The 217,597-nt window shown below is 31.6% G+C and overlaps 7 protein-coding genes across 15 annotated transcripts; 4 read left to right on the top strand and 3 right to left on the bottom strand.

Annotated features, from left to right (window-relative positions):
* Positions 1 to 22,571: 22,571 nt before the first annotated feature.
* On the bottom strand, positions 22,572 to 24,272 carry LOC134710405 (uncharacterized). Its single transcript, XM_063570760.1, has one exon. The coding sequence runs from the start codon at positions 24,270 to 24,272 to the stop codon at positions 22,572 to 22,574; it is 1,701 nt and encodes a 566-aa protein (XP_063426830.1).
* A 21,577-nt stretch (positions 24,273 to 45,849) lies between these two features.
* LOC134710175 (serine/threonine-protein kinase MRCK alpha-like) lies at positions 45,850 to 97,806 on the top strand. 5 transcript variants are annotated; one of them, XM_063570397.1, is made up of 45 exons: positions 45,850 to 46,418; positions 48,639 to 48,730; positions 55,165 to 55,248; positions 57,552 to 57,647; positions 58,387 to 58,629; positions 60,004 to 60,060; positions 60,394 to 60,537; positions 60,930 to 61,092; positions 61,427 to 61,509; positions 61,803 to 61,882; positions 62,488 to 62,627; positions 63,139 to 63,261; positions 63,665 to 63,780; positions 64,198 to 64,304; positions 64,794 to 64,929; positions 65,494 to 65,666; positions 66,142 to 66,436; positions 66,987 to 67,111; positions 67,705 to 67,807; positions 68,355 to 68,506; positions 68,757 to 68,860; positions 69,766 to 69,780; positions 73,803 to 73,867; positions 74,193 to 74,505; positions 74,969 to 75,040; positions 77,267 to 77,331; positions 77,680 to 77,816; positions 78,003 to 78,084; positions 78,475 to 78,618; positions 79,164 to 79,236; positions 79,949 to 80,011; positions 80,663 to 80,752; positions 81,342 to 81,665; positions 82,245 to 82,352; positions 82,694 to 82,774; positions 82,933 to 83,030; positions 83,307 to 83,394; positions 84,121 to 84,223; positions 85,188 to 85,292; positions 86,589 to 86,691; positions 87,147 to 87,267; positions 87,885 to 87,976; positions 88,934 to 89,021; positions 91,673 to 91,713; positions 93,497 to 97,806. In XM_063570397.1, exons 1-43 carry the CDS (start codon positions 46,232 to 46,234, stop codon positions 89,012 to 89,014), a joined length of 5,226 nt encoding a protein of 1,741 aa, XP_063426467.1. In that variant the 5' UTR covers positions 45,850 to 46,231; the 3' UTR covers positions 89,015 to 89,021; positions 91,673 to 91,713; positions 93,497 to 97,806. The 5 variants fall into 5 exon arrangements, with proteins under 5 accessions (XP_063426467.1, XP_063426468.1, XP_063426465.1 ...); XM_063570398.1 differs by lacking the exon at positions 91,673 to 91,713 and having other exon boundaries at positions 93,497 to 93,675; XM_063570395.1 differs by lacking the exons at positions 88,934 to 89,021; positions 91,673 to 91,713.
* A 5,463-nt stretch (positions 97,807 to 103,269) lies between these two features.
* LOC134710179 (embryonic polarity protein dorsal-like) lies at positions 103,270 to 122,512 on the top strand. 4 transcript variants are annotated; one of them, XM_063570406.1, is made up of 12 exons: positions 103,270 to 103,434; positions 107,689 to 107,835; positions 112,777 to 113,018; positions 113,962 to 114,107; positions 114,615 to 114,706; positions 115,506 to 115,646; positions 116,106 to 116,204; positions 117,365 to 117,459; positions 117,796 to 117,937; positions 119,345 to 119,413; positions 119,794 to 119,871; positions 120,433 to 122,512. In XM_063570406.1, exons 3-12 carry the CDS (start codon positions 112,800 to 112,802, stop codon positions 120,957 to 120,959), a joined length of 1,608 nt encoding a protein of 535 aa, XP_063426476.1. In that variant the 5' UTR covers positions 103,270 to 103,434; positions 107,689 to 107,835; positions 112,777 to 112,799; the 3' UTR covers positions 120,960 to 122,512. The 4 variants fall into 4 exon arrangements, with proteins under 4 accessions (XP_063426476.1, XP_063426474.1, XP_063426473.1 ...); XM_063570404.1 differs by lacking the exon at positions 103,270 to 103,434 and adding an exon at positions 105,166 to 105,305; XM_063570403.1 differs by lacking the exon at positions 103,270 to 103,434 and adding an exon at positions 105,249 to 105,342.
* A 5,265-nt stretch (positions 122,513 to 127,777) lies between these two features.
* On the bottom strand, positions 127,778 to 146,492 carry LOC134710181 (tRNA pseudouridine synthase Pus10-like). Of its 2 annotated transcripts, XM_063570408.1 has the most exons (20): positions 146,465 to 146,492; positions 145,934 to 146,065; positions 145,369 to 145,488; positions 144,690 to 144,776; positions 144,402 to 144,436; positions 143,701 to 143,812; positions 143,053 to 143,114; positions 137,371 to 137,422; positions 136,912 to 136,985; positions 136,253 to 136,338; positions 135,374 to 135,411; positions 135,210 to 135,297; positions 134,785 to 134,841; positions 134,132 to 134,208; positions 133,367 to 133,422; positions 132,770 to 132,887; positions 130,515 to 130,558; positions 129,489 to 129,587; positions 128,935 to 129,034; positions 127,817 to 127,895 (listed from the first exon to the last, which is right to left on the bottom strand). In XM_063570408.1, exons 1-20 carry the CDS (start codon positions 146,483 to 146,485, stop codon positions 127,836 to 127,838), a joined length of 1,518 nt encoding a protein of 505 aa, XP_063426478.1. In that variant the 5' UTR covers positions 146,486 to 146,492; the 3' UTR covers positions 127,817 to 127,835. The 2 variants fall into 2 exon arrangements, with proteins under 2 accessions (XP_063426477.1, XP_063426478.1); XM_063570407.1 differs by lacking the exon at positions 135,374 to 135,411 and having other exon boundaries at positions 127,778 to 127,895; positions 135,210 to 135,335.
* Positions 146,493 to 146,503: 11 nt separating this feature from the next.
* LOC134710189 (ral GTPase-activating protein subunit beta-like) lies at positions 146,504 to 192,618 on the top strand. The gene is made up of 30 exons (XM_063570415.1): positions 146,504 to 146,605; positions 153,318 to 153,542; positions 153,928 to 154,126; positions 154,391 to 154,555; positions 155,834 to 155,854; positions 157,933 to 158,172; positions 158,544 to 158,810; positions 162,404 to 162,544; positions 163,318 to 163,527; positions 165,267 to 165,496; positions 167,414 to 167,556; positions 168,056 to 168,156; positions 168,395 to 168,520; positions 170,113 to 170,217; positions 171,673 to 171,765; positions 173,988 to 174,355; positions 177,037 to 177,099; positions 179,443 to 179,553; positions 180,238 to 180,415; positions 180,864 to 180,955; positions 182,645 to 182,775; positions 183,328 to 183,507; positions 183,997 to 184,069; positions 184,707 to 184,880; positions 185,240 to 185,381; positions 185,938 to 186,078; positions 186,474 to 186,725; positions 187,519 to 187,675; positions 189,817 to 189,933; positions 190,570 to 192,618. The coding sequence occupies exons 2-30, from the start codon at positions 153,339 to 153,341 to the stop codon at positions 190,685 to 190,687; spliced, it is 4,542 nt and encodes a 1,513-aa protein (XP_063426485.1). The 5' UTR covers positions 146,504 to 146,605; positions 153,318 to 153,338; the 3' UTR covers positions 190,688 to 192,618.
* Positions 149,449 to 150,474, top strand: LOC134710186 (MKRN2 opposite strand protein-like). The gene has a single exon (XM_063570413.1). The coding sequence runs from the start codon at positions 149,520 to 149,522 to the stop codon at positions 150,141 to 150,143; it is 624 nt and encodes a 207-aa protein (XP_063426483.1). The 5' UTR covers positions 149,449 to 149,519; the 3' UTR covers positions 150,144 to 150,474.
* Positions 192,619 to 199,038: 6,420 nt separating the features above from the next.
* LOC134710404 (uncharacterized) lies at positions 199,039 to 206,801 on the bottom strand. The gene is made up of 4 exons (XM_063570759.1): positions 206,443 to 206,801; positions 203,934 to 204,163; positions 203,299 to 203,551; positions 199,039 to 202,277 (listed from the first exon to the last, which is right to left on the bottom strand). The coding sequence occupies exons 1-4, from the start codon at positions 206,657 to 206,659 to the stop codon at positions 199,039 to 199,041; spliced, it is 3,939 nt and encodes a 1,312-aa protein (XP_063426829.1). The 5' UTR covers positions 206,660 to 206,801.
* Between the last annotated feature and the right edge of the window lie 10,796 nt (positions 206,802 to 217,597).

Here is a 217,597-nt window from a genome sequence, read left to right as displayed (position 1 = left end):
TGAGCCAAGGCTCAGTGTTGAAGACCTTACATTGACCTATAATGTTTTTGTTTTTTTTAAATTGTTATTTGGATGGAGAGTTGTCTCATTGGCACTCACACCACATCTTCCTATATCTATTAAATCTAAACGTGTAGAAAACCTGTGTAGACAATTGGTCTTTAATTAAAAAAATTTGTAAGGGTTCCGCGGAACCCAGTGTCTCGCCTATTTTTGCTGTAAATCGCAGGCTCAACAACAATGAGGAAAAAAATCAATAAAAATTCCTCTTGTTACTATTTTATGATTGTAAGAAAATCTAAGTCCATTTAAAAGTAAATTACAGAAAAAACGGAGTAATCTTTTTACAAACTTTACTTCTGGATACAATCTTATGATCATAAACAAGCTTCTGTCAAAGTTTGGTACAAACCCAGGATAGTTTAAGAAAGATATCAAAATTTTAAAAACTTTAACCACAGAGTGAATGTAATGGTTCCCCGTAGAAAAACTAAGTCCATTTAAAAGTACAATATGGAAAAAATGGATTTATTTATTTACAAAATTTACTTCTGGATACTATCTTATGATCATAAACAAGCTTCTGTTTAAGTTTGGTACAAACCCAGGATAGTTTAAGAAAGTTATAAAAATTCTAAAAACTTTAACCACAGAGTGAATGTAATGTTTCCCCGCAGAAAAATTTAAGTCCATTTATAAGTAAAATACAGAAAAAATGGAATTTTATTTTTACAAAATTTACTTCTGGATATTATCTTATGATCATAAACAAGCTTCTGTCCAAGTTTGGTACAAACCCAGGATAGTTGGAGAAAGTTGTTAAAATTCTAAAAACTTTAACCACAGAGTGAATGTTTTGTTTCCCTGCAGAAAAAACTAAGTCCATTTATAGTAAAATACGGAAAAAATGGAATTTTATTTTTACAAAATTTACTTCTGGATACAATCTTATGATCATAAACAAGCTTCTGTCAAAGTTTGGTAGAAATCCAGTATAGTTTAAGAAAGTTATTAAAATTTAAAAAACTTTAACCACAGAGTGAATATTTGTTGACGCCGCCGACGGAATGTAGGATCGCTTAGTCTCGCTTTTTCGACTAAAGTCGAAGGCTCGACAAAAAGGGAATATTTCATCGCCATAAAATAAGAGCTAACACTATCTTTACACTTCATGGTCCAGTTATGGATATTTATAAAAACTTTCAAAAAAATTTCAATCCTGGTATCTATGATGAGTTTATTTATAGCAAAAATGTATAATACCTCTTATTGAAGAGTGAAAGTATAACTAAAATGCACTTAGTTCTACTTCATGCATTAACTACACAGAAGTCGACCGTTAGGGAATGATTATTAGGTCAACTTTTAGATCATAGAGATTGTTCAATTTCCCATTGTAAACTTTCAACTAAGTAGTTGGTTCAATTTCTCATTAAATAACTATAATTTCTCTAATGTAAATTTTTTTTTGAATTCCTCTTTGCAAACTTTCTAATGGGTTATGGTTCAGATTCACATTGCAAACTTTCTGATGGGTTATGGTTCAGATTCACATTACAAACTTTCTGATGGGTTATGGTTCAGATTCACATTGCAAACTTTGTAATGGGTTATGGTTCAGATTCACATTACAAACTTTGTAATGGGTTATGGTTCAGATTCACATTACAAACTTTCTGATAGGTTATGGTTCAGATTCACATTACAAACTTTCTGATGGGTTATGGTTCAGATTCACATTGCAAACTTTCTGATGGGTTATGGTTCAGATTCACATTACAAACTTTCTGATAGGTTATGGTTCAGATTCACATTGCAAACTTTCTGATAGGTTATGGTTCAGATTCACATTGCAAACTTTCTGATGGGTTATGGTTCAGATTCACATTGCAAACTTTGTAATGGGTTATGGTTCAGATTCACATTGCAAACTTTGTAATGGGTTATGGTTCAGATTCACATTGCAAACTTTCTGATGAGTTATGGTTCAGATTCACATTGCAAACTTTGTAATGGGTTATGGTTCAGATTCACATTGCAAACTTTCTGATGGGTTATGGTTCAGATTCACATTACAAACTTTCTGATGGGTTATGGTTCAGATTCACATTGCAAACTTTCTGATGGGTTATGGTTCAGATTCACATTACAAACTTTCTGATAGGTTATGGTTCAGATTCACATTGCAAACTTTCTGATGGGTTATGGTTCAGATTCACATTGCAAACTTTGTAATGGGTTATGGTTCAGATTCACATTGCAAACTTTCTGATGGGTTATGGTTCAGATTCACATTGCAAACTTTCTAATGGGTTATGGTTCAGATTCACATTGCAAACTTTCTGATGGGTTATGGTTCAGATTCACATTGCAAACTTTGTAATGGGTTATGGTTCAGATTCACATTGCAAACTTTCTGATGGGTTATGTTTCAGATTCACATTGCAAACTTTCTGATGGGTTATGGTTCAGATTCACATTGCAAACTTTCTGATGGGTTATGGTTCAGATTCACATTACAAACTTTCTGATGGGTTATGGTTCAGATTCACATTGCAAACTTTCTGATGGGTTATGGTTCAGATTCACATTACAAACTTTCTGATAGGTTATGGTTCAGATTCACATTGCAAACTTTCTGATGGGTTATGGTTCAGATTCACATTGCAAACTTTGTAATGGGTTATGGCTCAGATTCACATTGCAAACTTTCTGATGGGTTATGGTTCAGATTCACATTACAAACTTTCTGATGGGTTATGGTTCAGATTCACATTGCAAACTTTCTGATAGGTTATGGTTCAGATTCACATTGCAAACTTTCTGATGGGTTATGGTTCAGATTCACATTACAAACTTTCTGATGGGTTATGGTTCAGATTCACATTACAAACTTTCTGATGGGTTATGGTTCAGATTCACATTACAAACTTTCTGATGGGTTATGGTTCAGATTCACATTGCAAACTTTCTGATGGGTTATGGTTCAGATTCACATTACAAACTTTCTGATGGGTTATGGTTCAGATTCACATTGCAAACTTTCTGATAGGTTATGGTTCAGATTCACATTACAAACTTTCTGATGGGTTATGGTTCAGATTCACATTGCAAACTTTCTGATGGGTTATGGTTCAGATTCACATTGCAAACTTTCTGATGGGTTATGGTTCAGATTCACATTGCAAACTTTGTAATGGGTTATGGTTCAGATTCACATTGCAAACTTTGTAATGGGTTATGGTTCAGATTCACATTGCAAACTTTGTAATGGGTTATGGTTCAGATTCACATTACAAACTTTCTGATGGGTTATGGTTCAGATTCACATTGCAAACTTTGTAATGGGTTATGGTTCAGATTCACATTACAAACTTTCTGATGGGTTATGGTTCAGATTCACATTACAAACTTTCTGATGGGTTATGGTTCAGATTCACATTGCAAACTTTCTGATAGGTTATGGTTCAGATTCACATTACAAACTTTCTGATGGGTTATGGTTCAGATTCACATTGCAAACTTTCTGATGGGTTATGGTTCAGATTCACATTGCAAACTTTCTGATAGGTTATGGTTCAGATTCACATTGCAAACTTTCTGATGGGTTATGGTTCAGATTCACATTACAAACTTTCTGATGGGTTATGGTTCAGATTCACATTACAAACTTACTGATGGGTTATGGTTCAGATTCACATTGCAAACTTTCTGATAGGTTATGGTTCAGATTCACATTACAAACTTTCTGATGGGTTATGGTTCAGATTCACATTGCAAACTTTCTGATGGGTTATGGTTCAGATTCACATTGCAAACTTTCTGATGGGTTATGGTTCAGATTCACATTGCAAACTTTGTAATGGGTTATGGTTCAGATTCACATTGCAAACTTTGTAATGGGTTATGGTTCAGATTCACATTGCAAACTTTCTAATAGGTTATGGTTCAGATTCACATTGCAAACTTTCTGATGGGTTATGGTTCAGATTTACATTGCAAACTTTCTAATAGGTTATGGTTCAGATTCACATTGCAAACTTTCTGATGGGTTATGGTTCAGATTCACATTGCAAACTTTCTGATGGGTTATGGTTCAGATTCACATTGCAAACTTTCTGAAGGGTTATGGTTCAGATTCACATTGCAAACTTTGTAATGGGTTATGGTTCAGATTCACATTGCAAACTTTGTAATGGGTTATGGTTCAGATTCACATTACAAACTTTCTGATAGGTTATGGTTCAGATTCACATTACAAACTTTCTGATGGGTTATGGTTCAGATTCACATTGCAAACTTTCTGATAGGTTATGGTTCAGATTCACATTACAAACTTTCTGATGGGTTATGGTTCAGATTCACATTGCAAACTTTCTGATAGGTTATGGTTCAGATTCACATTACAAACTTTCTGATGGGTTATGGTTCAGATTCACATTGCAAACTTTCTGATGGGTTATGGTTCAGATTCACATTGCAAACTTTCTGATGGGTTATGGTTCAGATTCACATTGCAAACTTTCTGATGGGTTATGGTTCAGATTTACATTGCAAACTTTCTAATAGGTTATGGTTCAGATTCACATTGCAAACTTTCTGATGGGTTATGGTTCAGATTCACATTGCAAACTTTCTGATGGGTTATGGTTCAGATTCACATTGCAAACTTTCTGATGGGTTATGGTTCAGATTCACATTGCAAACTTTGTAATGGGTTATGGTTCAGATTCACATTGCAAACTTTCTGATGGGTTATGGTTCAGATTCACATTGCAAACTTTGTAATGGGTTATGGTTCAGATTCACATTGCAAACTTTCTGATGGGTTATGGTTCAGATTCACATTACAAACTTTCTGATGGGTTATGGTTCAGATTCACATTGCAAACTTTCTGATGGGTTATGGTTCAGATTCACATTACAAACTTTCTGATAGGTTATGGTTCAGATTCACATTGCAAACTTTCTGATGGGTTATGATTCAGATTCACATTGCAAACTTTGTAATGGGTTATGGTTCAGATTCACATTGCAAACTTTCTGATGGGTTATGGTTCAGATTCACATTGCAAACTTTCTAATGGGTTATGGTTCAGATTCACATTGCAAACTTTCTGATGGGTTATGGTTCAGATTCACATTGCAAATCGTAATGGGTTATGGTTCAGATTCACATTGCAAACTTTCTGATAGGTTATGGTTCAGATTCACATTGCAAACTTTCTGATGGGTTATGGTTCAGATTCACATTACAAACTTTCTGATGGGTTATGGTTCAGATTCACATTGCAAACTTTCTGATGGGTTATGGTTCAGATTCACATTACAAACTTTCTGATAGGTTATGGTTCAGATTCACATTGCAAACTTTCTGATGGGTTATGGTTCAGATTCACATTGCAAACTTTGTAATGGGTTATGGTTCAGATTCACATTGCAAACTTTCTGATGGGTTATGGTTCAGATTCACATTACAAACTTTCTGATGGGTTATGGTTCAGATTCACATTGCAAACTTTCTGATAGGTTATGGTTCAGATTCACATTGCAAACTTTCTGATGGGTTATGGTTCAGATTCACATTACAAACTTTCTGATGGGTTATGGTTCAGATTCACATTACAAACTTTCTGATGGGTTATGGTTCAGATTCACATTGCAAACTTTCTGATAGGTTATGGTTCAGATTCACATTGCAAACTTTCTGATGGGTTATGGTTCAGATTCACATTACAAACTTTCTGATGGGTTATGGTTCAGATTCACATTGCAAACTTTCTGATGGGTTATGGTTCAGATTCACATTGCAAACTTTCTGATGGGTTATGGTTCAGATTCACATTGCAAACCTTCTAATGGGTTATGGTTTAGATTCACATTGCAAACTTTCTGATGGGTTATGGTTCAGATTCACATTGCAAACTTTCTAATAGGTTATGGTTCAGATTCACATTGCAAACTTTCTGATGGGTTATGGTTCAGATTCACATTGCAAACTTTCTGATGGGTTATGGTTCAGATTCACATTGCAAACTTTCTGATGGGTTATGGTTCAGATTCACATTGCAAACTTTGTAATGGGTTATGGTTCAGATTCACATTGCAAACTTTGTAATGGGTTATGGTTCAGATTCACATTGCAAACTTTCTAATAGGTTATGGTTCAGATTCACATTGCAAACTTTCTGATGGGTTATGGTTCAGATTTACATTGCAAACTTTCTAATAGGTTATGGTTCAGATTCACATTGCAAACTTTCTGATGGGTTATGGTTCAGATTCACATTGCAAACTTTCTGATGGGTTATGGTTCAGATTCACATTGCAAACTTTCTGATGGGTTATGGTTCAGATTCACATTGCAAACTTTGTAATGGGTTATGGTTCAGATTCACATTGCAAACTTTCTGATAGGTTATGGTTCAGATTCACATTACAAACTTTCTGATAGGTTATGGTTCAGATTCACATTGCAAACTTTCTGATGGGTTATGGTTCAGATTCACATTGCAAACTTTGTAATGGGTTATGGTTCAGATTCACATTGCAAACTTTGTAATGGGTTATGGTTCAGATTCACATTACAAACTTTCTGATAGGTTATGGTTCAGATTCACATTACAAACTTTCTGATGGGTTATGGTTCAGATTCACATTGCAAACTTTCTGATAGGTTATGGTTCAGATTCACATTACAAACTTTCTGATGGGTTATGGTTCAGATTCACATTGCAAACTTTCTGATAGGTTATGGTTCAGATTCACATTACAAACTTTCTGATGGGTTATGGTTCAGATTCACATTGCAAACTTTCTGATGGGTTATGGTTCAGATTCACATTGCAAACTTTCTGATGGGTTATGGTTTAGATTCACATTGCAAACTTTCTAATGAGTTATTGTTCAGATTCACACTGCACACTTTCTAATGGGTTTTGAACAGCGGTATACTACTGTTGCCTTTACTAAATAATTTTATAATGGGTAATAGTTTAATCTCCCATAATGAGACATGGTTCGATTTTCCATTGTTAAATTTTGGAGGAGTTATGTTCAGTTCCCCAATGTAAACTTTTTAATGGTTTATAATATAGGTTAAGTATCCAAGTATCTTGTCTTAGGGAGGGATAAATCCTTCTTTGTAAAGGATCAAACTGATTCAAACAAAGAAATCTCTAAAACTGACATTATCAAGATGCTTTGATTTCTTGATTGAGAACATATTTGTTATGTTTGGAGGACGTGGTTTTCATTTGTTTGGATCTCTGATCAATGACCTCAATATCAAACAAATGGTAATTGTATTTTGGAATGATTGAAAGGTGTCCAACATTAAGGTTTCATGACCTTGAACTTTATTTTAGTGTCCAATGAACAATGATAAGTGTATATGGTTTGGTCTTTTTCACAGATACTATGAATAGTAGAGTCACTATATTTGATGTAACGTTAAGTGTACATGTCTGTCTGGAAGGTTTCATTTGACCTTGATAATTATTTCATGGTTTATGAGTCAATATTAAGCATTAGGTGGTCTGGAAAGAAGTAAAACTACAAATACTGAACTTCGAGGAAAATTCAAAACGGAAAGTTCCTAATCAAAAGCACCAACACACCAAACAACTGGATAACAACTGTCATATTCCTTACTTGTAACAGGCTTTTCCTTATATAAAAAATTTGTAAGGGTTCCGCGGAACCCAGTGTCTCGCCTATTTTTGCTGTAAATCGCAGCCTCAACAACAATGAGGAAAAAAATCAATAAAAATATTCCTCTTTTTACTATTTTATGATTGTAAGAAAATCTAAGTCCATTTAAAAGTGAATTACAGAAAAAACAAAATAATCTTTTTACAAACTTTACTTCTGGATACAATCTTATGATTATAAATAAGCTTCTGTTCAAGTTTGGTACAAACCCAGGATAGTTTAAGAAAGTTATTAAAATTCTAAAAACTTTAACCACAGAGTGAATGTAATGGTTCCCCGCAGAATCATAAACAAGCTTCTGTCCAAGTCTGGTTCAAACCCAGGATAGTTTAAGAAAGTTATTAAAATTCTAAAAACTTTAACCACAGAGTGAATGTAATGTTTCCCCGCAGAAAAAACTAAGTCTATTTATAGTAAAATACGGAAAAAATGGAATTTTATTTTTACAAAATTTACTTCTGGATACTATCTTATGATCATAAACAAGCTTCTGTCAAAGTTTGGTAGAAATCCAGTATAGTTTAAGAAAGTTATTAAAATTTCAAAAACTTTAACCACAGAGTGAATATTTGTTGACGACGCCGACGACGGAATGTAGGATCGCTTAGTCTCGCTTTTTCAACTAAAGTTGAAGGCTCGACAAAAATGGTGAATTGACCCAATTTTATAGTTTATTAAACCTCTGACTTGTATGTCAGTCGCCAAAAAATTCAATTATATTGACAACGATGCGTGAACAAAACATACAACCATAATAGCGAATCATGTCGATAATACAGCAGTCAACATTTTGCAAAAATCCTATTCACTAAAAAAAGTTGAAAACGAATGTTGAATGTTAAAAACGAATGTTTAATGATGAAAACGAATGTTGAATGTTAAAAACGAATGTTGAATGCTGAGACCGAATGTTGAATGTTAAAGACAAATGTTGAATTTTGAAAACAAATGTTGAATGCTGAATGTCGAAAATTGCATGGTAAAAACGATTGTTGAATGTTGAAAACGAATGTTAAATGTTGAAAATTGCATGCTAAAAACGATTGTTGAATGTTGAAAAATGCATGCTTAAAACGATTGTTGAATGTTAAAAACGAATGTTGAATGTTGAAAATCGAATGTTGATATAGTTATCAAAGGTACCAGGATTATAATTTAGTACGCCAGACGTGCGTTTCGTCTACATAAGACTCATCAGTGACGCTCATATGAAAATATTTATAAAGCTAAAAAAAAAAAATTGAAGAGTTTTGAGGATCCAAAATTCCAAAAAGTTGTGCCAAATACGGCTAAGGTAATCTATGCCTAAAATCCTTTAGTTTTCCACAAATTCAAAGTTTTGTAAACAGGAAATTTAATAATGTGACCACATTATTGCTATTCATGTCAACACTGTAGTGTTGACTACTGGGCTGAAATTTGACCCCAACCTTGAAGCAATTGCAACAGAAGATTTAAAAGCTTAATCTGTAGCATTATACCCCAAATATACACATAAAAAAGTCCCATAAAATGTAATTTGAGGAAGACTAAAATAATCACCATTTAAAATTCTTATGGATATTTGCATTGAAAAGGGAGATAACTTGCAAAAAAGGCAGAAATGTCAATAAAAATAGATACAAAATTATAACTTTACGGCTGCTATACATCAGAATGTATTGATTCTAGATTTTTTAGCGGTCTTTAAAGTATAACAAATAACCCTAAAGATATCTTTTATCAAGCTATAACTTAGATTTCGTAATGCATTAGTTGACCATTTATTGAATTTTTCAACATGTCAAGGTAAAGAATCTCAAATTTAATTGAATAGTAAAACATGCATTCTTCTTTTTGTGGTTTAAAATTTCCTTAGACAAGTAAGATGCTGAAAAAATATAACACGTATAATATACAGATCTAAACAATACTCAATTTTCACATTATTTTTTCAAAATGTCACAAAGCTTCAAATTTGAAACTTCTTTAATGAAAAATTCACAAAAAATTAAAAGTACCCATAACCCTTCGGTTTTGCACATTTTATGAGCAGAATATTATATAGTTTAGTCAAATATAAGCTTATAACCCCATCGAAGTATCATACTGTACAAAAATTCCAAGAAAATCAACAAACAAATGACCAAAAGAAGACGCATTGCTCATTGTTGAAGGCCGTACGATGACATATAACTGTAAATGTTTGTGTCATTTTGGTCTTTTGTGGATAGTTGTCTCATTGGCAATCATACCACATCTTTTTTATATATTAATTATGCAGTTATCTCCCCTTCCAATGTTAATTTTGTGTGTATATTAAGTGCACAATAGATCAGAAAAAAAAATCTGTTGCAATTAGTTTGAGGTTAAATCTTAGTTTGGCTGGACTACGAGGGGGAAACCGTGACGAAAGAATGTATTCAAACGTGCACTGCATTGTAAATAGTGTAGTATACCGCTGTTCAAAAGTCATATTAAAATTGATTAAAAATAAAACAAAACATGGGGAAACACTTCAACTGTATGAGGAAAACAACGAAACAACAGAAACACTGAAGTACAGCAAAATCAAACGGCAACATACATAGAAATAGACTTTTTGATAACAACTGTCATACTCCTGATTTGGTACAGGACATTTTAAGAGAACGTGGTGGATTGAACCTGGTTTTATATGGCAATGGAAAAGTTGTGTCATAAATAGATACATCATATTATCTCTCTTTAATTATCATAGGCTTACTCTGACTTAACCAAATGTTTAATGTGACTTCAGTCGTTTATTTAGAAATGTGATTAGGGATAAATCTTTTTCACACAAGAGTAGGTCGAGTTCATGTTTTTTCAGGTAATTTCTAAATGTGACAGTGAATATTAGAATATGGAAATGATGCATGATAGCTTACTATCTGAAACTCGAGGCTCCTTGGTGTCGCTCACCTCATGTTTCTATTTGCAGTTGATGCATGAAATAATGCAACTGTAACTGTTTTGCTAAAGTTTCAGAGATTTAAATCGAAAAATGCATTGCCCCACATGTTGGTTGACAGACAGGGTAATCAGACATTTTTTTTTAAACTAGATACTCTAATGTAATTGTGACCAAGTTGGGCAAATTTTTTTTCAGGTGTTTCATGACCAGACAAAAGATTACAAAAATACTATAAATGTAAAATTTTATTGAAAAGGGCAATTACTCCTTAAAGGAACAATTGAACATTTTAGTCATGTGACTTATTTTTGTAAATCTTACTTTGCTGAATATCATTGCTGTTTACAATTTATCTCTTTCTTTAAAAGTATTCAAGATAGTAACCAAAAAACTGCAAATTTTCCTTAAAATAACATATTTAGGGGCAGCAACCCAACAACAGGTTGTCTGATTTGTCTGAAAATTTCAGAGCAGATAGATTTTGACCTGATGAACATTTTAACCTTTTGTTAGTTTTGCTCTTTTGACAGTCTTTACGTTCAGAGCTATAAGTCGCACACTGCATTTGAACACCATATTCTATTTTTAGCTATAGCGGTCATCTTGGTTGATTGACCTGGTTATCGGATATAATTTTAGACTAGATACCCTTAAGATGATTTAGGCCAAGTGTGGTTTCACTTGACCCAGTCGTTTCAGATTTTTGTAAAAGTTAACGGACGACGACGGATGGACGACGGACGCCAAGGGATGAGAAAACCTCATTGGGCCCTTTTGGGTCAGGTTAGCCGTAAAGGTAATTGCTTTCTATTTTGCCTTTTGTTAAGGGACTTTTCATTTAGATTTTTCACTGAAACTAGTTGTTTTTTTATCATACTTTTTTAAGAGCTTTAGACTTGTCAAAATAAGAAGAATTTCTTTTTAAAATTTTTTTTTGTAAAAGAGGGACATTTTAACTCATATATTGAAAATAAAGTTATAATTACAAGCCTTAAAAGATAAACAGACCATTAATGAGGTGAAATAAGCATCCCGAAACCTACGAGAAAGCATCAGAAGAGAATTGATATTTTGTTTTCTTCATTTTTTCCAAAATACATTAATAAATGGACTTTTTGGTGGGATACTTTATTACACGAATAAAAGTTATTACAAACAAGCCACTGGGAACCATTTAATATGAAGTTTTTCATCACTATTGTCTTCTAAGTTCATTGATATCACTATTCTTTTTGTTACTAAGCACTCATTATGTTCATTGTTTAAATCATTTTTCAGATTTTATATACATAAACAGTCCCATCATAATCTAATACTAACATCATTCCCATTTCTCTATAAATGTCTATTGTCCACGGCTGTTTGATTCCATCAGTCTCAGTAAGTATTGTCTTGCAGGTCTTACCATCTAGTGAAACAACCACGATTCTGTGGTTTGCATGGGAAGCTACATAAATGAAGCCATTAATGTCTAATGTTAGTCCGTTTATATTATTTAAGTCATCATATTGTATCTCCCATGATAATTCTCCAGTACTTTTGTAGCAGCATACTTCTCTATAACTGGCACAATAGATATTGTCATTGAATGATGATATACAAGTTCCTCTAACCCCTTCTAAAATTGTATGAGACATATCATCCAGGTTCACTGTAGTACTTTTCATCTCACTGCTGATGACTAATATTTCACCATCACTTGCTACTCCATTACAGAAATGGGAAAGTTTAATTATTTTGATAACTTTACTCTTTTCCACGTCCACCACTACAGTTTGATGTTTTGATCCTAATGCGACAGCTACTGTATGATCATTAACAAGGCAAACATCTTGTGGATCTCCTATCAGTGTCACTACTTCTCTAATAAACATGCCCTCATTACTGTACACCAACATACGTTTTTCAGAGTCAAGAATTAAAAACCTCCTTTGGGGCAATATTTTACAATCTCTTACATATTTTGATCTGGTTATTGATATTTTTGATATATAAAAATGCTGGTTTGATTTGATCAATTCTAGGAACCTAACGGACGTTTTTTTTTCTCATAAAAATAAAAAAAAGGAACGAAAAACAAACATGTAACACATAAACAAACGAAAACTACTGAATTACATGCTCCTGAGCTAATGATCTTTAAAAAAGGAAGAGTAAAAAGAAAATAAACATTTTTTAATTACTATCTTACCATGAATATTATGATGGGCAGTGTTTTGTACAAGGAATGTATACAGGAAAGTACACTAACCTTTGGATATTTATTTAAGTTATCAACATGTATGTCATCTGAACATATCAATATTTTGATATTCAAGTATTTGCTCACCTGGCAAACAAATTTAGTTAGTATACCATTGACCAACCTTTAGCATACAAATTGTAAAATATCTCTAAAACTGTTCATATTCCAAACAAAAACATATCTAATATTATAGATTGATCAAGACCTGATTAAAACCTTGACCAAAAAATAGGATGGTCATGATAATTTTTTATTTGTAGTGGGTGGTTTGGGTCATGTCCTATTCAATTATTAGAAATCATAATAGTGAAAAAGCTTCAATTAGTAAGTACCACTTTTCAATGATTTTGTGGCTTATCTTTCCAAAACTGTAAGTGTCAAATGAATTAATTATAACAAATAGTGGCAAAATCAAGATATAATAATTGACAAATGCGATTTCTATTAGAAATGCATCGGGCATAATAGAAAACTAGTACGTTTGTTTCGCCCTTGGAACAATTGAATTATATAGAAGTTTTGTCCTGTGGAACTAAATTTTTATATAACATTTCAAAGTAATAACTCTTAAAATAGATGGTGAAAGTTACCAAAGGAATATGCAATCTTATAAACCAAAAGCTAACAGAAAATGCCATGGCGGAACGACAAAAAAAAACCCAGATCACTGAAATCTAGCTAGTAATGATCCTGTAAGCTGATTCTCGACTGACTTCTACACTTTGTTCATAGCCTTTGTTTGAGTGTAGCGATAATACAAGCGGATTCCAGTTTGTTCTTGTTTGTTTTATATAAATTTTGTTTTGCAGAAGTGTCTTATTAAATCTTTTATGAAACTTTTGTTCCTCCACAGAAAAATTGAAAAAATTAAAACCAAACAACTAGTTGAATAATATGTTTATTCCTAGAACTTTGTCTAGTATTTTTCTATTAATATAAACATGTCACAAGAATTCATCACAACTCTCTTCTGTTTGGCAAAGACCGTTTGCGCTTTTTTTTTTTTTTTACCTGTAACACTAGATGAATTTTGCGCTCCAAATACTATGGACATTTCGCTTTTAAATTTTGACACATTTGTAGCTTATTTAACCGGACCATTGCGCTTTACACCTTTACTCGTTAACCTGTACGTTTTATGAGTAACGTTACAGCTATTACATTAATGCTAGCAAGACAAATCTTTGTTTGGCTTGCTTGCTTTGCTTGTATCAGTGTTTGCTCAAGCATGGCAATTAAGATAGTCGGGCTTCAGCTTCTATACATCATACTTAAATTTTATTGGACGTTATGTTTGAAGTTAAGGACACTAAATTTTAAAACATAACAGGATGACAAATATAAAGCGCCATTGTAGAAAAAAAAAATTCTCGAAGATATGCATTTTCATCATCCAACTTAAAAGACTGTCGTCAAGTACTTTAAGTAAAACAAAATAGCTATTCGAACACACCTACTCTGAATTTGTGATTCATTACAAAGGTATTTCAAAGTTTGACCCATATATTTTATCTTTTAGTACTGTGATGTTTTTATGTTACAAAGTCAACCTGTAGCTTTTATATATAAAAATGATAGAATCTAAAGCAAGTTGATGTATCAAATGTTCTTGCTTTGTACGTTTTCAAAACAAAATATTCAATAACAATGGACATAATTAATAAAATTGATGAATTAAGTCATTTACCCCTTACTTAACTTATCCCTTTTATTCGAAAATCAAGTGCACCTTCTTATGTTAAGGTGTGTTTGAGATGAATATTTTGTCTTGAAAAAGTACAAAGCAAGAATATTTGATACATGATTTCGCTTCAGATTCTATCATTTTTATATAGCAAAGCTACAGGTTGACTTTATAACATAAAAAAATCACAGTACTAAAAGATGAAATATATGGGTCAAACTTTGAAATACCTATGTAATGAATCACAAAATCAGAGGAGGTGTGTTCGAATAGCTATTTTGTTTTACTTAAAGTACTTGACGACAGTTTTTTAAGTTGGATGATGAAAATGCATATCTTCGAAATGCATTTTTTTTGGATTCCATTTCTACGAATGCGCTTTATATTTGACATCCTGTAGTGTTTTAAAAAAATAGTGTCCTTTACTTCAAACATTACGTCCAATAAAATTTAAGTATTATGTATACAAGCTGAAGCCCCGCCTATCTAATTTACCATGCTTGAGCAAACATTGATACAAGCAAAGCAAGCAAGTCAAACAAAGATTTGTCTTGCTAGCATTAATGAAATAGCTGTAATAAATTCAAATTGTATATGTCGTTAGCTAGTTCATACTGCCCAATTCTTAAAGACGAGAGTATACTGTTATAAAGACAGGTACAGGAAGAATATGTATATGTTATGATGATTTTTATCATGAAATTACAGTCGGTTAAATTAAATAAAAATCGTTATATCGATGAGCATGAATCTCATTCGGGAATTGAGAAATAGATACTAAAATAAGCATTTGAAATGATGGCGAAATTACAGACAGGACAGATTACAATCTCTAACAAAACTGTTCATTCTTTGGGCATCAGAAATCATGAAAACCTGTGATAACTATGTGTGTCTTGAATTTCTTCATAATGTTTACTTTTAGGTATATCAAAATTATATAAATGTGATAATAAATTACTTTTAAAGACGAAAGTGCTATGGAATGACTATTTAACTTTTACCGATGAACAAAATATTGTAAATGTGCAAATGACCAATACAAAAAGAGCAAATGCAAATAGTTTGATAATAAAATGAAGCGCAAATGTCCTTTAATATAATCCACCAACACGGATGTCATGCGGTTTATCGAGAGAAATTGGCGTGAAAGAATGTCTAACGGCGGTCAAGTATTGAGAGACGATCGTGAAAGTTCTGGTAACGGATCGTGAAAGGCGTTTAATGTACATTCTAGTTCAGAATCTTTGAAAATATCGCTTAATTTTCAAAACGCGGAACAAATTCGAACAAAAAGAATTTGTCTGTCAAAATGGTTTAACTTCCTTAACATAACTGTGAAAGAAGATAAAGAAAATATGAAGTACTTTTTGAAAAAACACAAAAGGCGCAATGCGTGTCTATGAAATTAATTAAAAATAACACGCTTTCTGTACCTATAATGGGTCATATTTCAGAATATCATGATATATTTGAAATTTAATCTTTGGTGTATCTGATAGTACAGTCAAATTAAAGTATGTTCTTCCATTAAAAGCGTTAATTTGTTTATGAAAACCTTGAATTTGTTGAATTTCCATCAAACTTGATCGTGAAAGATCAGGCAACGTATTTTGTCGATCGTGAAATAAAATGCGTGACCAGACTTAATACTAGTAATCAGAAATCAGTTTTTCTATTACCATTTGATAAATCTGCATATTGTTGAAGCCTGTAACTATTTTGATAAGGATGAACATTAAAGCTATTATCTTTTTTTTCTATTCAACACTTTACCTCAAAAGTAAAAAAAAAAAAAACTAATAACGTGTCTAAATAAGTGTGAAAGATTCAGCTCTGTGCATCAGTCTAGTGCACTTCAGGCACACCGACACTAGTTAGCCAATAATATGCAAAGTATGCAACGTTTAAACCAAAATGTTTTTCTATCAAACAAAAAATCATAGCAAAAACAGCACATTTCATGTGTAGTTTTGGATTGAACGATAACCAACATTGTGTTCAACAGAACTTTTTAAGTTCTTTATAAACAACGCAGATAAGGATTGATTTAACTATATAGTACATATTATAGAATACCAAAGCGCAAATGCTGTAATGTCTTGTTTGCTTTACTTATGATAGTATATGTGTTGAACGTCTATAATATCAAGGGTTTTACTAGAAGTGTCAAATGCGCTTAAGATTATCAATGTTTCATAAAAAAAAAAGGTCATGGTCAGATGAATCATGCCATACAGATCTCTACAAATATCCCGTACATCAAATAAACGTGTTCCGATCCTTACAGTGCCTTAGAAACTGACAAATGTAAAAGTTATGCTTGGCCTATTAATTCGAAACATAAGGTCAAAAGTATATGAACCCTGACCGACAGCCAGACATAGACATCTTTCTATCATTTTATAAATCAAACACAATTGAAGTCATCGTGGTCATATAAGAAACATGCAGACAGACATGTACACCATACACGAAACACCTTGTCGCTATTGCATACATGTATATATTCAAAAGGCCAAACAACATAAAACAAGCATTGCCGAATGATGCATGATAATGAGTTCATTGTTAGTTGAAACCTTGCAAAAGTCGAAAATATACACTTAACAATCATAACTACAGACAGTTATCATAAAGCTTAACGAATCCTCGATACGGACTTGACCACTAAAATAAATCTTCATCCATGAAATGAGGCAAATTCAGAGTCAGGTGAATCCTGTTTGACGAACATTTAGTTTATAGGATCCAATATACAAAATATGGGTATCCTATAACTCATGATAATTGAGTACTTCACATGACGATAAAAAAACTTCATCCTACAATCCAACTATTTTACAAACAACATGTTCACGAACGCCCAAATAATAATTTTAATGAATTTGCGCGTCTTGCGTACTAAATTATAATTCTAGTACCTTTAACAACTATTTACGCCACTGGGTCGATGCCATTGCTGGTGGACGTTTCCTCCCAGCCCCGTATTCAACACTTTGGTGATGACATGAATACCAATAATGTGGTCATTTGATACAAATTTCTTGATTATAAAACTTTGAGTTTTTCGAAAAACTAAGGATTACCATAGTCGTATTTGGTACAACTTTTAGGAATTTTGGATCCTCCATGCTCTTCAACTTTTTACTTGTTTGTCTTCATAAATATTTTGATATGAGCCTCACTGATGAGTCTTGTGTAGATGAAACGTACGTCTGGCGTACTGAATTATAATCCTGGTACCTTTGATAACTATTTGTACTTGTACAAATAAAAATTTCCTGTTACCCCGCTTATTTCCCGAGAAAGCGATGATATGGATTGTTTTTATGCGCAGTAGTCCATTTTAGCTCCTCTTTGAGATCAAAACAAAAGTTTCAAGTTCCGGGTGTAACAACTTGCAGTATACACTAACATACATTGGTGGATAATATAAAATTTGCTTTTTGGCGACTGTACTACGTCCTACAGTGACACCGGAAGTTGACAATTTAGGAAAAAAAAGTCAGGATAAACTAAAAAAAAAAAAAAAGGACCGGATAGAGTGAAAATAAAAAGGCTGGACAGAGATTATAACTAAAAAAAAATGCAGGACAAAATTTTTCATCCTAGCCCCCCCCCCCCCCCCCCCCCCTAAAAATCAAATGGTAGCTCCCTTACAGGTAAGATTTATTTTGATAACTATATCATTTCAAAATATAAAATTGAGCCAATGTTGATGGTCTTTAGATAATAAATTAAAATATTGTTTGAAATAATGCTAGCCATAAAAAAATATCAAACGTTTGATTTATATTTCGCGCTTCATTCTAAAACACGCACTGTCAGCAACATGAACGTCTTCGTAGCATAAGATCTTTCACGATCCTTTTCACGATCTTCAAAAATGCGGTACGTGTTCTTTCAAGATCCAAAAAATCAATTTTGTGTGAATAGTTCTTTATTTACCAAGTTTCAGATTAAATTTATATAAAATAACTATGAGAACCGTTTAAATAATTAAAATACAATGCCCTTAGTTTGATAAACGTAGATTATTTAGTCGAATTTGTGAAAAAATCGTGTTTGTTTACATTTTTTATGTCATTGAAATGTCGAGAAGCAATCTGCCTTTTGTCGTTTTGTAATAACTGTGTACTTTTGAAACTGGATATTCTGACATACTGATCATAATGTTGAACCATTTTGACAGACAGTTTTATTTTGTCGCAATTGTGTCTGTGCAATTAATTAAATTAGAATATTTACTGATCTTTCATATGTCTTCTCGATTAAATGTCTTTCACGATCCGTTACCAGAACTTTCACGATCGTCTCGCAATACTTGACTGCCGTTAGATATTCTTTCACGCCCATTTCTCTCGATAAACCGAATGACACCCGTGACCAAAGTACAACACAAAAGACCCGAACTATTAACCACAGTTTCTTGCTAATAAATAGGAATCAATCACCAACGGATAACAAATAGACAGTGACTTGAGAGCAGTTTTTGATACAAAATAATGGGGTTTGACCAGTTCAACATGTACATACGAGCTCTCAAATATCTACACTCTATAGACACAGTTTTCTGTTGTTTGTTGAAGATCGAATGTTTTAATTTGCTAATGACAAAATCGATATTATTGCCGATGTAACTATATTCAGAGAACTAATTACAACATTGATACGATAGCCCTTTATTATAAGTTTGTTTGAAGTTTCGATGAGTTTAAACGGATCAAATAGTGATTTGCCCGCTTCAATAACAATGTTACCGTAAAATGTAGGATGTGAATATCATTTTCAATAAGTTTTTTACAGGTACATCCAAATTTAATTAACAAGTTCATATATCCTTTCTAAAACTTTATAAAAATATCGTCAGATCTTTTATTTACAATTATCAATATCATCACTGTTACACCTTGTCAAAATAACATTAAAAGAGGGACGAAATTTACCAGAGGGACAGTAAAACTCATAAATTTAAAATAAACTGACAACGCCTGGCTAAAAATGACAGAAGACAAACAGACAAACAATAGTACACATGACACAACATAGAAAACTAAAGAAAAACAACACGACCCCCTCCCCCCAATTCTAGGGCTGATATCTCAGGTGCTCCTGAAGGTGAGCAGATCATATGCCACATGTGGCACCCGTCGTGTTGCTCATGTTATAAAAAAATCTGGTAAATATTCTAATTCGGTAGGTTACATTCATAAAAGGGAATGGGATTGTAGTTACGACGTAAGGAACATATCCGATATCATCTGTGAAACGGTTGTTCCATAACGGTCAACCAACAATTTACGAAGGGATGATTTCAACTTCACCATTTGGAACTCTTGGTTTAAGAGCTTGCTTGAAAGAGATGCGAAAGATACTAGTGGGACTTTCAAAATCATAAGTCGAAAATAAATATACAACGGCAAGGCTAAGAAAGAAAAAGACAAACAGAAAACACAAGTGTAGTACACAAAGCACTGCATAGAAAACTAAAGACTTAACAACTCGATCCCCGCTAAAAACGGAGTTTGATCTCAGGTGCTCCGGAAGGATAAGCAGATTCTGCTCCACACATTTCCTATCTCATAAATAAAAGCTGTCTTGTATGATCAATTAACTCTATCATCACTTATCAAAATAACGTTTACATTTCAAATCTTATAAACAAAAGCTGTCCTGTATGATCTATCATTCATATCATCACTTATCATAGTAGATACTATCATTAGTCCTGATTCTCTGTCGATATTTATACCTACAGGACATTTGATTCCATCGGATTCTGATAGTATTGTTCTACTCGTTTTACCAACTGGTGATACTACCTCGATACTGTTGCTTCTATTACAAGCTATATAGATAAAGCCATTATTGTCTAGTGTAATTCCTTGTGGATGTTCAATTTGAGGGTGTTGATAACTCCAGAGATATTCGCCTTCACTTGTTTTGACGAAGACTTTGTCCTCTTTTTCATTGGTACTATACATATTTCCTTCAAATAATGCTATGCTAGCTGCTCCATTTCTTGGTAATTTAGTTTGAGACATATCATCCAGATTCACAATAGTGGCCATTTCGTCGGAGCAGATAACCAGAATTTTACCATCACTTGCTACTGCGTTACACGGATGACAAATTTTAATTGTTTTGATTATTCTATTTTCTTCTATATCTACCAGTATTGTTCGGCCTGCTAATCCTAATGTGACAGCCACTGTATCTTGTTTTACAAAGCACATATTCCATGGATTTCTTTCGAATGTCAATACTATTCTAGGGCTGATATCTCAGGTGCTCCTGAAGGTGAGCAGATCATATGCCACATGTGGCACCCGTCGTGTTGCTCATGTTATAAAAAAATCTGGTAAATATTCTAATTCGGTAGGTTACATTCATAAAAGGGAATGGGATTGTAGTTACGACGTAAGGAACATATCCGATATCATCTGTGAAACGGTTGTTCCATAACGGTCAACCAACAATTTACGAAGGGATGATTTCAACTTCACCATTTGGAACTCTTGGTTTAAGAGCTTGCTTGAAAGAGATGCGAAAGATACTAGTGGGACTTTCAAAATCATAAGTCGAAAATAAATATACAACGCCAAGGCTAAGAAAGAAAAAGACAAACAGAAAACACAAGTGTAGTACACAAAGCACTGCATAGAAAACTAAAGACTTAACAACTCGATCCCCGCTAAAAACGGAGTTTGATCTCAGGTGCTCCGGAAGGATAAGCAGATTCTGCTCCACACATTTCCTATCTCATAAATAAAAGCTGTCTTGTATGATCAATTAACTCTATCATCACTTATCAAAATAACGTTTACATTTCAAATCTTATAAACAAAAGCTGTCCTGTATGATCTATCATTCATATCATCACTTATCATAGTAGATACTATCATTAGTCCTGATTCTCTGTCGATATTTATACCTACAGGACATTTGATTCCATCGGATTCTGATAGTATTGTTCTACTCGTTTTACCAACTGGTGATACTACCTCGATACTGTTGCTTCTATTACAAGCTATATAGATAAAGCCATTATTGTCTAGTGTAATTCCTTGTGGATGTTCAATTTGAGGGTGTTGATAACTCCAGAGATATTCGCCTTCACTTGTTTTGACGAAGACTTTGTCCTCTTTTTCATTGGTACTATACATATTTCCTTCAAATAATGCTATGCTAGCTGCTCCATTTCTTGGTAATTTAGTTTGAGACATATCATCCAGATTCACAATAGTGGCCATTTCGTCGGAGCAGATAACCAGAATTTTACCATCACTTGCTACTGCGTTACACGGATGACAAATTTTAATTGTTTTGATTATTCTATTTTCTTCTATATCTACCAGTATTGTTCGGCCTGCTAATCCTAATGTGACAGCCACTGTATCTTGTTTTACAAAGCACATATTCCATGGATTTCTTTCGAATGTCAATACTATTCTAGGGCTGATATCTCAGGTGCTCCTGAAGGTGAGCAGATCATATGCCACATGTGGCACCCGTCGTGTTGCTCATGTTATAAAAAAATCTGGTAAATATTCTAATTCGGTAGGTTACATTCATAAAAGGGAATGGGATTGTAGTTACGACGTAAGGAACATATCCGATATCATCTGTGAAACGGTTGTTCCATAACGGTCAACCAACAATTTACGAAGGGATGATTTCAACTTCACCATTTGGAACTCTTGGTTTAAGAGCTTGCTTGAAAGAGATGCGAAAGATACTAGTGGGACTTTCAAAATCATAAGTCGAAAATAAATATACAACGCCAAGGCTAAGAAAGAAAAAGACAAACAGAAAACACAAGTGTAGTACACAAAGCACTGCATAGAAAACTAAAGACTTAACAACTCGATCCCCGCTAAAAACGGAGTTTGATCTCAGGTGCTCCGGAAGGATAAGCAGATTCTGCTCCACACATTTCCTATCTCATAAATAAAAGCTGTCTTGTATGATCAATTAACTCTATCATCACTTATCAAAATAACGTTTACATTTCAAATCTTATAAACAAAAGCTGTCCTGTATGATCTATCATTCATATCATCACTTATCATAGTAGATACTATCATTAGTCCTGATTCTCTGTCGATATTTATACCTACAGGACATTTGATTCCATCGGATTCTGATAGTATTGTTCTACTCGTTTTACCAACTGGTGATACTACCTCGATACTGTTGCTTCTATTACAAGCTATATAGATAAAGCCATTATTGTCTAGTGTAATTCCTTGTGGATGTTCAATTTGAGGGTGTTGATAACTCCAGAGATATTCGCCTTCACTTGTTTTGACGAAGACTTTGTCCTCTTTTTCATTGGTACTATACATATTTCCTTCAAATAATGCTATGCTAGCTGCTCCATTTCTTGGTAATTTAGTTTGAGACATATCATCCAGATTCACAATAGTGGCCATTTCGTCGGAGCAGATAACCAGAATTTTACCATCACTTGCTACTGCGTTACACGGATGACAAATTTTAATTGTTTTGATTATTCTATTTTCTTCTATATCTACCAGTATTGTTCGGCCTGCTAATCCTAATGTGACAGCCACTGTATCTTGTTTTACAAAGCACATATTCCATGGATTTCTTTCGAATGTCAATACTTTTCTCATAAAGATGCCTTCATTGTTGAACAACAATAGACGTTTTCCAGTAAAGTCAAGTATTCCACATTTGCCATCTGGTAATATTACACAGGCACATATCTGTGAAGAGATAATTTTCTCTGGAATTATCAGTGGTCTTATGAATAATGGCTTGGTTAATTCCATTCCAGGATAATGTGGTGCTAAATACTGAGCTTGGTCTCGTCTTCCAGCCTTCAATTGTAAAGTACATGGCCTAGCACTGATACAGATCTTTCCAAATATTTTAACATCTTCTAAAATTGATTTAATAGTAGATGAGATGTCAACCTCAATGTTTTGTTCATTTAGGTAACCTCTTGTCGGTAAGTCGTCTATGTATTGCCTTGCTTCAGAAACTGATTTTTCTATCTCTCTCAGACCAACATACAATTGTAGCTCATTTGCATACTTTTTCATTTTGAAAAATACGTCTTGTTGTTGATCTATCTGAAGGGCTTGTTGTTTAATTTGATGACGAAGAGTTTTCATTTTGGTTTTCATGTATAAGTGTTTAGATTCTAAATCAGCATACAGTTCTTTTTCTAGTCTGTTAAGGTATTCATCTATCGACTTTCTCATAGACAAAATCTCCTCAATTGCTTTTGTTTTCTCAAGATCGCATACACTTATCCGTTGTTTTAAGAATAGTTTAATCTTTTTTAAGTCTTCCTGTATATCATTTAAATCCAGTTCAGGAAGCTGAACTAAGGAAGATGATTTAAACTGTTTTAGGATGTCTGACAGTGTTTTCATGTCTTGACATTGCTGGTGTTTATCAGTAAAACACTGGACACAGCAGGCACACACATGGACAGAACAGTAAAGTTCTAATTTCTTCTTGTGCTCTCTACACTGAATACTTATCTTTTTTAAAAATTCGGGTAAATTGTGGTACTCATAAGTAGAAATTGTTTTATGCGTTTCAGATATTCCTGACTTCCTATGATGTTTTTCACAGTCCTTACAAAGGAAAACTTCACATTCCGTGCACCACGAGACTGCTTCATTGGAATTGATTTCATCGATACAAATTGTACAGTTATCTTTTTCGGATGACATTTGTGTGCTTCTGGAATATAACATGATAAATATATATATATGTATGCTCTCCCTGCTGAAGAAGCTCCAATAATGTGTTTGTTTGTGAATAACACATTTGCGTAAGGATTTTAGGTTATTACAATTCCCTTGAACTTTCTATTTAAACGACACTATCACTCACTGAAAAATCTTCTTTATTCAGTGCACTTTATACCAAAATTTCATAAGTATTTCTTATCACATGGTCTGTAAATTGCTCAAAAAGGCTCATTCATTATCATAAACGTCTCTTCAATTATATCAAAAAAATAATTATAAAAATGCCTGGCTTCAGATTTATTGTTAAAAAGCAAAGTCCCTATACTCAAATGGCAAAATCAAAAGCTCTAACACATTATACGAATGGATAACAACATTCATATACCTTACTTGATACAGGCATTTTCTGATACATTCTAGAGTCATGGAACGATGGGAATCAAAATATTTTTTTAAATAAAAGACCCAAGGGTATCACCAGCCCAGATGTCAGAAATCTGTGTTGATTTGAGTTATCATTGATATGTTCATACTTAATTAACTGTTTATAAAACTTCGAATTTTTTAAAGTACTAAGGCTTTTCTACCACAGGAATAGATTACTTTAGCAGTACTTGGCAACACATTTAGAAATTTTTGGTCCTCAATGCTCTTCAACTTTGTGTTTAATTTGGGCTTTTTAACATTTTCTTATTCGAACGTCACTGATGAGTCTTTTGTAGACGAAACGCGCGTCTGGTGTAAATATAAAATTTCAATCCTGGTATCTATAATGAGTGTTATTTGATTATGCCATGTGATTATGAACTTTCCGAATTGTTTTTCACTAAGTTTAGTATTTTTTCATTTTACTTTTTACCTCTATCCAGGGACGTATACATATAAGTCCTTGCTCTATCTGATTTTATTTTTGTGGATCTAATAAGCTAATCAAACGATTTACTTTTGTTTCACTTCTGTGGACATTCTTTGAATTCTAATAACTGAACACGCATAATACAATGTGTAATCCATATCTAGCTAAGGGAATATTAAAGGTCAACTCGCCATCCAAGTGCTAGATTATAAAAGTAAACCTTTATAGGTCAAGGTAAGACCTTCAACACGAAGCCTTGGTTCACATCGAACAACAAGTTATAAAGGGCCGCAAACATCACTATTGTAAAACCATTCAAACGGGAAAAACCATAGTCTAATTTATATAAAAACGAGAAACATTTTTAAACCACATAAACGGACGACAACTACTAAACATCAGATTCCTGACTTAGGACAGGTGCGGGATTAAACCTTTGAATGGTACCAAACCTTCTCTCTTTTTTGAAACAATTGTATAACACTACAACACTATAAAATATCCATTGGAAATCTTAGTTCAATCAAAAAACGTAGTTACTTAAATTAACACACAATGGACGATTTAATTTGAGCTGTGATACAACGCAAATATAGTTAATAAATACAGGGTGAATAATTAAGGTAAAAGATAAATTATTATGTATAAATAAACTCATCATAGATACCAGGACTAAATTTTGTATATACGCCAGACGCGCGTTTCGTCTACAAAAGACTCATCAGTGACGCTCGAATCCAAAAAAGTTAAAAAGGCCAAATAAAGTACGAAGTATTTATATGAGTTATATCGATCTTTATGCATATGAGTTAGATCGATCTTTATTCATATGAGGTATATCGATCATTATTCATATGAGGTATATCGATCATTATTCATATGAGGTAGATAGATCTTTATTCATATGAGTTATATCGATCTTTATTCATATGAGGTATATCGATCATTATTCATATGAGGTATATCGATCATTATTTATATGAGTTATATCGATCATTATTTATATGAGTTATATCGATCTTTATTCATATGAGGTATATCGATCATTATTCATATGAGTTATATCGATCTTTATTCATATGAGTTAGATCGATCTTTATTCATATGAGGTATATCGATCATTATTCATATGAGCTAGATAGTTCTTTATTCATATGAGGTAGATAGATCTTTATTCATATGAGTTATATCGATCATTATTCATATGAGTTATATCGATCTTTGTTCATATGAGTTATATCGATCTTTATTTATATGAGGTATATCGATCTTTATTCATATGAGGTATATCGATCATTATTCATATGAGTTATATCGATCTTTATTCATATGCGTTATATCGATCTTTATTCATATGAGGTATATCGATCTTTATTCATATGAGCTAGATAGTTCTTTATTCATATGAGGTAGATAGATCTTTATTCATATGAGTTATATCGATCTTTATTCATATGAGGTATATAGATCTTTATTCATAAAAGGTAGCTAGTTCTTTATTCATATGAGGTACAAAGATCTTTATTCATATGATGTAGATAGATCTATATTCATATGAGGTATATCGATCATTATTCATATGAGGTAGATAAATCTTAATTCATATGAGGTAGATAATTCTTTATTCATATGAGGTAGATAGTTCTTTATTCATATGAGCTAGATAGTTCTTTATTCATATGATGTAGATAGATCTATATTCATATGAGGTATATCGATCATTATTCATATGAGGTAGATAAATCTTAATTCATATGAGGTAGATAATTCTTTATTCATATGAGGTAGATAGTTCTTTATTCATATGAGGTAGATAGTTCTTTATTCATATGAGGTAGATATAACTTTATTCATATGAGGTATATAGATCTTTATTCATATGAGGTAGAAAGATTTTGATTCATATGAGGTAAACATCAGATTCCTGACTTAGGACAGGTGCGGGATTAAACCTTTGAATGATACCAAACCTTCTCTCTTTTTTGAAACAATTGTATAACACTACAACACTATAAAATATCCACTGGAAAGCTTAGTTCAATCAAAAAACGTAGTTACTTAAATTAACACACAATGGACGATTTAATTTGAGCTGTGATACAACGCAAATATAGTTTATAAATACAGGGTGAATAACTAAGGAATAGATAAATTATTATGTATAAACAAACTCATTATAGATACCAGGACTAAATTTTGTATATACGCCAGACACGCGTTTCGTCTACAAAAGACACATCAGTGACGCTCGAATCCAAAAAAGTTAAAAAGGCCAAATAAAGTACGAAGTATTCATATGAGTTATATCGATCTTTATTCATATGAGGTATATCGATCTTTATTCATATGAGGTACATAATTCTTTATTCATATGAGGTAAATAATTCTTTTTTATTCATATGAGGTACATAATTCTTTATTCATATGAGGTAAATAATTCTTTATTATTCATATGAGGTAAATAATTCTTTATTCATATGAGGTAAATAATTCTTTATTCATATGAGGTAAATCGATCATTATTCATATGAGGTAGATAGATCTTTATTCATATGAGGTATATAGATCTTTATTCATAAAAGTTGGCTAGTTCTATATTCATATGAGGTATATCGATCATTATTCATATGAGGTAGATAAATCTTTATTCATATGAGGTAGATAGTTCTTCATTCATATGAGGTAGATAGTTCTTTATTCATATGAGGTAGATATAACTTTATTCATATGAGGTATATAGATCTTTATTCATATGAGGTAGAAAGATTTTTATTCATATGAGGTAGATATTTTTTTATTCATATGAGGTAGATAATTTTTTATTCATATGAGGTAGAAAGATTTTTATTCATATGAGGTCGATAATTCTTTATTCATATGAGGTAGATAGTTCTTTATTCATATGAGATAGATAGATCTTTATTCATATGAGGTATATCGATCATTATTCATATGAGGTAGATAGATCTTTATTCATATGAGGTAGATAGATTTTTATTTATATGAGGTAGATAATTGTTTATTCATATGAGGTAGATAGATCTTTATTCATATGAGGAAGATAATTCTTTATTCATATGAGGTATATCGATCATTATACATATGAGGTAGTTAGATCTTTATTCTTATGAGGTAGAAAGATTTTTATTCATATGAGGTAGAAAGATTTTTATTCATATGAGGTAGATATTTTTTTATTCATATGAGGTAGATAATTTTTTATTCATATGAGGTAGAAAGATTTTTATTCATATGAGGTCGATAATTCTTTATTCATATGAGGTAGATAGTTCTTTATTCATATGAGATAGATAGATCTTTATTCATATGAGGTATATCGATCATTATTCATATGAGGTAGATAGATCTTTATTCATATGAGGTAGATAGATTTTTATTTATATGAGGTAGATAATTGTTTATTCATATGAGGTAGATAGATCTTTATTCATATGAGGAAGATAATTCTTTATTCATATGAGGTATATCGATCATTATACATATGAGGTAGTTAGATCTTTATTCTTATGAGGTAGACAGATTTTTATTCATATGAGGTAGATAATTCTTTATTCATATGAGGTGGATAGCTCTTTATTCATATGAGGTATATCGATCATTATTCATATGAGGTAGATAATTCTTTATTCATATGAGGTACAAAGATTTTTATTCATATGAGGCAGATAGATCATTATTCATATGAGGTAGAAAGATTTTTTATTCATATGAGGTAGGCAATTCTTTATTCATATGAGGTAGATAGATCTTTATTCATATGAGGTAGAAAGATCTTTATTCATATGAGGTAGGTAGACCTTTATGCATATTCGGTAGATTCCGTGTCTTTAAATTCATGTTCCGCTATATATATATAATTTCTTCACACTAAAAAATTGGAATTTTTGTGGCAATATTGGTCCATTTGAAATACAAGATACCATAGTGAAGTATGCCTAATATTCTTATTTTACATTTAAACATAGACAATGAGTTTGAAACAAAAATAATGTATGGTCCTCAATGCTCTTCAACTTCGTACTTTTTTTTGTTGCCTTTTTAACATTTTTTTATTCTCGATTATTATTGCTTTTCTTGCCTTTTTTTGATTTTTGCTTTTCAATTGTCTTTCCACTTTCATGATAGCATTGAAAGATTATTGTGTATCAATTAGAGGAAACCTTTTGAACCATCATAATTATGTTCATAATTATGAAAAAGCTGTTAACAAAACTTTGAAATTTTGAAATAGTAAGGCTTTTCTACCTCAGGAATAGATTACCTTAGCTATATTTGGCTAATCTGTTATGAATGTTTGGTCCTCAATGCTCTTCAACTTCGTATTTATTTTTTTTGCCTTTTTAACATTTTTCTATTCGAGAGTGACTTATGAGTCTTTTGTAGACGAAACGCACGTCTGGCGTCAATATAAAATTTTGATTTTTATGATGATTTTTTTTTACATTTTCATATATGCGTGAAGTTTGGCTAGCCATTAAAACATGTTTAACCCACCATTGTCTTCTTAAAATGTCATGTATTAAGGCAGGAAAATGGAAGTTTTTTTTTGTTTTGTTATTTCGTTTCTATGTATGGTGCATTGGCATTGTTTTCCTTGTACGTCAGTGTTTCTGTTCTTCTGTTGTTTTCCTCTTATAGTTTGTGCGTGCGTTCCCTATGTTTTAGTTTATTACCCGGGTTTTTATCTCAATTGATTTACTGTTGCCTTTTAATGTCTCTGTTTTCGGTTGTAACAACATAAAGTTATATCATTTAAATCGTTCTTATAGTAAACGATAAATAACAGGACTGGTGCCACATGTTGAGCTTGATCTGCTTCCCTTCCGGAGCACGTGATATCCCACTGTTTTATTGTGGAGTTTTGGTTGCTCGGTTTGTTTTTTTACCATGTGGTGTTTTGCATACTGTTTTTATACCTTTTTGCAGTTGGTTAATTGTTCCTTTTACTAGTAACTGCACTTTGTTACACGAAATGCAAAATAATTCGAAACATTACGTTTTGTTTACCTCCTGGCACATCTTGTTCTATTTAGACATGATACCAATGTTATGTTACCCCCTTGTTTTATTAATTTGGTATTAATTTACATTGTGTCATAGATTAAATCTATTCTTCAGTGTATGTTCACTTGTTTTTGTTAAAATGTCCTTAAAAAATAAATAAACTCATCATAGATACCTTAGCTATTTCAATTGATATTTTATAGTGTAAAATAAAATTGAGAATGGACATGGGGAATCTGTCAAAGAGACAACAACCCGACCATAGAGCAGAAAACAGCAGGATCACCAACAGGTCTTCTATGCAGCGCGAAATTCCCGCTTCCGGTGTCTTTCTATGTTGTTATGTATAACTTAGCAAAAATGAAACACAAGAATAAACATACTAAACAGTAAGAAAAATATTCATAAATACAAGTAAAAGAATATTTAAAAAGTTATTAACATAATGTACAAAGGGAATACCCATAATCTATACTTCAAAGCCATCGTGTATGATTTGTCAAGTTGATACGGAATATTTATCAACAAGGTTTTGGTACCTTCCGATGAATATTTTTAGAAAAAGGATGATACGTTCTTTAACCTACCCCTGTTTCATCAACTTGCTGGTGACGTTGTTGTTGTCCATGCTCTTTAAAACTTGCATTTAGACGGCAAGTGTGGTGCAAACGTTAGATTTTGAATCTGATGGCATATTAGTGAATTAGATATGTGAACGGGATTCGAAATTTATCAGTATGAAAGGGTTATATATCTACAGTACTGTTTCTTTGAATTTTGATTTTAATACAACTGTTTTATATGGTTGGTCTCGTTGAAAGTTCTAAGAAATCAAGAAGACACTTTAAATTTGACTGGGAAGTTCCTGCATTAACTTATGATTTTTCAAAATAAATAGATTGATGAATATCAAATAGCCCTGATTTGTTTGCTCGTAATTTACAGAACTATTACCAAAAACATGTTGCTATTATTGTGTATATAGTTATCAAAGGTATCAGGATCATACAGGATTATATGAGATACATGTACATAAGATAAATTCAATTTAAACAAATTAAGAACATAAAGAAGTACTGACATGTTTGGCCATGTTTTAGTCACTATATCAGTATGATTAATATAAGTTCAGTGTGTTGTTTCTAATTTTTGTTTTATTTAAGCAAATACCCTTTGGTATGAGTATTCTTGTAATTGATTTGTTAAGATGACCTACCGTGAAAACTTTATCGTTGAATTCAGTCAACAGAATGTATACATGGAAGTAAGAAAATACATGATGATTAAATATGTGTGTGAATTATGTACCTGTTGATCGATTGACTATTTAAATGTTGTAAAGGAGGTATTGTATTCTTTTTAAATATATCAAAATATAATCTTGAAACTCAGTCAAGCGGTGATTCAATAATTTAGTATCAATCTTTCCTACTTCATTCCTCCTTTTTTTTATGTATGTCTTTTTTGTTTTCTATGTAGATTCAAAATTGTTTTTTTAAACAAGAAAATTTACTTTAGCAACTCGATTTGCTCTCATTCTATAAAAAAAAAAGCTTTACCTTGTCACTTACTAATGATATAAGTCAAGTCAAGCTAAGATTCAACCTCAAACTTATTGCAACAGAAAATGTTAAAGTTCTAATCTATAGCATTATGCCCTTTATATACACAGAAAAAGTCCCATAACATCTAACTTGAGGAAAACTCTAAATCAGCATTTTTAATTTCCTATGGAAATTAACATTGGAAGGGGAGATAACTCTTGCAAAAATTAGTCTTTCTTGGTCAGTTTTTGGTTGTTTTTCTTGAAATTTATGTAAAGTATAATACTTTGATGGGGTTATAAGTTTGTATTTGACTAAATCATATAATCTTCTGCTCATGAAATGTACAAAACGGAAGTGTTAGAATTATTTTTTTCGTGCATTTTTTATTAAAGAAATTGCAAATTTGAAGCTTTGTGACCATTTAAAAAAAAATATGTGAAAACTTGGTATTGTTTATATCTGTATATTATATTTTTTCAGCAACTTACTTATCTACGGAAAATTTTAACCACAAATAGAAGAATACATGTGTAATTATTTGGATTCAATTTGAGATTCTTTACCTTGACATGTTGAAAAATTCAATAAATGGTCAACTAATGAATTATGAAATCTTGATAATAGCTTGATTAAAGATATGAAAACATCTTTAGAGTTATTTGTTATACTCTAAAGACCACTAAAATATCAAGAATCAATACATTCTGATGAAAAGAAGCGCTTAAGTTACAATTTTGTATCAACTTTTATTGATATTTCTGCCTTTTTTGCAAGAGTTTTCACCCTTTTCAATGCAAATCTCCATAGGAATTTTAAATGGTGATTTTTTTTAGTCTTCCTCAAGTTAGTTTTTATGAGACTTTTTTTCTGTGTATATTTGGGGTATAATGCTAAGAATAAAACTTAAAAATCTTCTGTTGCAATTACTTTCGGGTTAGGGTCAAATTTATGCTATATTGAGTGGACTACATAGTTGATATCAAAATATTATGTCTAAAACCTGAGTATTAGAACATATTTGTTGCTCTGTAGTTTTCTATGTATAGTATTGTGTTGACTTTGTCATACTTTTTGTTGTATTTCTGGATTTTTGTATCATGGGTTTCTTAATTTTTCGTCGACTTATGAGTTGAATATCCCTTCGATATCTCCGATTTCTTTTTTAAACGCTTAATCTCATTCGTTCCATCATTTTACATAAGCTGTAACCAGTACCAAAAGTTCCTAATTTCTTCACCTATAATATTGAGAGCTATACCCTTTAAAAGGCTGAGTACAATAGCTGTTTAAGTGAGTTGAAAGAACACAAAGGGTCAAACTTATAAGTTAAAAACGAATTGATACTGCCTTGACAAAAATTTTTTTTTTTTTTTTTTACAAAGTAACAGTTAATTATAAAGTCTAACAGAATCATGGGTCGTTTGAAGGTCGGTTTAAACTAATTTTCTATGATTCAAAATGGATTCAAAATTAAATTAACTAAGTATACAGTGAATAGGAATACGTCTAGATAGAGATAAATACAGATTGGAAACCTTTGTAGGCGAAAAAAAATGTCAAAAATAGGTCGAATACGGGTTTCCTAATGTTTCAAAATTTTGAATTATTCAGTGAGATGACATCATATGTAAAGAGAAACGAGATGCTAACAAATATTGCTATTTTATTTTCATTCTTTCTAAGAACTAACTGTATTTATTCTGCCTCGTACGAAGTCGGCAAAAATAGGAATACCTAAATTTCATTCATACTTAAATGCACATCCTTGAAAATCAACAAACAGATTAACATTAGTCCATACTTACTATTAATTTTTTAAGCTTGAACCTATTTTATTTGCATATTTCTAAAAGATAACTTTTGTGGACGTCACATGGCGATGTTTTTGTAGATATGAGGAGCACAGTTTGTTCTTATTGGAATTCCAATTGATCCTTGAAAAATAGGTCATCCGAATGGAAAATAAATATGTTTCAATCAAGAAATCGAGCATCTTGATAATGTCAGCTTCAGGCATATTTTTTCATTTGAATCATATTGGTGTTTAACATATTCAGGTTCTTTCTCTTAAACAAAATATTTCTCTTAAACAAGATATTTGCATCCAAGATGGACATTTTATTTTGTATAAAAGCAGGGCTAAATCTTTCAATGTATTGGAATGGGATGATAAAGATTACATATGTCACTTCGTATGACCCTCTTGTCCATTAAATAAAAGCAGTAGACATTACTGGTAGGAAGATTGACATGCGTGCATGGTTTAGTATCCCCACATCATATAGCACTTTTGCACTCTTCTATATATGGTCACTTTATTCGCCTAACAGACATTTTCGTTTAAATTGAAGTGATTACTTTTGCAATTCTGCCAACTTTTAATGAAGCAAATGCGTGAGATTTGGCAAAAATTGAAAAAAATCAAAGGGTAAAAACAATCGATTAAAGGAAAATGCTTTTATAAAGCATGAACATGCGTGAGACTTGGCAGCCCTGTGAAATATGAACAAAAATACACATTAATCGCATTGACGCAGAATAGAATGAGCATGCTCACATAGATCATAAAAGCAATATGTTATAAATTGGAATTTAATGTGACTGCAATACAAGTGAGAGCTTTAGCTAGCTATCAAACCAGGTTTAATCCACCATTTTCTACATAAGAATATGCCTGTACCAATTCAGGGATATGACATGTTTTATCCATTCGTTTGATGTATTTTAACTTTTGATGTTCCTTTTTAATTAGGGACTTTCTGTTTTGAATTTTAGTTAGAGTTCAGTATTTTTATGATTATACTTTTTCATTGCACCCAAAGCGCTTTTCTGGTATAATCTTCATCAAGAACGCTCAAATCCAAACATTTGAACGCCAGGATGTTTAAGAAACGAAACTGTTACAACTGAATAGTTTTATGGCCTATTCTATATTTATAAACAGATAATTAAGAAATGTTTGTTATGAGTAAGCTGATAGCAACAGATGGAAATTAATTGTCAATCTAGTAACTATCACTCTGACTCCGATTACCTTATGACAGAAAAGGGTATGACAATGATTAAGGACAACGACAAAATGGGAGTAAAATATACCAGAGGGACATTAAAACTCATAGATCAAAAATAAACTGACAACGTCAAAGCTAAAAAAGACAAAAGACAAACAGACAAATAATAGATCACACGACATAGCATAGAAAACTATGGACTAAGCAACACCAACCCCACCAAAAACTGGGGATGATCGCATGTGCTTCGGAATGGCAATTAAGCAGATCCACATGTGGCACCCGCCTTGTTACTCATGTTAATACAAACCCGTTTAATAGTCTAATTTGGTAGGTCACATTCGTGAAAAGGAAACGCGATTGTAGATAAGACATAAGGAACATATCCGATATCATATATGAAACGGGAATTCCATTATGGTTTACCAACTCGTCTGTAAAATTAACGACGGATTGATTTCAACTTCACCATTTGGAACTCTTGGTTAAATAGCTTCCTTATGAGCAGCAACCTTCTATCAAGAAAATCATGATAAGAAATAGTAGCCCAGGAATATTGTATCAATTTGGAGATATATACTTCGTGTGCACGGGCTACTGGGATGAAATGGAAAGTTCACAATCTGGAAGCTGAAACTATCTCTTTTGTTGTATAAAAGTTTTGTTTTCAACCGACCCTCACTGTTAATTTCTAGATGTAAGTCAAACTTAACTGTATCCGTTGTATTTTTTTAATCTCTAGTCCAATGGGACAGATGCATTCAACATAGCAACCAAATTTGGAATTATTAAGTGATAGAAAATCATCTATATAGTGGAAAGTAAAGTTCCTGTATGAAGTCAGCCTCATAAGATTAAAGAGAGACGCAGTTGGTTCCCATGAGAATACCGATATTTTTTTTTAAAATTATTGTCCAAACTTATAACAGATATGTTGTCAATCAAGAAATCAAGCATCTTGTTAATGTCAGTTTCAGAGATTTTTCGGTTAGAATTAGATTGATTTTTTTAATGAAGTATGATGTATCTCTCCCTAAGACAAGATACTTGTATCTATATTGGCCATTCGGTTTTATGAAAAACAGCAAACCCAACTTTTTCCATTTGTATTTTATTTTGGAAGGGGGAATACTTGTGTAAAGTGTAGAAAAGTCAAATGCTTTAATGCACCATATATTGCAAAATGAAATTCTTAGATTGTATGTACTCTAAATGATCTTTTTGATTTTTTCAAGTATCCTTATCTCAGTCCCACCACCTCTAGAATGGGCAATTTCAAAATAATTTGAAGCCTGTCTTTGGTTGCTTATAATATTGATGTTAATGATTTAGAAAGAGGTTTCGTTGAGCACTTGGAAGACCCAGCAAATACCATTGTCTTTAAGGACTCTCATGTAGTTTAGGCATCCAATACAGTGATGGAAGATCCAGTTCTTAATCTGTGGTTGAAATTCCAAAGGAATATAGAACAAACCTATGATTATTCAGGTTTTCCTCTTAAGTAAGTGTCGTGGGGTATATGTCAATCAACACTAATTTCAAACATCTCTATGTTTGTTATTATTTGGCATTCCAATGGTTTTAATTTGAGCCCCAAATGAGAACATAGAAATGAGTGTCTTGGTTACTTATTAGCAAGTGCCTAGTATCATAAGGGATATTTTATTGTGATACCCCTAACCATGCCAAATCTATCAAGATAAAGATATGAAAATCTTCTATTCCTATAAACCCATATACTGTAGATTCATCTATTTTCGTGGGTGCCTATTTGGAAGGATGAATGACAAATCACATGGTGATGGATATTTTATTTCATGGTTAACCTGTACCCACGAAATCCACGAAAATTGGTATTCAAAGAATAATAATAAATTTACAGTATAAGCTTTTTGGCACATGTTCCAAGTCAGGTGCATATGGCCTTTGTTAGTCTTGTATGTTTTTTTTTTATCTAGTTCATTTGTGTGTTTTGAAGTTTTAATAGTGTGACAACCATTTTCACACATTTTCAGCTGACTATGCAGTGTGGGCTGTGCTCATTGTTGAAGATTGTACGGTGACCTGTGTAATTTGGTCTCTTGTGGAGATTTGTCTCATTGGCAATTAAATAAACTCATCATAGATACCAGGACTAGATTTTGTATAAACGCCAGACGCGCATTTCGTCTACAAAAGACTCATCAGTGACGATCAAATCCAAAAAAGTTAAAAAGGCCAAAAAAAATATGAAGTTGAAGAGCATTGAGGACCAAAATTCCTAAGACTTTTGCCAAAACCAGCTCAGGTAATATATGCCTGAGGTAGAAAAGCCTTTGTATTTCAAAAATTCAAAACTTTGTTAACAGTTAATTTATAAATATAACCATATCAATGATAACTCATGTCAGCACAAAAAGTGCTGATTACTGGGCTGGTGATACCCTCTGGGAAATAAATCTCCACCAGCTGACGCATCGACCCAGTGGTTGTAAATAAACTCATCATAGATACCAGGACTAAATTTTGTATATACACAAGACACGGGTTTCGTCTACAAAAGACTCAACAGTGACGCTTGAATCCAAGAAACCACATCTTCTTTTGTATGTAGTACACATTTTTGTTTGGGGCCAGCTGAGGACCACCTTTGGGTGCAGGATTTTCTTTCTGCATTGAAGACTCATTGGTGGCTTTTGTATGTTGTCTGCTCTTTGCTCAGATTGTTGTCTCCTTGACATACACCCAATTTCCATTCTCAAATTTATTTCTATATAAACAAATAAAAATATTGTACTTTCATAAGCATATACTAAAATAAATTTATTATTCATAATTACAAAATTGACAAATCTAAAAGCACATATAATTTATTTCCTCATCAAACTTTCTTTCTTCCACGCTTCATGATCAGATTTCCTAATTTGACTATTTCCAATCATATCATCTACTTTATAGTAATCTGAAAAAAAGAAAAATGTTATAAATATTAATGAGCATCACTTTTTCATAACAAATTATTGACTTTATGACAGATTTTATACTTTTAATTGTGTGTCACCTACAGCTATATATATTTAATCATATTATTGTATTTTTCTTGCATATTATTTGAACCACATGCAGGAGCCCTTAATAGTAATCCTGGTTTAAATATATGAAGCATTAATTATAAATTAAAATAAAAACACTGAGTCTGATGTCTATTTTCTAAATGAGGTCTTACAGGAGCACAACATTTGAAGACATAACTTGAACATAGTCTTTAGTTTTCTATGTTGTGTCATGTATACTTTTATTCGTCTTTTGTATTTTTCATTTTTAGCCATTGCGTTGTCAGTGTAATTTCTATCTATGAGTTTGACTGTCCCTCTGGTATCTTTTGGCCCTCTTTTTAAAGTGGTCTATTGACCCAAAATTCTAACCTGTCTATGTGCTGGGTCTCGTTTCTTTGTGATTCCATTATTTAATTGTTGTTATCTGTATGACTTTCTTCCAAATACATTTACGAAATTTGAAAATCAGAAAACTACTATTGCCTTAATTGTCATTCTCCCTGTGTTACTTGTTTAAATTAGCTTTTAACTTAAGATATATGTACAAGTGAAGAAATGTTCGATATCCATATCAATAACTTATTACTTACATTCTAAAAATTTTGGATGTTTCTGACTATATTCATATCTAAGTCCTGTGAATTATAAATGAAAAACAATCTATTAATAGTATATATTACATGCATAGTATCATACAGTGATCCAAAAAGTATTAAATGGACACATCATATGATAGAGAAGAGAACATGGGATGTGTCAAAGAGAAAAACAAGCCAACCAAAGAGCTAAATAAATTGCTTCGCCGAGGTCAGCTGGATTCAACCACAGAGGTCCAACTCTGACAAGTTGTGGCAAATATATAGCAAATATATAGAGACACAACATTCACACCTAATACATATCTGAATATGGATTGTAATTAAATATATAACACATTAAAGGTTTCTGACACAGAATAACTGTAGTCAAAGAACTTAAAATTGGTCATAAATTTGTGCAATACATTATGCTGTTACGAATTGCCCCTCCCTCTTCCCCCCCAAAAAAAATCAATAAAAATACCCCACATTTTTACCTTTTGTGCAATACACTATGCTATTTAGATTAAACCCCCCAATAAAAAAAATATTTGAAAGAATTTTCTTTTTTATTTCTAAAATCTGAAATATGATAAAAAAAAAAAATAACCCCTCCCCCCCCCCCCCCCCCAATTTTTTTCACCTTTTTTTTTACAAACAGTGTAAGGATGATAATAAAACATGTACACAACATTGTTCTTTAAATGGATTTGGATTACCTCCCTTATACTGCTTTCAAATTGTCTTAATTTTCCTTTAACCAGAAATCCCTTGTTTTTCCCTTTCATTGCCCCTATTACTAAAGAATTGTAACTATAACCACCAAAACCGATCCCAACCTTCCTTTAGTGGTTATAAATCTTGTGTTAAAATTTTAAGGATTTCTATTTACTTATACTTTATATAAATAACACATAGCTGAGAGGGAAATAGAGCAGATTGGTACCCCGAGAAAACATTTTCAACCGCGGCGAAGCCAAGGTTGACAATGCCTTTTGAGGTGTTCCAATCTGCTCTATCACCCTCACAGCTGTATTATTTAATTTTATGCTGTTACGAATTGCCCCTCCCTCTTCCCCCCCAAAAAAAAATCAATAAAAATACCCCACATTTTTACCTTTTGTGCAATACACTATGCTATTTAGATTAAACCCCCCAATAAAAAAAATATTTGAAAGAATTTTCTTTTTTATTTCTAAAATCTGAAATATGATAAAAAAAAATAACCCCTCCCCCCCCCCAATTTTGTTCACCTTTTTTTTACAAACAGTGTAAGGATGATAATAAAACATGTACACAACATTGTTCTTTAAATGGATTTGGATTACCTCCCTTATACTGCTTTCAAATTGTCTTAATTTTCCTTTAACCAGAAATCCCTTGTTTTTCCCTTTCATTGCCCCTATTACTAAAGAATTGTAACTATAACCACCAAAACCGATCCCAACCTTCCTTTAGTGGTTATAAATCTTGTGTTAAAATTTTAAGGATTTCTATTTACTTATACTTTATATAAATAACACATAGCTGAGAGGGAAATAGAGCAGATTGGTACCCCGAGAAAACATTTTCAACCGCGGCGAAGCCAAGGTTGACAATGCCTTTTGAGGTGTTCCAATCTGCTCTATCACCCTTACAGCTGTGTTATTTAATTTATTATACTGAATGTCCTATTATTATTGGCTTTTACAGATTACTTTTATTTTAAAAGTATTTTCTATGACGTCACGTTCATAACAATGTTACGGGTATTAGAAAAAAACCAACAAAAGTCAAGCAAGATGTTTTATTTTTTTATTTTAACAGTCGATTATAAAATCTAAGCCAAAAGGTAGAACTTAAGCATTGTATTTAATTCCTTGATGTAAATTCAATTCATTGTTCTTTGAATTATCGATTTCTGATTGGTGTAGATGAGAGGGTAACATTAAAAAAAATGTGACCCTCTCAGCCATGTGATAGAGTAAAATGACACCCTCGTCTTAGCCAATCAAAATATGGCATTTTAATGTGAAGTATAATAAAAGTTATTATCACATTTTGTTAACTATATACCCAAGTGATGATAGTCGCCAAGTTTGGTTAAATTAGGGCCATTAGTTTCAGAAAAGAAGATTTTTGTAAAAGTTCACAGACGACAATAAAGATGACAGACAAATGGGGGCAAGTGATGAGAAAAGACAAGACAGGTGAGCTTAAAAAAGGAAGGTATATTCAGTACTGTAATGTACAATTGTATTTGTGATGATTCCTAGAACTGAAATGGTGAGCTGGATTTTTAATGTGCTAGTTCAAAGAGTCACATATTCAGGAAGATATTTCGAATAACCAACACATTCTCACTCAAAGTCTATCTTCTTTTGACCTCCCACACTTGAATTAAGTAGCTACCTCTCTAGTCTTTTAAAATAATAAAGTGCAGAAAGGTATAAAAATATTTTGTATATATGCTCTTAAAATAAGACTATCTGATCAAGGGCAACAACAAGTAATTCTATCATATCATTTATTTACCTTGAGAGTTATTAAGCCTTTTGAACCATATAAAGGATGTAGCCAATATTCCAACTTCCACAACCAGACCAATTTTCAGACCTGTACCAAAAATACTAAACTTGGTTTGTGGATATTTCCTCATGGTCCTTGTTTATCATATATTCAACCTGCAAAAATAAGAGATATTTATTAGATACTGTCAAATCAATTTTAAAGATACATTTTTCTATTTAGAATTGTCTGCAGTTGAACATTTTGTAAACAATGACTGAGGCGAGAATGTCCTTATTAACTATTGTTTTAAATTTACCTTTTATGATTCCCTCTAAAATAATTATTCAACTCAAGAAAGACAATACAATTGGGATGATATTAATTTTAAAGTGTGTCAAAAATTTTAAAATGGAACCAACATTTTTTTTTAAATATGTACATTTTCAAAACCTGTTATTCAACATGTTTTACAGCATCAAGTAGGGACAATAGTTATTACAAAACAGTAAAACTAGAAATTCAAAAAAAAATAAGAATGTTTCTATAATACACAGATGCCCAATTCACACTATCATTTTCTATGACTGTGAAATTGGGGTCAAATTTGGCTTAAAATAAGAAAGATAACTGTAAATACAGAAATTATTGTGTGCATTTATTATTGCGATTTTGTCATTTTAGGTTAAAATGCAACTTTTATTTTTGCGATATTGAGAAAAATCCTGTATAAATCATATACAAAATTTTAAATCGCTAGTTTAAATTATTGCAATTATAACCTTGTTGCATTTTCCCAATAATAAAAAACATCTAAAAAATTTCTGGAATTAACAGTGTATCATACAGAACATGTGTACTAATTTTTAAGTTGATTTGACTTAAGACTTCATCAAAAATTACCTTGACCAAAAACCTGAAACTCTCACTATCATTTTCTATGTTCAGTGGACTGTGAAATTGTGGTCTAAAATCTAATATAGCATTTAAATTAGAAATATCATATCATAGAACTACCTTGACCAAAAACTTTAACTTGAAATGGAACAAACTAATAGACGAACTGATAAACAGACAGACGGAAAGACAAAACCTTATGCTCCTTTACTATCTTAGAAAATAGTTAAGAACATCTCAAAGGAGAACACTAAAACTATTTAGAAATCCATTTTTTGTGTTTCTATTAATTAATAAAGGGCTGCGCTTAGGCGCATGATACGCCCGTTGCTCTTTTAACTTGTCTTTTATGCTTTAAATGAATTTATATGATCAACTAGAAATAGTGTGAGCCCTGTCAAATACCCCCCCCCCCCCAAATAATAAATAAAAATGTACAAAAACATTGGCACTATTAAGGCTATCTCAAATTTAACTAAGTTTGTTTTCTTAATTTTTCATCCATACATAAAATTTTGTGAAAGTGTTAGTTAATGTCCCAAAATTGGGAAAATCCCCCCTTTTATAAGCATAAAAATTCATAACACGGAAATGTAAAATCTGAAATTTATAAAAATTGAAAGGGAGCTTACATTAATAGATAAAAACAATTCACCAAAGTTTCATGGATATTGGTGAAGGCCTTTTTGAGTTATTGTCCGAAGTGTTTAAAATCACCCTTTTTTTATGAATAAAGCCTCATAAATCCAAAACTTAAAATCTGAAATTTATAAAAATTGAAAGGGAGCTTACATCAATAGATATAAACAATTCACCAAAGTTTCAAGGACATTGGTGAAAGCCTTATTGAGTAATTGTCCGAAGTGTTAAAAATCCCCCTTTTTTTATGAATAAAGCCCCATAAATCCAAAACTTAAAATCTGAAATTTATAAAAATTGAAAGGGAGCTTACATCAATAGATATAAACAATTCACCAAAGTTTCATGGACATTGGTGAAAGCCTTTTTGAGTTATTATCCGAAGTGTTGAAAATCCCCCCTTTTTTTTTATGAATAAAGCCCCATAAATCCAAAACTTAAAATCTGAAATTTAAAAAAAAGAAAGGGAGCTTACGTCAATAGATATAAACAATTCATCAAAGTTTCATGGACATTGGTGAAAGCCTTTTTGAGTTATTGTCCGAAGTGTTGAAAATATCCCCCTTTTTTATGAATAAAGCCCCATAAATCTAAAACTTAAAATCTGAAATTAAAAAAAAACGAAAAGGAGCTTACTTCAATAGATATAAACAATTCACTAAAGTTTCATGGAATTTGGTGAAGGTGTTTTTGAGTTATTGTCCGAAGTGTGGACGACGGACGGACAGACGGACGGACGGACGGTATACCATAATACGTCCCGTTTCAGGCGTATAAAAACTGTTAGAGTATAAATAAAAAAGAATTGTACTTTGAACAGGAAACATTTGTATGCTTTTTTTTCTGTAATTTGATATTATTTAGATTAATTTAATAAAATATCGAATCTTTTTTTCTCACATAATAACCATTTTTTTCTGAGTCTGTCAATTCAGTATTAAAAGGAACAATTTTTTTTTATATTAATATTGGTATTGAACTTGTCAGACATAATATTACATTATATCAATATAAATGGAGCATATCACATTTGAGTTATTTTCCAACATTTGTTTATAATGAATGGGAGATAACTCAATACATTTTGGTAAATGTGAATCAACAAAATGTATTGCAAAATGTTAATCATTCACACATTATCAAAGATGTTTCTTTTTCTTTAAATGGAGTATTGTACCATATATGATATATTATTTTAGACAAGATAATCGTAAATGAATTGAATATTTAAAAATATTTGGTTTATTATTATACATGTAAGCACTTAAATTCTTGATTTACCCACATCAGGAAAGCAAATTAGAAATATTTGAAAGCGGGGTTGGATACCACCCTTTTTTTCTTGATGATCAATGAATTTGAATGGACAACACATAGTTGGAACCCCCTTTTAACCTGGTTTGGGAACCCCCATTTAAAAAATTGCTGTAACCCCCCTGCTTAGACAATCTGCAGGATACACTTTTGAATCTACAGGCCTGAAGCTGAATTTACCAAAATTTAAGTTAGATCCTATTGGCCTTGTAGAGAGTTAAATATATATAGTTATCAAATGTACATTTACATACCAGTGCAAGACAGCATTTGTTTACAAGTCGAGGATGGTAAAACTGCATCAGGACTTGTGTTGTTGTTGTTTATTTTTACAAACAAATATTTACAGATATTTATCAGAGACGTATAAAACAACCATTAGATGTATCTTAAAATTTATTTCAATTTGACACAACTATAGCTTTCTAGTCTAATGTTTTGGAAATTGCAGTATGAGTTATTTCCCTTAGTGCTCATTTTGAAGGAGTGGATGGTTGATACTATTAGGCTATAATATTCTAGGTTTTTTTATAACAATTTTCATATGCATGAGGGTTGTAGTGATAAACAACGGTAAAAAATCTTGCTAAATGACTTTAGCACTTTTTTTTGCTGAATGATGATAAAAGTACAATTTCTTTTCCTGATAAAATAAATTGACTGATTTTGACAAAACCCATAATATTTTTTCCAAAAATAACGGTAGTGAGAATTAATTGAGAACTCTTACAAATCTTTATAACAACATTTTGACAAACCATGATAAACAAATTTGATGTTAATGCTAGCCCCAAAAAAATGTTTTCTGTTTGATGTAAGACATTCCTACCCACTTTGACACCTTATCGCTATTTGTCTGCCATTACAGGAAATCACAAAAGTTTCTGTTAATTTTGACTTCTTTATAGAAAATATCTGACGCCACAGTGAAAAATAGTGATTGTTGTATGATGTCAAAAGTTAAAGTGGGACAGATTTTATCGTCAGGTGGGACATATTTTCAAATAGTGAAAGTTTGTATACACAGTATCCCTAATCCCTGCTGACCAAAGAATCTGTCCCATTTGAGCTATTGACATAATACAACTATCACTTTTCAATTGTGGTGTCAAGATATTTTATATGATGACGTCAAAATTTTCAAGAACCTGTGCGATGTTCAGTAATGGCCGACAAATAGCGATTAGGTGTATAAGCATAGCAAGATTTCTTTTCAGTGATTTTACTTGTGGATGAAAAATGATATAATTGGGTATGCTTGCCCGTATGAAATTATAAGGCGTATTACGCCTGGAAATAAGGCGTAAACCAGGCGTAAGTGCGTTTCGTATAATACAAAAGTGACGAGCGCTAGCAAAATCACTGATATTACGTCTATTTTATTTATTGACCAGGCGTACTCATTAAAATATTACGCCTAATTTTACGCCTGGTTTATGCTTTAGTTACGCCTAATTTACGCCTGGTTGACGCCTGCACATGCATTTTGTAAACACTGCAATGCCACCAGGATAAAGTATGATTTTTATGCCTGGTTTCTGTGTCATATACAGGCGTCACAGTTCGTACAGGTGTCTGCAGTGTTTATTAATTACTTTTGCCGATTAATATATGTCTTGAATCAAAGTTTCAGAAACTGTGAAGTGGGGTCTAAGCGTGACGAGGGATTTTCATTTTTTTTTGTTAGCGTGAATAGTCAAATTATTGTGCCATGAAAATCTTGCGGAACACAGGAAATTACAGAAAAAATTTCACAAATGAGAATTGCTTATGTACATAGTGTAAGCGAGATATGGGAATCTGACGAAACAGTAAGCGGGATCAGGGATCAGAACCCACCAATGAGACCCATTTGGATGGCGTGATAGGAATAAAGACTTAATTCCAATAGAGAGAGCCCCTCCCCCTTTTTTCGTTTACTGGTTGTTTACTTGACTGTTCATGAGAAGAATTGAAATTTAGATATTTTTTGTATTGTTATTTCTTTTTTTATTTTTTTGTTTTCTCACATTATACTTTGTCAACATCAACGAGAGACCAGGGGTACTATGCAATCAACTTGACTTTGACTTTTCTCAACATGTGCAAGGCCCAAGGTGCGACAAATATAAACAAAATGACGTCACGAAACGCCTGCGTAGAACGGTTTCCCATAAGCCATTGATAACTTGTCGGCCATGTTGACATCTCCCGAAATGAAAACAGGAATGCCAAGGGTGTAAACAACAAATATGAACATTCAAGGGTTAAACAACAAGTGTCTATCATAATATTCACCCGTCTCCATTTATAATGTATATTGTTTCATATCTTATTTTTTCTGTACCATAAACGAGCCCAATAAAGTACGGAAGTCGACATTTTTTCAATAACATTGTCCATTTTACATCGGAGCAAGTGAAATATTCATTATATGAGCAACTTATGCATACAAGTATTTACTAATTATGAAATATATAACTTGTCCGGGTTGATTAATTAGTTAACTTTTGTAAATTCTTTGGATATGTCTACAAACCAAGAACGATAACTACAAGAATATTTTGCAAATGCTAAACATGTCTGCAGAGGACAGAGTGAAAAAGCTGACACATCTTTATGTGTCTGACCTCCAGAATAGCAAAGGACAAGCATTAAGCATTGAGACTCTTCTTGATGTTCTGGTAGTGCTATATGATGAGTGCTGCAATACAACTTTGCGGAGGGAGAAAAATATCTCGGAGTTTATCGAATTTGGTGAGTTTATGAGTCATATTACTGACAATGGGGTATAACTTATGGGTCGCTATAGTCGCCTTCGTAGCAGTTATCGTTAAAAAATCTAAACTATCAATCGTGTTCACTCGAGATTTAGTTTTTTTCATTCCATTCATAAATCGTGAAAAGAAAAACCACTACTGACCTACCTTTTAAGTGTTCGCACTGTAATAATCCTGACCTGACCTTATTGATAGTTTAGATTATTTTTACCAATAACCGCTACGAATTTCAGCTGACGGAGACTATAGTATAGACTCAGCATACACTGGTCGATTTTCTGAGATAAGTCTTTAAAATTCCAAATCAGTCTTTAGTCTTTAGTCTTTAATACTGCTGACAGAATCAGCTGTTGGATACATGTGACACTATATATAGCTATTTAATACATGACTTGTTTACACCTTCAGGAGCCTCTGGCCTTTGTAAGTCTTGTATTATTTTAACTTTTAGTTTCTTGTGTACAATTTGGAGTTTAGTATGGCATTCATTATCACTGAAATAGTACATATTTGTTTTGGGGCCAGCTGAAGGACGCCTCTGGGTGCGGGAATTTCTCCTTGCATTGAAGACCCTGTTGGTGACCTTCTGCTGTTGTCTGCTCTATGGTTGGGTTGTTGTCTCCTTGGCACATTCCCCATTTCCTTTCTCAATTTTATCTTTTCGCTTTTTGTCCGCCATTACTGGATATCACACAGGTTCCCGTAAAAATTCTGACGTTATGAAACAAAATATCTGACGCCACAATATAAAAGTGATTGTTGTATGCGTCAAAAGTTCAAGTGGCCGGGTCAGCTGGGTTAAGCAATAAGGTGTATTATAATACGTGAAAACATGAATGAGGACCAAGATGCATCTATAAGCATTATTGTTGTTCAGGAATCTGCGCCAATTGAACTATTGATGTCATACAACAATCACTTTTCCATTTTGTACTATATCCTGATATATGACAGCAAAATTTTACAGGAACTGTCCAGTACTTTTAGACAAATAGCGATAAGATGTTCAATGTATAAACGTATTTGCACTTTTGGTATTAAGCCGAATTTTTTCTCTGAATGACCTTACATGTAGATCTACTCCGAAGAACAGTCTGACGTCAAGCAACAATCACTTTTTATTTGTGAAGGAAACATTTTTAAATTGTGATCACTGATGTCAAGGTTTACAAGAACTTGTGTGATTTTACGTTATGGCAGATACCTTTGCATACAAGTGTAAATACGTCTATCATGGTCTATTGTTTTAGGCTTAAAAATATCAACTTGTGGCAATCTGATTTATTTCTGGTCTTTTTTCTGCTGTCTGAACTTTTGGTAATCTTAAATATAATCATTCATGTAAAAATGCATCTCTCAGACTTTTTTAGTCGGACCCAGTGCAGAACCCGGCTTGTTGTTTCTAAATATGAAAAAAAATATATTTAGCAGAGCTGAACTCTGTTATTGAATATATAAACCTATTTTGACCATTTCTTGCTTATACCCAATATTGTATGGTCTTGATCAACAATCCATACTTTTGTTGTACAGTCACTGATCCAATGTCATTAGCAACATGGGGGGGGGGGGGGGGGGGGGACTAGAAAATGGTATTCAATCTAATAACGTAAAACACAGGGGTTTGATTATCTTTCATGTTATTGGTACTTTCCCCCATTTGTAGGTGTTACTTTTAAATTTATTCCATGAATACTTTATATAAAAAAATCTATTTAAGGTGGAACTTATCCACACATGTAAAAATAGCATAGGAGGGTTAAAGCAGCAGGTATTTGTTACCTCCAAAAGACTGGAAACAGAAAACAATGACACTAATGTTATTTAATTACACATTACACAATAAAATGTTTGAATTGAACATGTAACATTCAACCCTAACTACAGTTTTAGGACTATACACAACCAAAAAATTCTTTAATTTTGGTCTGAAAGTATATAAATGTACATGTATACTTGTTCTATCAAATCTCCTCTTTCGTTTTTTGGCAAGTATCTGTTGTATGAAATTTCCATGCTGTGTGTCATCATATATATATGTACATGTCAGAACTTATGGAAACAACGATTATTTTTTTTAAATTGCCATTTGGCCGAAGCTGAAGTGCAAAGCACTTCTACATTGTACATTCATACTGTACATGTAGGGCTACGAATTCAATGTCATTTCATGTTTCTCTTTCAATTACCTTTTCAGCTAAACCAATTGTAAACAGAGTCAAGGAATTTCGACTCCATAGAGATGATTTTGAGACAGTGAGAATTATAGGAAGAGGATCTTTTGGAGAGGTAAGGTCATTTAAGTTATATATATATATATGAACAAAAAGATTAAGGTACCATTAACTAACGCCTTATTTGGCATATTTCATTTTACTAAAATTTAAACTTTGGATTTAGTGTATGTTTGTTTTAAAGTTAAGGTAACTCGGAAATTAAGTATTGTTGTTTTTGACCAATGCACAGAACAGCACCTTAGTATTGATAAAAATGCAGATTGTGGTCAATTTTCAGAAAGCTTTTGAGCCTACAATTAGTTATATTGCCTATTTTGATAAATATCTTTCTAAATTTCTTCTTACCCTTTCATCCCTAACAATGCATCAATGTCTTTTCAGTTAAAATCAGTTTCCCAGCGTTTCATGAGTGTATAATAAAGTTTTGTACAGTATGCTTCGTTTTATGTAATCGAACTATTTAACCCTTTCACCGATAGCTGACCTGACAGCAGCTACTCCGAGACGATGTCTTCCCTGACTACTATAACTCAAGTGGGAGATCTTAATAATAAATATCATTGAAATTCTCAAAATTCTACTTCTGACCCAAAATGTCAAAATTTGAAAAATTGAATGAGGCTCTACATATATATTCATTACACTGAATGATGTCCATTCCAAGTTTTAGTACATAAAACAGTAGTATATGTCAAAAAGTATACTAGTTTGGCTTCAATTCTTCCATAATCTTTCCCAAAAAAAATTCCCTCTTTTCAAGTTCTCATAAATTCTGTGAATTTTATCTGATTTTGACAATGGTTTTCAACAAATGTAAGTGCCATGTTTACACCTTCATCCCCGTATTCAACAAACTTATGTTTGCAATGTTTTGATTGGGAAATGTAAAAGTGTTATTCCAATCCTGGTAAAATGGGACTAATTGTTAGCTTAGACCTGTCATAAGCGGAACTCCTTGTAAACCGAGACTGGTTGGCAAAAGAGTTAAAAATAGGAAAGATAATGTCTTCCTATGTTTTTAGCAGCTTTGGTACAATAGTTGTTTTATTTCAATGTTTCACATTTGAAATGTCGTTGTTGTTCGAAGACATTTGGTTTTCACACAGTGACACTATAACTTTAGTATTAGTAAATAGAAATCTATGAAATTTAAACACAAGTAATATGACCGTAAAAGGAAGGTTTGGGATTGATTTGGGGAGTTTTGGTCCCAATAGGTCAGTTTAAAATTAGGGGCCAAAGAGGCCCAAATAAGCATTTTTCTTGGTTTTTGCACGATAACTTAAGTATAATGCAACAGAAATTTCTGTAAGTTTAACATAAGGTTAACAAATGGAAGGTTGGGGTTGATTTGGGAGTTTTGGTCCCAACAGTTAGGGAAGTAGAGGCCAAAAACAGGTCATAAATAAGCATTTTTCTTGGTTTTTGCACAATTACTTTAGTATAAGTAATATGAAATCTATGAAATTTGAACACAAGGTTTATGGCCGTAATAGGAAGGTTTGGGATTGATTTTGGGAGTTTTGGTCCCAACAGTTTAGGAATTAGGGGCCAAAAAGGCCCTCATAAGCATTTTTCTTGGTTTTCACACAATAACTTTAGTATAATTAAGTAAACAGAAATTCATGAAATTTTAACATAAGGATTATGACCACAAATGGAAGGTTGGGATTGATTTGGGAGTTTTGGTCCCAACAGTCTAGGAATTAGGGGCCAAAAACATATCCCAAATAAGCATTTTTCTTGGTTTTTTTACATTTACCTTATATAATTCATGTAATTAGTATAAGTAAATAGAAATCTATGAAATTGTAATACATTGTACAAGGTTTATGACCACAAAAGGGAGGTTGAGATTGATTTTGGGAGTTTTGGTCCCAACAGTTTATGAATTAGAGCCAAACGGGTCCAAAATTAAACTTTTGTTTGATTTCATCAAAAAATGAATTATTAGGGTTCTTTAATTTGATATGCCAAATCTAACTGTGCATTTACATTTTTATACGACCGCAAATTTTGAAAAAATTTTCGTCGTATATTGCTATCACGTTGGCGTCGTCGTCGTCGTCGTCGTCGTCGTCGTCGTCCGAATACTTTTAGTTTTCGCACTCTAACTTTAGTAAAAGTGAATAGAAATCTATGAAATTTTAACACAAGGTTTATGACCATAAAAGGAAGGCTGGTATTGATTTTGGGAGTTTTGGTCCCAACATTTTAGGAATTAGGGGCCAAAAAGGGCCCAAATAAGCATTTTCTTGGTTTTCGCACTATAACTTTAGTTTAAGTTAATAGAAATCTATGAAATTTTGACACAAGGTTTATGACCACAAAAGAAAGGTTGGGATTGATTTTGGGAGTTTTGGTTTCAACAGTTTAGGAATTAGGGGCCAAAAAAGGGCCCAAATAAGCATTATTCTTGGTTTTCGCACAATTACTTTAGTTAAAGTGAATAGAAATCAATGAAATTTAAACACAATGTTTATGACCACAAAAGGAAGGTTGGTATTGATTTTGGGAGTTTCGGTCCCAACAGTTTAGGAATTAGGGGCCAAAAAGGGACCCAAATAAGCATTTTTCTTGGTTTTCGCACCATAACGTTAGTATAAGTAAATAGAAATCTATGAAATTTAAACATAAGGTTTATGACTATAAAAGGAAGGTTGGTATTGATTTTGGGAGTTTTGGTCCCAACAGTTAAGGAAAAAGGGGCCCAAAGGGTCCAAAATTAAACTTTGTTTGATTTCATCAAAATTGAATAATTGGGGTTCTTTAATATGCTGAATCTAACTGTGTATGGAGATTCTTAATTTTTGGTCCCGTTTTCAAATTGGTCTACATTAAGGTCCAAAGGGTCCAAAATTAAACTTAGTTTGATTTTAACAAAAATTGAAACTTTGGGGTTCTTTGATATGCTGAATCTAAAAATGTACTTAGATTTTTGATTATTGGCCCAGTTTTCAAGTTGGCCCAAATCAAGGTCCAAAATTAAACATTGTTTGATTTCATCAAAAATTGAATAATTGGGGTTCTTTGATATGCCAAATCTAACTGTGTATGTAGATTCCTAATTTTTGGCCCAGTTTTAAAATTGGTCTAAATTAAAGTGCAAAGGGTCCAAAATTAAACTAAGTTTGATTTTAACAAAAATTAAATTCTTGGGCCTCTTTGATATGCTGAATCTAAACATGTACTTAGATTTTTGATTATGGGCCCAGTTTTCAAGTTGGTCCAAATCAGGATCTAAAATTATTATATTAAGTATTGTGCAATAGCAAGTCTTTTCAATTGCACAGTATTGTGCAATGGCAAGAAATATCTAATTTCACAATATTGTGAAATAGCAAATTTTTTTTTAATTAAGAGTTATCTTTCTTTGTCCAGTATAGTAAGCAAGAAATATCTGCAAGAATTTTTTTAATTGGAGTTATCTTTCTTTGTCCAGAATCAACTTAAATCTTTGTTATATACAATATACAATGTATATTCACTTTTTACTACCAACTGGTAAATTTAAATAATCTTTACCATTCAGTGATAACAAGCAGTTTTTTTACATCTTAATATTTTATGATGTATTTAAATGAGTAGTAATTGTTGCAAACTCCATTAGAATATTTTAATTGAAATTAGTTTTGGAATAAGGGAAAGGGGGATGTGAATAAAAAATTGGGTTCAATTTTTCTCATTTGAAATTTCATAAATAAAAAGAAAATTTCTTCAAACATTTTTTTGAGAGGATTAATATTCAACAGCATAGTGAATTGCTCTAAGAGAAAACAAAAATTTTAAGTTCATTTGAATACATTCATTCTGTGTCAGAAACCTATGCTGTGTCAACTATTTAATCACAATCCAAATTTAGAGTGGAATCCAGCTTGAATGTTGTGTCCATACTTGCCCCAACCGTTCAGGGTTCAACCTCTGCGGTCGTATAAAGCTACGCCCTGCGGAGCATCTGGTTAATGTTTGGTCCTGTTTTCAAATTGGTCTACATGAAGTTCCAAAGGGTCCAAAATTAAACTTAGTTTGATTTTAACAAAAATTGAATTCTTGGGGTTCTTTGATATATGCTGAATCTAAACATGTATTTAGATTATTGATTTTGGGCCCAGTTTTCAAGTTGGTCCAAATCGGGGTCCAAAATTAAACTTTGTTTGATTTCAACAAAAATTGAATATATGGGGTTAATAATATGCTGTTGCTGAATTGAACTATTATTTATATTTTTAATAGTTGGGCTATGAAATTGGCCTACATTGAGGTCTTGAGGGTCTAAAATTGAATTCTTGGGGTTCTATGATATGCTCAGCTGATTCTAAGCATGTATTTAAATTTTGGAAATTGGACCATATTAGGGAAATGTTTCATGAAAAAATTAAGTTTTTAAGTTTCAGTTCTTAGACCACATTCATTCTGTGTCAGAAACCTATGTTCTGTCAACTATTTAATCACATGCAAATTCAGAGCTGTATCAAGCTTAAATGATGTGTCCATACTGGCCCCAACCTGTTTAGGGGGCCACCTCTGCGGTCGTATAAAGCTGCGCCCTTTGGTGCATTTGGTCAATAGAATGCACTGTGTAGTGCACAACACTATCTATACAAAATATTTTGTATGATAAGTGTAAAACACCGCTCTAAACATTATAATTCAGAAAAACACAGACTTAATTAAAAATAAAAAAGTTAAAACTCAAAAAATTATGCCATAATTAAATATAATTCGCTTTCCAGCTCCGGGAAAAAGTATCAACACGTTGAATTATAAAATGTCATTATGACATGGAAAAACATGCATTTTCATTGAAATTGTTCACCGAGTGATGGTCCCATGCAATTTTGATAATGTTTTAGAGAAGCACAATCTGGTTCGTTAAGAAAGTTTTTTTTAGTAGATTGACAATTAATGTTGGCAATGTTCTTAACAGCAACAACATTAAATTAAATTGTGATAAGGTCATTTGAAGGGGAACAATGCGTTCGACTAAATTATATTTGGTGTGCAGTTGTATTATCAATGGCACAACTCATTTCTATATAGATAATTTGGCCTTGATTCCTGAGCCCTGGTCTTCAAGATTTTCGCATAATTCACAAATTTCTAATAAGGTCAATTTAAAATGAGGCACTAATGGCAAGTCAATGATGCATATATGTGGTATGCATTTGCATTATTTACCAGTTTATATGTTAAAGCTCAAAGGAATTAAAGTTTTAATTTTTTGCATGGTTGCCCACAGCTTAAATTTTAGTAGGCAATACATGGATTTAAAAGAAAAAGAAATTTCAGTAGCCTTAACCAAATTATAGTGGCATTTTGCGATTGGGCACCTGCTAATTTCAAACCCTGAGCTCAGATAATTTATTTGTCCCCACCCCCTCAATAATGGTTCACTGACTTTAAATGTTTGCATAGTTTACATTTGAAAAGTGTTGCCATTTTAATTTCAATATTTGTCTGCTGCTGGCTGAGGTATTTGTGATCACAAGGTCACCTAATTCTAGTTTTTATCTCAAAACTTCTTGTGTTATGATCAGTGCAAGTTATTCATGTAACAATGGTAACTATTTGTTATATCATACATTGACATAAAAGTGTTACCATTTATCAGGATAAGTTGCAGGAACCACTCAAAACATATGATTTATTGCTCAGTTATTCTTTCACTCAGTCAGTAGTGATATGATATCAGCTGTGATGATAATCCATTTCTTTTCTAAAGATTTCATCTTAATATATTGAGAGACAGAAACAAAGTGGAAAGGAATTAATATAAGTTGCAAAACTTGTTTCCCAATCCACTATAAATAAATATGTTTAAACTAATGAAAGTTGCATTTTGTAAATGTAGTGCATCTCATGTGATTTTCCTCTATGGACCTTTAACCGTAATACTTAAACCCCAAAAAATAATTTGCTGTAGTTTGAGGTCATTCAATATTTGTGTTTTTCATTCTTTATTGTCGCATCTATGATCATTGATCTTTTATTTATTCATGTTATTAAAGAACCAATTTACTTTGTGAAATAAAGTATAGATTGATAATCAATGAGTCCATGGATAATTAACAAACATATACATTGTATATGCATTTTTCCTGTCAGAGGTAGATTATGTTCCTTGCCCCCTCCTACATGTATATGCTGTATATGGAGCTGCATATATGATTATTTAATACAAAGACTGTTTACATGTCCTACTCCAAATGTTGCCTAGTTGGGGGCCCCCTATTTCAAAATCAAGGAACCACATTTGCTGTAGAATTTGTAATAAGATTTTTTTTTAAATCTGAAAAGCATATTGATGTATTGTATTCTCTGTTGACATTTCTTGTCTACACAAAAAAAATAATGTACAAACAGTTTTGCCTTATTTTGTTAGCACTGTTTGTATCAAAGTATCAGATGGGAGACGATGTTAATTAAAATCTCTTTAATACAATGTAGTACTTAAAGAATATAAAAAATAAAAATTCTTAATTACAGGTTGCAGTGGTGAAGTTGAAGAATACAGATAAAGTATTTGCCATGAAGATCTTAAATAAATGGGAGATGTTAAAAAGGGCAGAGGTAATATATAATCAGCTGTTAGATATATATCCAGGAATACATTTCAATTCTTATCTGACAATACAAATCTTCTGCTCTGTCTTAAGTATGGCAGATTAAATGCACAATCCTGCATTAATGGTGCAGAATTATCTGTTGTCTCAGATAAAATCTTCAGAAATAATACCACACCTGGTTTTTGGAAGGTCAAGGTTGGGTTTCTGGTTTCCTGCACTATTACCCATGTAGTAGTTTAAATAATTAAATGCAAACATTTGTTAAAATGATTTATTTTTATAGCAGATATAAATATGTTGAGTTAATGTGTGTTATATCATGATCATCAGTGAAGACAGATTATTGGGTCATGTTAGGTTAGAAATACAGAATGTTGTCATGCCAAACTAATATTTTATAGGTATAAATGTCATACAGACAAAAACAGCTGGATCATAATGCTGGTTTGTTTCATCTAAATATAACATGAAAGATGTTGAAATGTAAACAGAGGGCAAGTCTAGAAATAAAAAGAAATGGGCATTTGTTTGTTCGTTTTGCTGATCCTCATTTTTCACAAATTTTTTATTGACTCCTCTTATCAGGCTAAAAACAAAACAAATATGTGTGGATTTCTCTACATACCCCCTTTTAGTTATTCTTTATATTGCCTATCCTAAAGTTGTACATTGTCACTTTTGGTTGTAAGTTGTGACAATATTGCTAAATAGAATAGGGTTTCTAAATTTTTTCTGTGTATTATTCTTAGGAAGATATATTTTCCCTTTTTGGATTTTGATGAGTTCTTTGATAAAAAGAAATACATGTACAATGCTTTTGATAATAGTTTAATTGAAGTGCCTCCTAAATGGTACCCCTATTATGTAATTTCTGTAATAGATTTGAAATGAGTAAAATGCGATGTTGCAGTTGATACTTCATATAGTAACATGAGGCTTGACATGTGCTTCCTCCTATTCAAATGATATCATTTTAGACATAAAGAGAAGATTTTACTTCCTGTTTGTGGTATAAACAGTAACATGAGAGTACTCATTTCAAGTGATCAAACCTTTGAAGATATTTGATTTTATCTGTATCAAGTTGTGACCTACTTTGATTTGTCAACTGCAAAGTGTAGTGGTTTATGCTTTGTTAATTCTAATTGTGCTGTATGATGTGTCATTTTTTACAGTATATGCATGTGTAATGAATCAAAACTTTTACTAAGAATTTATTCTTACTTCATCATTCTGGTATTTTGTTAGATTTCTGTCTTTTAGTTATTTATGGCTTATGTAAGATTTTTAAAAAGTTGTGAATAAAAAAACAGTTACATATTTACAAATTAATCTGAACTATTTGAAACAAAATTAAGTTGGGAATGAATGGAATAAAAATTCAACTTAATGGGGAAAAAAACCTATCACTTTGAGCATGTTCAAAGCTAGGCAAAATAGATGATATTCAACATTTAAATGCCAATGATATTAGAAATATTTTTCCATTGGCCTTATTTGGTCCAACTTTAATTTGGTCTAGAAAACTCTGAAGTTTAATGGGTCAGACTAAATGATATTCCTTTTCGCCTTCTCTTTTGTAGTAGTACACTTGAGTTCTATAAACGTTAAAGATTAAGGTACTTAGATAGAGGTTTCTGATAATCATTTTTTCAGATTGAGGTCTCCTAGTTTCTAAGACATCTATGGTCTGTCAGACTGTTTAAAATACTATTATAAAGACTGCCTGTCTTTATAATAGTATTTTATACTGTGGATTCATTTATTTTCTTGGGTATCAATTTTCGTGGATTGAGGAAATCTTGCATATTCATTGATATTTGATTTCGTGGTTTTGTCAATCTATGCACACAAAGCCATAGAAAATTTGTAATTAGATGAAAATTTGAATTCGTGGTTCACTTGTACCCATTAAACCCACGAAAATTGGTATCCAACGAATTACCGTATAGCGGGTTATTTTCGCAGGGTGTAAATTTTCGCTTATTTTCGAGGATATAACAAAATCGCCAAAATAAATTCCGCCAATTTTAAAGTGTACATGCAAAGGTAATGGTAAAAATGTTGAATCCACCAAAATAATAACCGCCAAAATTTTTTGTATATACCTTATTCAATGATAATCGCGAAATTTTACACCCGCGAAAATAACCCGCTATACGGTATAATGAATCCACAGTAATCTGCAAAGTACTCTTTCAATTACTTTGCCAATGACACCGTCATTAGTGTCTAAGTACAAGATATTTGAATAATAAAACATTTGTATAAAGCATTTTTAAAAGAAATTGTATTTATATTTTTCAGACTGCTTGTTTTAAAGAAGAACGAGATGTTTTAGTGAAGGGAGATAGACGATGGATAACTAATCTTCATTATGCCTTTCAAGACGAAAACTTCTTGGTAAGTATAATAAACTCATCATAAATACTACAACTAGAGTGTAAATTATTCATGTTGTCAGTTGAACCCCTGCCTTGCTGGTTCTGTTAACAGGGATTTTAAGTAGAATTCTGTCCCAAAATACAGTCCTTGTGGGAGAGTACATGTAACATGTCTAAGGAAAGTTCTTTTATTGCTCTTCATGGTCAGCATTGTGAAAAGTAAAATTACAAAAATACTGTACTCCATGGAAAATTCAAAATGGAAAGTCTCATCAAATGGCAAAATCAAAAACTTAACATATCAAATGACTGAAAAACAACTGTCATATTCCTGACTTGGTACACATGAACAGGTTTCCTTATGTAAAAAATGGTGGCTTAAGTTCAAATTGCATCTAGTACATTTCAAAGTTAAAAGTTCAAAGTTTTTTATTTTCCAATTAAGGGCCCCTGACAGGACATAATGACAACAATAAACAATACATTCTGATTCTTAACACATAAACTTATAATGAAGATAAAATTAAAATTTCAATTCACATGAAGAAAATATATCATATAAAATGTCACAACAAACATTATGAATCTTCTTTATATGAATCACAACAAACATTATCAATCTTCTTTATATGAATCAATAATCACTAAAACTCATTGAAAATAGGGAATGTGAGTTATTCATTAACGCTAGATTATTGTTATGATCCTCGGACAGATACTGTCATGCAATGCCTAATAACAAAAATTATACTTTTCAGTATTTAGTGATGGATTATTATTGTGGTGGTGATTTGTTGACATTATTAACCAAGTTTGAAGAAGGTCTCCCTGAAGATTTAGCTAAGTTCTACATAGCAGAAATGGTTTTAGCAGTTAGTTCTCTCCATAAATTAGGATATGTACATAGAGACATCAAGCCAGACAATATATTGATAGATATGTCTGGTCACATAGTGCTAGCTGACTTTGGGTCTTGTCTAAAATTACAGGAGGATGGCACGGTAAGGAGGGAATCAAATTTATGTATTATGGTGGACTATAACACTACAGGGAGATAAATCTGTAAAAATCAGCTAAACATTTTAATCACTTTCTATTGTAATGGGAATATTCAGCATCACAATAATAAAAAAAAAATAGTGTTTGTCAAGTTATGCTTTTTATTCCTGATTTTTTTTTCTTTTAAGGTATGTGGTTCAATTTTTTTTTTGAAATTTTAAATATTTTGTCAAAGGGTCAAAGTTTTATGAAAATTAAACGAGCTAAATTAATTTGAATCCAGGTGTTTGGTATTACGTTAAATACTGTGGATTCATTATTATTTGTGAGATACCTGATTACTTTCATTAAGTAATGGGAAAAACCCAATTTTAAATACTTGACAAATTAATGCAAATAATTTTAGATACTTTCTAAGGATCATATATATGATGAAATTGCTAAAAGTTAATTGCCCTCAAAATAACATTTTTTTCTCCAATCATGAAAATTGATACCTGAGAAAATAAACAAATTTACTATATAACATACTGATGAAAAAAAGACATTAATGTGTAGTAAATGGTGCAGTTTATGTTAGAATAATTTTAATGTCTTTAAAATATGAAAGGAATAGATTAATGGTATTTAAAACATCACACTATTTGAAAAATGTTCAAAGTAGTGGTAAACTGAGCATTTAAAATTCGATCTTTTTAGAAATTCAGTTACTGTATCGCATTTTATGATCAGGGAAATAAATCTGATTTAAAGAATGTAAATATATTAATTTAATGGCACTTGGAATGCATCACTTTTATAAATAAATCCATTCAGATAAGTTTTCACATTGAAACTAAACAGCCAAATTAAACAAGGCTCATTTCTAAGATTATTTTTATTTCAATTCAAAAAATGAAACTGAACAAAATGAAATAAAAACAATTTCATCTCTTTTTGATTTAAACAAGGTATGTCTTGATATTATAGACTCCATGACCCTGAAATCTCTGATAGATTTTGGAAAACAGACATGGAGTGGATAAATGAGAGACAGCATTATCTAAGCTTTACCTAGAAATTTTAAAACAATAAAGAGACATCACTTTTATTGCTATCCTTCATCTTGACAGTTATCTAAATAGTTTTTCAGTGAAGATACATTCTTGGACAAGATTGCTACATCAAACATATTTTAACTTTTTCTGACAATCTCTATGAATGTTCTTGGAAATACACATATTCTTGTTATCAATAAACGGTATAAAAATTGAAAGAAAGGAGAGATTGGTAGAATAAGTTCATGCAACCAAATACAAACAAAGGGGGAAGGAACCCAGAAAGACATCTAAAACTTTTTTGCTCCATATAGTAATACATTGATTTCTGAATTTTAGGTGCGATCCTCCAGAGCAGTAGGTACACCTGATTACATTTCTCCTGAAATCCTTAGGGTAGGTACACAATAGTTAACTTAATTGGACTTAATAAATCAATGGTTCAACAATATTGAAAAAAAATATCTTCAAATTGCCAAGAAATCGAGAAGGAAAATAAAAAAATAAGCTATATGGATTATATTGAAGATGCTACTAGAAAAAATGATAATAGAAATGATGCAGTAAGGAGATATACCATTATTCATTTATGCAAAATATGATAAGATAATTAGTTCATGGGAAATATATTTAATTTTCTATAGCAACAAAAATTTCCTAAGTTTTGTTGGGTTATTGAAAATCTTCAAATTTGTCATATTTAAAAAACCATGAAATATTTGTTTTTAGGCAATGGAAGATGGCCATGGTCGTTATGGTCCTGAATGTGATTGGTGGTCATTAGGTGTTTGTATATTTGAAATGTTAATAGGAGAAACACCTTTCTATGCTGAATCTCTGGTAGAAACATACGGAAAAATAATGAATCATCAGGTAAGTCAGGTTATAAAACAGACAATACAAAACTGTAGTATAGAAATAAAGGAGCAAAGTCAAAAACTCAATATAAATTAACTCCATCTAGGATTAAAATTTTGTATGCTAGATGCGCTTTCTGTAAGGCTTAGGTTATCTAAAGTAAATTTCATGTTGTTAAGTCAAAGTTCAGTGGTGTTTAGTGGTCAATTCTGAAATAGAAATAGATTTTTGAATGATAACGACCACACTTCACTAATATGCTTTGCTTTATACATTCCAATCTAAATATTACACAATTGTATTTTTGCAGTAGAGTAGGTAGATATGAGTTTCACATCATAACTATATGCTTATACGCATTACTTGTATAAAAATTGAACTTTCAAAATATACTTTTTGTGTTTCAGTCCCGCTTTGAATTTCCATGCGATATAGATATCAGTGATGATGCCACGGATTTGATAAAGAAATTGATATGTAGTGCTGAGACAAGATTTGGTAGAACTGGGCTGGATGAATTCAAAAATCACCCTTGGTTTACTGGTATTGACTGGGAAAACATTAGAGAAAGTTAGTACATCCCTGTTGCATAGTATTTAATATTTGATAGTTTATACAAATTAGATTAAGTTTCCCCATTATCACAGCAAAATGGACACCACACTTTTTTATTGCAAGAGTTTAACTAGTAGATCATTGAACATATGAAGATATTTCTATACCCTTAACAGCAAGAAAAAAACAATGTAAAGCCTCAACAACCGAAAAGTTTCTATACTCAAACTTTGAACACTTTCATATTTTCTTAAAATTACCATTAAAATTTGTTGTAGGAACATTTTATCTAATAGTTTACATGTACCTATATTTTAAAAATTAATTTGTATTTTCTGTACATTTTCAGTGAATGCTCCATATGTCCCAGAAGTTAGCAGTCCAACAGACACATCCAACTTTGATGTTGATGACTCAGACTTTACACACACTGTGAGTTGTAAATTTCCATTAGTATAAGAATGCAAAATCTAATTTCATTTTATTGTTATGATCACATAAACTTTTCTTAATATCACTTTGGTTTAAAAAAATCAGTTTCTTGGTCACAGCCTGTTTCATTATTTTGTCATGTCGGTAGTGTCAGTAATTTCAATTGTTCAGTAAGTCTGCATTTCATCGCCACAACATTTTAAAATGAAAATTCAGGACAAATAGATAGGTCACCCATCGTAATTTATTTGTATAGAAAAAGATGTTAAAGTGATATGAATTTGATTTTACAGGATTCTATACCTCCCTCAACAAATGCTACCTTTACTGGTCATCATTTACCGTTTGTAGGATTTACTTTTACCTCTCATAGGTAAGTACTGCTATCTTATAATGAAGGTTATTGATTCAAGATTGCAATGTATTTATGAACTGTTTATAAAACATCTTAGAATAAATTTCTTTCATATCATTCTCTTTACAACTGAAAGGAACGAAAATATTTGCTCAGCATCTTGATAGTTGTGAATTGTATCATGTAAGCGTTTTAGAAATGTTAGATAGATATTAGAAGATGTGGTATGAGTGCCAATGAGACAACTCTCAATTATAGGACCCAAAAAATGACAAGTGTAGATACATTCAAACAGAAAGCCAACAGTCTAATCTATATAAAAAAAACAATGAACCACATCAACTAACAACAACGTCTCAACATCAGGTTCCTGACTTAGGACAGGTGCAAACAAATGCAGCAGGTTTAAAAGTTTTAATAGGTACCAACCTTCACCCTTATCTTTAACAGTAGTGTAACATCACAACATGGAAAGACATAAGTCTCTACTTTCTGTTTAACTTTTCAGATTGGTCAGATTCTAAAGATTTTTTTCTTTCAAGTATGCTTTTTCATTTAAGAGGGCTTCCTAAAAAATGTAATTATATAATATATGGCAAATGATCATCATATTTTCATTTCAGTCAAATTTCTGATCTTGGAAACCTTCAAGATGTTGGTGATATTGATCCATCTAAGCTTGAATCACTAGCTGTAGAGGCATTTGAAAGGAAAATCAAAAATCTAGACAGAGAAAACACAGAGCTGAAAAGGAAACTCCAAGGTATGTATTGTCTGATGGCTCTTAGTTGTCCATCTACTGTTCAAACCCAGCTCATGGCAAGTGTGTTTGAATGTGATCTTGAATTGCCAGTTTTTCTGTTCAATTATTACCTCCAGGCAATCTTACTTCCCATATCAATAACATTTGGCTGTCTGGAGTACTGAAAGTGGCATTAAATACCAGCAATCTTATTTTTTTTTGCCCATTGGAAAATGTGACAAAGACACACATTGATAAATTTAGGAAAAGCCAGACTTACACCTGAAAATTGCATGTGATTAAAAAAGGGAAATTTTCAGTTTTACTTCTAAATTGCCAAGTGGTTAAAAATTATAGAAATATTTTGATATTTCAAGATGGACATTTTTATGAATTTAAAGTTTTATTGAGATATAAACACAACAAATTTACCTCATGAATGACAATATTTTCACAAATACATTATAAACAACTCTTTACAACAACAAAACTTATATTAAAATATTGACTTGATCATGTATTAATATTGTAGAATCAACTGTAACAGTTCAAAGGTTATCATCAGAAGCCAGTGGTGCTGCAGCCTCGGGAGCCTCAGAGTCAGAATCTCGACATCTGAAGGAAGAAATTGCTGTCTTACATAAAGTGGTTGCAGGTAAAATACTGATTTTCATTTTATCTGGTTAAAAACGAATCTTTGTTCACACACATGTTGACACATTAAGACTGAAATGAGCATAAGAAATAGATACAGAGTGAAAGAAATCAAAAGCAATATACATGATAGTCATCTAAAATTGAAAGTGTTTAAATAATCCGTACAAGGGAAAATAATTTACATTTCAATTTTTTAGGACAGAAGCCATTGAAGAAAGCTTGAATATTGATTTAAAGGAAAAGACTTTCTTTTGTAATCATCTATTGTCTAATTACAAAATAAGAAGATGTGGTCTGATTAACAATGAGACAACTTTCCACCACAGACCATAAGTTTTGTGTGTGTGTTTGGTTTATTCTTTAGAAATATTTTGCATCCACAGATGATTTTCTTTTTACAGAGTCTCAAACAGAAATTAGTGCTATTGAACAAGAACTGAAGAGAGCTCAAGACAACAAACAGGAAATAGAGAGAAAAATAAAACTTATAGAGGAGGAGAAAAATGCATTAGAAAAAGTAATGATTAAAAACAAATCTTGCTGATAGTAAAATATGTAATTATGAAGTTGAAATAAATGTTTTTAATAGTTATTCATATTTTGAATTCATCTTCACAGTTTCCCGTAGAGGGGGAAAAGAGATTGATTGTTAAATAAAAGAAGGATTTTAGTGTGAATTAACTTGAGTAATTTGAATTTTTAAATCTAATAATATGGATTCTTTTTTGCTCAGAAGACTTGAAGTTAAATGGACCTGACTAGTTCATGCTTCACATTGCCATGATTATATATATTTAGTTAAAAAATATAAGATACAAAAAAGTAAGAAATTAATTTGTGTAATTATTCCTGTAAACTATAACTATATATGAAAATAATTGATACAGAAAGGTCAATGAACAATTTTGAAGTGTTATCACATTTTATCCTATAGGAATTACAAGACTTCAGAGACAAGTATAAACAACAGTCGAGAGAATTAAAGGAAGCTTTAGCAAAACAAAAAATTACAATAGAACAGTATACAGACACAAATGATTCGTAAGTATTATATTTTGTTCTAAATTAATAATTGACAACTGAGGGTTGTTCCATTAAAACATACGTGGTAACCAGGATAGCCAATTTTAAAATATGACACCAGTCTAATTGTAGACACAACAAGATGCATTAAATAATAATATCAACAACAGCACAAACAAAATTTCTAGTATAAATAATGGAAGGTTTATAGCATTCTGCATGTCCCCTTGCCAGTGTAAAGAGAATCATTAGGAAATGAATTCAAGGTGATTTAACTCTGATAAACGGCTCTGTTATAAATTAGTTTATTTTGGCATCACAACAATAATTTGCTCTGACATAAAAAAAAAAAAAAAAGTTTATAGTATATGTTTTATGTTTTATTTTTACTATGGGTTTCTCTTATTATGTGAATAGTAACATTCTTTTAGATTTACACTAATATTGAAAGATGCAATGACAAAATAAAAGTCGAAGGGCTTTTAAATATTCTTCTATTTTTTGCAGGCTGTTAAAGACCCAATCCAAAGTAAAAGAACTAACAAGAGAATTACGGAACAAAGAAGATGAGGTAGATGAGAGCAAGAGGAAACTGGATAGTATGAAGAATGAACGAAGAAGAATTGAGAAATCCATGTCTGAGGTAATACTAGTTTTGAATAAAAGATCAAAACTAAAATTAGTGTACATAATGATTCAATTGAATTGTTAGTTTTGTATGATATATCTTTCAGTACTTCAACATTGATTTATTAGTATTAAAGATACTTGCCTTGCACCATGTGCAACATGTAGTAGTTTATTATCTTCTCTGCCATATTTTAATGTAGTCATGTATAACATTTTTGACAGGTTCACCAAAACAGGTTTCCACCATGTAGGAACTAATACACATCTTGTAAGCTTACAACCATTGGGATGTGACGGTCTTTCATTTAAGACCATATATTGATCTCAGTATATACTACAATTAAGATGGATATTCTTATTTCCACCTGCCTATAGAGAACAGACAACTATCCACTCAAATTTTAGCTGTAGTTTGACAAAAAGAAGGTTGCACACATGTGTATTGGTTGTTATGTGTCCATAGTTTTGATAAATTGTGTTGTTGGCTTTCTGACTAGTTTTTATTTACATAATCTTTTATCATATTGTTGGTAGCGTTTAATGAAAAAAATTCTGAATATATCGTTCTATTTTACAGTTACAAAACCATTTAGAAGAGTTTAAATCAGAATCAAGTAAAGAAAAGAAGTTACGAGAGAGAGCTGAACAGTACACTCGAGAATTAGAACAAGAAATAGAGGGTATTAAAAGGAAAAACTTGGGGAGGGCATCTAATCCAGCAAATATAGAATTAACACAAGAAGTCTCAAGGTAAACTAGATTATAGATGTGATTATTGGTATTTCAGCTAACTAAAGCAGAGGTGTATATAGCAAATGTATTTCTGAAGTTAGTGTCTGTATTTCCTCCTGAACTTAGGGCAGGATTTCTATGAAAAAACTTTTAAACATAATGTTATTCTCATATAGCAATGTGCACCTATTAAATTTTAATAATTAAAAAATGATTGATATTGATATATCTGCAAATGGACAAGGTGTTGGTATTGTTTTGTGACATGCACTAATTGTTTTTCCACAGTTTCAGTTACTTGATAACTTGATACTTGACACAAAACAAATCATATTTAAATATTGTGGCTAATGCCGAATTTATACCATTAACCTACATTAAGTTATGGAATACCTTTTTAATATAAATTCCGAGTAAAAGGTTGCTATTAAAAAAAAATTGTTTACTTCAAACACATCGTCTCTATGTATAGTATGTGATCTTTGTATTTCAGATTAAAATCACAGTTAGAGAAGACAAAAGTAGAAAAGGAAGAGAAAGTTTCTAGAGTGACTAGCAAATATCAGTCAGAAATAAGTGATTTAAAATTCTCATTAAGTGAACATGAACATAAGGATAAAGAATTACGGAAAGAAATATTGACGTTAAAAGACAAATTAAAAAATAATGTGTCCGAGGATGAGGTCGCTAGTAGAATTCAAAGGTTAAAATTACAATTAGAACATTCAGAGAGACAGCATGCATTGATAGGAGAGGAAAATGAAAGATTAAAAGATGAAATCTCATCAGTAAGTATATATCACTATGGAAAACCCACTTTGTTGGTTATCTAAAGTCATGCTTGTCACAAATGCTTCAGAATGAGGGTTAGATGCCTGGCTAGTCAAACAAAATACTTAAATGTATGGTTGTTACTGCTTCAAATTGAATGTTTAATTCTGAGAAAGTCGAACAAAGGACTAAAACTTATGGTTCTTACCTCTTATCTTAGCTTGTAATCCAATATGTTTCCAAAGAGTATGAATATTTGCAGCAACCTATATTAGAACTAATTTTACACTCTGAAAGTGGCGAAAATTATTTGATATACCATTTAGAAGTAACAGCAAAAACTGGTAGATAAGGCATTGGGAAAATGTTTACGAAATGAAACACAAAAACTTTTCAACCAATCAAATGAGATATACAAAGGAGCAGAAATTTTGGGTTGGAGATGATGATGAAAAGTTGCATCTGTATGTATAGGTTAAAAGAAAATAAGAACTTGCAAAATAAGTAATTTCAGTAAGTATCAATTGTAATTGTAATTTGATATGAATGAATATGTGTTAATTGCAGCAAGAAAATGCTTTGAGAGCAATGAACAAGGAAAAGATGCAGTTAGAACAAGAAATGAGAGACATCTATGATAAACGAGAATCTGTAGCACAATGGGAAGCTCAAATCTCAGAGATCATCAAATGGTAATAATCATCTATACTGTAGCACACAAAAAACATTTGTAGTATTAGTCTTCTCCATAGCAGAATTTGACTTAATTTTCTTATTATTTTGATGTAAACATTAGTGAGTTTTAGACCAGTAGTAATAACTCTTCTATAAACAAAAATCATTGAACAGATTTGATATAGAGGAAGTATATGTTCATAGATATAAGAAGATGTGGTATGAGTGCCAATGAGAAAAATTTCCAGCCAAGTCATAATTTGTAAAACTAAACCATAATAGGTCAAAGTATGGTCTTCAGCACGGAGCCTTGGCTCACACCTGACAGCAAGCTATATAAGGCCCCAAGAAAAAGACTTGTGTAAAAAAATTAAACAGAGAAACCAACACTCTTATCTAAAAAAAAAAAACAAGAAACATTTATGAACCACATCAACAAATGACAACCATTGAACATCAGTTTCCAAATCATGTATATAATTAGATTAGTAATTAGAAAGTTTAACATAAAATCATGTATCAGAGAATTTGAATTTAGCAAGGTCTTTTTTTTTGAAGAAATTCTGTTGTCAAAATAAAATCAGAATTGACCTTATGACTTGTTTTGTAGGGTGAGTGATGAGAAGGATGCCAGAGGTTACCTCCAGGCCTTAGCTACTAAAATGACAGAGGAATTGGAGAACCTTAAAGTCATGGGAGTTTCTGATGATTCTGTAAGTTTACATTCTAATGCAACCCATTTTGGTTAAATAATGCCACTAATTTGGGTGAAAATGCAAAATATTTAGAAATATTTAACCGAACACATAAGCTGGGTTCATTTGAATAGACATAAACCTATAGTACAGATTTTTACTCAATAGAAGTAATTTTAACATATTTTTTCAGAATTTGCTTACGACACCAAATCATAGTTTCTTCTATGAATTTATTCTGTGTTTAATGGAATATTTGCATCCTCTTTAAACAAACACTTATGCCTACACACTGGTCTAATAAAATAATGAAGACTTTCACAAAGACATATAGCCTTCAAAAATGTAAAAAAGCAGATAAAGCTTGGACAATGATAAAATCAAAATAATAAAAGATGCTCTAGATCGGTTAACAATTAACACTGTCATGTACTACAACTCTGTAAAAAACTACAATCACAAGCGCTGTTAAAAACTTAAAAAAGTGAACATTTATTTTAATTAGAAGAATTTAAAACTTATAGAATTATTCATTGTATTTATGAGAAAGTTATATATTATACAGAATCGGCAGAGATGGAGAAACCGTAGATCTCAGAGACTTGACAAGATGGAGCTACTTACACTACAGTCTAGTCTACAAAGTGAAATCCAGGCAAAACAACAGATAGCAGACGAATTATCAAAGTTAAAATCATCTGTTGTTAGTTTTGAAAAGTAAGTAAAAAATATGGAGGTCTTTATTTCTTGATGTGACTTTAAGTGTCAGAAGAACAAAATTTTAAAATAATTTCCATGTTGATGTCAAATTTTCTAATTCATTTGATTAATAAAGTTTGAATAAATAGTATTTCATTGTGATACATGAAAATTATTTACACACTTTAATGTAATATATTTTAGTGTGGTGTGAACTAGTTTATCATGTTTATAGTGAGCAGATAAAACTGTAATTATTATTTTGTAGGAAAAACCATGAACAGGACACAATTATCGAAAAATTATCCAAAGAAGTAGAAGAACTTAGGAAAGAAAAGGAGACATTATTAGAGAAACAAGATATTGCAGATTGTAAGATATATTTAATAATCTCATTTATTAACTTTACCATGAGAGCTCATGAAGGCATGTCATAAAACAACAAACAAAAAACCTATTGCAATATTTCAAAAGGATTGCAATTATGCAGTTATACAGATCATTTTCACAAGTTTTGTTATGAATATCATATTTGCTTGTTTCACCAGGCTTTTCTCTCATGAATACATGCTGAACACTGAAGTGTACGATCTCTGTTTTCTTATATAAATTTAAATCGGAAGAATTAGTTAGAATTAAATGAAACAAAGATGATGCAGATATAAGTAGTCCACTAGCCTCGGCTTTTGACCTCTTACCTCAAATAGAAACATTCAAGAAGTTGCTTAATAGGCCATATTTTAGTTAAGGTCCTGTATTTAGAGCTTGTATATTTAAATCTTTAAGAGTAGAAATCAATACACCCAGCATTTACTAAATTTGAAAATGATTTTTCTAATTCTACGCTTTTTTATTATAGTTCCAGGAGATTTAAAAACTATTGATAATCAACATTTGTTTAACATATTCTAAGTAATTCAATGCCTTTGTATCTATTATAAAGTTGGATTTGTCTCCCCTTTTTGTCTGATGGTGATGCTACAACCAAAAACGCTACTTATCCCAAAGCAAGTTTTGTCAGAACACTAGAAAAGAAAATTATAATGTTTTGAAAGCTGTCAGAAAAATACTTCTTAATGAGGTATGAAATTTCTCTGCTCAGATATTTAATATTTGAAAATTTAAATTTCTCCAGTGTTTTTTTTATGTCAAGAATCTAAAAAAAATACATGTAAATTGAAGTTCCTATTATGCCCAGCCTGTAATAAAACTATGGTCAATCCTGTAATGATTCAGAAATTTATGAGGCAAATGTTTAGTCCTCTATTTGATTTCAGCAAGTGGAAATACAGGTAAGAAGGCTCTATATGCAGTTAAAATACACCTAAGCTGCTTAATATTTATAAACCCAATTTATCTTGCTTTTAACTTGACCATCCGGCTTAGCTTACGGCCGGTCCTGCAATGTATATCTGCATTCTAATAGATCTAAAACCTCATATGATACATATTTTTCATGGTTCAATGTAAACTCAATTAAATCTTTTTGGTCTATTCCATTAAAAATAGATGTGAGAGGAATCTTAAATCATGTTTGCTTGAAGTAGTTTATTTTGCATTCAACAAAGGGACGTAACCCATGTCCAAAACTGTCCTATATATCCTCTCACATCTGTTTTTATGGAATAGTCTGTAACAGTTTCTCTACAACTTGCTAGGTATAGTTAGCTAGGATATATCTGGCAGTTGTTACTATACATTGTATACATGGTATATATACATTAACATCAATTATATTGTAGCTAGACGTCTCTGTATTCTAAACAGCTATTTTGTCTCACTGTATAAGTTCAAACCTTTTGCTGAAATAATAAATAAATTGCAGCCATGAACATTCAAAATATTTCTCTACCGTTTAAGAAAAACCTTGAATCCCTCTTGCTAGGAGTCATATATTTTGAATAATATTAGCATATATTTATATATTATATATTATGTTGGCTATTTTCTTTGCAAAGGAGCAGGTTTAGTAATTGCTATTTTCATTCCTAAATATTAAGTTCATTTTTTTTAAGTTGATGCATATGTGTGTGAGAAAGTGAAACAGAAAGATTACTAAGATTCCCCATTGCATTCTAATGATAGATATTTTTTGTTTGGATTTCAATCACAGTTAGAGCTAGGAATAATTGGCAGGCAGGTTTTAACAAACTAAATTCTCAAGTCATGTATTTCTGGTCACAAAAAAACATATGTTGCATGTTTTGTTTGATTTTGGTAGAAAGTTGATGCATGTAAATTATGGTGTCATAAATTTTTTTTTTTTTTAATTTACTTAGAATAGAGGTATACCAATTGTAAAAATGGGAATTTAAGCTAGAAAATGGATAATGTTGATCTGAACAGGCTTAACGAAGGTTTTGTCTCTAGTCTTACAATGTGGAATTTGAACGCACAATAATTCACTAAATTTTTGTCTTAAATAAAATCCTCGACTTGGAATAAGGATGTTCAACTGTTTTGTTCCTCAGCAAATTTCTTTGTATATATTATTATTGAATAGCAATATAATATTTCCCACAGAAAGTAACCAAAAGTTAGTGTGCAATAAATTCCAATATTGCACTAGTGCAATAAATCTTCAAAATTCATGGCGTCATCAACAACAAAATATTAGTTTAAACCAATTTTTACTTTCAAATATTATATTGCTATACAATAAAAGGGACCTGGGTTATTGCATGAATATTGTGAAACATTGTCCCTCGTAGAACATATATTGCACTCGCAAGCTCGTGCAATACAAAATTCTATTTGGGACAATATTCCCCAATATTCAGGCAATATCCCTTTAATATAACAGCCTTGCATAAATGTATATGATTTCCAAGTTTATTTTTATTTCTGTATCCCATCACATTAACACTACCAGTCACAATAAAAATATTTCCTGCCTGTCATAGGACCAATAATACAATAATGCTTGTGTTGTCTGATTGAATGGCAATGACAACAAAATACAACTTTATTGATGAAGAAATTATGTTACTTATATTTCCTTATGTGTTATGCATCCCATCACCATGGTTACAAAATATGATTCTGCATAAAAAGTTATAATGTTGATCAGCAGGTATTGTTTTAATTGTTGCCTTTAAAAGTGGATTATATCATTGTTTTGTCATGTGACTGCTTATAGTTTTGTTGGTGAAGGTTGGTTCTTACTGGAAAAACATGGTGAAATAATACAGTCATTTGACAAAAGTGAGTTCCCTGTCAAAAAATGTCCTATCATTTCATCTAAAATCGAGATTTACTCAAAAAATTATTAAGAAGTCACTGTATGAGTGATTTTCATGATATAGATACCAAAAGGTGTAAAATTGTCTGTAGTTTTTTAGCTCACTGGGCCAAGTGAGATTTTCTCATCACTTGGCGTCCGTCGTCTGTCGTCCGGCGTCTGTCGTTAACTTTTACAAAAATCTTCTCCTCTGAAACTACTGGGCCAAATTAAATAAAACTTGGCCACAATCATCATTGATGTATCTAGTTTAAAGTTTGTGTTTTGTTACTCGGCCAGCCAACCAAGATGGCCTACATGGCTAAAAATAGAACATAGGGGTAAAATGCAGTTTTTGGCTTATAATTCAAAAACCAAAGCATTTAGAGCAAATCTTACCTGGGGTAAAATTGTTTATCTGGTCAAGATCTATCTGCCCTGAAATTTTTAGATGAATCAGACAACCCATTGTTAGGTTGCTGCCCCTAAATTGGTAATCTTAAGGAAATTTTGCTGTTTTGGGTTATTATCCTGAATATTTTTGTAGATAGAGATAAACTGTTAACAGCAATAATTTACAGCAATTTAAGACTAAAAAATAAGTCAAAATGACCAAAATGGTCAATTGGCCCCCTAAGAAGTTATTGTCCTTTATAATCAATTTTTAACAATTTTCATAAAATTTGTAAATTTTTACTAACATTTTCCACTGAAACTACACGGACAAGTTCATTATAGTTAGAGACAGATAATTGTAAGCAGCAAGAATGTTCATTAAAGTAAGATGTACAAACACATCACAATCACCTAATCACAATTTTGTCATGAACTGTCTGCTTCCTTTGTTTAATTCACATATATCAAGGTGAGCAACACAGGCTCTTTAGAGCCTCTAGGTTTTTTTATTTGGTTATTATATTATTCATGCTCATTTTTAAGTTTTTGACGAGATCAACACAAAAGAAAAATATTTCTCGAAAAATTTTGCATTTGTATTTAACAAATGGGATTATGAAAACGAAACTCAAAAAAATTATGACTAAATAAACAATAAAACTTCAGACATTTTTACATCTTTTGGTATCTATTTCATAAAAATCGCTCATAAGGTTACTTGGTAATATTTTTTTTTGAAATATTGATATTGAATAGTGAAATGGTAGGACATTTTTTGAGTGAGAACTCACTTTTGTCGCATGACTGTATATAAATAGACCATTTTCAATTTAATAAGTTTATATATAAAGTATAAATTCCTCAAGTAGTTTATTTTATATGCTAGCACGGGATAAATGAATGCAACATACTTGGCTTGTATCTTTTAAAGAATAATGTCGGAATTAATTTGATTGGTCCACTCTCGTTAATTCTTGAATGTCATTTGTATGCCTTACTTTTAAAGATTCTATGCTCTACCTGTCTACATGAGTTCTTAAAGACCAGAATGAAGAACTAACATATAACACTACTTTGATAATATTTTGATTTCTCGAAAAATTTTGAGAAAGCATAAGATAAAAAAAGTTTGGCCAAAAGTCAATGTATGCATATTAAATTTAATAGCTAACAACTAGAGCACTACATAGGGATTTCTTCTGCTATCTTGTGATGTTGTCAATGACTCATTTTGTTAATAAACTCATCATAGATACCAGGATTAAAATTTAATATATATGCCAGACCCACGTATTACCTACAAATGACTCATCAGTGACGATGGAATCAAAAAATATAAAAGGCCAAATTGAGTACAAAGTTGAAGAGCATTGAGGACCAAAAATTCCTAAAAGTTATGCCAAATACAGCTAAGTAATCTATTTCTGAGGTAAAAAAAGCCTTAGTATTTCAAAAATTCACACAACCACAACTCATTGAAAATGGATGTACAGAATTTTACCAGACCTACTCAGTTGTAAACATGAGCTTTTTGAAGCTGTAGAAAACAAATAGAATATAATAAGAATGTTTGAAACAAAGTTACATGAATCTTATGTTTCACCTGGTAGTAGACACCTCTATATGCAAAAGATATGAAAAGATGATAACAGACATTGTAAGATTATTGAATTATGATTTTTTTTTGCACTTTTTCAGGGGAAAGATCAAGAGAGCAGACATTGATGAGCTTCATCAAAGGACAGTTTTCTTTGTTAAATGATGTGAGTAATATATCCTTTATGTTTGACCATTATGTGTGAGAAGTTTCCTTATAACGCATAACTGTAATGCAAGAGCTGCAAGAATTATGTGGGGATTGCAGTTAACTTCACCTACTTTTTGGAGATGTCAATCCAAATTACAATGCTTGAGCAAACTTTAATACAAACGAATCAAGCAAGCAAACCAAACCTTTAACTTACTAGCATAAGAATAACAGCTGTAATGTATTATTATAAAGATAAAGTTATGATCTTGCAATCTATATTTTGTTGTTTAAGTTTAATTTTCAGTCAGTCATAACAAAAATGTTCTTTGCTATTTCAGTCAGACAATGAAAGTGCAGTTGAGGATGACAGTATGAGTGAAGATGGCCTGTCACATGGAGATTCCCGTACTAACTCACGGTCAGACCTCCATATGGGGGCACCACCAGATACCCCTGATGTTACACACCAATCTAGTCCAATAATGCAACCAGAACATGTGTATGATCAACCATGGGGCGCTTCTAAAACAGGCTCAATGCCACAACCTAAAACTCATAAATTTGTCATGAAAAACTTCTTCACACCATCCAAATGTAACCTGTGTACCTCATTAATGGTGGGAATACAGAGACAAGGAACCACATGTTCAGGTCAGTACGAACAGGTTAAAAAAACAAGGGCTGTATCTTGTAAATATGCATGGTACCAAGAAATGGGCTTCTGAAAATGAAGTACAGATCCATATACGCAATTGTGATATTTATCATACAGTTTTGAAAGTATAAACACTGAAAATATTTCATGCTTGGATGTCATGCATGTTTGAATTGAAAGGTTCTTGAAAAACCAAATGAAAAATAAGAAGAACTTGTCCACAGAAGCAATTGTAATATTATCATACAGTTTTAATGGTAAATTAGCCTGGATACCATGCATGTTTAATTTGAAAGGTCCTTGAAAACCAAATCATGTGTGTAGATCACTGAATGATTGACATTTCACTTGTTTAACGACCTTTCACTTGTTAATAAATTTGAATTTAACGAAGTCATGATGTTTGCTTTAATGTCACTTGATGATGTTTGTGTCACAGAATAACAATTTTTATTTCAGAGTGTGCTTACTGCTGTCATGTACATTGTATGGACAAAGCTCCATCAGTCTGTCCTGTACCTGCAGAACAAAGTAAGATTATTATATCACACTATTATTACGCCAAAATACAAGTTTGACGTAGCTAGATATTTAACCTTATTTCATGGATCATTGATCAGAAATTTTATACTTATGTCTGTTCTCAGTAACACATACTACAAATCAAGAGGTTCATATATCCTAATAACTTACTGTAAATCATAATTCACCTATATTTAGTACATGAGCAGAAGTTAAAATGGTTACATGACCATACTCATTCATAATTCATTAAGTTAAGGGATAGGCCTCAAACAATATTGGATTTAAAAATTACAATATCGAAATCCTTGTGTGGCTGTGATTTGCAAAAAACTTTAGAATTTGCTTCTTTACATTTGTAGCTAGTGATAGAGCTGTGTTGGCTTGGGTTTATGAAACACTCCATATATGATTAATTCAATTTTGAACAAATGCACACTTAAAAAAAGGTTTTTAAATGTTATTGAATTATATCTTTGTTTAGTTTGCCCAGTTTTTTCTATACAATGTTTTATCAGCTAATGTGATTCCATATACCTTCAAATACTATACAAAAAGATCAAATATTGCACTATACATTTACTAACAATATGCATATAGTTTATTGGAAAATCCTTTCGGGATATCATTTCATACACAACCATAAGATAACTCTTATTTCAGGATTCAAGTTCATAGGTATTTACATAGAACATAATGCTAGATGATATATATTATATAAGTCAATAGATATATGAAAAAATTGGGGAAAAAATGCAAGTTGTATTTATAAGTCCATGCTATTCAAGGAAAAAATATATACATGATATATGTGGCGAGGGATGGTGGAAGGCATTCTCTGTTAGGGTAAAGAGGGTCAGAGCAACTTTCCACACTAAAATATAATCAATTTCTCATTAATATTACATTATTATGCATGGTTAGTCTTTAAGAAATGGTTTTCAATGCCCTGTCCTTCTTAGATTTTTTTTTTATTATTCATTGTTTTCCTTGTCAATTTCCTAGATTTTAAACTTTTTTTGAAGTATATATATTTTTGTGAAATTCTGTCATAAACAAATATGTTTCTGTGAATATCTTTTGATTCAGTTTTTGTGGATTATGTGGTTAAAAAATATTATCAAATGGAAAAGACATATAAGATACATATGGGTACTTTGATTGAAATGTTTTAAATGTATATTTTGAATAATAATGACAGCCTAATTGTTCAAGAAATCACAAAAACTGATCCATTTAATCTAATTTCTACTAGTTCTGAATTTATATGCATATGGGTTGTTCCATTATAACATACACTAAACCCAAAGAAGGTAACTTGAATTTGTAACTACTTGGTAAAGGGGGGAGTGTTATATATTGTCCATGTTTAAAATGTATACAGTCCTTTATAATAAATTATATGGACCCTTTTTGGGGGGAACCATGTATGTTTTGATGGAACAGTCCTAAGGGGTTATATTAATATATTTAAGAAAGGCTATATTATATGTTGCATGCATTCTGATCCCCTAAATGAAACTATGAAATTACATGCATAGTTAAAAAGAATAATTGATAACAACTTTTTGATGTAATTTCATCTGATGCCATGATATAGTCTTTTAATGTTGAACTGGTTTTGAGCAAACCCAAATCAGTCAATTTTATTTCATCTCTGGCTGCAACTGATTCATTGAAGGGGTTTTATTGGGGGGGGGGGGGGGGGGGGGGGGGGTTCCAATTTTACTGCTCCGGTTACTGTTTTGTTAAATTCCCATATCCTGCTTACACTCTGACTGTTAACCAATTCTCACTTTTTTGTCATTTCTCACGTCCCACTAGACCTCATTTCCCGTTTTCACAACACAATAATTTGACTTTCACGTGTCACGCTTACAAAAAATCAACAATCCCGCCACACGCTTAGACCCCAATGAGACCCACATTGAAGATTTATGCATATTTTACAGCGTTTGATCAACAATTATATATCTTATTGTCAGGTTTCATAGCAGCAAACTAAATAATGGAAAAACTTCCTAACTTCTCTTATTTTTACCAGTTAATAAGTTTGTTACTGATTGTGATGGTTAAACTTACATTAAATGCTTGAGCTAAGAGTAATATAAACAAAGTAAGCAAGCCAACCAAACCTTAAACTACATGCATTAGGAAAATAGCTGTAATTGTTGTAGTATTCCACTACATATAACTACTATTGGTAATGGTGATTAACTGTATAATTAATTGTAGATAAAAGGCCAGTTGGTATAGATATTAACCGAGGTATAGGGACAGCATATGAAGGTTATGTTAGGGTGAGTTATTTAAGTAGAATAGATGTGTAATCATTCTTTTATTCTTAACAATTGTGTTTTTCTTGAAGTAACATCTCATAATACTATTACTGTGTAAATAATTCTGGCATTTTATGAATACAAAAATTAAAACAGGATATATTTACATATATATTTTTGCAATGTTTTTGTGATTTAAAAAAATATAAAAATATAAAGGGAACTTTAAATTTTGAAAATGTTATTTTATGCTGCATCTCATTAAATCACACCAATTTTTCCTTTATCTTAGTCCATCTTTCAATGATAAATACCTTCAAGAATTTCTATATTTATAGGTAAATATAATGTTAGTTTTCTGCTTTGTAGGTGCCAAGATTAGGAGGAATTAAAAAAGGATGGACCCGGCAGTTTGTAGTTGTCTGTGATTTTAAATTATTTTTATATGATACTCTGCCAGATAAGAACCAACCTACTAATGTTGTTCAACAAGTTTTAGATATGAGGTAAGGATATCAGCAAAATAAAGCATCAATTGAAAAGGTTAAATTGAAATTTCCAAAACTTTTCATGTAAATTTAATTTTTGTTTAAATTTAATTTGAATATCTGCTAGTAGAATTTAGAATAAAATAATTTGAATAAATGTAAGATATAAAATCCAAATTAAGATATATTTATTGTTTCTTTCAGAGATGAAGAATTTTCTGTTAGTGCTGTTTTACCCTCAGATGTGATACATGCTAATAAAAAGGATATCCCTTGCATTCTTAGGGTAAGCTTAGATACATGCCAATAAAAAGGATATCTCTTATATTCTTTGGGTAAGCTTGTATATTCATGACAATAAAAGCGATATCCCCTGTATTAATAGGGTGAGTTTAGATACATACCTTTAAAATGTCATCACATGTATGAATTTATCGCATTTTACTTTTGAATAAAGTTAACAACATTGAACAGGGGTACAAGTAGTGAATAATAGTCGAAAATGCAACTAGTTTTATTTGAACATTTTATGAAAGTTTTAATGTTAAAAGAAGAAAATATTTTGTTTTTTTCTTTATTACATAAATGTAATTACTGTCCATTAAGGACCAAAGATTGTAAAGGCAGACATTAACATGTCTTGAGTTTTGAGTCAGTTATAAATGACTATTTGTAGGTGACAACATCAGAAATGAATCCTCCTGGAAGTAAATACCAAGTATTAATGTTAGCTGAAAGTGAGCAGGAGAGACACCGATGGGTCGGAGCTCTGAATGAGTTACACAAGCTTCTACGCAAGAATAAGCTACCATACAAATCTGTAAGTTTTATTGTCATTTTGATCAGGTGGAGCTCTGAATGAGTTGCACTAGAATTATCTCCAAAATTAGTTCATTAATTATTAATGTTACAGAAAGGGATTAATTGATTGCAATCGTAAATGAGTTTCAAACAAATTTATAATTCTTATAATTTAGCTCTAAATTCCGTTTTTATAAAGAGTAAATCATTTGCAAATTATTGCCGTAATTCCATTTACAAAGTAATAAATATTTAATAAGTCTTTCAAAATGCAAATGTATACTTTATATAGATTAGACCATTGGTTTTCCCGTTTGAATGGTTTTACACTAGTAATTTTGGGGCCCTTTATAGCTTGTTGTTCGGTGTGAGCCAAGGCTCCGTGTTGAAGGCCGTACTTTAACCTATAATGGTTTAATTTTTAAATTGTTATTTGGATGGAGAGTTGTCTCATTGGCACTCACACCACATCTTCCTATATCTATTAACACAAAGATTTAAAATTTTTGAATAAATGAATTTAAGAAGATTACAACTGAGTTTGTTTTTCTTTTTTTCTTTCAGGCATTTCAGGCCCAGGAGGTGTATGACAACTCACTGTCGTTAGTCAAAAGTACAAATTCCTGTACAATTTTAGGTGAGTAACAACATGCAGATGTATTTGGGTTGAGTGCAAGCAAGTGTACAAAATGAAAACATTTCTAACATTTAATTTCATGATCCAAAGTGTTCTAGATTTACTTTCTTCAGTATCACTCAAACCTATGTACATGTATTTGAAAGCCAGGAATGTAAAAAAAAACATCATCTAAGGTCAACTTTGTGTCTGAAGGACAAACTACTAGGTAATACTTGATAGCTTCTATCTTAGATTATTGTAATATAGAAACTGTTTTCTAGAATTCATCTTTGTTTGTGGTTAATATGTAATGTAGTTATTAAAAAAAAACATGTTTATGGAATAATTTTCATCAGATTTCACAATGCCTTGAACTTTACCTATCATAAATTATAAATAGTATTAAAATGTAAATGGAACTATACAGTAGAAAATTCTGAATTTAGAAAGGTTGAAACAAGAAAACATTCAATTATATAAAAGATATTTATTCTTCCTGTCTGTATAAAGAGGAGAATTTGATATCACACTTCCATATGACCATGTTACTAAATATGGATTCTTCTTCAACTTCTTATTTCTAAACACGTATCTTTAATGAGCTTTGCCCACTTGGTAATTTAAGTGTTCAGTCGCAGGATAATGGTGAATCAGATGGAATTTTACAGGGAAATCAAAACTGTTTGTCACATTTGGTAAACTTTAATGTTGTTTTTTTTTTTTATTTCAGAACAAAACAAATTACTGATGGGTACAGATGAAGGTTTGTTTGTGGCACAGTTAAACAAAGATGGTAAGTTCAATACATCTGAATATAGTCCCAAGTGATGTGATTATTATTTAATTAAATAAAAACAGCATTCTGACAAAAGCTTTTGAGTATAGAAAAAAGGATGGTGTGATATGATTACCTATTAGACAACTTTCCACCAGAGACTATATGACCTGTATGTAAGCTGCATTCAGACATAGGCTGATGAATAAAAAATACATGGGAGATGGGGTATAAATACCATGGAGACAACTATCAAACAGAGTCCAAAAGAAATCGATGTAAGCAATGATAGGTCATAGTAGAGGATTCATAAATGAGAAAAATCCCTTAAATGTGAAACATTATTGTGTAGGATATTGTTATGATGCTAAATTTATAATTGAACATGAAATCTTTGATCAGGAAAATATTATAAATGCAGTATTTATATAGTATGAAAAAATGTAACGTATTAAAGTGTCACATCAAACGTACATGTAAACAAATGATATCTCAGTGAATAATTAACTTATTTCACATCCTAGAGGAAGAAATAGTTTTTTTATCATAGCTAATAGTATACTGAAAATTTAAGTGATATGATACACTATGTTATCTTTTAATTGGCGCCAGAGTGTTCATTTCAGTATTGTAAATAATTAGATTAATAATGAGTTGATGTTTTTGTAGTGTTGATCAGGATCGGGGATAAGAATGAGAAGAAACCTGTATATCAAGTAGAATTAGTCCATGATGAACAGCTAGTAGTATATACTAGTGGTAAGTTTAACAGACTTTTATATTGTTATTTGTCTAGTGGTTACCATAATTCTCTCAATGGACACGCACCTATGCTCAAATGCAAGCCCTTAGAGATTTGATGTTAATGTAAGATCTTTTTTAAACCACAATCACCACATTTCAGAGATAAAAAAACTTAGACATAAAGAAAAACAATGGACAGGTTACTCAACTAGGGACAGACTCATATCATGTAATGGGGGTTATACTACATCTATGAATACTCTATAGACAGTCTCCTTGATATTGTTATCTGTCAGAGTGAAAGAATAAAAGGAACATAAAGGATGTTGGTTGCTGAAATTCATATTTCATTTTACCAATTTTACCAGAAGTGTTTTTGAAATGCAAATTTAAAAACAACAAAAATAAAAAAATAAAAATTGGGAAAAAATGAACATACAAAAAGGGCTACAAAACATTGAAGATAAGTTTAAGGCATTGAATTTGTTATTATTAACTAACTCAAGTCACAGCTAGCTATTATAATTGTATCTTATATTTGTAATCCGATTTTGCTTTGTGTTGTTGAAATTATTGATTTGAATTTTTCATTTGATCTTTACAGGTAGACAACACCATGTAAAGATAATACATCAGTCGATACTAGACGGACACGAAGGTGATCCAGTTAAAATTCCAGACACCAAAGGCTGTAGTGTGTTCTGTGTAGGATTTATACGTCAGACTCAAAACTCTTGTCTCTGTGTTGCTATTAAAAGAACTATACAAGTGTACGACCTTATATTAACCAGACAACGCTATCGAAAGGTCAAAGACATTCAAGTTCCGGGACATGTGCAGTTTCTAGAAATAATCAATGATAGACTTTGTGTAGGATATCCATCTTGTTTTGCTATTTATAGTGTACAAGGGGATGCAGCACCAATGGGTAGGTTTATTCCTTCGTTTAAATATAGAGATTGAATAATCTATCACAACATTTATATGTACATTTAAGAGGTATCTGATGCTTGCTGCTATGTTTAGCAAAGAAAAAATAGATGATAGGGCAATATGACATAAAATTCAGAATTTATTTTATTCCTTGTATCAAGATGTAAAAGGATTGATAAAGTTTATGTTATGGTACTATTACATATTTCTTCAGCCTTTTGTATACAGGTTTGTCTGTCCATGTTGTTATGTCTGAGAAATATTTGTGAATTTGTTTGAAGTCTAAATCCTATTGTAATGTATTCAGCAGTAAGCTCTTTAAACACCCAGATTATTATTGGGAAACATATTACAAACATATTTAAATAAACATAAAATAGAAGAGGAGGTATGATTGGCAATAAGACAACTCTCCAAAAGAAACCAAATGACACAGAAATTAACAACTATAGGTCACACAGTTCCTTCTTGAAATGCAATTTGAAATCATTTGATTGATATGTGATCCTAATATTAGTAAGATTTTCACAATACCTTTAATTAATGGTAACATGGCTACATATTTCTATTATAGCTTTACTGAACACAGAGGACCCTAGTCTACAATTTCTTGTCCAGACACAATTAGATGCACTGCTGGCAGTACAGGTGTCTGAATCAGAATATTTTCTAGTGTTTAATGGTAATTATTTATATAGTGTAACAATCTTGTTCTTCAATTGAATGGGAAACAGGGAATGTTCAAATACATTTATTTGATTGAGATTACCTGACTGACTCTTTTTTTAATTGCTGACCCGGAACAAAGAATAAAAGATATAATTCTAGGCATGAAAAAAATCCAGTTGTTAACAAAATGGTGTTATTCCATAATCAAAATGTTTGCATGAAAAAAATTGAAAAAAAACCACATCTGATTTTATGTAATTTCAAACACTTTCAAGATTTTTTATGAATTTATTTGACATAATAAAGGTTTTTTTATATGTTGATATTAACACTAGTGTGTGTTGTGTATTTCAGTATTAGGTGTATATGTAGACAATAATGGTAAGAGAAGTAGGACTCAAGAAATGATGTGGCCAGCTCCACCCTTGGCATTTGGTAAGTTAACATTTCATCTTTCAAAATACAACAATATAATGAGAATGGAAATACATTAAGTGCAAATAAATAAATGACATATACTATCTCTTTTTGTTAAATGAAAAATGAAAACAATTTTCATGTTTAATAATTGAGACTTCCTTTTTTATTTTCAGCCTATTATGAACCATATCTCCTGTGCTATTCTGAGAATGCTGTTTTTGTATATAATATACAAACTACTGAATGGATACAGACTCTCAACTTAAAAAAAGTATGATTTTATTAATGTTGCTGCATAATTATATGAAATGATAGTGTGTGGTTTTTTTTTTAACTTGGATGTAATTTTATAAATTTTTAACCTGAAGGTGATTTTCGTGTGTAATGAAATTGGCTGTTTTTATCTTATTATTAAAGAAATCAGTTTTGCTGAAGCATCAAATGGAATACACATTGTAGCTTAAAATTCAATTATATGTGAGCGAAGGCTCAATTTTTTTATTTGTAAGTATACTCTCTATATCTGCATTATATTGTTTACTTTCAGACAAAACCTTTATGTAAAGATGGTTCTATGAATTTGTTCACAAACCTTGACTCACAACATATAGTCTACTTCAAAAATATTCACCTAGGTAAGATAATACAACATGCATTTAAGTATTTATCTTTATCAAATTATTTTCTTATGTGTTTAGGTTAAACAAAATTTTCAATTTGAACAAATAAGTTGGTGGTTCACTCCTCCAAAAAATACTGACTAATATGATCAATGACAAGGTCACTATGTTAAACACACAGACATTATTCTGCATTAATAATCCTATTGAAAGATAAGTTAAGATACTGAAGTTGAAAGTCTTGATGCAATATCTATTACTCCTTGCTTATGGGTTAGGGCTATTCCAGAAAAAAATGTATGGGGGGGGGGTTGGAAGGCAGTTTTTGTCAGCACCCGCCACCCACTCAATTGTAATTGAGAATTATAGTGCATAATTGTGTGAAAAGTTGCTCTGATACCCATCACCCATGTATTATTAATACAATGTGCCTTCCAACCCACCCATACATTTTTTTCTGGAATAGCCCTTAGAAATCTGGGGCCATCTCAAAAAGTCTTATTGTTGAATTTTACTAAAATTGAATTTGCAAAATGTCACTTATATATTTGAGTTATAGCTACATTGACATATTTTTTACTGTTCAAACAAACATTTCAGACCAATTTAACAGTGGGATTGAGTTCAAACATTGTCTCATTCTCCCTGTGTTGAAACATATAAATCTGAATGCTTCAAAGTGTATAAATGTAAATATAAAACCCTTACACAAGTAAGTTATGAATGTTTGTTAATTTGCAGAAGAAGACAAACTTAACCTGTCAGAAATTTTCAAGAGCAAGAGTGTAAATAGAAGCAAAAGACGATTCTCTTTCAAAACAAGAGATGATCAGAATGTTAAAGGGTAAGAATTCTTGTTAGCTCACACAATATGTTTGTTTGATCAATTTGTGATGGTGTTGTAGCATATGGGAAGGTAACATCATTTGACAAGTGTTTAGCGTCTGGCGTATAAAATTATAATCCTGGTACTATTTACTTATGGGTTGGATAATTTTATGTTGGAAGTTTGAAATGTTTGATTTTTTTTTACCAGAAAGAATTGGTGTATGACATTCTTCTTAGCAAGACTGGACCAATCAGTAGCAACTACAGAACAATCTACTCTAGACTATATTTTTATAAGCATGTAGCTGTTTATGTTTAGCTTTGAATGTTAATCATTATTTAACAACAGTTCAATGTTGTTCTATTTATAGCAGGTCATAACTCAAATAAGTAATAAATCAGCATCTATAAAATACAAAACAGATAATGATAAAGATATATTCTAATGAAATTAATATATGTAGCTATTAATTAGTAAATATGTTACGGCTTTTCCAGAAATATCTGTTTTGAAGGCTTCTTTGACGGTCTATAAGTTGTGTGTGTCCCACACCGAAACTAAGCTTGTACTGTCTGAAGGCATTCCTATAAGAATATTGCTTGGGTCAGATTTTATAATTGTTTGCAATATGAAATAAAATTATATGTAACCCCTCTAAGCTTATCTTTTTCACACTTATTTCTGGAACAGCCATGAACTGAACTGAACTTTGCATAGGAAAGAAACTATTTACTTTTATCTCATTCTTCTGCAGCCAACATACTTAATGAATTCCGTGATATCAAGATCTTCTTACCATCTTCGCATGATAATTTGATATACTTGCATGATAAACAAATAATTAGTGTGCCAAAGCTAGCATCGTATAAACATGTAATCTGTTATATGAGACTATCCTTCCGTTGTCCAGTTGTTAAATCAGTGTGGTCAGTTTGACTGGCAAAATGGAGTAATTGACAATTGGTAATATTTTGTCTAGGCAGGAACGACGTTCTCGTGAAATTTCTGGACCAATGTCGTTCAGTCATGTAGCACATATGGGACCAGATAGTTTTCACACCAGTACTCCAGTACTTCCAGTGCAGTAAGCTCTCTTTCTTATCATAGTGGGCCAGTCACATTGCTATGCTTCAGTGAACTCTGCATGTCCTGCATGAACGATTCCGTAGTGCCCATTACATTATAACCTGCTAACCACCACCTCTTGTACATGTATATCAGATAATTAGAGTATAGTAGTATAGATATATTTAGTATTATTTTTGTTTCTATGTATATATTGTGTGAAATTCTGTCTTTTTTGCTTATCACATATATTTAGCGTCAACAGATTTTTATGTGGGCATTTGTATACATAAAATATATAGGTTATGGATATAGCAATTTTGTGATAAAAGGAATTAATATTTCCTCATTTAAAAAAAGGTAATTTTCTTAGACCACAAAGTTTTGCAAGATTCATTTTTAGCAACAAAAAATTATCCTTTCATCGTATATTTTATAGCAATTGCATAATCGTTGAACAGCAATACTTCATAGTATACTATATATTGATGGATATACATGTATATTTACGTTTATATATACTTTATATCTATTTAAGTGGAGATGTGATTTCATCGTTTAGCCAAAGGTTGCCTTTAGAAAATTTGTACTTTGTTACACATTTAGATTTATGGTTTACTTATACCCACAAAGTCTACAAAAGTTGATGATGATCATGGTTGCTTAACATGTCCAGTGGCAAATATTTCATGCATGTACAGGACGATACACAGATATTGATATCCTACGAATAATTATGTATACTTAAATTAAATTAATGTAAAAAATTTATGTGTTTGCATTATTGTAAAGGGACTAATATTACATAAAGGACTAAATGCAGCTGGCCCTTTCACAAATTTATTAAAGGCAGGTTAAAGCATAGTCTTCACTAAGGAGCAAGCATTACAACAGTTAAAATGCCGTCTAATTCACAACACAGCTTTCAGTCTGCATGAATATATTCTATGCATGCTACATATATACAATCTGTTGTTAAATTACTTTTACTATATTTCTAAGGTTAGGAAATACTTGTAATTTTAAAATTTAGGTACACTGGAGTTTGGATAGTAACTTTTGTAGATTTGGAAAAAAACAGGCTGTAGAAAATTAGTTTGTCATTAGTTTTTCTTTTTTCATACATACCAGATTATTTTTAAGATGTTATAAAAAAAATTTTTTTAGATAAACAAAAATTCCAATATTTCTTCTCAGGAAATAATTCAAAATGGCTAAGTAAGCTATTAAATTTTTGTTGTTGAGCAGAATGGAGTATTGTCCTCAATAATGAAACAAAACATGATATGATACGAAATTAATTTTCTCTTTCTAGGGCAGACAGACGATCAAGAATTATTTCTGGACCAACAAATTTCAGTCATGTGGCTCATATGGGTCCTGATTTGGGACTTCAGGCATTGATAGAACTTCCCAAGGTATAGGAAAATGTAGCTTGATTTAAACCTCTCAGCATTGTATTTAAAAAATACACCAATGTACTTCACAAATTTCAAAATTGATGGTACATAGCTTAGCAGATGTACATTGGTAGATTAGACTCATAATTTGTATTTATCAACTGCACATGTACAAATATTTAACATTTTGTAGATCATAGGAAATATCAACCGGAGTAATTTGTGTAAATGTGAATATATAAAGCAAATCACCAATTTTAAATATCAATGACAGTATGGATTGGAAATACATCATAAAAAAAATTTCATTTAGAAGAATAACTTTTTTTTACAATTTTTGAAATTTAGTAAATGGTGTTGAATATGTTCCTCAATGGTTTGATAATAACCTTCTATAAATAATCCTTTATGACAAACAACAAGGTATTATTTAAGAATCAGAAGGATACTAATATGTATTTATTATTTTATAGAATCAACCTCAACCAGAGGCCTCAGGAGGGAATGATCCAATCCCACAGAGAGTAAGAAGTATGTTACATCCTAGCATGAAAACTGTTCAAGAAGCTCATACAAGGGGTGCACAACACAATGGTAAATAGGATGTATTGAATCATGTTTTTTATACAGGGTGTTCATTTATTGGGAAGGAAATACAACTTATCTTGAAAATCAGTTGATGTTGGTCAGGGTATTTATAAATTTTTGGAAGGTGAACCTGTTCCTTGAATATGCCAGAAATTTACTTCCTGTTTTTCAATACTGTAAATTCAGGCATTATTAGGTGCATTTATAATTTCAAATTGAAAGAATAAACATAAACATGAGATTAATTATTGTGATTTCAGAAACATGCATAAAGATGTGTGAATCGGATATCAGAATGCGAGTTCTTATTATTGTGAAACTGTTTATGTAAAATTTTCTTATAAAAATCTGGCGGTGAATTCTTTATAAACTGTATGTTGAATGAACAAATATATTATATCCCCCTTTTCGAATGAATTACTGAATAGAATGACTTCATATTTTGTCAGTAACAGGAAAGGGATGAATTGTGATCAGTAATTGTTTATAAGATCTTTCAGATACATATAATTAGGATAAGGTGTACTTTACGCAACATGTGTATTACATCACAGGTTTTAAATTGAATCAAATATTTTGATTTAAGTACAGAATGAAGCTTACGAATTCTATATTTATTTTAGGAAGTGCTCGTCCTATTTCAACTGCATCTGACAGTCCAGATCTAGGCCATGACCGAGCATCTTTAGGAGAGAGTACATCTTCAATGTTTGAGGTAAGACAATAAATACACTATATCAATGTCAGATATATTTATGACAATATAGCTAGTACATATAGGTCAAGTGGAGATAGGCATGTAGTATGTGGGTTCCCATCCTGTGTGCTGATACTCTTAGCTTTGTTTGATGCCAGTTACAGCTGTTATCATAATGCTAGCAAGTTAAAGGTTTGGTTTGGCTTGTTTGCTCTGTTTGTATTAATGTTTGCTCAAGCATTGTAATTAAAATTGACATCAACAAACAATGAAAAGGCACAGTAAAACTTGCATACTTTATATTTAAATTTGATTGGACATTATCAAATGATAAAATTTACCGCCCACTAATATTGTTTGTAGATGTCAATCTTGATTACATTGATTGAGCAAACTTTAATGCAAACAAATTAAGCAACCCAACCAAACCTTTAACTTGCTAGCATTAGGATAACAGCTGTAAGGTCTATGTGTCAATCAGATTATGATATCTTTGAAATTTGTCTGTAACTATATGTTTCAAAGCTTTCTAAATGCACTATTAAATTCTCATTATTCAAATGTCTAGTACTTGTATTGCACAATCTTATCATGTTATGTATACTTCTTCATTTATATATATGTATTCAAAATGTAAACAAATTTACATCGTCTGTTCTTGCACAGAAAGGTAAAAAAAGTTTCAAATTTTCCTGTAAATCACAAATTTTACACAAAAGTCTACAGTAAACGTCACAATTACACTATTTTCATATTTTACCCTCCTTTCAAACTTGACTACTTCACTGATTCCACACATTGAAATACCATAATTAGTAAATTTTTTGACAAAAGAAACATTTAAATGACCATATATTACACTCCAAAAATAGTCAAACTTTAAAAACAAAGCATTGCTTTGATCAAGATTGATACCTATGATACCTTGATTATTTTGTTATAGAATAAAACGTTTATATGACTTTTGATTTGCAGGTTCATGCTATGTCTTCACCAGACTCTATAGGTAGAGGTGTAAGCAATTACACATACCAAAGTTCAAAGTGGCCCGTATAATCAACAGGTCATCATTTTATCATCCTATTGCTTGCCTCCTCAATGTGCTTTTGTAGTTGACTTTTGTTTTATTTGTTGTCCTATCATTTCAATGGAAATCGTGCATTAATATGTCAACCTTTGTTTTTTAAGAAGAAAAGTGCATTAATATGTCAACCTTTGTTTTTTTAAGAAGAAAATATATTTTGTTTTAAAATTGCATGTGAATGTAAATTTTTGTGTACCCTATTTTGTAGAGTAGAAATTCGTTATATAGGCCATTCCAAAATTCATATGTCCATATAAAGGTATTCCTTATATTTAGTTAAATGTTTTCTAACGGAAATCAGGATATTGTGTATATTTTCTAGTGATTGGTCAAATCTTTTCAGATTATGTCAGCTGTTCTAGAAATGAAAAGGACCTTTATATTACAAGTTAAAATTAGAATCATGTAACAGAAATCTACTCTGGATTTATTTATTTTCATCGATACCGATTTTTGTCGATGGATGAAACTTGCAACATCATGGAAATTTTAAGCAAAAGTCTGTATTCAAATCTATAAAGAGATAGAGGTTTGTTGAACATATAAATACCAACAATATCCATGAAAAAATAACTTTTTTTAAAATAAAGTATATTATTTGAAAAGATTTGACCACAATGGAGGCAGATGTCTGGTTTTTGTGCTGTTTTATAATGATGATTTAGTAACCACAAGTTCCCTCAATATATTTTTCCTGAACGTCAATATACAGAGGCATATCAATCCCAGCATGCCTTATTTCTCCCTCACTATTTCAGCATGAACACAGCATGTTGTCATATACAAATTTCATTTTACTTAGTATATCTGTTTATCCTACTTTATATACATGATATATTTTATTTAACTCTATACTTTATTATTAAATTTATTTTAATTTGTTAGTACCAGGGTTTTTAAAATTATGGTGCTAGATAAATTTTAAATTAGAATTACCTAGGTTTGGTTTTTTGCCTAACTGGAAGGTACAAGGTTTTGTTGCCTAACTGAAATGTACAAGGTTTTTTTCTTAACTAGAAGGTACAAGGTTTGGTATTTTTGCCTAATATGGAGGTACAGATACATGATAGATATTACTTAGGTCTTGTGTGAATGTCTTTTTCAATTTGTGTCACACATTTAAACTCCTTGAAAACAGCTTGACAAAATTCAACCATACTTGAAAAATTTTCTACTATGAATGAAGTTGTGCACCTGCTGTTTTGGGGTTTCCCATACTTACACATGATCTCTGCTCATAATAGTTTGTTGATATGAATATTTAGAAACAGCTTTAACGAATTCAACCAAATTCGCATATATTTTTCTACAGAAGTCTAATATTCATCTGCTATTTTAATGTATGATCGAAACAATTTTATGGTTTCTCACATCAAAAGATGGACTTGACCATTTCATATTATTTCAAGACGGCAGACAGCATATTTTAAATTGGAATTAAATCATTATATTAATAGGATTTTAAAAAATATGGTTTAAACATCAATAAGACGATAAGCCAGTGTTAATGAACTTGACCTGAGTGGTTGAGGTCTAAGGATTTTAACCTATGTCCAAGCATGCACTATTTAAAAGCAAAAAATGTATTTGTAATAATCAGAATGATGTTTCTAGGTAAGGTGCTACTGTAAAGATCCCTTGCCTCTTAATACATTGAATACCAAATATCTTGTACAAAGAATAGTCCATATTCCAATAATCAGCATATTTTAACATAAAAATAGTATAAATAGTCTATCTTGAAAAACTAGATGTTTCTATTGCATATTAATGCACATAAACCATATATGATACCAGGCAAAAACTGTGATCAGCTACGTAGTATTAAAGGTCAAATTATGCAAATAATTAACATTTTAACCCAGTTTTAAAAGCTCTCTTAAAACCAACATGTTTCTTTGTTTGGCGAGGCAATTGGTGGTAGACCTAACTCTATTTTGTCAGCTTATATTAATATTTTGTCAAATATAGGTAAAGTGTGAAAATATCATCTTATCATAATACAAACTTAAAATTATCTGTTTAACCCTGGTTAGATTTGATAAAAGACCTTGCAGACAGAGTTCCAAGCTGTGTTGTGACTCGTTTACCATTCTAAACTAACTCCCACTTTTATTTGAAAATTGCAAAGCTTCCATGAGGGCTTTTGTGTTCTGCATACACATTTTAATTTTGTTTTCTAGGCTTAATCATTTTAATAATGAAAAAAATCTTCAATAAAGAAACTTGTGCTTTTTGCAGCTTTCTTACAAAGCAATTTCATTCACAAACTATATTTGTCTTGTAGGATTTTTAACAAGAATAAAACTAGAGCTAGGCCTTTAAATCTACAATTGATGAACATTGAATATAATATAAACATGATAAAGTTTAAAAGCTCTCTAAAGATTAATTTGCCAGAATTGAAATTTTGATTCAAAAACAACACCATGGAGGATCTCAAACTATTCATTTACTATTTGCATCTGCATTCAGTGCTTGAAAATGCATTTATTTTAACAAGTAGGCAAGTAAATTTTTGCACAATAATAATGAGGGGTTGTTTGTTTAAATTTATTTTGCACAATATGAAATGAGGGGATATTTGAACATGAATCAATTTGGTAACAATAACTTTTCTTCTTTGATAGTCGGAATCTGAAGCATGACAGATATAAACACAGTATCCTGAGTACGTATGCTTCTGTGCTGCTTACAACTCTCTGCCATTTCTTTCTTTACATTGGCAAAGCACATCTTTTGGGACTTTATTATTCATGGGGACACAAAATTAGGATGTAGTATATGTTGGTTTTAGGATTCATCAAATTTATGATAATGCAATATTTTTGTTCATGTTTGTATGTTTCAACCAAACTATTGTATACCTCAGTATATTTTACTATAAATTCATACATTTGACTTTTAAGGAATAATATTTGGCATAATAAACTAAAGAAGCCCACACTCAGTGAGAAGGGGCTTCAATGAATTCACCTTGTACCTCTGTCCGTTTTTTCTTCATGATCAGATTACTGTCAAACAAATATTTCTATCACACTTCTATCAAACGAAATGCACGTCTGGCGTACTAAATTATAATCCTGGTACCTTTGATAACTATTTCGTTTTACTGTACACAATGACTTCATATTTAGTAACCAGCTTGACAGTGATAAGTTGTAATCTGTGTCAGTGAAACTTCTTCCTGATACACATGATATAATGAGTTGGGAATATTTAGAAAAATGGCAGGTTTTGGTTGGTTTAATTCTGGCATTGAAATAAGCCCTATATCAGACTGTTTTGAAGCATTAATAGTGGAAAGAATAAGACAGTTACAAATTCTTCATTTTTCAACATAAAACAATAGATATTATTTTGTATAAAATGTGGACTTCTGAATTGTTAAAGAAAAAACTTTCTATCATTTTATTTTAAATGCTTTTTAACGTCAAATACAAATAAAATAGCTCATCTCCTATGCATGGCTTTTCTCTGGCAAAGGTTTAATCATAACTTCCTTCTTCTGCCAAGTGAAATTTAGATTTTCTGCATTAAACCATTCAGAAATATAAATTACTTTCATAATTGCTTGTATATTTGTATGTGATCCTATTTGGATTGTAATGTTAAGGGTTCAAAAAGGGGATTGATTCAATCTACTTGAGAATATGTAGAAGGGAATATTTTATGGATTTTTTCATATATTTTTGTAAACTTGTTTATAAAATCACTATCTTCTTACTAATTAAGCTGTTACTTGCTTCTTCGTTGAAACTTTTATAATCAGGATGTTAGGATTCAAAATGAATTCTACATAAATAATCTTTTGATTTTTTTTTTATAATATTCTGACCATGCTAGTTGAGTAGATAACTCCCTGCCTAAAAATATCCATACATGTGAATCATTAACCACAACCAATAAAAAATCAGTAGAATGATTATCGTCCATAATCTTCGAAGCAGCAGAAATTGACTGTGATCATTAAGTAAATTAGCGAAAAGGGAAAATGTTTACAATGGCAAGGACATTTAATTTAATATATACTATGCAGATTATCTTGTTGCTTTTTGTTAATCTGAACTCAATATCAAAATGTAAAGGAATATGTCAATGTCATGCTTGCAAAAGACGTAAAATTTTCTTACAACCACATTATAGATGAAGATCACAATTTCATAGATGATAATTTTGTGAAAAGCCTATATTTAATAAAAGTTTGTCTTGCAGGATAAACTAATTATGTCTTTTTGGTATTCATCTTTATTAAGACTGCCTCTAGAGTGTTTTCAGAATTTGTAAATTTTGAAATCAAAGCCCACATGAAAATTATTGGTAAAATAGTTTAGTTTATTTTAATGTTTCATTTTAGAAAGGAGAGGCTATGATTGAAAATATTATTTTTTTCTCAAATTATTTGCTTTTTTAAAACCTACAACTTAATGACAAAATTTGTTTATTTTTTGTAGGATTGCTATGAAATTGCCGGTACACGTCTTTCATTTACTTCCTCCAATAGCAGTGGTATTGGTACGCCACCTGGAGGCAGTACATCGGATGATCCAAGGACAGATAACGATGCTGAATTTGAATGTTCACGACTATGAAATCCAAACTGCCATATTGTGGTATTTGCTTTAAATGGCTGCTTCTTTCAAGTGGAGGTTATCTCCTGAAGCAATGCAATAACTGAATGTGTGTTTGATCAAATCAGTTTGTCGTGTGTTTTTTTTTTCTTTATTTTTTTCTCAGGAATTTATGTTCTCAATATTGAGATCCTTCTGTCACTGAGGAGGGTTTTCTTAGCAATCCGAACAAAAATAATTAAATGTCTTTAGAGATCTGGATGTGAAATTTGTGTTTGGTTTATTTGAAGTGATGACTGATTTCGTGTTAATGTATTAAATAAATATTATAAAATCAGGTGTAAAATGGCATGTCAGATTAGTTTAAAATCAGTATATGTACTAATTGTTTTAAAAAATCAAAAATCGTGCACTTTGTGTTACTGTTGTAACTTTCATCCTTAAATGATTAAATAAATTCTTAAGATTCTCATCGCAACACTCCAGCATTTATTTCTTTATATCTTTTCATTATAAAATTTTGCCAGTGGTTAGTGATATTTCGATTGCTCAAATTGAAAAAACCATTTAATATTTTCAAGATTACACATATGTGTGTTATTATATTTTTTGGTTTTACTAAAGAAAGGTGAATTGGATATGGTTAACAGTAAAGCTGATAAAAGTCCTTCCTTACCCCCATTGTAAATGGTGGTACTTGGTAATCAAAGTTCAAAGATATGCAAATATAACTCCAAAACAAATAAAATATTTAAAAAAAAAACCACCATATTGCTGCCACTTTTGGAAATAATCTAGGAAAGCTTTTCATGACTGTGTATGAATCCTGTTTTACTTTTTAACAAAACTACTTCTCTGTGAGTTTTTTTTTTTTTTTTCATTCTCTAGTCAACATTGTTAATATTTTCTATTGTATTTCTGAGGAAATGGTATAGAATGATAATTAGGTTAGAGTTTATTTGAAAACTAGTTCAAATTGACGTGTGAATTTGATTTTAATGCTTTCCTGTTTGTAAAAGTTCATCTCCTTTTATTTATATAAAATCATGTATTGACATACTGCGATTTGATAATTCAGTATTAAAGAATTCCTTTGGACAAGAAATACAAATTTGGCTTCCTTGTGATGAAGTGAACAACAATTGCCTTTTCAGAATTTAATGCATTCTGGGTAATATTATCAAAAGTCATATGATTGGCTAATAACATCCTAAACAATGTAAAGTCGACAATTGGCTTACAACATTCTAAACAATGTAAAAGTCAACCAATGATGCGACCTTATTTTTAATTGAGTGAAAACAATGAAATTACCCAGAATCCTTTAGTTTCTGCAATGGGAGATAAGTCTGATGTGTAGCCTTTGATACACTATATTATGTGTGTTTGTGTCTGTGTTGGAAGCGTTCTACAACCATTTACTTATAGTAACTGCCTTCACTTGTGATATTTTATTTTGTAAAATATAATATAATTTTATTAATTGTAGACATAAATATTGGCATTAGTGTATATATAAACGTATATAACAATTTGTGTATATATAATTTATTGTACATAGCTTGTCTCCTGTGTTAAGACTTTGATCTTGCCAAAGCTATCAAATGTTTTGCTATAATGCCAAAAAAGCTTTGTTTTTTTTTATAAAACCAATTATTTGTTAAGTATTTATTGCTGTCATTCGGCTCTACAATCAGTAGTTGTTTATATCACGGCTTATTGTTAATGTTATTGTTGTCGGCTTCACCATCATAAACATGATAAATCATATTACACGTGTGGAATTATTTATACGGTTGCCATGAAATTTATTTTTACTCTTGTCATCATGGTGTTCGTAAAAATTGGTGAAGTTTGTTTCTGTCTTGAGGAGTACAACACGAGAGAACTTTATTTACTAAGCTTTGCAACTAAATTTACGTTGTTTTTTTTTCACATCTAAATTTCACAGAATCAACAAAGGGCTGTTTCCCATATTAAAAGACTGAAATAGCACATGAAGAGAAGATTTCCATGTGCAACAATCAGATTTAGTCATAACACTTTTTAAGCATGCAAATTAAACAGATTTACTCTGTGTTATTTAGAAGCTTGCAATATGTTAATGATAATGATTAACACAAACGTTTCATTAATTTTAAAGAGTTATCTCCCTTTACATATTTTTCTTCAACTTTTAAATAGTAAAATAATTTCGTCTTTAAGAAATGAAGAATGATTATGATTCCGTATTGTATCTTTTGGACTATCCTTTTACTTTATAGTACTCCCTTTCAGAAGCACACTTTACAATTGTCATAAAATTTATATCTTGCAGAAATGATTATATGGAATAAATAAATGAAAATATAACCTAGGCCTTAAATAAAATGCTTATGTATTTGGTACACAGAATATATATGTACATGTATATTCTCTTCAAGTATACAATGTCTAACATACAAAGTATTAGAATTGAATTTATACAAGAAATAATCATTCTCTGCATTTATAACTTCATCTTTGATATAGGAGGCCAGTTACACACATGTACGAGTGCATTTATACATACAGTTTGTCCCAGAACTAGTGCAATGATCATGTAATTAGTGTATATATGTGTGTGAAAGATTGGCAAGAGTTTCATCACTACTTTCAACAATACAGACACATGTACCCTTACAGCCAACGTTTTTATTGTACATTTTATTTAGTATTTATAAATTTTTACTGATATTATAATTTTATGAAGTAATTTTTATTAAAGAATTTGAAGAATCATTTCCTCTATACTTTTCATTGTTCACCATGAGTGTCAAATTTTTTTTCTAGCATTTTAAAATCAAATTTCTTGCATAAAGATCTGAGATATCCTTAATTTTTTATCAAAAAAAAAAATAATAGTCAACAAGTGTGACCTACAAGTTCTCATCAGTGTTGTCACATCTATTAGGGGTTGACCTTGTAAGGGCTGTATAGCCAATCAAGGTCGTTAAAATCTTCCATATATACAGCTATTGGAATTATTAATTAACTGAAAGAGTATTTCAAATTATTTAGTATTTAAATGATATAATAGACAAACTATTCTACAATGATGTTATATCACAATTACAAGATAAAAAAAATAATCAAGAGATACTGTTTTCTTTTTGGTATTGGAAGCCACATAAAATGGTTAGAGAAGACTTCAATAGGTTTAAGATTATTTCATTACCTATGACCCTATGGATATTAAATTTTGACTCATAATACACCTGTATGGTTTTCTTTTTTCTATGGAAAACTCAAGTGAAAAAAAAAGTAGATCATGAAGCTTCACAAGAGGGATGCTCACTTACATTAATTTGATACATGTAGATCATTGTGAAAATTCTGGCAGCAGTATCCTTATATACAGGATTGACTGTAGTTTGCTCAAATTTTACATTTTCATTAACATTAAAATAACTGGTTGAATATTAAATTGGAATTTAAATGGCTATTCATACCGTCCTAACTTTTAAAATGAGTTTTTTGGTAATTAATTCTACATTTGCTAGATTTTCTTATTTGCTTTTGGCTTTGGACAGTTTGGTTACAAAGAGACTTGTGAATTCCCTGTCTCCTACCATACAAAATTAGTTTTGGAAAGTTATTTCGTATTTTTTTACTATATGTAATTAAAAAAAATCATTTCAAAAAGTGATTCTTCCAAGTCTGATCCAAATTTACCATATACTTATGTTAATTTGAATCTGTTCAAAAGCACTTTTTTACAATTTCTAATGTTATTGCAACTTTTTCTGAGATTTTTGTTAATTTTATCAAAAACAGATTCTATTGACACAAAACATTATTTCTTGAATTGTTTATTATTATTTTTTTTTAAATGTAACTACAGGTAAATGTTTTAGGGACAATAGGGAGACAGAAAACACACATGAATGCTTGTTTAGCCTTTAAGTAAAATGATTGCCAAGTTCACATATCTGTATTATTTAAAGTTGTAAGGGTATATGTTGTCAGTAAATGAACCATTAAAACCTGTGATATAACATGTACTGTTATTACCTCCCTTTATTGAATCTCTCTGTCATTAATGAATTATAATGCTAGATAGCTTTTGGGTCTGTGTTAACAGCTTGTGTTGTTTACTTTTTATAACAAAGAAGTTGTACATGTATGTGCAAGTGGACAATGAAACTTCAAAAAAATAAAATTGCATAACTTTCTTTTGTTTATCTTTTTAATTATATATAGATATAGGAAGATTTGGTATGATTGCAAATGAGACAACTCTCCACAAGAGACCAAAATGACACAGAAATTTACAACTATAGGTCACCGTATGGCTTTCAACAATGTGCAAAGCCCATACCACATAGTCAGCTATAAAAGGCCCTGAAATGACAATGTACAACAATTCAAATGAAATAAAACTAAAGACATCATTTATGTACAAAAAAATGAATGTCAAACAAATATGTAACATAAACAAAGGACAACCACTGAATTACAGGCGCCTGACTTGGGACAGGCAGATATCTAGAGAATCTGGCAGGGTTAAACATGTTAGCGGGATCCCAACCCTTCCCTAACCTGAGCCTGGTGTAACTCTACAACTTAAGAACAAACTATTAAAATCAGTTTTAAGAGGCATCAGATGGATAAAAATACAAATCAGAAGTGATACTGTGGATTCATTTATTTTTTGTGGATGAGAAAAAATTCTGTATCCATGGATGTTAGATTTCTTGGTTCTGTCACTACTTCATACAAGTTTTTACAAAATTTGTACTTAGTTAAATTAAACATTTAAATTCTTGGTTTACCTATACCTCTACATCTGTATATAACCCGTAGAGTCAGTTGACTCATCACACAAATTTGATGAAATTAAAGTTTTGGTGGCATCCAAAATGTGCTCGTTCGAAATTATATGTACAGGTGCCAGTGTGGAAAAAAAACATTTGTGTGCTGATTTACAGATATCTGTGTGTTATGATTTTGGTCTTGAATTCCTCATAGTCATCAATGTCCAATAGGCTGTAGTTCATTCCAGTTTGTGATTGTTCTTTAGAAAAAGTGATGTTTTCTTTGTTCAGAACTTGATCCTACTGGTAATCTGAAAAATCCTCTTTAATGAATGGGTGCCACATGTTGAGGAGGATCTGTTCGCCCTCCTGGGGCACCTAAGATCAACCCTGTTTTTTTCGTGGGTATCTCTCCTGTAGTTGTAGATTTGGTCCTCCTAATAAATATGTTACTATGCCAGGGTCTCAGCATAGTGTATTGCACAAAAGCAAAACAAACGAATATTGTGTCCATTTTTGTCCAAACTGTTCAGTGTTGGACCTCTTCGCTCATATCCATTTACACTCAGCGAAGCAATTTATTGAAATAACCTGTAGTATTACCAGTAAACATAGTGGCAATCCTGAATATATGAAATACTTGCTACTGGACAGTGAGCAATCAATCTTTCAATAAGTTGTCTCTTTAGCTGCAGCAGGATTGACCTAATTGTTTATCAACTGGCAACTGCAGATATATGCTGAATTAATACCTGTAAACTGTTATTTTCACCCTGAATATATGAAATATTTTCCACTGGACAATGAGCAAACAATCTAACAATAAGTTATATCTTAAGCTGCAACACTGAACAGGATTGACCTTAAACTTTTTCGGTTTTAGATAAATGTTGAAGGATCACTGTAAACAGTTATTTTCACCCTGAATATATGAAATATTTGTCACTGGACAATGAGTTATATCTGCAAAGTGATTGAGATATAAACTGATGTCCTGCCTTGGTTAATTACATGGTTAAGACAAACTGATTTTTGTCCAGCCTGCGACTTTTGTCGCAAAAAGCTCTACATAGAGATCTGATAGAGTTCCGCGATGGCTGCGATAGCTAACTTCTTAAAAGCTTTATCTTTTAGAATGTTAAAGACCTAGATGCTTCATACTTTGTATATAGATGCCTCATGTTACGAATGTTCTGTCAGTCAAATGTCCTTGACCTCATTTTCATGGTTCAGCGACTACTTGAAAAAAAAGTTAAGATTGTGTGTAATGTTAAATTTTCTCTTGTTATAAGTAATATGATAACTATATTTGGTATGTCCGTACCTTGCAAAGTCCTCATTTCATGGGTCAGTGAACAAGGTTAAGTTTTGGTGGTCAAGTACATATCTCAGATACTATAAGCAATAGGTCTAGTATTTTCGGTGTATGGTGTATTTTTTTTCTTAAACTATTAGCAATAGGTCAACTATATTGTTTTATTGAAGAATTGTTACCTGTACATGTCTGCCTGGTATGGTTAATCTGACCTTTTCCCTTATTTTCATGGTTCATTGGTTAATGTTAAGTTTATGTGACAATTGTAATAAAGCTTTATATTTAGGACTAGTATCATAATATCAATGATAAGTAAAGGAGGCGAGACATTTCAGTATGTGCACTCTTGTTTTAACCAATATAATCAAGATAGTAATGTAGTGTTTTCCCTCAGTATTCAGTTCTCGGTGTTAGCAATTATTTACATTAAAGTTCAATTATCAAGAAATTGTTACAATAAATGAATCGGTCACAGCAGGAACAAATAATTATATAGACATACTGTATCACCGTTTATAAAAGACATCAGGTAGATTTTCGTATTTTGTGCAAAAATTGTTTCCCCTATTGTAATCAATTATTTGCTGTATTTTGTTGTACAGAATATTCATTTTCACACTGTCTTGCATTGGGGAGGTTAATTTTTTTTTCTGCTACACCAGGATAAATATTCGTTCCAAAATTTCTCCTCCCTCATTTACTTCAAGATTATCAAATGGTCATTTTCTCAAACGTTAAATAAAGGATACCGCAGCTGTATAGTTAATATAAAAAAAGAAGAGGTGGTATGATTGCGAATAAGACAACCTCCACAAGAGACCAAATGACACAGAAATTAACAACTAAAGGTCATCATACAGCCTTCAACGATGAGCAAAGTCCGTATCACATAGTCATCTATAAAAGGCCACGAAATCACAAATGTATAAATATTTAAAGAGAAAACTAACTATCTAATTAATGTACAAAAAATAACGAAAAACAGAATATGTAACACAGCAACAAACGATGACCACTGAATTACAGGCTCCTGACTTGAGACTATCTCATCGTTACAAAAACTTCACAATAAGGGTCGGTTGAGAACAAAAATTTTCGACCAAAGAGATGATTTCAGATTTTTTTTTTCGAAATAATTACTTTTAATACTATCAGCACAAAATTTTTAATCTGCAAATTTGAAAGCACATTTTTGTTCTTCCTTCGCCGTGATTCGAACTCATGCTATATGGGTTATCGAGACAACACCGCCTGCATCGTTTTTAGCGCTCTAGATTAGTGAGTCGGCCACCTAGCTATATAAACTGAATATCTTCTTGTTCTTTAAGATGAAAGGAACTCATTCGTTTGAACTTATAATTAACGAACTTTTAAACTTTAATTCTAACTTCTCATGATACTATCCGGCCCCTTTTCTACGAATGTGACCTTCCGAATAAGACTTATTATCGAGTTTGTACTAACATGAGCAACACAATGATGCCACATATGGAGCAAGATCTACCTACCCGTACGAAGGACATGAGAGCACCCCTAGTTTTTGGTCGGTTTTGTGTTATTCAGTCTTGATTTTTCTATGTCGTGTTTTGTATACTTTTGTTTGTTAGTCTTTTTTCTTTTTTAAACCATGGCGTTGTCAGATTATTTGCACTGATGAGTTTGAATGCCCATTTGGTATCTTTCTATTCGCCTCTCTTTTAATGTGCCCGAAACATATACTATGTCATAAAATATAAGGGGATAGCCATTTGATATTATGGAGGTTGAAGAGGGGGTCAAGATATATTTTCTTCTAATGTTACGTATACTTATTTTCTTTGCAGCACGTAAATATATTTGCTCCTTTCAATTACACATTTAGTTCCTATATTTTCTGTTGTAGAATATTCTTTTATCTTTCTCACATGTACAAAGTTGTTTATTTTCCGTTCTTATACCAGTTGTCACTACGCCTCCCGTCCCCCGAAAATTAAATGGCAAACCTAAATACGATGGTGTATAAAGAGATACGTGGTCGATTCAATTGCAGTAAATCATATATTCCTTTAGCCCCAATCCGACAGTGTGATACAGTATTTATACTTGCTCGCTATGACCGTATTTGTAGTTGGTTCTTGATTTCATTAAATGCAATGATGTATATATATCTGTCTAATTTAAAAAAAAAAAAAGAAGGGATTTCGTTACCAAAAAATAATTTTACCAAATTCGGTTATAGATTAAAAGATTAAGTAAATTCTTATTACAATCCTAATGCTTGCAGTGATTATAAAAAAGAAGATTTGGTATGATTACCAATGATAAAACTTTCCACAAGAGACCAAATTGACACAGAAATTGACCGTTTATAGGTTACCGTACGGCCTTCGACAATGAGCATAGCCCATACCGCATAGTAAGCTATAAAAGCCCCCAAAATGACAATGTGTTTAACAATTCTCCAAACGGGAAAACTAACGGCCTTATTTATGTAAAAAAATTTTGTTCATAAAGACCGTAAATCTAGACACATTATGACATTCTATTCTTTTGAAACGATTTTTAAACTTGTGATGCGCATTCAACTATAGCTTAGAGTTACTGTGAGTTTTACGGTGCCGGTCGATTGCGGTCATTTCTACCTTTGGCGTTTCAAGTTCGCGTTTACTCTTTTCACTTTGCAAACGCGATATCGATATTAATTTGGGATATCGGGTTGTCCAGAAAACGAAATCGAGAAATCGAAAACGCGAATTCAAGAAAGCAAAAACGCGAAAATGGGAAATCAAATGTATATGTCGATTTGTCGATTTCCAAATTTTTGGATTTCCCTATTTCTCCATTTCGCGTAAAATTGAAAGGAGAAAACGTTTTTTTAACGTCGGTCCTTTCTGTACAGTCGACTTTATAGCACGAGGTTTCTCGTCGTTGAAGCTGCCATGGCCACGGTTTAATTGTCATACGGTTGACTATAAGATTGATTACTTCACTACTCCATTTCAACCGTGACTCTGTTGAATAGACGTCTCAATAGCAATCACAAGTCACAAGTAACGACTCCCGGTCGAGTGCAAGTATTACTTCCCCAACTTAAATCTGTTGGCAAATTCGACCCTTATTTAAGTCAGGACAGAGATTAATAACAACTAAAACAAATGCAGATTAATAACAACTAAAACAAATATCATGGCCCTTGAAAATCAAATGGTAGCTCCCGAAATAGAAAAAAATAAAGGGGGCCTTGAATTTCTCGTCCGTCCAGTCCTCAAGGTAGGGATCTTAAAAAAATAATCAATATAGTGATTTCAATTAATATTTCCTCCTTTTCCCTTGAAAAATAATAACTTGCCAGTACTTTAGAAATTAAAAAAGAATCGTTTTGATGTTATTAGTCAGAGATATATAAGACTCTGATTTCATCGATTTCATCGATTTCCGATAATCATCTATCCCCCTATTCGTTACTGAAAATCTCCCCCTTTTCAGTTATTTGATTGACCTACTTATATTAAAAATTTCTGGAAAGTACGCAGGAATTTCCGCGTATTGATATTCCGGAGATTAACGATTCTGCCGGTTCTATTCGTGGTAAATCGTGTACATTCGTAAATTTAAAGACAATTTCAAAACGTAAGATGTTAAAATAAATTGGGAATATCCTTATATTTACCGTGCGTTTCAAAAATTGAGTGTCTGTGCAAAACAAAGTGCAAAACAGGAGCCGGCGAACACGTTTAAAAGAAGATCTAAAGGTAAGAAAAACTTTCTCAAAAGAAAATTGAAGTCCCGGTCATCAGAAAATAAAGACCGGCGTGGGAAAATGCGAGAAAGGGATTACAGATACACACGTTTTTTTTTAAGTACGTGTTAAACCAGGAAGAGTTTTTGTATATATATATTCATTTATAATATATATGAGTGTTGTGTATATTTTTTCCAGATTCATCCCCGTGTGACGCAATGATATTTATAACTATATATATTTTAGTTAGAAACCTATGCAGGTAATGTAACTCAAACCTGAAAGCTATCTGAAACAGATCCGGAATTTATAAGGAGTGTTCTTAGCACATGAAAAAAAAATAGGTTGTCTTATGAACTTTCAGTCAGAGGTTGCTGAACATATAAGTTGTATTTTGTTCTGTTGTTAACTTCAAATGGAAAGTCAGTGTCACGTACTGTCAGAACAACATCATTAGACAATATTATATATACCAATGTATCTGTGTGTGCTTTCAAAAGACTTATACAAATGAAAAGCAACTAGGCGAAATCTCGTGGTATCTTGAAAGATCTTGCATTCATAATGTTAAAGGGGCAATACATTGTAGCTGTCATTCATGTTCATTAATTTGACTCAAACTATCAGATATGTGATTGATAATTACATACTAAAACGTAATATAACGAAATTACCATCAGTCTGAGATAAACAGTTAACAAAGCATGTACTCGACAATGTATCGTACATTTTACTCACGACGCCTTCTAATTAACAATCGAGATGACCTCCGAATACTGCCGAAGCTCACATAACCCGATATAAACATAAAGATAAATATAAATAGATTGCAACCTCGTGCAATAAGATATTATATGTCTGATTGGTTTTATGTTATATAGATGGGTTAAATTTAAGGTCGCCAGAATATGGATATAAATAGGATGAATTGTACTCTTGAAAGTGAATAATTCATCAACGATATTTCTTTGCTTATTGTGACAAAAATTTAACCAAATTGGCTGCCAAAAATTAATCATTATTTGTTTATTTCATTTTCATCATAATGATTGAAGCAGAAATATATATACATATTGACATGTATTGTTCTCGGATTGAACCAACCAAAACGTAGTACTCAAGTTTTTTTCTCCATATCACGTAGATATATATAGTGTCCCCCCTTTTTTTTAAATGACTAAAAACTCATTTTCACAACAAAAAAAATATACCACAGATAAAAAAAAAGAGTATATAAATCACTGAATATAGTCATGACTTGGAATTTTAACATCAAATTTGTAATATACTTGAGAACAAAGTTTCATCAACATGATACAATTTAAACTATCGTTTTCACAGATATATGCCAAAAATATGGCCCTCTTTTCTCTGTTTGGATTTTTTGTTCCTTGGTGTCCAGTTTGTTATAAATAATTACTTTTTTTATATATTTTTTTTAATTATTTTCACTTATCAATGCATTTAAAAATACAAAACATTACTGTATAGGCCTACTTCAGTAGTTTATAGAAAAGTGTATGGCCAACTCGGATATATCTTGCTGGTCCTTACTATGAACTCAACCCTCTAATGATTTGTAATACTTCTCACGGTTTGTGTCATCTTAAACAATGTCGTTGAAGTTCAGAGATTTAATCGCAATATTTATCGCAAATATTGTACAAAATACTACTTTGAGAGAGTCCCCGGCTCGCTGATTTCCGCCCACTTTAGTGAACAATTTTATCCAATCAAAACAGGGTTATTATCCTGTGTTTCCCCGAATTCTTTTTTTAGCATATGACGTCTTTTACTGTGAAAGTCCAGTTTGGCCTAAAATAGACAGTAGCCGCAAAAATTGTGCCTAGGAATCGGACTATACGATGAGTGCATCAAAAGGTAAGATAGAAAGCCATGCCTTTTAATCCGGTTGATGGTAAATATGCTATTATTCTTGACCAAAACGTAAATTCCTTTATACACCATAAAGATGGTCGCCATATTTTCCTGTTCGTGGGCTGTTGAAAACAAACAAGAAACTTTGGGCTAGTTCTCAGCACGGAAATATAAACAATATGTAAACATGGAGTAGGCAATATAATAACTATATATTTCAGTCGAAGACGTTTGCATTAGCCATTACATGTCAGCACGTGAAAAATATTAAATCTGAATGAATTCAGCTTTTGAACAGGCAGAGGAAATAATGAATATTTGAAAACTCTACAGTTTCAGACAATTATAGTCTATTCACATGCTATTTTGTCAACTGTTACATCTGGCTGTAATTTTATCTTTGTATAGTGTATAGATTTTGGTTTGTTATCTTAAAATTAGGTTTTCTCAGTGTTCAGGTGTTGGAGCAATTTTATCTGGGTTTACTCCAACAGAATCCGGGTCCGTTCGCGCCCATTCACGTTCGCACCCACTCATGTTCGCCCCCTTTCACTTTCGCACCCTACATGTTCGCACCCAAAGTCCGTTCGCACCCTACGTGTTCGCGCTCAATTTAATTGGTTTCGTGTTTGATAATATTGTAATCAAGTTTTGGCAAGTAGTATTCTTTAAGTATAATTGTTTTCATTGTCTCAAAATAAAGTGAGACAGTATTTTTTTTTGTGTTGAACTGAGACAAATGTGTTATAGTAGTCTCAGTGTTGAATAAATATCTTTATCATGTTTTATACAGTGTATTGTTAAAAAAAATCAGTATTTCTTTCTAATAAAGTGGGATTCTGTCAACGTTTTATTTTGTGTTGAATAACTCCTAATCATGTTTTGGTGAGTTTATTGCTATAACTTTGTTAAATTCACTACGTTTTTTGTTTGTGTGTTGAATAAGTTTTATCATGTTTGATGTTTTGGTTACAATAGTGTTTTGCTATATTTGATTTTTTCATTGTTTCAGATCAAAGGGACCAAGCTGTTAAAAACAATTATCTTTTGTGTTTTTCATTTAAAATCTTCAATCTTTTACTCATACCAAGCTATAAATACATTCAGTATATTTACACGAAACTATTTAAAAACAACAATCATGATTTTCCAATTATTCAACTTGATTTGAATTAAAATTGGGCGGGAATGTGTAGAGTGCGAACGGACCTTGGGTGCGAAGGTGCGAACGTGTAGGGTGCGAAAGTATATTGGGCGTGAACGGACCTGATACCACTCCAACAGGGTTTGTTTTCCCTGTATTCTATATATATCTGGGAACAGTATAACTGTCAATATATCCATTATTCACATATTTTTCTAATAATTGAAACATTTATGTAAGTAAATGCCTTGTTTTATTTAATCGATCAATTTTATACTTATTTTGTTCATGCAATGAAAAAAAATAATATGTATTTGAAACTTGTTGATGTGTCTCCATTGTCTAGCTTTATACAGGTTGACATTTCATTAGAATACATTTTAATAAATATTTACAATGCTAATTAGGTTTTATAACATGTTTGATATTTTTGATTTCCAGGTTTTAAGAGTTTAACCAAGGAGTAATCAAACATTTTTAAAAAGATAGAGAGTTGTCTCATTGACACTCACACTACATCTCCCTATATCTATTTAATAACCTTTGGAACCAAAATATGAATCTATTATTGATGAAACTCTGTTAGGCTTGACATCACAAATTATAACTCTTTCTTGAACCCCTAACAGGATATTTATTACATATATAAAAACAAGAAAAATTATGTTTGTTTATGTGAACCATAATAAAAATATGCACTTCTTTTTTAATCTGGGTCAAACTAGATTTCAGTTCGTATGTACCGAACATACATAGTATACATGGTATATATTAAAATTTCCTTGTAACAAAAAGATAGAGAATGTTTTCCTAAATTAAAATTTAATGCATATGATAGATCATGGTTATATTGTGATAGTTATCCTACAGTTTAGCTAGGAAGTGCATAATAAAATCAAATCTGAATGAACAGAGACCCAACAAAATCTTTTAATATTATAATCTTAGATTTAATGTATGGTTAAAGAAAGTTGTTTGCTTTTGTTTTTATGACCTTCACCAAGTTAAAATGTAACTCCTTTTATTCAATATAAAATATTATAAAATTAAGATACATGTACTCAGAAAAGTTTTACTTCCAAATTGAGCTACAATATGTTACTTTTGAGTATCCCAATGATTCATTGACAAATTTTGGTATAGTCAGACTTATAAAATAAAAACAACTTCTCTAATCTGATGAACAAGGTGAATGGTGAATGCATACATGTATATCTAAATTTTTTGTTTATCTGTTTACAGATTTCAGTCTGGAGGAGCTTGGAAACCTAAGTAGCCTTGAGCTACAACAGTTAATCAATAGTGGTGAACTAGATGTGTCCCCTTTACTTAATCTAGACCCTACACAGTCGAACCTGACATCTAACAATGTCAGCCAAGGACATGCTGGTAAGTCCTAATACTATGTTAAATGTTGTTAGGTTACTGTCTTTATTTACCTTATGATTACCAAAGACTCAGCTAGATGAGCGAGCACATGTAGTAAATAATGTATTGGTTTTGCTCATTGCTGAAGGCTGAGCAATGATCCATACATTGTATAAGCTGGCTTCTTCATCTTGGTCTTGGTTGGAGAGTTGTCTCATTTGCAATCATGCTATAACTTCTTATATTTATATTACATGAAACTAACAACAATGTATTGTCAACCAAATTTGTTGGATAAGTTCTTACTGATAAAATGACCCCTAGAAACAGTGCTAGCTACATGTAATGTACTTGTTGAAAGGTTGAAACTGAATATAATAGACCCCTAGCCAACCAACAGATCTTAATTTATATCAGCCAAGTTTATAGTGGCAGTGTTCTCCCCAGGATTTTTTGGATAGCACCAGGGTAACGCATGACGAAATGAATTTTACAATATTTTGTGTCACGTTGCGTCACTTATTTTTTTCTTGTTAGTTTTTGTCATTACCTTTTGGCCTTTGTTTTGTTTACTGTGGTACTGTGTTGTATGAACTTTGGGTCAGAACATTATTGGTAGAAAAAGTAAATCAATAAAACAGTTTGTATACTTTAATATCTTTGAAAAAGAAAAGAAAGCACAATTAGTCTTTAAACTAAAGTCACTTCTTATATTTTGATCAAGCCATTTTGTCCCGATACTTGTAGTTACACTACACATTCCCCATGTTAGATTTGACCATAACAATGAACTTTGAACAAGATTAATATTTGATACATAACCTTCAGTTAAGTATAAATTATTTTCCATTCTTTTTAACAACCACTAATTTATTTAATTTCCTATGCATATAAGTTATTACTTTAAATTATTTTATAGTTAAAATTCTTTATTTTCAATATTAAAGTAATTTAGAAATTTTCCACTTTTTTTTTTATATTTATTCAATTCTTCAACATATATATATACAACAGATATATTACATACTACAGATAATATCACACAGGAATTATAAATTTTCATTCCTAATAAATTTAGGCTATTAACCAATTTTACCATAACAAATTGTTTTAATATAAAATGTTCATTCCTTGGTGGAAACCTATGCTGTGTCAAATATTTAATCACAATCCAAATTCAGGGCTGTGTCTAGCTTGAAAATAGTGTCTATACTTGCCCGTTCAAGGTTTGACCTCTGCATTCGTAATTTCATATCAACTTTATTTTTGAAAGAAATAAGACTTAATTAATGAGAAATTGGTGTAATATAATCTATGACAAATAATTTCCACCTGTTATAGTAAAAATAAATAATCTTAAAAAAATAATCGTCAAGGTACAGACTGATGTATGGTCATCCTGTGCTTAACTTGATTTATGTCAACTCATCATGACATTCAGCTTCGTGTTACAGGGGCTCTCTACGGGGAAAACAACTTCCTCAATTAAATCATGTTAAACAACTTTACCTCTATAGGAGTCTAGAACATGTTGACTTTAAGCTACAATTATGATTATACAAATTGAGACTAGGTCACTTGGATGATGCGTTGTCTCATTGGCACTCATACCACATCTTCTTATATCTACTTGAGTTTATAGTTGTATTGTGGGATAATTTATCCTTTTACAACATGTGTAGAATATGCAAAATCTTTAAATGAAAGCATTTAAAGTTATGGAATGGCAAAGAGAGTTAAGTGGACAATATTTTTAATTCTCAGTGTTCTCAAAAATGTACATGTAGAAGCATGCAGTCTAGGACTGACACTGGATTCTCAACATCTTTGTTCAATGTTGTGAAATTGATTTGGTGTTTGATGTTCATTAGTTTAATTGTTTAGTACTATGTTGACAGGGGTAAAAATAAGATAGTGCATTCACACTGTGTCCAACTGGCCTAGTAGGAAATTTGTAAATCAACTTGCCCTTAATGAAATCTGATAGCTTGAGACAAATTTTAACATGAGGTCCGAAATTTATAAACATAAAAATATGTTGTACTGGTAATATGATAAATCGGACAATATTCAACCATAGACCAAATTTTGAAATGACCTAGATATTAACAACTACAGAACCCTGAGTAAAATATAGTCAAGGTAATGCTGTTGCACAGTACTAACACCACCCGACTGTTAATGGACATTCTTCAGAGCAATATAAAAAAGAGGATCATTGGATCCTCCTCTTACCCATTTAAATTAATTGATTAAAGACCTCAAAACTTTGGTATATAGCTCTCACTCTATTCAACTATCAATGACTATAGAAACCGGGTTTATACTGGACTAAACTGCTTATTTCACAGGGTAACAGTTTGCAGAAAGATATGTCACACACCTGTCTTTGGTAGGGACATTAATCTGGTCTCAACTTCAAAAGCTCAGGGGTGGATCCAGCCATTTTAAAAAGGGGGATTCCCAACCCAGGATAAAGGGGGGTTTTAACTATATGTCCCCATTCAAATGCATTGATCGGCCAAAAAAAGGGGGTTCCAACCCCGGAACCCCCCCTCTAGATCCGCCACAGAAGCTTTTGCTCTTAGCCTCTTACTGCTTCAAAGTGCTCATTATTGCACATGTAAGTTTGGCAAATTCTGAGATAAACTCAAGATACTCAATCATCCTCTATACTTGTTGTCTTAATAAGGCTATTCTGTTTTGGATGCCAAATTTTCAAACGACTTATTTGGATCCTGGTTTTAAATGCTATAATATTCTCCCCTACCTTAGAGGACCTTCTAATAATGGAATCAATATTTTCAATGAACTTTTATTCTCAATAACCAGTAATATTATAGAGACATAGAGTAAGAATGAAAATCTGTTATTATTCATGGCTTATTTTAGCATGTCATCCAAAAACCATTATAAATGTGTGTACCTGAGATTTTCTTTGTTACTATTAATCAATAATCCTCAGAACAGACTATAATTAAAATCTTGTCATTCACAAATTGTAATTGATCTCAGTCATATGCATGTTTTGCAGCAATTAGAAAAAAACACTGTTTCCCCAGGGTACATTTTTTTTCTGAAAATATGAGAAATAGTGTAATCGTTTTAAACTTTGTTAAATTAGATTAGATCATGACAATTTTTCCCCCAAAATATTTAGGGTTTGCTACATCCGATTTTCAATGTAACTTATTTAAAACAGAAATGTTCTAGTTCTGCAACAATAAAAAAACCACCTGTTTACCAAGGTTACACTTTTCTATTGAAAGGATATTGAATCACTGTTTGTACTTGGTTAGGTTACGTCAACACCAAACTTTTGGTACAATTTTTTGGATACCACATCCGATTTTATAAAAATAAATGTTAAAAATAGAAATATCAAAAACTGTAAGGCAACAAAAAAACAACATAAATGGGACGATTTAAAATATTGAATTGCTGTTTGTACTTGTTAAAGGTTATGTCAACACCAAACAACAATTTTTTTAGTTACCACATCCGATTTTATAAAACTCAATGTTAAAAATAGAAATGCCAAAAACTGTTATGCCACAAAAAAACCTGCTTTTTATTTTTAAATATTGACCATTTTTTTCCAAACTGGATCCAGTTAGGACCAGCTTTATATGTTTATTGCAATAATTCAAACTTATGTCAGCCATGTGTCTTTATCTAGATTTTTTTTAACATGGCGAAAATAAAACACCTTATTCAAACATTATGACATATTGTATGAATCATTTATATTTAGTCATTATATTAAGGTCCTTGTTTTTCTTGGACGGTATTCTTAGAAAAAATAAATAACGTTTGATATGTTTCCAAAAAATCCAAAGGATTGAAAATATAATTGGTGTAACCCTAATGTTCACTGCAGCATAAAATAAACTTAGAATAGGTTACGACTGGTGTTGTATTCTGACAATAGTATTTAAATGGCAGACTTATACAATGATATAAAATATCTTGGTGACATAAAACTTTATTTTTAGATTCTTTATATTGCGAAATGTATATCCTGTGGAAAAGTTTCCAGTTCTGCATACATTTGTATATTTAAACGGGGCAGACGGTTTTTGTGATCATTTTTCAAATGACATCCTGCGTTGTTCTCTGGTCATAAAAAATATACCTGTAACATGGATGAATACTTAGACATGGATCCACTCTTGAATATTTTCGACAGTCAGCAGTATTTGCAGACGTGCATGTGTAATTTATTCTACATACTCTATGCTATTTATAGCAAAATCAATTTGTTGTGTGTTGGATTTTTTTCTGCTAAAAATATGTTTTAGTTGCAATACATCTATTTTTCAAATGATTTATAAGTATTGTGGAAAGGTGAAAGTTGAATTATTTTATCATTTATTTTTTTGTTAACAAAGGATTAGTTGTAAAGTTGAAAATTTTAGATTTTTTTTTTAATCAAATCTTGAACATTCTAAGTAATTGGAAAAACAAGAAGTGATAAAAATAGTGAAGCAGATTGAAAAATTCAGACTGATTTTAGTAGCTACAATTTAGAGAATAACAAATACATTTTTTTGTGGTTTCAACACACTTCAAATATTCATTGAGTGAAATCAAACTTTGTAGTTTGTATAACAAAAGATGTTGGTTTGTTGAATTTTAAATTATGTGGTTTCATTATGTGCATTTGACAGTCGTTTATAATTGTGTATTCTGTTGGATTTTAAATATAGTGGTTTGAGTCAACCGCTAAACCCCAAAAAATAATTTGTACCCAGGAATATAATTTTCTTATTCATGTTTTTGAAACATTATAATGTAAGTAATATTTTTCTTTCTTTTTATTTGGTATACATGCAATAATATTAATTGAAAAATTGTAAAACTTTGCTAATTGACAATGTTTACAATTTTTAATGAAATTTCAGAAACATTGATTCCATGAAAATTTTTGTAAAAATGTTTTTTTTTCTCTAACTTTTACAGCACAACAACTTCTTCAGGGATTTATGGCTGCAGAAAACAGTCCTGGTACATCTGCGAATCGGACCACGACCAGAGGACCTACTGGAAGGGCCCAGACTACCCCTGATGGCATTTATACAGAAATCGTAGAACAACCAAAACAGCGAGGGCTGAGGTTCCGTTACGAATGTGAAGGAAGATCTGCTGGGAGTATTCCTGGCGAGAAAAGTACTCAGGATAGGAAGTCATTCCCAACTATTAAAGTAAGTTGTTTGAGGGAATTTGAAATTTGAAAAAAAATCTGTATTTATGTTCATGCGAGTCAAATTGAAGAAATAACAGCATTTTAGTTTCGCGAAGTAAAAAAAAAGGGTTTATTCACATTACCATCATGCAATTCAAATTGAGGAAATAGCAGAAATTTTGTTTAGAGAACTTGCAGTTTTAACTATGATATTGCAACAATTTACTGAGTGGGTAGACATTGCATGCTTTATTTCAGTGATTTAAAAGTATAAATAAACCGCAGTCTTTTATTATATTTAAATATATTGTCCTTGAAATGTCTGTGAAAGAATAGATATATAGACTTCTATATGAAAGGTGACAGACAAGGGTCATATATCATGTATACTGGGTATATTTAAAAATCAAATAGATAAAATAATTATCAAGTCTATTCTGCAATCGCCATTTTTAACTACACAGGAATGCAAGTACTGTGGATTCATTATTATTCGTTGGATACCAATTTTCGTGGTTTTCGTGGGTAGAGTCTAACCACGAAACCAAATGTTCAACAAATAACAAATTTTCTATAGGCTTGTATGCAGACTTCGGCAAAACCACAAAAATTACACGAACATGTATGTTTTCTTTAATCAACGAAAATTGGTACCCACGAAAATAAATGAATCTACAGTATATTGAAGAGAATGAATTGAAAATAAATTATGAAACTCAAAACCAATCTTTTAAAACTTTGAACAAAACAATAATTGAATGGAATTTTTTTAATACCCTCGCCTGAATAGCCCTGACATTCAACGTATTGTAAATATTATGCCATTTAAAAAGTAAACTAAAATGACATACTGTATATATTTATATATATTAAGGCTTGCTATATACAATGGATGGGTATTTAATTGAAATAAATAAATGCAAAAAACAAAATAAATAAATATATATGTATGTAAATTTCAGATTCACCAATATCAAGGAGTAGCTGTGATAGTGGTATCGTGTGTTACAAAAGATCACCCTTATGAACCCCATCCACATAACCTAGTAGGGAAAGACTGTAAAAGGGGTGTCTGTACACTTAAGGTCAAGGACACAAATGTTATAAGGTGAGTTTGAATATTTTGCTATGTTGCATTTTGTTATTTTCTTTGTCAGTACTTGTAGATTAAATTGTGCTATTTATTACGGGAAAAAAAGGGAAAAAAAGGGAAAAATTGGAAGAATTTTTTTAATATTTGATCTCTGACATGCACCAGCAGATATCCAGATTCAATAAGATATTTTGACACCCTCCCTGATATCTAGTGTACTCCCCAGGATTTTTGTTAAAGTGCCATGGTAAACACACGATAATCCATATTAGATTGTTTCAAATTCAAAAAATGTTTGCCCTTATATTTGATCGAATACCACTGCAGTGTGCTCAATAGCACTGTGCTGAAATATGAAAGCTCTGAATATCACAGTGCTAAAACAGCCTGGGTAGAGCACTGATTGTTAAAACAACTTAAATGGGATGCTTTCTTATAAAGATGTTAAATTATTTTATTCATACCCAATTGTCAATGTTTTCTTTACGATAGGATATCATCAAAGTATTTATATTCTTTCAGCTTCCCACATCTTGGAATTCAGTGTGCGAAAAAGAAAGATGTAATGGACAACTTAAAACAAAGAAAAGAAATTAATGTTGATCCCTTTCAAAGTAGGTATATGTTATTCTAATGCAACAACGTTTGTAACGTTCATTTTGATTGGATAAAGTCACTTTCTTACATGGCATCAATTGACAATTGATGTTATGGAACGTACGCGCTAGCGCAGACAGCATATGGCAGATTTTAAATATATGTTTTAACATTGTTTTCTGTCAGTTTCATTAGAATCGAGATAACAATATTGTATTTTAAGCTCCGACGGCATCAATTTGGGATTTGATGGTGGCAAATACCTGTTTACTGTCTCTGCTTACACGTCGCCAATAAACTTAATTTGTGACCATCAAATCCCCAATTGATGCCGTCGGAGCTTAAAATACAATACAGTTATCTCCTAAATGTTTCGTCTGTCATGAAAGTGTTTGTATTATTAGTAATATTGATAAACATAGATTTGTGATGTATTTTCCACATTATTTTGGATGGAAGATACATATTAATTTTTGGTCAATCACGAATTCAGAAGAAGAAAAAACTCACATTGTATGACATATCTCCATAATGACCTTAAAATCACAATAAAAACAATGCAACTAAATGTTATCGAATAATCTTGATAGTGAAACTTGTCTTGTTGGAACAATGTGATGGGGGTAGATTAAAATCCATGTCTATCATAAATAATACTGGCATAGACCCTAATAAAATCTTGCATACTGGCAATACATGCTTGACAAAACGTACATAGTATTGAGAGTTATTTAAGTAATTTTCATGACTTTAATACTACACAAAAATGAAAAGCATTGTAGAATAGATGTTTAACTTTATTTTTTTATTTTCCAGGTGGATTTAAGCATATGGCGAAAGCCAATAATATTGACCTGAATGTAGTCAGGTTGTGCTTCCAAGTTTTCCTTCCTGATGAGAACGGGAAAATTACAAGAATTGTTCCCCCGGTGGTGTCACATCCTATACATGATAAAAGTAAGTTTATACTGTTATTTATAAGATTAGGGGTTTCATAAACTGTCTAAATTACTGTAAATTTTGAAATTATTGCATGCATTTATTATTGCCATTTGGTCATTTGAGACCTAAGTCCAATTTGAATTTTTTGCAATATTGAGAAAAATTCTCTTCAATTTATTTTAAAAAATTTCAAAATGCAAGTTTTAAATTATTGCTATTATAACTCTGTCGCCTTTTCGCAATAATTTCTAAATTTACAGTTAGCAAAATGATGGTATATTTTACTACTTGATAAGATTTTGACTAATTTTAGATTAATTTTTACTAGAATGATGATCATTGATAACAATTTCAGAACCTCACTTTTTAACCAACAAAATCATACTGTATTATTCTCAGGTAAAGTGAAAGTAGAAATAACTTATAAATAATTTATATATATATATATATATATATATAAATTTACTTTTGTAGAATCATTGAATGAGTTAGTAATTTGTCGAGTGGACAAGTCGTCTGGAAGAGCAAAAGGAGGGGATGAAGTCTTTCTTCTTTGTGAAAAAATCAATAAAGGTGAGATATTTTAAAATTACTGTTTCCTATTGTTACTATGAGTAAGGAAGAAAAGAAAAACAGGGAACATTTTTGAGAGGCGAATGTAAAAATTCTTATTGATGCGATCATAGATTTGTCTCATCCTTTTCAAATATTACTTGGTTTCCACTCATAAACTGTTACATGTGTTCAATAAACAGAAAAAATGGGAAATCATTCTTGGTGTGAGAAATTTTGTTTTGATATTCTATATTGAATATATGGGAAGTGTAATCCATGTTACTAATTAGTCTCAGGTTCATCCATTGTAAAAATATTTATTTATAACTTTATGCAATTCAAAACTGCAAAGAATTGTTAAAAAATTGTGGACCATATAATGTATTGTATTAAGGTTTAACAGTTTTATCAAATATCTGGGATTTCCTCTATATTAAGATAAAGTCTTTTGTTAATTTATAGGATAACACGATTGATTTCAGTTAAAAAATTCTTTAAGAATAAGGTTGATGACACTAGAAGATTAAAGAGAAACTGTTAGTCGCGTTATATATGCATTTGAAAGGAATATAGGTCATGACTGTATCTTATTTGTTTTTTATTGTTTAACATTCAAAACAGTAAGGAAGAAAGAAACATATCAAATACCAATTTTATAATCTAAATTTCTTGGTTTTAAATTCATTAAATTTGTTTTCTGGAATATTTATAAAAAAAAAAATATCAGCAAGCATATTTCGTTTAGAGTAAAAACAACTTCTGTCATGGTTTTTAATTTTTTGGTCAAATTAAGAATTTTCAAGACTTGCAGTATTTACAGCTAATTTCCAAATGCATGTAGAGCAAGACTTTGGTTAGCCTGCTTGCTTAGTTTGTATGTTGTACAATAATGTTGGGATAACGTCTAAATAAATTAAAATATAATGTATACAGATTAAACCATGCCTATATATAGTTTAAAGATGTCAATTTTAATTACAAAGCTTGAATAAACATTTACACAAACATAGCAAGCAAGCCTATCAAAGTTTTACTCTACAAGCATTAGAAAATTAGCTGTAAGAAAATCAAAATTTAAGCCTTTGCTAAAAAGGTGTTAACAAAAATACTAAAATCAAACTTTACTTTCAAGCCCTGACGTAAAACTCAAATCATTACTTAATTATTTATTCTTACAGATGATGTTAGAATAAGATTTTACCAGGAGAATGATAATGGAGATGTGGTATGGGAAGATTCCGGTGATTTTAGTGCTAATGATATTCATCGACAGGTAGGTTACAGTTCAACACAAAAATATACATAATATTGAGAATGGAATGGGGAGTATGTCAAAGAGACAGCAACACATCATAGCATTGCAGAATGTAGATTTGGATTTTTTTTTTTTTTTTAGAAACTATTTGTTTTAGCAAAATACTGTCTGTTGTTTGTTTGATTTGAAATTGTCATAATTTTAAGGGAAAGCAAAATGAGTGAATCGATAAAATTTCCACGATTACAGCACACTCACAAGCCAATATCTAAACATACTTTTATTAGTTTAGACTTTAGTTATTTGTTTGAAATACTACACAGATTTACTATGTAAGTCTTCTGTTTCTTTCAGTATGCCATTGTTTTTAAAACCCCGCCATATAAAGACCAGTACATTACACGACCAGAACAGGTGAAAATGCAGTTACAACGATTAAATGACCCTGCAGAAACCAGTGATCCAATACCATTTATTTATATGCCAGAAGATCCAGGTAAATACCAGTTTTTAACTTGTTAAAAGCAAAGTAGAATTTGCTAAAAATGGTCCGAAAATAAGAAAAGGAAAATGGCCATGTCCAATATTGTGAATAATGATTAATACAAAGCTACTATAGTATTTTATTGATTGATTGTTGGTTGCTTAACTTCCAGTGGCAAATATTTCATGCATATTCAGGACGACTATAGTATTTTAGGATAGCAATCTAGACATAAGTTCTACTGCATAAGTCCGAACTTTAAATTTGTACAAATGATTTAATTCTTCGGTTATATTAGTTTTTGGATGAAAATAGCATTTTCAAGTGAATTAATGTGAAAAATTGTTATGAATACATTATTATTTGTTGGTTTCTATCTTCTGTCCGTGAACAAAAACTCAACGCTTCAAAGCAGAAATTAAACCACAAAACCAAGTATCAAAAAAGCATCCTTTCCTGAATTCACTAAAAATGGTAACACCAAAATAAACAAATTCTAAGTATTTAAATTGAGCATCTCAAACTTGAAATTCTGCACCAAATATTCTAAATCTGAATTAACCCTTTAGTCATCTGCTTGTAAATTTACAATTTTTACCTGGAAAGTATTCTGAGTTAATATGAAAGCAAAAATCCATTTGTATACCATTGTTCCTATTGATGATTTGTGAGATGCAGAATGTTTTATGATGAATTAAAAAAACCCATGAAACATTGAAACAAGAAAAACTGGAATCCACAAAAAAGTAGCATGTTTGTTTCCTGATGTGACTAACAGAAGGTCAAACAGATGCAAAAACTTAAACAGTGCAAAAAAAAACTATCTGTACTGGTACTTTTAAGAAATCATTCAAGATTGAATCGAACATTACATAACTATGGACTATAAAGAGACTTAAGGTGGTACCTAACACTTTATCAAAATTAATTTGCCTCGTTTAATTTTCTTAAAATTTTGTCAAAGTATTTACTTTGACCCTTTGACAAAAATATAAAAATTTCAAAAATTTGAACCAACCATTTTATCAGAAAAATTACACTGTTTATATAGAAGTTTGACAAACACCAATTTTGATCACCAAGAAGCTTAATTTTGCCTCTAGAACACAACGTAATTAAAACGTTTAACTGAATTTACAGAGTCATCTCCCTGAAGTGTTAGGTACCACCTAAAAAAACTTCCATTATAAAAACCTTCCAATTATTAAAGCAAAAGTCTTAATGCTTTGTTAGAAATTGCAAGTGATTCCTTTCTATTGCTGAAAGTCATTAATTTTCTGTGGGAACTATTATTTTCTCCAGCAATGACTGTCATGATATAGCCAAAAATGCTGAAAAGAGCATTAAATAATTAATTTATTGTATATACTCTTCCATATTTGTTGTCCTATATATTGACCTTTTGTTCTCTTATTACAGATCCAGATAGGATATTTGAGAAGAGAAAGAGGAAAGCAGATCAGCTGAGATCACTAGGACTGTTAGATAGTAAGTTTATTTTACAACAAGGATAAAGTACATATTATGGCACACTAACTGAAAGATTATATGATAATATTTAGTGCTGGTGAACTTTTGACTTAAATGACGGGGAACTTTGATGTATGAGATTTTTTGAAAACATTGAAGCAATGTTTATATTTTTTTAAGGCAGTTTTTAAAAAAAAAATCTGTGTAATGAAATTAAGGCATAATGAATTAAAATTTAAAATTTGATACTTAGTATAATACAAAATGAAAATTTCCTCCAATACAGCCATACATTTCTGTCTGTAACAACCCTTATAGATGTTTTACATATTATAGTTTTTGCACCGTGACATATTATGGAACAGAAATTTAAGATATAATTATTATTTCTTTTACAGACCCTTCACCAGACGACATTAAACAGAGACTAAAGATTAAAGCTACAAAATCACGCATTAAGCAAGAAAAAATTGATAGTAAGTGTTATGTTATATCAAAGGTTTCTAGTGGTTTTCTATTTGCCTATCAAAATGGTCAAATATGAATATACAAATGTAAGAAGGTGTGGGGTACGACAATGAGACACATATAAACAAATTACATGAAAAGGACGGCATGAAGTCTCCAATAAAAGGCAGGTGTCTGTCTAATATGTCAAGCTCTTAATTCTGTAAAAGTTGTGAATTTTATCAGAAACAATAAAAGATCTATAGTTTTCCAAAAAGTGAAAAAAAGATTTATGCATACCACTGCTCGCAAGGTTCCTTACTGTAAAAATGTACGGAGTATTGAAATAGAACAGCTAAAAAAATTAAACATTATTATACAATGCATAAGATAACATTCAATATAAATTGCCGTGCATTATGGAAATCAAAGTTGAAAATCTATATATATGGCATAACAGTTCAAGACAACCCATGTACAAGACAAAATGGATTATGGAAAATACAAAATATAAAAGAATGTTTGGTTTATTTTGGTATTTGATTCATTTTCATAAAACATCTTTTATATTTGCTTTATTACATTTTCAGCACCAACAGTGGTAGATGAGATCCCATTCAGTAACCTTGGAGCTTCGAGCCAGTTTACAACAAATACCTCTTCCGTCCGCACTTCTGACAACACTGGCATTGGAAATATGACAATTAATGTAGATAGTTTAAAAGCTCAGTTAGCCAGTTTACCTGAGACTTTACAGAACCAGCTGTTACAGCGACTTGCCATGCAAAAACTTCAACAGGAGATGCAAATGCAGCAGACATCCCAACCCAGCCAAGGTTTTGATTTAGCCGCAGCTTCTTCATCCGGTCTCGTAAACGCTGGATTATTAAATGATATTCAGATGCAGCCGGCCAATACTGAACAGAACACTATGAATATGATACAGCAGTATTTAGGTGATCAAGGAACGAGCGTTTCTTTCGAAAGTTTAGAATTATCGGGAAATCTAATGAATGTGGAGTTTGATCCGAATATAGGGGCAATGGAGAGTGTAGCTAGTGATGAGAGACAAATAGACGAAGCTAATTTGGCAATTCATGCTTTAAATCAATCCTGAATTTTGACATTGGCATAACGTTTGGTGCTCAAAATACACAAATTCCGACCAGAGTTAGTTACTTGATTTGGCTAGTGTCGGTTATTTGAAGAATGGTATATTTTGTCAGAAATATTCTATTTTTGGAAAGAAAATGAAATGTTTGGAAGATGGTTAGATGAAGGGGAAAAAATGAAAAGAGAACACATTGATTGTGTCCGTTGCTTGTGCTGTTCTGTTTATAACCACAAAAAAATGGCAGCTTGTTAATTGTGTTTTGTTTATGTTTTTGTTATTTTCTTATATTTTTGTTGAATCTCTGTTTGTTTGATTTTCGCTGCTGAAGTGACAACCATTTCTAATGTCATTACAACACTATTATTGCTTTGATAACATAAATGTTAAAAGGAAGTTTTTTTCGGAAAGAAATATCTGTTTGTAAAATGTGACTAGTTGGGTCCTGGGATATTTCCTAGGTTTTTTCGTTGTGTGGAAAATTATTTTAATATCAGTATTTTCAAGATATATTTTTCATTTCTTTTAAAGAAATGTTTTGAGTCATAAATTATACCTTATCATGTTTGAATGTATAATGAAAAATTCTAAAAATGGGAGGGAACTTCTTATGGTGGGCAGATGTGATCAACAACAAATATAATTTTTCCTGTCCGGATTGCATACTTAGCATTCCAGGGCCTAATTTATTTGTTTGGATCAAATACACATGCCATATATTTTGTCCTGTTTAAATTCCTAGGTTGTACTTCATGCGAGAAAAATCTCCCAACATTGTTTACATGTTGAGTAAATTCTGGAAATTCCCCAACAAAAAACCCATTGTAAGTTATACACCCACATCCTGTTAAAATGAAAGTAGGTTACACCCACACCTTTTAAAAGTGAAAATAGACTACAAGTTATAAATAATTGTATAAAAAAAACAGGAAGTTTATTTATAGTACATGGTTTCCAGGAAGTAGTGATTATTTTGGTATTCAGATACATTCCAAGAAATGATTTAGTCAACAGTTAAATATAAGTAAAGTAATTGTTTAATCATGGATTAGGGAGCGGATTTTTTTTTTAGAAGGGGTTGTGCATGGAAGGAATAAAAAATAAAAATTATATTTGAAAATTTAAAAACAAAAAATGAATGAGTACTGGAAAATAACTTATAGAAAATACAGAGCTTATAGAAAATATAAAATTAGGAAAAAATAAAAAAAAAAATGACAAAAAAAATAAAAAAATAAAAATAAACCAATACAAATGATTAAAGAAATAAAATATCAAACCACTTCCAAGCCTCCCCCTAAAAATCCAATGATTGTTCCCAAAAAAATATTAAATTCTATGCATAGTGTGTCAAACCATCTCTATGATAGGGGATACTGAAAGTGCTATTAAATTTTTGTTTACTTTTCTTGGATGCAAGGCTCTTTGTGTAATATATTAATTTTGATTTTTAAAAATGTTGTAAATATTAAAATAATCATTTTTGATACACAAAAGATAAATTCTACAATCATAATGTCATAATATCATATATAACTCATTAAAATAGTGATAATCATTTTCTAGTTTTTGTTGATGTACAGTATATATATAAACAAGAACAACAATAATATGATCATTTTGAGTACACAACACATTTGTCAAAAAAACAACCCAGAACTAACAACTGGATACAGATTTTTTTCATAAATAAAGAAACTTTGAAAAAAAACACTCATCAAAGATACCAGACCATATTATTGTAAATGTCAGATACCTGCTGTATCTTCATAAGAATCATCAATTACACTCGATTCAAAAGTTTTTGGCAAATGAAATTTTAAGAAGCACTTGGAGGACAAAAAAAATCAAAAATTTTGTTCTGTTTCTTCATAAGAATCATCAATTACATTTCATTAAAAAAAAATTGTGGCCAATAAAATTTTAAAAAGATTTTAGAGGACAAAAAAAAATCCAAAATATGTAACTAATATGGGATTCTATACCTGGGTTAGAACAGGTTAGAAAATCCTTAGTATTTTGAACTATTTTTCGGGACATTTCAGGTGTTATTAAGCTCAGGATTTCAGATTCAGGACCCATATAGCACTATTGATGTCATTAATTTATTGGTGTTTAAAGCCACTTTCAGCACTATTGAATGTTTCACCGTGGGCAGTTTGTAATGGTCAAAGTATTAAACTGGTATGTCTGGAGTTAACCACAACCTTCAGCAAGAAAACTGACAATCTTAGTAAATTGAAAGGTCAGTGTGGGTTTTCAAACTTACAACCTCGTTAACTGGCTAGTGATTAAGCAGTTAGCAGAATACTTATGCTCCTTGTCATCATCAAGATCATCAATCTTAAAAAGTATGCAAAAATTGCATTTTTCAATATTTTACTGAAAATTAACATCTATTTTCATTCATTGCTTAGCATAATGACAAAACAAAACTAATTGAAAAGAAAAGTGTGCATGCATTGATCATTAAAGGCTGACATTGAAGTCCCAGAACTCACCCCAGTGAGGTTTGGAGTATGATTTGGACTTTATACTTTGTGATTTCGAGGAACAGTCCTGCTTGCAGAGTTTTGTTTTCATGTTTACCTTGACTTTAAGATAAAATGTTTCCATGGGAAAACTTGAAAAAATCAGCAAAAATTATAAAACCACTTACAAAAATCACAGAAATTCACAGCATATTATATTAAGTCACACAGTACATTAATTGATTCAGTAAATATGGTGTAAGGCAGATAACAGTATCTGTAAATTTCATACCGGAAATGCAGATCATATATCCAAGTGTTAAAGATAATAATTTAATTAAACAACCTTTTGTGCTTCATATTCTAAAGATGATCAAATATCATAAACAACAATAAAACTTAAGGTCATTTAGTAATAGGTCCTTACTTAACATGATCAATTAACATTAGAACCAAAGTAAACTAGTACATAGGTCCATGAGTTAAATAGGTCCCTAAACTTAAAACAGGATCAATGAACAATAGAACTAAGATTATCTGGTACATAAGTCTTGGACTTTCACAGGATCAAATGACAATAGAATTATGGTCACCTGGTACAGGAGTTTTGCAGGATTTAATAACGATGCAAATAAGGTCATCTGACAAATAGGTCCCTTACTTTAACAGGATCAAATGACAATAGAATCATGGTCACTTGGTACAGGAGTTTTGCAGGATTTAATAACGATGCAAATAAGGTCATCTGACAAATAGGTCCCTTACTTTAACAGGATCAATGAACAAAAGAACTAAGATCATCAGGTATAGTCACCTGGTACAGGAGTTTTGCAGGATTTAATAACAATAGAACATAGGTCATCTGGTACATAATTCCCAGATTTTCACAGGATCAAATGACTAGAGAACAGACCATTTTGTGGCATAAGTCATAACCTTTCACAGGTTGAAATAACAACTGATTTCATCTGGCACATAGTTCATAGATTTGCTCATTGCTGAAGGTTGTATGGTGACCTATAGTTGATAATTTCTGTGTCATTTGCACAGGCACTTGTCTCAGATTTTTTTTCCCCTATATAGAAAAAAAAATCTGAGACCAGTTCTGTGGTCATTTAGTCACTTGTGGAGAGTTGTCTCATTTGCAATCATACCTCATCTACTAATCTTGTCATTATAAAAGATTATCCTCCGTCTTTCAAAATGTATCCAAGAAAATAGCATCTTATTTTAAGTGATAGTAGGTACTAACTAGTTGATTCAGTAAATAAAGTCTAATAATACAGACGAAACTGCAATATCTGTAAATTTTATACAGGAAATGCGGATCATATATCTAAGTGTTATTATAGGTTTAATTGTATCACCTTTTGTGTACCATAATCTAAAGATGATCAAATATCATGAATATTCAATAACAAAAACAAAAAGGTCATCTGGTAATGGGTCCATTACTTTAATAGGATAAATTAGCAATAGAATCAAGGTAATCTAGTACATAAGGACCCAGACTTTACAATAGAGCTATGGCCACCTGGTACATGAGTTTGGCAGGATTTAAAAACAGTAAAACAAGGTCAACAGGTACATAGGTCCCACTTTCACAGGATCAAATAAAAACAGATCTATGGTCATCTAGTACATACCGTATAGCGGGTTATTTTCACAGATAGAACAAAATCGCCAAGATAAGTTCCACCACTTTAAAAGTGCTCATACAAAAGTAGATAGTTTTGAATCCACCAAAATAATAATAACGGCCAAAATATGTCTTCTACCTATTCAAGGTAGATCACAAAATGTTACACTCGCGAAAATAACCCCCTATACGGTAGTATGCAGACCAGTAGAATCAAATGACAATAGAACAAAGGTCATTTGGTACCAAGTTCCCAGATTTTCACAGGATCAATAAAAAAGACCTAATATTATTTGGTTGAAAGTCCACACTTTCTGTGGATGAAATAGCAAATATAACTAATATCATCTGGCACAAGAGTTCATGGCTTTACTCGTTGCTGAAGCCTTGGTGACCTATAGTTGTTAATTTCTGTGACATTTGGTTTCTTGTGAAGAGCTGTGTCATAATCTCATTGGTAATCATACCACATTTACTAGCCATTGGCAAATCCCGGGGGGTTCTAGGGGTTGGAACCCCCCCTCTTTTTGGACGATCAATGCATTTGAATGGGAGCATATAGTTGGAACCCCCCTTTACTCTAGGTTGGGAACCCCCCTTTTTAAAATGGCTGGATCCGCGCCTGCTAGCTGAGTCTTGTCAGTATCAAAGAACATATCTTTTACTGCAAATTAACAAGTTTTGATAAGAGTTCAGTCATTGCTTTGCATAATGGCAAAACAAAAGTGAATAGAAGGATTATAATATATATACTGTGGATTCATTATTATTCGTTGAATACAAATTATGGTGGATTTCGTGGTTACAGGTGAACTATGAAATTTCATGTTCAATGAATAGCAAGTTTACTATAGGCTTATATGCAGAAGTCAACAAAACAAAAAAAATAAATATCTACAAAAAATAAATGAATCCACAGAACTAGTGAGGACTGTGCCATGATTTGGTTTAAATTCGTGGACCTTTAAATATTGTGATTTAAAGGAATGATCTTGCTATCAAAGTTTTGTTTTCATGTTTTTCTTTACCCAAAGCTCAAATTTTTCCATGGGTGTCATAAAACTTTGATTGATTGATTGATTGTTGGTTGCTTTGCGCTGCATTAGCACAAAATATAAAACTTTGAAAATGAGCAAAAAATATAAATCAATGAAATACAAAAATGTCCTAATTTCACGGCATATTATAATAAGTCAAACAGTACATTCTAGTTGATTTAGTAAATATGGTCCAACACTGTAATATCTGTAAACACAGACATCAGTGTTAGTATAGATTTAATTGTATCACCTGTTTGTGTTTCATAATCTTAAGATGATTAAATATCATAAATAACAATAACACTAAGGTCATTTGGTAATAGGTCCCTTACTCTAACAGGATCAATTAACAACTGAATTATGGTCACCTGGTACTTGAGTTTGGCAGGATTTACTAACAATAAAACTATGAAGGTCATCTGGTACATAGGTTCCTTATTTAAACAGAATCAATGAACAATAGAAAAAAGGTCATCTAGTACATAGGTCCCTTTCTTAAACAGAATCAATGAACAATAGAAAAAAGGTCATCTGGTACCAAGGTCACAGACGTTCACAGGATCATATAAAAATAGACATAAGGTCATCTGATACATAGGTCCCCAAATTAACCAGGATTGAATAACATTAGAACTAAGATCATCTGGTTCATGAGCCCTGACTTTGGCAGGATTAAATAGCAATAAAACTAATTTCATGTGGTACATGGGTCAATTAATTTATCAGGATTTAGTTACATTACTGTGGATTCATTAATTTTCGTTGGATATCAATTTTCGTTGATTTCGTGGTTACTGTTGAACCACGAAATTAAATATTCAACGAATGACAAATTTTCTAAAGGCTTATATGTAGACTTCATCAAAACCACGAAATTAAATATCCACGAACATGCAATTTTTCCCTAATCCATGAAAATAAATGAATCCACAGTAATACTAATGTCATCTGGAACATAGGTCCCCCACTTTGTCACGATTATACTGCAATGAATCTGTAGACTATCTAGTTCATAAACTAAAAATTGTTCCATTACTGCAATGTTACTTGTTTGCCCTACAGTTTAAGATTTTGGCGATGAGCGTCACTGAAGAGACATGTATTGTCAAAATGCACATCTGGTGCAAGAAAATTGGTACCGTTAAGTACAGATATTAAAAGAACCAAAATAAAGATCTTTACTTAAAGATTATCACTACGGTTATATTTTTTGGCAGTTCTTCACAATTTGTGAGTAAAGCATAAGTGTATTGATATTAAGATGACCAAATAGGATATGCAGATAAGATTACAGATGTGGTATTAATATGAACCCTATTTTATAATAGGCCAACACACTGATCTGGATTTTAAATTGTGAAGGACTTCTAACTCATAAATCCAAAAATTAATTGACAATGCCAAGGCTAAAAAGAAAAAGACAAACAACTGTTCACACAACACAACACAGAAAACAAAGACTGAGCAACACAAACCCAACCAAAAACGGGGATAATCTCAGGTGCTAGTTGTTTTGAATTTGCAATAAGGAGTTAACCTTTGATTTATTTTAAAATCCTCATTGTGGCTTTTAGATGAAGAACACCAAAATTTTTTGCAACAACACTAGAAACTTCATATAATTTTCTTCCATTATATAAATCTGATGTACAGTAATAAGATTTGAATAAAGTATTTCATTCATTTTTAGTTTATTTTCAATGAAAGTTTAAAAAAGTATTATTAAATATGGCTAATGTTCATCATTTGTATGATTATACTCTAATCTTTTTGGCCATTCCAACTCTACAGACTGAAAAGAAAAGTTGTTAAAAGTTCATTCTCAGTCAAATCATACTGCAAACAAAATTAATCTTTTACACATTCTGCCCTCTCCAGCCAGCTTTGCTGTGATTTAGATTTGCAATTTTAGCAATATTTCTTATGTATTCATCTAAGAGAAAAACAGTTTGACATCTTCTAGACATTTTTTATTGTTGTTTTCTATTATGAATTAAATTGCTCACAAAAATAAGTTTGTTAAAAAGGTATAATTTAATCAATTTCATACATATTGGATTAACAGAAGCAAAGGGTGAAATGCTGACATTGAACATTAAGATATAGTATAATATTATAGCTTTAAACAAGAATCTGTCCATATGACACCATTCCCTTCTCATATAATACTTCTTAGTTCATTACACATGAAATCAGGATCAAAAGCTTTAGTTGAAATTTAATTTTAAGCGTTGACATCATAATCAACATGTTCACCTTATGTGACCACAACTTCAATAATAAGAAATATTTTGACAAATTCTTGTTTCAATTTTTATGAATTTGTAATTTCAGGACCTTTCTTAGCTAACTATACTGTATGGGTGTTCCTCATAGTTGGAGACGGATAGGTGACATCTAATTGTTATCTTCTATGTCATTTGGTTTCTTGTGGAGAGTTGCTTCATTGGCAATTATACCAAATCTTCTTACTTTTAATCTTATACAGGACAGATGGACAACAGTGACTAGACAAAGAAATCACTGGAACAACCAATTTCCACATGCAGATCATCATCTATTGTAGAGTATAAACAGTATAAGGTTGATTTATTGGTCACATTCTTGCCGTTTCATTTTATGTAAAGTTGTGAATCTGAAGATGCATCACATTACGGTATACCTGACTTATATAAACCCTAAAACCAAATTTCAGAAATCCTTGTAATGTAGTTCCTGAGTAAGATGGGACGAAAATATTCATGTGACAGATTGACAGACAGAGGTAAAACAGTAAACTACCCCCCCCCCCCACTTTTTTTTAAAGAGAGGTATAACAACTAATACCTTACCTCTACATCTAAAGTTAATATATCACACTCCATATCCAGTAATGTACACATGTTTGGTGTTGATCTACCAAAATCTCCATGCACAAATTCTTTTATATATCTATATACAGTTAAGGAAATAATGCATATTATAAACAGTATGTTCAAAGGGAAACTGTTGGTATTTACACAGGTTGCAATTACTTATCTAGTATATATTATAATGAATAGGTACACAGAAATTATTATTTTTGGCATGATTTAAACAAGCCTAGCTGTTTTTAGAAGATATTGTAATATAGAAAATGTACCTTTTAATAAGGTTCTCAATGAAATTGTGTTTCCTGGATGGGTAATTTTGCGATATAATCAGGGGGACATAACTCTGTAGGGAAAACTAAACATTTTTTTTAACTTTTAAAGTGTCATCCTTTTAAAATAGAACATTTTTTCCTACCAATCTAATAATTTAAAACCCCAAATGTTTTTTTACTCAAGTTGATTCCTATAATTTTTTAGCCTCTGAAGTGTGATAAAAGTTACTGTACATATAGTTTGACTTATGAAAAAGATACGTTCCTGCTTGAGTATTTAGAAGCAGTATAAAATGATGGTCATCTTGTAGCTTGGCTGACATACTGTGAATAGTCCTTTCTCTTGTGGCTAGTGGTCGTCTATAAACAGAAAAAGTATATTATTATGTATTTACACAGAGAAACTATGTTTTATGAGCATTTCAAACTTGTGAATCTTCAGTTGTTAACAGTTCAATAGTTTAAGTCTTAAAATTATTAGATAGTTATCAAAAGTACCAGGATTATAATTTTAAACGCCAGACGCGCGTTTCGTCTAAATAAGACTCATCAGTGACGCTCAGATCAAAATAGTTAAAAAGCCAAATAAATACAAAGTTGAAGAGCATTGAGTATCCAAAATTCCAAAAAGTTGTGCCAAATACGGCTAAGGTAATCTACTCCTGGGGTAAGAAAATCCTTAGTGTTTTCGAAAAATTCAAAGTTTTTCCTGCTAGGAGAATATATATCTTAAGAAGATATTTTTGGTGCAAATTGAATGTAGCTAGGAAACTAAAATGCTATCTAAAAATGCGCAATTTCTAATGTTTTTCTGTTTGTCTTTTTCATTTTTAGCCATGGCGTTGTCAGTTTGTTTTAGATTTATGAGTTTGACTGTCCCTTTGGTATCTTTCGTCCTTCTTTTTCTACAGTTCTTGGTTTCAATGACCATTAAATAAATGACATCAATAGTTAAATGTAATTTAATAAAAAAAAATATAACAGAACAGAACATTCATCTCATTTCAATGAGTAGACACTGGTATAGGGGTGTCTAATAAGTTTTTTTCTCTTGTTTTTTTTCCTACATAGAATACTTGTAAATATGAAGCTTCTAAAAAATCACAAAAATACTGATTTCCAAGGAAATTCAAAATAAAAAGTCCCTAATCAAATGGAAAAATCAAAAGCTTAAACACATCAAACGAATGGACAACAACTATAAGTGCATCTTATGATTCATAGGCAGAGGATAGGATAATTGTCAACTTGCGATCTCAATTAGAATTTAAAAGTCCTTGAACATACCTGTGTAGGACTCTTATTGGTGTCTTTTGCTGCATGACCAAATCCTGTAAGGAAATAAGAATAGAATTTCAAATAAATACCACTAAACTAATTATAGCGATAGCAAACATCTATGTTTTAGTGAATAACAAATTAAGATGCAATATGTGTAAACATGCAACAGGTATGATAGCTAGTTTAAATTTACCAGACTGTTTCTGTGGTTATAATGGATTTTGTGGTGTCAAACCAGATAAATGAACCCAGCTCAGATTCTAATTTATGCTCTTTTTTTTATTTTTTTCCCATTTACCAAAATGTTCATATAAAATAACAAAAAAATCTGTTAATGTACAAATTAAGAAACCCTTACCTTACAAACCACATCAAAACAAACCTCATTTGATTCATTATAAAAGACATATAAGACATACCAACACAAGTACAGACAGTTGCTTAACACTTTTATTGCATTAGGTTCTTTTGAAATTTAGGTTTTAATAAAGAATCTCAAGAAAAACGTTTTTTGTTAACACAACTATAATTATATGATGAATGTTTAAAATTTACTATTGATCAATTAATTTATTGATTGTAATTAAGGCCACTTTCAGAAAAAGTGCCTATATTGTGGCAGTCACTTTTTTTGTTTGTTTTAAATAAAGATTGGACTTGAGCAAACCTGTCACATGTCACTAGGTCACTGAGGCCCCATAAAATTAACTAGATACCATTGAGATGGGAGCCATCTCTGTGGGCCCCGCTGTCAATAACGTGGGGTAAATAAGTTGTATGGATAATCTGATATGAAGCATTATTTGAAGTTATTACATAGTCTCATGTGTGATTTTATTCTAAGATTTTAAGTTAAAACTGATAAATATTCTCATCTTACTTTCATAGTATAATAGTGATATGACTGCATGATGTGAACTCATTGTTGACTACTCTAAGGTGACTTCTGGATATATGAATTGATGTTTGAACAATATGTTTAAAGGTGCTGCCCAAAAGATATTTGTCACATATTTTTATAATTATGCCTTCAATATATATTATGACCCACCAAGTATAAAGTATGAAATATTAACGGTTCTCGAGAGGTAGAGCAGACACAATTTGTTAAGAACAACGAACGGATGGACAGACCGATGGACTGACCTTTGACCTAGGATGCATACATTATGACACATTCTCTGGTGTTGGTTAATATATATGTTAAGTTGAAAATGTTTGTCAGGTATAAAGTATGAAATAATAACAGCTGTCCTCTCAAAATATAGTGTGGATCAAATTTGTTAGCGATGGACAGACCAACAGACAGACAGACCTTTGACCTAGGAAGTTGTACATACATCATGACACACCCTCTGGTGTTGGTTAAAATGGATGTCAAGTATAATATTTGAAATCATAACGGTTCACAAGATATAGAGCGGACACGATCTTCACCACAGGACACAGGGTTGTCAACTGAAACCAAAGATTTTTTACCTTGACCTTTGACCTAGGAAGTTGTACATACATCATGACACGCCCTCTGGTGGTGGTTAAAATGGATGTTAAGCATAAACTTTGAAATCATAAGGGTTATCTAGATATGGAGTGGACACGATCTTCACCACAGGATACAGGGTTGTCAACTGAAACCAAAGTTTTTGACCTTGACCTTTGACCACGGAAGTTGTACATACATCATGACATACCCTCTGGTGTTGGTTAATAAACATGTTAAGTATAAACTTTGAAATCATAACGGTTCTCAAGATATGGAGCGGACACAATCTTCACCACCATGACCACAGGACACAGGGTTGTCAACTGAAACCAAAGTTTTTTTACCTTGACCTTTAAACTAGGAAGTTGTACATACATCATGACACGCCCTCTGGTGGTGGTTAATAAACATGCAAAGTATAAAGTATGAAATCATAATGGTTCTCTAGATATGGAGGGGACACAAAAGTGTTACGGATGGACGGACGGACAGACAGACAGATGGACGGACGGACAGACTGATCACTATAGGGCGACCCGCCTAAAAGTGGGGCCCTAATAAAACTTCTACCTAAATATTTTGTCACATATATGAAAAGCATATATTCTAACCCAACAAGCCTTGATAGAATCTTATTTTAACAGTTTATCAGCAGTAAGAGGTTCAGCAGTTGAAAACTACATAGAACAGTCAGTCACAGAGGCCTCATTCAATTTTATCAAACTTCTACCTTAATGTATTGTCACATGTATTATAAGCCTATCATTATCCAACAAACCTTGATAGAATCTAATTTTAATAGTTTATCAGCAGTAAGAGGTTCAGCTGCCCAACATAACGCTGAGTAACATTTGGTTTTTTCCATTTCTCCTTCCTTTAGATTGTTTGTTTCTTCTCTGTAAAAACAAAAGTTCAATTTTTAATTATATACTAAATATATCATTTATTTTGTAACTAAAATAAGATAGTTTCTGAAGATTTTTTTCAGTAACAAAAACTACTAACATATTTTCTAATTATTTTACTAAATTTTAAATTTGTATTTTTGTGGACTCTCTCTTTGTATCTCTTATAAACAGCAGACTTTGAAACTTTTCCTGTAAATGTTACTTTATAGCTTGCTGTTCGGTGTGAGCCAAGGCTCTGTCTTGAAGGCCATACTTTGACCTATAATTGTTTACTTTATATACATTGTGACTTGGATTGGAAGTTGTCTCATTGGCACTTATACCACATCTTCTTTAAATATCTATATGATTATTTTTAGTTTCATGTCAATAAATGTTTGTAATAATTAAAGAAATAACAGCTCTTGAAACAAGTTTTTACTAAATTTTCTCCAAGATAATGAGGTAAGGTTAATGCAGTACCTTACTTTGAAACAATCTGCAGATCTTGAACTTTCACATCTGTGGAATTTTTGTTGATTTCCTAAAAATGAAATAAACAAAATAATATGACTTTATATAAATAAAACATAGCTGAGTGGGATATAGAGCAGATTGTCATCCTTAGGAAACATGTGAACTGCAGCAAAACAAAGGTTAACAATGCCTTTTCAAGGGGTAACAATCTGCTCTATCACCCTTTAAGCTTTGCATTATTTACTTCATTATACAGGATGTTTGGTTATTTACTACTTAATAAATTTCATGTCCTTCCTATAAAGCAAAGAGCACATATGATCAAGAGTCCATATTAAGGGTAACAGAGTATTTACCATGGGATAAATTAAATTGTCTCCCTCATATTAACCAAAGAAATCTGGCATCTTGACATAAAACTTGTATAATAATATATACTTAATGATATGACATACCACCATTGAAAAGGACAAACCGGTACAAGAAAGAGTGCATATTTTACAGGAAGCATTTCCTATGCAAAGCTACAATGTATAACTTTATGAATATGTAAAATAATTGGGAAATTTAGTATCAAATGAAAGCTTCAGCACTAGTAATCGCCATATGAATCAACTAAAACTGAGGTAAAGTCACTTTAATATAGTTATTTCACTTGATCAATCATATTTCAACAGCTAAGGATTTCTACAAATTTATATAACAGAACTGATCAATTGCTACAAAATTGTTAATAAGAGAAAATATCACTTCAAAGCTAACTTAGATACACTTACTTGTTGTAACAATATCATTTCTTCTTCTGTTACTGTAATTTTTCTTGGATTAATCATTTCTACAACAAAGGGCCTACCTGAAATTACAGGTAAATAAAAGACCCAATCAATTAAACAACAATAAAATGTTTTGATCTGCATTATTTTATCTCTATTTTGATCAGTCACAAGGGATTTTCGGTGATACTTGTGCATCATACTCTCTCAGGTTTGTTTCTAGTTACAAGGGTTTTGCAGCCAAATAACTAAACATCCTATGTGGTGCCCGGGGAATTTCTTTCATATACTACTCTGTTCTTCAGACTGATTGTAAATAATAGACTGCCTCATAGGCTTACATGCAAAACACCTGATCTTTGATATCTTTAAAAATCAAAATGCTTCATAGAATTTTTTTTTCATGTGCATGTATGCAGTAATGAAATTGTGATTTCATCGGAAAAAGTGGGTCATGCCACATCTACAAGGAGATGCAAGATTTTTATAAAATCTAAATATATATTTCAAATCAGCATAAACTTTTCATCAAACAAAAATATATGAGACCAGAAAAAAATTAAGAAAAAATTGGACTATTTCATTTCACTCCATGTTTTGACATGCACCTGAAACTTGAGTTGTAATACAAGACTGGTACCTAGAGATAAATTTACCTGAACCTAACATTCGGACATCTACATCCTCTCTACCTGAGGCTGAAAATCTGCCTTCTGAAATAATAAAAAACAGTCCAACTTTAAATTCATTTCATAGACCCATTAATTTTCAAACTAACAAAAACAAAAGCTGATAATTTTACAGGTTAACCCAACAAGATTGTATTTTATATATACTCCTACTGTATGTTTTTTTAGTACATTTTTGAATGTGATTTTTAATGGAAAAGACCTCATTTAATTGGTAAGAAAATACCTCATTGCATAATAATCAACCTAATTTCTTTCTGTTCATGATTATTTGGAAAACAATTCAAACCACATTTCCCCTAGTAAGACATCCTCTCCATTTTCAGAAATAGAATAGTAAAAAACATGAATTTATGAATCTATACCATGAAACAAACTGAAAATCCTCATACCTTCATATCTGAATGTCTTTTTGATAAGATTACAAATTTCTTCTTCCACAGAGGACACACCCTTTCTTTTACCCTCTATAAACCATGGTGTCTGACTCAGCTCTCGGCTATATTTGTTATATCTACCTGAAATAAACAATGATAACTGATTAAATAAACCATGGCGTCTGACTCAGCTCTCTACTGTATTTGTTATATCTACCTAAAATAAACAATAGCATATGACAACTCAACCAATGGCCTGGAAGTTAGAACAATTAATTTTCATTGCAAGTGGAAAAAATCAATCATTAAAGTGTTGAGGCAAGTTGCCTCCTTTATAATTAGCAAATTGTGTGAAATGAAATTGATGTGACATCGTCTCGAAAGGGCTCAATGAAAAAAAATAAAATCTGCAAAAATTACTTGGTTTATGATATATTGTGAAAACATTGCAAAAGACATTACAGTGTATGTTGACTAACAAAGTTAGGTTTAATCAACACAACATAGAAAACTAAAGACAGAACAACGAGAACTAAGATCCTACTCCATATGTTGCACTTATTGCGTTGTGCATGTTTATAAAAATTCAGCAACACTGCAAGTCTTATTCTGTGAGGTCAAATTTGATGAAAGAAGACAGGAATGTAGTTTGAAATGACAACTTGAACATGTCTGTCTTTATCTGAGAAACAAATATTAAATAAAAATTAACCAACTCTTGATGGGATCAAGAAATCTTTATGTTGTGTTTCGTGAAACGGTTGATTTGTCTTTCGATCATTTTTTTGTTTTCCAACATTTGATTGTCAGTTTGTCTTTGAAATAAAACAAACTTCTTATAGATACCAAGAAGTGGCCAGGATTGAAATTTTGTAATTGCATTAGATGTTCTTTTCATCTTCAAAAGTTTGTATGTCTCTTTAGTATCTTTCGTATTTTGACATTAATTTAAAAAAAAAAAAGAATCATTTTATCATGACTTATCTTTATACAAAGAAATAAAATTCAATTCATTACAGACATGAAAGATACCTCTTTACTTATATACAGCCACATACCTGCTACAAACACTGGTTCATGAGAACATTTGATGTCCAGAAAATTACATGAACTTTTAGGTGGTGATGGTGGAGTCTTATACAACCTAAAAGTATACAAAATAATATTACAGCGATATCTTGGTCTTCCTTTGCCGTAAGTGGCTGATAATAAAGATTGAATTTTTATTTGCATATTGTTTTTAGGAACTATGATATGTTTTTTGACTGAACAGATTTTTTACAAATAAAGAATTACAAAATTGATACAATCTATAAACTGTTACTTGGATAATGGAAGTACAGAACACTGACATACAGACGGAGGATCCCAATAACATGTTTAACCCCACCATGTTCTGTATGTTTAAGCTTGTAATTCAGTGGTTCCAGTTTGTTGATCTGTGTAACATATTTCTTTTTCTTCAATTTTTGTAAATTAATTCATGGATCAGTTTTCTAATTGAATTGTTTCACATTTGTCATTTAAGGGCCTTATATAGCTGACTATGCAATATAGACTTTGCTCATTGCTGAAGGCTTTACTGTGATCTATAGTTGTTAATTTCTGTGTCATTTGGTCTCTTGTGAAGAGTTGTCTCTTTGACAATCATACCACATCTTCTTTTTTATAATCAAAATCTCACAAAAATCTTACGAGGCAGGATGATTTTTCTTACCTTTTAAACAAATCTTCTGACATACTGTCTAAAGCTTTTATAACATTGTTTCTGGTGAAAGTTTCATCAAGGTTCTAAAAATAGATTTTTATTTCAAAATATGACAAATATGAGATCAAGAGAAAGTAATACATTGATTCTAAAGATATTATAGATGACTGTCAAATTTGAGAATTTGCCCATATATTTTAGGTGTAAAAATGTCTAATAAAAGTTCAAAGTAAGAGTTTAGTTAGTAATAGTTTGACAACCTCATTTATGCTGATTGATCTAGATGTATTACTAAATAAATGGGGAATGAGTCCATGGGACACAGATGATGCCCCCACTTGCATGTAAGTTATAATGTTATAATGGAACATAACTCAAGAACTGAGTCTTCAAAAAATGGATTTGCATAATTTATTTAGTTTAAATAAGGGTTATAAATGTCCCTATTTATTCTGTTAGAGAACTCACCCTAAAGTTTTTACTTTTTCTTTTGATAAATATATCAGGTTTCTCATCTGAACTGAAAACATATATTAAATAATATATTCATTTTTAAAGAAATCCAAAGTCATCATTATGAATTTAAATGAAGTAAAGAATTAACATCACTTAATACCAGCAAACAAAAAGGTAACATTATTTGGAATCAGTAAAAAAATGTTGTCCCTACTTTCAATGTTTTACTTTTATTTTTAATTTGTTTATCATTCTAACAAGTCTTTTTTTGTGTTTCAAGTAATAAAGTACTGTGGATTCATTTATTTTCGAGGGTACTAATTTTCGTGGAAGGATGAAAACTTGCATATTCGTGGATATGTAAATTCGTTGTTTTGACAAATTCTGCATACATTTCTTTCGAAAATTCAAAAATTTGTAAACAAGTTAAAATTTTATGAATAAATTATACCTACCTGACATATGTCCGTTAGGATTTCTTTCTCTCGTTGGTATTTAACTCGCTCCCCACCGGAAGTTAAAAACTAGTACTCAGTTGTACTGTTATGACTTCCGGTCCAGGTAAACGAGATCAGTTTTCACTCGGCGCTTGAAAGACACCTCGTATCAAACTTCTCATTTACGGGGAGGTAGGGTGGTCTGACATATGTCAGGTAGGTATAATTTATTCATAAAATTTTAACTTGTTTACAAATTTTTGAATTTTAATTTCATAAATTAAAAACCTACCTGACATATGTCCGTTAGGATTATCTCTGATTCCAAAGCAATCCCTTTCTGGATGTGGATAAATAGAAGTTTGCCTCTATAGATCTTTAGGAATCATTTTCCTCTTCTTCACATCAGTTCATTTTATATATATATATACAAACATCTTTTTGTAGTTTTTAAAGTTTTATGATTTTTTTAAATATTTTTTTGCATTTTTTATAAAAATGTTTCCCACAACTTCATGTTGTAAGTATTTTCTATATACAGTTAAAATATATACCACTGTTAATATTTACACACAAAACTAAAACATTCTCTCCACCAAACTCGTCGGGAAAGTATTCAAATGTTTAAAAAATCCACCTGTACATCTTTCAAGTAAAAATTCACAAAAGTGTTGGCTTGACTCCAATCTGCACTATCTAAAATGTCTTTCATTTTTGCTCCTTTGAAAAGAGCCCAGGAAGATCCAATTGACCTAGTAGAATGTCCTCTCACTGGAGGAATATCTTTCTTCTGTTTCTTATATGCATGTCTAATCACCTTAACTAACCAGCTTGAAATAGTTTGTGAAGACACTGGTCTATGTGGTTTATTTACAGTTAAAAACAATTTCAGTTCATCTTTGCCATTCTTGTCTCTTAAATCCTCTGTATTCCTCAAATAATGTGTCAAAGCCCTCTTAGGATCTAGTAATCTGTTGTTCTCAAAAGCTGGAACAAAAATAGTTGGACTTTGATGAGAAATTCTATCTTGTTTTGACAAACCATGACGTAAAAAAGTTACCCCTTTTTTCTGAACATTAACTGAACCTTCACCAATTCTCAAAGATTGCAAATCCCCACATCTTCTTAAAGTAGTAATTGCAATAAGAAAAATTGTTTTCCAAGTTATATATTTCAAACTAGCTTTTTTCATTGGTTCATAAGGTTCTTTCTTTAGTAAGTCTAAGACTAAAGGTAAATCCCACTCGGGTACAAGTTTTCGTTTAGGCGGTCTCGTATTAAAAACCCCTTTCAGTAATCTTATAATGTAAGGGTGTTGACCAACAGGGATTTTTTCAATAGGAGATAATACTGAAGACAGCATAGACCTGTAACCTGCAATTGTCCTATACTGTAAACCTTTGTCAAATAAATGTGTTAAAAAATTTGCACAATTTTCTAAAGAAGCTGTATAGGGATCGATATCCCGTTCAGAACACCAGCTATTGTATTTTCTAAATTTAGCTTTGTAATCCTTTTGAGTACCTGCCCGCCAAGATGCTGACAAGAGTTTCCTAGCGTTTTCAGAAAAACCTTTTGTTTTGAGCTGCTGGTCGATAGTAGCCATGCAGTTAACTGAAACACTTCTGGGTTCGGATGAGCCACTTTTCTCTTGCCCTGAACCAGCAGATTTTCTACTAGTGGAAGTTTTAGAGGACAAGCTACTAGTAGTTTTTTTGCATGTGCTGTAAAAATTTTGGAATTAGTGCAAGGGGGGGAAATGCATAGGCAAACATGTTGTTCCATTCTATGGATAGAGCATCCACTGCTAATGCTTGTGGGTGATTCATCCATGAGCAAAACACAACTGCTTTTTTGTTTTCGTTTGTCGCAAAAAGATCGATTGTTGGATGCCCCCAATTTTGAAAAATTTGATGCACAACTGAATGGTCTAATTCCCACTCTGTTGCCTGAATTTTTATCCGACTCAATTGATCTGCTAACACATTGTTTACTCCCGCAATGTGTGCTGCTTTCAGATAAATTTTGTTTTCTAGGGCAAACATCCATAAATCCCAAGTCATTTGACATAGCTGAAGTGACCGAGTCCCTCCTTGCTTGTTTATGTATTGGACTACCGTGACATTGTCTGACCGAATCAAAACTAGTTTGTTTTTCAAAAATTTCTGAAATTTCTTCACAGTCAGAAAAACTGCTTCCAATTCTAGATTGTTTATATGTAACAGTTTTTGCTCCTCTGTCCAAAGACCCTGAGCTGTTAGATTGTTCATGTGACCCCCCCCCAACCCGACTTGGAGGCATCCGTCGTGATTGTAACTGAGGTCTGATTTTGTTTTAAAGATCTTCCCTGCATAATGTTTGCTAAAGACAACCACCATTTCAAATGAACTTTTAGGTTTGGAGTACATTGAATTTGAAAATCTAAACTCATTTTTGATGGGGTCCAATTTCGAAGTAAATGTAATTGGACAGGCCTCATAAATAACCTGGCATTCGGAATCAACTCTAGACAAGATGCCATTTTTACCAATACTTCCATGTAATGTCTGGCTGTTACCATGCCATTCATTACTTTTTGTACCGATAAAAATAGACTCTGTATCCTGTCCTGAGTTGGTAATACCAAACCTTGATCGAACTTGAACACCGCTCCCAAATAAGTGATTGTTTGATTTGGTATTAAACTGGACTTTTCGTGATTGATTAAAAAGCCTAGTCGAACAAGGAGATTCAACATTATTTCTCGATCTATTACAAGTTTTTGCTGAAACTGATTGACACACATCCAATCGTCTAGATATACTGCTAGACGTATGTTTTGTTTTCTTAAATGGGCTGCAACTACTGACACCACCTTCGTAAAAACTCGTGGTGATGATGTTGGGCCAAAACAAAGGGCTTTGAACTGGTAAACTTGACCTTGAACAGAAAATCTGAGGTATTTCCTGTGATTTTTGAATACTTTTATATGAAAATAAGCGTCTTTTAAGTCCAGACTTATTGCCCAATCTCCTTGTTTTACTAAGTTTAACACCTTTGAAATTGTGTCCATTTTGAAGTGTTGCTTCCGAAGATACTGATTTAGTGGTTTCAAATTGATAACCGGTCTCATTTGTCCATTCTTTTTTGGAACTAGGAATAATGTACTGTAAAAACCTGTCATTCGTTCTTTGACTGGTACTTTTTCTATAGCCCCTTTTTCCAAAAGAGAATTTATTTCTAAATTTAAAATATCCAAATTTTTTGTACTGACTACTGTCTTTTTTATTCCCTGAAAAGGAGGTTTTTGCAGAAACTCCAGTTTGTAACCGTCTTTGATTATTGACAGAACCCACTGATCCTGAGTTATCTGCTCCCATTCTTGTAAAAAATGTGTTAACCGCCCCCCGACCGGTATGTGTATCTTCGGAAACTTCACTTTTCTCACCTTGTCATCTAGAGTATCCTGAGAATTTTCCTCCTCTACTGTTACTAGCCCCTCTTTTAAACTTAGGGATCCGAAAATGTGGAACTTCATTTTTAGTCTCACTATGCCCAACTTTTTTATCAAACTGTCTACTATTAAAATTTGGCTTATTTGAATAACCAGAACGATCTGATGACTCTGTTTTGTCCTTTACCACAAAAGGTTTCTTAGAACCAGAGGCTTCTGAAGAAGACACAGTCTTTCTCTTACCCAAATAGGATTTTTTCACACTAATTTCTGGTAGTAAGTCGTCCAGAGCTTTATTTTTCTCTTTACGAGTCTTGAGAAATTTTTCAAAGTCAGATCCAAACACACCATCTGCTGATAATGGTAAATCAGACAAGTCTCTAGCCTCATCAATTTCATATAAACCTGTATCAGTCATAGCTACTTGCCTTCGTACAATGTGATGAAAAGTACCTGTACGCCCCACTTGATCTAAGCTTTTAGTGGACATGGCAAATACATCTCTAACCTGTTGTATTGCTTTATCTGAATCTACATTGTCTGACTGTAAAGTTTGCATTAGCGCACCCAAACCTTGTTATAACAATACCCATGTAGGCAGCTTGTTGACCTCTGTAAGCTATTTTTTCAATCATTTTACTAGGTTGACTGAATAAACATTTACCACCTTTTGTAACCGAAGCTTTCTTGCCATGTTTTTTAATCAAACATCTACTTATCAAATCATCAATAGTAGGAACCAGTAAAAATTTTTCAGTATCTTCATGTACTGGAAACTCATCTTTGCTTTCTTCAGCAAAAGCAGAGACTAAATTAGGATGTTCAGCTCTCCAACTATTTAACAAAACCTGCTTTTGTGCCTCGTCAATTTCAATGCCCATTTTCTTTTCAGACTTTTTTGTCAAGGCATCATCCCCAAAGAGATCAAACAAACACTTTTTTGTCTCTACGGACAAGTGTTCTTCATCAGAGGACTTTGTGTCCCACTCATTGTCACTTTCACCTAATATTTCATCGTCTCTTGGTCTGATTGAAACATTGTCATCAGAATTTTCATTTTCTGACAATTCCCGGCGCAAACTTTGTGTTTGCTCACGCTCACGACCTTCAGGTTGTCTTTGTGACAAACCTTTTGCCTCAGAATTTTTGTCGCCATTTTCGGCACAATTCTTGGCTTGAAACAATGTTATTAAAGTATCAAATTTATCATTAACATTGTCCAACTTACTGTTCATTTTCTCTTCAAGAATGTCATATCTGCTTCTCCGCTTTTTCTTCGTCTTTGAACTTGAAGAACTGGTTTTTCTAATGCCAATGGCGGTTCCCGCGCCATTAACACTGCTCTCATCTCGTGGTTCATCCACGTGCTCATTATAACTACAGTTTACAAAAGTTTTTATACCACGCTGAAAAACACGACCGTCTTTCAAGCGCCGAGAAAGAAAACTGATCTCGTTTACCTGGACCGGAAGTCATAACAGTACAACTGAGTACTAGTTTTTAACTTCCGGTGGGGAGCGAGTTAAATACCAACGAGAGAAAGAAATCCTAACGGACATATGTCAGGTAGGTTTTTAATTTATGAAATTAAAATCTGTATTTCGTTGAACATTAAAATTCGTAGTTCCCCCGTACCCTCGAAATCCACGAAAATTGGTATCCAACAAATATTAATGAATCCACAGTAGATCAAATCTAAAAAATGTTTATCCCATAATGCATTACTGGTTGAACAAATCAGTAAAACACTTTGTAGGTTTTAATTTTAATATGTCTACTTAATAATAACAAGTTCAGAAAAAAACTAATAATTATTTGACTTACAGGAAAGAACATTCTTTATCTGATCTTTCATAGTTAAACAACACAGCTATGTCAAACATACTCTGAAATATATTACATCACATTATTAGAGCATGAAGGATCAAACATACTATAACTGTTTGTTTTCCCGTTTTACATTGGGCAGTTTTGGGGGCCCTTTATAACTTGTGGTTTGGTGTGATCAAAGGCTCTGTGTTGAATTCCGTACTGTGACCTATAAGGGTTTACTTTTACAAATTGTGACTTGGATAGAGAGTTGTCTCATACCACATCTTCTTACATCTATTTAGAATAATCAACACAACTATGTCAAACATAGTCTGAAATATACAACATCCCAGCTATTTCAAACATATATTTAACTAAAACTCATATTGGAATGAAATGTACAATAAACATAAATAAAAAAACACTAAAGACCAAACTAAGTACTGTAAATTCAGAAATTATTGTGTGCATTTATTATTGCGATTTTGTCAATTTAGACTTAAATGCAATTTTAATTTTTAAAATTTTGAGAAAAATTGCGAATAATTCATATAAAATACTTCAAATTAGAGTTTAAATTATTGTGTTTACAACTCCGTCACATTTTTCGCAATAATAAAAACCTTGCAATAATTTCTGAATTTACAGTAGTCTGCTTACCTTTTGATCAAACGGAACATTGATGAGGTTAGATAACAATGGACCACACCTTAACTTCCACGCTTCTTTTATTGATACAAAATCTGGCAATGTCATAATTTCATATTCATCTCTAAAAAATATTTAACATGAAAATTCTGAATTTCAGTTGTGCAGTATAGAGAGTAATAAAGTCATAACTGCCAACCAAATTGAAAACAACTTTTTATAATCACTATTATTTTTAATTTGAATCTTTAAAGTCCATTCCATAATATATGTTTACCAGTTTATGTTTACATAAATTACCTACTGGTTTCATATCTAAAATGCATTATATACTTGCACTTATGTTGGGATATATTATCTCCCCTGTTTTCAAAGTTTGTATAAATTTGTTGAGGGGAAAGTTATCTCCCTTGTTTATATTTCAAATACATCGATGATATTTTTATAGATTCTTCATCGAAGCTACATATGCAATTTACCAATAAAAAGAAATAATGTGAAATAAAGGTATTCTTTTAACTTATTTAAATGAAATTATACGTATTTTGCTAAATAACATGACTGATGCACAAAAAGAATAAATTGATGTAAATACTAAAATAGAAAAGACTTTTTAAAAATAAATTCTTGATCAAGCAATAGTTTGGCATATTCTGATAACACCTTTACTTATAAGAAACAGTTCTTCATAAAATTAAATAGGAATCACTTACTTGAACTTGTCTTGTAGATGTATTAAAACAGAATGCTGAAATAAAATTAAAAAAAATAATAATCTGAAAATCAATTGAGAACGTAATTTTAAAATCAAGCCAATTGCAGCAAGATATCTTGTAAGAAAATGTTTATATTAGAAAATTTCAGCTTTTTCTGTACAATCATTTACACATTTTTTGCCAGATTGTGTATGTGAATTTGTGTAAAACTTTGTGTGTTACCCAAGAATTTGTTTGTGCACATTGTAGTTATAAAATTAAATGTATATTTGTTTATATCCTTACCTCTCTAACAAGTATACAAACAGGTATTGTCAGTGAACATATAAAGGTCTTAAATTCATAATCATCTTTCTCTACAGCATTTTTAATCTACAAAATATAAAAGTTTATTAGTTTCTTACAATTTTTTCCCAAAAAGTAAGATCAGCAAATGTGTTTTTGGCGACATCAAAATAAGATTTGATGATCGATCATCTGGCCAAGCTTTTGAGCCCAATACAGTGACTAAGCTTATTCACAACAGCCGGTTTTTTGGCTATTACAATATGAAAGAAAAACTTAAAATCTATACATATTTTGCCCTTGTTAAACAAAGTTAAAACTATTCTTTTTCTTGCAACATATATACCATGTTAAAATAAGGGTGATTAGTAAATGTTTAGACATAGATGTACATGTATTGATTTCTGGTCATGAACAGCACTCTCAGCAATATTGGCTATATTGTGGTGGCCAGGCTTTATTGGTGGAGGAAGCCTGATTGCCTGGTTAGAACCAACAACCTTTTTCAGAAAACCTGACAATACTAGATCGGAGTTAAATGCACCTGCCATATGCTTGGTTTTTAACACACCAACAGACTGGTGATACAGACTGGAACTACTATACTGAGATCTTAAATCCACCGAGGACCTCAACCTCTGTAGACAAATCCCCCTTACTAATATAATGACATACACACCTTTTGCAGAAATTCTTCATCTATATATGCCTGTAGTATACCTAAACACACTGGACATGGCGTAGTTAATGGAAACACATTTTCCTTCTTTAATATTGATTCAACCATCTTCTCAATTTCCTAAAACATTAAGTGAAACATGTCTTTTTAGTAAACCATGTGTGTGATTAAGTCTCATGTGTTAGACAATTTACCTTTGAAAACATCTCTATAGAGCATGAGATTACTTTTATTTTTTTAAAGTACATGTATGTGTCTAGAAAGTACTATAGATTCAATTTAGTGCTGACTATTAATTCTTGAAATTCTGAAATTAAACAAAGTGGAACAAAACCCCTGTAATCAATATGTATATATACCTGTGTGGTCAATCTGTAAACAATATGTAAAATTAAGAATGGAAATGAGTATTTAATGGTATTGTCAATCTGTAAACAATATGTATATTTACCTGTGTTGTCAATCTGTAAACAAAATGTGTATTTAGCTGTGTTTTCAATTTGTAAACAATATGTATATTTACTGTGTTGTCAATCTGTAAACAATATGTACATTGTATATTTACCTGTGTTGTCAATCTGTAAACATCTCCTTGTCTTTCCCCAATGTACCTCAGTATACATCTTGGACAACATCCAATTTCCCTCAATGTTTCAGTTATCTCCCTTAGAAGGTCAGCATTTGAAGTTATCTTGGTCTAGCAAAAGAAATGAAAATCTTATTTAAAAATCAAAGGTGTTTGAGAAAGAATTTTTCCATTTATCAAAACTTAACTCAAGAGTCCAAATGTAGATCATGGAAAGGCCAACATACATTAAAACCTAAATACAGTCACTTAAGTATATTGTATCAATTAAAACTAGGGCAAATAAATATAGGGACGAGCCGATCTAGGGCGACCATATTGTAGTGCCGAAATAACCAGATACCGGCTTCCCAAAACATAATCACACAATGTTAAAGATATTGCAAGATGAAAAGAGAGAAATTTATGTTTACAAACATAAATAAACCTTAGACATAACAGTTTTGGAGATATTTATCAAATGAAATTGCACAAACAACATATAATAGCTAATTTAAAAGTTACACGAACTTGAATTATGGGCGCAGCCATCTTGTTCTTTAGCTGTAACCGGAAGTTTTGAAATTACCTCCCTTCTGTTTTGGACTGACCAAACCCTACCAGAAGATACTTACCAGATATGCATTTACCATAAAATCAAACAGAAATACGGTAATTTTGTTAATGTATTTGACAAGTATTTACACTTCGCATATTGCAGAAAATACACCATGATGAAAATAGTGATTTTATATAGAAATTGAATCTTTTGGATTTTTATTGACAGAAAATTATTTGTTGCAGCCGGACATCAGGCTGAATCAGAAATTTAGTGTTTATATTGCTGCAACATTTAAGAAAAAATATTATATTATAGTATCTTTACACAAGAAAGTCTTGCAACTTTGAGTCTTTAAACTGGTCTCACAGGTGAGGGTTGTAATGAGAGTACCTCAATCAGTTGTCACTAATGGTAAAAATCATAAACGTATTTGTATTTACACTTTTGGTATCTAGCTGTGTCTTGCCTCCAAATGACTTTAGATCGACTCCAAATCACCTTTTGACGTCAAGCAACAATCACTTTTAAATTGTGACGTCAAATATTTTAAATTATGATGTCAAAGTTTACAGGAACCTGTGTGATTTTATGCGGTCTCACTAATTAGCGAAAACAAGAATTTTAGTGTCAACAAGCGTCAACAAGCGACAAGAAGCGACAACAAGAATGATTTTAGCGACAAGAAACTATTAAGCGACAAGAAAACATAATTTTTTAATTATAATTAATTATTGCAATAAAATTAAAAGAATATGCAAAAGAAAATAATTTTAGCGACAAGAAAGTTAAAATTGATAGAAAAAAATGAAACATTATTTACATATTTATTTTATCATCTATTATGTATAACAGCCAGTATTACGTTTAATTATTGTATTTTGAGATTACTTTTCCTTGTATTTTAGAACATATTATTTATCTTATAAATTGTTTTATAAAACTCTTTTCGTGCAATATATATTAAGCTCGCAAAATGAATTATTTGTGCATCATTGTCCTGAAAATATTGATACAAATTTTGAAATACAAAGAAACATTACATACAAATTTCTTTATATTTAATAAAAAAAAAAATGTTTTCTTGTCGCTAAATAGTCTTCTTGTCGCTTGTTGTCGCTAAATAATTCTTCTTGTCGCTTGTTGTTGCTTCTTGACGCTTGTTGTCGCTAATTAGTGAGACCCATTTTATGTAATGGTGGACAAATTTGCAAACAAGTGTAAATACATCTATTGCCAAATGATGTTAATGGTATGTGCATGACAATAAATTTTACACTTGCTTTTAGACGGTGTTTAAAAATTTATCTTATTTTGACAAATCATTTAAGTTTTGTCCCAAAATAACTATAACGAGAACTTTTTCAGACCTGTGACCAATAATGATAGGGATATTTTGACAAATCAAAGTAATCTTTCAACCAATTTTGCGCTAAAAGCGTCATAAAAAAATCCTTTGATGCCTGACATTAAACAGCATTTCTAGCCTTACTGTTGTCAGAGTACAATGGAGTATATAGAGTGACATTATTATTTTTCTGAATAATAAATGATGTAAATAAGGAAAAAGAAAGATTGATATTCGCTTAATGTCCAGTTGCAAATCATTTGTGCATATTCAAGAATCAAGACAAAAAATTGAAGTCTAGAGTCTTATTACAAAGGACAAGGAGTGTAGTAGTAAGAACAACTACCTCATGCTCTGTTTTCGATGATGTCTCTCGCTAGTATATTCATTTTAAAACCATTAAATAGAAACTGCACACTTTTGAGTAATGCCCTTTAAGATCCTCTTTATGTCAGACATCTTTCTACATCATGTACATGTAGATAGAGAAGATTGCCTGTATCCATGTCAAAATTAAGTTTATCAAGCCATTTTGTGATCATCATTATACATGATTTGCTGTTCTGTATTTATTTCATCGCAATTTCCTAACATCAGCAGTGCTGATTATAAATTATCAGAATTTAATTTGTCTAATAATTTGTGCACTGCAATGCAGCATTATATTTTTTGAACTGCTTGCTCACATCAGAAAGAAGTTATGATGTTCTTAAAGGCATGTATGATGACTTCACTAATACCATGTATGTCTCTTTTTCTCATACACATTAAAGGTTTAAAATTTAGTCACATCAACCTGAAACTACATGTAATAACTTTTAGAATATATAATTATCATTATGAAGTGAATCATTTAATGATACATTGTATTTTGCTCTTCTCTGAATGTGAAAGTCAAAAAGCTAGACATGGTGTCTGATGCATAAATAGTTATTCTATTTTTGTCTTCCTTCTTTTTATAAAAGTTTTAATATTTCTGTTCTTTAATTATATGTGCATTTACCGGTATTTTTATTTTCTTTTGGTTGGTTTTTATTATCAATAAATACATCTTCAATTCATTAAGCTTTTGATAACATGAAATATAATGACGTTTAACATTGTTTTATATATTATTTTATCAGTCACCTACACTACACTAATCTACTCTGAGTCTAAAAGCAAACTACTCCATAGACATATTGACAAGTAAAAATAGAGTTGTTTCCCTTTTATGATTTTCCAAAATGTATCACAAATGATTTTTTCAAATTATATGGTTTTATTTTTTTTTATCTATCCCAAATCTTACTCTGTGTACATGTACTAACTGTACAATGGCAATGATTTACTCTCAAGAGTATACTGTTAAATTTTAAATCAATATAACCATTCCTTCCCAAACGTTTCCAAAGTGAAAAGTCTTGCAATTTGATAAATAGGAGTTCTGAGATTTTTTTTTTGGTTTGTCAGTGAACTTCATTTTAGTGAAAAAATATTTTTTGATCAGTTTTACAGTTTTAAAAGTTTTTTCCTCTTGGCATATTGGTACTTGTTAAAAAAGACTTTTTTTTTAGGTAGGAATACAAAATTAATTTTATTTTAGGAGGCAAGGATAAAAGATTGCATGTCACTGGGAAACAAGGACAACACTCTTCTGTTTTATAGATCACAACTGTCCATGAATTAATATAAAAAGGATGGACACACATGATATTAAATGCTTCCAGCACTGTGAAAAAGGATTAAACATTTTATGCTTTACTGTCCCAGTTATCTGCCCTTTGTGTGGAGTTGAAGTTGCAAGTACTCCTTGTAGGATACCTCCATACATCATCTCTACACCATTGGTCAATGCTAAGGAATATCCGTGTTCAGTTATCATCAAGCCAACGGTGGGCACGTTTCTACAAAACTACAGTAACAATTCGGACCTTCATGTAGGCGTTACAGACTCAGACGGTTGCACTTATGATTTCAATGAAGAAGGAGTAAACGTTGGCACGGTGTGGGACCAGTGCGTGGTGATTAGAATGATCAATGAAGATTACAACTTACAAAGTCAATGGGACTATGTACTAAGACAAATAATACAATCTCAAACATGGAGCAGGTCTAGATATAATGAAACCTCACATAATTGTTTTGATTTTGTTTTAACCTTTCTGCACTCTTGTGACCTTCAAAGGACGATTCCAGCAATTCAAACCAAAAAGACATTTTGTGAAGAACTAGTAATCAAACACACCCACAAAGCTGCTGTTTATATTACTATATATAGAAAAATTCAGAAGAATGGATTTTACATTCAAAATGTGAAATGACAAATGAATTCAGACACTATATTGTTTATATATTTTTTTTATATTTGCTGGTGGTTCTAATATAACGGTTAATTCATCTATATAAAAAAAATATGGTTGAAATTTACCACTTTTACAAAATGATCTTGAAACAAAACAATTTGTTTTATTAGCATTTTAATTTAAAGAATGAAAAACGAAGCAGTGGACCATATTTATATTTTAGTCAGCATTGTATTATGGTTGTGGTGTATTTATTCTAGTCAAAATGTGACTGCCTTTTACTTTTATACATAAATATAGCATTGTAGCTGATAGTTACAGTTGTGTATTATGAATCTTTTATTTTTATTAAAATATGATGTCCATGCTTAAATTATTTCACATCAAAAGTTTGAGATAGATGTCTTCAAGTTTTTGCCATTTTTCTTTAAAAAAAAGATATGATGGACAGGAACATATCATACAAAAATTTGTTTTTACATATGAATGAAAAAAATCAGTTGTTAGTATTGAACGATTCATTGTGAAAAAGGATGAAGGTTGGTGTTAGAACATTCTAGCCAAATAAGATTTATTTATGTTGTGCTCTGAATGGAGAAGAAAAATACATGAATAAACTAATAAAGTACAAACACTAGTTTGCCATAAAATACACAGAAAACCAAATAAAACACAACAGTTTAAACAAAAAGCCACACAGAAACCCATTGGAATCAACAGTCTAAATACTGTGGATTCATTATATTTCGTTGAATACCAATTTTCGTGGACTTCCTGGGTACAGGGAAACCATGAATTTTAATTTTCAACGAATTGCAACTTTTCTGTATGATTAAATGCAGACTTTTGGAAAACCATGAAATCAAATATTCACGAAAATGCAAGTTTTCCTCAATCCACGAAAATTGGTACCCACGAAAATAAATGAATCTACAGTAACGCTGACTCACAGAAACCCATAGAAAACAACAGTCTAAATGTAGATAACACCACTGGCTCACAGAAAACAAAGAGAAACCAACAGTCTAGATAACACCACATGCTCACAGAAAACAAAGAGAACACAAAAATGCAACATTCTAAATAACACCACAAACTCACAGAAAACCATAGAAAAACAAAAGTCTAGATAACACCACTTACTCACAGAAAACGAAGAGAACACAACTGTCTAGATAACACCACTTACTCACAGAAAACCATAGAAAACAACAGTCTAAATGAGATAACACCACGGACTCAGAAAGACAAAAGAAACACATTAATCCATATATAACCCCATGCCAAAATACAATGGAAACACAACAGCCACAGGCACTTGTCTCAGAAAAAAAAATTCCTATATACCTTATTATAACACAAGGTACTTAACTTGCATTTTAGAAAAATGTTAGGTGGTTACGAAGTTCCGTTATATGTCGCTTTATAGGCTGTCAACCCCACTAAAGCTTGTTATATCGTAAATCTAAATTGATTTATCTATACAATGGTGTATAACATGCCTACATTTGTTGTCGGAATCATCCGTAGCAATCCTACCAAAGTATGTCAATCGTTATAATTTTGCAAACCTCTGAAGAATTGGCAATAAACGCGTCATGCTCCTTGTATATCTCGGTTTCCGATTGGTCAATGCTATGGGAAAGTCTAAATGATTCTTGGAGTTATCTGATCTTGTTTCATTTCATACGTAAAGTCAAGAGAGAGTCTGAAAGATATTGACGTCATGGGAAAATTTGTAACTTATTAGACATACCACAAACAACACTTGTTAGATTTTTTTCACAGTATATCATACAATTTTACTAACTGTATGATAAGTTCTATTCATACGAAAACTAACTGGTTTTTTTTAAACGATTTTTATAATAAATCATTTACTGTGGCCGTTTATTGACAATTCTTCAGCGGTTTGCAAAATTATTACGATTGACATACTTTGGTAGGATTGCTACGGATGATTCCGACAACAAATGTAGGCATGTTATACACAATTGTATAGATAAATCAATTTAGATTTTCGATATAATAAGCTTTAGTGGGGTTGACAGCCTATAAAGCGACATATAACGAAACTTTGTCACCACCTAACATTTTTATAAAATGCAAGTTAAGTACCTTGTGTTATAATAAGGTATATAGGATTTTTTTTTCTGAGACAAGTGCCTGTGACAACAGCACATAAAGCTCAAAGGAAACAGAAAACTTACAGTCTACAAAACACCAAACAGGTTACCCAAAGGGACAAGGAATACTGCATTCCAGAAAACAACACTAAAAAATCAAAACATAATAATAAAACCTAGCCAAAAAAAATGTGGTTGATCTCAGGTGCACAATAGTTGTGATGTGATATATTTAATCGACCATATTTAATACATTTTATTTGTTTTGATGAGCATCTGGAAAATTTTGATGATATATATTTATATATATGGCAATTATGTATATAATTATAGTTTATAGCTGTTATTACCCCCTGGTGCCCCTTTCAAAGAATTTCACCCACATGGTCATTTCAGCCTCACTTTGGTTCATTGTACATGACGTCTCAGATTTCAGAACCTGCAAAATTTTGATGATATATATATATATGAACCTGAAGTTGATTTTATTTTTGCAGGAGATACTTACTATTATAATCAAATATAATGTTATCTTTGTGTATGCTTGCATGTAATATAAAGTAGGGTTTTATTGATATTTAATTTTGAAACATTGAAGAAACATTGCTTTTAACTTTTGCATGTATTGATACTTTATTATTCAAAACCAAATCAACCTTATTCTTAACGTCAACAAAAGGTACAATTGGGATGGTTTTGTTTTATGTTTGATGTTTTTAACTCCACTTTTAAGCTCCCCATTTTGGCTGTTTGTGGCTGCCAGTTTTTATTGGTAGAGGAAGCCAGAGTACCCCGAGAAAACCTGAAACTGACAATCCTAGTCAATATAGATTGGATTACAGTAATAACTACTTAGACCACTTGGCCACCAAGGCCCCTGGAACAATTGAGAAAAGTGCAAAAAGAGTTGTTTTGGTAATGTTAACGTTCTGGTTTCCCAATAGTCAGCTTAGCATAGATTTTAGGGTAAAGTACAAAGCATTAAAAAAAAAAAGAATTACAAAGCTATTATAATATAGAATGACTGGTGGTGTGTCTGCATGTAAATATTCTTTATAATCTATAGGTTTTGTAGTGTATTGGCATCATGTATTGTGAGTGGGCCTCACTGCAGGGAGAAATACAATGTGACAAAGCTAACCAGAGTGTGTTGCACAAGTTCCCAGCCACAGTTGGAAGAGATGTTGCCTACACAGTTGTTAAAAGTATTGCTCAGAATTTGAGTCTTGCTGGTAGTAACTCTGAACCTAGTCACTTGGTATCTGACAAAGAAGTCAAATGGACTATGGAGGTAAGTTAAAAACAATACATATGAATTCATTTCTTTTACACTGATTAAGTAAAACTTGCGTGTTGGTAAATATTTAACTTCATCGTTTTGATGAAGTCTACATACAAGCATTTAAGTTATTTGTAATATTTTGAAGGTTTTCTCTTTCCAACATCCTTTAACCTGTATCCACAAAATCGACAAAAATTGTTATCCAACAAATAGCAATTTATCTGCAGTATTTAGTGTTCTTTCCAGTGCCTTTAATGCTTTAAACCCCATGGTAAAATGTATTCTTTATATTTCAATACTGCAAACTTTATAAACTTATTTATCAAAAATAAAATCTACAACTTATACTTTCTGGATCATTACTTTATATGATCAAATTGTTTCCATTTTATAGGTATTGTGTTTTGGTCTAAGTTTACCTTTAACAGAACAAGACACCATCAAGGAGTGTGTTAGCGTGTATTGTGATTGGCTGTCAGCATGTACAGAACCCAAGGCCTGTGTACCCGGACCTGTCAGGGAAAACCCTAACCCATATACTCAGGATATCATACATCATTTACTCAACTTGTTTGTTCCAAGACCAGGGTCAGGTAGGATATGTGAATCAGTTGTAAATAAATAAATTATGAAGGTTAATATTGCAAATATGTAGAACATGTGAATCACTACAAAGGCCACCAATGGGTCTTTTAGCACAATGGGAAAAAATGTAACAGTACTGTAAAAGGAAAGGAAATAAACAGTATTACAACATTTAAAAAAGCAGGTAACTGTTTTTTGAAAATGCAATATAAGAGGAATTGTTTGTAGATTTTATTTATCATTTTGTGATTTTTCATTCTATTTCCTTTTAGTTTTGGACCTTGTTAAAAGACAAGCCTTGCTTTGCCACAGAACTTTGAGAGCTATAGAAGAAGTTGCTACAAAGTCCACCATTTTGACTAGGGAGACATGGGAAACTTTATTAAAGTTTTTATTGGCTGCCAATGATAGTCTGCTATCTCCCCCTACAGAAAAAGGTAAAAGGTTTAAGATGGAAAACTCAAGGTGCCTCTTGTTGCATCATGTTTGATTATATGATCAGTCACCTGCTTTGGATACCAGAGTTATGTTGAATGCATTTTGAAATTTTTGAATGGTTTTGACAAGTTTATATGTGATAATTAAATTTGAACTTTTATATTTAAATGATTTGTTAAGTTAAAGTTTAATCTTTATAGCCATTCTAGTTATGAAAGTCATTAATGACTGCATGAATTTAATTTTAACACGTTAGATCATGTTATATAATGCATTTTGTTGAATTTTAATTTATTGAAAAAATTGAAAAAGGCTTAAAGAATCATGAAACGATTATATGCACTGCTGGTATGAATGAACCCCTGACAAAATTGACTTGAATCCAGAGTTAGATCCCCTTATAAGTGAGGGCCTGGATCAGGACTTCAAAATTCTTTATTCTATTCTTAAGCCATTTATCTCTTTTCTTTGTATTTTTGCCTTAAACATATATTCTTTTTATGCCCCACCTACGATAATAAAGGGGCATTATGTTTTCTGGTTTGTGCCTCTGTTCGTTTGTTTGTTCGTTCGTCCGTCTGTCCCGCTTCAGGTTCAAGTTTTTGGTCAAGGTAGTTTTTGATGAAGCTGAAGTCCAATCAACTTGAAACTTAGTACACTTGTTGCTTATGATTGATCTTTCTAATTTTAAGGCCAAATTAAACTTTTGACCCCAATTTCACGGTCCACTGAACATAGAAAATAAAAGTGCATGTTTCAGGTTAAAGTTTTTGGTCAAGGTAGTTTTTGATGAAGTTGAAGTCCAGTCAACTTGAAACTTAGTACACATGTTCCGTATGATATTATCTTTCTAATTTTAATGCATAATTATATTTTTTATCCAATTTCACAGTCCATTGAACATGGAAAATGATAGTGCGAGTGGGGCATCCGTGTACTTTGGATACATTCTTGTTCTTTATATTTTAACACCCCATTATTCTCTATTCTATTCTTATTCTTTTTGCCTAAGTTTAGTAATATTTTCTTTTTTAATTGGTCCAATATATTCTATTCTGTATACCCCATCCAGACCCTCATGATCATAATAACTGTCTGTACATAATAAACATTGCTTAAGTATATATCTCTGCAGTTTATAATGCAAAATTTAACACTTTTTAAGTATATTGATGTTAGTGAAACATAATTATAATTCTGCACAATAAGTGATTTGACATTTGATGATTTGGTATGTGTAGTATAGAATTTGCATGTTTTTGTTTTCCTTCATGCAGACGACACTGGGCTGAGTTCATGTAAGTGTTTCAATGCTTGTAACATGTATATAGTGTACTAACAGTATCATTTCTCATCGGCAGACGCTAGGTTCAGCTAATTTAAATACTCATACAATGAAATTGTGATATACTGTTGATGAAATTGTGAAGAACCACAAATTTTGCCACCACAATTTTTTTTCATTTGTTTATGATATTCTTTGTTGAAATGACCTAATTGACCTTGTTTTTAAGGTCATTTGTCATAAATATTTAAAAGTTACTCAAGCATTATATTATTAACTAGAACCAGTTCAATAATATATACTTTTACTAATAAAAATTAAAATCTGTGACAGCTAACTTATTTTTTACCAAATACCATTTTTTTCTTCTCTCACATGTTACAACTTAAACTATTTATTTAGATGGTAGCTTTGATAAAAAATATAAAAAAATAATTGAACTAACCAGTTGCAATAAAATTGGTTAACACATGCTTGGTTTTTACTGTAAACAATTTTTTTTCTAAAAAGATGAGAAATGATTTGGGATATTGTAACAGTGTGCTGTGTGGTTGTTGCATGTATGAGGATACTTTTTCAGCTGGTCTTTGGATGTTTCTTAACATTGATGTAATTTATAAAAACAGAGCAAGGGTTTGCCTAGGCTTGTTTGCTGTGAGGTAGTTTATAAAACCTTATTTTAGACTGTATATTTTATTATGTGGTGCTAGTAGTTATGCTTTCTTATAATTAGATTTCAAAACAAAAAATCAAATTAAATGAGGGTAGACAACTTGCTTCATATACATCACATAAAAATAATAATAAAAGAAACATTATTCACTCCATTTATGCCCTATCTTTTGAATTTCTTGATTATTTTTTTTAATTTAGGCACATACACACATTCTGATCAATCTTACAAGTGTAAATGAGGGCAGACATTTCAACTTCACATCACATAAAAAGATAATGAGAAAATATATTTACTTTATATGACATTATTTTCGTCTACATTTCTGTGAAAAAAGCATACTAGAAATGCATTACTTATTTTTTAATTCTTTTACTCTAGTCTTTTAAGTTCTGTCTGATGCCTTTTCAAATTGCATTTCATTGAATGGATTTTTAAGCATTGAAGATTTACTGCTTGCAAAAATCTGGGAATTGCTTATGCCCCTTAAAATTTCTATTATAAATAATATTGTTTCATTTGGTGACAAAAAGTAAAGTTGTTGCAGAATTCATAGAAAAGTCTTACAGCTAATATTCAAAAGCATGTAGAGCAAGAATTTAGTTAGCTTCCTTGCTTTGTTTTTATTTTGTACAATCATTGACATTAGGATAATACCCAATTAAATTCAAATATTACATAAACAGTTTCGACTATGCCTATATATATTGTTTAAAGATGTCAATCTTATTTACCAAGCTTGAATAAACAATCATAGGAACAAAGCAAGCAAGCCAACCAAAGTTTTGCTTTACATGCATTAGGAAATTAGCTGTAAAGGATAGATGAAACTGTAGGTGATCATTATTAGTTATTGTAAATAAAGAAACTGGTCAAACAGGGTTAACAATCACAAAATTGCAACAAAAAGGTATTATAGTTAAATGGTATGTCGTGTACTTGGTAATTTTGTTTTTATCAAATGGTGACTTTTCAGTGCTATCTAAATATTGTTTGTTATGGTCCATCACCGTCATTCTTTCATCTCATTTATCAAACTTTTGTTTATAGAATCTGAGGGATTATGTAATCTATAAACCAAAATAAAGAAAAAAAAAAGATTTTGGGAAACATCAAATGTTTGGACATTTACTAATCACAATGTATGTCTAGAATTTAAAATTATAAACTAAAATGCATAAGTATTTATATTATAATATTTCAAAAAAACTTGATAGAGAATTTATCTTCAGCCATTTGATGATAAATGGCAGTTTTTAAATCATACACATACAACCCAAAAGAAGAAGGTGTTTATCTACTTATACGTCATAAAACATGCAATTTGATAAAAAAAACTATTGCTCTCTATCTTTTCCTTATTATTTTGATTATCATGCAGTTATCCAGTTGTAATCTGTTTTAACTTCCTATTGTAGATGATATTGGTGACCATTTATGTGAGAGAGTATTAAGTGTGTTATTTGAGATCTGGTTGTTGGCCTGCTATAAGTGTTTTCCATCGCCATCGTTATGGAAGACGTTCAGGAACATGTGTGTGAACTGGAGACACCATGAGACACTAGTGGTACAATGGCACAAAGTGAACCATGCACTTACAGCCAGGCTACTTAAGTTTTTATATGGACCAGGTTATCCTATATTACAGCTTGGCAATGGTAGATATATGTAACTTTTACTGTTGATTCTTTATTATTCGTTGAAATAATTTTCATCGACTTTAAGTTGAAGGTGAACCATGAATTAAAAGGTACACATTTTGTATCAGGTTCTGTTCTTTAATTAAGTTTGACTCAACAATATTTTGTGCAACTTATACACAATGTTTATTATCACAAAACACAGATCCAGTTCGAATTTGGGTAGCGTCACTTTTACAGTTCTTGAGTTATGTCCCTTTGCAACACAAGCAAGGACATAATCTCTATCCCATGGACACATTTTCCATTCATTTTCTTTTACAATTCTTTTGAACCAATACTTTTCTTTATCACGTTGAATAAAAAATAATATTATGATATTATTTCAGTTCAAGAAGAGGGAGGATCACAGCTGATACCAGATGATATGTCTTATGACACAATAGCCCAGTGTTGGTTCAGATACCTCCATGTATTAAACAATCCAGTCGACTTATGTCATCCTGATATCATTAGTAATACACCAAAGTTTCGTCAACATGCCATGCCAGGGAATGGAGTTGTAGACCCTATACAACATGAATGTCTAAACAAACTACCGTACATCTTCTTCAGGGCCATGAGGGGCATATCTATAATGGTTAATGCATTTCTAGGTAAGGATATGAATGTCTAAACAAACTACCGTACATCTTTTTCAGGGCAATGAGGGGCATATCTATAATGGTTAATGCATTTCTAGGTAAGGATATGAATGTCTAAACAAACTACCGTACATCTTTTTTAGGGCAATGAGGGGCATATCTATAATGGTTAATGCATTTCTAGGTAAGGATATGAATGTCTTAACAAACTACCGTACATCTTCTTCATGGCCATGAGGGGCATATCTATAATGGTTAATGCATTTTTAGGTAAGGATAAGAATGTCTTAACAAACTACCGTACATCTTCTTCAGGGCCATGAGGGGCATATCTATAATGGTTAATGCATTTCTAGTAAGGATATGAATGTCTTAACAAACTACCGTACATCTTCTTCACGGCCATGAGGGGCATATCTATAATGGTTAATGCATTTCTAGGTAAGGATATGAATGTCTTAACAAACTACCGTACATCTTCTTCACGGCCATGAGGGGCATATCTATAATGGTTAATGCATTTCTAGGTAAGGATAAGAATGTCTTAACAAACTACTGTACATCTTCTTCAGGGCCATGAGGGGCATATCTATAATGGTTAATGCATTTCTAGGTAAGGATAAGAATGTCTTAACAAACTACCGTACATCTTCTTCAGGGCCATGAGGGGCATATCTATAATGGTTAATGCATTTCTAGGTAAGGATAAGAATGTCTTAACAAACTACCGTACATCTTCTTCACGGCCATGAGGGGCATATCTATAATGGTTAATGCATTTCTAGTAAGGATATGAATGTCTTAACAAACTACCGTACATCTTCTTCACGGCCATGAGGGGCATATCTATAATGGTTAATGCATTTCTAGGTAAGGATATGAATGTCTTAACAAACTACCGTACATCTTCTTCACGGCCATGATTTTGATTTTAAACATATTTTATTCATTAAGATATGAAAAGGATTGAGCAACAGGCACAGCCTATAAAAGCTCTCTCCATATTACATGTTCAAGGTATAATTCAATTATAACAACTGTATTTAAAATAATGCAATATAGTGGAATATGCATGCTACTTATGAGCACACACGAGAAAATAAATGTTTACAGTGTTACTTACTAAATGCAAAGTATATTTAAGTATATATAGGCAATTACTCATCATATATTCAAGAACCTTGAAACATGCAAATATCCTTTATACGTCATTAGAAATATATATATATATGGCTTGAAAGAGACACTAAGCTTGCTTAGTGGATAAAATGAATTAATGTTTAAGTGGAGAAGAAAAAAAAATAAAAAATAAAACTAAATGAAGCAAAAAATAAGTAAGTTTTAAACAAAACGATGAGTGTCACTGATATATTTATGAACAGATTTAAAAATAGCAATATTCATATCATATGAAAATAATCTGTTTCCAAAAAGTAATAATTCAATATTTATATCAACATTGTCAGCAATGGAGTTAATGGAATCAAGAAGGATCTGTCTTACATCATTGTACTTAGGGCAAATGAAAAAGAAATGTTTGTTATCCTCAACAGGGTGATTACAGTTTACACAAACAGTGTTCTCTGATAAGAACTGGTTAAACAGATGAGATTTTAGGTTGCTAGCATTATTTCTGAGTTGACAATGACTTATATTAAGTTTCCTTATCCCATAGTTGAAAGGTTTAAATATATCATCAGTCCTATAAAACTTTTCCAGTCCACTTCTAAATATACCCAAACTTGGGGATTTTTGTAAACTCAAAGGAAGACTATTCCAAAGTCTTATAGTGGAAGGAATGAAACTATTAAAATAAGAGCTAGTTCTAGCAAGAGGCGGATGAAAAGTGTTATTTTCATTCCTCAAAGTATAAGGGGTTTGTCTGGGAAGATATGGCTGGACTAACTCATATAAGTATGCAGGTGTCATCCCATTTAATATTTTATAGAATAGTATAAGCTTATGTTTATTACGTCTATTCTCCAGAGTTTCTAAACCTAATTCAATATAAAGTTTTTGTCTGGAGGAATTACGTCGTAAGCCTGTAATAATTCTAGCGGCTTCTATCTGAATACTTTCAAGAATAAATATTTAACTTGACGAAGCACAGATAGACGAGAGCATGCTTTTTTATAAATAATATCAATATGCGAGTTCCATGAAGCTGATGACTGAAATGTTATCCCAAGATGACAGTGAATGTCTTAACAAACTATCGTACATCTTCTTCACGGCCATGAGGGGCATATCTATAATGGTTAATGCATTTCTAGTAAGGATATGAATGTCTTAACAAACTACCGTACATCTTCTTCACGGCCATGAGGGGCATATCTATAATGGTTAATGCATTTCTAGGTAAGGATAAGAATGTCTTAACAAACTACCGTACATCTTCTTCAGGGCCATGAGGGGCATATCTATAATGGTTAATGCATTTCTAGTAAGGATATGAATGTCGTAACAAACTACCGTACATCTTCTTCAGGGCCATGAGGGGTATATCTATAATGGTGAATGCATTTCTAGGTAAGGATATGAATGTCTTAACAAACTACCGTACATCTTCTTCAGGGCCATGAGGGGCATATCTATAATTGTTAATGCATTTCTAGGTAAGGATATGTCACATATTATTGTTCAATGAAAGCACTGACCAAATAGACCACTTTCAAGTTCATCCGTCACCGGTAAAAAACTTGTCAATTATACGCACCTTTATGATGTCATTTACCAGATAGAGGGGGTCGTCTGTATCCCTGCACTATTTACCTTCATCAAGCGTCTTAGTGATCATCATTGTGTAGGATAAACTAAAAATAATGGTTGTTCTGTTGGTACTTAATGAGAATTCCCTAATGACAGCAATGCTGATTGTCAATTTTGAGAATTCAATTTGCCGAATAATTTGTACAATATAGAATTATAGTTTTCCAACCACTCGCTCAACATTGGAATGGAAGTGATGACGCTCTTAAACACACTGATGTTCACTAAAACGAAAGTTTTTGACAGAAATGCATCGAACTTGAAAATTGTCTATTGCAACTTACAATCAAATTACAGAAAAATTGACAGCTGTAATGTATAAGCTTTATTATTACTAAGAAGATATCTTGCTATTAAATTGTTTTCAAAGAGAAATAAAAGAAAATATTTGAATTTGATAGCGTGGTACTGATTGGTTAATACCATTAAACTTTTAAAAGTATTTTTGCAACGAATAAAAGGAGATGTGTGGTATATTTCAATGAGACAGCATCTCACGATTTTCTTTAAATAAAAAATTATTAAATATTTTGGTGGTTATTAGTTTGGCGGATTCAAAAATGTTTTCAATACCTTTGCATGTGCACTTTTTAAAAAATTGGCAGATTTTTTTTGGCAATTTTGATCCTGCGAAAAAAAACCGCTATTATGTAGTTATCTGTAAAAATTTGTCAAGTCTAAATTATCTGGAGTATTAACAAATGTGAATAATTGATTAGAAACTTACAAACTAGGTTTGTAAATATTATATTGATGATCAAAACTTACATACAGAATCTTTAAAATTACCTAAATTATTTTTCTTCTTTCTAACATTTGTTATCTCCCCTTTACAGGAATTGCTCAGTCAGTAAAAGCAGATGATGAGTTATATACAACACAAATGAGTCGACAAATGCCTGGTCCTTCAACTCCACCCGGACAAAGGAAACCAGGTCGTCCTATATCATCTGTTATAGCTGGCACTTTACAGAAAGGTAAACCTATGAACACTTATGACTGTCCAAATTGTCTAGATTCTAAAAAGTGAGTTATAAGACAGTGGGACAACAACCCAACAACATACAACCAAAAGAAATCTAGAAGTCAATATACAATCTTCAAATATATATTGATTTTTTTATTGTATGTCAAAGTCTAAATTGTGCTTAGGCTTTAGAATTAGTGAATAAAGTAAACACAAACTATAAACATGATAAAATAAGCTTAGATTTATGACAAGAATTTGACTGAAAAAGAGGATATTTAAATTTTGAAGACAAAATTACATGGAATTTATTAAGAGAGATTATATTGATCTCATACAAATAAAGAACATGATTTTGTCTTTTAACAATGAGTTGCAACAGGTACATATTTAAATGCTAGGACTTTTTAATTGACAAAAGGCCTAATAACATTATCTGATAAAAAAAACTATACTAATTTTGGAATGAAAATAGTTCATTGCAATGTCTGCTGTACAAGTCGAAAAAGGAAGCTTATTTTCAGCAGTAAAGCCAAACGTAAATAATGTTATTCCAGTAAGCATTTACCAGTACACACAATTAAATAAGTTTAATTTAGTAGATATAAAATGAATCTCTGTTAAGTTGTTATACACCTCAGTTTTTGTCTTCAGTTAGTAGACTATTTTTTTGATTTTTTGTTTAATCACCAAAAACCATTATTTGGAAAATATTAGACGGTGAGTTATAAGTGTAATAAGTTTTGATGTGTGAAATTTAATCAGAGTTTTTTTCCTTTACAGGGTCAAAAATGGCAGCAACAGTAACTACTCCAAAATCATCAACCCTACCGCCAAACCTCAGTGGTCATGTGTCATTTGATGCTAGGCAACCATTAGCTTCTGCACGACCCAGATGTAATAGTATTCTTCATCTTTTTGGTGCTTGGTTATTTGATGCAGCTCTAGCCAGAGTGTCTCTCCATCCTTCTCACAAAGAAACTGCAGATAAAGGTAAATCATGTGGTAATGACAATTTTATTTATACCCTACTTTAAAAGGTGGAGGTAAACTGTTTTCTACCTGTCCGTCCATCTGTCTGTCTCTCTGTCCCATGAATATGTTTTGTCACATCTTTCTCAGGAACTACTGTGATATTACTTTTATTCGTGGGGTACCAATTTTTGTGGTTTTCGTGGATGATTTATCCACGAATTTAAATGTCCAACGAAATAAAACAACCATTGTCCAAATTAAGACATGGAAAGATCCCCATGTAGGTTTGACTACTGATATGATTTAGAAAATGTATTGAATAACGCCGAATCTGAGAATACTTTAATAGCAGTCACAGATAGAACTACACCTGCATGCAGGATTATACCCATTTAATCTTTAATAACCTAAACTGTACAACTTTTGATCTTTTAATTCTCATAAAAAACATTTTTAATCGATGAAAGTCAGATTTCCGTTATTGATATGCTAGTATGATAAAGTGTTCATTTTATATCCTCATAGACTCGTATAATTCTCCTATGCATATAAGAAATAATAATTTCATGCTAGGCTTGATTTTGATAATAACTATTTGACAATTCAAGATACGTTTATATATTTGTTTATGTTACTGTTTTCTGTAGGTGACATGTTTATGGCCTAATTAACACCTTTATTGGTCTTTAATCTGTTGATCACTTCATCTTGGGTTAGTTAGTATTGAAACTGGGATTTTCACAGGTCAATGTTTACTTTGCAATTTCCTTTAATCCAGACTATTTGCAACCTTTGTTTCTATAGGCTTTATTTTCTTCATTTTTCTAAAAAAAACTAACATCCACAAATTTAAAATCCCAGGAACATGTAAATATTGCTCAAACCAAGAGAATTGATACCCACGAATTAAAGTACTTTCACAGTACATCAAAAGGGTTTCTTAAATTTGGTTTCAGGGTTCATATAAGTCAGCTATACTGTGTGATGTGTTTTCTGATTCATCACTCAACAACTTCCTGGACGGTATCATCAATAAGCAGTGATATATTATGATTGGTGACTTGATGGATAATTTATACTTATACTCTAAGCTCATCAAAATTAATTTTTTAAATGACTTACAGAATAGTTTCTTTTAAATTGAACCAATGTTTACAGTCTTCACGCGAAGTGACAGCCCAGGCAGTCCAGACTTGTAAAATTGCTCTTGGGCCTGTAAAAATCATATCTACAGGCCAACAGAATCTAACTTAAAATTTTCAAAAATTGAGCTCCGGGCCTGTAGATTTAGCAGTTCCTATTTAATCAGGACAGAATACTCACAAAATATGAAATTAAAATGTTTTTTTTTTCAACATTTTTGAATATTATATATCATACATGCATCTAATTCCATGTTTAACTAATTATTTAGAGCATTATTTATAAATTTAAAAATTCATGCATGCATTCAGAAAAGCTTACAGTTAAAATCTATATATAGAAGTGACATTTCTGTACATCAAATTATTAGTAATTAGCAAACATGTAAGTTGAATAAAACTATGGTCAACTTTACTTATTTTCATAGCTTTATTGCATAGCATTATTGCATTGCATCATTATTTATACTTCATTTTACCAAGTACAATTCTTCTCTTACTTCAGTCTATTTTAGTTACAGGGCTCTTCACACAAAAATATTCATTCGGCCAACTAGTTTCTTGAAATCACAAACATTCCACTTTTTATTCTCTATGTCTCTTAATATTTTACAGCAAGGACTGAGAGCAGATCTAGTTCCTTCACAGATTCTCGTCATGCCTCCATATCTCTGGATTTCCCTGTCATGGGCCTAAATAGTGACAACACATATGAAGCAGGACGAGCTGAAGCTATAGGAGCTTTATGTAGAATATTCTGTGCTCACAAAACAGGGGAAGCCATTCTAACTACTTATTACTCCAGATTTTATATTTCTATGTTTTATGGACTTCAAACAGGAGAGGTATGTTTAATTCTGGCTGTTCAAATAATTATCACCTTTTAAATTTAATGACCTTCTGCTTCTTATCAAAGATATTTTTGATAAAAAGATGATGTTGTTTGATCCCAAATGAGACAACACCACCAGAGATTAAGGATGTTTGCTCCTCAATTTTTTGATTTTTTGCCAGATTTTAGGGATCCTCTGGTTTATCCATGTATTGTCATAAAAATATTCTGCCCACTGACCTCTACTTTTCTTTTCATAATTTTACAACATAAATTTTAAAAAGCCATATTTCAAAATTTTGTAAAATTCTTGTTATTTTTTCATAGTTTTTGAAACGAATTATAAGGTGCCAATGTTAAATATATGAAAAATCCTGAGAGAATTATTTCCCGCCAAATTTTCAATGCCTTATATCTCGAAAAACCAGCACACAGACCCTTCATTTTTAGTTACTTTATTTATATACTATCAATCTATAGTAGTCTTTTAAAAAGCTTATTATACCCCACGCAACGAGTTGGGAAATTGCGATTCATTTTTTTTTCTAGGAGTTACACCCCTTTGAACTTATTTGCTTCAATGTACTTCTGCAACAGTTTGTCATCTCAACTCCTCTGAAACCACACAACAGATTTTCATGAAATTTTGTAGATAATAAGGACATACTATTTAGATGTGCATATTGGCAGGCAATTAATTTTTTTTTCTTACACTTATTTAATTTCTCCAATGACAATGTGGGGACGTGGGGTATGTGAGCGTGCTCACTAAGGTTCTTTAATTATTTTTTAACAGAGTAGCGAACATCCTTAAAGGATATAAAACAACTACTAGTGCATAAGTTCCTTAATTTTGTTCATATTCCTATTTTTGTCGAGCCTTCAACTTTAGTCGAAAAAGCGAGACTAAGCGTCGTCGGCGGCGTCAACAAATATTCACTCTGTGGTTAAAGTTTTTGAAATTTTAGTAACTTTCTTAAAATATACTGGATTTCTACCAAACTTTGACAGAAGCTTGTTTATGATCATAAGATAGTATCCAGAAGTAAATTTTGTAAAAATAAAATTCCATTTTTTCCGTATTTTACTATAAATGGACTTAGTTTTTTCTCAGGGAAACAAAACATTCACTCTGTGGTTAAAGTTTTTAGAATTTTAATAACTTTCTCAAACTATCCTGGGTTTGTACCAAACTTGGACAGAAGCTTGTTTATGATCATAAGATAATATCCAGAAGTAAATTTTGTAAAAATAAAATTCCATTTTTTCCGTATTTTACTTATAAATGGACTTAGTTTTTTTCTGCGGGGAAACATTACATTCACTCTGTGGTTAAAGTTTTTAGAATTTTAATAACTTTCTTAAACTATCCTGGGTTTGTATCAAACTTGAACAAAACTTGTTTATGATCATAAGATAGTATCCAGAAGTAAATTTTGTAAATAAATAAATCCATTTTTTCCATATTTTACTTTTAAATGGACTTAGTTTTTCTGCGGGGAACCATTACATTCACTCTGTGGTTAAAGTTTTTAAAATTTTAATAACTTTCTTAAACTATCCTGGGTTTGTACCAAACTTGGACAGAAGCTTATTTATGATCATAAGATTGTATCCAGAAGTAAAGTTTGTAAAAAGATTACTCCGTTTTTTCTGTAATTTACTTTTAAATGGACTTAGATTTTCTTACAATCATAAAATAGTAACAAGAGGAATATTTTTATTGATTTTTTTCCTCATTGTTGTTGAGCCTGCGATTTACAGCAAAAATAGGCGAGACACTGGGTTCCGTGGAACCCTTATAAATTTCTTTGTTTGTAAGCTTTATTTTTGAAATATTTTGCTTGCAATAGCAATAGCAAGTTTCAGTTTCAGTAACCACAATACCTTTAAAGTACATTAAACACAATGTTATTTCTTTTTATTGTAGACGATGAGTGGACAAGTATTATCCAGTATTATATTTAACTCCTGTGATTTACTAAGAGTAAACCTTGATGGTGTACAGCTCTTAGTTCCATATATACTGACAGCCATTCAACTTATACTATCTGAAAATAGTTTACCATTCAAGTAAGTAAAGTATGCACAGCTCTTAGTTCCATATATACTGACACCCATTCAACTTATACTATCTGAAAATAGTTTACCGCTCAAGTGAGTAGCATGTTTAGTAAATATATCTGTCACAGAAAACAGGGTGTTAGATGGAAATGTAGTCTGACATCAAAGGAGCAGTGCTTTTTCTGATTTGTTGACAAAAATTTTTCTTTACGGTTACTTATTTTAGATTAATTGGTGACAGATGAATAGTGATTTTAAAAGATCCTGCATTCTCCTTTTATGGTTTTAAAAATTGTGGTAAATTTACAGTGATCTTACATGAATTTAATTTTGTATCCATCTTTTGTCATTTTTTAGTTTTATATGGCAACAGAATATTTGGAGATATCTTATATGCAGAGATAGTGTAATTCTATCTACTAGTTATCTTTATTTCAGGTTAAATAACAACACATTTATTTATGGATAGTCTTAAAGAGATCTTTATGACTTGTTATTTATATTTCAGGTTAAACGATGACAGGACCATAGAGTTACGGAGATCGTGTACCCACCTTTTACTATCTATGTTGTGCTTACCATTACATTTCAAAGACTTAAAGATTAAAGGTAAGGTGTTTCACTTTCTTTATTTAACTAAAAAGTCAAGAAAATTTATTAATCTTTCATTTAATGAGATTGTGAAGCAACATTACATATTATTATACCTTACATTATATAGTAATTATAATTAAACTAGACATAATCCTGTTAAGATATTTAAACATCGACTAGTCATGAATTCTTTCATAACATTTACAGTTGAGCTGTTATATAATATAAAATGTTTTCCTCTGTCTATTTATAGATTTTGTACCAGCAGACAATGTCAACCAAGTAACAACTTTCATTTCACTAAGGAAGAGGATTACAGAATTACTACTGAGAGCTTTGTTGATAGAGACTGATCCTACAAATACACAGATGTTAATAGGTAAAACAATTGGTCGCCATTTTCGCAATTTGCTAAAAAAAATAATAATTGTGGCGATAAAAATTCGTCATTTGCGAAAGAATTTGGCGAAAGAAATTTATAGAATGATTTATTTTCCTCCTTCTTGTTTATTGACTTTTTTCGAGTTTCTCGGACTTTACCCGATCAGACAATATTTGGAATTCACCTTGACCTCATTAAGATTTGGACAGAAAATCAATAATCAGCTGATTGCATTTTATAGCTATCAACAAGAAAGGACTAATTAATAAAGGTGTTGATTGAATTATTTGACAAAATGATATGGTTAAATGGCTTCCGCTAAATGTCACATACAGAATTTATTTACCACTTTGCGACGTACGTGTTTGAAGCAAACTTTTGACATCTCCTCTCCTTTTCTTTTAAAGATATTTTAGAAAAGAAAGCTGTTGTTGTGACGAAAAAATTTCAAAAGCAAGAAAAATCTCTGATTTAAAACTTTAATTATCCTTTGACTTTAATATAGGTAATTGATTAGGGAGACTACTTTAAAGTCGTTTGAGTGACACGTGTGTTTCAAGCATAATTTTACATCTCAACTTTTTCATTTACGATGGTCAAGAAAAGAGAACTGTCGTTATGAAGAAATCTATCCAAAAGGTTGGGAACAACCCCTCGAATGAGAATAGCCCTTCAATGCTATGACTACACATAAAATGAGGGATCAAAATATCATGTGATAAAATCTTTTTTCTTGTTGTAAAAAAACACTTCTAAATTAGTACAAAAGGGCACAATATTTTTCTTTTTAAAGAAAGTTTCCCTACAAACAATACTGGTATTATGTAATCAAAACATATATCCATTAATTATGTTGTATTCCAGGACTTATATCTTCTTTATTATTTAAAGTATAGTGGGCCGTCATTTAGAAAAGTTGTTTTAAATACAATGAATATTTTTCCCTTTTATGTTAAAACCAAAATCTGTCGTTTTAAAGTAAATGTTTAGTGTTTATTCATTGAATGTAGACTCTAAAATAAGTTTGACAGAATAATCATAGACACAATGGGGTAAAATCACCTTATTTAAGGGAAAAAGGGGGAGGGGAGTTAAGAAAATAGGTAAATTTTAAACGAAAAATAGAGTTATGTTACTTGGCAAAAAAAATAATAAAGTGGCAAAAAATATATTGTTTTGGTGAAAGAGGTGGCGAAAACAATAATTGACCCAGGGGAAACCCTGATGGTTTACCATTTTCCCGTCTGTTTGTCCCTCTAGATCTGTCTTCAATATGACAAACAATAACTCAAAAACACTTTTACTAATTTGCAGGAAATTTTGTCAATTTATTTATATCTCCCTTTCAATTTCCATGAATATTAGATTTTAATTCTGAGTAATGGGGTTTTATTCATCAAAAAAGGTGAATTTTCCAGCTTTCTAACACTTTTGAGATTTTGTCAAATGTCTTTCAAATTGTTAATCACAATAATAAGCATAGTTATCTTAAAACTCAATAGCTTAATTCCTTTTATTAGTATTAAGTTTAAACCATTTTGTGAGTTGTTTTTTTATTGTTAAATCAAGTTGACATTTATCTTGATCAGGTGGATTAATGCTAGCTGTTCAGGACCAAGCCATGTTTGAAGAAGCAGAACAGAACACATTACAGCCCCAACATGATACAAGTACTGATTCTGAGGCACATGCAGGTAATGTTACATTGATGATTGCTAATTTAAAATATACTGTTATGGTTAGGAGGAAATCACAATTTATGATACTTAACAAACGATTTTTTTTATTGTCAAGCCTGTGACAAAGGAGTATGTTCGATAAGGTCCTAAAATGCCCCCCTTTTTTAACATAAATTTCAAATTCAGATTTATTGACCAATATCACGATAAATTATAGCTTATATATTGACAAGATAGGATATATATAAGCAATTTTGTTGAAAATTTTATGTTTCTGCGTTTCATTATGACGTCACAAGTTGTACTCATACTGATTTTTCACGAAAAAATTAATGAAAATGGGTAAATTTCCATAGATTATTGGACAGGAAACATAAAGCGCATACGTTGACAACAAAGATCTCTTAAACAAAATGTTTGTGAAGACATTTCACATGTCTCATTTGAATATTAAGCTTGTCGATGCCTGCGCTCTATGTTTCCTGATCCTTTATTTGGTTGAAATCCAGCTGATTTTGTCAAATTTCACCAAAATTTCTTATGTTGACCTTTTTGGGATGTAAAAATCAACGTGTTAGAATTAAACTTTGACAAAAACAGTTCTGTTCAATTTTCTCTCATGTAACTTAAAACATTTATTATCTTGTAATTATGGACTTTATAATTTGGGCCAAATATGGCCCTTACCGAACTTACTCCTTTGTGAAAACGAGACACAGTATACTGCTTTACTGGTTACTCTATTGACTTTTGTTATAACTGTTAAATGATGATCTAGGAGTTAAAGTATTTTAGTCATCATTAACTTCAGCAAATCTTTTTAGAATTTTTTTAAACATTGGACAGAAACTTTTTCACAGCTGCAATTAGTTATTTGTATAAAAAAAGCAATTCCTATCTTTTTGCTTATCTCTGACAAAATCTCTTTACAATCAAGAAACAATATCTGTCAGAAAAAATATTTTGATTTTGAAATTATTTTCTTGTTATTTTCTATGTTATCCTTTGTAAATTCAGAAATTATTGCAAAAATGCGACAGGGTTAACATCACAAAAATTGAAACTTGCATTTTGAAATTTTTCATATCAATTTTACAGGACTTTTCTCATTAATATCGCAAAAATTAAAATACCATTTTAGTCCAAAATGACAAAATCGCAAGAATAAATTTACAGTATATAGATAACTATATGATTCCCTTGAAACACATTTTAAATTAGTTTTCATTATCTTTTATCATATTACAATATATTACACATATAACTCATAGTCATGATAATGTAAATGAGGCAGACAACCAACAACATTTAATTTACCACTTAGAAATGATTGTATGCATTTGGTGAACAAACTGAGTCATGATTGAATGCACCCAGAACATAAAGAAAAAGTAACAGCTTCCATTCACTGACCTAAGACTTGTTCATTCATAATAATGAAACTTTTTTTAACTTTTTTTTTTCAATTAGATACAAGCCACACAAGTGTAGGTACTACATCATCAGACTCAAGCTATCAGGAGTCAGCCTACCACAGACTGCATCAGACATCACAGGATGTAGGTAAGTAATCAGCCAATCACAGATTGCATCAGACATCACAGGATGTTGGTAAGTAATCAGCCAATCACAGATTGCATCAGACATCACAGGATGTTGGTAAGTAATCAGCCTATCACAGATTGCATCAGACATCACATGATGTTGGTTAGTAATCAGCCAATCACAGATTGCATCAGACATCACAGGATGTTGGTTAGTAATCAGCCAATCACAGATTGCATCAGACATCACAGGATGTAGGTAAGTAATCAGCCAATCACAGACTGTATCAGCCATCACAGGATGTAGGTTAGTAATCAGCTAATCATAGACTCCCTCAGACATCACATGCATGATGTTGGTTAGTAATTAGCCTATCACAGATTGCATCAGACATCACAGGATGTAGGTAAGTAATCAGCCAATCACAGACTGCCTCAGGCATCACATGATGTTGGTTAGTAATCAGCCTATCACAGATTGCATCAGACATCACAGGATGTAGGTAAGTAATCAGCTAAATAAAACATAACATTCCTACACAACAGTTTTCTTTTAAAACCGTGCACTAGTTTTGGATAACAGTTACCTATATCTTAACAAAGAATATAGTTATGTGCAAGTCCTAGCTAGCTCTAAGAAATATCATTTACAAGCTAGGTATCCAGCTATTTTTATATGGATTGGTTCAAATGCTTACCCATAATTAGTTTTGAGTTTCATAACACACCATTAGCACACAAATGTGGATTAATCTATTTTTATGGGTATAAATTTCTGTGAATGAGCAAAACTTGCATTTTTTGAGATATTTGATTTCATGCTTTTGACCAAATCTGTATACAACCTTACAGAAAATTTGTAACTAGTTGAACATTTAAAATTATTAAACTCTATGAGGTGAACCAACGCCTGTGAGAATCATTTCGGTAGAGTCCCTGAAGTGGATACCTTGGTATGACGGGTTGTAAAATTATGCAAATGAATGCAACATTAAAATAATACTCCAAATTGACAATAACACTTCAAATGGTCTGCAATTTTATTTGCTATGGTCTACAGGTAAAACATGTAGACCATAGCAAATAAAATTGCAGACCATTTGAAGTGTTGTTGTCAATTTGGAGTATTATTAAGTCACCAAAACGGAGTTTTGGGGACTTATTGTTTTTGTATCGTTTCTTATTATTATTATTCTTATTCTTCTCTTTCTGACCCCTTAAACTGTCGTACCATTTTCTGGGAAGCAGTAGAGGATGGAAACTTTATATTTTTTCTGGGTATGGGTCTGCATCATGGGGGTTGCAGAACCCAATGTCGGTGATACCAGGGTGTCATCTTGGCATAATTAGGGGGGCTCAAAGATGGGTGGGGTCAATTTTTTTTTACATTTCTTAAATTTCCTACTGTATGTAGAGTAGATGGAATAATGATTACTTCTATGAATATTAAGAGACACATGTCTGCTTCAACATGGAACTCTTTTTATTTCAGTAGGGGGTCTCCTGGCATAATTTTAGGGGGGTGAATTTTCATGGAACATTCCAGAACATCAAAGTTTAATTTATTCTAGACACATTTAATGGTATATGATGGTATATAATTATGGAGAGAACAATTTGCAGCAGCACTTTCTCTTTGGAATATTCAAAATGGCCGCCGTTACCATGGAAACGGCAAAAATATGAAAAACTTCAAAATGCTTCAAATTTAATGAAACTTATAACTAATGTTGACTAACTTGTGTAGAATTGACTTTTGAGTTTGGAATTTTCAAAATGTCCGCCGTTACCATGGAAACAGCAAAAATATTAAAAAAATCAAAATGCTTCAAATTTAATGAAACTTATAACAAATGTTGCCTAACTTGTGTAGACTTTAATTTTGAATTTGAAATTTTCAAAATGGCCGCCGTTGCCATGGAAACAGCAAAAATGTCCAAAAAAATGTAATTCTTCATATTGAATTAAACTTTACACACACATTATTTGGCATCAATGATACCGCAGAACAATGATGTGGGGTCCGTTTTGGTGACTTTTGTGTTAGCATCCTAACACAGGATTACTTGTTTAAAATTATTGTTCACCTGTACCAATGAAATTATTGAAATTGATATCCAACAAAAAATATGAACTATGAATGATGAATAATCAATAAACATAAGCATAGCAAGCAAGCCAATCGAACCTTTAAACTAAAATCATTAGCAAAAAAGCTTTATCACTTGTTTTTGATTACAGAATCTGCCTATGGACTGTTTGGACAAGCAACATCAGAAGTGTGTACACGATTGATGGTGAATTGGAAGACTGATCTAAACACAGCGTTAGCAGCCATGGAATTATTAAGTGGTCTGGCAAAGGTCCAAATAAAACCACCCAATCTACTGATGTGTAAACGTACAGTCAAATGGATCTGTGACTTCATTGTGTTCCAGTGTAATCGTCCTAATCAGAACCACACCAGAGATCTACACTCAATGATCGTAGCAGCCTTTAAATGTTTGACATTGTGGTTGGTGGAGCACAGTAGGCTGTTGTATGACAAAGAATGTCTACATAATGTCCTAGAGGTGGTAGAACTCGGTATATCTGGGTCAAAATCACAGGTAAGGAATGATTTTCAGGCAGGCTTAGTCTGTTATTTATATATATACTCATTTTCAGAAATTAAAGATGGACTATGGGTAATTTTGTTTTGTGCTTTTCAGAAAAAAGAAAATAACTTTATTATGTGAATTTATTTGGGTGATTTTCAATCATCCCCATGCTGCTTGTTGAACACACTCTTGTTTAATTCAGAAATACAATCTCTACCATTGAGTAATTATTATAGTTACCCTAGCCTTGTATATGCAGATGCTTGACTGTGATTGATAGATTGTTTTCATGTCATTTAGAGTTGCCAAAAATTTATAGTTAAGATGGTATGGGAGTCTAAAATAAAAATGATAGAATTTGTTCATACTTTGTCAAAACGTAGTATTTATTGATACAAGTTGAAAATTATAATAAAAATGATAGGTCAACCCGCATTGTTTCGAGCTTCAGGACGTGACAAAATGACAAATTTTGTATGGATTATACAGGAAAAATCACCATTTTGTGATTAGAAACTGAACAAAATGATAGAATTGTTAAATACTTAAAGAAAAGATAGCTTTCAGACAATGCTTTGAGAATATCAAAAGAAAAGATAGGGTCACCGTACGTTTTTTCCGGCTAAAATACAAAATAGGAAAATTCCATGTAGAATCCTTCAGAAAATTCACAGTTTTAGAGTTACCTCCCCTTAAAAAAAAAATAACCAATAGTAATCAGCATTTGCAAAAATATTTATTTTTATAAGTTATATTCTTCTAAATTGGTTCTTTTAAATGAAAATTCACATTAAATATTTGCATTCCTGTATCACATTTTGCTAACTTGATAGAAAATATGGACCTTTGGTTCTCTGTTTTTTACAATCCAAGATGGAGAAAGACACCCATACCACCTTAAAAATTATGCAAGCACTCAAACTGTAGTCAATTTCATTTTCAAAGTGATCTGCATAGGTCACTTTTGTATCAAAATAAAAAGTAAAATATTCCCATTCAAGAGAATGTTATCTCTCAGAATTTTGAAAGGTGTCATAGGTTAGAGAAATACATGTTGCCTTTTCAAAATCCAATATGAGATTAAAGTAAGATTAAAACTTGAAGTTGCAGATAGTTTGAATCAGGTATTAGATTTAAGTAAGATTAAAACTTGTAGTTGCAGATAGTTTTAGAATGTCTGGTTCCAGATAGAAATAATCATAAGGTAAAAACTTCCTATGTATTGGAATATTCAATATCATAATTATTACTTCATTCATTTTACCTGACTAAAAGTAGCTTAAATGGTTTCAGAAGGATGTATTATGGTGAATTTAAAATTCATTCTATAACATGGATAAGTCTAAGGAAAAAATAAGCTAAAAATATTGATGGGTTATGGAACTCCTTTTCAAAATTTTTTTTTTTTTAAAAGCAGAAAAGCAGGAAAAAAACTGAAACAGTCTTGCATTAGTATTATTTGGGTTTCAAAGCAAAAAGATAATAAATCTGGAATCTTAAATTGATTTTTTTTTGTAAAGACCTTTTATGAGCTTTTGAAGTTTTATAAAGAAAAATGGGTTTTATGGGTTATTTTTTTTTATCCTGTATCGTAGGGAAAAAAATGAAGGAGTCGTAACATCTGATGCAAATTCCTAAACCTCACCTTAGTACAAAGTACATCACTTTCATGAAGATTAATTTGGCTCTTTTAATTTTCATAAAATTTTGACAAAGTATTTACTTTGACCCTTTGACAAAAATACGAAAAGTTCTAAAAATTTGAACAAACCGTTATTTTACACTGGTTATATAGCAGTTTGACAAACACTTATTTTGATCATTGACAAGCTTTATGTTCCCTTAATAACAACACAATGTAATTAAATTGTTTAGCTGATTTTACAGAGTTATCTCCCTGTAGTGTTAGGTACCACCTTAAGTATGTTCTATTTCAGAAAAAGATATACCGGTATTACAAGGCTCACAATTTTTAAGTAGATTTCTATTGTAATGTAAATGAAATTATGTTTTCTAGAATATGGAGCCATTAAAGAATACCCAGTCAGGTCAAATGAATGAAGTAAGACAAGAGGGAAACATCCATATGTCATGTATTTATAAACAAATTTCACTACCTCCCATCCACTTCATTTGAAATTTAGTGGATTGTTTTCTCATTGGCAATCCTACCACGTCTCCTTATTTTTATGTTTAGCATATTAACTACACAACAGCCATTGAGGATTTTGCTTTCTCCACATGTCTACAATGGACAGCCCACCTGCACCCAATCTAGCTATATTCTCTTTTTTTTGTAAAAATATTGATTACAAATGTTTATACTCTTTTTTCAATTGATTGTACTTGCAAGGCTTTTCATTGGACAAAATAAATGACATGCCCACACTTCTATAGATAGGCAGAGTGGACAGACTAGAAATTTTGACCACCCCATCACTTTCACTGTGGGCAGGTGAACAAAGCAAAGTACTTTTGAGCTGTATTGTAGGTTATATCAATACAATATTTAGTATCAGGTATTTATTTTACTATTTTGTATCAGGTATTTATTTTACTATTGTGTATCAGGTATTTATTTTACTATTTTGTAACAGGTATTTATTTTACTATTTTGTATCAGGTATTTATTTAACTTTTTAGAATCAGGTATTTACAATTTATTATCCAACTGTATAAATGCATTTCAGACAAAACCAGCAGAGACATATTCTGTGACATTAAAGGACTCAAAATCAGTCACATTAAATAAGGTATCAGAGTGATGCTTGCCCATAGCTGCTACTAACTACACCATTAGATAAAACATCTTTGTGTGTCCACACTGACATTATTAACAAAATCTGTTTTTTTTCTTTTATGAATTTATTAATATTTAGAAAATTTGCTTAGTATGTTTTTGCATTAGCTTGAGGGATTTAATAGTTTTGAATAATATTCATTTTAATGGTGGAACAGATGACAGTGTTTGTAGGAACTTTATGAACCGCCAGTTGTTTAATGTAATACATGTACATAGATAATTATATTTTTTTAATTTATTTCTAAAATTTTCATTGTTCAAAACCTTTTTTTCGTGTAGAATTTACGAAATCACGTTTAGAGCTTTTTACACGTTCATGATCGTGCAATTGTGACAAGGGGTCAAAATCATGGACCACACCTTAATATCTTTCTTGCAGTTAATTATAAATTTCAGAGACAATATGAATTTGGTTGTAAGACACATTTTAAAAAGATCATTGAACTTTAATCAAGTTATTGTCAGTGTGGAGAAGATATAATTCTTTCACAATTCAAATATCCCAAATCCTGTTTTAAACTGCAAGCAACAGTATTTTACCAGCTTAACTTGCTTAAACCAAAAGCTTTCAAACAGATATTATTCCCATATTCAATGCAGTTGAGGAAGCATTTTAGACTTAATGCAAAAGCTTTGAACAGATATAATCCCCCTATTCAATGCAGTTGAGGAAGCATTTTAGACTTAATGCAAAAGCTTTGAACAGATATAATCCCCCTATTCAATGCAGTTGAGGAAGCATTTTAGACTTAATGCAAAAGCTTTGAACAGATATAATCCCCCTATTCAATGCAGTTGAGGAAGCATTTTAGACTTAATGCAAAAGCTTTGAACAGATATAATCCCCCTATTCAATGCAGTTGAGGAAGCATTTTAGACTTAATGCAAAAGCTTTGAACAGATATAATCCCCCTATTCAATGCAGTTGAGGAAGCATTTTAGTTAGAAGTATGAAATTGATAGCATGGTAAACTATTGCAGCCTTACAGTATAGTGAATGTTGCCTGTTTATGACCCGACAGTGTATGACATAATGGTACTGTGAACCAACTAATTTTTGCAAGTGTTTTAATTAGACAGACCTCAAGAGAAGAAAAATAATGCAAAAATGTCAAGCCTTGTTTTTTTCATGCATGAATATATCAACAAATATAATATGCAATAAGTAATATTGAAAAAGAGAAATAACTTCAAAGTAGTGGAAGAAGTACCTATGAACAGCAATTTTCTACCCCTTTTTACCTCCTGAGAATTAAAGATATTACTTCAAAGCATCATATTCAATGAACTTTGTTTAACTTCAGAAAGTCCCAGAAGTTTTGTTTTCATATATATTAATCTTCAAGATTTCCCTTAAGTATAGCAGATGAACATATTTGAAGATTTTGTTTTACTGCAATGGATCTTTCTATTAGAATAATAATTACCAAAGCCTTTTCAATAGCTGTAAAACTCACATCAGAATTAATTGTATGCCCCTGCTGCTAGGCAAAACTTAAGTATGCCTCAACCAAATGAATTGTATATACAATTAATATTGGTATTACCATAAAACATAGATGGAGTATGAATTTGGATAGTTTCACTTGCACTAATCTTAGTTATGTCCCTTTATAAAGTTATTTGCAAGTAAGGGCATCATCTGTGTCCCATTTACACATTTTCCTTTTATTTTATGTATTGATTTTGTACTAACTGTAAAAGCACAAACAATATTTGTGGGATATAAGTAGACAATACACCAAGTCACGCTTTTACTGAACCCACACTTGTCTGGGGTCAGTGATGTGTGCAACATTTTTCATGTTACTGATACATGTACCATATCAGTTCGTTTTGTCTATTAAAGTGAAGAATTTATATCTAAAGAAGTCTTTTAAGAAAATTACTATTAGTCTTCACATAGAAATGGTTATTAAAAAATCCATTTCACATTTACAGCTAATCTAAAAAAAAAAAAATTTTTTTTTTAAAAACATTTTTTTGTTCTGGTTGAATTTTTTTTTTTTTTTTTTTGTAATAAATAATTAAAATTCACCAGTAACAAATGTTGAAACATATAAAAGTAAAAAAAAATATGAAAATATGAAGTCTAATTACGTGTCCTATCAATAGCTTCATTATAAATAGTTTTTGAAAAAAGATGATTAAATGCAATTTCCTGAAATTTGCTTTTTACTCAGACTTGTAAAGTGGACTGATTGCCATTTTACAGGGGAAAAAATTAAAGTCTTAGATTTGAAATTAGGATGTAAGTTATTTCCCTGAGATTAATTTCTTGCTATGCTTACAGAATCGTGCCAGTGATGTACCTAAATTCAAGGGAGATAAGGAATTAATGCCAGCTTCAATGAGAGTAAAGGAGGCCGCTGAGGGGGTACTCACTGTCATAATACAACATGTGGTAGGCACTTTTTGTATGTCTGTAAATTAAATAATTTCAAAATGAAGTTTGAGATAAATACCATTGTTAGCAACTATATATTTTACAATAAATTCACAATACAAGTTTCTATGTCTGTTTCTAAATGAGATAACTGTCCAACACTTTTGATTTGAAAAAAAGTATTGACATAATGTGGTCAGGAATATTCAGACAAGGTCAACTTAAAATTAATAAATCAAATTTTAGAATCTGAAAAATTAATGTTTGTAATTTGACCAATGTAAGTTTATTTAAAATTAGAAATCGACAAGAACTATATTAATTTGGGACAGGGGTTACAACACATATTCAAAGATTTATTTACAACACTGTGGATTGATTAATATTCGTTGGATACCAATTTTCATGGGTTTCATGGTTACCACAAATTCAAATGTTCAATGAATAACATATGTTATAATAGGCTTTGTATACAAATATTGGCAAAACAACAAAATCAAATATCCACGAAAATGCAAGTTTTCAGAAATTCAGAAAAATCGATACCCATGAAAAAAATGAATCAACAGTAGGATTTAAATAACAAAATCAATTTCATTGTCAGAGCAAAATGGTTTATGAATGACTCTTGTTACCACAGATAATTTCCAGACAATATGTTATACTGTTATATATGATTTAACTGAAGTTGTTTTTTTGTAGGGAGCTTTTCCCCCACCATGTGGTCCAGAGTCTTTGTTTTCATTATTGGATGAGAAATCCTTACTAAAGTACTGTAAAGGCAATTCTTTACCAGAGGCAGGATCTCCATTCAAATACTTTGTATTGGATAACTCCATCATTGTTGGATTACTAGAACAGCCATTAGGAAATAATGAAGGTATCAGTCAGGCTACTTCTAAATTGTTTTGTGTCTCACACACTAATAAAAACAAATTTTATTTTGTCACAAATTGTTTGAAAAAATTGTTGGATATCAATGACCTTTGAAATTTTTCTCAGTTATCCCAGAGGACTTTTTGAGATGTCTTTGTTGTATGAAAAGACTTCACTTTAATGCAATCGCATAACCCTTAAATGCATAAAATAAATCCTGTTATTTGCATAGCCTGACAAGTGTCCTCATCTTTCTTTGAGGATTTCCTTTACATCCAATTTGATTCACCTGTGTAGCATTTGCTGCTTAATTGAATATTTTTTCTGGCTAAGCAAATAACCTTAATCCATTGTGTATGTGTCTACAAATATGAGAAATGATATCATCTGCCGTTATTTTTTTCAACTCCCCAAGTAATTTACATTTTCAAAGAATATTTGTAATATTTCAGATCCCTTACCAACAGTGACTTCTTTAATTAGAGGACCATTTGGAAGACATGCATGGACCATGCAACTACGACATTCACCTAGAAATAATAAAGTAAGCTTACTGCATTGATGTATAAAGTTACCTATTCAGAATGACCACCTCTGAAATGGGATTAATATTTTTTTTTGTATGGGATCACCAACCTTGTATATTGTTGTTGTTATGTCACCCGATCGACAATGTCGGGTGACATATTGCTTTTCCTCTGTTTCTTTTTCTGTATTATTATTATTCTTCCACCTATTTTGTCCGACAGTTTTCTTGGAGCCAATGGAACCAATCCTTATGATAGTCAACTATAATGAGGAACACAAAATTCCGGGTTGCAGTAGGTCTCAAGACCATTAAAAATGGCTGCCGTTACCATGGAAACGGAACAAGTGTGAAAAATTCCAGTTTTTTGTTTTGGTGAATTATTTGGAGATGCTTAAACTTAGAATCATTATATTTTTATACAATGTAGGTGCCCACTATATACCTATTTTGGATGATTTTTCGCACTCATTTGAACTACTATGTTGCCATGGATACTACACCAAAAATTTCAAAAATATGACAATGCTCCAATTCTTTTGAAACTTTAGCATAAAGATGAGCAACTTGAGTAGATATGGAATTTGGTGTTGGAATTTCCAAAATGTCTGCCGTTTCCATGGAAACAAGGCAAAAATGGTCAAAACGCTTTAAAAACCTTAAAAAGTGGCTTTTACTATCTTAAAATGGTAGGTCAAATCCATTGAAACTCTGATGGTATGTTCCCTCCCATGTACCAATGTGGTATCTGCCATTAAAATTTTGGAAAGGTCTCTGTTACCATAGTAACCAACCAAAATGACAAAAATTTCCAAAATTTCAAAATGCTCCAAAATTAATGAAACCTGATTTGATTGTTGACTGTCAGGTCTTCATGAGATTTTTGAAGTTGGAATTTCCAAAATGGCTACCGTTGCCATGGAAACTGCAGAAATGTCAAAAATTTCCAGAATGCTCCAAACTTAATGAAACTTAATATTATTGTTAACTAACATGTACAGATGAGACTTTCGACTTTGGAATTTTCAAAATGGCTGCCGTTGCCATGGAAACAGTAGAATTATGATACTTTTAACAATGCTCTAAATGTACTGAAAACTTACAGAAAGATATATTGCAATTCATAGATCTGCTTAATTTACTGTTAAATTGTTTTGAGATGGCTGCCGCTTAGGGGCAATAAGGGAAGGGTGACATCCGCTATTGCTTGCAATGGCAATTCTAGTTGTTATTGGTTTTGGAAGGCAGCTTACTTATGTAGTAATTGCGCCTTAAATTCATATATCATAATTTAAGATATTATGTATATATACTTTCAGTCTTTAATTTATTTTTAGTATTACATTTGTATATGGGATCACCAGCTTTGTGTATCACTTATTTGTGAAATGTTCTCCTTAAGAAACATAAGAACTAAAGCCTTCAAAATTTGTGTAAAAATATTAATTTTAGTGGTGTGGTCAGATTTTATCCATGTAATGTACTTAATATGGTGGTCAAATACATGTATCTTTGAGAAAAGAAAATTAAATTTCCACACATCCATTTCTAAAGAGTGGTAAGATGACAATGGGACAAAAAGTAAGTGTCAGCACAATTCTATTGAAGAAATTTTCACTTTAACATTTTTGTAGAGATTTTAAACAAATAATTGTTTCTGTTCAGATGAAAGAACCATCAAATGTAATATTTAACTTGTTTTTACAGATAAACTCTCGATCCCGATCCCGTTTGACAGATCCAGGTCGACCATTACCTATGGAGAATGTTGGTATTCATCACAATATAAAACACAGATACTTCCCTGAATCAGCTGATAAAATACCACCTACCAAAGCGTAAGTTGTTAGAACAATAGTTTAAAATAATATTTCTTATAGAATAAGGAATATCTAGAATGAAATCTTCAGATGCTTGGCAATGGCTGATAAGTTCCTTTAAAGTTGGTCAATATCTACTTGTGAAGATGGATATTCTAGTCAACCAATCATATGCAAAAATGGCAATGTTTAATTGATTTAATGCAATAAACATTTTTCTTAGAATTAAAAAGAAATGACATCTGTTTAACAAATCATCTGTAGTTCTTTGATTTTTTCTGTAAACTTGTAATAATTTTTTTCTCAACATTATAGTAAAAGACTATGGTCAGTTAACAAATTCTGTCAGCATATTTAGATTTTTTTTTCTGAGGATCTTTATTTGAAGGTATATTTTTTCTTATAAACTACATATTAACATGTAGAGAAAAAAAGCTTTATATTGATTAAAAAATAAAATAGAATAAAGAATACATATGATATTTCCTAGAATATGAAATTGAATACATTTGTACATTAATATATGAAATAGTGATCAATGCAACTTATTTCATATTTTTTCTGTTTCAGAGATAAAAGTATACCCACATTAGAATCTCTTGTGAAAGATAACGATCGTACAGACCTGAACAAACTGAAATCATTTATTGACAAAGCTGTACAGTTTGAAAATGAAATTAGTAGGAAGAGTAAACTCAACATGAAACATTCACCATTTCCCAGCCAGGATATCGAATGTAAAACTCCAAGGTATGACTTTAACTTTATTGAAATAATTTCCAACTATGATATGGATTGAAAACTGCAACTTTGAGAATTAAAACAGGAAATGTGTCAAAAAACGACCAAAGAGAAGAACACAGCTATTTGTCTTCAAAACAGCTAGAAAAATCTGGCACCCAGACTACTAGCTGTTATTGCCACGTCAGCTCCAGACCTCAATTAAACTGATTTAAAGATTATGTCTTCATCATATGAATATCAGGCACAATTCCTCCTGTTAAGACTACAATTAAATTTAAAGATGGTAAAGATAGAATGCTAACTATTTCTTTCTTCTTTTTTCTTGCTACTTTTTCATTTTTTTTTATCCTTATTCCCATTATTCTCTTATCCTTTATATTTATGCACCCAACTTTACTTTAATTTTTGTTTATTTCTGACTTGAGATGCATGTGTTTTAAAAAAATGGATGGTGGAAACTAGTGTTATAAATTGTTTGAAATTGTTATATTTCAGAATTACACAGGAATTCCAGACAGCTAGATTGTTCCTATCTCATTATGGCTTCTTGTCTTTAGAAGCTTTAAAGGTATGATCAATATTCGGTTTAATGACCTTATATTGTAACTGAATTGAGATGCTTTCCCATTAAGGAAACAACTTGCAACTGTAAATCATATTCAAGTCACAACTAGGTCTTCAGCATGGATTAACCTCATGGGCGTTGGACAGGGCTGGGCAGAATTGTAAATATTGTCAATCTAGCTTCAGTGGTGCATTGAAGAACATAACTTTTTTGTATATTTTTTTTTTATAGATTATATATAGCAAAGAAATCTTACAAATAGATAACATGAATGAAATTGAGAATAGAAAGTAGCACACTTGAAAAAGCTATCTAAAGAATGAATATGACTAGACTTGTAAAATAGAAGAGCACACGTCTCAGTGTGCTTGCCAAATTTGTTAAGAGCTTTGCTGAAGCATTGCAGTATTAAGTTATATTTGACTGAGATAGAATTTTAATCTGCTACAATAATAAAGGAAGTCTTATTGAGAACTGAAGTAAGAAAGTATGGTATCATTACCAATTTGACAACTAACCATAGACCAAAAGACAAAAATGTATTTTATAATACCGGTAATTAATACAAATTGAGGTTGGTTCTTTATGTTCTTTCTTTAATGTCATATGTATGATATATATTTATTATGTCTAATTGTAGGACAATAATAACAGTAGTATACCACCAGCTTTAGTGATGTTAGATACAACAAACTCTGGCTTGTTTACAGATCTGGAGATATTAGATACAGTGACTTCACGGGACAATGATACTGTTCATATATTCTATGTTAAATCAGGACAGAAGAATTTTCATGATATTATTGACAATGTAGTAAGTAGTGTTTTATATCTTCCTAGTTGTCTCACTAGAGGGCCATATTCTCAATAGATAGTTATATAATTTGCATGCAGCGACAAAAGTCCACAACCAGTTCTGGTCCTGTTTAATATTAATTTCTACAACTGAATCTTGATTTGTTTTCATAGTAATTTGGGTTTTTTAATTTGACCCTAATAAAAGCTTGCTGTGAAATATTTATTACCTTTAAAAAGTGTTCTGAATCAGGAAAAATTGGAAATAGCTTTAAATATCCCCAAATAAAAGGTAATCTTTGAAAAAGTTTAATATTCAAAGATCCCATTCCAAATTTTAAGATAAGTAGTTTTAGAAATGATATTTTCTTATTATAGACATCAAGAACTAACGTACAGTCACAGTTCATTGAGTTCCTTCATTCACTTGGATGGCCTGTAGATGTTAGAAAGCATGCTGGCTGGACTGGACACATTAGTACAAGCTGGAAAGTCATGGAACCAGAGGAAGATATTAGTGGTAAGTTTGTATCATGATTTGACTGGGTCCCTGTTCAGAATTTGCAGAAAAACTGAAAATATATTAAAAGTTGGAAGGTAATTGGAGATACCTCTGCTGAATTTCTTTTTTATCAACTGGACTAAACCAGGGGAAAGATACACACCATTAGATTTTTGAATAGTTTGCTTTGCAATCTATATGATGTATCACCATTTGGTCCAAAATTCAAATAAACTACAATAAATGTATTTATCATCTTGTAATGTGGCATCCATTTTTGCTTAAATTTCACAATATTAATAACTGTATTTACAGAAATATTTGGGTGCATTTTCTATAGCCATTATTGAACCTTAAATTTATATAATTGTTTTTCAGAAACTGCTGCAAACAAATAATTTTCATCAAACTTTAGGATTGTAGTTTTTAAGAAACATATCACTTTACAATTTTCCCAATATTAAATAGAAACAAAATTTATGATTTTTTTACTAATTAAATCCAATATGCCAACATGTCAGCTGCAAATTTTTTATTGATATATATCTGTAAATGACTTTAGATATATTTACAGCATCAGACTACCAGATGAGTACGGGTGGTAGTGTATATGATGGTAGACAACAAGTTTTGTACTGGGCAGACGTGTCGTCAGAGGTTGCTTTTGTTGTTCCCTCTACAGAATCTAGAATATCATCTAGTAACACTTCTGGAGGTAGGACACAATATTTGTTAATGGTCAGAGGTTAACTCTGTGAGATAGGGGATTGACAGATTCTGGTTAAGACAGAAAGATTTTTGTGTAGCTAGATTTTGATGTCTGCATTACATATCAGAAAGAATATAGTTTATTTTACAAAATAATAAAAGACCATGTTGAATATATATATCAATTTTAATAGACTAAAACCCAACAGTAGAAATGATAAAAAAGACATCTAGCAGCAACATGAATACACAATAAAAATATGTATAGGCAAACTTGAAGCTATCATTTGTATTTTGTTGTTAGATTTCTGAAAATCACCTACACTGACAGAAATCTTAAAAAGAAAAAAACATATTTGTAGGTAATTAGGTAGTATTTAAACATAGTAGTGTAATTTTCAGATAAATCTCCTCTCCTCACACATAAGATGGCTGAGAGAGCTGCATCTGACATATCCATTAACAAGCCAAAGACTCTGTCATTAGATAGAGCTGACCATGTAGACAAGATAAAGGGAGATAGTCCAATTTCTCCACAAGATCAACCGATTTACAAGAAGTCTGGTCGTCAACCTGCGCTAATGGCTGGTCCAGATATTAAGATATTAGTAGTATGGTTGGAGAACTTTCAGGACCACGAGAACTTCCCTACTGGTATGTTGTATAGTTTACTTTGAATACCATGAATTCAACCATGGTAGAATTGTTATTACTTGTGGTATATATACCAATATTTGCAGAATTCATGTGTATAGGTGAAACACAATATTAAATGTTCTACAAATTACCAATTTTCTAGAGAGTTTTATGCAAGTTGTTACAAATCAATTTTGACAGTAAAAACATTTTGCTGGATTTATTTTACATGCAAAGATTAATTTTCTCTCAAGTGAAAATGTTGTTTTAATCAAAATTAAACTCATATAGAAAAAAAAATACCAAAGATCTAGCAAAATGGAATATTTATTTGAATTGGTTCAGGTTCGGTCAATTTTCCTTGAATTTTTAAAAGCAATTTTGATTTCAACAGCTATCAAATCTTGAAATAGCTCATTCAGTCAGAATGACATAAATGGTTATCAGAAGAATTGTATCTTACTGAAAATTCAGACATTATTGTGAGGTTTTTATTATTGCGAAAAATGAGACAGATTTGTAAACGTAATAATTTAAACTCGCTTGTTAAATATTTTATATGAAATAAACAGGATTTTTCTCAAAATTTTATAAATAAAAATCACATTTCAGTCTTAAATGACAAAATTGCAATAATAAATGGACGCAATAGTTTCTGAATTACAGTCTTTGGGACAAAAAGTTAGATCATTCTAGACTTAGAATATTTGTCTGTAAAATCAAAATTAAAATTTAACAAGTAAGAAACAGTTTTGGTCACTGTGACCTATATTTTAAGCTTGAGTAGTTTTAATGAAGTTTATTTTTACAGAGGATATATTGAGTGTGACGAGGACGGGTATGGAACACCTGAACACTTCATTGATGTCATCGACCCCTAAATCATCAGAGAAAGATACCTTCATAATCTTCATTCATGCTTTACAAAATGGTTTGTTTAGAATACACATGCAGGGCATAACAGGAAGGTAAGTCTAGCTAAGCTTTATATCTATACTACTAAAATAACAAGGTCCAATTTGTTAGCCAGGATGATGTCAAAATGTGTAGTTAAACTTTATATATAACTAATAAAGTACTTTGGTGTTGTTAAAAAATGATATCATTTGAGGCCCTTTGTTTTCCACATAATTCAGATAACCAATAATTAACAAGTTCGGAGTTAAATCTGATACATATACCAATAGTATTTATTATACTTCACGTTAAAATCACATATTTTGATTGGCTAATACAATGGGTGTTAATTTACTCTATCACATGGCTGAGAGGGTGACAATTTCTTTGAATGGTATCCTCTCATCCAGACCAATCAAAAATTGATATTTAAAATTAAAAAAAAAAAATACCCTGCTTAACTTTTGTTGCTTTTAGCTCACCTGGCCCAAAGGGCCAAGTGAGCTTTTCTCATCACTTGGCGTCCGGCATCCGGCGTCGTCCGTCGTCGTCGTCCTGCGTCCGGCGTTAACTTTTACAAAAATCTTCTCCTCTGAAACTACTAGGCCAAATTTAACCAAACTTGGCCACAATCATCATTGGGGTATCTAGTTTAAAAATTGTGTCCGGTGACCCCGCCAACTAACCAAGATGGCGGCCATGGCTATAAATAGAACATAGGGGTAAAATGCAGTTTTTGGCTTATAACTCAAAAACCAAAGCATTTAGGGCAAATCTGACATGGGGTAATATAGTTAATCAGGTTAAGATCTATCTGCCCTGAAATTTTCAGATGAATCTGACATTCCGTTGTTAGGTTGCTGCCCCTGAATTGGTAATTTTAAGGAAATTTTGTTGTTTTTGGTTATTATCTTGAATATTATTTTAGATAGAGATAAACTGTAAAAAGCAATAATGTTCAGCAAAGTAAGATCTATAAAAAAGTCAACATGACCAAAATGATCAGTTGACCACTTTAGGAGTTATTTCCCTTATAGTCAATTTTTAACCATTTTTCGTAAATCTTAGTAATCTTTTAGAAAAATCTTCTCCCCTGAAACTACTGGGCCAAATTATTTGACCAAACTTGGCCACAATCATCATTGGGGTATCTAGTTTAAAAATTGTGTCCGGTGACCTGGCCATTAAACCAAGATGGCCGCCACGGCTAAAAATAGAACATAGGGGTAAAATGCAGTTTTTGGCTTATAACTCGAAACCAAATAATTTAGAGAAAATCTGACATGAAGTAAAATTGTTAATCAGGTCAAGATCTATCTGCCCTGAAATTTTCAGATGAATTGGACAACCTGTTTTTGGGTTGCGGCCCCTGAATTGGTAATTTTAAGGAAATTTTGCTGTTTTTGGTTATTATATTGAATATTATTATAGATATAGGTAAACTGTAAACAGCAATAATGTTCAGCAAAGTAAGATCTACAAATAAGTCAACATGAACGAAATGGTCAATTGACCCCTGTAGGAGTTATTGACCTTTGTAGTCAATTTTCAATCTGCTTCCTTTGTTTAATATTCACATAGACCAAGGTGAGCGACACAGGCTCTTTAGAGCCTCTAGTTTCTAATACACGTACATTGTTATGTACGTGATGTCATAGAAAATACTTTTAAAATAAAATTAAAAGACAATAATGATAGGACATTCAATATTATAAATTAAATAAAACATAGCTGAGAGGGTGATAGAACAGATTGGTACCCTTTGGAAAAGCATTGTTAACCTTGGCTTCACTGCGGTTGACAATGTTTTCTCGGTGTAACAAACTGCTCTATCACCCTCTCAGCTATGTGTTATTTATATAATGTCACATGTAGTTTCTGTTTGAAAACTCCTTCTGTAAATCTGTCCTCTGAGTTGTTTTATACCTATGTTACACTATTGTTCACTATTTAACTAGTAATTATTCAATTTATGTATGCTAACCAACCAAGATGGCTGCCTTTACTACAACAAAAAGAAATAAAAAGAGAATTTTGAAAAATTGTAGTAGAAAGGTATAGTAAGGTAACTTTTTGCCATTTGAATAAAACATATAAAAAAATTATATTCTTTCAATATTTACCATCAATTTGGTAGATATCAGTAATAATATGTTTGCATTTAGGTTCCTTTAGTAAACTCTTCAGATCATTAAATGTACAATTTCTTCAGAATCAATATGGCGATACCATTGATAGATGGGATGGTGGTCAGTCGACGCACATTAGGACCAATGGTCAGACAAACAGCAATTAATATTGGTAAAAGAAAAAGACTGGAAAGTGAAACGTAAGTAGCTTATTTAGCTTTTAATTCATAAACACACACAACATTCATGGCTTATTTAGCTTTTTATTCATAAACACACACACCATTCATGGCTTATTTAGCTTTTTATTCATAAACACACACAACATTCATGGCTTATTTAGCTTTTTATTCATAAACACACACACCATTCATGGCTTATTTAGCTTTTTATTCATAAACACACACAACATTCATGGCTTATTTAGCTTTTTATTCATAAACACACACAACATTCATGGCTTATTTAGCTTTTTATTCATAAACACACACAACATTCATGGACCAATATAAAAGTTTAACATGCAGTTTTAACTAAGATATGTAGATTGATTCAATAATTATGTGAACTTTTAATTGACACCTTCTGAAACCAGAAAAACTATGTAATATGTAATAGTAAGTGTTAAAAGATAAGCTGTCCTTCCAAACAGGTAATTGAAATTTTATGACAAGTTGAAATTACCATATTGAACTTTTCAATTTGCTAAATAAGTTTTTTTTTATATAAAATAAAATTAGTTTGCATGACAATTCAAATGATATTTCTTTATATGTTTTATTTACACCATTAAATGTATATATATATATATATATTAATCAATTTATCCTTCTCAGATATCAGCCACCACATGTAAGAAGAAAGTTAAAGATTCAGGAGATGGCTAAACAATATCGTCTTAAAATGTCAGAGCCTGAGTTCTACACAGCTTTATTTCATGATGTGCCGAAATGAAGATAAATAATCAACACTTATCTCTGTTTAAAAATACCAGGATGTTGATATCTACATTGGGCTATCTATCTCATACTGAAACTGTTCTCTTATGAATACCATTATTTATTCATGCAGTATGCATTGTCTTCATTGTAAAGACTAAGTAGTGGACCAAAGGGAAACATTTCAGATGACTTTTGAAGGCTTTGACCAATAACCACACATAGATCATATGATAGAAGGCTATGTGCATATACATCTGTTTAGCTTTGACCAATATCAATATGATTAGACTATAACAGAAGACTGAGTGCATACTGATGCTTTAAGCTGTGACAATTTTCACTACATTTAGATTATATAAGAGGGTTACGTGTACATAAATATATTTCTATGTGTACATACTAGTAGGTGTGTAAAGCTCTAAGCATAATTACTATGTGTATAGTCAATGTAACACTTTTGTTATATGACAACTACATCTACATTTAGCATTCAGATTATATTAAAGAATTATTAGTACCTAAGTGTGTTTAGCTCTAAACATATCACTATGTACATACTCAATGAAACTATTACTACTCCACCTACATATATATTTTAAAAGAGGGCTGTGTGCAATGTATCTGTGATATTTTAAATACTTAGTAATATATTATTCAATCAACTAAACATTTTAGATGGAAAGTAAAACTGGATATTCATTATTATTCCTGGGATACAAAGGAGTAAGTTCAGTAAGTGCCATATTTGGCCCCAATTATAAAGTTCATGGTTACAAGACAATAATTGTTTAAAGTTGCCTTAAAGACATGTGAGAAAATTAAACAGAGCTGTTTTTGTCAAAGTTTAATTCTAACATGTTGATTTTTACATCCCAAAAAGCTCAATTTAAGGGATTTTGGTGAAATTTGACAAAAATCAGTTGGATTTCAACCAAATAAAGGACCAGGAAACATAGAGCGCAGGCGTCGACAAGCTTAATATTCAAATTAGACCTGTTGAATGTCTCCACAAACGTTATCTTAAATGATCTTTGTTGTCGACGTATGCGCTCTATGTTTCTTGTCAAATAATCTTTGGAAATTTACCTATTTTCATTGATTTTTTCGTGAAAAATCAACATTTGTACAACTTGTGACGTCTTAATGATACGCAGAAACATAAAATTTTCAACAAACTGGCTTACATCATATCTAGTCAATGTGTTAGCTATAATTTATCGTGAAATTGGTCAATAAATCCGAAATTTGAAATTTACGCTAAAAAAGGGGGCCATTTTAGGACCTTATCGAACATACTCCTTTTCATATATACAGGTGATTAACTAATTTAAATGTTCAACAATTTCTACAGGCTTTTATACAGACTTTGGTAAAACCATAAAATGAAATATCCATGAAAATATGATTTTTCAGTAATTGACAAAATTGAAATAATTCACAGTAAATTTTCTTATACAAATATATTTGCCATGGCAACTTTTTATTTGAAGTAACCAGCATATTGTTGATTTGAAAAGTTGTTATGCCTTGGATTAATTTAAAATATTTATTGCACTAAATTATAACCATTCTACAAATGAAGTAATCAAATGATTAACATATGCCAAACATCAGTATTCATAATGATACAAATCATAAATAATACGCAAGGAATGAATTGACAAAGTGGTAGTAGAACTTTATTTTCTCATTTTGTAACATATCTCTCAAGTAAAATTAATGTTTTGAGAAATATGTTTAGATTCTAGTTTATAAAGAATAAGCTAGCATGTCCCAAATGAAGAATACATGTTTTGTTGCTCCTTATGAATTGTACAAGCTTTGGTTAAGTGTTATATGATATTGTTCATCTAGTCTGATTTCTGTACTACACATGCAATAGTGCTGTAATTGTTAATAATTGTTAATAAAATATTTATTGATATTAAAAATGTTTTAAATGAATGGAATCTTATCTAGACACCAGAGGAATATTTTGTGATTAAATCACAGGAGCACATTTTTAGGAACATAAGTTGTGGTGAATCTCTTAAACTTGGTCGACAACCTTAACTTGCTTAGAGTTTTCAATAAGAACACCTTTACTTGATTAAGTAGCACATCTTCTTTTCTATGGCAACCTCACTTCTTTAGTCAAAAATTACCAAACGTTAGAAATTATTCTCAAACACTTATTTACAAAGCTCTACAATAGAAAAATTTAACAGCACAATTGTAACATTACTCTAACAATATATCACTATTCTTTTCAACAGCTGCAATCTATTGAAAATAAAAGTAGGTTTCCTCTTAATAGGAACACTAGCAGATATATTTATAATAGAAACACAACTCTCTACGATAGTAGCAAGAAGTAAAATCACAAAAATACTGAACTCCGAGGAAAATTCAAAAAGGAAAGTCCCTAATCAAATGGCAAATTCTAATGATAAAACACATCAAACGAATGGACAACTGTCATATTCCTGACTTAATACAGGCATTTTGAAATATAGAAAATGGTGGATTGAACCAGGAATACTTGATTAAAAAGTGGCATGTCTCTCAGTAAAAGTAATATTTTGTCCTACAACTATAGCAGAAGTTTTCGTCATAGTACAGTTTATCTTTGACAAGTGATGATTATATTAAATGTCTTATCTGCTATAATATTTTAAAAACTCAAACTTTTGTCAAGTCACTCGATTACCTTAGCTGTACCTTAGGAATATTGGATCTCAATACTCTTCAACTTCGTACTTTATTTGGCATTTTTTTTTTACATTTTTGGATTCGAGCGTCACTAATGAGTCTTTTGTAGACAAAACGTGTGTCTGGCGTATTTATAAAATTTAGTCCTGGTATCTGTGATAAGTTTATCTCAAATTAATATTTGTCAGGTGCATGTTCATAATTGCCATATAAGTGGTAGTATTGCCAATGTGACAACTATCCACTAAACAACCAACTAACAAGGATGCAAAAACTACAGGTCACTATTCTACAACAAGCCAATACTGTATAATAAGCTAAAAGACAATCCTAGAATCATCATATGTGTTTTAATGCTGGACAGAAAAACAATAAAACAATTAACTTAACAACTGTTCGGAAAGAATACTACTAACAACAACGTAAGTATTACAACCCCTGTTGTTGAATAGTCACATACAGAAATTTGATGAATTGAACAGGCAGATAACCTTAGCCGTATTTGACACAAATGTTTGGAATTTTGGGTCATCAATTCTCTTCATCTTTGTTTTGCTTTCTTTGCTCCTTGACCTGATCGCCAGGGATGAGTCTAATATAGATATAACACGCGTCTGGCTTATTAAATCCTAAGCCTGGTACCTTTGGCTATCCACAAAACCAGGTTCGACCCACATATTTAGCTCACCAGGCCAAAATGACACTTTGCGTCCGTTGTGGCTAGTTTTTACAAAAATCTTCTCCTCTGAAACTACTGGGGCAAATTAAACCAAACTTGGTCACAATTATCATTGGGGTATCTTACTTTACTGAGCATTCTTGCTACTTTAAATTTTCTTTATCTATAATTAACTTGACCCTTTAGATAATATTTTGTGATAATTTACAAAAATTTACTATATTAATGAAAATTGTTTAAGTTAAAAAACATTAACAACTTGTTAAAAAATTACTATAAAGGCCAGTAACTCCTAAAGGGGTCAACTGACCATTTTGGTCATGTTGAGTTATTTTTAGATCTTAATTTTGTGTTTTTACTTTTTACATAGCTGATCATTATTGCTGTTTAAAGTTTATCTCTATCTATAATAGTATTCAAGATAATAACAAAAACGGCTACATTTCTTTAAAAAATACCAATTGGGGGGGCAGCAACCCAAAAACTAGTTGTCCAATTCATCTAAAACTTTCAGGGCAGATAAATATTGACTTGATTAAACAAATTTAAAACCCCTTGTCAGATTTGCACTCAATGCTTTGGTTTCAGAGTTATCAGCCACAATCTACATTTCAGCTCTATATTCTATATTTAGCCATGGCGGCCATCTTGGTTGGCCGGGTCACTGGACACATTTTTAAAACTAGATACCCTAATGATGATTGTGGCCAAGTTTGGTTAAATTTGGCCCAGTAGTTTCAGAGGAGAAGATTTTTGTAAAAGATAACAAAAACTTTCGAAAAATTGGTAAAAACTTACTAAAAATGGCAATAAGTCCTTAAGGGGTCAACTGACCATTTTGGTCATGTTGACTTATCTTCTAGATCTTACTTTGGTGAACATTATTGCTGATTACAGTTTATCTCTATCTATATCAATATTCAAGATAATAACCAAAATCAGCAAAATTTCCTTAAAATTACCAATTCAGGGGCAGCAACCCAACAAACGGTTGTCCGATTGATCTGAAAATTTCACAGAAGATTGATGTTGACCTGATAAACAATTTTATCCCCATGTCAGATTTGCTCTAAATGCTTTGGTTTCAGAGTTATAAGCCAAAATCTTTTTTTTTAAACTAGAGACCCCGATGATGATTGTGGCCAAGTTTGGTTAAATTTGGCACAGTAGTTTCAGAGGAGAAGATTTTTGTAAAAGTTAACGATGACGGACGACGGACGCAAAGTGATGGGAAAACCTCACTTGGCCCTGTGGGCCAGGTGAGCTAAAAATGAGTCCAGTGAACCGGCCAACTAGCCAAGATGGTCACCATGGCTAACAAGAGAACATAGGGGTAAAATGTAGAATTTAGCTTATATCTCTGAAACCAAAGCATTTAGAGCAAATATGACCGGGGTTTAATTGTTTATCAAATCAAGAACTATTTGCCCTGAATTTTTCAAATGAATCGGAGAACCTGTTGTTGGGTTGCTGCCCCTAATTTAGTAATGTTAAGGAAATTTTGTCGTTTTTGGTTATTATCTTAAATAATATTATGAAATGTAGAGATAAACTGTAAACAACAATAATGTTCAGCTAAGTAGGATCTACAAATAAGTCAACATGGCCAAAATGGTCAGTTGACCACTTAAGGAGTACTTGCCCTTTAAAGTAAATTTTTAACGATTTTTTCTAAATTTTTGTAATCTTATACAAAAATCTTCTCCTTTGAAGCTACTAAGACAAACTTAATCCAACTTGTCCACAATCTTCATTAGGGTATCTAGTTTTAAAAATATGTCCGATGACCTCGCCCGTGAACCAAGATGGCAGACATGGCTGAAAGTAGTACATAGGGGTACAATACAGATTTTGGCTCATATCTCTGAAACCAAAGCATTTAGAAAAAATCAGCTGTGGATAAAATTGTTCATTAGGGTAAGATATATCTGCCCTGAAATTTTCAGACTAATCAGGCAACTTGTTGATGAGCTGCTGCAAATGAATTGGTAATTGTAAGAAAATTTTGCAGCTTATAGTTATTATCTTGAATATTATTATAGAAAGAGATAAACTGTAAATAGTAATAATGCACGATAAAGTAAGAGCTACAAATAAGTCAACTTGACCAAAGTGGTCAATTGACCCCATAAGGAGTTATTGTCCTTTATATTAAATTTTTAACAATTTTCATAACTTTTTACGAACTATTTTCCATTGTTATCTTATAGTTCGTTTCTGTGTGTGTTGCATGTTAGTGTCACTGTTGTGTCACTGTTCTCCTTTTATATTTGATGTTTTTTTCTCAATCGATTTATGAATTTCGAACAGCGGTATACTACTGTTGGATTTTTTTTATTGCCCAACCCAGCTCAGCTCAGACATTTGAATAAAGAAACAAAAATTTTATAGGGAACAATAAAGAGCTGCACAAGATAGATTATTGCTTCGTAAATTTTACTCACGCCATCATGAGTTGACAATTATAAGATATACGTGCCACAGATGATATTGGATCTGTTCCTATTTTAGTTACTACAATCCCCTCTCCCATCCCTCATTTTCCTCGAATTTGACTTACCTAATTAGACATTACCGGGTTTGCACTTACATGAGCAACACAACGAATTCAGAATTGAGTTCAGCCCAAGTTTTTGGTGGTTTTCGTTTTGCTCAGTTCTTAGTTGTCAGTTGTTTTCCTAGGCATGGCATTGTCAGTTTATGATCAACTTATGAGTTTGCACATCATTCTTGTATATTTCGTCCCTCTTTCTTGTGCACATTGAAAAAGTTAGAATGAAACAGCCTATGTAGAAGACTTTACTTCAAAGTCTAAAGTTCTGCAGAAATCCTACAGGATACTAATAGATTTTTTTTCGCTACAAGAGATATATCAGTAGCATTCCTATCAAAACTTTTGGCAAGCGAAATAAGCTACGAAATTAAAGGGCATAATAAAACCAAAAGAATGTGCTAATTGTTATCAAAGGTACCAGAATTATAATTTAGTACGCCAGACGCGCATTTCGTGTACTTAAGACTCATCAGTGCTTTTAATAACAAAATATTTATAAAACAAAATAAGTACAAATTTGAAGAGCATTGAGGATCCAAAATTCCAAAAGTTGTGCCAAATACGGCTAAGGTAACGTACGCCTGGGATAAGAAAATCCTTAGTTTTTCGAAATATTCAAAGTTTTGTTAACAGGAAATTTATAAAAATGACCACCCTATTGGCATTCATGTCAACACCGAAGTGTTGACTACTGGTCTGGTGATACACACGGGGACGAAACGTCCACCAGCAGTGGCGACCCAGTGGTGTAAATTGTTATCAAAGGTACCAGGATTATAATTTAGTACGCCAGACTCTGGCGACCACGAGAACTGTTATATCGTCACTAGATACCATGAAATGACTCGCACTTGAATTATTTTTCAACAATCATGTTAACTTTAAACTCAAAAATATCAAATTAATTAAACAACTGTCTTCTTCCTTATTGTGACGTTTTACACGAATCTTCTCAATAGACTGGTTCTTTGACATTTATTTGTTTTAGACCCGAAAATGAGTCTGATGTGTTCTTATTGATAACCTTTATAATGACTCTCGTATTCTTACTGATAAAATGACCGACAAGTTTATCAACTGACGATCTTATAATTACGGGAATTTTGTTCTCGTCACAGAAAACATAATAATAGTTAACAGTCATGTTTTCACCAATGATGAGATTTTGTCATTAGAAGTGCTCTCGTAAATGAAGTCCCATAATTCATGTTGACATCTTGTGCTGATTTAGTGATTGACTAATTATCGGATCATCCACATTTAATGTGTGCAAAAATCAATAAGAATAATGCCATAAGATTTGTCTTGATATTACAATATATCCAATTCAATTCCAAATATTTTATTGTTAAAAAATAAAACGTACATTTAAACAAAGGGATTGGACAAAATGCAACGCCTATACAAATCCTTTCCCATACAAGATTGATTAAATAATCTAAAAGTTAATGTAATATTTTCTGGTAATTCATAGATCATTCATTGTTGCAGTGAGTAAGTGGAGGCAATGCCCCACTTCTTATTTGGTATACATATATAAATGATAACTATGTGATCCATTGCAAGTTCTTTACTGAAAATGGTGTCGAATTTTATACCACAATTATAAGTAATGGTAACGAATAAAATATATGGTTTAAGAGATATATACCTAAATTCACAAATTTACTGCAACACAGTTGTTCTATTTGTATAAATAACAAGAATTATTAGAATATGAGCATACATGTCAGTGATAAGACATAAAATACATATTTTTACATTGAATATTTAAAGTCGGGAATTAATTTTACAATTAAAGTTAACAAGAAATGTACAAAACATTAACTTTGCCACTATTTTATCAATCCTGTTATGAAAATTAATAGTTCATAGATTAGAAAAAGCATTGCATGATGACAAAAATATATAAAGTATGATTAACATTTGGAAGTAGATACCTTTTGAGATTTCGAAATGTCTAGAAGTTGAAAAAACGAATATGTTCCTGTTTTGTATATCTTAAAAATTAACTGAATGAAAATTTGGAGAAAACTTTATCATATGTATCAAATTCAAGTTAATTTTTTTTACAATGATTATATATATCTCTCAAACTTTTCATTGATTTTCTCATAAAGTGAAACGTTTATGGTGTAGACAACGACACATTGATGGATATGTTAAGGGAGCTCGCTTCTCAGTTTCAAAGTAATAAACTTTTCAAAGCACTAGTTTAAATAGATAAGGAATTAATAAAGAAATCCAAAAAGCAAAATTAATATATAGGTGCTTGTTTTCGAGATATGAGCCATTGAAATTTTGGCGGGAAAATATTCTCTCTTGACTTTTAATAGCTTTATCATTGACAAGTTAAAGTTCTCAAAAGCTGTTAAAAAGTAATTAAAATTTCATAAGACTTTTACAGATGGCTTATCATTATTCATGTTAAATACTTATACTACTTTTCATAAATCAAATCAACGATTTCTGGATAACCCTGATCATTAGCAATGCTTGCAGCTCCATATCCGTCAATGTCACGTTTATTAAAGTCTGCTCCTCTTTCTAACAAAATCTTTACTATTTCTTTATGACCACGTTGACAAGCCAACATTGCAGGGGTCCTCCCTATACCGTTACATTTGTTACAGTCTTCTCCTCTGTCTAACAATATCTTTAATGTGTTAGTATGACCATTTTCACAAGCCTTCATTATAAGTGTCTCTGTCATTCCGTCACATGTGTTATAGCCTGCTCCTTTATCTAACAATATGTTTAATGTGTCTGAATGACCATACTCAGAAGCCTTCATCACAGGTGTCTCTCCATATCCATCACAGTTGATATAGTCTGCTCCTCTGTTTAACAATATCTTTAATATGTCTGTATGACCATTTTTACAAGCCTTCATCAAAGGTGTCTCTCCACATCCGTCATATTTATTATAGTCTGCTCCTTTTTCTAACAACATCTCTACTATTTTAGTATGACCTTGTGCACACGCCTTCATTACAGGTGACTCTCCCCAATTCCCACAAATATGGTCGTCTGCTCCCCTGACAAACGCCATAACTACTTCTCTTTTACAAGTCTTCATAAAAGTAGACCTACAGTTATAGTCACACAAATTAAAGTCTGTCCCTTTATCTAATAACAATTTGACTATTTCTACATGACCATTTTCACAAGCCGTTATCAAAGGTGTTTGTCCAAAACAATCACATTTATTAAAATCTGCTTCTCTGTCTATCAATATCTTAACTATTCCTATATGACCTTGTTCACAAGCTTTCATTACAGGTGACTCTCCCCAATTATCACATTTACGATAGTCTGCTCCTCTGTCGATCAACATCATGACTACTTCTTTATGGCCATTTTTACAAGCCTTCAGAACCGTAGATTCCCCGTCATTATCACATACATTAAAGTATGCCCCTCTCTCTAACAGCAATTTGACTATTTCTATATGACCATTTTCACAAGCTTTCATTAAAGGGAACTGACCATCACTATCACATTTATTATAGTCTGCTCCTCTGGATATCAACATCTTTACTATTTCTAGATGACCATGTTGACAAGCCTTCATAAGAGGTGATTGCCCCCCATTATTACATTTGTTAAAGTCTGCTCCTCTGGATATCAATATCTTTGCTATTTCTGTATGACCATGTTCACAAGCCATCATAACTGGTGACTGACCTAGATTGTTACATTTATTAAAGTCTGTTCCATTGTCTATCAACAACTTTACTATTCCTAGATGACCATATTTACAAGCCTTCATTACAGGGGACTGACCATTTTTATCACATTTATCATAATCGGCTCCTCTGTTTACCAACATCTTTACTATTTCGAAATGACCATGTTGACAAGCCTTCATAACAGGTGACTGACCTACACTGTTGCATTTATTACAGTCTGCTCCATTGTCTATCAACATCTTTACTATTTCGAGATGACCATGTTGACAAGCCTTCATTACATGGAATTGACCAGTATTATTACATTTATCATAGTCGGCTCCTCTGTTTACCAACATCTTTGCTATTACTGTATGACCATGTTCACAAGCCTTCATCAAAGGTGTCTGGTCAAAAGTATCACATTTATCAAAATTTGCTCCTCTGTCTAACAACATTTTAACTATTGCTGTATGGCCACCTTTACAGGCCTTCATCAAAGGTGACTCTCCATTATAACAAGTACCCTTGTTAATATCTACGCCATGATCACAACACCACAAAACCAAAGAAATATCACCGATAAAACAACAGTTTGATATAATATCATCTTCAACATTATCAACATCATCATTATCATCATCATCTTCATCGTCATCATCATCATCATCATCAACATTATCACTATGACCATCGTAATCTTCATCGTGACCCCAGTCATCATCATCAAAACAATACATACAATCATAATCATATTCATTATCATCATCGTTGTCTTCTTGATTAGGTTTATTACAGATGTGAGCGAGCTGTCTCTGGTAAGATATATCAAGTGTTTTCAAATGAAGAAGCAATTGCTCTCTGAAAAGAGGTTTCTTCATATTAAGGTTACTAAATACATCTTGAACTTTTCCCTTTGACCAATCATTAATCAATCTCTCTTTGTACATTTGAAGATACTTTTGTGGTATGACAGAAATAAACTGATCAAGACAGTCACTTTTTTCTAGTGAAAATCTTTCTTTAATCAAACAGCTATCTGCATTCCTTATCAAGCATGTGATTATTTTTTGCCCATAGAAGAAAGTTAGAAAGTCGAATATCTTATCATGTATAATCTTGTATATGCTGTTTTCTTTCTTTATGAATGTATCTTCAAGTGAGTCAAGTTCATCCTGTAAAACGAGTCTTGATGTTCCCCTGTCTAATCTACATGCCTCACATGTGTTCTCAATGATTGTCATAGTTTCTTCATCAACCTCTTCCGTCAACATTTCTTCTTTTAACTTGTTATTAAAGATTACACATAGAGCCAAAGCACAGAATTTAGTGTGATGTCCTTTCTTGAGTAGCTGATCAATTTCAGCTTCATAAACTGAAAATGGATTCTGAAAGAAATTCTTAACATTAAGTATAGGATTATCGTGGTATAATTTACATAAGAGAGGGAAACAATCATATAAACTGTAATAGTCCGTAATCTCAGAGGCTTTTGTTTTCAAATATATCTCTGCTATTGACTGTTTTTCAGTTTCTGACAAACACACATTCTCTGATAACAAGTTACATGCACATGATTTAAAGACTGATAAAGATTCAAACTTTTCATCCTGGTATACTTGCAATCGACATGCTGCAATTATTTTTGCTTGTTGTTTTTCAAGAATTTGTTTTATATTCTCCATTACGGGTTCCCACCTTTTAATATCACTCTGGTTAACAGAAAAGTTTCCACATAAATCATCAACAACAAACAATGATTTCTTGTGTGGATTGTAAAACTTTACAATGTCACTTGGATCTGTCACAAGAAGAACATCATAATTTTCCTCTGCCATCTTTAAAGCTGTTTGTCGGAGAATGCACGTTTTGCCTACACCAGAACTTGCAATAATGGTAACGCAACTATTTTCCTTTATAGATTTTAGTACCGTTTGAGCAGCTCTTGTGTTTATAAACATTTTATCATTATTGTCCTTCCATACTTTAAGTGTGTCATCAATTCTTTCTAAAATACAAATCAAGGAGTATTAAATCTTTACACAGTCGATAATTGAAAAAAAAACTTTCTGTATTTTTAGGGGGAAAAAGTTTAATTTCTACTGACTTTATGATATGCATTATCTTGGAAACACGAATAGCAATAACTGTGTACAATAGTTTTCTTGCAAATTATATGCGTAGTTTTATTATGTAAATATTCTAGACAAATTAACGATAATACATAAACATAAATAATTACACATTAACCATTGTATTTATAATCTAAAACGATCAAAAATAGTCAAAGGCCACTAATTTGAAAACGATCTGATGCCAATACTTCTCCCGGGCAAGCATTTTGTTTGAACGATAAAGAATTAGCTGTTATACCTTTTTAATGTCATAATTCCCGGACATATTGTTATGAAGCAAATTTGATGTTAGCTATTTCAAAGACAACTTAGGATAGTACAAAGAACAAAGATGTTAAGTTAAAGTTAAAGAAGATGACTAAGCTATTTGATATTTTCTGTTGTATAGTTGTCTATTTTTATTTAAAAAGTGCAGTGACTTTGCAAAAGACACGCAACCATCATCTCTGCGTGTTCCTTTTGACGGGTCGACTTATTTTACGGACTAAAAAACAACATGCATTAAAACAACAGCAGACCCAACTGGTGCAACATTTGGAGCATGATTTTCTAACCCGTCCGCAGCACCTTTTTTTTTGTCGTTCCATGGAACAAACTGAATTCCTAGTATGCACTTTGACATTCAATAACATGAACAAAACGATGGGTGCCACATATGGAGCACGATCTGCTTAACTTTCCAAAGCACTTTAGGTAACCCCAAGTTGTTGATTGGGTCCCTGTTGCTCACTCTTTTGCATTTTTTATTGTGTTTTGTGACTCCTGTTTGTCTGTAGATTGTTTTCTTGTTCTCCATGGCGTTATCAGTTTATTTTCATGTTTTGAATGTTCCTTTATTATCCTTCGCCTCTCTGGTTCAAGTATGTCAACAAATTAAAATAACCAAGTGCTTACCTCTGATATTCCAAGGTACTGTATCAACTTGTAAATGTTTCAACCTTTTTACTTCTTTTGTCATTTCTGCATGATCGACTTGGAGTTCATCATGAGATCTTTTCAAACTAGCAAATGACTCTTTGAGTTCCTTTATTTCATCATTAGAACGTTTGATATCCATCATGATTTCTCTATTTGTCTGGTCCAGTATTTTGGTCCTTAGTAGATCACACTCCCCCTTCATATTCTGTCCACCTAATCTCCCAACAGCCTAGAAAATTATAAAGGAATTAAGAGCATGTTTATAATTGAGTATTTATCAACATTTGTATTAGTGATTGTATAGAATTTTGGCAGTATTAAAGTTAAAGGTTCTCAATTGAGCAACATAACATGTTAATCAGGAACTGTTTACCATGAGAACAACTTCGGTTCTTGGTGAATTCCGTTCCACAGCCAAGTTTCTACTTTTTGTTTTATAGAATATTGATTTCTCGTCAAGTATTTTATCCTGTAAAGCCTTATAATCTAGACATCTGTCTATAACGACAGAATCTGACATTGCCAATGGGGTTTATTGTATACAGTTTGACCGTCCCTATGCTATCTTTCGCCCCTCTTTGTATGCGTTTTACTCTGATAAAGAGACTTACCTCAGATATAATGTCCCATGCTGTGTTGAAGACGGTACTTTCTACTTTCCCATCATCTAGGTGAGCAAGGTAGTTCCTATAGTATTTGATTCTAGCCAAATCTGCGCCTGGTGTTGTTTCACTGGCAGTAGGTAAGGTATCAAATCCTCTATGAGGACGAGTTATGGTTGTGAGATTTCGTAGAAGAGTTATTATCAATGTTATGTCAAACGCCTGAGAATTTGGCGCATCTGAAAAACGAGAAAACCTTCAAAACAGACTAGTTGAATGTAAAAAAGTTTACCCAAAGTCTAAAATAAAATATATCAAACTTGATATGAAATAATTTCTATTAAGGTTTTAAACATTTGTTCCTGTTGTTATTTTTATTTCTTTGCTCTTTAATTTACTTATCATGAGTCTCATTTTCATATAGCAAGAATCTGGCCACTTGACTGTGGCTTATGTTTTGTATGGTATCGTATGATTATGAAAGAGAGACGAAAGATACAAAAGGGACATTTAAGCTTATAAGTCGAAAATAAACTGACAACGTCATGGCAAAAAAGAAAAAGAAACAAACAAAGCATAAAAGAGAAGAATAAAGCAGTGGGCAAATATCAATGAGACTCCATTGAGATTGTACCACTAATATAAACTCGTAAGATGTGGAAAGATTGGTGATTATATATCCAGTCAATGGAGTTCAAATAAATAAAAAAATAAACCATTATAGGTCATTGTACGGCAATGAACAAGTCCAATACCTTATAATCGGCTACAAAAGACCCCGTCATGAAAAAAAGGTAAAACAATTTCAACGAAAAAAAACCCAAACGGAATAACTTTTACAAAACAACAAATGAAAAATGAATAAGACATATAGCAAACAACGAATCCCAAGTATGCATGATATTCATTAACAGATTTAAAATACTTATTTCAAACGGAATAGCACATTCTAGTTTTTACAGAGAAGTACTTTACCAAAAGGAAAGGAGTAGGTCCGGCCTCAAATTTCAGGTTCATCTGACGAAAGATTTTGACCACTTTTTAGACACTTAAATGTCTATTTTATTTGAATCAATTAGTGTATGTGAAAGATTTTAATTGATTTAGTCATTAAAAACGATCCGATTCAAGCTCAAATATGAACAATCTACCAAATATGCCAGAAAATGTCTCTTTTCAGATGGTTTTTGTCAAAAATGAAAGTAGCCGCATCCGTGTTCATTCTCAACCTTTTTATATGTTATGTATAATCATAAAAAACAACTTACATTTCAATATAAAGGATGAACACGAATGCGGCCACTTTCGTTTCACACGAAAACCGTCTAAAGTTTAACTTAAATGCTTGAATTGTGAAGATTTCAGTTATTTTCAGTAATTTAGTATTTTTTAGTAATTTCAGAATTTTGGCAACTTGATTTAATGGTGCAAGGATTCGATATATGCACATTGTATTGTCAAAAACAGCCCATATTTATGTAGCAGAAGCATTCTACTGTTCATAATATAACTAAAAGTTTACATTTTATCAATTTTGTATAACTGCTATATTTTGGGGCCGAAAATAGGTCTAACTGTACCAACTCCTGTAGAAACGATTGGTAAAATTTATCGATCCTTTAAATAAACTTGTTATAAAAGTTTACCTATTCAACAGTACTGTAATTTGATATTTTAATATTGTTTTTATCAGTATTAATATTTATTTTATTATCAGTAATGAAATCGTTTTTATTTTCTTATTCATTGAACTATAAAAGATCTGTTCTAAGTGTGAGATGTATGTGTTTTTTTTACTTGTGTTTGTTATTTTCATCTATTTGATGAGTAAAGTTCTTTTCACCTGATTTAGGTTGTTTATATGTTACACTACTGTCCCAGATAATGTTTAAACCAGCCGTATTCTGTTGATGTCTGTCCCAAATCAGGCGCCTGAAATTCAGTGGTTGTCGATTGCTGCTACTAAGTATATATCATATTTGTTCTCGTTCATTTTTTTGGTACTAAAGCCCATCATAAATTTTGATTTCGTTAATTAAATAGCTTTTTAAGGCTGTATTCAGAAAACCTTTCATGTGTTCTTTACGTTTTTAAATTAAGGATGAAAAAGTCGTTGGAACTGATATTATTTATGAGAAGGATTGTCGTGAGTTGAAATAGGCATTACTTTTTTTTATTTATCTTAGAAATGTTAATTTAATCAAACAATTCCAGTTAACGTAGAATTTAACATCGATACGTCACCGTTCCATAATGGTCTATACAGGCCCCAACATGGAAACAGTAAATCATTTCAAACGGGAGAAAAAATAACGGCCTGATTTATGTACAAAACAATAAACTAAAAACAAATATGATATACTGCAAACGAAAGACAACCGCTAAATTACAGGCTCCTGACTTTGGATAGACACAAACAAAATGCGGAGGGGTAGCACATGATTGAAGGCGCCAACCCTCCCCTCATCTGGTAAAACGCCTAAACACAAACGCATTCTATAGTCTAGTTTGCACTTACCGGGAAATCTAGGAAACATGAGGTTCCACTGTAATTGGTTGATTCTATGTTCCTTTTTTAAGTCCAATAGTTTGCTATACTCTTTTTTCAGTGAGGCATCTAAACACGTTGGAGCAAACTCCCTATCAAAAAAATTTCTAGCTGCTCGTGGAGAAATTCCTGTTAGTAACAAACTCATTCTAACATAGTTTTCTTCCTCTATAGAAAGGGAGGCCATTTTTGATTTTTCAGATGATCAGTTAATAGTATTTCTGCTCCTCTATCAACTTTATATACTCATGTCGAATTAAGAAATTTTCACAGCAAAAATAAATTTGGCTGCTGCTCTAAGTTTGAATTTTATGATGACAAAAAATCTTCTTGATATACTCCTAAAAATAAGAAAATGCTATACGATAAGCTTTGTTTTGATAATACAAAAACACCTTTTCCCTTTTTGTTCTATATCAGGGTAGTAATAGAGGATAAATCCATGCTCCATAAATTTTGTTCGAAAGAAACAATATTTTATTCTTTTGTTGTTCTTGTATAGGTTTAGGGTCTTCAAAAACACCTTTTTAAAAGAAGGATGTGGGAAAAGTAACATAATTTAGTATCAAACATAGCACATGTATTGTAGTCCTTTTAAATAATCACAAATCAGCCTCACATGAGTTGTGATTTTTCATAAAAAAAAGTCCCATGATTGAATTCCAAAATTAGAATGTCATACGGTATTATATAAAAAATAAAATTACCAACCGAAGATACAAAACAATGTGCCGTATATTGAAATAAGCACCGCCTCCCTACTTACCTTATATGACATTTAGTTCACACTTTTTAGCAAAAACTTATAAACTAAGGCTTGATTGAAATAATGTTTTGCCCACACTACCATAATTTGATTTTTTTTTATATATATAGTATAGAAATTTAATTTTTTTTTTTTTTTTTTTAACAAAACGGCCATTTATTTCACACTTTTACAAAAAGTTATATACTAATGCTTGATTGAAATATATTTTGTCCACAGTAATATAATGATTTAAAACACAAATTATATTTGGAAAACAATCGCAAGATGAGACTAGTTCAAGTCTTGATTTAAATATTCTTTTACTTGCTGATCTGATTTTTAACTCAATAAAAAATTGGAGAAAAAAATGAGCTGGAAATCCAAATCAAAGCTAATAAAAGTTCTAACTTCTGATATATTCATATGACTTAATAGATTATTTCTACTTGGAGAGAATAGTGATTAAGATAATAATACAAGGTTGACTGCTGTACCCCTATTTTTGACATTTTTACCTAATATGTCTGTTTGTTTTGTTCACACATCGTTGTCAATAAAATGGAATTAGATGCGACTGTCATATAAGTGAGAAGTTAAGCTAGCTTTTAAAAACTAGGTTTAATCCACCATTTTCTTCATAAGAAAATGCCGGTACCCAGTCAGGAGTATGACAGTTGAAATCCATTTGTTTGATTTGTTTGCGCTTTTGATTTTGCCATTTGATTAAGGACTTTCGTTTTTGTATTTTCCTCGGAGTTAGTATTTTTGCGATTTTTACTTGATGACTCTTGATTTACTAAAGGTGCATTGGTTAGATTATATGGTTGAAACTGCAACTAAGCAAAATTTTAGCCAAGTCAAATGCATTGGTCTTATGTTGTTTTTTGTAATAAAATCTTAATGACCTTGCTTATGACGTTTATAATATTTCAGTAGGGTTTTATTTATGACATCAACAAAGAACACAGGTTCGTTGAATTTTTACGTCATCCGCTTTAAAAACAAAATGGATGCATTTAACAAAATATTTTATTTGGAACTGTTGGTAACGTGCTGTCTTAATTTTTGTGAGAGGATAAAAATAAAAACGATATATTATCTCGAAATGTCGGCAGAACAGGAAAGACAAAACCTTGTATTCTACCTGTGTCTAAGCTTTGTACAGTTTGTTTTATATTCCGTAACCATGCATTGTTTAAATTTCTGGGTTCCATACTGACTTTATATATAGATACTTTAACAGTGTTGTGAGTGTGATACGACATTTATCCACTCGAGACAGTGAAATTTTCAAATCTAAAACGCGAGATTGGCTGAGAGTATTTGATATTTCGACAGTGGATAAATATCGTAATGCACAAGATTAGGTGGTGGATTTTGTTTCTCTACAGAATTTTATAACGTTTTGCAGTCAATTTCAATCCTTCATTTCGAATTATCTGCCAAATGATGTGTTTTTTCTTTGAGACGTCTTCAGACGTGGTCGACTTTTTTTTTATGACGTAACTATTGGAAATTAATAGGAAAGCAGAAAAGTTGACGTCATAATCGAATTGTGTCCAATGTAGAACTTAGATCAAACGAACCAACGTTTATTCAATAAAATTTATCAACAGGAAAAGTGTAAATCGTGTAAGGATTAGAGAAAGCTATACATCTGACTTCCCCAAAGCAGTTTTGATGACGAGTTTTGATGCACACTTATTATTAGTTAGTAGGACACGATCCTTCCAATTAGGACCACGAGACTAACCACACCGTCTGTTTCTTTCAATAATACTGTAAGATAACATATTTTTTTGATGTCTTTAGTCCTGTGTAGGCGATGGTCCCTTATCAAAAGACTCTCAATTAATTTATGTTTAAAAGTTTTATTTATATTTGTATTCGAGGGAATTGATAATCTGTAAACGAAATAAAAAGTTTTCAGAAATTTTCAGAACGTTTATTATAGAGGGACGAAAGATACCAGAGGGACTAAATTGACAACGGCATGGCTAAATATAAAAAGACAAACATAAAAATAATAGTACAGAAGACACAACATAGAAAACTAAAGACTCAGCAAAACGAACCCCACCAAAAACTGGGAATCTCATGTGCTAAGGAAGGGTTAGCAGATCCTGCTCCACATGTGGCATCAGTCGTGATGCTTATGTAACTTCAAATCCGGTAAATAGTCTAATTCGGTAAGTCACATTCGTGACAAGGGAAGAGTATAGTAGTTACGACATAAAGAACATATACGATATCATTTGTGAAACGGTTATTCCATAACAGTCTACCTACTCGTGATGGCGTCCGTAAAATTATGAACATGCATAGGCCAAATCAATATTACAAAAAGATGACTGCATTTTAAGTAAATTTTTACAAAAGTATGATGTCTAGGAATATATATTTTTATTCGCAAACAACTTTAGAATACTTACATATGTGATTTCAATTTGCCTGAAAGTTGAAATGGTTTCTTATATTCCATAATTGATCAAATTCAAGGTCCCGCTAAAATTATATGAACTGAAATGGTTGATATTTTTTTCCTAACCATTATAACAATATCGGTATAGTGTTTGTTAAAAGCACAACATTTATTGATTTTTACTCAAGTACATTGTTATCACTGTATGTTTAAGATAAACGACACCAATCAATACATATGACGTTTGCGTTCCTTTGAATCCAAGGTTCTAGTACTTGTTCATATGGCTTAAGATTATCACTTATATATATTTGTGTGATTATGCTCATGACTTGAATTTACCGTCACCAAAAAATATTAAACGATGGAAAAACTATTTCAATCTTTCACAACTGTTTGTAATTTCTTGAATTTTAAGTCTCTAAAAAACCTAGACATTTGAATTTACATTGTTGAGACAAATTAGTTTTTAAATAAAAAAATATAGATAAAAATATGATAAACGCGGATTTTTTGGGGGGATCTGAAATCATACTACCGTAATCATAAGCTATCGTCATAGCGTCATAGATTGTATGTGAATACATATTGCACTATTTCCATAGATTAGGTCTTACCTTGTAGATACATCCTGTATATTTCCTATCGGAGTTCATAATAAATTTCACCAGTTTCGGGTTTTACTGTAATTACATATCTTAATCAGATAAAAACAAACACAAATACAAAACAAAACAAAATTAAAAGCCAACAATTGAAGGTTTTCCAACCCTTACGATAAATTTTGATATGCAAATATTATTTTCTGGTTCAAAATGTCAGTTCTAGTGCAAATAGATAGATAAGTTGATACTTCCGGTCTGAAAAATGATGCTTTCGGTATTATTTGATAGTAAATTTGACACTGCTTTCAAAAAGATATTGTTTAATATAGAATATACTTTAACATGAAATATAAAGTACTAAAAAATCATTTTTTTGGTTTACGCACACAGGCACTCGTCTCCAAAAAAATATTTCCTATATACCTTAATATAACACAAGGTACTTAACTAATTTTTTGGAAAAATGTCACCTAGTCCCGAATTCCCGTTATTTTTTTATTTCTCGGTTGTCAAACCTACTTGAACTTAATATGCCGTAAATCTAAATTGATGTATCTACAAAATGGTATATGACACGAGTATCATTGTTGTCGGGATCATTAGTAGCAGGCCTCAGAAGTCGGTCAACGGGATGTTTTTTTGCATTCGTCTCAAACTTTGGCAACACCCAGTCCGCAGGCTAAATCTTTGAATTTTTGAAAAACTAAGGATTTTGTTATCCCGGGCATAGATTACCTTAGCCGTATTTGGCACAACTTTTTGGAATTTTGGATCCTCAATGCTCTTCAACTTTGTACTTGTTTGGCTTTATAAATGTTTTGATATGAGCGTCACTGATGAGTCTTGTGTAGACGAAACGCGCGTCTGGCGTACTAAATTATAATCCTGGGACCTTTGATAACTAATTAGAGTATATATTGATATCCAATTATTCAAAAATCGAGCACTTGTAATTAAGCTATGCACTATGTCCAGTTCTGATTAAACGGTTTGTGCGTTCACTCTTCGAATATTTCTCTCTAAATTTTTAAATTAACTATGTGTTGATACATCCTTTTCTAATATATGTCAAATGACAACATCGTCATTGCGTTGCCCACTTAGTTTATCTCAACTTATAACTTTTGAATGTCCTATTCGTGCCGTCTTCCTAGTTTAAATGATCACTTTACTGATGTAACCGCTAGTGGACCCCTCCCGAGAACATTATTCACGTACCACAAAAATGTTCGAAACATATGGCAACACCGAGATGGCGTCGTCTAAAATTAAAAAATAATGAGCGTCACCGGTGAGTCTTATGTAGACGAAACGCGTGTCTGGCGTACTAGATTATAATCCTAGTACCTTTGATAACTATTGTCTGTAATAGATTATGTCTGAATTACATCGTTTGTTCTATTTCGTTTTTTTTTTAATTTTGCATTGACAGAAAATTTAGGGTTAATGTTCTAAGTGGTGTATTGCTTGGTTTAGATTTATTTCTGTGATTTTCATATTGACCATGATTTGTTGGTAGTTGTGAGGATGTGAAACTAGGTAGACCAATGTTTGAACATTATTAGGCCATATGCTTATGTCTATTTCTGATTAACTGTTTGATGTCTCAATAGTGGTGTTGAAAAACGTTGTGGAGAAATATGGCATCCCTCAGTTGATGCATTCCCACGAGATGTTACTATGTTCTTATATTTCGTACATGAGTGATTTATTTGTTGGCAATTATTGTGGTACCACAATCCACAGCTGTCATAGCAAACAGCTTCAGATTTCCATGTGGCCACATGTTTGCATGTGCCACATAGATATTTTGGTGTCAAGGCCCTGTATTTAGTTCAGGGGCATACGATATAAAGAAAGAAGATGTGGTGTGATTGCCAATGGGACAACTGTCCACCAGAGACCAAAATGACACAAACATTTACAACTATAGGTCACCATACGGCATTCAACAATGAGCAAAACCCATACCGCATAGTCAGCTATAAAAGTCCCCGAAATGACAATGTAAAACAATTCAAACGAGAAAACCAACGGACTTATTTAAATAACAAGAATGTGTTTAAAGTACACGGATGCCCCATCTGCACTTTCATTTTATTAGTTCAGTGAACCATGACAATGGGATATATCTCTAATTTGCCATTAAAATTAGAAAGATTATATCATAGGGAACATATTTACTAAGTTTCAAATTGATTAGACTTCAACTTCATCAAAAACTACCTCGACCAAAACTTTTTACTAAAGTGGGACGAATGGACTGACGGACAAACGGACGGAAGGACGCACCAACCAAAAACATAATACCCATAAATGAGGCATAAAAAAGTAACAGAAAATAAATATGTAACACATAAATAAATGACAACCACTGAATTACAGGCTCCTGACGTGGGACACGAGTTTGTAAGTAGCAAACTACACAAATATTTAAGTTCTAATTTGTCATATTTTATTGATGATTTCTGAGACTGTATATTTAATTTACGAGACCACCGACATACATGTCATTACAATGATAAAAAGAACAAAAAAAATTACATATGCCAATACAAATAATTATTAAGTGATAGCAAGGAAAATACACACTGGCGGGCCACAGAAATATATCCGCCGCATAAGTCACAGATGCAAAATATGCAAATAAAAATAAAATAAATAGTATTCAAACAATATAGAAAGGGAGGGAGGCAGGGTACATTTTTCGATCATATAACTCTTAAGGATTCTTACGTAATGGTGGAGTGAACGCAAGTCAAAAGTCAGGTATGCCGTAAAATTTATGAAAGAAACTTTTTAAATTTCTAAATTACCACTTAAACATTTATTATCTGTATACTATGGTGGCCGGTTAAGGCCATTTCGTTTTCGCCTTTCGTGTTCTATAGGGCAAAAACGCAAAATCGCACAACTTCGACTTCGAATTTTCGTGTTTCGACTTTGCTTTTTCGCGTTTTCGCCTTCATGATTTCGTGTTTTCGCCTTTTTGCGATACGCGTTTTCGCGTTTTTACAACATACATGTTATAACAAGAATTTGTCCAAAGTACACGGATGCCCCATTTGCACTTTCCTTTTCCATGTTCCATGGACCATGAAATTGGGTAATAATCTAATTTGGCATTAAAATTAAGAAGATCATACTATAGGGAACATATGTACTAAGTTTCAAGTTGATTGGACTTCAGCTTCATCAAAAACTGCCTTGACCAAAAACTTTAACCTGAAACTCCGACTTTCATTTTCTATGTTCAGTGGACCATGAAATCGGAGTCAAAAGTATAATTTGGCTTGAAAATTAGAAAGATCATATCAAAAGCAACAAGTGTACTAAGTTTCAAGTTGATTGGACTTCAGCTTCATCAAAAACTACCTTGACCAAAAACTTTAACCTGAACGGACACACAGACGGACGGACGAACGAACGAACGGAGCCACAGACCAGAAAACACAATGCCCCTCTTCTATCGTAGGTGGGGCATAAAAACATAACATTTAAAATATAATTGGAGACAAGACTACTAGTATAAGTCATTCAAATGAATGTCACATAAATTTCATATATGTGACGTATTTTAAATATTTTCATAAATTAAACAATGTCTTTACTTTGTTGACAATTACTGAACAAATTTAAAAACAGATGCATTTGTGTAAAATACCTTTGAATTTAAAATTTGCTGAAAGTTATAGTTTGGACATTTATCATTATTATCGCCATGCTTGGTTACTTAAAACACATAAGATTTTGTGATCTTTTATGTAACGCTCTTGTTGTGAATCTAAAAATTTTAATATTTAAAATAGCTTGTGTGAAAAAAAGTTTAAAATTTAATACATTGTGGAGATAAGACGTTTTGTCCAATAAAACGGTTGCGCGAAGCTATCAGATACTAGAATATTTTATGACATGTGTATGATCCTCTTAGGACTATCCAAGACCTCGCTTCATAACTGTCAGCAAAGACATCCTTAACCTATCGCATCTTTTTTTAATTGAGACAAAAAAGTAACCTGGACTTATGGACTTATGTAACTGTAGCATGTGTTTCCCAAGTATTACTAAACGAAATGATGAATATTTCAAATTTTCAAAGATGAAAATGTGTTCATCTAGACACAGGAGACACAAAGGGACAAGGGATATACTGTTGAATGCGGTAGACAATAACAATAATCCTGCCCGGCTTGGAGCCAGATTAACAAATCAAATAGAGAAACTGAATATGGTCAATTAAAGTCATATGAAACGAGTGAGTAGTGAAAAATAATGTTTGTCCAATTCCTGAACCAATGCATGTATACGTCATAAACTTACTAGTCCTCTGTGCACGATTTTATCATTATTTTCGCAAATATATCATATAATCGTCATTTTTTTCTCTCTGTTTGTTATGATTTAAAAAATATGGCTGCTCATTAAATGCCGTGTTTTGAAGCCGAGTTTTACCGATTGTCACCTTATAGTAAACAAATCACAAAAAGCATGGATATTCAATACGTGTTTAACATGAATAATCAGATATATGTTTATTTCAATGACAGATCCATGCGTATTGTGGTCACCGGATTTTTACGAGGAGGGTTACGCTCGGGTCACTCTGCATACGGAAAATGTGTCGGCGAATTGCTTCCTGGAGGCAAGCTATTAAAAATAAGTAAACTTCTTCTAAATGTGACAAATTAAAGAATTTTCCTCAGAAAAAAGTATATGTACATAAGTTGTATACTGAAAACTATTCATTTAGTTATAAAAAACATATGCATATTTTTTTTTAATTTGTGGTTTCTTATGACTTTGACAAATATATTTTGAAATGTCAAAAATATGATTTCAAGCAAATTGTAGACCCAAAGAATATATTACAGGAATTGTCTAATTTATGCAAAAAATCAAAGTAGACCACAGATATGAAATTTATATGACAATCATTTGAATGACTTTTACTTTGTAGTCTTGTCTCCAAATATGTTTGAAATGTTATGTTATAATTACAAGCATATCGTTAAAATGCGAAAACGCGTTTCCGACTTCGCGTTTACGCGTTTTCGATTCGTCTTCTCGCGATTTCGTCTTTTCGACTTCGCAATTTCGCCCTTTAGAATATGAAAGGCGAAATGGCCTTAACCGGCCACCATTGTATACGCAAAAACAACAGGTATTGGTAGAGTACAGAAAATAAAAATATTAATACTGTATGAATAAGATTTTTTTGCTCCATTTATATGGCCAACAGAGATACAAGAATCTTGTCATAGGGAGGGATAAATCCTACTTTGTAAAGGATCACTCTGATTCAAAGAAAAAATTCTCTGAAACTGAAATTATTAAGATGCTTGATTTCTTGAATGATAACATATTTGTTACGTTCGGAGGACGTGTTTTTTTCAAAAGACTGTCGGCATTCCAATGGAAACAAACTGTGCCCCTCTACTTGCCGACTTGTTCTTTATTATTGTGAGGCGGACTTCATGCAGGAACTTCTTAGGGAGAAAGATAAGAAGTTAGCAATATCCTTTAACTCTACTTTCCGCTATTAGACGATGTTCTTTCACTAAATAATTTAAAAATTGGTGATTATGTGGAACGCATCTATCCCATAGAACTAGAGATGAAGGATACTACAGATACAGTTAAGTCTGCCTCATATCTTGACTTACATCTAGAAATTGACAATGAGGGTCGATTGAAAACAAAACTTTACTTTTAAAGATATGATTTCAGCCTTCCAATTGTGAACATTCCAGCAGCACCAGCATGTATACGGGGTATATATCTCCCAATTGATATGATATTCCCGTGCTTGCATTTCCTATCATGATTTTCGTGATAGAGGGTTGCTGCTCACAAGGAAGCTATTAAACCAAGAGTTCTAAATGGTGAAGTTGAAATCATCCCTTAGTAAATTTTACGGACGCCATCACGATTTGGTTGACCGTTATGGAATAACCGTTTCACAGATGATATTGGATATGTTCCTAACGTCGTAACTCCTATCCCCTTCCCTTTCATGAATGTGACCTACCGAATTAGACTATTTACCGAATTTGTTAGCTCATAAGCAACACGACGGACGCCACATGTGGAGCAGGATCTGCTTACCCTATCCGGAGCACCTGAGATCACCCCAAGTTTTTTTGGGGGGTTCGTGTTGTTTATTCTTTAGTTTTCTATGTTGTGTCATGTGTACTATTGTTTGTCTGTTTGTCTTTTTCATTTTTAGCCAAGGCGTTGTCGGTTTATCTTAAATTTATGAGTTTGACTGTCCCTTAGGTATCTTTTGTACCTCTTTTATATATATAAATATATATATATATATATAGCCCAGGTGGTCGTGTGGTCTAGCGGGACGGCTGCAGTGCAGGCGATTTGGTGTCACGATATCACAGTAGCATGGGTTCGAACCCCGGCGAGGGAAGAACCAAAAATTTGCGAAAGCAATTTTACAGATCTAACATTGTTGGGTTGATGTTTAGACGAGTTGTATATATATATATACTATATACTATAGATAATTTAGCTGATCTGTAACAATAACATCTTCATGCCTTATATATCATGTACTGTAGTACGCCGCTAGATAAAAACTGACGTGGAAAGGTAACACATGGCCAGCGAAAGCTCTTTTTTTGAGAGCCCAGGTGGTCGTGTGGTCTAGCGGGACGGTGACATTGTTGGGTTGATGTTTAGACGAGTTGTATATATATATACTGAGTGCCAATGGAAACGCAACACTTGGTTTTTCAAAAATAAAATTTATATTAGAAATGATAATCTTTCAAAATAAATTGTTCTTGAAAATTAACACTTCCAACAATAGATCGATATTAAACAAAAATGTTTCATTGTCATCTTTCAGACGCTATAGGTAAACGAAACATCCAATGTCGAATCATCAACTCACAGTCCTAACAAAACAAGTTACATCCCCGTTGTGCAGCGCAATCTCGACAGCGCCGTGAGATTAATCATCCAGGACGTTTAATGTGATCTCGAGGAATGTTGTTCCACTTGTCCCGCATATCAAACTTAAGCTGACTTTATGATATTGGTGGAGTTTTTCATCGTCTTAACCATGTCCAATCTAATGCAAAATTTTCTCGATTGGACCAAAAAACGGACGAAACACATGACTTTTGGCCAAGATGAGTGCCAAATGTCTATGTAACCGCTACTGACGTTTTTTTGTACACAATGAATGGTTTTTTGTCTATAGAATTCGATATTTACGCCTAACGGTCGTTTAAATGTCACTAATGAAAGACTTTGGTGCTCTTAAACAATTTCTGCGCAAATGGTGCTTTACTGAAATTACTCCAAAGGATCTACCGTAACCACCATTGAACT

The sequence above is a fragment of the Mytilus trossulus genome, chromosome 3 (assembly GCF_036588685.1).
Source record: "Mytilus trossulus isolate FHL-02 chromosome 3, PNRI_Mtr1.1.1.hap1, whole genome shotgun sequence".
Classification (NCBI taxonomy): domain Eukaryota; kingdom Metazoa; phylum Mollusca; class Bivalvia; order Mytilida; family Mytilidae; genus Mytilus; species Mytilus trossulus.
This window is presented reverse-complemented; position numbering and strand designations above follow the sequence as displayed.

Bases quoted from the DNA above. Each gene is read 5' to 3' on its own strand.
- LOC134710179 (XM_063570403.1), top strand. From the start codon at position 105,321: ATGCCTTTTAATCCGGTTGATG. The intron at 114,707-115,505 runs GTAGGTATATGT...TTTATTTTCCAG, and splicing joins TAATGTTGATCCCTTTCAAA to GTGGATTTAAGCATATGGCG. The intron at 117,938-119,344 runs GTAAATACCAGT...CTCTTATTACAG, and splicing joins TTATATGCCAGAAGATCCAG to ATCCAGATAGGATATTTGAG.
- LOC134710181 (XM_063570407.1), bottom strand. From the start codon at position 146,485: ATGGCTGCGCCCATAATTCAA. The intron at 146,066-146,464 runs GTTCGTGTAACT...TTCTTTTGCTAG, and splicing joins TGGCTGCGCCCATAATTCAA to ACCAAGATAACTTCAAATGC. The intron at 136,339-136,911 runs GTAAGAAAAATC...GTATACTTTTAG, and splicing joins TCAGAAGATTTGTTTAAAAG to GTTGTATAAGACTCCACCAT.
- LOC134710175 (XM_063570395.1), top strand. From the start codon at position 46,232: ATGCTAAACATGTCTGCAGAGGACAGAGTGAAAAAGCTGACACATCTT. The intron at 68,507-68,756 runs GTAAGTAAAAAA...ATTATTTTGTAG, and splicing joins TCTGTTGTTAGTTTTGAAAA to GAAAAACCATGAACAGGACA. The intron at 83,395-84,120 runs GTAAGATAATAC...GTTAATTTGCAG, and splicing joins CTTCAAAAATATTCACCTAG to AAGAAGACAAACTTAACCTG.
- LOC134710405 (XM_063570760.1), bottom strand. From the start codon at position 24,272: ATGTCATCCGAAAAAGATAACTGTACAATTTGTATCGATGAAATCAAT.
- LOC134710189 (XM_063570415.1), top strand. From the start codon at position 153,339: ATGTATTGTGAGTGGGCCTCACTGCAGGGAGAAATACAATGTGACAAA. The intron at 183,508-183,996 runs GTATGACTTTAA...GTTATATTTCAG, and splicing joins ATCGAATGTAAAACTCCAAG to AATTACACAGGAATTCCAGA. The intron at 189,934-190,569 runs GTAAGTAGCTTA...TATCCTTCTCAG, and splicing joins AAAAGACTGGAAAGTGAAAC to ATATCAGCCACCACATGTAA.
- LOC134710186 (XM_063570413.1), top strand. From the start codon at position 149,520: ATGGACACACATGATATTAAATGCTTCCAGCACTGTGAAAAAGGATTA.
- LOC134710404 (XM_063570759.1), bottom strand. From the start codon at position 206,659: ATGGCCTCCCTTTCTATAGAGGAAGAAAACTATGTTAGAATGAGTTTG. The intron at 204,164-206,442 runs GTAAGTGCAAAC...CTCGTTTTTCAG, and splicing joins CATGTTTCCTAGATTTCCCG to ATGCGCCAAATTCTCAGGCG. The intron at 202,278-203,298 runs GTAAGCACTTGG...TTTGTATTTTAG, and splicing joins AGTACCTTGGAATATCAGAG to AAAGAATTGATGACACACTT.